The sequence below is a fragment of the Trachypithecus francoisi genome, unplaced genomic scaffold (assembly GCF_009764315.1).
Source record: "Trachypithecus francoisi isolate TF-2019V2 unplaced genomic scaffold, Tfra_2.0 Lachesis_group19, whole genome shotgun sequence".
Taxonomy (NCBI): Eukaryota; Metazoa; Chordata; class Mammalia; order Primates; family Cercopithecidae; genus Trachypithecus; species Trachypithecus francoisi.
The window spans coordinates 8,560,799-8,849,156 of NW_022681464.1; the positions used below are offsets into that span (position 1 = coordinate 8,560,799).

The 288,358-nt window shown below is 40.8% G+C and overlaps 4 protein-coding genes and 1 long non-coding RNA gene across 16 annotated transcripts; 4 read left to right on the plus strand and 1 right to left on the minus strand.

Annotated features, from left to right (window-relative positions):
• Positions 1–3,340: 3,340 nt before the first annotated feature.
• Positions 3,341–123,911, minus strand: KATNAL2 (katanin catalytic subunit A1 like 2). 3 transcript variants are annotated; one of them, XM_033177826.1, is made up of 17 exons: positions 123,786–123,911; positions 99,365–100,171; positions 63,106–63,176; positions 54,222–54,388; positions 52,835–52,874; positions 48,916–49,033; positions 47,620–47,718; positions 44,230–44,328; positions 43,939–44,016; positions 40,038–40,136; positions 37,539–37,602; positions 37,219–37,337; positions 31,311–31,402; positions 29,217–29,327; positions 6,177–6,339; positions 5,222–5,324; positions 3,341–4,709 (listed from the first exon to the last, which is right to left on the minus strand). In XM_033177826.1, the coding sequence occupies exons 2-17, from the start codon at positions 99,413–99,415 to the stop codon at positions 4,570–4,572; spliced, it is 1,614 nt and encodes a 537-aa protein (XP_033033717.1). In that variant the 5' UTR covers positions 99,416–100,171; positions 123,786–123,911; the 3' UTR covers positions 3,341–4,569. The 3 variants fall into 3 exon arrangements, with proteins under 3 accessions (XP_033033717.1, XP_033033716.1, XP_033033718.1); XM_033177825.1 differs by having other exon boundaries at positions 52,835–52,877; XM_033177827.1 differs by lacking the exon at positions 99,365–100,171 and having other exon boundaries at positions 52,835–52,877; positions 123,786–123,864.
• Positions 8,252–31,269, plus strand: LOC117063936. 2 transcript variants are annotated; one of them, XR_004429172.1, is made up of 3 exons: positions 8,252–8,349; positions 14,319–14,495; positions 29,225–31,269. It is a non-coding gene; the product is annotated as an uncharacterized LOC117063936 (long non-coding RNA). The 2 variants fall into 2 exon arrangements; XR_004429171.1 differs by lacking the exon at positions 29,225–31,269 and adding an exon at positions 26,559–26,676.
• On the plus strand, positions 75,786–78,692 carry ELOA2 (elongin A2). Its single transcript, XM_033177813.1, has one exon. It carries the CDS (start codon positions 76,122–76,124, stop codon positions 78,387–78,389), a length of 2,268 nt encoding a protein of 755 aa, XP_033033704.1. The 5' UTR covers positions 75,786–76,121; the 3' UTR covers positions 78,390–78,692.
• On the plus strand, positions 81,903–84,242 carry LOC117063932 (elongin-A3-like). The gene has a single exon (XM_033177824.1). The coding sequence runs from the start codon at positions 81,953–81,955 to the stop codon at positions 83,681–83,683; it is 1,731 nt and encodes a 576-aa protein (XP_033033715.1). The 5' UTR covers positions 81,903–81,952; the 3' UTR covers positions 83,684–84,242.
• A 244-nt stretch (positions 123,912–124,155) lies between the features above and the next one.
• On the plus strand, positions 124,156–228,983 carry PIAS2 (protein inhibitor of activated STAT 2). Of its 9 annotated transcripts, XM_033177817.1 has the most exons (16): positions 124,248–124,372; positions 136,359–136,447; positions 139,038–139,146; positions 150,281–150,755; positions 176,911–176,995; positions 185,232–185,282; positions 185,410–185,500; positions 194,011–194,145; positions 195,999–196,104; positions 196,704–196,777; positions 204,774–204,934; positions 207,251–207,384; positions 209,252–209,423; positions 216,886–217,025; positions 222,634–222,671; positions 225,249–228,983. In XM_033177817.1, exons 4-16 carry the CDS (start codon positions 150,284–150,286, stop codon positions 225,429–225,431), a joined length of 1,842 nt encoding a protein of 613 aa, XP_033033708.1. In that variant the 5' UTR covers positions 124,248–124,372; positions 136,359–136,447; positions 139,038–139,146; positions 150,281–150,283; the 3' UTR covers positions 225,432–228,983. The 9 variants fall into 9 exon arrangements, with proteins under 9 accessions (XP_033033705.1, XP_033033706.1, XP_033033712.1 ...); XM_033177822.1 differs by lacking the exons at positions 222,634–222,671; positions 225,249–228,983 and adding an exon at positions 219,512–222,254 and having other exon boundaries at positions 124,187–124,372; XM_033177818.1 differs by lacking the exon at positions 136,359–136,447 and having other exon boundaries at positions 124,241–124,372.
• The last annotated feature ends 59,375 nt before the right edge of the window (positions 228,984–288,358 follow it).

Consider the following 288,358-nt stretch of genomic DNA (forward strand, 5'->3'; position numbering starts at 1 on the left):
CAAACTTTACCTGTAGCCATAATGTCAGAAATTCCGGTGGAATAATATATGTCAATTCCCACATAATCCCATGTTTTAGAACTTACAGTAGTGTGTTGGACAGGGAAGTTAAAAACACCTACACTGATTGTGTTCAGTTGGTTTTTGGATCAATGTGTGTTCATGTAGGATAAAACTGAAGTCCTTGGGCACGTATAATAGAGAATTTTTTAAATGACACTAACCTGTTGCATTAAAACACTGCCTCGAGCAGTAGAATCCCTTTGTCATATTAGCAGTTGTTTGCAGAAGGCTGTGTTTGCATTATCATGTTTATTTGACATAAGTCACAAAAGCTTTTTTCAGCCTAAATGCACAAGACTTTTGGTGACTTCCGTATTAAACCAGCCATCAAGGCCTCCTGTCCCAAATCATGTTGCTATCTTTAAGGAGCAGTAATGAGGGTGCCAAAGTCCCAGAAATCATTTGTTTCAAACAGTTTGAATGCTTTTTCCAGTGCTTTTCTTCATGTCATACACTGCTCAACTCCTGTTTGTTTCACTAGCTGATCTTCCTGAAAAAACTGATATTTAATGTTCTCTGTGAGTAAAGCATAAGGGAGCTGGAGAGAATACAGCTGTGGCTCCTAAGATGCGTGTCTTTTAGTTGGGAAATTAATACATATAAAAATGTATAACAACACCAAGGGCTCTGACACGTTCAGAATGGTTGTGTAAGTCCTCTAAGATCACAAGCAGTGAGCAAAATGCATGGGAGTAGTAGTCACAGACAGTGCTCAGATAACCTTTGGCGTACACCAATTTAAATAATCTTTCATTCAATGGCAGTGAAAAAAAAGTACTTCAGGCATGGAGCTTACATTTGGAGGGGGCAAAGAAATGATGAAACATATGCATGTATACATAGCTACCTAATACGATGAGAGATTGATGAATGATGAAGAAGGCCAACAGGAATGCAGTTACTTTAGGTAAGTGTGGTCCGCCAAGGAAGGCTTTTAAAAGTGAGTGGGAGCAGGCCATGGGAATTCTACAGGTGTACAGTTAACCTTGATTGCCAGCATTTGAACACCAGGAGATTCTAATGCAAATCAACTACTGGGTTTTCTAGGAAGATGAGAAGAACTGTCTATGTTAGAACCAAGTTTCCATGTCCAATTGGAGCAGAGTCATTACTGTGTCTTTCAGAGAGTCCCTGGCCCTCTCTAGCTCACCACCATCTCCACCTCTGCTTTGCCTAACACCCATCTTACTCCTCATTTGCCACTACATTCCATGTTTCTGTAGGTCTTTGGGCTGTGACCTCTACTTTGGAAGAAAATAAACTTTCCTCCAACAGCTATCAGGCCAATCTCCTATGTAAACTTAGATATATACCTCTAATCTACTTTAAAAAATAATCATGGAGACTCTTAACATTATATTAAGTCGTATGTGTTGGTCTCTTTTTCTCAAAGCCATACCAAAATAAGAGAAAAGGATTAAATGTAAACCCACAGGGGCAGCCCACAAGAGAAGGTAGAGGAGGCATCAGTGGATGAAAAGGTACAGTAATCTGAAAGGTGGAAACTGGTTGGAATGTTGATAAACAAAATCAGTGCAAAGAAAATACAGCCAAAATTCATCCTGTAGAACAACTTCAAAGACTCAAGCTTGCAGACAACAGGTAGGGAGGAAGTGAGGTACAAGACAGGATTGAAAGTGAGGAATTGGTTAAAAGTTGGAGCCTCAAGAAACTTACCCATCCTGAGCAGTCAGATGCCAACCCCTAGCCAAGGCAGGAGAATGGAAGTTTTCCATTCTCTGGAAAAATGAAACCATGGAAATTAAGGCCATGGGAACAGTGGGCATGGTGTAGGGCCAGGGTGAGATGCAGGGCTGGAAATGGATTAGGTACAAATTGCTTATTCTGCCATGGTCCTCTGCTCCCCTTTCCCTTAGAACACCAGGACCAGAGCGGGTGGGAAGGGAGTGGAAAGTTTATCTGGTATGTTTGGTCATTTGGAAAAGAATATTGATGGGCACCTGACAGGTCCGAGAATGTGTTGCCAAAAAAAAGATACTTAGAAAATTAAGCAAATAGAAAAATGAGGCAGTTGTTAATTCTAGGGAAGACAAAACAAGAAAGCAAATGTAATTCTAATTCACTAGCTGGCTCTGCAGTTAACAATGTACCTTTCTAATAAAAATACTGATTATTGAGTTAATTTAAAATCATAATACAACTTTTGGAATGATAGAGAAAGACACGTATACGTGGTAAGGAAAGGGCAGAGAGATGAAAGAGGTACACTTCGTTTCATCCAAAGCAGGAATAAATGTATAAAACATCAAGAAGAAGCCACCAAAGTAAATGTGTGACAGAAAAACATCCACATGCCGAAGTATTTGAAGACAAATTTTCTTAGGAAAAAAGAGGAGGACTGAATATGTGATTGAATAGAGGTGGAAGTGTTAAAAACATGGACTAGGCGATATTTAAAGGGAACGGAGGATGTAGAGATGCAGCAGGCACACAGGCTGCATATGGGGTTTGGGAAGTGGAAGAAGGTTAAGTGTATTCGCTGTGAGGGATAGCAGAACTGTACTTATCCTGAATGCACTCAGGAGCGGGCAGTAAGCAGAAAGGACCCAAATGTATTGTTGCAAAGCATGCTATCCACAGGAGCACTTCCCCTGCCCCTTTACCCAGTCACTCTTGGGTACACGTACAGCACCAACTTTCCCACCACAGCAAATTTGCAACAGCAGTTGAGATTTTATAAAATTAGAAATTATGGTAGTGGCCACAAGCGAATGGACTAGCAGCTACAAGAAATGTCAGCTGATGGCCTGACAAGAAGAATCCCCCAAAACCATAAAGCAGACATCGGAACTTAGGCCTTGCATCAGTCTTGGGCCATTCAGTGTAAAGTCCTCTATATCACTGGTCCCCAGGCTTTTTGGCACCAGGGACTGGTTTCATGGAAGACAATTTTTCCACGGGCTGAGCCTGGATGGGGGGTGGGGGATGGATGGTTTTGGGGTGAAACTCTTTCACCTCAGATCATCAGGCATTACTTAGATTCTCATAAGGAGCGCATAACCTATATCCCTCGCATGCACAGTTCACAATAGAGTTCACACTCCTATGAGAATCTAATATTGTCACTGATCTGACAGGAGGTGGAGCTCAGGCAGTAATGCTCACCTGCCTCTTAGCTGCTGTGCAACCCTGTTTCTAACAAGCCACGAGAGGGTACTACGGGTCCGTGGCCCGGGGGCTGGGGACTCTCTGCTCTGTATCACTGGTGCTGGCGTAGTGTAGTGCCTGATGCTCATGCAGAAGTTTAAGCATGTACTGAGATGAAATCTTTTTTATTTTCAATTTGTTAAATAACGTATATTTTCAATTTGACATTTTCCATGAAATGATGTTTAAAGAGGCGTTTGAGAATAATCTCAAAATAATCAATACCCCAAAACATGCTTTAGTTTTGTTTAAAAGGGTAAAAATCCTTTGGGATACTTAGCTATCCAAAGTGTCTCTTTTTGGAAGTTTTTCCTCTTGAAGAGTCTGTCTGCAGGGATGATGAAAACAAGGCAAGGAAGAGAAAAGAAGGTAATTTCCCATAGGTAAGTTCTAGTAGGGGAAAAGAAGTGGCATTACTTAGTGGAAGCCTTCAAAATTTATCAAGGGTTCAAAGTAGATGCCTCGGATTGTGAGTTTCTGAGAGAGATGCTTCTAGCTGTTTATAGCCCCTTAAGGAGAGGGGGAAGAGCCTAAGAGCAGGGAAGATTTGGAACGAATATTCTCGAAGCTCAGGTGCCCCATCCTAAGCTTTGGTTCTGATGAGAAGCTGTGGCAATGGAAAGAGAAGGGCAGAGCACACCGGATGTGAGATGTGAAGAGTTAAAAGATGTTATTGGGGGCCAGAACCCAAAACAGTCATACTGGCAGCTGATGGTGATGGTGTGCTAGTCACCCCGGCTATTAGCTCTAGGATCAGAATGCTCAGTGACATTTCTGAGTGGGGCTTAGTTTGGGAGGGGTTTGCTGCTGACAAAGCTGGATGGAGTCAGAATTAGGGAGAGCTGATGAGATACAGAATATTGTCCAGAATGAGAAACAGACTGCATTGCCGTCCCTGCCCTCATCCTTCTTCACCCTGGGACTGTCCGCTTGGCAGTGCCTGTCAAGCTTAGCTTCTACTTGGCTGCCCCAACTCAGGGTCATCCTGTGCCTGGCCAACACAACGTTTCTAAGTACATCTTTTTCTGCAAAAGTTTACAAATGAGTAACATTACAGAAAATTGTTCATTAAAATTTTATGGAGTCTAATTGTCAGAAAAATCTCCATTGTATGACCTATTAGCACATATATGTATGTAACTGAAACCCTCAATATTTTGCTGACATCAGTAATGATAAGTTAATAAATATATCTCAGCTATACAAACAATACAGTGGCTCAAGTTAATCCAGTCTTCAAGAATAATTTTCTCTTTTCCATTCCAATCATTTTGTTCTTCTCCCACGGACACTAATAAATTAGGAGACCTTTGTGGCCGGGTCAGGGTAAATGTGGTTTCAAACAGACTCGAATTCTCTTTGCCAGGCTGAGTATCTCGGAGCCAGATTCTTTGCGGAGGGCTTGGTGTGAGTTAGCACATCCAGAAAGTCGGCAGTGGTTATTGTATCCAACTGGATCCCCGGTAAGTCGCTGCTTTCTAGGATAAGAACACAACAGTAACAGCACAACAGTCGACCTCTTGGTGATCAATGCTCTTGAAACGCTAATAGACCTTCTTTCAAGACAATGCATAATGCAGCGTTCTTAATTGTTAATGCAGCAAAAGGCAAGACTAAGGAGGGCTGGGGAAAAATTCTTTAATGTGCAACTGAGTTAGCCCCTAAGGCCTAGACAAAAAAAAAATGTGACTTAAATGTATTGTTACCAAGTATTATTTGATATTTATATAGTGCCTCAAATGGATCCAGCCCAACATCAGAGTGTGCCAGAGAAATAAAAGCCTGAGCCCTAAGGAGTTTATCTTCTGCGAGCAAAGTCGATCTGAATCAGAACACCCACAGAGGAATGAGTTGAGTGAGGGATGATTTGACCAAAAAACGTGTTGCAAGTGTAAAGCGGCATCAAGAACAGGCACCAGGCTCCATCTGCTGGTGAGAGGGATTTTTACACAAATTTCCCAGAAAACCTTCACAGTGATCCAACCCATACCTGACTGGTGATTCTCAAGTGCATCAAAGATCTTCCTCACAGGCCGCATGGCTGCTTCCCTGCAGACGAGCTTAATGTCTGAGCCTGAGTAGCCCTCAGTCTCCTGAAACAGCCACAAAAACCAGCCATTGGTCAGTGGACAGAATGCTCCTGGCCATTACATTGTTATAGGCAGGACCCAGTATCAGAAGTCCTGTGTAGATTCTGTATCTGTCACCCATGAACACCCTAAAAAGATTCCCAGATAAACAGTGCTTGAGGAAGAGACCCTGCTAGCATGCTGGGATAACCTAAGCAGCTGGGCTAGAAGGGCTTTCTAACACCATCAAAATATGCTGTAAGATGCCAGTAAAGGACCAGAACACCCAAGTTAGCCTATTGGGGTCCCTGTGCTCAAATCCAAGGATGTTCAAATTTGGTAGGCACGTTTATTCTTGTAAATAAGATCATACCTGCCATTTAGGAGCCTCAGAGAACATTGTGTTCAAATGTTCACCAAAAACAGGCAACATTTCTACAACACCCTGGGAATGGACACTAGTGATAATGTGCATAATAGACATGTACCTGGAGCTTTTCTGTTATGTAATCATCACAGTCATTCTTTGTGGCTCATCTGCTACCCATTTTACAGATGAAGAAACTGAGGCTTAAAGAGTAAGTGCCTTCCCTGAGGTCACACAGCTAACAAGCAGCAGGGCCAGGATTTGACGATAGGTTTTCTGAGTCTAAATCCTATGCTGTTTCCACTGTCTCACACTGTTTCTCCCTCTCTGAATATTTTTAAGTGACAAGGAGCTTATTCTTCCATGAAGATGCCCATTGCATTATAGGGGCAGCTTTGATCTTATTCTAAGTGTCTTAAGCTTCTATCAGCTCATGGTAAGACCTGGTCTACAAGATGGCCATGTGGTGAGCCCTTGACCTACATGTCCCCCTCTCCAGGGCAGCTGACCTGGCTCAGCACACTGTACTCCAGCTCTGTGCGCAGCTCCAAGGCCCTGCTCTTGCTCACAGGAGGCAGCCAGTGGTAGATCATGGCCTGCCTGGCCTCCTGGCTGGGGAGATCAACCAGAATCCTCTTCTCCAGGCGGCGCAACATGGCACAGTCCAGCTCCCTAAAATCACACCAGAAATGGAGCTGGACAGGGCTGCAAACACACTTCCTGAACAACTGTACTTTAAGAACAATTTAGCATTGCAGGAAGCAATTCTGCATTTTAACTCTCACTCTACATCTATGCCTTGAGTGGATGGGACAATTACTTAATATTATTTGGAGAAAGAATTGGTGAGAGAGAGAAGTGAGGGAGGGAAGGAAGGGAAGAGAGGGAGGAAAGCGGAAAGGAAGGAGAAGAAAGAGCAGGAAGGAATGGAAGGGAGGAAAGCAGAAAGGAAGGAAAAGAAAAGGGAAGGAAGGAAGGAAGGAAAAAGAACAGAAAAAGAACACATCTTCAGAACTCCTAATGAAAAGGAAGTAATTTTAGGTGACTTAATTTGGAGTACAAAAACCAACTAACAACCAGCAATCATGAGTATTCTCATTGCAGTTGTAACATGAATTATTCAATCCGATCTTGCCAGTAAGTAAATTATTGCTGACAATAACTTGGGCACTCTAAGTACATTAATTCTTCCAAAATTCTCAGTCCTTCTGGAGTGAATGACCCTCTCACTTCATTATATTGGTGAACTTAGCACCAGTGGCCCTTCCTGGGTGCCCAATGCAAATACGGCCCTTTCAGACACTCACTTTTACTACTCCCCAAACTGTCAGGCCAAGTTTATGTGATTTTGCATCTGCAGGCCATATCCTTAAACTTCTTGATATGGTTTGGCTCTGTGTCCCCACCCAAATCTCATCTTAAATTGTAATCGCATAGTTCTCACATGTTGTGGGAGGGACCCAGTGGGAGATAATTTGAATCATGGGGGCAATTTCCCCCATGCATGCTCTTCTCATGGTAGTGAATAAGTCTCACGAGATCTGATGGTTTTATCAGGGGTTTCCGCTGTTTGCATCTTCCTCATTTTTTCTTGCTGCCACCATGTAAGAAGTACCTTTTGCCCCCTGCCATGATTCTGAGGCTCCCCATCCATGTGAAACTGTAAGTCCAATTAATTTTTTTCTTCCCAGTCTTGGGTATGTCTTCACCAGCAGCATGAAAATGGACTAATACACTTCTTTTTTTATTTTTATTATTATTTTTTGAGACGGAGTCTCGCTCTGTCGCCAGGCTAGAGTGCAATGGCTTTCAAACTAATATAAAAGTAGAATAAAACAATTGAACATCCATATACATACCATCTTGAGTCGACACCAGTATTCTGCCATATCTGCTTCATATCTCTTTATCTACCTATTCTTGCTAAATTATTTCAAAGTAATTTATATCATGACACCTCATCCCTAAATATTTTAGCATGCATTTCCAAAGAAAGGCATTTGCTTACATAGCCACAATATCACTATGACACCTGGCAAAACTGATTCTGTAATATGTCTAATGCTCAGTCCATATTCAGATTTCTCCAATCAGGGTGGAGGGTGGGAGGAGGGAGAGGATCAGGAAAAACAACTAATGGGTACTAGGCTTGATACCTGAGTGATGAAATAATCTGTACAACAAACCCCCAAGACACAAGTTCACCTATACAACAAACCTACACATGTACCCCTGAGCTTAAATAAAAGTTAATAAAAATTCTCCAACCATCCCCAAAATATCTTCCACCATTTTCTGACAAAAATCCAGTGAAGAAATATGCATTATGTATGGTTATGTCTCTTAAATCTCTTTTAATCTAGGTCAGCCTGCTTGCCCTAGACCCTTTTTGAAAAAACAGGGCCAGCTGGAGAATGTCCCACATTCTGAATTTGTCTGATGCTTTCCTTGTGATATCATGAAACTGATTCCTCTATTCCCTGTCTCTAAGAGGGAAGTTAGTTCTAAAAGCTTAATGAGATTTAGGGTAAATATGTTTTGGCAAGCATATTACATAGATGATGTTGTGTTTTCATATTCATCAGGATCCACACATCTGTGTGTCTCACTGTCAGTGTGGTGTTTGATTTTCTGGTGGCCATGGAACTCTCCATTGTAAAGAAAAACATCTTTTCTCAGCAAGTAGTTAAGTATTCTGTGTACAATTCTTTGACACTATAGGAATGCCCAATTCCTTATACCCTTTCAACTAATGGTTTTAGCATCTATTGATGATCTTTGTGTGAATCAGCTATTTCACTACAGGCTGCAAATGCTGATTAAACACACACCCACATACACACACACAGTTAGATTTTTTTTTTTTTTTAAGCCAGGGTCTTCCTCTGTCGCCCAGGCTGGAGTGCAGTGGTACCCTCTCAGCTCACTGCATCCTCCACCTCCTGGACTCCAGCGATCCTTCTGTCTCAGCCCCCCAAGTAGCTGGGACTACAGATGCGAGCCCAGCTAATTTTTGTATTTTTTGGACGTAGTTTCACCATGTTAACCAGGCTGGTCTTGAACTACTGAGCTCAAACAGTCCACCCGCCTCAGCCTCCCAAAGTGCTAGGATTACAGGTGTGAGCCACCATGCCCGGTCTGGATTTTTCATTCCAAATACATTATTTGGAGTTATTATGAAATTACATAGCACTATTATGTAAAGCAGAGCTTTCCCTCATCAGCTGAGACTATTTGGTTACTCTAAATTACCATTCCTGTTATCAATAGATCATCTTGAGTGTGTGTCTGTGAACTGTTTATTTGATTTTCTAGGATAGAAATGAGGAAATTCCTGTATGTTAGCCTTAGCCTAACCATTGATAAAGAGTAACAACGAGCTGGTTGTGTTGGCTAATGACTGTAATCCCAGCCCTTGGGGAAGCTGAGGTAGAAGATTCGCTGACTATGCTGGGCAACATAGTGAGACCCCATCTCCTCACAATATAAATAAAATTAGCTGGGTGTAGTGATGCACGCCTGTAGTCTCAGCTACTTGGGAGGCTGAGGTAGGAGAGTCACCTGAGCCCGGGAAGCCGAGGCTGTAGTGAGCTGAGATCACACTACTGCACTCCAGCCTGAGTGACAGAAATAATTTTTTAAAAAAATAAAATAAAAATTTTAATATTTTTTTAAAAGAGTAACAATGAAAACATCACCAGGTATTTCTTATTCATAAAAACACTGAGAATTTCTAAACTGTCTTCCCATTTTTTCTTATTCTCATTCTGAATCTATGTTACAATATTTCCTTTTAAATTGAAAACATACTTCCAGGGAGCATATCTGAATCCTAAATCACAGCAACCAGATTTCTTTAAGGAGTGTGTCTTTGCCTCTCCTATTGTTTGTCTAACCCTGAGCTGAGAATCCATAGTCCAGGGGTGCCTTACTGACAGTAACAATGACCTATTTCTTTTTTGCATTTGCTTTGTTCTTCTATCAGTCTCACCCTGTTGACATACATCTCACATCAGAGACTCAGCCACCTCCTCCCTTGCACAATCATTCCCCCTCTCAAGGCACATTTATATTCAAGGCACAGGGTCAAGGAAAAGAAAAAACCGCGCTTCACAGCAGAACTTTGCCTAGCACTCCAATTGAGGATGTGCTCATCTTTGCTTCAGATGGTTTCTTCCTTGTTCATACTCAGCAATAATATGCAGCCAGCAGGCAGCAAGAATGATGCTGTTTTTCTTGATTGGTAAGCACCCACACCACACCAGTTGTTTAATATTTTTAATATCACCCCTGCATATAAGCCACAAAAATATGTTATCCTTCATACCCAAGGATGTTCCAACAGAAGGCTGTCTGTGCTACTAAGGTTGAAATAAAAACACTGTATTAGTCCATTCTCACAATGCTATGAAGAAATATTTGGGACTGGGTAATTTATAAAGGAATGGGGTTTAATTGACTCACAGTTCCACATGACTGGAGAGGCCTCAAGAAACTGACAATCATGGTGGAAGGCAAAGGAGAGAAGCAGGCATCTTCTTTACAGGGTGGCAGGACAGAGTGAGCACTTATAAAACCATCAAGGTGCAGTGAGATCTCATGACAACAGCATGAGGGAAACCGCCCCCATGATTCAATTATCTCCACCTGGTTCCACCCTTGACAGGTGGGGATTATGAGGATTATAATTGAAGATGAATTTTGGGTGGGGACCAGCCAAACCATATTACACTTCATTGTTGATGAACTTTAACTAAGACTGCACTTAAATTTGGGGAGAAACAGAATCACTTCTGCTCCCTCCTACTAAACACCACTGAAAGAGTTTTTGAATGGCATAAACGCACAAAAGCAAACAGAATTGGAGAACTGATTGAAGCAAAGATTGAAGCAAAGATATGAAAGCTGGGAAGCATAATGATGAGTAAAAGAAACTTAGTAGAACTGAGAAGCTGCTTTCTAAATCAGCAGTTAAGGATGTCAACAAATAATCTGAGTCACAGAAACCCCAAGAGATTTGGCATTATCTTCTACCTTTAGAGGTGAGGGTGAGGGTGGGTTGAAAATAGGGGGTTTGACTGCCAATTTGTATATAAAAAAAAAGTTAGATCACAGATTTTCTCCCCCTCCAATAGTAGTGGAACTGCCTCTCCCATACCTTGGCAGAGGGTAAAATGGAGGGTCTCCAAGCTGGGAAACACCAGGCTCAGTTGAAAACAGTGTACTGTATTGAAACAAGGAGATACTGACTATCCCTAGACTATTAGCAGCCAAACTTTTGCCCTCCAGGCAGGAGATTGCAAAAATCATCACTTGGCAATCTGACCAGCCAAAGAGAAAGACCCTAAGGATACTGATATTGGGAGTTCCCCAACACAATAACCCAGTCAAATCTCAGTACATGGAGCCCACAGTTGGCAAACCTTTCCCATGTGCACAGAGCTTCCTGTGGGTTTTGTTAATGTGCCCCTCTCATAAACATTAGGCAGCCAAGAAGACCTACATCTGTGGAACTCCTCTAACTTGAAGCCAGAACCCAACACAAATAAATGGGGAAAAATTAAAAGAATCTTGGAGAAAACAGAATTCTTCAGGGAAATGAAACTTCAAAAGTTAGTATTCTCAGAGAGATGTAAGAAAATATTGCCATGAAACAAGAAGAGTGTCTTAGTCCATTTTGAACTGCTATAACAAAATACCTGAAACTGGGTAATTTATAAAGAACAGAAGTTTCATAATTTGTCATTTTGGAGGGTGGGAGACCAAGATCCAGGCACCAGCAGGTTTGGTGTCTGGTGAGAGCTTGGTCTCTGCTTCCAAGATGGCACATCCTCAACAGGGGGAAACAATTTGTCTTCACATGATGGCAAGTGGAAGGCAAAAAAGAGACCAAACTGCCTCCATTGTGCCTTTTTATAATGGCATTATTCTGCTCATGACGATGGAGCCCTGGTGACCTAAACACTTCCTATAGGGCTCTATACCACCCGACCCTGTTGCATTGGGGATTAGGTTTCCAACACGTGAATTTTGAGGAACACATTCAGACTACAGCAAAAAGGATGCCATTTAAAAAGAACAGAGAAAAACAACAAAATGCAGTAACTTGAGAATACAAAATATGATAGAAGAAATTAAAAACACAATGGAAAGTTGAGAAGCTAAAGCTGGAGAAATCTCTCACAGAGTAGGACAAGAAAGACACACAAGGCCAGGCATGGTGGCCCATGCGTGTAATTCCAACACGTTGGGAGGCCAAGGTGGGAGGATCACTTGAGCCCAGGAATTCGAAACCAGCCTGGGCAACACAGTGAGATCCCATCTCTACAAAAGAATTAGCCAGGCATATGCCTGTAGTCCCAGCTACTTGCGAGGTGGGAGGATCACTTGACCCCAAGAAGTTGAGGCTGCAGGGAGCTGTGGTCATGCCACTGCACTCCAATCTTGGTGACAGAGCCAGGCCCTGTCTCAATTAAAAAAAAAAAAAGGACACACACACACAAACACACACATAAATACACACACACACAAAGAAATTCAAAATGAGAGACGGTTTTTTAAATGAGAACATTATTAGAGGAGAGCCAACAGACAATAGGTGATCAAAAAAAACAAAAGGGGGATGCAGAGAAAACAGAAGGGAAAATATGAAAGAAAGAATTCAAGAAAACTTTCCAGATTCTAGGAAATAATTTCTTGTATGTGAAATATTAATAAAAGCAAATGCTTAACTAGTACTTAACTAAGTGGCAGGCAATGTCTCAAGCATTTTACAGACATTAATTCATTTAATTCTCACAACCCTGTGAGGGTTTAACTCAGTGAGTCCCTGAACCTGTGCCTCAATTAACTGCTAGTGGACTCCCAAGTAAGATCGTGGTGAAATTTCAGAATGTGGAGAACAAAGAAAGCATCATAAAAGCCTCCAGAGAGAAAAAGACAGATTATGTACAATGGATCAATAAGACTTCTCAACAGCAATGTGAGACATTAAAAGAAAATAGAACACTGCCTTCAGAATTCAGATGAGAAATAATTTCTAGCATAGAAACCTATCTCTTGATGAGGACATCAATTAAGTTGGGGGATAGAATAAAGATATTTTCAACATGCAAGGCCTAAAAAATAATTACCTCTTATGTACCCTTTATCAGGAAAACGTTGGAGGATTCTCTCCAAAGGAGGAGAGTAAACCAAACCAAAGGACTATAAGGGATTCAAGAAAAAGAGGCTGTGATGCAGAGAGCGAAGGACCCTCCAGGAGGACGATGGGGAATCCCAGGGTTTCCTCTATAAACTGGGTGCAGGACAAGCAGGTCAGCCTGGAGCTGATAAGAAGGATCTTACCAGCCTTCTCTCCAAGGAGATGAAACTCATAGAATGCCTGGCATGTCTCAATGTATCAAGAGTCCATCTAGACAGTTAACAGAGTTGTGACTGAATTATGGGAGAAAAAGGTGAAGTGATGGGGGAGAAAAGAAAAAAGGAGAAAAGGGAGATTTTTTTTTTTTTTTTTTTTTTGAGATGCAGTCTCACTCTGTCACCCAGCCTGGAGTGCAATGGCATGATCTCGGCTCACTGCAACCTCTACCTCCCAGGTTCAAGCAATTCTCCCACCTCGGCCTCCTGAGTAGCTGGGATTACAGGCATGTGCCACCATGCTGGGCTAATTTTTTGTATTTTTAGTAGAAACGGGATTTCGCCATGTTGGCCAGGCTGGTCTCAAACTCCAGACCTCAGATGATCCGCCCACCTCAGCCTCCCAATGTACTGGGATTACAGGCGTGATCCACTGCACTCGGCCAGGAGATCTTTTAACAGGGAAGCTAAATCATTACATTTATACCTTAGGAATTCAGTGCCGTTCAGCAGTATTTACCGCCTGCCATGTGTATTGTCACTGCTATGCCTCCAATATACAGAAACAAACAAGACACCTTCTTCCTTATATGTAACTAAAGGCAGTAATATGGAGGATTGGGCCATGGCCTGTGGGATCATTGATCCTGTGAATTTCAAAGACAAAATAAGAGGTGATATCAGACCGAAAACCCCAAGGGAAGAGAAAATAAGCCCCTACAAATGGCAGAGCACGGGGTGATGAGTAGTTGCTATATTTTCTTCGAAGGCCTTTACTTTGGATCTGCTCGCTTCTGAAAGACAAGCTGCTAAAGAAGAAAGATTCTTTCATGGGGCTCCTTCCTGCTGTCCCCATCCCATCCAGAGTGACTTCCTGTCTAAAGGAAGTCCAGAACCCTTCAGAATGCCCTAGGAAAATGGAGTCATGTAGATGGTGTGGAAAACAATCCCTCACTACAAATGTCTGTATTGATCAGCTAATGCCTTAAAGCAAGAGATTTACCTCAAAACTGCTTGTGGGCGCAAAATAAGTGCAACTCTGTGACAGCCAGGCCTGATGAATGTACTTTTCATGACATCAATAATCATATAATCATACAAGGGAGGAAACGAAGGACAAATGGAATGTACCCAGGAATCATTCTTTATGCCAATATATTTATATAAAAAAATATAACCTGTGGCAACCAGAAAGCACTCCCCTTAGCTCCTGCACTTTGAATTTTGAACCGAGTTACTCTGTTTTAATGTCTCCTTTCTTTTGTTTTTCTGGTACTTCTATCACCTCAAAGGTCAAAACCACCAGCAAGTGTGAAGTGCAGCGAAGACTCACAGACCTCAGAGTCTGGTCCACTGGACCCAGGCCCACTGCTGGATAAAAGGTGCAGCACCCACTGGCCACTTCCATGGTTTACATCGGGCTCCAAGGCCTTGTGCCCGATCACCTGAGCACCTGTGCCAACCCTCAGGTACCTACCTAAGTCCCTTGTCCTATCTCCTCTGTTAAACCAGGGTTCCGGGGACAGAGATCATTCCACATTTTACAGAATGTGAAAGCACCATAATTCTAGTTTATTCCTTCACTAGTTAAAATGTATTAAGTTGGCCGGGCGCGGTGGCTCAAGCCTGTAATCCCAGCACTTTGGGAGGCCGAGACAGGCGGATCACGAGGTCAGGAGATCGAGACCATCCTGACTAACACGGTGAAACTCCGTCTCTACTAAAAAATACAAAAAAATTAGCCGGGCGAGGTGGTGGGCGCCTGTAGTCCCAGCTACTCGGGAGGCTGAGGCAGGAGAATGGCGTAAACCCGGGAGGCGGAGCTTGCAGTGAGCTGAGATCCGGCCACAGCGCTCCAGCCTGGGCGACAGAGCGAGACTCCGTCTCAAAAAAAAAAAAAAAAAAAATGTATTAAGTTTAAATTATCAGCATGATAAGAGAAACCAACCTTCAGTTTTAAAAGTGAAGTATTTGCAGTATGTCTATGTAACACCATGAAGTGAGTGGTCAGGGCAACTCTGGAAATTAATGTTTATTAACATTCTGTGGTTGATAACAGGGAACCAATGACTAAGCATTGAAGGGTACTTTGTCTTCCACAGTGAGCCCAGCATCAGCTGTCCCCAGCCTACAATTCCCACTTGGGCCAAACTGGTCTGCTTGCCATTCTCAGAATCTACTTTTTGCCATCCTGGTTCTGAGTTTCTACTCAGGCCATTTTCCTTATGTGGAATTTTCACTTTGTCTATCAAAAGTTGAGTCATGTTTATAGACCCAGATCAAGTACTCTCTACCTCATAAAGGCTTTTAAAACTATATGTCATCAGAAATTGCCTCTTTCCCTTGTATATTTTTATTCTACTTATTATTGTCTGTACCAGTTACACAGTGCTGGCTGTATCTCCATCTCATAGTTATTTATTTTTTATCCCATTGATTGTTCAATCAGACTGCCAGTTTCCAGAGGCCGAAGATTATGGGCCATATGACGTGGCCCATAATCATGCAGAATAAATACCCAACAGGTGCTCAAGAAATAATATTTCTGGCTGGGCACGGTGACCCATGCCTGTAATCCCAGCACTTTGGGAGGCTGAGGTGGGCAGATCACCTGAGGTCAGGAGTTTGACACCAGCCTAGCTAACATGGTGAAACCCTGTCTCTACTGATAATACAAAACTGAGCCAGGTATGGTAGTGGGCAACTGTAATCCCAGCTACTCAGGAGGCTGAGGCAGGAAAATTGCTTGAACCTGGAAGGCGAAAGTTGCAGTGAGCCAAGATCGTGCCACTGTACTCCAACCTGGGGGACAGAACGATACTCTGTCTCACAAAAAAAAAAAAGAAAGAAAGAAATACTACTTCAGCTGGGCATGGTGGCTCACGCCTGTAATCCCAGCACTTTGGGAGGCTGAGGCAAGTGAATCATTTGAGTCCAGGAGTTTGAGACTAGCCTTGGCAACATGGTGAAAACCCAGCTCTACCAAAAATACAAAAATTAGCCAGTCTTATAACCTAGTCTCAGAATAAATAGATATTTTTTAAAAAGAAATACTACTTGGACACATGAGTAACCTTTAGGTGCAGGGCTACTGACTTCATGTTAAATGGCCTGCTTCCTTAACATCCAGGAATTATTTATGAAGGTGAATCTGCTTTGTTGAAAATTTTAGCATTTTATAATCATCATTAGTTCTAATCAATAGAGAAAAGCTGCATCAACTTGGGCAATGGAAATAAGATGTTATATTTTAATATTTAGTGAAAATAATGGAAACAATGAGTTTAGGGGATGATTCATTGAACCCACATGGCTAGGCAGTACTTTTGAAAATCAGCTGACAGATGTGGACTCCAGAGACCCCACTTCTCATTCTGAGCAGTGAGTTCAGAAGCATGAGGCTGGAGGATCCTGCAGGAGACTCTGCAGCTATCAGTTCAGTTTATGTCCTACTGATGTTTGGGTTGAGAGCATCATTTCTTTATAATGAAGAATGAAAATTACTTCTAATTGCTACAATATCAACAAAGAAGATATATTCCTCAATTACTCTTGCTAGAAAATATATTACCAAAATTGAGAGGAAAAAAATGGGAAGGCTGGCTCTGTTTCCAGCAAAAAGATAAACTAGCTTCTCTTGTTATACAGTCCCTTAAAAAGCTCAATTAATTATAGGAAATATCTTTTGAATGCACAATTGAGCCCTCAAGGAGACAGGGCCAAAATTCTCAAGGGCCAAAAATAAAGAGGAAGCTGAAAATGAAAGCTGGGCAGTTGAAGCTATGGCCGATTAGGGGTGTTTGTCTCTTGGTTATGAAGGTTTGAGTTTTAAAGGCTACATGTGGAATGGCATAGAAGGTCCTGGACCCATTCAAGATGGGAGGTGGTGTCAAGGCCCACCACATAAAGACTCAGTATTGCTGAAGGGTGCATGCCTACTGTGAAAGGGTTGGTTAGGAAATCTTCCCACTAGCAATGAAAGACACTAAGGAAATTTGTCTGCCTTGCACTTTGGGGTGGCAGAAAGTGTTCACTGGTAAGTTAGGACCACAGATCTCCTCTTATTGGCATGGTCCAAAAAATTCTGAACAGAGAAATTAGCTAAAAGTGGCATAAAGACTGACACAGTAAAACAAACATTCTCTGGAGGAACCCATGCAAGAATCCCACAGAGAACACTTCATTAATGTAAGCTCACAATCTGAAGTTACAGAACACTAGCCGGGCGTGGTGGTGCACATCGGTGGTCCCTGAGGTGGGAGGATCGCTTGAGCCTGGGAGGCAGAGGTTGCAGTGAGCTGAGACTGTGTCACTGCACTCCAGCCTAGAGTTAGACGGCCTCTCAACAATGAATGAGACCCCCTCTCAAAAATGAATGAACAAATTAATTAATATAAAATTACAAAACACATAACAAACCATCATAAATGAGAGCTGGCACAAAAAAAAAAAAAAAAACTAACAACAGAAATAGACTCCACTGACAGAGTGTAAAATAAATTATGTTTATGAACAAAAATATGAACAAGACTTTCCCTTTGGCCAAGACGAAGTAGCCCATTCTTCTCTAGTTCACCTTCTTACAACTAAAAATCCCCGGATATAATACAAGAAAGAAACATGGAGAGACCTTGAATGGTGGAAAGATGAGGACTGGCTAGCTAGGGGCCCTGGGACTTGAGGAATGGCGTGGCAGTGAGTTCTCTGGGTTTTCTCTTTACTTCCCATATACCCCAATAGAATGCAGGAGAAGCCTGCAATTCAGAACTGCTAACATACACAGATTCAAACACCCTACGACAAGCCTGTTCTCACTAGCGAAAGGACTGAGGAGAGGTGGTCTACCAGAACAGAAAACCTTTTTGATAATACCTGCCCTACTCCAGCTAAACACTGGAGGAATAACTGCCCCCCCAACCTTAGAGTGTCCATGGGACCCAGCAGGGCACTGAGTCATGGTAGTGGGAAAAGGTGTGGTTCAACAGGCTGGTACCAGATTAAAAATACTCGAGAAAAAGAAAAGTCAAATAAATTATGGTACACACATACAATGGAGTTTTATATGGGATTAGGCAGATTTTCCAAGTTGTCCACAATAGATTAAATGAAGGAAAGAAAACAGGCCATAGAACAAATATGACTTGTATCTACAGGACAACACATTTTTGTTGCTCCGTGTATGTGTTCTACACACACACACGTAAAAGAGTCTGGAGAGACTTACATCATTTTCCAGGGTATAGTTACAGGGGACTATTTACTTTTTTAAACTTTTATTTGAGGTTCGGGGTACATGTACAGGTTTGTTATATGGGTAAACTTATGTCACGGAGGTTTGTTGTACAGATTATTTCATCACTCAGGTACAAAGCCCAGTACCCAATAGCTATTATTTTCTGCTCCTCTCCCACCTCCCACCCTCCACCCTCAGGTAGGCCTCAGTGTGTGTTGTTCCCCTCCTTATGTCCATGAGTTCTCATCATTTAGCTCTCACTTACAAGTGAGAACATAAGGTATTTAGTTTTCTGTTCCTGTGTTAGTTTGCTATGGATGATGGCCTTCAGTTTCATCCATGTTCCTGCAAAAGACGTGATCTCGTTCTTTTTATGGCTGCATAGTATTCCATGGTGTATATGTACCACATTTTCTTTATCCAGTCTATCATTGATGGGCATGTAGGTTGACTCCATGTCTTTGCTATTGTGAAGACTATTCGCTTTCAAACAATAATAAAGCATATAAATTATGATTTTTATAATAAACAAGTATTACTTTTCTAAACAACCAAAAGAGTAAAAACTGTTTTTCTCTTGGGAACAAAAAAAATTACTAGAGAAGGATATGGAAGCAAAAGATGATAAATAACTAAACCACTTTCCCCAGAAGGGTAGATACAAAGATGGTAATACTTGAGTCATAGTGGTGAAATCAGAAGTATTTTTTTCTAGTTCTCAGATTTTCTATAAAATGGTTATAATAATTTTATAATGCTTTAAATTTGGTTTGAAATGTATGATTCACATGTCAACTTACACCCTGTTAAGAAGAAAAGGTAATGCCAGAATAACCAGGTAGAAAGTTGTTTTTGTCTGCTGAGATCAAACAAACAGTAAGGTGTGAATGAAGTAAGAGCAAGGTTACTGCTTAGTAACCTCCTGCTAGTCATCATGTGCCTGCCCCACTAGACCTACCAAATCCCGCACAGTGTACTTCTTTCCTGGTCATATGGGTTTCACCCGTAAAACACACATGGAAGATCATGGGCTTGATATTATTGCATGGGATAGTGAAGTTTTATACATAAGTAATTCCAAGCAAAATGATTTGACCACTAGTAGGCACAAAAATACTATTAAAGATGAAAAGCAGGCCGGGCGCAGTGGCTCACGCCTGTAGTCCCAGCACTTTGGGAGGCTGAGGCGGGTGGATCACGAGGTCAGGAGTTCAAGACCAGCCTGGCCAAGATGGTGAAACCCTGCCTTTACTAAAAATACAAAAAATTAGCTGGGCATGGTGGTGGGCGCCTATAATCCCAGCTACCTGGGAGGCTGAGGAAAAGAATTGCTTGAATCCGGGAACAAAAAACAAAAAAACCTACAGGCAGGACTGAATGCAATTGCAATGAAAAATGCATTCATCAGATCAGGATGAGGTAATATAAACTAATGTCTTCCAAAAGGTTTTCAGATGGAACACTGGTCTTATGAGATGCTCCTTGAGGAAAGGAGTGGGATCAGATAAGTGTGGAAAGTACTGCTTTATCTTATCTTTCATAGGAGTCACAAAGCACAATAGCATGGTTTTTTGTTTGTTTGTTTGTTTGTTTAAGAGACAGGGTGTTGCAGCTCTGTTGCCCAGGCTGGAGTGCAGTGGTGTGATCATAGATCACTTCAGCCTCAAACTTCTGGGCTCAAGCAATTCTCCTGCCTCAGCCTCTTGAGTGGCTGGCACTACAGGCATACACAACCACGCCTGACTGATTTTTTAACAATTTTTGTTGTAGAAACAAGGTCTTGCTATGTTGTCCATGCTGGCCTCAAGCAATCCTCCTGCCTCAGTCTCACAAAACACTGGGATTACAAGCATGAGCCACCGTGCCAAGCCTGCAAATAGTATCTTTTATTTATTTATTTATGTTTTGCAATACAAAAAGAGTTGAATAAACACAAGCCTGGCCACGCCACATGGGAAATGGAGTCATTACTCAAATCAATCTCCCCCAAATTTTGGAGGCTAGGCTTTTCCAAGGATAGTTTGGTGGGCAAGTGAATGGGAGTATGGAAAGTGGTCCTCTTCTGGGGGTGGCCACAGGACTGGTTGGTGGGTTCAGGTGGAGCCATGCGTCATCAGAAATGCAAAAACTTTAAAAGACACCTCTAAAGGCCAACCTTAGTTAGGTTCTACAATAGTGATGTTATCTGCAAGAGTAACTGGGGAAGTTGCAGATTTTGTGACCTCCAGAATAATGGCTGGTAACAACTTAACCGACTTCAGACTTTTCTCATCCTCCTAACCTGGTGGTCTTCCATTAGCTTTAGGAAGGCCATATAGTTTTCAAAAAGGGTTATGATCATTGAAACTATAAATGAAATGTCTCCCAAATTTAGCTTGGCTTGAGCCCAGGAATGATTAAAGGCAAGATGGAGGTTAGATCAGATCTCTTTCACTGCCATAATCTTCTCACTGTTATATAATTTTTGCAAAAGTGGTTCCAGCAATAAAAGTACTATTTCACAAATTTTACAAAAACAAAGGACCATGAGGACATTGCTGGGGACTCTCCATGAGCCAAGGAAGAGTCCCAGGAAATCAAGGGGCTGTAAAGCTTAAGTGCCATTAATTCCAAATTAGTATCACTGCTGGTGATAGCACAGGAGGAAACACAAAGCAAGAACACAGATAGGGAGCTGGGGCCGGGGCTGTAATTCTAAATAGGATGCTGAGTGGATGGCATCAGAGCAGACACCTGAAGGTGACCGACAGAGCCTTGCAGGTATCTGAAGGGGAGCGGGATGGTGGTGGGGGTGCCACTGCATTCCAGATTGTGGACTCAGGTCTAAGTGTGAGTGCAAAAGCCCAGAGGTGGAGCCACAATGGTATTTGTTTGTTTGTTTGTTTTTGTTTTTGTTTTTTTGAGACAGAGTCTTGCTTTGTTGCCCAGGCTGGAGTGCAGTGGTGCAATCTAAACTCACTGCAACCTCCACCTCCCGGGTTCAAGCCATTCTCCTGCTTCAGCCTCCTGAGTAGCTGGGACTACAAGCACGCGCCACCACGCCTGGGTAATTTTTGTATTTTTAGTAGAGGTGGGGTTTCATCATGTTGGCCAGGCAGGTCTTGAACACCTGACCTCAAGTGATCTGCCTACCTCAGCCTCCCAAAGTGCTGAGATTACAGGCATGAGCCACTGCACCTGGCCCACAATCATATTTTAAAGACATTGAGCAATGCTGCCGGGGGAAACCAGTTGAACTATCTTTAACTTGGCATCTCCTGAACATACCAGGCCACTAGATCTCATTTTTTGTACAATGCTTGCTGACCTGTGGCAGACTGCTTTTGGGAAAATGTTGATCTAGTCAAGGCACAATCAAGGCTAGAAGGCAGGGAGGACAGCTTCTCCCTGAAGCCCAGAAATGAATGTGGTTACAATGGAAAGAACAAAGGTTACATCTCCTGATCCCTCCAATCACATGCATGCATTGCTATAGCAATGTCACAGCAGCAGGAGAGGCTTCATGTGGGAAGAAGTAGGTTAACATAGATAACAGAAAGACATCCCTGTTAGCAGTTGCCCCGGCGGGTTTCAAATTTGGCTGAAAAAATAAGTTGAAGTCACCAGGCGACGGCACAGGTGAACCACTGCTGACTGACACCTCTTTTCCTTGCTGATTTTCCCTGCAAGTGAATCAGGACCATTTTATTCCAAATGCAATCATCTCTTAGATCTTAAGTTTTCTTCTAAATGTTAGGGATTTTTAAATCCAGAGCTTGGTATACCAGGTATTTGATTTTTAAGAGAGTTGCTGGAATTTATAGCCTTTTTACAAACAACAAGGAAAACATGAGTTTCAGCATGCTTCATACATTCAGTCTTCACACCTTATTTGTACAAACTCCCAGAGAGTTATATAGGCATTTAAAGATGACATTTGCCTTAATGTGCCTGTTTAGTATTTTGTTTCCTGACTCTTAGGCTTGAGTTTGTGAATACTCAACAATCAAGGCACGTCAAATTAGTCCTAACTGTGTTTACTACATTTCTTACATGGCTATTACTTTAAGCGGTAATATTAAAGCTGCAGCATTTGTTATTCCTCTTCTTGCTTGTTTATACATCAATTGACACACATGAGCTGTTCTTTCTTCTGGTCTTCTCTGTGACTAGACTAGGGAAGGTGCTGTTTGGAGGAAAAGCGCTGAATAAACAAAGGCTGCACACCTGTCACTGCTGGGAAGGGAGAAAATGATTGCCCCTTTGAGACAGAATCGATGTGTCTAGAGAAAATGGTGGTAAGTTAACCAGCAGTAAAGAATAGCCTAGTGCCCCAGAAGATGCAATAGATGAGAACTGCCACTAACTGTAAGGAATTTCTTTGGGGGTTTTAAGACTGGGTCTTTACATCACTTGGTATGATTTAGTTATTTCCCCTAGAAGGACAGACTGCTTGAATCAGATAAGTCTATTCCCTCATCTAAGACCCTGAAGCCAAGAAAAAGATCTGTCCCAACATTCTTGCTAAAAAATACACTATTTTCTCATAGAAGGACTTCAGCAGTACGTCACACGGGGCTTAAGAAACATCTAAACCCTCTGCTACAGTAACCTGACTTCCAGAAATCTGTTCTAAGGAAACAACCAGAAGTTTAGTCAAAGATTTGTTTGCGAGGAAATTCATTTCAGTGTTATTTCTAACAGAGAAAGTTTGAGATCATCATGTATGTTCAACATGGAAGGAATTATTAACGAAATGATGGTATATTCGTGTGTGAGAATTTGGGTCAGCCATTACAAAATCCAACTTTCAAGGATGATTTAATGACATTGGAAAGTTCTTACTGTCATGTTAAGTAATGAAAGCAGGACACTAGTGGGAATACAAAGTGGTACAACCTCTGCGGGGGAAACTTGGCAGGCTCTACCATACTTTCATGCACATTAGCCCTTTGACCCAGCAAAATCTACTTCAAGGAACCTGCCCCAAAGATACACTAGCAAATACACAAAGTGTGGTCTCCACACTGCTGCTCACTGCAGCATTCTTTTTAATAGCAAAAGAGTAGGATTAACCCAAATGCCTATCATTAGGTGGCTAGTGGGATAAATTATTATACACACAAAATGGAGCCCTGCGCAGCTATAAAGAGAGCAAGGAAGAACTTTATGTACTTATTTGGAAAGATTGGCAGGATATTTTGTTAAGATAAAATCGAGACAAAGAAAAATTTATGTAATAAGCTATGCTTTGTGTAAGAAAACCAAGTTCAGTTATTTTATGTTTTTTTGTTTTTTGTTTTTTTAAAAAAAAAAAACCTTGTGAGTTTAGCTGTGGAATATGTGTCAGCTTGTCTCTATGTGATGTTTATCAAATCCTTAGATGAGTCCAGTGGTCCTCAATTGGGGGTGATTTTGCCTACAAGGAAACATATGGCAATGTCTAAAGACATATTTTGGTTGTCACAACTGCTGGGGAGGAGATGCTCCTGGCATCTAGTGGATAGGGGGCCAGAGATGCCGCTAAACATCATCAATGCACAGGAGAGTCCCACCACAAAGAATTATCTGGCCTGAAAACGTCAGTAGCGCTGAGGTTGAGAAATCCCACATTAGCTCTTTCATCTTAGTTAGGCCAGGTCAGTACCGTTTTCTATGTCAGAATGTCACTGTCAAGATAGTATTGGTGCTATTACTGAGAAACTCTGATATATACACATATGCAGTATTTGTACATATTGGGATAAAGTGAATATTAATTATATTAATGCTAAAAACTGAGATTCTCACAATTAGAGAAAAGATACAAATATAAAATCAAATATATTAATCCTAAATTTGAATGGGAAATACTAACATGGACTCATTATTTGCCTCTTGTTAAGGATATGTATTTCCTAGCTCTGTATCAAAAGGCCTAATTGTGAGACTGTGGTCTCTGAATATTAATATCATTTCCCACTAAAGGCACCAGGGCTTCACGAATAAATCGCTGATTCCAGAAGCAAAATGTACAAAATGGACCTGAGTCATCCTGCACAAATAAGAAAGAAACTTGGCCTTGACCACGCCTAACAGTAGGAGAAGACTAAGGAACAGAACCCCCAAGTTGAAGTTCTATTCTTAAATTCCAAGGGTGAAATAAATGTTGGGAGGCAATTGTCCATTTCTGCCATAGCAACATGAGGGAGACACATGAGTCTCTGGATCTGTACTCTCTCATATGGTAGCACCAGCCACATGTGGCTTTTGGGTATTGAAACTCAGTTATTCCAAACTGAGGTGTGATGTAAGTGTAAAATATATGCTGGATTTCTCCAATTTAGTATGAAAAAAGAAACTACGGCTGGGCACGGTGGCTCAAGCCTGTAATCCCAGCACTTTGGGAGGCCGAGACGGGCAGATCACGAGGTCAGGAGATCGAGACCATCCTGGCTAACACGGTGAAACCCCGTCTCTACTAAAAATACAAAAAAAACCCTAGCCGGGCGAGGTGGCGGGCGCTGTAGTCCCAGCTACTCCGGAGGCTGAGGCAGGAGAATGGCGTAAACCCGGGCGGCGGAGCTTGCAGTGAGCTGAGATCCAGCCACTGCACTCCAGCCCAGGCGACAGAGCAAGACTCCGTCTCAAAAAAAAAAAAAAAGAAAAGAAAAAAGAAACTACAATATCACAGTAATTTTTATACTGATATTAAAATAATGTTTTGAAAATACTGTGTTAAGTAAAACATGTTATTAACATTAATTTCACCTATTTCTTTTTACTTTTTAAAAAAAATGTGGCTACTAGAAAACCTAAAAGTACGCATGTGCCTCACAATACATTTCTATTTTATTTCTATTAGACAGTGCCACTGTCGAATAACCAATTACAGGGTCTTCTGAAAGTTCCCAGGCTTGGGAAATGGGACACACATGGGAAGTTTAGCAAGGCAGAGAGAGAAAAAAGGAATAAAAAAGTTCAGAAAGGAAGGAAGAGAGAAAGAAAGTGATGGATAGACAGGAAAAGGGAGGGATAAAGTGATGGAGGGGAGGAGGAAAAGAAAGAACAGGAAGGAAGAAAGGAAGGAAGGAAGGAAAGAAGAAAAGGAAGGAAGGAAGGAGAGAAGGAGGGAAGGAGGAAGGAAGGGCTACAGAATGGGAGAAATTATTTACAAATCATATATCCAATAGAGGGCATGTATCTGGAATATATTTTAAAAGTCTTATAACTCAATAATAAAAAGAAAAATTTTTAAGTGAACAAAGGATTTGAAAAGACAGTTCTCCCAAGAAGATATGCAACTGGCCATTAAGGACATGAAAAGATGCACAGTATCATCTGTCTCAGAGAAATGCAAATCAAAACCATTTCTCATCCACTCAGATGGCTACAATAAAAGAGACATATAATAACAAGTGTTGGCAAGGTTGTGGAGAAATCGAAACCCTCATCCTTTGCTTGTGAAATGTGAATTTGCTTCATGTGAAATGGTGCAACATCTTTGGAAAACAGTTGGGCTGTTCCTCAAATAATCAAGCGTAGAATGGCCGTATGACCCAATAATACTACTCATAGTTATAAGAACAGGCAAATCTACAAGAATATAAAACAGATCAGTGATTGCCTAATGCTGAGGTGGGCATAGGGGAAATGGGATGGTTGCTAACAAGTACAGGGTTTCTTTTTGGGGTAAAGAAAAATGTTCTAAAATGGATTGTGGTGGTAGTTGCACAACCCTAAATATACTCAAAACCATTGAATCGTATACTCTAAATGGGTGAATTGGGTGGTATGTGAGTTATATCTCAATAAAATTTTAGGGGGGAAAAAACAAAACTAATGGGGTTGTACCAAACAAGTCATGAGCTTGTAGTGAAAGAGAGAAAGAAGCTGATGGCTGACTCATTGGTCGCCACTGAAGGTCGCTGTGGCATCAACCCACGACTAAAAAAGAGAAAAAATCCTGCTTTTCTAGTATGAACTACATTTCAGGGTTACCAAATAACCTTACCGGAAGAGAGAAAGTTCTGTTATCCAGAATACTTCCAGCTGTTGATCAGAAGAAATGATAGACTCGTACGCCTGGTGAAATAACTGATTGAGGCAGAGGTCATCAAGGATGCTAACACCATTGATGGGAGCTGTACAGGCAAGGAACCAGGCTGACACACCTGAACCCAGCGATCAATCTTAGCATCACTAAAAGTGGAGCAACAAGACATCACATACGTCTAGGTATAATGCAACGTGATGTGCACAGCATCACCTATGAAGTATGTTTGCCAAAAAATTCTATTGACCCTGAATATAAATAATCTAACCTTTAGTCTAATTACAGGAGTAAGAACAACCCCACTACCATGAGGATACAACGAGCCTAATCCAGAAAGTGTGGACATCCTGCAAGACAATCCCTCTGGCAGGCAATAAGTCAATGGCAAGTAGAGGAAAAGAAAAAAAAATGAGACTGAGGCGGGCGGATGTTCTGATTTGAGGTCAGAAGTTCGAGACTAGCCTGGCCAGCATGGTGAAACCCCATCTCTACTAAAAATACAAAAAAATTAGCTGGGCGTGGTGGTGGGTGCCTGTAGTCCCAGCTACCTAGGAGGCTGAGGCAGGAGAATGGCTTGAACCCGGGAGGCAGAGGTCACAGTGAGCCGAGATCACACCATTGCACTCCAGCCTGGATGACAGAGCAAGACTCCATCTCAAAAAGAAAAAGAAAAAGAAAAAAAAGAGGCAGTCTGTTCTAGATTAAAAGAAACTTAAGGGAATGACCAGTTACAGAGTGCAAACCTTGTTTGGATACCAGTTCAGTAAGTCAATGGTAAAGAGAGTTTTGAAACAAATTGGGAAATCTGAATATAAAGAGTAAAGAATCACCGTTAATTATGTTAGGGTGATAATGACTTTGTAGTAAAAAAAAAAAAAAGTCCTGATTTTTCTTCGACATGTACATTTGAGAAATAACATTATAGTTGAATATGATTTAAGATATTGCAGCAAAGAAGTGGCAGGGGGTGGTGCTGGAATAGATGAAATAAATTGAGCAAGATGGTGTTAGTTATTAAAATGGGGAGATGGGCTCAAGCCTGTAATCCCAGCACTTTGGGAGGCCGAGATGGGCGGATCACGAGGTCAGGAGATCGAGACCATCCTGGCTAACACGGTGAAACCCCGTCTCTACTAAAAAAATACAAAAAATTAGCCGGGCGAGATGGCGGGCGCCTGTAGTCCCAGCTACTCGGGAGGCTGAGGCGAGAGAATGGCGTAAACCCGGGAGGCGGAGCTTGCAGTGAGCTGAGATCCGGCCACTGCACTCCAGCCTGGGCGACAGAGCGAGACTCGGTCTCAACAAAAAAAAAAAAAAAAAAAAAAAAAAATGGGGAGATGGTGGGTTCATTCTGTTTTTTTCCTTTCCTTGGTGTTTTTTGGAATTTTTTATAATAAAATATTTTTTAAATCCTAACAATGCTCAGGATATACAAGTTAGAACATACTGGTTTTAAGGCACATTGTAATGATGCAATCGATGATATAAGGAACATAAGCTCAAAAGCACATGTGTATTTGCCAACTGACACATTGAGAAGCAAATTTTTGGAAAAGCCCTTCTAAGTTTATTCCGTTTTTATTTGTTTTTTGCTTTGCTTCTGGTTTTTTGACCTCTGTGAAGCATTTTATTTAGGCTTAGGAAAATTGAAGCAGCACAATAACTTTCTCAACAAATTCCTAGGTATTCATTGGGGGTAGAAGGTCCTCTATTCTTCCAGAAAATATGTAGGTCTCCCCAGGGCACAGACCTTCTCACATTCATGCCTAAAGACTTACAGTTTTTCTCCCTCCCCCACTGACTCTAATATTCACCCCCAGTGGTTATGATCAACCTTGTTTTAAACCAATGAAGAAAAGAAGATTCCTTCCCTAAAAGTTTCCATGATCACATTTCAATGACGGTTCTCTCTTTGGACTCCACTTTGACATTATTGTATATAGCTCCTATATCTTTAAGTTGTAAAATGCTGATCACCTGAGCAAGTAGAGAAAGTATTCTAGATTCAAGGGGAGGTGGAGCCAGGTTTAAATTATGAGTATATTTAAAATAACAGATTACAAATGAATGTTATGATTTTTTTTTCAATGACTTCTGGTTTGGGAGTCCCAGATAATTAGTATGCACTACAGAAGAGTTTATCTTTTCATCTTTGAATGTAGAGCAAGAGATGGGTGTGAGGGGCATGAGGTCACAAGTCCCAGCTGGGCTACAAGAGTTGTTGATGTTGGTGGATTGCCCTCTCTTGACCTTGGTGCCCCTCTGAGAATGGGAAGAACAGCATTCCCTTTATCTATCTCCTGCTTCGCCTGAAGTTTGAAAGAAATAATGTATGTGAAAACATTCTCAGAACTATAAAGGGCTTATAGTTATTTTTTAAATATATTCTCCAAGTAGATATTGTTTTTCCCTAATCAACATCTCTTATTTCCCAATTCCACATCTAGAATTGTTCTTAAACCACTCTGGGACATGGTTTAAATAAGACTCTGAGAATAGATTATATTTTCCACTAGCGATTATTTACCTTTCTATTTACTGTGCAGCATTAAAGAGAAGATTTTTCCTCCTAACTTAAAAAAGCTTAATTTTAATATTGTAAAATTCAAACATATTATTTGAGTCCTGGAGATTTTAAGCATTTTGTAGTTCTATGCCAAAGTCCTGCTTAATTTAAACATACTATGTAATTTGACTTTAATCTCGAAATGTCCATTTTAAATATTGTTAGTGGTTGCCCTGGCCTGTGTTCCCTCTGTTAAGGCAGATCTTTCATGGTACAGACAGCAAGGATTGGGGACCTGAACATTAAAGCCTTCACATTAATCTTCCAGGGCTGCAGCCAAACAACACGGCTTTGCCTGGAGTGGTCAATATAAAATTTTTATTTGTACTTAGTGACTCCTGAAAATGTATTCAAAATGTACTCTCTTGGTCTCTTACCACGGCAGGTTAGAAGCTGCTAAGACAAACACAAGATCTTCTGAGCGTGCCAGCCCATCCATCTGCACCAGTAACTCTGTCTTCATCCGCAAGCTTCCTTCATGTTCTCCCCTACAGAGAGAGAAGACATGATTCTCCCATGTCAGAGCCTTCGCCCTCATGACAAGAGCAGCATTCACAGCAATGTCCCTGTGACTGTAGAACAGTTTCTGTTCTGATGGCCAGTGGAGCCATTCATACTAGAATTAGAGAAAATGAGCAATTTGCTATTATTTTCACATAGAGCATGATAGAAAGCAAGTAAATGAATATAATGATGGTATTTGAAAGAAAACCAAAGGCAGGCAGTGAGCTGGAGAAAATAACTGAAGGGTCCACAGTCCCATTGGTAGATTAAATGCAGCCCAATTGTGTCTACCTGCAGCATTATTTACCTCTTTAAAAATGACATAATTGAGGCTAATCCCTTTCACTTACATAGCACACAGGAAAGTACTTTCACACCCTCAGCCTCCTGAGTAGCTGGGACCTCAGGCGCAAGACCCCTGCCTGGCTAGGTATAAGTTTTTTTAGTATCTATGCCCCTTAATACTCAACTACCTTTTCCTAAGAGAGAAGACCCTCTCTCAGTATATATATATATGTGTGTGTGTATATATATAGTTTATTGTATATTATAAGCAGAATATATAATTAGCATTTGCCCATATATTTGCTATATGTTTAATTATTCACCCATAACTATAATTCCTTTAACATAATACGATCAAATAAGTCTTCAGAGCACCCATCCTTATTTCCTGACCCTTTGAAGACTCTAATTTTAGAGTCTTTGATCCCAGACAAGGAAATGGAAATTCGGGGCAGAACCTGGAGCACACACAGATGAAGAGTTTTCACATCAGCCCGATGAAGGCTGTGGGAAACTGGGGATAGAGATCAACAAAGCACGTGTAACAAGTGCATAGGGAGACCTGGTCTTTGCAGAGTGACTATGAGGGTCGGCTGGTGCATTCCCATCTGGGTGCCTGTGCAGTTGCCTGCTCCTGTCAGGCCTAGTATAGAAAGCAGAGTGCTCCAGCCTAGGGCTGACAAGCACCAGCTCCAGTTAAGCCATGGAAAATGTCCTGTTGCAATCAATTACATGAATCCCGTAGATTACTTGGGTACATCTTTATGGTTGCTTTTCCCTGCCGGGTAAATGGCTTCCAATGAGTAAAATTTCATAAATTATATTCTACTTATACTTCCAACAAGCTAATTCATTGCGTTTTATTACTATTACTTTTGCCCTGATGATAGACCATTAAAGGTCATTAATAAATGCAGCTGTGTTGAGATTTCCCAGAGATCTGTTTTTTCAAGCCAGGGGTGCCAGATTTAGTAAAAAGCTTCAGTGGAAAATACCTCTGATCAAGACAGAAAGCTGATCTTAAAAACGAATAAACAAAAAGCACAACACTACTCAGGCTTTTGGAAGCACAAACAGAAGGCTTATTACAGTCCGAGAAGTGTTCCTTCCTGCTGAGGACATTCGGTGACACTCAATCTTTAGAGATAATATATGTGACATATTTAAAGTCAGCCCTGCTGAGCCATAACCTGATGACACAGAGAAGTGGTGTTTTCCCAGGCTTCACACACCGTCGAGGACTGCCTCTCGGGAGTGAAGTACAGACGTGGCCCTGCACAGTGGCTGAGTGGGCAAGCCTCATTCCCCAGGGGCAGCCCCTCTGGCTCCAGAGGAGGCCATCACAGTGGCTATTTTCAGCCAGCAGGACTGATATGGCAGCCTGGGATCCTGGGGCTAGAGGATCTTCAGGCCTGAAAACCACTCTGTGGGGAACGGGGGAAGGGAGGATGGCATTTCCTCCGGTTATAAAAACTACTTAAATCAGCTATTCAGTTAACAGGATCTAATTTAAAGACCTTTCCATGTGTCTGCAGAAAATTTGTGGGCTTATTAATAGGCTTATTCTGCTAGTAAATGTCGATGGGCTTCTGACCATCAAACACACTTACAAGAGGGGAGAAGCGATGACAAAAAAAAAAAGCAACAACAATAACAACAAAAACCCCAACCCTGTCTGTTACCCAGGAGCTGTGCCTCTCTGACTCATCACCGACTCCAGCTCGTCCAGGAAGATCGTGGATGGGGCGTGGTAGCGGGCAAGTTCAAATAACACCTGGGTGGGGGAAAAGCAAGCAAGTGTTCAAGCTCATAGACTTAAAGTCCTCAGATGCTCCCAGAGAGTAAAAACTTAGAATGACTGTAATAATAAGCATTTATGCTGCACTCTGTTATTTCACAATAACTTTATAATCATTACAATTATTTCTCCCTACCTCCACCCCATGGGGTTGGATGGTCCAATTATTTCCATTTATAACTTGATAAAATTAGAGGCAGACGGTAGGTGGTTACTCCAGGGTTACTAATCATAAATATGAGAGCTTCAGATGAAATTTGGTTCCCAAGCTTGCAGTCAGCTAGTTAACCCCTGAAACACCCAGCTAATAGTATGTTCCATGTGGACACAAGAGCCTTGGAACATGTATAATCATTTGATAATTCTTCCCTTAATCTTTGGGAACAATGGGAGGTTATTCTTAGAAGAAAATATTTCAAGGATTGGGTTCCTGTCATGGGTAACAAGGCTGACAAATTTAGTCCCTTCGTGTTCCCCAAATTACTCCATAGCCTTCCCACACTACCTCAACAAGGCTGTTTGGTAGGCTCAGGTACTAGAAGGCAATTCTTGACTGAATACGATGTTCTAATGGAGAATAAAATAAAATATTATAGACCGAACAAGAACAGGAAAGCAACCAGCAAAAGAACAGACATATAAAAACAAAATAAAGAGCTCTAAAGGGAGATGTGGTGGTGATGAATAGAATATAACAACCTAAACCTTTTTTTTTTTAACCCTGAAACTGATCTCTTGAGCATCATATACAATCCTTCACCGGTTGATGGGAAAAAAACAGTGGAGATTTAGAAAAGAATAGAAATTCTTTAATAGGCATGGGGGATTTATTCTCCATGTCACTTAGCACTAGCAAACCATCACAGACTCAGAGGGAAAGGGTTCTGAAAAAGTCAGGTTGTAGTTTTCACGAGCAGCAGCAGCTCATCCCTTACAGGTCTCCCTGTCACCGAACGGGAAATACCTCACCTTCCCCACTGCTCATGGGTACATTCAAGCGCACGCACCAGCATCTCCCTTTTACAGAATCCTGTTTTATTAGAACAATTGACTGAGTTTAATGAACTGAGAGAACAATGGCAATGCCGGGGCATTCATCACAATGCCTTCCAGATACAATGGAGACCACTAATTCAGGGCAAATAACTTTCTGTCCTTGTCACACACACACAAAGAAGTCCAAATATACCTGATATTAAGGGTGACTACAACAGTGGCAATCTACCCAATGAGAAATGAAATATTAGAATATAAAACCCATACATGTTTTTAAGGTGCTCACTAAAGGCAGAAGAGACCAAGAGCCTCTGCTAGAGCACACACCCAGTTGGAAGGAGAACCACGCCTGGAATCTAGGCATTCATACTGCCCACTGCATTGCTCATTCCACTTGCAGGGAATATACAGAATCATGGGTAAGTGTTTCTGGAAGCATTAGTCTAAAATTTTCAGAGGAACCTGGAGGAAGTTAAATCACACAACTGGGGGGCGGTGCATTGAAAGATGTAAGCATCAACAGAAGTATGCATTTGCTAAAGAGACCACTCAACTATTCAGTAGCGATCAGCTCCTAAAAGGCACGAACATTAGTAGGGGAGGGAGGAACATAACCCAATGGTTCCCTATAAATAACTCTTTAATTGGAATAGAAAGAGAAACAAATGGTAGAAAAAGCTTCTCTGCTTTAGGGGAAGGTCCTGAATGGTTTGCTTTCTTTGAAAGCTTCACAGTAAGGAGCCTGACAGCATGACCAAGATTGTCCAGCTGAAGATCTTCCCAAAAGCTCGAAAAATAAAGAGAAAATGATGTAATTTCTGAAAGGAAATGAGATGAGCTCCTTCAAGGTTAGCAGAGGTTATCTGTTTCTTCTTGCATTATTTTTTAAAATATCCAAAATAAAAATGCATGTCACAAAAAGATATAAATATTTTCTAAAACTTTCAAAAGTTGTTCAAGTTCATTCAGAATCAAAGAAATACACATTCAAGCACTGAAATACTGAAATGCACGTTTAATCACTGAAATACACTATTACTTTTTACTATTAGATTGACAAATGTTTATTTTGTAAAAGATATTGGTGTGTTGGTCAGGGTGTGGAGAAGCAAATGCACTCAGGAAGCATTGATGGGACTCTAAGCGGGTACAACCCTCTTGGCAAAAGCAATGTGGCAGTCGGTGATGTCTGTTCCCTTTGACTTGGCGATTCTACTTCATAGAAATTGTCCTACACTATATAGGCAAAAACATGTGTACATATAAGACTGCCCACTCTAGCTTTGTTCACAACAGCAAGAGACTAGAATCAACCTAAAGGCCCATCAAGAAAAGACTGGTTAAATACGTTTTGGTACATTTATGCAACGAACTACCATATAGACATAAAAAAACATGCTTTATCTATAATAGTGTGGAACAATATCCAAGTTATATATATTAAGTTGGGGAAAAACCAGGTACAAAAGGAAATATAGAGTATGTTCCTACTTGTATTTAGAAAGGCAGGGAGAAGCTAGGCATGGTGGCTCATGCCTGTAATCCCAGCATTTTGGGAGCCTGAGGCACGAGGATTGCTTGAGCCCAAGAGTTCAAGAGGAGCCTGGGCAACATGGTGAAACCTGGTTTCTACAAAAAATACAAAAATTAGCTGGGCTTGGTGGTGTGTGCCTATAGTCTCAGCTACTGGGGAGGCTGAGGTGGGAAGATTACTTGAGCCCAGGAGGTCGAGGCTGCAGTCAGCTCTGATAATGTCACTGCACTTTGGCTTTGGTGCCTGGGTGACAGAGCAAGACCCTGCCTCAAAACAAAACAGAACACCCAAAAGAAACAGTTGTTGATGTTAATGTAGATAATAGATAAATGTTCTGCAGGGCTGCTCCAGCAACTGTTAATAGTAGTTGCCTCTGGGGAGAGGGCTCAGGAGTCTGTATATCCTCTTATACTCTTTTTTTTTTTTTAAGGCTAGTTACTTTTAAAATACATAGTAAAAGAAAGAAAGAGGCCAAGCGTGGTGGTCACGCCTGTAATCCCAGCACTTTGGGAGGCCGAGGTGGGCAGATCACAAGGTCAGGAGTTTGAGACCAGCCTGGCTAATATGGTGAAACCCCGTCTCTACTAAAAATACAAAAAAGCCAGGCGTGGTGGGGGTGCCTGTAGTCCCAGCTACTCGGGAGACTGAGGTAGGAGAATCGCTTGAACCCAGGAGATGGAGGTTGCAGTTAGCCAAGAATGCACCACTGCACTCCAGTCTGAGCGACCGAGCAAGACTAGAAAGAAAGAAAGAAAGATAGGGAGAGAGAGAGAGAGAAAGAAAGAAAGATAGGGAGAGAGAGAGAGAGAAAGAAAGAAAAAGAGAGAGAGAAAGAAAGAGAAAGAAAGAAAAAAGAGAGAGAGAAAGAAAGAGAGAGAGAGAGAGAGAAAGAAAGAGAGAACGGCAGGCAGGAAGGAAGGAATTGGGAGAGGAATTGTTTCCTCACTCCTTTTTTTTTAATTTATTTTTTTTGCTCCCACTCCACTGGGATTTTTCTTCACTCTTAGAATCCTAACAAAATAATACTGAACCAGAGGAAAACTTTAAGTGAATACAATGCTCACATGGGATGGAGAATTCTTGTTAATTGACTTTTCTGGTTATTCGACATTAAACCAGAAAATTCATGTAACTTCAGCCTTTGTTAGGAATACTATAAACTTTTCGACTTTCTTCTTCTGCCTAGGTAAGTCCTGTCCTGAGTATGTCATCCTCCTTTGTGCACCTTGCAGTGTCTTGTGCTCATGGTTCTAAACACCACTTTTCATGACAGGAGATGAACCTAAACTAATTCTGAGTGGTATCTTTTAACAGTTTGTTGTTATTCAGCATATAGAAATGACATGTTAAAAAAAAAAAAAGACTTCAGGGTGATAAGAATTCTAGTTAGATGAATTTCAGCTACAGTCGTCTCTAGGCATATGGAAGAGATTGGTTGCAGATCCTCTCCCTGTTCCTCCCGACACCATTCCCTGTACCAAAATCTGTGCATATTAAGTTGGGGGAACAGCCAGGTACAAAAGGGAACATATAGTATGTTCCTACTTGTATTTAGAAAGGCAGGGAGAAGCTAGGCATGGTGGCTCATGCCTGTAATCCCAGCATTTTGGGAGCCCGAGGCACGAGGATTGCTTGAGCCCAAGAGTTCAAGAGGAGCCTGGGCAACATGGTGAAACCTGGTTTCTACAAAAAATACAGAAATTAGCTGGGCTTGATGGTGTGTGCCTATAGTCTCAGCTACTGGGGAGTCCCACAGTTTATCCTGGGAAACCCACATATACGCGGGTTTTGCATCCTGTGAATATGTATTTTGTTGAAAAATTTCCCCATATAATTAGACCCATGCAGGTGAAGGGCCAACTGTTGTTCAAGGGCCAACCGTAACTGAACCTCCAGCTAACTAAAATCACATGGAGCCATAACTGTAAGTGTGGCTAAATTCAAGCCCCACTTCGGAACTGGCACTGAGTTATACGCAAGATGAAGAACAAAGAAATAGAAGATATCAGCATAGGTTTCCACAAATTACCATCTTGAATGGGTAACAAGAATTTATATAAGCTTACATATTTGCAGCAACTTGAAAATGATATCAACGTAATAGATAATAGGTTATTTTAGGTAAGTCAATCCTTTAAACATATTCTATTATGATTTCCAAATAGGCCATCATATTTTGAAAGAGTCATCTAAGGGAATGTAATTTAAGCATAACTTGTTAATCACTTTTCAGAAAATATGTAATATTTTATATTCACTTATATTGAGTACATATCTGCCATTCTACAGAGTGTGATAGTTTAACAGGTTTTCAAAGAAGGACCTTTCTTACACTAGGACCTAAACCATAAATGGAAGTGCTCTTAATGCCACTGGAAGATTCAGTACAATTTTATAATATAAAATATAACATCAACTATAAATGTGATATTGTAAAGATGGAAACAACCTCTGAAAGAAAGCAAAAAATCGCTGGGCACAGTGGCTCACGCCTGTAATCCCAGCACTTTGGGAGGCTGAGGCGGGCGGATCACCTGAGGTCAGGAGTTCGAGACCAGTCTGGCCAACATGGTGAAACCCTGTCTCTACTAAAAATACAAAAAAAAAATTAACTGGGCATGGTGGCAGGCACCTGTAATCCCAGCTACTTGGGAGGCTGAGGCAGGGGAATCGCTTGAACCCGGAAGGCAGAGGTTGCAGTGAGCCGAGATGGCGCCATTGTACTCCAGCCTGGGGGACAAGAGCGAGACTTTGTCTGAAAAAAAAAAAAAAGAAAGCAAAAAATCATACAGGCTATGGGTACTATGGAAGCAAAGGTGCTCAGAACATCTGAAAGAATAATTAAGTTTAAAGTTTCTTGATTCTTTCTTAGAGTATCTAGCATAGGGACTAACATACAGTAGTAGCCTCTCAATAAATGTTAACCAAATATAGTGTACATGTTGAATAATAAATGTTTCTTGAATGAAGAAAAAATATGCCACGTCAGAGATTTCTTTCCCCCCAGCTTTCATGCCTAAATTGCATGAATCAAAAAAGAGCTGTTGATCAAATTCCCAAAGGAAGGGAGATCATGTTTTGCTGATGGGGGCACAATTAACTTCCACATATAATAGTCAATCCATTTCCCAAGCTACTGGTAATCAAGATCCAGGATTGAATCTAACATAAAATCACCTAAAAGCAAAGAAGCTCTGACATCATTTTGTACCACCGTATTACACTAGAACTTATTTTTAAAAACAAAATTAAGAATTCCTACCCGAATGAGTTTTTCTGAATCCCCTCTCCATTTGCTGACAATGGTGGATGCAGAAATGTTAAAGAAGGTTGTTTTACATTCAGTGGCCACAGCTTTGGCCAGTAAAGTCTTTCCTGTACCTAAAGGGAGACATGTAAAAGATGAGCAGGCATTTCAACTCCATCATCCCACTGCTTATAGACAGAAGTCAGTTTCACACATAAGGAAGGAAGTGACTGCTCAGCTCTCATGTGCCCCGGTCCTGAAGTGAGGACAGAAGGGACAACTCATCTTCTGCACACATACTTAACACCAACATCAAAATAGGACGCTGTGTTTACCTGGAGGGCCGTACAGCAGTAGTCCTTTCCAGGGGGAAAGAATTCCTGTAAATAGCTGTGGATACTATGGAAACAAGGAACAAGGATGAGGTTTGGTGCTGACACATCAGCCTGCATACTCTCAGCACAGACAAGCCAGGAAAGCTGGAGTGAAAGCAGCACAACTCTAAGATTCAGGTCTCCTTTTTTTGCTTAAGGTCGTCTGCTTCTGACCTAAATAAACAGATCTTATTCATCCCAATTTTATTTTCACGCTCGATTAGAATGCCTGACTTAATTTTTGTGACTTTTTAAAAGAGCAATTTTTTAAGGAAAGGAAAGGTATATGTAGATACTCTTCCTCTCTGTTAAACAGTTATTTCTTACATGCATAACATCATTTTCCCCAAACTTCTATATGGAGAGCATTTGGCAATCTTTTGAATGTTGTAAAGCAGGTATGAACTTTAAAATACATACTAGAACCAATTAGTAAAGGTTTATTCGAATAAAGTACAGAGCTATGGTGAAACCTGTTTTGGAAGTTGGGAATATTCAGGGGCAAACGCATTAAGACACCAACTCTGAACAGGACATGCGTAGCCTTCAAGGAAGTCTCGCGCCTATTAGTTCAAATTCAAACAATCTGGGGAAGGTTAGTGGCAAGGGTTGGTAAAGAATGGGGGAGAGGGGCGTGGCAAGGAATATTAGTAAAATTACAACTAGCTATTAGTTTCTTGCTAATCCTGACGTCAAATCTCAACACATTTGGAGCTTGTAATGCCGTGAAGAGAACAAATCCAGGGAATTTCAATGAGATGTTCTATCCTTTTTTTTTTTTTTTTTTTTTTTTTTTTTTTTTTGAGACGGAGTCTCGCTCGGTTGCCCAGGCTGGAGTGCGGTGGCGCGATCTCCACTCACTGCAAGCTCCGCCTCCCGGGTTCACGTCATTCTCCTGCCTCAGCCTCCCGAGTAGCTGGGACTACAGGCGCCCGCCACTGCGCCCGGCTAATTTTTGTATTTTTAGTAGAGACAGGGTTTCACCGTGTTAGTCAGGATGGTCTCGATCTCCTGACCTCGTGATCCGCCCGTCTCGGCCTCCCAAAGTGCTGGGATTACAGGCGTGAGCCACCGCGCCCGGCCGAGATGTTCTATCCTTTTTAAAAGTTTTATGCTATAGTTCCACTTAGAGGAAACGGTGAGTAAACTTCTATTAATTCTAAACACCAGTGTATTTCTTACTCCTAAGTCTGAACACAGAAAGAAAGAGGGGGAAAAGAGAATCCAAATGTATTGATTTTTGTCTCCTTAGAGGAAAGCATCCAAAAATCAGGGGCCACATGGGCTCAGTGGTAAGACTAAATAGGTTATTCAATAAAATAAATTCATAATCCTGACAGCAGGAAATTACAGAAAATGGCCATAAATTATTTGTAGCTCTTTTCATCAAGGAGTGGAGCCTATTTCTCCAACATTTGAATCTGGGCCTGGTCTTGTGACTTTGGCCAGTGGGACATTAGCAAATGTAAGAGATTTGAAAATAATAAGACTAGCAAAAAAATATACAAGGCATGAAAGATGCTTGTGAATTAGAACTTTCCCTTTCCTGCCTCTTTCTGGGAACCCACTGCCACCATGTGAACAGGACTGGGCTTTCCTGCTAGAGGATGAGAGGTCACATGGAGAGACATCTTGGCTGTAGTGCTTGTCCCAGCCTTTTCAGTCTCTCCATCTTTTCTGCTACTCTGACTGATGGCTCAGACCTGTGATTGAGCCCAGTCAAGAATACCACATGGAAAAGAGATGAGCCAGCCCAGCTGAGCCCAGCTCCAACTGCCTACCCACAGAATTACAAACAAATAAATTGTTGTCTTAAGGCACTAAGTTGTGGGGTGGTCTGTTATACAACAAAAGCTAAGTTTTCACTTAGCTCTTCATCACCCCATTTGTAAATCAAACATGGAGAGTATTGTTTTTCTATTTTTCTACCCAGCTTGTAAACTGCACAGAGATTTGTCAGTAATAAGTAATGAGCACAACAGGCTGGCTTTGCTCGTCACTGCCCTGGAAGGGGCTGTTCAGTCTTCACAACCACCCAGAAGCAAAGCCCCAGATGATCCTGGGGAAGGTAGGTGGAGGGGGGGAGTGTAAAGGAAGGATCTGTGGAAACAAAGTGAGAGATTCTCCCCTACCAGAGGTATTTCTACAACAATAAGAATATTTTTAAGGGAGCAGGCTAATTTGAATCAATCTGACAAATTATGTATACTATAGTCTTAGATCTTAAAGTTTCACTTAGCTCAGACACCTGTCTTGAACTAATATGTAACATGATTTTAAATGATCTAGAATGGACCAGGCTTTGGTGCTCCAGGGTTGAGAAAGTGTTGTGACACAAACAAAAAGTTAACGTGTGGACAGAAAATCATCCTGCCCTTCCCTTTCTGATAGGTGTGTGACATACAGCTTGTCCAATGGATAGTGAACAGAAATAACCCCCAAGAGGTTTCCCGTCCTTACCCTTATAGGATACACAACAGCTTCTTTGACTAACTGCTTGGCTGCATCAAGTCCAATAATGTCATTCCACTTTATGTTTGGATTATGGAGATAAATGTCCTGCAATGCACATTTGATCATTTTGTTAAAACTGATGGTGTCCTCTACAGCTGTAATAAACTTGGGAGCAGCAGAATACTTGACTTACAATAGGATATAAAGTGCTGGTGATAAAAGCTGTTCATATTTTATACACACACACACACACACACACACGCACACACACACATATATACATTGTAATTTTGGGTTAGTTCACCAAAGGCATGCCATGAAAATATTCAATGATTTTCCCTGAAGAAGACATTGATAACACAGTATGGTACTTTTCAGGGAGAAAAAAAAATATCCTAACAATGGACTCTACCTGTTTTCAGTCAATAGCAAACCATACCGATTTATAACCACAATTAAAGAAGCTACAGAATAGGCCTTCAACTTACATTAGGTTTTACTGTGCAACATAGTTCCTAGCCAGTGCCTGGCCTTGTTCTTGTTCCTTGATCTCGCAAACACTTTCTTTTTTTTTTTTTTTTTTTTTTGAGACGGAGTCTCGCTCTGTCGCCCAGGCTGGAGTGCAGTGGCCCGATCTCAGCTCACTGCAAGCTCCGCCTCCCGGGTTTTTTACGCCATTCTCCTGCCTCAGCCTCCCGAGTAGCTGGGACTACAGGCGCCCGCCACCTCGCCCGGCTAGTTTTTTGTATTTTTTAGTAGAGACGGGGTTTCACCATGTTAGCCAGGATGGTCTCGATCTCCTGACCTCGTGATCCGCCCGTCTCGGCCTCCCAAAGTGCTTTCTTAATTTATTGCATAAAAGAGATAATGCTCCTCTGAAACCAATTTCTCTTTTTTCCCTAGCGATCATTCCCTACTTCCAGTAGGAGCAATTGCTTCTACAAAATTCAAGGAAGCCAACAACTGGGTGAAACTGCAGTTTTTCCCCTCTTATAGTAGAGCCCTGTAGCAACCATCTAGGGTAATCAATTAAGGTGGCTTTTACTGATAACTAATTTACAGTTTCCAAACTTCAATTTCACCAGACGCCTCGGAGCAGTCACTAAGTGGCCTTTCTCAGTAGGAGCTGTTTCAGGCAAACTGAATATCTAGAGTGTTTCATCAAAAAAAGCCCGAAAAACCTTCTTTCCAAAATCATTCTGAGTGACTACAGAAAAAATCTGAATCTATTCTTATATTTATATAATCTTTAATAAGTAATATGTGCACATGGTCCAAAAATACAAATACATTTTTTAAATGCTGGTGAGATGTTTTTGCCTACTCCGGCTCCCCACCCATCCAGTTCCCTCCACTATAGGAAGTTCATTTTTATTTTTAATTTTTCTTCAAACAGGGTCTTGTTCTGTAGTCCAGGCTGGAGGGCAGTGGCATTATCACCACTCACTGCAGCCTCAACCTACTGGGCTCGAGTAATCCTCGCACCTCAGCCTCAACACAACAGCTTCTTTGACTAACTGCTTGGCTGCATCAAGTCCAATAATGTCATTCCACTTTATGTTTGGATTATGGAGATAATCCAAACTTCCACTTTTTCCCTTAGCGATCTCCTATCTTCTTTCATAACACTTTCCCCATCCCTCCCTCCTTCATGCTCTCAAAGTGCACCTTGCCCCTGGGATGAGAAACTCTTGAGGGCAAGGACTAGTGATCCTTCTGCCTCGGCCTCCCAAAGTGTTACAGGAGATTACAGGTGTGCTCACCCAGGTGTGAGCACCCAGCCAACTTTCACTTTTATTAGAGAAATTTCCTGTTTGTTTGTTTTTTCTGAGATGGATTCTCACTCTGTCATCCAGGCTACAGTGCAGCAACCTCTGCCTCCCAGGTTCAAGCAATTCTCATGCCTCAGGCTCCCAGGTAGCTAGGACTACCAGCACGTGCCACCATGCCCAGCTAATGTTCTGTATTTTCAGTAGAGATGGGTTTTTGCCATGTTGGCCAGGCTGGTCTCAAACTCTTGACCTCAAGCGATCTACCCGCCTCAGTCTCCCAAAGTGCTAGGATTATAGGTGCCAGCTACTGCACCTTGTCTAGAGAAAGTATTTATACAAGTGCTTTGGTCATGCATGATATATATAATCCATTATTGGATGGAATGATAGTGAAAGGACTCAGTCTTCCTTACTCTGTCTTTAGAGCCTGGATCTACATGCAGACCCACCAGCCATTCACATTCTTATTACCGTCCTTTCTTAGGGAAATCTTGGAACACAAGGAAAATTCATTTACCTAGGTATTCAAGGCATCCATAGATAACAGCAGTATTTCTTGCCCTCTTCTAGAGTTGAGTTCCACAAGGTAATGTTTAATTTCCCAACTGACAGTTTCTCCTTATATCAATCCAAAGTTATCAGTCGGAATTCAGCAGGACTACCTCATGAGGTGGTGAGCTCTCTGTCACTGTAAGCATTCAGGCAGGAGCAGGGTTTCTACCTCCCATGCTACTATAGAAAGGATTCCAGATGGAATCATCTCAGGCCACTTCCACTCTATAGTTCTATCCTCATAGTCATGTTACCCTTTTGCAAAAATGGTAATGAGACTATTAATTTGGGGTTATTGCAGCCTGGCTCAGTCCCTTATCCCCTCTCACTGGTAAAAACCTCATAGATGGTCTCCCCATCTCCTTTTCTTTGCTATTCATTTGCCTCCCTGTCACAGAACAAGCCATCCACAAGCACATGGGATGATCCCATCCTCTGATGGATGCCTTTCTAATGTCCCTTCTTCCATACGCATGTTGTCAGCCCTGGGTACTATTCACCGCACCCTTCCTCAGGAGCCCTGCCTCTCTCTACCGGTTCCCCACCACTCCCTGCTTCTTAGGTGGCCCATGGGAAATGTGCACAACCTGCAATTTCTCATGGATTGCCTATGCCCAGAATAGCTCCTAGCCTCCCTCTTTCACTTTTTCCCTTAGCGATTTCCTATCTTCTTTCCTAACACTTTCCGCACCCCTCCCTCCTTCATGCTCTCAAAGTGCACCTTGCCCTGGGATGAGAAACTCGTGAGGGCAACGACTGTGCTCTGACTCATTCACCTTTGTGTCTCCAGCTCGCAGCACATACCTGACACATAAGAGGCATACAGGAAACAACTGCTGAGCTGAACAGAGACAGCTCAGGAGCCCTTAGCTTTTCAGAGGAGCTGTGAATTTTGGGGATCATTTTATACACTCCTCTGAGCCTGCCTAGGTTTCAGTCTTCAATTAAATATGAAGCATTAGAAATTAGAAAAATATCCTGTAACTCAGGGGTCTATTTTATTTTCTAGGAACTTGCCCAATGTCACACAGCTAGCAAGAGAAGGATCTAGAAATCAAAGGCAGGTCGGTTAATTCCAAAGCCTATTCTTCACTGCCTTCTGCTTCCATAGTGCAAGCTGGAAAAGTCCGTAGTCTGGATGGTAAAGTCTTTCCTGCTAATTGTGTTTTTCATGGAGATTTTCAATGATGATATCATCAGACTTCTGACATCTCTATTTCTGGGCTCTGACTTTTTAAACCAGATGCAGACATACTTTTTTCTTCTTTAAGAGGCTTTCTTTCCTTGACTCTTGGCTCTGCTATTAAACCTTTCACCTGTCCCTTCATTCCTAAGTCTTTTTCTCTCTCGGTTTTCTTGGCCTCTATCATGAGATGGTGGGCTTTTTATATTGTAATTTTATGATTCTATAATTTATTTATCATGCATTATTGTGCCTCTAAACAATATGAGTGCCTTCGCAAGTGGGGGCACCTTATAAATAAATGATCATATTTATTGTTATTAATAAAATAAGCAGCCCACAAAGCTCCAGAAGACCCAGCCTGCCTCCGTAAATTTGTGAATTGAATATCAGATCTTACCCGGCTCACCACCGCTGCCAATTCTCGCATCTCACTGTTCATGCCAATAAATGCACTCAGAGGTTTCAGCAGTCGTTCCTGATGAGAGGAGTGGAAAGGCTCACATCACAATATTGCTTCACAATTTAGGAAGAAACCCCGGGCACGCACAGGTCTCGGTGAAACAAACGATGGCAGGTGGCTATAGCCTTTGACTTGATCTCAAGGTTTCACTGTACTCAATATTATATTTCCAGAGTTCATCTGGATGTTGGCAGTTTGAGAGATGAATGTCACATCTTTGCCACTTACTGAGGGGTCTGGATTATGGTCGAAGGTGTTCAAGGCAAGTTCACTGGTCGCTCCCTTGATGGCATCTGTGAGCAGCCCTCGGAAGTCAATGATTTGGCCCTGCAGGGGAGGAAAGGTTGTTTATGTCATTAGAACATAAGAGATGACTCTTCTTAATAACTCCGTTTCATTAAACCAAGACACATTTATACACCCTGGTATTAGGGCAAACTTCAAGTTAAGCTTTAAAAAGAACCAGCACTAGTATTAAACATGATGATTTCCTCAAGTTGGAGCACCTTAAAAAATTGTGAGTACATTTTCCAGAATGAAGTGGATTTGAATAAAAATTCATGAGTATTTCTCAGTTCCTGACACAGACCATCTGCTTCCTTCCTTATGTGTTAACTTCCCCTGTATGGTCTTATCCTTTTAAAATATTACACACGCAGAAACAAGTCATTGGCACAACAGTAATAAGAGTTCCTGTCTATGGATTGTGATACACGTTTACCACTCAATAGAGTGCTGTACAAAATAAGTGTGCAAGGTTCTTTGTGAGAACTATTTCTTTTTTGTTATTTTTGTATATAATTTGTATAAATTTATTGGGTATAAGTGGAATTAATTTAATTTCCACCAACAATGTATGAGTTCCCTTTTCTCCATATCCTGTGAGGATTATTTCTAATCCTTTTTTTTTTTTTCCTTTAAGAGACAGATAGGATCTCACTCCATCATGCAGTGGCATACTCAGAGCTCACTGCAGCCTTAAACTTCTGGGCTCAAGGGATCCTCCCACCTCAGCCTCCCAAAGAGCTGGGACTACAGGTGTGCGCCACTACTCTTGGCTAATTTTTAATTATTATTATTATTATTTTTTTGTAGAAATGGGGTCCTGTTATGTTGCCCAGGCTGGTTTCCAACTCCTGACCTCAAGTTATCCTCCCACCTTAGCCTCCCAAAGGGCTGGGATTACAGGTGTGAGCCAGCATACCCAGCCTATTTCTAATTCTTACAACACTTCTGTTAGTCAGGAGTGACATCCTGGCTTCATAGATGTGGGAGTAAGTCCAGAGAGGTTAAGTGATTTGCCCAGAGCCACACAGCTAATAAATGGCTTAAGGCCAGGATTTAAACTCACTTAATCTGTCTCCCAACCCACGATCCTTCCAATATCACCTTGTCCCCCCTAGAGGTAGGAAGGAAAAAGCAAGGATGCACCAAAAAATAAAATAATAATAGTAGTTAACATTTATGGAGTGTTTATTATGTGCTAGGCACTGTGCCAAGTCTCTCCTTTCATCATGAGACTTACAGTGGGCACTGTGATTATTTCCATCTTACAGCTGAGAGAAATGAGGCTTGGAGAGATTATAAAACAATTTGCCCAAAGTTACACAGTGGGGGAGCATCTGAGCCGGGTTTTGAATCTAGACAGGCTGACTCTGAAGCTTATGCCCTCAAGAACAACATACCTACTAAATTTGTAGGGAAAGTGTCCTAAAGCTTGGATTCTGATATAGTAAGGATGTGTGCCCCCTCCAAATCTCATATTGAAATGTGATCCCCAGTGTTGCAGGTGGGCCTGGTGGGAGGTGTTTGGGTCATTGGGGAGGAATTCTCATGAAAGGCTTGGTGCTCTAACCACTGTAACTAGTGAGTTCTCGCTCTATTAATTCACGAGGGACCTGGTTGTTTAAAAGAGCCGGTCATCTCCCTCCCTTATTGTTCCCTCTCTTGCCATGTGACATGCCAGGTCCCCTTGCCTTCCGCCATGAGTAAAATCTTCCTGAGGCCTCACCAGAAGCTGAGCAGATCCCAGTGCCAAATAGAACTATGAGTCAAATAAATCTCTCTTCTTTATAAACTACTCAGCCTCAGGTATTCCTTTATAGCAATGCAAAACAGACAAACACAGGTACTAACATGGAAATGACAGACCTGGGGTTTTCTGAGATTGGCCCCAGGCCATACACCCTCAGGTAACCTATGGACAAATGAAATGCTAGGGAGAAAGCCATCTACATTGTGCCCTGAGGACATTTCTGCTGGTAAGAGGATTTATAGTCAAACTACTTCAAAGGTTAAGTGCTGGGTTAAATGGTCCCTTCCTTGTGACCCAATCAAAAACATCCATTCATTTCAATGTTGCCACAAAATAGCTAGGCAAAGGTGACTGAAAACACAACAGAAGCAGTGAAAGTGAACAAGGAGACGTTTTTCCAAGGGAGGCGTTGATTCCCATGATATCATCTCCAGCAATTACCATGTAAGTGAGGCCCTTACAGAGAGTCAGTTCAGGCCAGTGAGGTCACTGCCCTTCATTTTCAGGGAGATGCTCCAGTCACCCCTCCAAATTCACACACACAGAGTTCAGTTTTTCTAAGAGCTGGCTGGAACTAAGTCAGCACTCCAGAGGTTTGAGCACTTGGCTGAAGAAAGAAAGAAGAAGCTTAAAGAACTACAACCTTGGAGAGTATGACCAAGAGCAATATGGTACTGTTCATTTCCAAATTACATGTTTTAATATACCTTTTGACTACATCCATCCAATCTGGGTCTTTTCTGCTTAAGACGTTATTATTTAAAATCCAGACATGAGATTCATTATGAAAAAGGTAGAAATATCTATCAAGGACAAAATCAACCCTATATCAACTGAGGTTTCATGGTCCACATGAAATTACGTTTAGACCAGGAGCCATCCCTCCAAGGAGAAAGATGACACCACTAATCAAATGCCACTGACAGGGCAGAGCAGAATGAGTATGTGTTTCCAACTCACTAAATAATGCAGATGTCCTAGCGCTTTGGGAGGTCCAGACAGGAGGATTGCTTGAGGCTAGAAGTTTGAAACCAGCCTGGGTAACATAGTGAGACCCCATCTCTAGACGAATTTAAAAAATTAGCTGGATGTTGTAGTGCATGCCTGTAGTACTAGCTACTTGGGAGGCTGAGGCAAGAGGATTCTTTGAGCCCAGGACTTCTAGGCTGCAGTAAGCCATGATTGCACCTTTGCACTCCAGCCTGGGTGACAGAGCAAGCCCTGTCTCTTAAAATAAAAAAATGATAAGAACGATGCAGGATGATCATGCCAATGTTTGTCATTGTTATTACAGAATTTTGAAGCTGATGGGAACACTAGAGACAATCTCTTCCAGGCCCCTCAATTTACAAATGTAGAAACTGAGTTCCTTAGAGATGGGGCAGTTCATGCCAGCCCATTCATTCAGAAAGGAGATTCCAAAGAAGAACCCATTTTCTAACCCTCTTCTCCATTTACCTCACAACCAGCCTTCAAAAATCACATCTTAACTTTCCTGTTTGACAAAAATGTTTTTTTGTTTTCATGTTTAAAAGGAAAAAGAAATGACCCCTTTCAGTGTTAGGTTTGTGAGTTTCACTTACTCTTCGTGGGTGGGCATTTTCCTCTCCACTGTCTTTACTGATTCTTGATATATTTAGGCCGAAGTTGGCACTCTCCAGGCGAGTGTTATTAACTACCTCCTGAAGAAAGAGAGACAAGGACACATTGGCTGTGAGCAGCCATGGAGAGATGCTGGCTGTACCTGCCCACTCCATCATGCAAAGTCCAATGCTGGAGAGCAATTCTGTAAATGCGACGTGCACACGTAGTTTAGCCACTTCTGTGCAGACCAGGAAGATGAGTTAGCTGTCTGCCTCACTATGTGGAAGGAGTTGTCCCTGGAAGACCGAGAAGATGCCAGGCCACGGGCCCCAAGCAGCTTTTCCAAATGGAGGAAACAGTTGTGCCTCAACCCATCCCCTTTTGCTGACTTGTCTTCTCTCCTGTGATCAGAGGTGTTTTTGGCCAGGAGTGACTGAGTTTGGAGATACAGCAGAGTCAACCAGCCTCCCATGGGACTCATCCTGCCCCACCTTCACCTCTCTTCCACCTGAATCAGGCTGTAGCGGCCAGAACTGTAGAGAGGGGGAGAGAATCCTTTTGACCAATCGGGTATTATGATTATTCCTTTCCATTATTTGACATTAATTTTTAAAATTCCTTTTCTCAGTTTCCATTGGTCCTCTTTCCTTTGAAACCTGGGATGTTTTGTCCTAACTAAGAAGGTTCTGGACATGAGTCTCGTGAATCAGGAGCCATTTACTTCACTCACTTGCTGGGTTCTCTCCTTGCTGCCCTTCTTGGCCCCCAGAAAGTCCAGGGTGAAGGTCTGAGGTGAGGGCTGACCATGTGCGATTTGGAGACGTCTAGTAGGAGACCTTCAGACCCAGCCACACCTGAAGTGTAGTGTAGGCTATGCCTGGTCTACACTTAGGAACCCAGCAATGTGCTCTGGGACAAGAAGACCTGCCATCTTGGTTAGCTCAGTTACCTCAGGTAACAGTTACCTCAGATGGGAAGATCAAGCTCCACAGCAACCAGGCCCTCCTGCTCTGACTGGGCCCTGGCCCCACCCTGGCCCATTGCCCAGCACCCAGATGGGGGGAAAGACTTGGAGGAGAAAAAAGTCCTCCTGTTCCTGTTCAGAAACATTAGGAAATCCAGGGATTTGTCCATGGTTTGAGTCCAGTGTACTGGAAGAAAACCTACAATTCAATTAGATCACACAGCAATTTTAAAAGCGTAGGTCCTCAAAAAATAAATAAATGTGACTTTTTTCATAGGGCTATTTTTCAGCCAAGTGTGCTCTTCACAAAGTCAAGCCAAGCCATCCTGACCTGATTAGGATGCTCCTTATTGAGAGATTTGGTGTCCCCTGTCTTCCCCACCGTGGTTTTGGACCAGGGCCTCTGCTGATTAATCTTGGGAAGATTTTGGCAACTGTCGTTCATCACCCTAAGGGAGGGAACAAAGACCTGGGAAGAAATTATTCTAGCCACTTAATTTGAGGTAGTTAAACAACTATTCTTAAGAATAGCACATTTAAGAAAGCCATTGAAAGATATGTAGGTGGCCACTATAGGGCCCTTCCACCTATGCGATCCACCCACCAGGTTCATGTTGGCCCTAACTCCTTCCAGGCTACTCACAGGGTTCTTCTAAGATCCTTTCCTGGAGCCCCTCAACTCACCCTCTTCATTTCCCTTTCACACCACATAGCTTTGGCCCTTCTGCAAATAGCTTTAGTTTTTAAGAACACATTGCTTTACAAGTATTTTTCCGTTGTTCCTTCCACCTTCCTTAAAAGCAGCATTACACCAGGAGAAAGGTGTGTGAGAGAAAGGAGTCCTCCCATTCAAACTAAGAAACAGTAGGAAATTCAGGGATTGTCCCATGGTTTTAATCCAGTGCCCTGGATGTAACCTGTCTACTTAAAATATATCTCAGCATGTTATGAGTAATAAACATCAAAAGGGGATTATGGAAGGAAAACAAACTTCCTCTCATCAGTGTTGTCCCAGACCAATCATATTTGCCAAACAAATTTTCATCAACAATTGTTTACTTCAGACAAAACAAACTGATGGGGCTGGAAGTCAGAAGAGTAGCTAACTCTGATGGAGATGGGGAGAATTTGACTGAGAAGGGGCAAAGGTAGCTTGCCGGTGGCTGTAACTGAGGTCACAAGAGTATATTCATTTACTGTATACATAGTTATATATGTAGTATGACTGTATATATGTTATATAACCATAGAAAGATCAAATCTTTTTTTCACTACATTCTCATAATTAGATATAAAATTCAGTATTGGAATATCCATATGTTTCTGTAGAAGATGCCACCAGAGAGAGACAGGACTAGCTTTGGGGGCAGAACATGAACTCCCCCATTGTTTCTTAGTTCTCCTAGCCCTTTTGTCGCTATATGTGAGATGTATTTGCAGAAGGTTCATTAGAAGCAAGTCTCCCCGTGTTCCGAATGATCTCAGAGAGCTGCTATTTCAACTTCCTTTCTTTATGGGGATAATAAATGTTCATGTCTAATATAAATGCACAGCTATTTAGCCAGTAAGACCACCCATGTCGACAATACCACCAATGTCCACATGGTGACACATCTGTGAGTGTTGGTCTCACTGGGGAGAGCGTCATGAGAGGTGGACACTAACAGTTCTTGGGGGTTCTTTTTCTATCTTTAAACTAGGAATAAGAGTGTCTTTCTCCGCCCTTTTGCTGGCACAAAAATGAAATAACTATGAAATGAAAACCAAGCATTTCACAAATGCAAACTTATATTAATAGTGTTGACTTAAAAGAAGTTATTTATATGTGTGTGTGGAAGTGTATGTGTGTGTTTATGTGTTTGTGTGTGTGTGTGTCTGTATTTAAACTTCCCACACCATCCTTGTGGAGCTGGCAGGAAACAGGGACTCTATTTTCCCACTTTGATTTCCCATTGGATGCAACTGATCCCCAAGGTCTGCTTTAACACGACCAAAATACAAGAGCACTAATGTACAAAGCAATACAATTCATTTTCAATCGGCTCTGAGGATTGTAAAATTCCTCTGAACATGGAACCAAATTCACTCTGCTTTGACTTTAACCATTAGTCCTAGGTGCACCCTGTGGAATTCGGCAGAACAGGCCCAATCGCCCTTTGGAGGGTGAACTGAAGCCTGTTCCTGCAATGTTCTAAGGAGCCCCCCTCCACCAACCCTCTGTTCAAACTCAACATTTCCAGTTGCTCCAGTCATTCCTAAAGTTACCTGGCTCCAAGATTCTTCCTCAAACTGGTCACCTTCCAGAATAGTGTGACCTCCTACTTTTTGGACACTGTATTTCTGTTGATGGGGCTGGGACCATAGTAGCACTCATGTCTCACTGTTGGCCCACCAGGTAAACTGAGATTTCCAGCTCTCTGATTTTATAATGGAGGAGCTATTTGTTGTAACTCTTGTTAGAGCTTAAACCTTATTTTATTAAATTTCATCTTGTTACTTTGAACCCATCTCCAGAATTGCCAAGACCTTTTGGGATCCCAGTTCTGTCATCCATCACGTTAGATAACCTTTTCTCCTTTGGTTCATCAGCAAGTCTTTAAGCGGAGATTATAAATCTTTTCCAAGATTAGAAAAAGACACTTTGATTTGCTAATAGCCAGTCTCATGACATGTCTCACTTCAATAACAATATTTGAGTATGAAATTGTCCACAGAAACATCATTCATTAATTTCCTAGTTATTCCTCCTGATTCTAACCATTTGCTATTCAATCTTTACGCTTGCCACATACAAACGTCTACTCAGAGAGGAGCTGAGGAGCCCCCACGCTGTCAAATGTGCCACTGTGCTCCATCCCTAAAGGGAACAAAGAAAGCACTCTGACACCATTCACTCACAGAGCATTTGCCAGGGAAGAATGCTGAGAAGGTTCCAGAAAGATAATCAGAATCCAAAAGCCTTCTGAAGCTGGCCACAAACGCTCCTCACGATTTCTATGCATAAGCAGTTACCATTTATTACCAGAGTCTGACTAGCTTTGTGGAAACTATAAATAAAAGAATAACACTTTTGTCAAAGCAATAAAACTCCTCCTACAGAATAGCACAAAGTAAAGGTAACCCGAGGCCAATTGTTATGATGAGTCGGATCGTGGAGCGTGCGTGGACTCCACGGTCATTTTTGTAAGCTGTGCCCACCAGCCCTGTGAGGTGTCCTAGGCCCTTCCTTCTGAGGCCGGAACAAGGGAACTGGAGTCGCAGGGTCAGGGAATGTAGCGGGGGCATAACAGAATCCATACCTCTTGAGGGCCTAATAAGTTGCATGTGATTACAATCTAACTTTTCTTTTTCCAAGAGCATTTTAAGATTTTAAACACTTTGTTCACTGCCTGGATGGCTGCGTCTTCCCATGAGGTTTAGGCTCTACTGTAATAGCAACAGCCCACAGGTCATGATGCCCCACAGCTGGCCCTCACTGGCAGCTGGCAGCAGCACCCTTGATCCCCTGGGTATTTCTGAACAGCCCTGACAGTGGAGGGGTCTGTGGGAGTGGGGAGAGAGGAATGGGAAGGACACTGACAAGAGTAGGGGGCCTTGTGAGAGAAAGTGTGTACCCAGAAAGGTCCAGAGACAGAGGGGCTCCCATCAGAGGCTACAAGTCCCAGATGAGATTTGGACTTGAGAAGCTGGAGGAAGGAATGCAAGATAAGCTGTGGACAAGGGGGGAAAGCAAGAGAAGAATGGGTTCCCGCAGGCCGGGACTGGCGAAAGCAGAAGCGTGAGGTACCTCCTGGCTCATTGTTGATCTTCAGACAGGTGAGGACATCTGATCTGGGAGTGCTTGAAATTAACTAAATGATGAAAAGAGGGAAAATAATATTTCTTGGGTGCTCACTGTGTGCCAGGAACTCACTATGTGTCTGAGACTTGCTCCATGCTTGTAAATAGCAGAGCCAGGAGTTGAACCTGGGTCTTTTAACCTCTGAGGTTCAGACTTTTCATATCACATGGCCTGGAAAGACAGAGCATCATGGGATGCTGTTATTTACAGTAAAACCAGGAGAGTAGACAGACATTGGCCCAAATCTGGAGCAGCTATAATGAGAGAAGTCCTGGGCTGGGCCAGGTCATGTGACTGCAGTCAGTATTGCTGGGAGACAGTCATGGAGCTGTGCTGGCAAAGCTTCTGGAAAGGGATCCCACAAGCTCCTCAAGCCACGTTGATTAAGATGAATTACCATTCACTTTACCTTCTGGTCTTCCCTCCACTTCTTTGTGGTAAATTATTTTCTGCTGTGACAAAACAGACATTGGGAGGGAAAGAAAATAATTTTAAGAGTGACAAAGTGATTTTTTCAGGTATGTTTCCCCTTTTTGCATTGTTCTTAAAATTTGTGCTATAACCTTTTGGAATCTAGAGACTTTAAGCTATTCTCATCTAGAGAGAACTGAAATTACCAGCGAAGAGAAAGAGGCCCGAGCTTCTCCAGCATCTCCTCACCGAGAAAGATTGCAAAGGGCTCAGATATTAAACGTGTCAGAGACTATGGACCTGGTGGCAACTCCAATATAGGCTAGCTTTACAGCTACCATTTCGTTATGCTTTCATGAACTTGACACCATTTTGCTGTGTTACATGGGACACCAGGTTGATTGCACGAATCTGGCAGGGAAGACTTAAGTCATGCTCTGCAAGTTAAAATAAAAATAATGTGTCCAATATCATAGGAGAATTTGGGTATCATGCTAGATGGGAACTAGCCAGCTGGAAGTGAGATCATGTCCCTAACAGTGCTGATCACCCTGTAGTTAGGAGTGTGGGCTGTCTCTTCAAGACCCACATCTAACCACCTGCCAAGGAAGTCAAGCTCTGAATACTGCATTGGAAGGGAGCTCAGATAAAATACCTCTTTGACTTTTTCTAGCTCTGATATCTGGCCCTGGCTATTTTAAACTGATGTTCCTCTTGGTTTCCCGGTCCCTACATGAAATGTTAAAGTCTGTGGCTTAACAAGTGCCTTGTAAACAGGACAATGATCTCCCTTGGTTTATAATTACTTCCCCCACTTACAGACTTCTCAGTCAATGTTACTACAAAGCAGAGGGCCCCCACTTTAGATCTTTCCTCCAGCCAGCCTTGTTGACTGCTAACCTATACTGGGTTTTTGTATTATATTGATTATTATCTGGATTGATGGCTTTCAAAAGCTTTTCATTATCTATACATGAGCTATTAGCTTCCCCAATATTCATTTTCGTAGTTATTTTCAAGACAGATAATAGGTCTCCTAACAACAAAAAAAGTCTTCTGTCATTTTTCCTCTTCCAACAGCTCTTTTCATCTCTAAAGAAATTAATGTTAATCATCTGAAAAGTATCTATGATACACTGGGGTTTTGCTTTCATTGCCTGAAAATACATTTTTCTCAAACAAATGCCAACATGACTAAAGGGATGTCAATGTCCAGATAATCATATTTCAGTTGTCTGTGCTGGACATGAGAATGGCTACACAATCCTCTTGGCCTACTCTTTTGGTTCAAGGTGAGGGTCTCCATCTATCTGGGAATATGATGAGAAAGATACACTCATCTTACAGATGAGATAAAGCCTTATCTCTAGAAAATAGCCATGTACCTGTGTCTGATGACTTTTTGACAATTTTGGGATATTTCTGAAATTTTACAAAATAGTAACTCTCATATTCCTTCAAAATAGTTTCAAGATCAATGTTGTCACAAACTTCAAAGCGTCGCAACCCCAGTTTAGTTTCTTGCTCCAAAGCATTTGCTGTATCGATATATCTGGCAGTTTCACAGAAGAAAAAGAAGAAATTAACTGAGATGAAAAGAATAATGGCTAACAGGCATTACAAGTCTAAAGGGATGCAATACAAAAAGTAAGCCTATATATGGCACGTTAGATGAAAACTAGTATGTGCATAGGAGGTTTGCCTATACAAAGCCCCATATTTGTTAAGCATATTTAACTATTATCTTTCAAAGCAGTTGCCTTTGAAAGTTACATTCTTGTTCTGGTGATGTCACCATTGTTCAGGATGTTTTTGGAAGTGCTTAAAAGTCAAATAAGTAGATCAACCAAGAAATATCTTGTGATTTGTCTTTACTCATTTGCAGCCTAAAATGGGTATTTGCCCAAACTTGATTACCTCTCTATTCACAGATATTCATTTTAGGTAACATTTGGCGAAATGATAAAACCCAAATTCAACCCAAATTTGCCATCATTGAAGTAATTCAAATGAACAGGTCTTGAGCACTGAAGGAAATTCCAAAGATCTACCAATCAAGATCATCAAAGAACTTTCATTTAAGATAACATCCACTTTGAATGTATTATTTGTTTCTGGTAATTTTTTAATCAGTCACACATTTCACTTCAGGGTGTTTCTGTATAAAAGTTGCATTGGGAGTTATACCTGATATAAATGACGAATTGATGGGTGCTGACGAGTTGATGGGTACAGCACACCAACATGGCACAAGTATACATATGTAACAAACCTGCACGTTATGCACATGTACCCTAGAACTTAAAGTATTAAAAAAAAAAAAGTAGCACCTTGACCTTGGTTCCTCACTGTCATTTTTAACTTGTTCAGTTGTAAAGCTGTCCAATTTAAGTGGCCTTAGCACTAGAAGCAAGGGCTGTGTCTCAAAATCCTCTGAAAGAAGAAAGACTCTGCAGGTCTTAAATTTTAGTTCTTAACTTCTTTTAAAACCAACAATTTTCTCCTGAAAAGTGTGCACATGTGCAAATTAGCATATAATTTCAAGAGCTCATCCAAGGACCCCAGATTCAGATTTCTGCTGCAGATTGGAGTTCTTTTTGTTTCATTTGAATCTAGATCCAGGAAAGTAGAAAGAGAAAACTTTCTTTTTTATTAGTCCTCCTCTCTCTCTCTCTCTGTCTCTCTCTGTCTCTCTCTCTCTCTCTCTCTCTCTCTTTCTTTCAGACAAGGTCTCCTTATGTTGCCCAGGCTGGTCTCAAATGCCTGGCCTCAAGCGATTCCCTTCTTGGCCTCCCAAAGTGTTGGGATTACAGATGTGAGCCACTATGCCTAGCCTGAACTTTCTTAAAAGAGGTTGCCATGATTATTTTCAATGACCTTGAAATGTATGTATCTCTCCTAAGCTAATTTTAAAGAAGCTGCAAACCACAGTCAGTTGACTCTAGTCAATCAGCTTCTATACTTTTTCATGTCTCACCATGCTTCTATACTATGTCTTAATCCTCATTTGACAGAGAGAAAAACTAAATCAGTTTTTTATTAATAACTTTAGTATGGAGTAATACATATTCACTTAAGAAAAAACTAGAAAATACTGGTAAATCAAAAGAAAATGCTGCCCCTCAGAGAAAATGACTAACATTTCCTCTGTTTTTACAAACTTTTTTTAACTTTTTTTTTTTTTCTTTTTGGAGACAGGGCCTTGTTCTGTCACCTAAGCTGGAGTGCAGTGGCACAATCTTGGCTCACTGCAGCCTGGAACTCCTGGGCTCAAGCAATACTCCCACCTCAGCCTTTTGAGTACCTTGGGCTACAGGCATGCACCGCCACGCCCAGCTATTTATTTTATTTTATTTTATTTTATTGTAGAGACAGGGTCTTGCCATACTGCCCAGGCTGGTCTCGAACTTCTGGTCTCAAGTGATTCTCCCTCTTGTCCTCCCAAAGTGCTGGGATTACAGGCCTGAACCACTGCACCTGGCCCAAACTTTTAAAACGACTAAATACATACATATACTTATACATATGCACTTCTAAAACAAAAATGAAAAGAGAGAAAGGGAGATAAAGGAAGGATGGAAAGAAAGAAGGTGGAAGATGGAAACATGCACTATAGATGGCTTGTAACCTTTACTGACATAACATTATATACTGAACTCTTTCCAATACCATAGAGTCTTAGCTTGAACAAAAATTACAAGAATAAATGATGGCAGGCCCCATGTTTCCTAAACTAATTGGTCAGAAGAACAAAACTGCCTGTGTTTTCCTGTTGCACTGAGCTTGAATGAGGTTTGAATTTGATGTGGTTGGCAGGAGGAGCCACTAGAGATTCTTAACCAACAGAATGACAGGACAGGACTTTAAGAAGAGTAGTGTTCAGCAAGTAGTATGCAATACTGGACCGTAATAACAAGACACAAGAGAGAGACGCGGAGCTACTAACATTACCTAAGCCTGAGAAGATGGATATGGAGGACTATTAATAGAAGAACCAGAATCCATGACCCTCCATTGTCTGCTGTCACCAATTCTCACTCATGGGCATTCAAACTCTGGTCTTCCTGTTTACTTAATTGTTCCACTTAGGCTGTGCCTCTTCGTCCTCTGTGCCTCTGCCAGGAATGGCCTTACCATCACATCGGTCTATTCATATTCTATACATCTTTTAAGTCCAGCTCACATCACCCTCTCTACAAATCTTTCCCTGATTGTTTATTTTAATCCACAATAATCTATCCTCTTTGCTGAATTTGTAGAACTTCATTAGATCTCTTTTACTGATGCTCATATGTCCTTAAAATTATCTATAGTTCATTTTCATTTTGATAATCCACTCATTTGTCCCTTTTCCAGCAGGTTTCGGGAAAATGATCAATTCTAGTAGAACTTTCATTGATTCACGATACAAAGAGCCACCTCGTGGCAGAAAGGAAAAATGCATGCTTTGTAAGCAGCAAACTCTTGGCCTTAACAACTACATCTGACTTTTATTTTTGTCTTTTTGTTTTTACAGTTCTTCTTTCTGATACAATTTGTGGAACAAAAAATACATTGTAAGAAAAAATCAGGGATTATTTGTGAAAATGGCTTTGTCTTGGTTTCTAATTATTCTACCCGTCTACATTCTAGTTAAGTTCCTCAATAGCTATGCAAATAACATTTACTGAGATTCTGTTACTATGTTCACAGTGCTAGGGCCTGGCATGGTGAGTTTAAGTTTTATAAGAGTCAGCTAATCTCAGAAGATAGCATTCTCAAAGTTATCTGTGGAAAACTAATCTCTAAAGATGATCTGAGGAAAAAAAAAAAGAGTTTCTTAGGCCAGGCATAGTGATTCACTCCAGTAATCTCAGCGCTCTAGAAGCCAAGGCAGGTGGATCAGTTGAGCCCAGGAGTTCCAGACTAGCCTGGGCAACATGGCTAAATCTCATCTCTACCAAAAAAACAAAACAAAACAACAAAACAAAAAGTAGCCATGGTGGTGCGCCTGCAGTCCAGCTAACTGGGAGGCTGAGGTGGGAGGATTGTGTGAGACCACAAGTTCAAGACCAGCTGTCTACATAGTGAGATTCCATCTCTACCATAAATAAATAAATAAACTGAGTGTGGTGGCACACACCTGTAGTTTCAGCTACACAGGAGGTTGAAGTGAGAGGATCACTTGAACCCAGGAATTTGAGGCTGCAGTGAGCCATGACTGGGCAACTGTACTCCAGCCTGGATGATAAGTGAGACACTGTCTCCAAAACAACCATCACCACCACCACCACCACAATAAGAAAACCCCCGAAAAACCGTGGCCAAATTGGTTTGCAAAACCTTGAATACTGTGACTTTAGTATGATATTCTCATTGCACATAGTAAATTAGATGGTCTGAGAAGTCCTGAAATAAGGGACCTTGCTTAGTTTAACCCAATATCTGCCAAGCGTACCTGACCACGAAACTCTTTCACACCTATTAACATTCTGTGTAACTACCCTTCCAAGTGCTTCACACACTTAGAAAAGCACCTTGAAGTATTTTAACTCAGGGTTCTTTGGATAGAGCTGAGATTCCATCAAAAGATGATATAAAATGGGCCAAGCCCACATTCCAGTTTGTTTTTTGTTTTTTGTTTTTTTGAGACAGAGTCTCGCTCTGTCGCCCAGGCTGGGGTGCAGTGGCCAGATCTCAGCTCACTGCAAGCTCCGCCTCCCGGGTTCACGCCATTCTCCTGCCTCAGCCTCCCGAGTAGCTGGGACTATAGGCGCCCGCCACCTCGCCCGGCTAGTTTTTTGTATTTTTTAGTAGAGACGGGGTTTCACCGTGTTAGCCAGGATGGTCTCGATCTCCTGACCTCGTGATCCACCCGTCTCGGCCTCCCAAAGTGCTGGGATTACAGGCTTGAGCCACCGCGCCCGGCCTCCAGTTTCTTTAAGTCCTTTGCTGAACCAAGTTGGGTATTAAGAGAATAAAACCCAAATCCTATCAATAATAGAAGTATAAGTGTAATTGTCAGGCACGATTCTAAGCATGTTACATATTTAATCCTCGTAATAAACGGCATCTACCTGATACTTAGCTATATCCCATTACTCCATTCTACAGATGAGGGAACTGAAGCACAAAGACAGTAAGTAATTTGTCCAAGATCACAGATTAGCAGAGAGAAGAGTAGGCACTTGAAAGAAAATAGTCTGGGCCGTGATGGCTCATGTCTGTAATCCCAGCACTTTGGGAGGCCGAGGAGAGCGGACCACGAGGTCAGGAGATTGAGACCATCCTGGCTAACACAGTAAAACCCCGTCTCTACTAAAAATACAAAAAAATTAGCCGGGCGTGGTGGCGGGCGCCTGTAGTTCCAGCTACTCAGGAAGCTGAGGCAGGAAAATGGCCTGAACCCGGGAGGAGGAGCTTACAGTGAGCCAAGATCACGCCACTGCACTCCAGTCTGGGAGACAGAGTGAGACTCCGTCTCAAAAAGAAAAAAAAGAAAAGGAAAGAAAAGAAAAGAAAATAGTCTGGCTCCCAATGGCTCCTAAGTCTATCTGCATATCCTGGAAGCCGTCCCTATGACAACAAGCCCCACAGCCCTGTCATAGATTGGACACTTGGCGCTTCCTCGTATGCTACCCTTGGGGTTACTTTTCTTAAGTGCCCGTTGAATAGAGCGCAGCAGCCCACTACCCGCATGCACTGTCTGGCTTGCCAATTTCAGGAATGCTCTTATAGTCCAGATGGAGAAACAGAGGCACAGAAAAGATCAAAGTCAGCCCTGCCCTGCTCCGGGGCTCAATTCCACCCCACTGCTATGTGGAGATACAGAGTTTGAGCCTAAGTTGAGAAGTGACTGATGGCCTGCCTGTCTGCTAACCATGGGATGGGGGCACTCATTTCTCTAGTCTGGGAGTGGGTGGTGGGGATGTGGGAAGAATAAGCTATTTTCTCAAAAAAATGTATCTTCCTAACACCAGAAAGAGAAGTGTCTGATAAAATCATGTGTTTCAAGGTGAGTAAAAAATGTTTTTGTGTTAAAGATGTTGCAATTCATTATATTTGCCATAAGAAAAAAGTCATTCTCAAAATTCTGATACTAAGGTGTTATGAGAAAGGCTACTTTTTGCAATTAAGCAGCTTACATGGTCAGTCAAGGGGAGAAAATAAATCAGATTACTCAGTAACAAAGTTTGTTCAAAGGTACAATGTTATAATTGACTACCAAGTGATATATCTGACTTTTTTTGAAAAGCAACCATTTATTAGAACCAATACAAGAGTATAAAAAGAGGGAAAAGAGGAGGGTAGAAGAGGAGGAGAGAATGAGGTCTTCATCAGATGTCAGTTATGGAAACACATAAATGCTTACTTTTAAACATTGACATTTAAAAGGTGAACATATATATAGACCAATTTTACTTTTTAAAAAAAATAAAAAGCAGACATGTTTGGCTGAAATAAAATCAAGAAACACAACCAAAACCCCCCCATAAAACTAAAAGTCCATAGAGAATTCAATTTCTCATTTCCATTCAGAAATCTAGCCACAAGGTGATTTGTTTGCTACTCAGGATGCTACGGAGTGCTGAAAGAAACTACCAAATGCATATATCTGAAATTTTGGGGGAAAAAACCCAAAAAACAAGAATCCCAGATCCTTTAATGACACAAATGATTTTTAAAATGCTTAAGTACAATTGCAGAGATTTCATTTTCTTTAAAAGACTTTAGGGGCACATGTTCTCAGGATCTCTTAAGGGCTGTGTCATCGAAATTAAAAAAAAAAAAGACTTCAAAAGATCATGATTCTAGGTTGCATGTGGTGGCTCACACCTACAATCCCAGCAGTTTAGGAGGCTGAGGTGGATGGATCACCTGAGGTCAGGAGTTTGAGACCAGCCTGGCCAATATGGTGAAGCCACATCTCTACTAAAATTAATTAGTCGGGCATGGTGGCAGCCGCCTGTAATCCCAGCTACTCAGGAGGCTGAGGCAGGAGAATCACTTGAACGTGGGAGGCAGAGGTTGTATGTAGTGAGCTGAGATCGTGCCACAGCAGTTCAGCCTGGGCAACAGAGCGAGACTCCGCCTCAAAAAAAAAAAAAAAATTCATCATTCAAAACAAAACCTCAAAAAACATACCCCACCCACATTATGATTTTCTGATGTGATCCTCAAGCAAAAGTAAATCTTCAACACTGGAGCAGAAAAATAAGGACCCTGGAAGGCTTCTGGGTCAGGACAGGCCTGGAAAGTTCTCCCACTTAGACCCAGATGACCTCCTGACATAATCTTTGACTATTCTAAGCCTGAATTTCTTCAAGTATAAAATAGATACCCCAATATCTACTACAAAATGTGGAGAAAAATTCCTCAAAGTCTCTAAAATGGTCATCCCTTCTAGGGGGCAATAGGTTTATTGAAAGCAGTGGTTGCTGGCATGGGTAAGAGAAACAATAGGAACTCTCAGTTCCTTGTCAACTGCCTCCTGCCCTCCTCACTTTTTTCCTTTGTGCTCTCCAGGACTAGGGTTACTGGAATCTCCAAACTGACTTTTAGTTCCAGTAGCTCCCTTATTTAATGGAGGAAAAGATGCTTATCAGACTTTCTGGGAAAATATCAAAATTGATTGGTTTTTCTTGCTCTAACTCCAGATTTCTCCATCTTGGCACTGTTGACATTCAAAGCCAGATAATTATTTGTTATAGGGGCTGTCCTGTGCGTCAGATGGCATTTGGCAGTATCCTTGGCCTCTACCCACTAGACGCCAGTGCGACAGCCAAAAAGAACTCTAAGCATTGCCAAATATCCCCCAAGGGACAAAATCACCCTGATTGAGAACCACTGCTCTAACTCAAAAGTTTTAAAGCCCTAATCTCAGTGACTGGGAGGTTGAGGGAGAGGATCACTTGAAGCCAGTAGTTCAAGACCAGCCTGAGCACCAGCAAGATCCTGTCTCTAAAAACAATTTAAATATTAGCTGTACATGGTGGCATGTGCCTGTAGTCCCAGCTACTCAGGAGGCTGAGGCGAGAGGATTCCTTGAGCCTAGGAGTTAGAGGTTGCAGTGAACTATGATCATGCAGCCCGGGCAACAGAGTGAGACCCTCATCTGTTTAAAAAAAAAAAAAAAGTTTGTAAGCTCTTAGTCTGAAACCTACATGTTTTCTTCCTGACTGAAATTTGAAAAGAAAAGTGAATATAAAGTAGATAGTGCCCTTCAAACACTTTCGGAGCAGCTCTCTTCCTCTTATAACATCCAACGCTGTAACTGCTTGTGTGTTTTTAATGAGGTAGGTGGCCAAACCCAAAAGTTTTTAAATTTCCTCACCCTGCCAGTTATAGAATGGGTATTGCGAGGAAGAAGAGAGTTGGGCTTAGGTTGTCCAAGTAAATGCAATACCTTTATTTTGAGGAAAGGAAAACTGATTAAGAAAGTTATCTTGTGTACATAGCCAGCAGTGAGACTACAGAAAAAACTCATTTCTGTCCTATCTTCAAATGTGTAGAGGAAAGGAAAAGTACTTTATGTACTGGATAGACCTGTTGAAAAAGTTTTCAATATCTAATGTGAAAAATATCTAAGTAAATGAGGCAATAAAAGCATACGTCTGAGGCCAGGGGCACTGGCTCACACCTGTAATCCCAGAACTTTGGGAGGCTGAGGTGGGCTGATCATTTGAGCTCAGAAATTCGAGACCAGCCTGGAAAACATGGTGAGACCCTGTTTCTACAACCAGGCATGATGGTGCACACCAGCAGTCCCAGCTACTGGGGAGGCTGGGAGCAGGGGGATGTGGTTAGAGGCTGCAGTGAGCCATGATTATACTCCAGCCTGGACAACAGAATGAAACCCTATTTCAAAAAAGAAAAAGTGTATGTCTGGGTTGCTGGGGCAGGAGGAGGAATCGGTGGCACACAGGGGATTTTTAGGACAGCGAAATGATTCTGTATGGTACCATATTGGCAGATACATGGCCATTATGCATTTGTCAAAACTCACAGCACAATATAACGCAGAGTATGCCCTAATGTAAACTATGGACTTCAGTTAATAATGTATCGGCCTGTCCACTGTAATAATATACCACATCAATACAGATGTCACTGGGAGGGGAAACTGGAAAAGGGAAGGGGTGTACGGAATTCTGTACTTTCTGCTTGATTTTTTGTAAATATAGAACTGCTCAAAACAAGAAAGTGTATTGTATTTAAAAGTACATATCTGGAAAAGTAGAGAGCAGAGAAAGAGGAAATATCTCTATAAATGTTTGGAATGTAACATACCCTTCTTGTGTTAAATAATGTGAAATCAAAATGAGAAGATTTTTTCGTCGTGCTTCTGTCCTCATCTCACACTGTGAACAAAGAGGAAAATTTAGGTAGGATGACAACAAAAAATAACACTGCTCTTACAGCAATAAACCCTGGAAGGTAAATGTAACCTGTCAAAACCAAGCAGCATGACTTAAAGGCTGGAAAGCAGTTTGAAGTCTCTAAGGACATATAAAGTTGTTTTTCATTGTTATTTTCTTCTTACAGCTGCCTTCTCAATTGTAAACTTAAGGGACAATGATTTGAATTAGGATTGCTCTTTACCACTTGGACTTCTTCCTGCCGAGCCAATCGGCCTTTTATTGCTTATAATCGTGAGGAAACAAATGCACACCTACTACTATTGGGACCAGGTTAAGGAAAGTGATTAGAAAAAGATAATCAGCTGCGAGCCAGAAATCATCTGTGACAACACAGGCACTTACCTGCTACTATATCTCTAGTTCACTCAGAGCCCCACCCAGTCCCTGCCAAATGCAGAGATGAGTTCCCACAAACCATTCAGGGGTGACTGCACAGGCAAGCATTTAGAATAGCCACTGAGAATAGCAGAGGCCATAAAAGGACAACTCCTGTATAATAAGGTCTTTGCTCAAACTGGATGAATCCGTGCATTTATTCACAGTGTTAATGTGCTACATTTAGGAATCTGGTATCTCAAATTGCCCCGAAATGTATTCACAAAATAGTCATGTTCAGTAATACTTCTCTTATTTGAAAATAGCTTATCTATCTTTATCTAAGGAGAATATAGGTAAGAACTAGACAAAAGCCATAAAAGGTCTTTGTGTGGCCTAAATTATATCATAAAATCTATGGACAAACACTTATATTCATGACACATACAAACGCTTTTCAGTGGCTGGGTGCGGTGGCTCACACCTATAATCCCAGCAATCTGGGAGACCAAGGTGGACGGATCACTTGAGGTCAGGAATTCGAGACCAGCCTGGCCAACATGGTAAAACCCAATCTCTACAAAAAATACAAAAATTAGCCAGTGGTGGTGGCATGCACCTGTAATTCCAGCTACTCAAGAGGCGGAGGCATGAGAATCTCTTGAACCTGGAAGGCAGAGGTTGCAGTGAGCCAAGATCTTGCCACTGCATTCCAGGCTGGGTGACAGAGTGAGACTCTGTCTCAAAAAAAAAAAAAAAACAGAAAAGAAAAAAGAAAAACAAGCAAACCAAAAACCAAAAAACACTTTTCAGGCTTTCATGCAGAGCTTTCTAAAAATTAATGTTGTAATGAAATTAAAATATGCATATAATTACTTGAAAATTAAATAATACTAATTTTTTTTCTAAGATTGCTTTTTTATTGTGGTAAAATACATGTAATATAAAATTTACCTTTTTTTTTTTTTTTTTTGAGATGGAGTCTCGCTCTGTCGCCCAGGCTGGAGTGCAGTGGCCGGATCTCAGCTCACTGCAAGCTCCGCCTCCCAGGTTCATGCCATTCTCCTGCCTCAGCCTCCCGAGTAGCTGGGACTACAGGTGCCCGCCACCTCGCCCGGCTAGTTTTTTGTATTTTTTAGTAGAGACGGGGTTTCACCGTGTTAGCCAGGATGGTCTCGATCTCCTGACCTCGTGATCCGCCCGTCTCGGCCTCCCAAAGTGCTGGGATTACAGGCTTGAGCCACCGCGCCTGGCCAAATTCACCATTTTAACCATTTTTTTCTTTTTAAATTTTTTTTTGAGACAGGGTCTCACTCTGTGGCCCAGGCTGGAGTACAGCGGTGTGATCAGGGCTCATGGCAGCCCTGCCCTCCCCAGGCTCAGGTGATCCTTCTGCCTCAGCCTCCCCAGTAGCTGGGACTACAGGTTCACACTACCACTTAAATAAAACTAATCCGGCCGATTTCTATATTTTTTGTAGAGATGGGAGCCTCACAATGTTGGCCAAGCTGTTCTCAAACTCCTGGCCTCAAGCAATCTTCCTACTTTGGCCTTTCAAAGTGCTAGGATTACAGGCGTAGCCCATTTTAAAATTTATTTTTATTTATGTATTTATTTATTTGTTTGTTTATTTATTTATTTTTGAGAAGGAGTCTTGTTCTTGTCACCCACGTTGGAATGCAGTGGTGTGATCTCTGATCACTGCAAACTCCGCCTCCCAGATTCAAGCGATTCTCCTGCCTCAGCCTCTTGAGTAGCTGGGATTACAGACGCCTGCCACCATGCCTGGCTAATTTTTGTACTTTATTAGTAGAGACAGGGTTTCGCCATGTTGGCCACGCTGGTCTCAAACTCCTGACCTCAGGTGATCCACCCGCTGCAGCCTCCCAAAGTGCTGGAATTACAGGTGTGAACCACCGCACCTGGCCATCATTTTACCATTTTTAAGTGTACATTTCAGTGTCATTAAATACATTCGCATTGCTGTACAACCATCACCACCATCCATCTCCAGAAATTTTTCATCTTCCCCAATTGAAACTTCATTCCCATTAAAGAGTAACTCCACGTCTCCCCTACCCCCAGCCCCTGGCAACCACCTCTCTACTTTTTTGTCTGTGGCCCAGGATAGCTTTGAATGTGGCCCAACACAAATTTGTAAATTTTCTTAAAACATTATGAAGTTTTATTTTTTTTTAGCTCATCAGCTATCCGTTAGTGTTAGTGTAGTTTATGTGTGGCCCAAGGGAATTCTTCTTCCACTGTGGCCCAGGGAATGCAAAAGTTTGGACACCCTTGCCCTAGAGGGAACAACCTTAATTATTTTAGCTGTTTCTTCTGATATGCACTTCCATGTTTCTAAATAATACATCAGTGTTCCATGATATGTGTGTTAGGCATTAACTATCCACTTCCTTTAAGACAGATGAGAACTAAGCTGTCTTACACCCTTTTCAAACTATCCTTCCCTACAATTGGATCAGTATTTGCTGATTACATTATTAGGACCATGTAAAAGTTGTTCACAGTGGAGCCAAAAATACCGTGATTACTTTTCCATTTCTGTACATTTTTTTGAAATGAATAACCACCCCATTTTTGTTAGGTTACTTTCCAACATACCTATTATTAATAATTAAAACACTAACACATCTCATATCACTTTCCATGCCATCACATACATAGATTTTGTGTCCTTTCTACTCATTCACCTCTTGCTTCCCTCTTGGAGCCTCTATCCTCCCATTCTGCTCTAGAGAATGACTCTTAGACCTGCAATAGATGCTTTTTCTGGGATTTTCCTTTGACATTTTCTTGCATTGGATCCCCTAGAAACTGATTCTTTCTCTTCTGGTCCCTCTCGTTTTAATAGCACACATTCTCTTGAGTAAAGGTGTATGGGAGACAAATGGGAGAATTTGTATGCCTGAAAGTGTCTTTTATTTTACTTTAAGCTTGACAGCCTGAAAAGGTATAACATTACCATTATGATTCCTGATCCTTTGCATGTAATGTAATTTTTCTTCCCAGGAAACTTTTAGGATCCTATTTTTAAACCTAAGATTCTAAAATTACACAATGTCTTTGGTGTGGATCATTTTCCATTCACTGCCTAGCCGTTGTCAAGCTAGAAATCCTCATATTCTCATTTTTTGAAAACTTCTTTATTATTTCTTTGGTAAATTATTTCCCTATGTTTTCTCTGGTTTAATTTTATGAATACCTATTAATTGGATAGGAGATATCCTGAATAGATTTTTAAAGATTTTTTTCCCACAGTGTTCCATTCCTTTGTCTCTTTTGTTCTATATTCTGAGCAATTTCCTTGACCTTATTTTTTAGCAGAATTTATTTAGATAATAACATTTTTAATTTCCATGAGCTTCTTCTTATTCTCTGATTCTTTCTTTTTTCATAGCATTTTATTCTTGTTTTTTAGAGCATTCTCTTATCTTACGATTTAAAGTCATAATGAAGAGGTTCAGTTATGCTCAGTATTTGCAATGTAAGTAGGCAGGTAACCTATTTTATAAACATATCCATCCAAAAGAATTCAAATAGAAAGTTTTATTGCTTAAGATGATAATCCCTTATTCAGTGTGCTAGAAAACACAACAAATAAGGCAACCCATGTTTCAAAATGTTTGTGAAGGGAGCATAGTAACTACCATTTGTTTGATCGATTTTGCTCTCTACCATTCAAAAGCTAGCTGTTGCTTTGAATTTAGTCTAAAATAAATAAAACTCAGTGCTCTCAGAAGTCCAAAAAACAAGAGATTTAAAAATATAATCCTTGAACCTATAAAATAGATGACATAAAAAGTAGTGATTCAGAATGATATAAATAGTTGCAAAGGATGTATCTGATAAAGGACTGGTATCCAAAATACACAAACACAGAAAAACCCTCTCAAAACTCAACACTAAAAAAAAATCCACTTAAAAACAGGCAAAACACATGAACTGACACTTCACAGAAGAAGATATACAGATGGTAACCAAGCATATGGAAAGATAACCTTACGTCATCAAGGAATGGAAAGTTAAAACAACAGTGAAATACCACTACACACTTACTGGGATGGTGAAAATCCAAAATACCAAATGCTGGCAACGATGTAGAGCAACAGAAACTCATTGATTGCTGGTGGGATGCAAAACAGTACAAACACTTTGAAAGACACTTTGGCAGGTTTTTTTTAAAGTAAAGACTAACTAAACTCTTAGCAATTACTCTGACCCAACAGTTGCACTCCTTGGTATTTACCCAAATGAGTTGAAAACTTATGTTCACAGAGAAACTGGCACAGCGATGTCTATAGCAACTTTATTCATAATTGCCAAAACTTAGAAGCAACCAAGATGTCGTTCAGTAGGTGAATGGATAGATAAATTGTGGTATACTCAGACAATGGAATATTATTCAGAGCTAAAAGAAATGAGCTATCAAGCCATGAAAGAACATGAAAGAAATTTAGATGCATATCACTAAGTGTAAGAAGCCAATTGAAAAGCCTATATACTGTATGATTCCAAATATATAACATGCTGGAAAAGGCAAAACTATAGAGACAGTAAAAGGATAAGTGATTGCTAGGGGTTGTGGGGAGGAAGGGATGAATAGGTAGAATACAAGATTTCTAGGGCAGCAAAACCATTCTATATGATATACTGTAGTGACAGATATGCACCATTATCATTTGTCCAAACCCACAGAATATACAACAGCAAGGATGAACCCTCATGTAAAATGGACTTTGGTTGATAATGATGCCAGTGTAGATTCATTGATTTAACAACATATAACTGTATTTTGGGATGTTGACAGCGGGGGAAGGTGAGCATGTGGAGAGGGGAGGTACATGGGAATTCTCTATACTTTGTTCAATTTGGTTGTGAATCTAAAACTGCTAAAAAATAAATTCTATTTTTTAAAAAGCAGTGACTAATTTTTAAACATACATGTCAGTACTACTGTACTTAAATGGATGTTTATGGTTTCAAATTAGTTCCTTGGCAGATCAGATTCTTATTCCATTGCCCAAAAAATTTCTGAAACTCTTATTATAAAATTGTATTCAATATAGATTAATGATCACAGTCTTCCCCCAAGCTGCATTTACAAAAATAATCATGGTAGAAAACTGGTCCAATGTGTAAAACCATGAGAAAAAAACACATTTTGGTCACATTATTTTTTAAAGTTTAATTTTATTTGTTTAGAGCTAGGGATCTCACCATGTTACCAGGCTGGCCTTGAACTCCTGGGCTGAAGTAATCCTCCTACCTCAGCCTCCCAAGTAGTTGGGACTACAAGTGTGCACCATTCCACCCAGCCTATATTTTTTTAAGTCTTCTTACAAAGTAGTACTCTCATGTGATTTGATAATTTGTTTTTTAAAATAATATTTTATAAATATTTTTCAAGGCATTAAATGTTTTTATAATACTTGATTTTTAATGTATGCAGAGAATGTACCATAACTTAATCAATCTTCTCTTGTTATGTAAATGTATGTCTCTTCCAATTTACAAATACTATTAGGAGATTTGGCTATTTCTAAAATCCAAATTAATCCTCAATGACAGATCTGATAACATTAAGGAGAGCTTTAAAAGCATACAACAGTCTACTCGGAAACATTGTCACTGGGAACATTTCTACCTCTGTCCTTGAAGACAGTGGTGATGGGGGGAATGGTTAACAAACCCAAAAACAAATTACCAAGAGAGAAAGAATCAAGAAGGCAATTACAGTAGTCTTCTTTGCTATATTTTCTGTTATTATGAGATATATATATGTGATTTATATATGTGTATAACACATCCATTCATTTTTAATAATAAACAAACACCACCCAGATTATGACCCAGAGCACCTTCAATATCTTAGAAGCCCCCTTGGGTGTTCCCTGCAAATGGTTCCCCTCTCTCCCCTCTGAGATAATGACCAGCCTGAATTTTGTGCTTATCAGTCACTTTTTCTTTCTGATTTTTACCAACTATGTATGTATTCTTAAAAAATGTATTTGTTCACTTTTCTCATTTTTGAACTTTATATGAATGAAATACACACCTATTTTTGGTGACTACTTTTGTCCAACAGTATGTAATTTTCCCCTTATCAAAGTAGAGATTTAGAAATTTTCCAGCTATTCCATGAAATTTTCATGTAAATTATCTGCTTCTATGGTTTTCTGGTCTATCTGCGCACAATTTCAAAGTGTCTTACAGGTTTCTTCTCTAATGTCTCTTAAAGTAACTTCTTTTTCCCAGAAAACAGAAATAGCATTAAGTACTTCCAGTTGCCCACAGCACCTGGCATGGTGACAAATGCCAAGTAGAGACTATTTCTTTATTTATTTTTCCCATTAAATGTTGATTTAATTTTCTTCTCACTCTATTTTCTTCCCTCCCCCTCAGCTTTATTAAGGTATAATTGAATAATAAAAATTGTTTATATTTATTCACATACAATTTTGTGGTAAGAAGATTGATATTTCTTGATAGGTTTACCAGATCACTTTTTTTCGAACTATAGGTCATAAAGTCAACTTAATCGGTTATAAGAAGCATAGTTGAATAAAATAGAATTACTGCAGAATGCATAACAGGTAAGAAGGCTTAGTATTGTGTCAGGAAACTTTTGTTGCATTTGTGTGTAGGTATATGTGAGGGAGATAATTCTGAATTTCAGTCTGAGATGTCTTACAGTTGGTCACAGTAAAAAAAAGTTTGAAAGCCACTATACAAAATGATAGTATTTTGATATTAAAGATATCTGACATTTGTAGTTTCCACTCATCTTTCTGAAGATGTTGACATGACAGCTCTTGGTGAAGACTGAACCCTCTCTAATTTGCCAAAATTAACATTGGCCATCACAGTTTTTCCCTCCTTTTTTTTGTAATTAACTTTGCCTCACCTACAGTGCCATCTAGTGTATTAGGAGGGGGAGCCCTTCGTGAAATCGAGGTCATTCCAAAGTGACCATTGTTTGCATAATAAAAATGATAATCATCATATAATTCAGTCCATATCAAGTTTGCAAAATGAAATTATACCTGCATATTAAATAGGCAGAAATAGGATAGATGGGATATGTTTGTAAATTTATATAGTCTTAAACCTATGTTCGGAGTTTTGGTCCAGAATTTCAAGTCTAAAAGGTACCTGGAAATTACTGAATCTCAGGGGGCCCTGGAGATCATCTGAATCTCAGGAACCTGAGATCTATAAGAATTAAGGATTTGCTGAAAAGCCCAAATAGTTGAAAGCAGAATCTTGGCTTCTGGGTCAATGCTCCTCCCTTCATCAACTCCTCCTCATCATTCTCCCACCCATTTATATTCACTCCAGACCAGAGATAATCCACTACTTTAATATTATTTCATAAAATTCATACCCTGCACAACCACTATTTTAATTTACCAAAACCTGCATGCCAAACTTGCCAGAAACAAACAACTATGACTACCAGCCATTCTTTCCTACTTGACCTAACTCAGTAACAAATGAATGATGTCTTTTACAATTTCTCAAGCTTAATTTCCCACAATATTAGTGACCATTTCAAAGCTGTTATTGGCTAGACCTCCTTCAAAAGGTTAGTCACCCTGCTGCACCAGGAGTAGTATGTCTTATAAGAGATTATGTCTTTTAATTGCTGAATAGTTGCAGACCTGCTGTAAATAACGCTAATCTATTTCATATGCATGTAAAAGTCTTTGAGAATGCAAAGATGGAAATTGGCTTAAAGAGCCATGAAAGTGATCTACATTTTCCTAGAGACTATATTGGACACCGACTGGTCCCATTTCTAACAAGGTCCATATCCCTCCATATTAGAGGTTCTAATGCAGTGTCCTGTACATCACATGAAATAAAGCCTGGGAAGTGCTTTGAAAACTGTGGGGGTGCTATGTCAATATTAGGGATAGTAATTGGTGGGTGCCCAACAGCTGTTTGTTGCTTTGCTCATGTATTTCAGAGTCTCTCTATCCTTCACTCTAGAAGCATTTGCTTCTTCCTAATTGAAACATGTACTTGTGCAAATGTTCTCTATGACTAGGTCACTGAGAAAAAGTAGCTAGTGTTCTCTGTGTGCTCCTCAGTACTGGATCCACTGCACTGGGTTTGGATGAATTTCTTAAAGATGAGGAGGGTTAATTACACTATACTGTAGAAATACTCCATGTGTGCACAGACACGCATATACCCAGAGGAAGGCCCTCATTAGTGGGATGAAAAACTCATTAGGGAAAACTCAGTAGATTTATTAGAGGAACAGAAAAAAAGATCCCGGAAGAGACGTTTAAAAGTGGGGAGGAGAGGACTGGGAGGATGGGAGAACTGCAGGGGGCTGGGGGTGGAGGGGATGGCAGGTAAAGAGTACAGAACTTCTCTTTGGGCTAATGAAAAGGTACTAAAATTGATCAAGGCAATGGAAGTATGTCTTTGTGAATATTCTGAAAGCCATGGAATTGTACATTTTAAATGGTGAGTTGTACGGTATATGAATAAAGATGTTTTAAAATGCAAAAGGTGGGAAAGGGGCAGATAAAAGAAGGCTTAAATAAATGTAAATAATCTACGTAAAATTGTGCCTTGATATATAAAATAAATAGTCTAACTGAAAATATAAATCTTTCTATGCAATATTTTGAAGCTATTCAAGATGGAAATGATGGGGTAAAAGAACTGGTTATCACACATAACACTGTGAGGGCCTACTTTGCCAGCCCCCAGACAGAGCCTGTTTCTGCTTTGGAGAGCAGCAATGACACCTTATTACTACCCAACCTTGCGGCATCAGTGTGACTACAGGACTAGACTTACTGAACAGAAGAGTAACACAGGCATTTCTGTGTTCAGAATCTTCACGTGTTCATTTACAGCAGACATTTCTCTTTACCGTTTTCCTTTTGTGTTTTATAATAATTTGCAGTGCATATAAAAGTTGAAGAAACCACCTTAAGTATTGTCTATACTTCTTCAGTTTATTGGTACAAAATAAGCTTCTTTCAATAAGAATCTCAAATTTTTTTAAGTGCAGCTATTTTTTACATTTTTATGTCCAGATTTGGTAAGGTATTGAAAGAATATTGTATTTCAGATACAATTGGTGGGAATGTAACTTGGTACAACCCTTTTGCAGAGCAAATTGACAAAATCTATCAAAAAGAAAAATGCACATACCTGTTGGCCCAGCGATATCACTCAGCAGTTTATACTCTAGAAGATCAATTACACTATATTATAGAAATACTCCATGTGTGCACATACATGCACATACACAGATGCAGAAAAATACAGTTTATTTTCTACTATCCATGGATAGGATAGTGAGTTTCATAGCAACCCTAATAAAAGCGAGTTGGAACATTTGTCAGAATTATTTCCTTCAAACTCCTTTTTAGAATCCCTGGAGAATCATTTAAACAGTGATCCACTGACCTAATTAACACAGTTGATCAGGATAAATAAGAAAGCAAAAGCTCTAATTCTTGAGACAGAAGTCTAATTCTTAATCCTAAACAAATCTGAGTAATGTTGATCATACTTTTGAAAGAATAGCCTATCAGAGAGGCTTGCTTAGGGTTTTGATTACATTTCTGCAAAATGGTAGCTACTTCAACTCCAATCAAAATAAATTCCACTTTTTTTTTAATTAGAATCTCAGTTTGCAAAACAGTCTATCTCTATAATGGAGATTGACTGAGTCCTTTAGAACTCTGTCTGGTGATGAGGCTGCATCAAAAATGGCTTTCCATGGTCAGGCACCATGACTCACTCCTGTAATCCAAGCAATTTGGGAGGCCAAGGTGGGAGGATCACTTGAGCCCAGGAGTTTGAGAGCAGCCTGGGCAACACAGGGAGACTCCCACCTCCAATTAAAAAAAAAAAAAAATGGCTTTCCTACTCTGTGGACTGTGAAGCAGCTTTTACTCATGGTGACCAGGTCTTAAAATAATAATGTGATTTTTATTTTGAGGTAAGACTGATAAAAATTCAGAATTCAGTAAGAGTAAAATAGGGAAAGAGAGTTTTAAAAACACTATTCAAAATGTAGTGTTAAATATTTAAGATGAGCTTCTGTTACTGAAAACACAGAATGCAGTCTTACAAATTTCTTAATTAAAGGTATAAAGTTGGCCAGATCTACATCTTTCTGCCAGGCCACTCAAATTAACATAGAAAATTATCTTCTGAATTAAAAAAAACTAAGAATGAGCCACTCCCCCCAAAAAAGTTCCATTTAAACTGTAAGAGATGGTGTGCCCCTGAAATGGACACAAGTACATGCCCATTAATTTCTGTGTACAAAGAAAGGAGGCCCAGAAGTGAACATCTAATCTAGGTGCCTCATTTGCATGTTTCAATAATCTGGTGGTTTTCTTCTTCTTTCATTTCCTTTGTGGGCTATTGTGCCACAAACATACCTCCATTATCAAATTCAAAATTGAATCCTATGATACCATAGCCTGAGGAAAAGGAAACATTGAATATCATTCCCAGTTTTAGACTGAGAAGATATTTAGGAAATGTTACTGTGTATACACCACATGCAACATTAGTGCTTTTAATTTCCTTTTTACGGGTGCAATGGAGATTAATTTGCATGAGCTCATTTCAATTTCAGTAATAAGATCCAAATTTTGCATTAAGCTTTCCATCTCAAAAACAAACAGTTAAAAAGGACACATCTCGTATTCTCTTATTTCAAGTGTTTTTACTATACTTCTCTTTTACAGTTTCTGCATCTAATATTCACCTAAAAGCTTGGCTATCTATACCTATAGGTTCTAATTTGTTTTTTGTTTGTTTCCTGATTATCTCCTGGCTCTTCCAGGAAACTTCCTAAATTTCAAATGCTGTACAACCCAACAAAATACTAGAAATCTCAAAAGAAGTGTCTACAGATCCAGAAAAGACATTTGCTGAATTTCATACAATGTCCGAATTGGTCAACTATGCTCAGAAACGTAGGACCAAGTGTTCCCTAATTTGAGAGGACAAATAAGTAACAATAGAAGAGAAAAAAAACATAGATACTATATTTCAAATGATCCTGTTTTAATAATTGTCACCGAAAAATGAAAGTCCGATCCAGATACCAAATCTGTTTTAACAATAATAGCTAAAGACAAGAGTAAAAATTTCTTTAAAGTTTTAAAACAGGTGGAAGAAGATCCAGAAATATTTATTCCAAGATTTGTAAGAGGGGATAAAACATGGCTACACTGGATGATCCTGAAGAAAGAGCACAAAACAATGGATACCAAAAGGTAGCAGCACTCCAGTCAAAGACAGAGAGGACCAGTCAAGAGAAGAGGTCATGGTAACAGTTTTGGGGAATGCTCAAAAGATACGACTAAATGACTTTTTGAAGGGCCAAACCATCATTAACTGGGCTTACTAACAGAGTTTTTGAGAAAATTAGCCAAAGCATGAGCAGAAAAACCATTATCAGAGAGTTCTACCTAATCATGAAAAAGTTCTTGCTGTTGCATTTCACTGAACAAAGGGTAGTTTGGCAAGAGTTTCAATGGGAAATCATGAGGTGTCCACCTTACAGTCATGATGTGTAACCTGCTGACTTCTATTTCTTTCCTAGTATTAAAAATTCTGCAAACGGCACCCAGTTTTCTTCAGTTAATAACAGAAAAAAAGATTTCATGGAAATTGTTAAATTCCCAGAACCATCAGGGTTTGAGGGACAAGGTGGGGGCAAGACAGTGCTTGAAAACTGTCTTGAAATTGATGGAGCAGACGTTAAGAAATAAAATCTAACGGTTTTATTTTGGTCTTTTAGTCCCAGTTTTGACAAATGTTTGAAAGTCCCCTCACAAAACATCAGTCCTAGGTAAAGAGTTGTTATCCTGTATTGGTTCTTCTTTCTGTGATTTTGCCTTGCTGTGTTATTTTCTGTTTTACTCCCAAGAAGACTCAGTCCATGTTTTTTGGAATCCACAGATACGGAAACTGCGATAATGGAAGGCCAATGGTAGAACTCAGTGGGGTGTGTCGAGGCTGAAATTCACCTAATCAACCTCTGGGGCACAGCAGTCCACCTGGCGTGGAACGTCCTGATTGTCTGCATTGTGCTGACTGCATGAGTACGTATTGGGGTGGGGCAGCCCAGGAGCTAAGAGGGTCAGGGCTAGATCCCTGAGTGTGGGCCTGCGGTGGGCCATATAAGGCCCAGCTCTGGCACTAGAGCTTCATTCCGTGTTGGACAGCAAACCGCAGAGGTCACTCCAGGCAATGGCTCCACATCCCGAGGACTAGAAGCAGGCTTGCTCAGTTGTCTGCAAGGACCGGCGTTCCAGACCAAGTGGCCCGCTGCACCGAGGACTGAGCTTGCTCCAGGCTGTGGTGACTCCACGTCTTGAGGCCTACGGTCTGCAAGGAGCAGCGCCCCAGAACCAGTGGTCTGCTGCTCCGAGGACCGAGGTCGCTCCAGCCTGAGACTCCACATCCCGAGGTCGCTGCCTGGCTTCGTGTCCAGCCGCCCCGAGGACAGAGCCGAGACCTCCAGGACAGTGACGCCTGCACAGCTCTGGTGAGATGGCGGCAGGATCCACTACGATGCACGCAGTGGAGAAGCTGCAGGTGTATCTGACCACTAAGACGGACCCGAAAAAACTAGAGAAATATTTGCAGAAACTCTCCGCCTTGCCCATGACAGGAGACATACTGGCGGAGACTGGAATCAGAAAGACGGTGAAGCGCCTGCGGAAGCACCAGCAGGTGGGCGACTTTGCCAGAGACTTAGCGGCCCGGTGGAAGAAGCTGGTGCTTGTGGACCCAAACACCGGGCCTGATGCACAGGACCCCGAGGAGAGCGCTTCCCGAAAGCACTTCGGGGAGGCTCTTCAGGACCAGGAAAAGGCCTGGGGCTTCCCAGAGAACGGGACAGTCCCCAGGAACCCATCTAACAGCCCTGAGCACAGACGGACAGCACACAGAACACCTCCGGGGCTCCAGAGACCTCACCGAAGGTCTCCCAGTCGCGAGCCCAGAGCCGAGAGAAAGCACCCCAGAATGGCCGCAGCTGATTCAGGCCCCCATCGGGCCCCTCCATTGCACACCGCTCCCCTCCCGATGCCCGAGGGCCCTGAGCCCGCTGTGCCCGGGAAGCAACCCGGAAGAGGCCACGCTCACGCCGCTCAGGGCGGGCCTCTGCTGGGTCAAGGTTGCCAGGGCCAACCACAGGGGGAAGGGCTTGTGAGCCACAGCAAGGGACACAAATCGTCCCGCCAGGAAAAATGCCCCTTGTGTGCCCAGGGCGATTGGCACTCCCCTAATTTGATCAGGGAGAAATCATCCCGGGCCCGCTTAAGAGAGGAAACCCCAAGGATGCCCTCCCGGGAAAGTGCCAGGGACAGGCCACCCTCAGGTGACGCCAAGAAGGACAAGGAAGAGGGACGAGCTGGCAGCAGCCAGCATGTCCCCGCCTTGGCGGTGGCTCCAGACGGTCACCCAAATAGGCCTCATCACAGACACTCGCACAAGAAGATGCCCAGTCTAGACGGCTCCTACCCAGGAAATGGGACACACTGCCTGTCTTCCGAGGAGAAAGAGCAGCTTTCCAACCACCGAAAGACTCAAGAGGGGAAGCCACCAACCGCTCATGTGGGCAGAATGACCATGAGCTCCCTCTCTGAGGTGGAGGAGGTAGATATGGCTGAGGAATTCGAGCAGCCCACTCTGTCATTTGAAAAATACCACACTTACGACCAGTTGCAGAAGCAAAAGAAAAAGACTGGGACATCTACCACCACTGCACTTGGAGATAAACAAAGGAAAGCAAACGATTCCAAGGGCACTCGTGTGTCCTGGGATTCAGCTAAGAAATTGCCTCCTGTCGAGGAAAGCCAGTCAGAGAGGCTGCAGGCAGCCGGCACTAATTCTGCAGGGCTGAAAACGGTTCCCAGTCATGCCTTCTCAGAGCTCTGGGACCACTCAGAGGCATGGATGCAGGCCAACTACCATTCGCTATTGGATTCTGACTCCATCATCTCCCAGGCAAAGCCAGAAGCACTCACTGCACCAACCTTCCAGGAGGAAACTGCTTTCACTGGACACAGAGTGAATGCTAAGATGCAGGTGTACTCGGGCTCCAGGCCTGCCTGTCAACCCCAGGCGCTGACGCTGGGACAGCAGTGCGTCCGGGTCCTTAGAAACAATCCGGACACCCTCAGCGATGTGGAAGGGATCCCCTACTCGTATCTTGAACCCATTCTGGAAGGGTGGACACCTGATCAGCTGTATCGCAGAGAGAAATATAATCACGCACTCATTCAAGAGACCGACGAATTATGGAGGATTCATTGTCTCTGGGACTTCAAGGAAGAAAAGCCACAGGAGCACGAATCTTGGCGGGAGCTGTGCCTGCGGCTTCAGGACAGGCAAGAGCAGCGGCTGAGAGTACTGAAAGCAAATATCCGATCTGCACGTGAAAACAACCCCAACAGCGGAGAGGCAAAGATGATCTATTACAAATCTGTGGCCAAGACGCCTTATGATGCGTCAAGGAGGCAAGATAAGTCTGCAGCAGCTACTGAACCCGAAAATGGAGAGATCAAGCCAGCCCCAAAGCCTGCGGGAAGCAGCCATGCTCCCTCCAGCAGGGGCAGTGACAGTGGTGGCAGAGACAGCAGCAGCAGCAGTGTCCTTCACCAGCTCCCTGAGAGGCAGGCCAACCCCTGCCTAAGCAGCAGCAATGAGCACGCGACGCCCGCGGCCAAAACCCGGAAACAGGCTCCCAAGAAAGTGGCCCCGCTGATGGCCAAGGCAATTCGAGACTACAAGAAAAGATTCTCCCGACAATGAACTCAGGACTTGCCTTGCAGGTAAAATCTGGAGGGATGAGGAACAATGCAAAGTCAATGCGGGTTGGGGAACGAAACTTCCAATGGACACCAGAACCTTTAGCTAAGTGCAAAGTTGAGCCTTCGAATTCCGTAGGTGTCACATGCTGGCCCTTTGATTTTACCTCCTACACCGAACCACTACCTCCCAGCCTGAAGGACACCTCAGAATTCAGAAGATATGAACACATTTGGAACAATTCTCTTTTGGTTGTTCACTGATAGTTTTTTAAATAACACCCTAGTTGTAATCATAAATAAGGAACAAGGCCGGGCGCGGTGGCTCAAGCCTGTAATCCCAGCACTTTGGGAGGCCAAGACGGGCGGATCACGAGGTCAGGAGATCAAGACCATCCTGCCTAACACGGTGAAACCCCGTCTCTACTAAAAAATACAAAAAACTAGCCGGGCGAGGTGGCGGGCGCCTGTAGTCCCAGCTACTCGGGAGGCTGAGGCAGGAGAATGGCGTAAAAAACCCGGGAGGCGGAGCTTGCAGTGAGCTGAGATCCGGCCACTGCACTCCAGCCCGGGCGACAGAGCGAGACTTCGCCTCAAAAAAATATATAAATAAATAAATAAATAAGGAACAAGATGTGAGATTCCCCTTTTCCTTTCTTTTTTTTGAAATCATCAAGTAGATAAGAACTTATTAGACAAAACTCACAAGCCATTAAGTGACACTGATAATTCTGAATACGTAAACTGTTTATTGTTGTTGTTGTTTTTTAATAAAACGCTGGGCATGGTCCTGTATTCATGATCCATCCTCCTTTGGGAGGCCAAAGAAAGCAAATCGCTTGAGCCTAGTAGGTGAAGACCAGCCTGGGCAAAACAGGGAAACCCCGTCTCTGAAAAAGATATCAAAATTAGCCCAGCATTGTGGCACACCCCTGTGGTCCCAGCTTCTTAAAGGGCTGAGGTGGCAAAATTGCCTGAGCTGGGCAAGCAGAGGTTGCAGTGACCTTTCCTCATTCCACTGCACTCCAGAGTGTGGGACAGAACCAGAGCATGGCTCAAAGAAAACTGCTATTATGTAGAAAAAGGAACTACCTGATTTCATAAATGAACGGTAATCACTGGTATATTCATCAAGCCAAAAGAGTTTCCCAAAGTAACACATACAATCATTCCCAATCTTTTCACCCAGAACCCCTATGACAGGATGGCGACACCTTAATCAGCTTATTCAGGTTCTGAAACAAGAAGTCTAAAGCTGCCAATCAGACTTTCTAATTACCATGAGATGACCAGGTTAACAACCTGCAGTTCAGATCACAGGGGCTTCTGCAAGCTATATTGAACCTTTACATTCTATCAGAGGGCATTTGTTGGCCTCACGCAGGCTGGTAATCAAAGGAATGTGTGCAAGCTATGACACACACACACAGGTAAAAAACCAGGACAAGTAAACTGCATTTGAGGAAGACAGAGAAACATTCGTTCTGAGGAAAGGGAGTTGATCCTATCAGTCATGATATAACACTCAAAGAAGGCAGGGTGGGGAGCTTCACACCTCTATACCAGCACTTTGGGAGGTTGAGGCTGGTGGATCATATAAGATCAGGAGTTGAAGACCACGATGACCAATATGAAAAAAATCCCATCTCTATTAAAAGAATCCTCATTCTAGGAGCTCGGAAGTTTTGCCAATATTGCACTAGGGTCCTCTTTATGAGGGAGCTGGAAGATGAAAAACAAAGCACATTTATATGTTTTGCCACACAGCAAGGAGGGGTAATTCTCAAAAAAGCCTTAACACCTGAATTCTAATACCCCTATTCTCAGGCTATAACCACTTTCCTTCTTCAGAAGAAATACACACACTCACACACACACACACAGATGCACACACACACACAGAGTCAGAGAGAGAAAAAAAAGTCATGTGAAAATTGAAAAACTCACTCAAACCCTCATCGAGAACAGAAACAATAGCCTATATCATAGACACTTCAAATGGTTCTCTTTGCCTCATTCTGACTGAAAGATTAGAGTGGAATTCGGCTGCCCAAACCGTGGCACCAACATCACCTGCAGGCCAGAGCAAGCCTTTCTGAGGAGATTTTAAACAGCCGGTGGGAGCAAGATCCTGAAGCGTTTCTTCCCAGACTGGTAACAGGAGATGAAACGTGGCTCTACCGGCAGGATCCTGAAGACCAAGCACGAAGCCATGGCTACCAAGAGGTGGCAGCGCTCCATTCAAAGCCACAGAGGAGCAGTCAAGAGCAGAGGTCATGGTCACCGTTTGGGGGGGATGCCAGAGGGATTCCGCTCGTTGACTTTCTGGAGGGCCAAACCGTGATCACATCTGCTCACTAGGAGAGCGTTTTCAGAAACTTAGCCGCCAAAGCTGGAGCGAGAACAGTCCTCACCAGAGAGTTCTTCTCCACCACGACGATGTTCCTGCTCATGCCTTTCACCCAACAAGGGCAGCTGGGCAAGACTTGCCGCGGGAAATCATGAGGCGTCCACCTTACAGTCCTGATTTGGCGCCTGCTGACTTCTTTTTCTTTCCTAGACTTAGAAAATCCCTAAAAAGCACCCAGTTTTCCTCAGTCAACGATGGAAAAAAGATTTCATGGAAATCGTTACATTCCCAGGACCCTGGGGGTTTCAGAGGGATGGGCTAGAGGGCGGGGAAAAGACACTGCTTCCAAAAGCGTCTTGAACTTGATGGAGCCGATGTTGAGAAGTAAAACACACCTTTTTCATTTATCTCTCTTAATCCCACTTTGCTACGAATGTTGGCAAGTCCCCTCACACAAGGTCAATCCCAGGTAAAGGGTTGTTATCCTCTGTCGGTCCTTCTTTCTACGATGTTGTCTTGCGGTGTTGTTATTTTGGGTTTTACTCCCTAGAAGATTCAGTCGTGTGTCTTTTGGAATCCACAGATGTGGAACCTGCGAACACGGAGGGCCAACGGTAGAACTCAGTGGGGTGTGTCCAGGCTGAAATTAACCTAAACAACTTGTGGGGCACAGCAGTCCACCTGGCGTGGACCCTCCTGATTGGCCGGATTTTGCTGACGCAATGATTACGTATCGGGGCGGGGCAGCCCAGGGGCCAAGGGCGGTCAGGGCTTCAGCCCTGGGTGGGCCTGGGGCTGGCTATATAAGGCCGGACTGTGGCACGGGAGCTTCACTCGGCGTTGGACGGCGCACCGCAGAGGTCACTCCAGGCTGTGGCTCCACATCCCGAGGACCAGAAGCGGGCCTGCTCAGCTGTCTGCAAGGACCGGCCTTCCAGACCAAGTGGCCCGCTGCACCGAGGACTGAGCTTGCTCCAGGTTTCCGTGGCTCCACGCCCCCGAGGCCCGCGGTCTCTGAGGACCGGCGCCCCAGAACCACTGGCCCGCTGCTCCGAGGACCGGGTTCCCTCCAGCCTGCGACTCCACATCCTGAACCGGGCAGCGAGGACCGGCGACCCCAGACTTCCTGTCCTGCCCTCCCCCCCCCCCGCCCCCCACGCTCCCCCAGGACAGAGCCGAGACCGCCGGGACAGCCAGGCCTGCACAGCTCTGCTGAGATGGCGGCAGGGTCCACTACGCTGCACGCAGTGGAGAAGCTGCAGGTGCGCCTGGCCACTAAGACGGACCCGAAAAAGCTAGAGAAATATTTGCAGAAACTCTCCGCCTTGCCCATGACGGCAGACATCCTGGCGGAGACTGGAATCAGAAAGACGGTGAAGCGCCTGCGGAAGCACCAGCAGGTGGGCGACTTTGCCAGAGACTTAGCGGCCCGGTGGAAGAAGCTGGTGCTTGTGGACCCAAACACCGGGCCTGATGCACAGGACCCCGAGGAGAGCGCTTCCCGAAAGCACTTCGGGGAGGCTCTTCAGGACCAGGAAAAGGCCCGGGGCTTCCCAGAGAACGGGACGGCCCCCCGGAGCCCACCTGACAGTCCTGAGCACAGACGGACAGCACACAGAACACCTCCGGGGCTCCAGAGACCTCACCGAAGGTCTCCCAGTGGCGAGCCCAGAGCCCAGAGAAAGCGCCCCAGAAGGGCCCCAGCTGATTCAGGCCCCCATCGGGCCCCTCCATTGCACACCGCTCCCCTCCCGATGCCCGAGGGCCCTGAGCCCGCTGTGCCCGGGAAGCAACCCGGAAGAGGCCACGCTCACGCCGCTCAGGGCGGGCCTCTGCTGGGTCAGGGCTGCCAGGGCCAACCCCCGGGGGAAGCGCTTGTGAGCCACAGCAACGGGCACAAATGGCCCCGCTGGGCTTCCGCGCAGAAATTGCCTCCTGTCCAGGAAAGCCAGTCAGAGAGGCTGCAGGTGGCCGGCGCTGATTCCGCCGGGCCGAAAACGGGGCCCAGCCATGCCTTCTCAGAGCTCTGGGACCCCTCAGAGGCCTGGATGCAGGCCAACTACGATCTGCTTTCCGCTTTTGAGGCCATGACCTCCCAGGAAAAGCCAGAAGCACTCTCCGCACCAGCCTTCCAGGAGGAAGCCGCGTTCGCTGGACACAGAGTGAATGCTAAGATGCAGGTGTCCTCGGGCTCCAGGCCTGCCTGCCAGCCCCAGGTGCTGACGCTGCGCCAGCAGTGCGTCCCGGTGCTTAGAAACAATCCTTCCACCCTTCCGGAAGGGTGGAGGCCTGATCGGCTGTATCGCAGAGAGAAATACAATCACGCACTCCTTGGGAACACGGATGAATTATGGAGGATTCATTGTCTGCAGGACTTCAAGGACGAAAAGCCACAGGCGCACGAGTCTTGGCGGGAGCTGTACCTGCGGCTTCGGGACTCCCGAGAGCAGCGGCTGCGACTAGTCACCACGAAAATCCGATCTGCACGTGAAAACAAACCCAGCGGCCGACAGACAAAGATGATCTGTTTCAACTCTGTGGCCAAGACGCCTTATGATGCTTCAAGGAGGCAAGAGAAGTCTGCAGGAGCCGCTGACCCCGAAAAGGGAGAGATCAAGCCAGCCCCCAAACCCGCGGGAAGCAGCCACCTTCCCTCCAGCCGGGGCGGCGTGGGCGGTGGCGATAGGGGCGGTGGGGGCCTGGTGGGCGGCGGCAGCAGTGACAGCAGCAGCACCAGCGGCGGCAGCAGCAGCAGCAGCAGCATGAGCGGCAGCAGCAGCAGCAGCCTCCTTCACAGGCTCCCTGAGAAGAGGGCCAACCCCTGCCTGAGCAGCAGCAATGAGCGCCCGGCGCCCGCGGCCAAACCCCGGAAACAGGCTGCCAAGAAAGTGGCCCCGCTGATGGCCAAGGCAATTCGAGACTACAAGAGGAGATTCTCCCGACGATAAACTCAGGACTGGCCTTAGGGATAAAATCTGGGGGGAGGAGGAACAATGCAAAGTCAATGCGGGTTGGGGAACGAAACTTCCAATGGACACCAGAACCTTTGGCTTGGTGCAAAGTTGAGCCTCTGCATTCTGCAGGTGTCAAGTGCTGGCCCTGTGATTTTGCCTCCCGCACCCAGCCACTGCCTCCCTGCTTGGAGGCCACCTCAGAATTCAGAAGATGGAAGACATTTGGATCAACCCTCGTTTGGTTGGTCACTGATTTTTTTAAATAACGCCCTAGTTGCAATCATAAATAAGGTATGAGATATGAGACTCCCTTTTTTTCTTTCTTTGGAAATCATCGAGTACATAAGGACTTCTTAGACACAAACTCTCAGTCTGTTAGTTGACACTGATAACTGCCACTCCCTAAAATGTTTTGTGGTTGTCGTTGCGGTTGTTTTGTTTTAAATGAAGGGCCGGGCATGATCCTGTAATCGTGAGCCGTCCTCCTTTGGGAGGCCGAGGAGAGCAGATCGCTTGAGCCCAGAGGGTGGAGACCAGCCTGAGCCAAATGGAGAAACCCCGTCTCCACAAATGATACCAAAATTAGCCTGGCGTGGTGTCGCAGTCCCTGTGGTCCCAGCTTCTTAATGGGCTTAGCCAGAAACCTATTTACTCAGCTTGCTGAAAACTTTGTCAGCAGCCTATGTATTTCCTCATGTTATGTTTTTGGAAGGACTAACATAGGAGACTAGTAGACTTAGGAAGCAAAATGTTCATACCTGAAGATAACTTTATCTCTTTTCCCCAACAGTCTCCCACAGGTTCAATTGTCTAGCTCTTAACAACTTCTATTTTTGGTAACCAAACCCTCATACACTTGCTCAATCAGATCATTTGTTTGCAGGCTGTCTTAAAAATAATCACTAATAAATATGGCCGAGCTTCGACTGTTTTTGCCTAGCAGAAAGCCCAAGTAAAAAATGCCATATATCAAAATAGACTTGCATTGGACTATTTGCTCTCAGCTGAATAAGGGGTCTGTGGAAAATTCAACTTAACCTATTGCTGTCTGAAAATAGATGATCAAGGACAAGGACAGATGGTCATAAATATAATCAGGGACATGCTAAAGTTGGCACACGTGTCTGTTCAGGTTTGGCACAGGTTGAATCATAAGTCTTTATTTGAAAAATGGTTTCCAGCTACGGGAGAATTGAAAACCCTACTAAGTTTATTGCTAGTAATAAGAACTTGCTGCTCCCTTGTGTATTACCCTTGCTCCTACAAATGATAAAATGTTTTGTTGCAACCTTGGTTCCTCGGAAAACTTCAACACAAGTGTATTACATGAATCACTATCACTCTGTCTTGTAGAGACACTGAAAAAGTGAAGATGAAAGTGAGAACTCCCCCTAATAAGTGAGAGTCTCAAAAGGGGGAAATGAGATAGGAGACCACCACTTCTCCTGCTTCCCCTGCCCCCCAGCCTTTCCTAGTTTATAAGAGGTGAAGAAAGGGAGAAAGCAAAAAGTTAAAAAGAAACAAAAGTCAGATAAACAGCCAGATGGCCTGGAGCCACCACCTGGGCCTAGTAGTTAAAGAACATATTTAAAAAGTCAAACCCTGATCTAAACTACTTGTGTTATCTGTAAATTCCAGACATTGTATGAGGAAGCACTGCAAAACTTTGTTCTGTTATCTAACACATGTAGCCCCTAGTTACGTCTCCCACATTTGCTTGATCTATCATGACCCTTTCATGTGGACCCCTTAGTGTTGTAAGCCCTTAAAAGGACCAAGAATTTCTTTTTTAGGGAGCTCAGTTCTTAAGACACAAGTCTGCCGACGCTCCCAGCCAAATAAAGCCACTTCCTTCTTTAACCCAGTGTCTGAGTGATTTTGTCTGCATATCCTCCTTCTATAGTTTAGTTACTTGCAGATCAGTTGCATCATATCAGAGCTTGTTGTTAAGCTTCGTTAGGTAAGTGATATCTAAAGTAGCCTTTATTCTAGGCTGTGCCTGGCTTTGCTTATTCTTATACATAGCCTTTCCTGGAGCTCTACCAAATGCTCTGTTGTCCCACAAGACTTCTCCACTTAAGTTGGTCAGAATGCAAATGTCTCTAAATGTTATGAGAAGAGTTTCATATGTTTTTCCTTTATGTATGTGCAGCTTAGTATTCAGTCAAAAATCAAGAATTGTGGAGCTCTTTCTTTGCATAGCTCCTCCTCTCTGAAACTCTTCCCTCCCAGTTCTAACGACCTCAGTCTTCCCAAACTCCAATCTCTATCGCTTCATCTCAGCAAAACTGCTGTGCATTTTGTTTTTTTTTTTGAAGTTTCACTCTTGTGTTGCCCAGGCTGGAGTGGAATGGAGCAATCTCAGTTCACCATAACTTCTCCCTCCCCAGTTCAAGCAATTTGCTTCCCAAGTAGCTGGCATTACAGGTGCCCACCACCACGCCCAGCTAATTTTTTTATATTTTTAGTAGAGACAGGGTTTCACCATGTTGGCCAGATTAGTCTCGAACACCTGACCTTCAGGTGATCCACCTGCCTGGGCCTCCCAAAGTGCTGGGATTACAGGTGTGAGCTGCAGTGCCCAGCTGCTTTTTTTAGGTTCTCCTTCCAGAACCAGAATCTAGATACTACTACAAAATAGAAGGCCTTCTGTCATAATTACATTGTCTAAAATCACATAATCCAATGCTTGAAAACAGTTTACTCATATATTTAGTCCAATTTTCTGGTTTCTTACAGGAGACCTGGTCTGGTGTCAATTATGCTATCTCAGTTGAAAGTAGAAGGTTATATCAATTTTTTTTTTTTTTTTTTGAGACAGAGTTTCACTCTTGTTGTCCAGGCTTCAGTGCAATGGTGCAATCTCTGCTCACAGCAACCTCTGCCTCCTGGGTTCAAGTGATTCTCCTGCCTCAGCCTCCCGAGTAGCTGGGATGGCAGGCATGTGCCACCACGCCCAGCTAATTTTTTATTTTTAGTAGAGACAGGGTTTCTCCATGTTGGTCAGGCTGGTATTGAACCATATCAATTTTTTAAAATGTTTATAGGATGTATTTGGTTGGTGAAATTTATACTTTGGGTATTTAAAATTAAAACCTAGCCAGGCATGGTGGCTCACACCTGTAATCTCAGCACTTTGGGAGGCCAAGGCGGGCAGATCACTTGAGGTCAGGAGTTTGAGACCAGCCTGGTCAACATGGTGAAACCCCATCTCTACTAAAAAATACAAAAATTAGCCAGGCATGGTGGTGGATACCTGTTACGCCAGCTACTCAGGAGGCTGAGACAGAAGAAAAGCTTGAACCTGGGAGGCGGAGGTTGCAGTGAGCCAAGGTTGTGCCACTGCACTCCTGCCTGGGCAACAAAGAGAGACTCTATCTCCAAAAATATTAAGTTAAAAGTAAAACCTAAGAAACATTATTTTTACAAAAGAAAGCAAGTATGTTTTGATACAAAACATAAAATCCACAAATTTATGTCTGTATATTCTCAGTTTTTAAAAAAAAAAGTTCCAAGAGTACTAATGTGGCATTAGCAACATGTTCCAGGTTGTCTAATTAGTCTTTCTTTTTTGGTCCAAGTATAAGAAGAAAGTGGTTCAACAGCAGCCACAGCATTTTGAGAGATGCCCACAAGACTGCAGAAGTGGTCAGAATTGAAGGGGTTAATCTTCCTTGTATATGAGTGGAACAGAGCACTTACAACATAAGAGTTACTTAAAATTCAGCTTAGCTTTATGGTGATTTAGAGTTTGTTTAATTAGTATTTAGAACTGCACACTGTTTATAGCTATTGCTATTTCAATGGATGCTTAAATGTTTGAACATTTGAAGTTTAATAAGCTTTAGTTATTTGAAGAAAAGCACTGATGTAATTAAATTTTCAATTACTCTTTTTTTAGGAGCCCATGCAATTAACAAAAACTAAGGCATTTTAATAATACTCATTTTAAAAACTAGTCAATGACCTCATTAATTAGCTATTGCAGCAGATATTTTGTAATATAAAAGGTTCACCTACGCAGAGTAGCAACTTTTGAAAACTACATATAATGATACATGAGAATAAACAAACATGACTTTGTTTCAGGATTATTTTGTGCATTCACATGAATGTGTGGATCAATTCCAGTTTTCCAAAAACAATTATCATGCATTAACTCCAATTATTATTTGTTTGTTTTTAATTGTGTGGTCAGATTAAAAACAATGACATAATTCTTTGGCCTTAGAGCATTATAGAGGATTCTTACATTCAGGTTAAGAAAAAGAAAGTGGCAGAGGTATACAGATTACGTATAGTCTTATTTGTATTAAACACTAAATTTAAAATGGAGTAGGAGAAAATTCTCTATTTCATATTTCATATCTTTGCTACCCAAAGATCACCAGCAGCATCAGAAGTAAAACATAGAAGCTTGTGATATAAATCTGTATTAGTCACAGCTTTCTAAAGAGGCAGAACCAATTATACAAACATGCACACACACACACACACGCATGCACATGTGTGTATAAATATACGTGTGTATACATATTTTTACTAGATTTATTGTTTACTAGATTATTTTGTACTAGGTTATTACTTTTACTAGATTATTATTTACTAGATTTAATATAGGGAATTGATTATTATAAGGATTTATTATTATAATGCCCATGTGATTATAGAAGCTAACAAGTCCCAGGATCTGCAGTCAACAAGCTGGACACCCCGAAGAGCCAATGATATAGTTTCAGTCCAAGTCTGAAGGCCCCTGAACCAGGAGAGTAGGTGGTGTGGTTCTAATCTAAAAGCAGCCAGACTCAAGACTCAGGAAAAGCCAATATTTCAGTTAGAGTTCAAATGCAGAAAAACAAAAACAAAAACAAAAAAACACTGTCCCAGTTTAAAGACAGTCAGGAGGAAGGAATTCCCTCTTACATGTGGGAGGGTCAGCCTTTTATTCTACTCAGACCTTTGACTGATTGAATGAGGCCAATCCACATTAAAGAGGGCAATCTGGCCGGGTGTGGTGGCTCAAGCCTGTAATCCCAGTACTTTGGGAGGCTGAGGCAGGTGGATCACGAGGTCAGGAGATGGAGACCATCCTGGCCAACATGGTGAAACGCCGTCTCTACTAAAAATACAATAATTAGGTTGGGCGTGGTGGCTCATGCCGGTATTCTCAGCATATTGGGAGGCCGAGGTGGGCGGATTACCTGAGGTCGGGAGTTTGAGAACAGCCTGACCAATAAGGAGAAACCCTGTCTCTACTAAAAAGACAAAATTAGCCAGGCGTGATGGCACATGCCTGTAATTCCAGATACTTGGGAAGCTGAGGAAAGAGAATCGCTTGAATTCGGGAGACAGGTTTCAGTGAGCCGAGAATATGCCGTTGCACTCCAGCCTGGGCAACAAAAGCTAAAATCCGTCCCCCCCCGCCCAAAAAAAGAAGAGGGCTATCTGCTTTTCTCAATCTACTGATTCAAAAGTTAGTCTCCCCCAGAAACACCTTCACAGACAGTCAAGGATAATGTTGACCAAATGCCTGGGCACCCCGTCACGCAGTCAGGTTCCCACATAAAATTAACTGGCACAGCATTCCCACTCCAAAACTTCTGGATCAGAATATGAATTTTTTTTTTTTTTTTGAGACTGAGTTTCACTCTTTTTTCCCAGACTGAATGGCACGATCTCAGTTCACCGCAACCTCCACCTCCCAGATTCAAGCAATTCTCTTGTCTCAGCCTCCCAAGTAGCTGGGATTACAGGTGCATGCCACCATACCCAGCTAATTTTTGTATTTTTAGTAGAGATGGGGTTTCATCATATTGGTCAGGCTGGTCTGGAACTCCTGACCTCAGGTGATCTGCCCACCTCGGCCTCCCAAAGTGCTGGGATTACAGGCATAAGCCGCCATGCCTGGCCTCAGTAAATGAATTTTCAAAACCTCCCAGGTGTTTAATGTGCATACTGAAGACTGAGAAGCTCTGCAAAAGCATGATCAATTTGCTAGTCAGAAAAGAAACTTGCCAGAGTTCTTGCTCTTAAGGAGCCTACTGTCTACTGGGATGGGGGAAGAAAGCAACCAGTAAACATTCAAATATCATTTCCTGGGATAAGAATGGTGTGGTGGGCCGGGCGCGGTGGCTCAAGCCTGTAATCCTAGCACTTTGGGAGGCCGAGACGGGCGGATCACGAGGTCAGGAGATCGAGACCATCCTGACTAACACGGTGAAACCCCGTCTCTACTAAAAACTACAAAAAAAACTAGCCGGGCGAGGTGGCGGCGCCTGTAGTCCCACCTACTCGGGAGGCTGAGGCAGGAGAATGGCGTGAACCCGGGAGGCGGAGCTTGCAGTGAGCTGAGATCCGGCCACAGCACTCCAGCCTGGGTGACAGCGCGAGACTCCGTCTCAAAAAAAAAAAAAAAAAAAAAAAAGAATGGTGTGGTGATATCTACTCCATGAATCAAGAAGGGACGCTTTATTAAATTGGTAAAGGGGCTGATTAGAAAAGACAAATTTAGATCCTAAAGAACAAGAATTTAAGGGACAGAGAAAGAGCAGCTCATCAAGGAGACCAGAAAGAAATGTAGGAAACAAAGAGATGGTAGTATCATGAAAACCAAGAGAAGTTGGCCTTTCTAAAAATAATCAGTAGTGTTAGTGTCACTAATCCCGTTCAGGCATATCTCAAATCACCAGTACCACGTTTTACAGAAAGCAGGCAATAAATTGCGTTTATCATATGAGTTAATGAATAAATGCACATTTGCCTTACTGTTAATCAGGTGAAAACCAAGATATAAATTCAAAAGCGTCTAATATCCATTCTCATGCTCAGCCACCAGACCCTACAATATCGAAAGAAATAACCATATTGAAAACTAAATTTGAATATATAAACATGTTTAGCAAATGCCTAGCTTGAAATCAATTTAAAAAGTATTTTAGGTATGAATCATATGTTAGCAAATTTTTTAAATATTCACTTCTCTGAACCTACCCTCTGCAATAGCAACTAGTAGGATTCTTTGTACCCAGTAGGCACTCAATAAATATCTAAATAAAAAGTGTTCTTGAGACCACTTATCTCTGCTCCCTCCCAAAGCCGTATTAAAATTATGGTAAAGGAATAAAAATCTATGACCCAAACCAGGCAAGTGGGCTCACACCTGTAATCCCAGCACTGTGGAAGGCTGAAGTGGGAGGATTGTGTGAGGACAGGAGTTCAAAACTGGCCTGAGCAACGTAAGGAAACAGCTATCTCTATAAAAAAATTTTAAAATTAGCCGGGAATGGTGATGCATGCCCGTGGTCCCAGCTACTCCAGAGGCTGAAGCAGGAGGATCGATTGAGCCCAAGAGGTCAGGGCTGCAGTGAGCTTTGATGGCACCAACACATTCCAGCCTGGGCAAAAGGGTGAGACCCTGTTTCCAAACAAACACAGAAAGAAAAGAAAAGAAAAGAAAAGAGAAGAAAAGACCGAGCGAGCCCGGCATGGTAGCTCACGCCTGTAATCCCACCACTTTGGGAGGCCAAGGCAGGCAGATCACTTGAGGTCAGGAGCTCAAGACCAGCCTGACCAACATGGAGAAACCTCGTTTCTACTTAAAAAAAAAAAAAAAAATTAGCCGGGCGTGGAGGTGCATGCCTGTAATTTCAGCTACTCGGGAGGCTGAGGCAGGAGAATCACTTGAACTTGGGAGGCGGAGGTTGTGGTGAACTGAGATTGTGCCATTGCACCCTAGCCTGGGTAACAAGAGTGAAGCTCTGTCTCAAAAAAAGAAAGAAAGAAAGACAGAGAGAAAGAGAGAGAGAAGGAGAGAGAGAGAGAGAGAGAGAAAGAAAAGAAAAGAAAGAAAGAAAGAAAGAAGAAAGAAAGAGAGAGAGAGAGAAAGAAGAGAGAAAGAAAGAGGAAGGAGAGAGGGAGGAAGAAAGGGAGGGAGGGAGGGAGAGAAAGAAAAGAAAAAGAACGAATGAAAGAAAGAAGAAGAAGGAAGGAAGGAAGGGAGGGAGGAGGGAGGGAAAGAAAGAAAAAGAACAAAAGGAAGGAAGGAAGGAAGAAAAAAAATAAAGAAAGAAAGAAGAAAGAAAGAAGAGAGAGAGAGAAAGAAAGAGAGAGAGAGAGAGAAAGAAAGAAAGAAAGAAAAGAAAAAGAACAAAAGGAAGGAAGGAAGAAGGAAGGAAGAAGGAAGGAAGAAGGAAGGAAGGAAAGAAAGAAAAGAAAGAAAAGAGAAGAAAGAAAGAAGAAGGAAGGAAGAAGGAAGGAAGAAGGAAGGAAGGAGGGAGGGAGGGAGAGAAAGAAAGAAGAAGGAAGGAAGGAAGGAAAGAAAGAAAAAGAACGAATGAAAGAAAGAAGAAGGAAGGAAGGAAGGAAGGGAGGGAGGGAGGGAGGGAAAGAAAGAAAAAGAACAAAAGGAAGGAAGGAAGGAAGAAAAAAATAAAGAAAGAAAGAAGGAAGGAAGGAAGGAAAGAAAAGAAGAAGAAGAAGAAGAAGGAAGGAAGGAAGGAAGGAAGGAAGGAAGGAAGGAAATTGACACATGGGAAGCAAATGGATAAACACCAGTTGACTTAAAGCAAGAAAGCCAAAAGCAAAGAAAACCAAAAATAAAGAAAACCAACACCTATAGGTAAAGAAGTCAATAAGAAGCAGAGGCCAGGCACAGTGGCTCATGCCTATAATCCCAGCACTTTGGGAGGCTAAGGCAGGTGGATCACTTGAGGTCAGGAGTTCAAGACCAGCCTGGCCAACATGGTGAAACCCTGTCTCTACCAAAAATAAAAATAAAATACAAAAATTAGCCGGGTGTGGTGGCATATGCCTGTAGTCCCAGCTACTCAGGAGGCTGAGGTGGGAGAATTGCTTGAACCCAGGAGGTGGAGGTTGCAGTGAGCTGAAATTGTGCCACTGTACTCCAGCCTGGGTGACAGTCAAGTCAGACTTCTTTTGTCTCAAAAGAAAACCAAAAAACAAAAGAAGAGGCCAGGCGCGGGGGCTAACGCCTGTAATCCCAGCACTTTGGGAGGCCAAGGTGGGCAGATCACGCGGTCAAGAAATCAAACCATCCTGGCCAACATGATGAAACCCTGTCTGTACTAAAAATAGAAAAATTTGCTTGGCATGGTGGCGCATGCCTGTAGTCCTAGCAACTCGGGAGACTGAGACAGGAGAATCGCTTGAACCCAGGAGGCAGAGGTTGCAGTGAGCCAAGATCATGCCACTGTACTCCCACCTGGAGACAGAGCAAAACTCCATCTCAGGAAAAAAAAAAAAAAAAAAAAAAGAAAGAAAGAAAAAGAAAAGAAGAAGGAAAAAGAGAAAACATATATCTATGGCAGAACCCTAGAAAGTTACAGAAATGAGGACACCAGGTTCCTCTGCAGTCATCAGGCACCTCCAAGGGCAGAAGTGAGGTATAAAGAACATGCTGAACAGAGTATTTCAGATTCCCTCCCCTTCTCTAATTAAGTTACAATTCTTCCCCTACCCAGGCAGAAGACTGGACTACCAGGACTACCAGGACTACCTGAAGAAAGGGATAATTCAGTGGAAGCCTATATACTGAAGAGAGAGGTGAAACCCCACCTTCCATTCCCTGCCTTCACCCCCATAAAGTCTTCCTCTGTTCCCTCCAACATTGCTGGCATCCAAACTTATTTTGCCCTTATTCCCTGAAGGAGAGCATAGAAATTGAAGGCCTCAGAAAAAAGACCTACACATAACTGACATTTGGCATCCCCCAATGAAAAGGGCCCTGGTACCTGATCATCCTAAAGAAAAACTGTCGTTATGAGACAAGTCTCCTCTAAAACACACAAATTCTAATTAACTTTTAGGTGTCTCATTCTTCTTTTTTTTTTTTTTTTTTTTTTTTTAGACAGGGTCTCCATGTGTTGCCTAGGTTGGAGTGCAGTGGTGTGATCACGGCTCACTGCAGCCTCAACCTGCTGGTCCCAAGTGATCTTCCCACTTTAGCCCTCTAGGTAGCTGGGACCACCAGCACTTGCCACCATGCCCAGTTCATTTTGCTTATTTTTTGTTGAGATGAGGTCTCACTATGTTGCCCAGGCTGGTCTCAAACTCCTGGACTTAAGCGACCCTCCCACCTCTGACACAGGGGTGGTGCCACCATGCCCAGCTAACTTTGTATTTTTAGTAGACACAGGGTTTCACCACGTTGCCCAGGCTGGTCTCGACCTCTGGCCTCAAGCACTCCATCTGCCTCGGCCTCCCAAAGTGTTGGCATTAGAGGTGTGAGCCACCATGCCCAGCCTAGGTGTCTCATTCTTAAAAATAAATGGACAACCATGTATCACTGACTTTTGAGGAAAATATCCCACATGAAAGACAAAACCACAAATTTAAAAATACAAAAAGGAACATAAGGGGAAACAGACAAAATGTTAGAAGAAAAAGAGGTCAGGCGCGGTGGCTCATGGCTGTAATCCCAGCACTTTGGAAAGCTGAGGCGGGTGCATCATGAGGTCAGGAGTTCAAGACCAGCCTGGCCAAGATGGTGAAATCCCGTCTCTACTAAAAATACAAAAAAATTAGCAGGGCGTGGTGGCACACGCCTGTAATCCCAGCTACTATGGAGGCTGAGGCAGAGAATTGCTTAAACCTGGAGGGCCGGAGGTTGCAGTGAGCCGAGATCACGCCACTGCACTCCAGCCTGGGCGACAGAGGGAGACTCTGTCTCAAAAAAAAAAAAAAAAAGAAGAAGAAGAAGAAGAAAGGAAGGAAGAAAGCAGGGAGGGAGGGAAGGAAACAAAGAGAAGGGAGGAAGGAAACAAAAGAAAGAAAAAGGGAAAGAAAGAAAAAGAAAGGCAGGCAGGAAGGAAGAAAAGGAAAATCTCAGAGAGACGAAAGAAACCATGACATCTTGCAAGAACAAGATACAGTGAAAAAGGAACATTCAGCCATTAATAAAAAACATACCTGGGATGGGGGCGGTGGCTCACGCCTGTAATCCCAACACCTCGGGAGGCCCGGGCAGGTGGATCATGAGGTTAAGAGTTCAAGATCAGCCTGATCAACATGGTTAAACCTCCATCTCTACTAAAAATACAAAAATTAGTCGGGCATGGTGGCATGTGCCTAGAGTCCCAGCTACTCGGGAGGCTGAGGCAGGAGAATCGCTGAAACCAGGAGGCAGAGGTTGCAGTGAGCCAAGATCGTGCCATTGCATTCCAGCCTGGGTGACAGAGTGAGACTTCATCTAACAAAAACAAAAAACAAAAAAACTATACCTGCAGGCTGAGTGCCATGGCTCATGCTTATAATCCCAGCACTTTAGAAGGCCAAGGTGGTGGATGGGGAAAGATCACTCGAGGCCAGGGGTTTGAAACCAGCCTGTGCAACATAGTGAGATCTGTCTCTACAAAAAATAAAAAGTTTAACCAGGTGAGGTGGTGCACACTTGTAGTCCCAGCAACTTGGGAGGCTGAGGTGGGAGGATCATTTATGCCCAAGAATTCAAGGCTGCAATGAGCTAAATCATGCCAATGCGCTCCAGCCTGGGAGAGACTGTCAGTTTCTAAAAAAGAAAGAAAGAAAGTAACTGGGGCCTGGGGTGGAGGCTCATGCCTGTAATCCCAGCACTTTGGGAGGCCGAGGCAGGCAGATCAACTGAGGTTGGGAGTTCAAGACCAGCCTGGCCAAAATGGAGAAACCCTATCTCTACTAAAAATACAAAATTAGCCAGGCGTGGTGGCGGGTGCCTGTAGTCCCAGCTACTCGGGAGGCTGAGGCAGGAGATTCACTTGAACCCAGGAGGCGGAGGTTGCAGTGAGCTGAGATCACACCATTGCACTCTAGCCTGGGCATCAAGAGCAAAGCTCCATCTCAAAAAAAAAGAGTATAAACATGTTATTTTGAAGAAGCTGCTAGAAGTCGAAGTAGTTGCTTCTGGGGAGCAGTAATTAATTAAGGGTCAGGTGAGGTGAAGCAGGAGACTCTTCTCAATTTTTGTTGAACTATTATAATTTTAAATGATGTGCTGCTATTACTTTGTTAAAAATTAAAATTGAAAATATATGTGTAAATAAATAATTTGAAACAATGAAAATAAACCAAATACAAAGAAAATATTCAGAAAATCTCAATACAGTAGATGATGTAGGTGATCAGAGTGTTTTGTGGACGTGCAGCCCTCTTTATATCTAACACACTGGATCACATTCCCTCCTCCAGCTTCTCCAGATCCCTACTCAGCACAGTTCCTTGCACATAGACCCCAAGAGATCAAACCATCAGTGTGCATACCTAAATATTGCTCTTAGCACCATCTAGGGACTAAAACAAAAAATAAGGCTTGGGTTCCTGTCTTGCTTTCAAGTTTCAAGAAGTTTATATTATCTATTACATGCAAGCAACACATAATAATATAATTAATCCAATTAAATACTAAATATATGGTATAGACTATATGGAGTTGTGAGACGTCAAATTAGGGAGAATGTGGCTGGAGCACTGAGAGGCAACACAGAAAATGGAGAGGAAGAGCATGGAGGCAGAGGTTGGGCTTTACTGCAGTGCTTTGTAGGTCTAGTCAAGATTAGGAGGGTTTATCACAAGTGTAATGGAAAGCCATTAAAAGGACCCCATTAAAAGAGTGGCACTATTTTAAGGAAATCACCCTGATCGTTGGATGAAGAATGGACTAGAGAGAGGCAAAAACCAATGGGAAATAGCTAAGACGCTATTAATGTGGTTCCAGTGAGAGAGTATGGAGGTTCAGATCAGGAGGTGGATGTGAAGATATGGATTATTAAAGATACATTATAGAAGTAGAATCAATAAAATTTGCTGATGTCTTCCTCTCGTAGAGGACAGAGGGGAGGGACTAGGAGAAAGAAAGAGCTAAGGATGACCCCCAGAATTCTGATTTCAGCAATCAGATGAATGGTAGTTTCATTGGGGTGGTTTCCCCAATGGAGAGACTGGGAAAGGTACAGGTTTTAGAGAGGACAGTAAAAAGTGAAGCATTAAGCCAGACACAATGGCTCATGCCTGTAATCCCAGCACTTTGGGAGGCCAAGGCAGGTGGATCACTTGAGCCCAGGAGTTTGAGACCAGCCCAGGCAACACGGTGAAACTCTCTACAAAAAATACAAAATTCAACCGAGTGTGGTGGTACATGTCTGTGGTTCCAGCGTCTTGGGAAGCTGAGGTGGGGGAATCACTTGAGCCCAGGAGACTGAGGTTGCAGTGAGCTGAGATCACACCACTGCATTCCAGCCTGGGTGACAGAATGAGACCCTGTTGAAGAAAAGAAGAAAAAGAAGGAGAAAAGGAAAAGGAGAAGGAGGAGAACAAGTAGTTGTTAAACAAGTTAAGATGCAAGGCATAGTGGCTCATGCCTATTAATTCCAGAACTTTGGGAGGCCGAAGTAGGAGGATCACTTGAGCCTAGGAGTTCAAGATCAACCTAGGCAACATGGCAAAAGCCATCTCTACTAAATATACAGAAAAATTAGCCGGGCATGGTGGTGCAAGCCTGTAGTTCCTGCTACTTGGAAGGCTGGGGCAGGAGGATCCCTTGAGCAGGTTGAGACTGCAGTGAGCCGTGATCGCACCACTGCACTCCAGCCTGAGTGAAAGAGTGAAACCCTGTCTCAAACAAACACACACACACACACACACACAAACACACACAGTGCAGACAATGCAGATACTTGCAACACCCCAGTGGATATGTCAAGTAATCAGTTGATCCATTGTCCTCTCCACATTTTATCTTCTGGGTCATGGGTCTGGGGCTTAACGAAGAAGTCCAGTCGAGGTAGTTTGGGGGAGTTTTTGGCATATAGATAGTATTGGAAGTTTGGCCGAGCACGGTGGCTCACGCTTGTAATCTCAGCACTTTGGGAGGCCAAGGCAGGTGGATCATCTGAGGTCAGGAATTCGAGACCTGCCTGACCAACATGGAGAAACTCCATTTCTACTGAAACAAACAAACAAACAAACAAACAACAACAACAACAAAATAGCTGGGTGTGGTAGCACATGCCTGTAATCCCAGCTGGGAGGCTGAGGCAGGAGAATCGCTTGAACCCGGGAGGCAGAGGTTGTGGTGAGCCGAGATCACACCATTGCACTCCAGCCTGGGCAACAAAAGCAAACTGTCAAAAAAAAAAGAAGAAGAAGGAAAGGGAGAAGAAGGGGAAGAACATGAAGAAGAGGAGTAGGAGGAGGAGGAGGAGGAGGAAGAAGTTGGCTGGGCATAGTGGCTCATGCCTGAAATCCTAGCACTTTGGGAGGCCAAGGGGGGCAGATTGCCTGAGCTCAAAATTTTGAGACCAACCTGGGCAACATGGTGAAACCCCGTCTCCACTAAAAATACAAAAAATTAGCCGGGCATGGTGGCGCGTACCTGTAGTCCCAGCTACTCGGGAAGCTGAAGCAGGAGAATCACTTGAACCCGGGAGGTGGAGGCTGCAGTGAGATGAGATCATGCTACTACACTCCAGCCTGGCAAGACTCTGTCTCCAAAAAGATAAATTTATAAAAGATAGTACTAGAAGTCTATGAAAATATATGAGAAAGTTTACGGCTGTGTTTTTCAAATGTGCAGTTGGTGCTTAAAGTGCAAGTTTCAAGAAACCATCCCAAGGGGTTTCTGATTCAGTGTCCTGGTGAGGCCCAAGAATCTGCTCTAATAAGGGGTAACCCAGAAGATTCTGAGGCAGATAGTTCATGCTCAGATTGAAATAGGCTTAAGTACAATCCGGAGGTAAGGAAGTAGCAACAACATGTGTAGCCAACCCTTTCTAGAAGGTGGAGAGAAATAAACAGAGGTTGGTAACTGTAGAGGGGTATGAAGCAAAACAGAGGGTTACCTTTTTGTGTATTATTAGTTTTTAAAAGGTAGGAGATACTAGAGCTCTGGTTCATAACCTTGGCTACACACAGTAATCACCTGTTGAGCTTTCTAAAAATACTGACGCATAGGGCTCATCCCAAGCCAGTAATTCTGAACCTCTGGGAATGAGATCCAGGTAGATGTATTTTTTAACTTTAATTTTATTTTTCCTTCCCTCCGCCCCCACATTGTTTTTATCTCCCCAGTGCCTGGCAGACAAGTGTGTCCTCAATTCATGTTCATCGCTGTGGAAAGAATTGCTGGCCAGTAGCAGATGATACAGACCACGGGAAACCACTTAATGTATTTTATAACTCATATAATCTTCGTGTGAAAAAGATTACAGTCCAATTCCTTGACTTTCAAATGGAGAAACTGAAGCCCAAGAAGGGAATTAAATGCCTAAGATCTCTCGCCTTAGTAATGGTAAATCAAGATCAGAAGCCAATATTCTAACCCACTCCCAGGTCAATGATTTACTGCCTTTCAACAATCTAATTTTGACCACTCCCCAAATCCATTCACCCAATCAAGATCCAGCGTCTAATAACACTCAATACCTCATTTCCTCAATCAGGAACCGACCCTGCCGTCCCTTTCATCCGACCCGTTATCACCCCCAAACCCGCCTGCGTCTCATTTATTTTTCCCCCGTTCACGGCTGCAAACCAGGGATTTAACCACAGGGACTAAGCGCCTCTCACTGCGTTTGAGCTGCTCTAGTAGCGGACTCTGTCGCCATAGCAACCGGAGACTCGGAATCGGCCTGCAGCAACAGGAGAGGTGTTCTTGATATAAGTATTTTTTATATATGCGTTCCTTACCGCTTCCCGCGCCTGATGCGTGAATTTGAGGGTCTGGTAGGAAAGCTCCATTAGACACCCGAGAGACGGGAGAAGAGGAGTCAGTTACTGGGCTGACCCGTGGATCTAAGGAACCTGAAGCTTAACCAGCCCGCCCCTTTCCGGATTGGCTAGAGCCTAGACACGCCCGCCAATCGCTGGCCACAGACGGATTCTTCAACATGCCAATCAGTGTTAGACCATGCATGTTTAATCCAGAGTGTTTGCGTGACTCTGGCCCAATGAAGAGATCGAGGAGGGAAGATTGGTAGAGCATGGGGCGGGCTTTGCAATTGTTTTGGTTTTCTTAATTCGTTTCTAAAATACAAGTTGACCCAGGGCTATATACCATAATATTTGTCCTTGATTTCAGCAGTTGTTCAGGCCTTTGCGACCCAATGCTTCCATACTCAAGACCATATTTTGACGTCCCGTCTTCTCCTCCCTGGATTATGGTAAAGGTTTGGAAATCCCTTCTGCTTTTCTTTGAAATTCTCTATGCATGGTCTACCTAGACTGGACGAATCTGCTGTGGACACTTTGGTTGTCAAGAGCCTTCTGGGATGCATACTGTGCATCATCAAACTTTCCCTTCTCCTCCAACTCCCTTCACATCAGACCTGTTCTCATTAGAGTTGAAAAACATGGACGTGTTTTCCTCTGCTCCATTTTCTTCATGCGTTAACCAGTCTGTTTCTTCAATGTCTTTCCCTTCTGTCTCTCTTGCTGTGAATCCTATTCCAAATCATTCCTTCATCATTATCTTCGGTCTTCTTCATCCATTTCTCTCTGCAGGATACAAAAATATTCAAGTCTCCTCAATCTACAAAAAAGATTCTCGTAAGTGTTGAACTGAATCACCTCTCTCCTATTCAGGGCAAGGTTTCTGAAAGGACTAGCTATCCGCTTCCTCATTTCCTCACCTTCCGTCCATTTCTCAACACATTCTGGTCCTGCTCCTTTAAAGCAGTTCTTGCCAGAGTCGTCAATAACTTCCTGATTGGGAAATCCGATTACAGATTATTTAATATTATTTATCTTATTCCAACATGGCACCATGTGAAATTGTTGACCACTTTCTAATTAATAATTATAACTGTAATTTATTAAACATCTACAGCACCAATGTACTATGTGATTTACTTGGCTATCTAATATAATCCTAACACAACATGGAGAAGTTATTAATGCCCCAATTTACAGTTATGCAAACAGGCTCAAAAAGCCAAATTATTAATAAGTAGCTCTAGGTAGAGTTAGGATGCAAATCTGCTTCCTGACTGAAGCCAGTGCTCTTTTCACTATGCCTTGCTTCTACCCTTCCTGTCTAGGCTCACCTCTAATTCCCACCTGGATACAGGCAACCCCACTCTAACACAAGCGAACTGCTTACAATGCTTGTGAATGACTGATGAGTAGTTCTTTGGCTTGAAGGACCACTCTCATCCCTGCTGCATAAGAAAAAGTCTGTATTGGCTGGGCGCAGTGGCTCACGCCTGTAATCCCAGCACTTTGGGAGGCCTAGGCGGGCAGATCATGAGGTCAGGAAATCGAGACCATCCTGGTTAACAGGGTGAAACCCCGTCTCTGCTAAAAAATACACACACACACACAAAATTAGCCGGGGCGTGGTGGCGGGCACCTGTAGTACCAGCTACTCGGGAGGCTGAGGCAGGAGAATGGCGTGAATCCGGGAGGCAGAGCTTGCAGTGAGCCAAGATCTCGCCATTGCACTGCAGCCTGCGCGACAGAGCAAGACTGTCTCAAAAAAAAAAAAAGAAAAGGAAAGAAAAAGAAAAATGTATTGCCTGCTAAGACAGTTCAAAAATCACCTTCTTGGATAATTCAATGGCATTTTCTCCTAACAATCAACTATACTTATCTTAGGTGAAGCTTAGGCAGAGAACAAATTAGTTCCTGATTCCACAACATACTTTCATATTGCACTTATCGCATTGTTTTTGGACATATGGCTTTCAAAAAGTTAAAAATGTGATTCTTTGATATGAATGAACACCTGTGAATGATTTTGCCTAACTCATTAATGAGGGAGCCAATAAGATGGTAAAGCTGGTTCAAAGAATATTATAAGGAACTGAATATTTACAGACATTTTTAGAAAACAATGTTAGTATAGTATCCCTTAGCATCTACTGGAAACTGGTTCTACGGTTCCCACTGATACCAAAATTGGGGATGCTTATGTTCCTTATATGAAATGTCATACTACTTGCATATAAGTACGCACATCTTCCTGTATACTTTATGTATTTATTTATTTTTTATTTTTTATTTTTTTGAGACAGAGTCTTGCTCTGTCACCCAGGCTGGAGTGTAGTGGCACAATCTTGGTTCACTGCAACCTCTGCCTCCTGGGTTCAAGCAATTCTCCTGCGTCTGTCTCCTGAGTAGCTGGGGTTACAGGCACATGCCACCAGGCCCAGCTAATTTCCATATACTTTATTTTTTATTTTTATTTATTTATTTATTTTGAGACAAAGTCTCACTCTGTTGCTCAGCCTGGAGTGCAGTGACGTGATCTCAGCTCACTGCAACCTCCGCCTTCCTAGTTCAAGTGATTCTCCTGCCTCAGCCTCCTGAGTAGCTGGGATTATAGGCACCCACCACCACATCCAGCTAATTGTTGTATTTTTAGTATAGATGGGGTTTCACCATGTTGGCCAGGCTGGTCTCGAACTTCTGACCTCAAGTGATCCACCCCCCTTGACCTCCCAAAGTGCCGGGATTACAGGTGTGAACCACTGGTCTCGAACTCCTGACCTCAAGTGATCCACCCCCCTTGACCTCCCAAAGTGCTGGATTACAGGTGTGAACCACTGCTTCCAACCCATCCCGTATACTTGAAAACATCTCTAGATTACTTAATACATAATACAATGTAAATTCTGTGTTAATAATCACTCTACTGCATTTTTATTTATATTAATTTTTATTGTTGTACTATTTATTTTTATTTTAATATTTTCAATTCTTAGTTGGTTGAATCCCCAGATGCCAAACCCGTGGATACAGAGGGCCAACTTTATAAGACTGCTAGATTAGATACAAAACCTGTCAATGTCTTACAAGGCAATGAAACTATAATCTTTGAAATTGTCTTTTCTGAGAGACACAAATCTGTTAGTCAACATTATTCGACTAAGTCAGAGTTCTTAATTAAGAGTAAGTCTCGAAGTCAAATAAAGATACATTCCTCTACTTTTGGCCACTTTCATTTAAATTTTAACAAATTAAATACAATCAAAAATCCAATTCCTCCATTACCCTAGACACATTTCAAGTATTCAATTGTCACATGTATCTAGTGCTACTGTATTGAACAGCACAGATATAAAACATTTCCATCACTGCAAGTCCTATTGGATGGTGGTGCTGTAGATAATCAAATAATACTTGATTGGAACTTTTTTTTTTTTTGAGATGGAGTCTCCTCGCCCAGGCTGGAGTGCCGTGGCGTGATCTTGGCTCACTGCAACTTCTACCTTCCGGGTTCAAGCAATTATCTGCCTCAGCCTCCTGAGTATCTGGGATTACAGGCGTCCACCACCACGCCTGGCTAATTTTTGTATTTTTAGTAGAGAGAGGGGTTTCACCATGTTGGCCATGCTGGTCTTGAACTCCTGACCTCAGGTGATCCACTTGCCTCAGCCTCCCAAGTGTTGGGATAACAGGCGTGAGCCACTGCGCCCAGTGACTGGAACTCTTAAATGATGCTTGATCCTTGACTGGGCTTCCTAAACAGTAGAACACTGAAGAAACATGCTGTGTTCCTTTTTGCCTTATTTCCAAATTTAAGATAGTTTTTCTAGAGAATCTCCTCCACGTGATCATTAGCTTTCAAACTTTTCTAAGCAAGAAGCATATTAAGAAATATATTTTAGCCAGGTGTGGTGGCTCACACCTGTAATCCCAGCAATTTAGAAGTCTGAGGGAGGAGGATCACTTCAGCCCAGGAATTTGAGGCCAGCCAGGACAACAGTATGTTGTAGTAGAGACAGGGTTTGTCCCTGTCTCTACTAAAATTTAAAAATCAGCCAGGCATGGTGGCACGGCTGTAGTCTCAGTTACTTGAGCGCCAGAGGACAAGGCTACAGTGAGCCGTGGTCATGCCACCGCACTCCAGCCTGGGTGACAGAGCAAGACCCTGTCTCAAAAACAAACAAACAAAAAAACAAAACAAAACAAAAACAAAGCCAGGCAGGGTGGCTCACACCTATAATCTCAGCCCTTTGAGAGGCCAAGGCAAGCAGATCACTTCAGGTCAAGAGTTTAAGACCAGCCTGGCCAACATGGTGAAACCTCATCTCTACTGGAAATACAAAAATTAACCAGGGGTGGTGGCACATGCCTGTATTACCTGCTACTCAGCAGACTAAAGCAAGAGGATCTCTTGAACATGGGAGGCAGAGGTTGCAGTGAGCCAAGATCACACCACTGTAGTCCAGCCTGGGTGACAGAGTGAGACTCTGTCTCAATTTAAAAAAAAAAAAAGTAACACAGTAAGAAATACATTTTACAGCTGGGCACGATGGCTCCCGCCTGTAATCCCAGCACTTTGGGAGGCCGAGGAAGGCAGACAGGCAGATCAAGAGGTCAGGAGTTCGAGACCATGCTGGCCGATATAGTGAAATCCCATCTCTACTAAAAATACAAAAATTAGCCAGGTGTGGTGGCATTAACCTGTAGTCTCAGCTACTTGGGAGGCTGAGGCAGAAGAATCACTTGAACCGGGGGTGCAGAGGTTGCAGTGAGCCGAGATCATGACACTGAACTCCAGCCTGAGCAACAGAGTGAGACTCTGTCTCAAAAAAAAAAAAAAAAAAAGGAAATACATTTTACATGAGGACCTAGGATATAGGTATATAACAAATTGAACTCAAGTTTATTGAAATACTTACGCTTATTATTGTGATGCCCTTTGATATTCTCTGCTTCTCTTCTTTAAAATGCTCATTGTTATGTAGTAATCCTCTAGTGTTCACAAACTGAAGTTTGAAAAACAGTACTAGACTGAAAATTCCTTGAGGGCACTTTTAAAAAACTTATTATTTCATCATGCTTAGTATAGCTAATGGAATCAGGAAATATTTATTGAACAAAAAACTGATTCTCTTTTTCACTCCTTATTCTGTAAGATTTCATTTTGAAGAAAGAAATTTGCTACAGAAATGTTTTCAAAGAGCTTCTTCCTCTGGCCATATCAAATAACTAGTACTGGACTAGATCTGCTACTCCATTACACAACAAACTAAACAAGATAAATAGTTTTCGCAAATAAGACAATAGGCATCACAGAAATGAGATACAAGAGGGAAGAAAAACAATTAAGGTAAGCCCTGCAATCATGCTAGATTTCTGTGTGGAAGTACGTTTTAGACGTTAGTACAGGAAGAAGGAACAAAAATAGAGCATGTTAGCTTCACTAAGTTGAGAGATAGAAGTTTGGGGATGCTGAATCAGGTTAAACTTGCAGGACAAATTGTTAACAGAAAGCAGTCCTGATACAGACCTGATACAAAAGAGGGTTCTTAAATCTTGCACAAGAAAAAATTCAGGATGACTCCATAAAGTGAAAGCAAGTTTATTAGGAAAGTAAAGGAATGGCTCCTCCTTAGGCATGGCAGCGCTGAGGGCTGTTGGCTGCCCATTTTTTGGTTATTTATTGATTATATGCTAAACAAGGAGTGGATTATTCTTGCCTCACCTTTTTAGACCATATAGGGTAACTTCCTAACATTGCCATGGCACTTGTAAACTGTTATGGTGCTGGTGGGAGTGTAGCAGTGAGGACGACCAGGGGCCACTCTCATTGTCATCTTTGTTTTGGTGGATTTTGGCCAGCTTCTCTACTGCAACCTGTTTTATCAGCAACGTCTTTATGACCTGTATCTTGTGCTGACCTCCTATCTCATCCTGTGACTTAGAATGCCTTAACCCTCTGGTAATGCAGCCCAGTAGATCTCAGCCTCATTTTACCCAACTCCTATTCAAGATTGAGTTGCTGTAGTTCAAATGCCTGACAAAATTACTGGAAAAGAATGAGTACACAGAAAAAGACTTCTAGAAATTTGTATAGGAGTCTCCTTGGGTCTTTGGATGAATTCTAACTTGTGTGTGCAAAGGATGAGAGTCCATGAGACCATACATATCAAAAAACGTGGAAAGAACAACTTCCAGAGAGCTGCAAGTAGAAAAATCAGCATTACTCACACAGGCCTGAGAGAAATTCATAGTTGGAGTAGTCAGAGTACTATTCCAAATCCTGTTGACCAAACCCTGACAAGGTTTAAAACAAGCCTCAAAAGGATAGAGTTAATCTGCAAGCAACTTATCTGCCTAACAAAAGAAAACCCAGCATTCTTTAAAGGAAGAAAACAAAATTTAGGTACTCAACAACATCTTATTCACAACAATAAGATCCAACATCCAACAATATCCAACCAATGAACAGGAGAAAAATAAACCATTAGAAACATATCCAGGAATTACCGAGATGATAGAATAGCAGACAAGGACTTTAAAATAACTATTATTGTGGTCAAGAAATGAAAACTATGAGCATAATGAGGAGACATAGAAGATATTATAATGGAACAAAATGAACTTGTTTGTTTGAGACGGTGTCCTGCTCTGTCATCAGGCTGGAGTCTGGAGTGCAGTGGTGCAATCTCAGCTCACTGCAACCTCCACCTCCCAGGTTTAAGCGATTCCCCTGCCTCAGCCTCCCAAGTAGCTGGGATTACAGGCACACGCCACCATGCCTGGCTAAATTTTGTATTTTAGTAGAGATGGGATTTCACCACGTTGGCCAAGATGGTCTCAATCTCCTGACCTCATGATCCGCCTGCCTCGGCCTCCCACAGTGTTGGGATTACAGGTGTGAGCCACTGCGCCTGACCCAAAATGAACTTCTGAAATTAAAAATTTATGGGGTGAGCTTAATAGCAGATTAGAATTGCAGAAAAAGGATCAGTGAACTTGGTGATGTAACAGTAGAAACTATCCAAGATGAAATATATGGAGAACAAAAGGGTGTGTTAGATATGAGTTCTAAATTTCTTTTCAAAGAATTAATATGTTAGTATGTTCAATTGTTTGCCTTCTACTTTTAAACTTAACTTCCTCGTAAAGCAATGTTTTTCAATTACCTACTCCACCCTAACTCATTCCGATTACCGGCTACCTGCTCTGCCCTGACTCCCGCCAAATGACTCACCCTGTCATTCTCTTTAAATTAGCCAATCGGAATTAGTTAAGCCTGTGTGGTCTAACCCAAGACAATAGGGGAAGGACACAGCAGCAGGGGTCACGTGCATCTGGTATAAGAACCCCTTCCCCTCCCTTGTCCAAGCGTGCGCTCACCATTGCTCCACCTGTAAGGGTAGGCACTCTTCTATAGAAGTAACTTGACTTGCTGAGAATTAAAAAGAAAATTTTATATTCAAGTGCTGTTCCTTTTGTCACACCAAAACTTTAGATGTGACAGCTGGAAAACAAAAATAAACAGAGTCTTTTTAGGGTAACATTAGGCATTCTAATGTGTGCAAAATTGACTCCAAAATGGAAGAAAGCAGAACTTTTTTTGAAGAAATTATTTACACACCTGTAGTCCCAATAACTCAATAGGAGTGAGACTTGTCTCAAAAAAAAGAAACAAAATTATACTATTTGGTGGATATGAAAATAGAGCTCAAGCCTATTTTCCCCATGTGCCTATGTTTCCCAAGGCACATTATTTTTATTTTCATTTTTTGCTTTTCCTCCCCACCCTTCCCCACCTCCAAAGCACATTATTTTTTAAAGTATTGAAAAAATACAATCCAATTTTAGTTGGAGAAAACCAATTATTCCACTTATTATTTCTGTGACAGCAAGGATGTTTTGTAAGGTGATTTCTGAATGGGTGTTGTTGTTGTTGCTGTTTTGAGATGGAATGGCTTTGTTGCTCAGGCTGCAGTGCAGTGGCACGATCTCGGCTCAGTGCAACCCCCACCTCCCGGGATCAAGCGATCCTCCTGCCTCAGTAGACCCACCATCCCTACCCCCAGTAGCTGGGTTTACAGGTGCTTGCCACCACACCTGGCTAATTTTTGTATTTTTATTAGAGATGAGGTTTCGCCATGTTGGCCATGCTGGTTTCAGACTCCTGACCTCAGGTGATCCACCCACCTTGCATCCCAAAATGCTGGAATTCTGAGTGTTTTTAAATAACTTTGTTTGTTTTTGGAGACAAGGTCTTGCTCTCTCAGGCTGGAGTACAGTAGCACCATCATAATAGCTCATTGCAGCCTGGAACTCCTGGGTTCAAGTGATCCTCCCACCTCAGCCTCCCAACTTTCTGGGACTATAGGAGTGTGCCATCATATACAGGTAATTTTTAAATTTTTTTGTAGAGCAGAAGTCCCGCTATGTTAGCCAGGCTGGTCTCAAACTCCTGGCCTCAAGTGATTGTCCCAACTCGGCCTCCCAAAATGCTGGGATTATGGCTAATCATAAGCTTTTTGTTTTATTAACTCTCTTCAAATCATACGTTAATTCATCAAACCCTTTCTCTCCTCGTCCCCTCCCTACCTTGGAATTCTGTATTCACAGCCTCATTTATGTCAAACTGTCTTCAGCAGAGCTTCTCTAGGCATGTAAGAATGAGAGGGAGTTTTCAAGAATGACAAGAAACGTGCCTGCCTAACTGCAAACCTTGTGATACTCAACTACAAGCCATCTCTGAATATATATTGTTAAAACTCCAATTTTTTTATGTTTCTAAAAAATGTATCCTGTCATTCTTTAAACACTGTCAACTCTGTCAAAGAGAGAGAGAGCGTCTTAATCACACCGACATTCTGTGTTGGTATATATCCTCTCTGCCAAAGATTGTTGGAATATAAGACTAAAGAGCTTTTATTGGATCTTATCCACAGACAGAGTGAAATCTGGTTGTTGCCCCATCACTGTGTTATTTTTTTTTTTTTTTTTTGAGACGGAGTCTCGCTCTGTTGCCCAGGCTAGAGTGCTGTGGCCGGATCTCAGCTCACTGCAAGCTCCGCCTCCCGGGTTCACGCCATTCTCCTGCCTCAGCCTCCCGAGTAGCTGGGACTACAGGCGCCCGCCACCTCGCCCGGCTAATTTTTTTTTTTTATATTTTTTAGTAGAGACGGGGTTTCACCGTGTTAGCCAGGATGGTCTCGATCTCCTGACCTCGTGATCCGCCCGTCTCGGCCTCCCAAAGTGCTGGGATTACAGGCTTGAGCCACTGCGCCCGGCCCACTGTGTTATTTTCTAACTTATCCTGAATGGTATCACAATGTTGGCCCAGTCTTCCCAACTTCATCTCCACTGCAGTCCTATTACCGGCCTTCCTGTAGCCCCACATAACAGTTCAGAGCTCTGCTCTGAAGTCATGCAGGCCAGAGCTGGAATCTTGCCCCATCACTAACTCCTGATTTTAGGAAAGGTATTGGATCTGTTCAAACCTTGTTTCTTCATGTGCAAAATGGGAACAGTAATAATCTCTCATAATGTGGTAGGGATTAAATGAGACAATGAGTGGAAAGGACTGCCTTACTCAAGTTTCCTTGATTTAGAGATTGTTTGCTTTTTTTGTTTTTAAGAGAATGAATAATTAACAAAACAAAGAGACTTAGCTCTGTTAGTTTTAAAAATGAAGGGGGTGTATTTCACTGGAAGGATAGCAGGGTAACCTATGTCATTAAGCCAAGGAAACACTGAGCAACAAGCTTCAGAAAGGGCAGAGACCAGTGTAGCTTCAGGGGCCTCAGCAGCTGTTCCCTTCACTCAAAAGTGTCCTGCCATTAGTATGACTCATCTTCAAACTTCTTTAGCCTACACATCAATCAGCTCAAACTTGCAAGGAAAAGAATGCTGTCTCTGGCTAACAGATGGACTTTTCTCAATCAGTGTTGCTTTCAAATCAAATCAATTGTGGCTAGCATGCAGGATCTCAGATATGAATAGGTCCGCAGGGCCTGTAAGAAGGAAAATGAAGTTGATATGCACTCCAAAAAGTATGTGATTCCAGTGCTTGGAAATGCCTGGCACATGATGAATACTTTATGGGTTTTGGCTATTAGTGTTGTTACTGTTAATAGAATAACCTGTAATTTTCAACCTCTATACATTTGATTCTGCCATATTTTACCACTGAGATGACATCCCTTCTCTTTTTGAATGAAAATAAATCTTTCTTTTCTTTTCCTTCCTTTTTTTTTTTTTTTTTTTTTGACGGAGTCTCATTCTGCCACCCAGGCTGGAGTGCAGTGGCGCAATCTTGGCTCACTGCAACCTCCGCCTCCCGGGTTCAACAATTCTCCTGCCTCAGCCTCCCAAGGAGCTGGGACTACAGGTGGGAGCTACCACACTTGGCTAATTTTTGTCTTTCTAGTAGAGACAGGGTTTCACCATGTTGGCCAGGATGGTTTTGATCTCCTGACCTTGTGATCCACCTGCCTCAGCCTCCCAAAGTGCTGGGATTACAGGCATGAGCCACCACGCCTGTCCTCATTTCTTCATTTGTTCTGAAAATACTTATTTCATACTTGATGTGAGTCAAACAATGTTCTTGGCAATGGGGATAGAGTAGAGAATGAAGTCCCTGCCTTCATGGAACTTATATGCTAGTGAAGGACTGGGGGTGCAGGAATTTATCATCCCCATAATACATGAATTAATATAATTTGAGGTAGTGACATATTCCATAAAGAAAATCAAGCAGTTTGAGAGGATAGATAATGATACTGGAGGAAGGATAGTGATACTAAGTGAACCAGGGACAAAGGGAGTTGAAACAATGGACTGCAAAATGTGATAAGGCATTTGATTCTTATTTTTAAGAGTAATGTAACCCCATTGAAATTTTGTGAATAGGAGGATGGTGAGATCTAATTTATATTTATAAAACATTATTCTGGATGTTATATGGAATGAGAGAGAAAGCAAGGAGATAAGATAGATGGCTACTGCAAGTTATCCAGGTCAAATGGTGGCAGCAGCAGTGGAAGTATTGAAGAATGATCAGAGTTAGGATATATTTTGTATCTATTTTGTTATAAAATATCTTTTTTTTTTTTTTTTTTGAGACGGAGTCTTGCTCTGCCACCCAGGCTGGAGTGCAGTGGCCGGCTCTCAGCTCACTGCAAGCTCCGCCTCCCGGGTTCACGCCATTCTCCTGTCTCAGCCTCCCGAGTAGCTGGGACTACAGACGCCCGCCTCGTCGCCCGGCTAGTTTTTTGTATTTTTTAGTAGAGACGGGGTTTCACCGTATTAGCCAGGATGGTCTCGATCTCCTGACCTCGTGATCTGCCCGTCTCGGCCTCCCAAAGTGCTGGGATTACAGGCTTGAGCCACCGCGCCCGGCCGTTATAAAATATCTTAAGCATACAAGTGTAGAGAATAATACACTGGTATATTCACCTTCCAGGTCTATCAAATCCTAACATTTTGCTATATTTGCTTCAGATCTTTTTTTTTTTAAAGGAAGAAAACTGTGTAAGTATAGCGGAATCCCCAAAATAGCCTTTACAGATCCTACTCCCATCCCCCAGAGGTACCAGATGTCCTGGTTTTGATAGTCACCATTCACATGTAAGGTTTTGAATTTTTATCACATATGTATATATCCATGAATATACAGCATTTATGTTTTTTGAAAAATGTATATAAAGAGTAGATAACTTTTTCCAACTTGATCTTTTCATTTAACATTGTTTTTGAGATTGCCCATGCTTTTATATGTAGCTCTAGTTTATTCATTTTTTTCTTATTCTACACAAAGCATTTTTATAAATTTTTTGAGACAGTCTTGCTCTGTCACCCAGGAGTGCAGTGGCACAAACATGGCTCACTGCAGCCTCAACTTTCCAGGCCCAAGTGATCCTCCCACCTCAGCCTCCCAATTACCTGGGACTACAGGTGTGCACCACCATGCACAGCTAATTTTTGTATGAAGCGGGGTCTCCCTATGTTGCCCCAGCTAGTTTCTAACTCCTGGGCTTAAGTAACCCTCCTGCCTCGGCTTCCCAGAGTGCTAGGATTACAGGTGCAAGCCACCAAGCCTGGCCCACATAGCATTCTTTTGCAGGAATATATCACAGTATCTACTGTCATGTTGATGGACAGGTTCAGTTATCATTTTTTCATGATTACAAACAGCGACACAATAAATATCCTTGTACATGTCTCCTAGTGCACATGTACATGTATAAGAGTTTCTCTAGGTTAGTGCTTCCTAAACTTTTTCAGGTCATAGAACTCAGAAATGATAAAATTTGTGTTACATTGGTAAGCTGGAGGGAATCTAGAAGCATCTATATATGCGGCTTGGTGAAAAAGATCACACAAACATTGATACATTATCATTAACTAAAGCCCATACTTTATTCAGATTTCTTTAGTTTGTACCTAGTGTTCTTTTCTGTTTCAGGATCCCAGCCAGGATACCATACAACATTTATCTAATAAAAAATAAAAATAAATAGAAAATAATAAAAATAAAAATTTAAAAAAACAAAAAACATTTAGCTATTACATCTCCTTAGTGTCCTCTAGGCTGTGACAGTTTCTCTGACTTTGCTTTTGATGACCTTTACACTTTTAGGAGTACTGGACAGGTATTTTGTAGAATGCCTCTCAATTGAAATTTGTCTATGGTTTTCTCAAGAAAAACTGGGGTTATGCGATTTAGGAAGATCACAGAGGTAAAGTACCATTCTCATCAGACCATATCCAGAATCCATACTCTTTTTTTTTTTTTTTTTTTTTTTTTTTTTGAGGCGGAGTCTCGCTCTGTCGCCCAGGCTGGAGTGCAGTGGCCGGATCTCAGCTCACTGCAAGCTCCGCCTCCCGGGTTTACGCCATTCTCCTGCCTCAGCCTCCCGAGTAGCTGGGACTACAGGCGCCCGCCACCTCGCCCGGCTAGTTTTTGTATTTTTAGTAGAGACGGGGTTTCACCGTGTTAGCCAGGAGGGTCTCGATCTCCTGACCTCATGATCCGCCCGTCTCGGCCTCCCAAAGTGCTGGGATTACAGGCTTGAGCCACCGCGCCCGGCCCAGAATCCATACTCTTATAGTGGCTTCTCACACCTCATCAGAACCTGGAAAGGGATGAAAAACTGCCTCAGGACAGCCTTTCTGATAGAGAGGTGAGTGAAACACAGATTTTTAGCAGTTCCTCACAAACCTCCCACGTTGGTTTATAGTCACTTAATATTGTTTTACGGCATACCTAGTAATTTTTTTTTAGAAGAATTTTTGCTCTGTTGCCCAGGCTGGAGTGGAATGGCATGATCTCGTCTCACTGCAACCTCTGCCTACCAGGTTCAAGCGAATCTCCTGCCTAAGCCTCCTGAGTAGCTGGGATTACAGGCACCCGCCACCACACCCAGCCAATTTTAAAAATATTTTTAGTAGAGATGGGGTTTCACCATGTTGGCCAGGCTGGTCTCAAACTCCTCACCTCAAGTGATCCACCCGCCTCGGCCTCCCAAAGTGCTGGGATTACAGGCATGAGCCACTGTGTCTGGCCCATAAATTTGGGTATGTAGTATTTTCATCATCATTCAGGTAAACAGTTTAAAATTTTTCATTGTGATTTCTCTTTTGACCCCTAGATTATTTATTTGAGATGGAATCTCACTGTGTTGCCCAAGCTGGTCTCAAACTTATGGGCTCAATTGATCTCCCTACCTAACCCTCTTGAATAGCTGAGAATACAGGTGCATACCACCATGCCCAACACCCCTAGGTTATGTAGAAAAGTATTTCTTAATTTTTAAATATAAAAATTAAGATTTTCTGGTAATTACTCATTATTGATTTCTAGCTTAATTGTACACAGACCATACTCTATATGATTTCAATTCTTTAAAATTTATGGGCACTTGCTCTATTGTCAGAGCATATTCAACTTTTACAAACAGTCCATGTGCGTTTGAAATAACACATTTGTGAACATTAATATATAAATTGGGTTATGTTTGTTAATCATGTTACTTCAAAAATCTGTATCTTTAATGATGTTGTTTGATTTTGGGGCTCAGTTACTGAGCTAGGTATGGTAAAATGTTCCATCACAGAAAAGCGGATTTTGTCTGTTTCTCATTGTGGTTTTGTATGATACACTGAGGCCATGTTATTAGGTGCATACAAACTTGAAATTGTTATATTTTACTGGTAAATTTAAGTCACTCAAGGAAGAAGTCTCAACTATGGCATCCTCAACAGATATTTATAGTTCATTTATAGTTCCTCCTGGTCCAGAGGGTCTTTTTTTTTTTTTTTTGAGATGGAGTCTTGCTCTGTTGCCCAGGCTGGAGTGCAGTGGTGCGATCTTGTCTCACTGCAACCTCTGCTTCCCGGCTTCAAGCGATTCTCCTGCCTCAGCCTCCTGAGTAGCTGGGATGACAGACACACACCACCATGCCTGGCTAATTTTTGTATTTTTAGTAGAGATGGGGTTTCACCATGTTGGTCAGGCTGGCCTTGAACTGCTGACTTCGTGATCCACCTGCCTCGGTCTCCCAAAGTGCTGAGATTACAGGTGTGAGCCACTGTGCCCGGCCTCTTTTTTTCCTTTTTCAGTGTAAATTTATTTAAATACATAAAACTAGCCTGTTGCAGTGGCACATGCCTGTAGTACGAGCTACTCTGGAGGCTGAGGCAGAAGTCTTGCTTGAGCCCAGGAGTATGAGTCCAGCTTGGACAATATAGTCCATTTAGCCTTTGAAGGCTCCAGAAGAGATATTTTTGCTGCCCCAAAAAGGTGGCGGCAGCTCTTTAAAATACCTGTGCTGGCTGGGTCACCTTGTCAGCAGCTTCCTCAGGAAAATATGGCCGCAGGGCTCACTTCCTGCTGGGCTTCCTATGCCTTCATCTCTCCTCCTACGTGACAGGGAGTCAGTGGGTGTTGCGGCCCTAAGTAGTCTTGTAGCATGTATTCTGGTTACTAATGATCTTAAACTGTGTGCCATATGCTATTAAATCTACACAGTGAGTTCTTAAACCTATTAATTCTAGAGTTTCTATTAGGTTATTTTTTTCAAGCATGTGCATGTGTAAGCATACTCTCATTGCAGTCTTTTTCTGGTTGCTCTGGTAGGTTTCTTTTTGTTTGGTATTTCTATTAGTTCTCACTCAAAATGTTTGTTTCCATGTATGGTCTGCTAATTTTTTACTAAATACTGGTCATTTTTTGAGCAAATTATTTATAAGTTATTTTGACATTTAGGCTGATGATACCTTCTTATGGAGATAATTTTTGTTTGTTTATGCCCGGTACCTATGGATTGCCAGTCTAGGACTAGTTTATTCAACATTCTGGGTTTCAGATTTCCTGATTGGTATAAAACCAGACTGCAATTTGTGAAAGTGCTGATTTACCTCTGATTTACTTTTACCCTATGGGGCCTCATATTAAATATGAAGCATGTTTATTAACCTCTTCATCTCCTATGGGCACTAGATTTAGATTTCTTTTTCTCTTGCCCCATAATCTTGCAAAAATCACAACTCAGTTTGTCAATTTTGCCTTTGCATTGGTAAATTCCTTCAGAAAAAATGCTTGGCTCGACTTCCTTGAATATCATCATCTAGATTTTGGCCAGATAATTCCTTATATTAGATATTTGCTTCTATTTTTTTTAATCCAGCTTTTTTGGTTGTCCTCAGATGGTGAGTTGGATCAAATTACCAAGTTATATAACACATATGTTAACATGAGATCATCCTTGCATTCCTGAGGTAAATTTGCAGTTTATAAGTGAGATTTTAAAAACTACCTTGGCTGGGCGCAGTGGCTAATGCCTGTAATCCTAGCACTTTGGGAGGCCAAGGCAGACGGATCACCTGAGGTCAGGAGTTCAAGACCAGCCTGGCCAAAGTGGTGAAACCCCGTCTCTACTGAAAATACAAAAATTAGTGGGTGTGGTGGCAGGCACCTGTAATCCCAGCTACTTGAGAGGCTGAGGCAGAATTGCTTGAAACCGGGATGTGGAGGTTTCAGTGAGCTGAGATCACGCCACTCCAGCCTTGGCAACAGAGACTCCATCTCAGAAAAAAAAAAAAATAATAATAATAATAATTAAATAAATAAATAAAATAGCTAGGCATGGTGACATGCACCTGTAGTCTTAGCTACTTGGGAGGCTGAGGCAGAAGAATCGTTTGAACCCAGGAAGCAGAGGTTGCACTGAGCCGAGATCACGCCACTGCACTCCAGCCTGGGCAACAGAGGGAGATTCCATCTCAAAATAAATTAAAAAACAAATCAAAATAAAATAAACATTTTCAAAAAATAAATAGAATTCAAAATTTTAAAAGGCAGGGTGCGGTGGCTCACACCTGTAATCCTAGCACTTCGGGAGGCCGAGGTGGGCGGATCACCTGAGGTCAGGAGTTCAAGACCAGCCTGGCCAACATGGTGAAACCCCCTATCTACTAAAAATACAAAAAATTAGATGGGTGTGGTCGTGCACACCTGTGGTCAAAGCTACACAGGAGGCTGAGGCAGGAGAATCACTTGAACTCTTGCAGTGAGTCAAAATCATACCGCTGCACTCCAGCCTGGGTAACAGAGGGAAGGAAGGAAGGAAGGAAGGAAGGAAGGAAGAAAGGAAGGAAGGAAGGAAGGAAGGAAGGAGGGAGGAGGGAGGGAGGGAGGGAATGGAGGGAGGGAGGAAGGAAGGAAGGGAGAGAGAGAGAGGCAAGGGAGGGAGGGAGGGAGGAAGGAAGGGAGGGAGGGAGGGAATAAAGGTAGAATAAAAGAAATAAAGATAGCAGTAGAAAATAATTAAATGGAAAAAACAATAAAATAGAGAAAAACATAGTTAAAATGTTGCTCTTTGAAAGCAATTATAAAATAGACAAATCTCTAGCAAGAATTTTCAAGAAAAACATTAGAAGACAAGAACAAAATGTACATTTAGGAGCCCACCATAATTATAGATTCTGCAGAAATTTTAAAATAATAATTTCCTCCCAATAAATATGAGAACACAGAAGAAATGTATACAAACTACTAAATTAAAAAATGAAAGGGCTGGGCAAGGTGGCTCACACCTATAATTCCAGTACTTTAGGAGGCCAAGGAGGGTGGATTACCTGAGGTCAGGAGTTTGAGACCAGCCTGGCCAATGTGGTGAAACACTGTCTGTAATAAAAATACAAAAACTAACTGGGCATGGTGATGCACGCCTGTATGCACCGCCACTCAGGAGGCTGAGGCATGAGAATCACTTGAACCCAGGAGGCAGAGGTTGTAGTGAGCCGAGATTGCGCCACTGCACTCTAGCTTCGGCAACAGAGCAAGACCCTGTCTCAAAAAAAAAAAAGCATTCTTCACTCATTTCACAAGACTGTTATAACTTTGATGCCAGAATCAGGCAAAGGTAGTTTTTTTGTTTGTTTGTTTGTTTTGAGATGGAGTCTTGCTCTGTTGCCCAGGCTAGAGTGCAATGGCACGATCTCAGCTCACTGCAACCTCTGTCTTCCAGGTTCAAGCGATTCTCCTGCCTCAGCCTCCTGAGAAACTGGGATTACAGGTGCGCGCTACCATGTCCCGCTAATTTTTGTGTTTTTAGTAGAGACGGGCTTTCACCCTGCTGGCCAGACTGGTCTCGAACTCCTGACCTCAGGAGATCTGCCCGCCTCGGCCTCCCATAACGCTGGGATTACAGGTGTGAGCCATTGCACCTGGCCTGCTTTTCTTTTTCTAACTTCATTCACCGGACATAAATTTCCTCTAAAAGCAGATTTATCTTCATCCTACTAGTGTATGTTATGAATCTATGTCAAACAGATATCTTGAAGAAGGTTCTGTTCTGGAATCTAGGTCATTTAACTCATAGTCTATAAATTTTAACAGTAGTGACAAATTATGAGAATAGAAGATATTTGAAACTGAAAACATTAGTGATATGTAAAAAGAGGCATATAGAGATAATTTGGCAAAATAGAAAGAAGACAATAGAGTTCTATCATGAAATCAAGAAGAGGCATTTCAAAGAAGGGCTGATATTCAATATTATCAAATAATTTTAAGGTTAAAGAAAATGTTAAGCAAAAATATTTGATCATTGAAAAGTTATTAACCATATACATTGCTGGTGAGAATATGAAAAGTTGGATAAATATTTGACAGTTTAGTAAAAAGTCAAGGACCAGGTGCGGTGACTCCTGCCTGTAATCCCAGCACTTTGGGAGTTGACAAGGGCAGATCACCTGAGGTCAGGAGTTCAAGACCAGCCTGGCCAACATGGTGAAACACTGTCTCTACTAAAACTACAAAAATTAGCCGGGCATGGTGGCATGCACCTGTAATCCGACCTACTCGGGAGACTGAGACAGGAGAATCACTCAAACCTGGGAGGCGGAGGTTGCAATAAGCTGAGATCGCATCACTGTACTCTAGCCTGGGTGATAAGACTGAAACTCTAAAAAGTTAAACATACATCTTCCCTATGTTCCAGCAATTCCATTCTTAAATATTTATTTTAGAGAAATACAATCATTTATCTATAAAATGTGCCGTATAAGAAAGTTGATAGCATTTATTTATAATAATCAAAACCTGGAAACAACATAGATGTCCACCAACAAGAGAAAGGATAAGTTGGGGTCTATTCATACAATAGACTACCACTCAGCAATAAAAGGAAATGAATTGTGGCCAAGTGTGATAGCCCACACCTATAATCCCAGCACTTGGGGAGGCTGAGGCAGGTGGATCACCTGAGGCCAGGAGTTTGAGACCAGCCTGGCTAACATGGTGAAACTCTGTCTCTACTAAAAATACAAGAATTAGCTGGGCATAGTGGCACACACCGGTAGGCCCAGCTACTTGGGAGGTTGAGGCAGGAGAATCGCTTGAACCCAGAAGGCGGAGGTTGCAGTGAGCTGAGGTCACGTCATTGCACTCCAGCCTGGGCAACAGAGTGAGACTCTGTCTCAAAAAAAAAAAAAAAGAATTGAAATACGCAACATGTCAACCTCATATAATTAATGCTGAATTTAAAAAGCCAAGCAGAAGAGCATATGCTGTATGATTCCACTTATATGTAATGTTAAAATATAAAAAAATAAATTTTAGTATTAGAAATCTGATCAAGGCCGGGCACAGTGTCACACGCCTGTAATGCCAGCACTTTGGGAGGCCAAGGTGGGTGAATCACAAGGTCAGGAGTTCAAGACCAGCCTGGCCAACATGGTGAAACCTCTGAAAGTACAAAAAAAATTAGCCAAGCGTGGTGGCACATGCCTGTAATCTCAGCTACTCGGGAGGCTGAGGCAGAATTGCTTGAACCCAGGAGGTAGAGGTTGCAGTGAGCCGAGATCGCACCATTGCACTCCAGCCTGGGCAACAGAGTGAGACTCCATCTCAAAAAAAAAAAAAAGAAAGAAATCAGATCAAAAGTTGTTTCTGGTGGGAGGTTTGACCGGGAAGGGGGAATAGGGATCTTTCTGGGGACTGATGAAAATGTTTTGTATCTTGATAAGAATTTTTTCATATGGATTGAAGTGTTTACTTCAGACATAAGGATTTAACTACATGTAAATTATAAATTTTATACAGGTGACCATTCTGCTATGCTTTCGAAGTTCATGTTTCAACTTTTTATTATTTATCTATTTTTAAGATGGAGTTTCACTTTTGTTGCCCACGCTGGAATGCAATGGCGTGATCTCCACTCACTGCAACCTCTGCCTCCTGAGTTTAAGCGATTCTCCTGCTTCAGCCTCCCAAGTTGCTAGGATTACAGGCATGTGCAACCACACCTGGCTCATTTTGTTTCTTTAGTAGAGATGGGGTTTCACCATGCTGGTCAGGCTGGTCTCAAACTCCCGACCTCGGGTGATCCACCCACCTCAGCCTCCCAAAGTGCTGGGAATATAGGCGTGAGCCACCACGGCCAGCCTCAACTTTTTATTTTTTAATTATTATTATTATTTTTTTAAAGGCTAGTCAAGTGATGCAGTGAAAGTGGAGAAGAAACAAATTTGTGATTAAGGTTTTCAGAATAAAAAGTTGAGGCCGGGAGCGGTGACTCACGCCAGTAATCCTAACACTTTGGGAGGCCAAGGTGGGAGGATCACTTAAATCCAGGAGTTTGAAACAGCCTGGGCGACATGGTGAAACCCTGTATCTACAAAAGATACAAAAATTAGCCAGAGGTAGTGGTGTGCCCGTGGTCCCAGCTACTTGGAAGGCTGAGGTAGGAAGATTGTTTGAGTTGGGAGGTGAAGGTTGCAGTGAGCTGTGATCATGCCACTGAACTCTACTAGCCTGGGCAACACAGTGAGACCCTGTCTCAAAAAAAAAGCAAGGAAAAAAAATTTTTTTAATTCATTGTTCAGTTTCCTTGATATTAGTTTGGTACAGTCTAAGACTAAGACAGTATTGGCAAAGTGTATAGGAGTTAGAAAATGTGATATAAATAGATATATGCTTAGCAAAAGAAGAAAAGTGGCTTGGAAAACATCTGGGAGGCCTGAGCACTGTTATAGGGAGAGAGGAAGTAATCAGTTGGAAGGAAAAGAAAGATACTAAAATCGGTAAAGTCTAATGGGTTCAGAGACAGGATGTGAAAGGATTAAGAAGACAGGTGCTTGGAACTAAACTCAATGTTACAAGGTTGGTCCAACCAGGTTGGAATACTCTTTGCTGAAATTACTAGGATATATCATATGGTTCTTAATTATGTTTCTTAATGAAGTGCTTTTTTTGGGGGGGTATGTGTTTATCAGCTGTTTAGATTCAAAATCAGCTTAGTCAGCTGTTTACAGAAAATTTACCATCTTTCACTTTATAAGTTTACAAAGTACACTCATACACCTGATCTATCAGATCAGGTATCTCATCCTGAGATAGGTGTAGTCATTTTTCTTTTCCAGATGAGAAAAATTAAGTTGAGACTTCGCTAAAGTTACACAGCTAGTAAATGGAAAAGCTACTGCTGAGATTTTTGACTTCATATATTAAAATTTTATGACACTTCATGCTGGGCGCAGTAGCTCACGCCTGTAATCCCAGCACTTTGGGAGGCCAAGGCAGGTGGATCATGAGGTCAGGAGTTCAAGACTAGCCTGGCCAAGATGGTGAAACCCTATCTCTACTAAAAATTCAAAAATTAGCCAGGCATGGTGGTGTGCGCCTGTAATCCCAGTTACTTGGGAGGCTGAGGCAGATAATTGCTTAAATTCGGGGGCAGAGGTTGCAGTGAGCCGAGATCATGCCACTGCACTCCAGACTGGGCAACAGAGCAAGACTCTGTCTCAAAAAACAAACAAAACAACGTAGGACACTTTAATCACAGTACTTATAATGAGTCTTCTAATTGGAGCCATTTTAAGGGGGTGGCCTAGCCAGGTAATTGCCTGGAAGTTCAGTCCATAAAGAGCACTATAACATTTTTCATTGGGAATGTAATAAAGAAAAAGGATATATTTAATACAATTCCTCTGGTAGAAGAGTTCAGCATGTGGCTGGAACTGGTACTTTGATATGTGGCCTTTTGTGAGTGATTACTACACCTCCCTCCTTCTCCACTCCCCTCTAAGGGTATAGAACATTACCACGTTATAAGGAAGTTGGATTCAAGTAAGTGCAGGGATTTCTTTTTAATGAGAGCATAAATGATCACAACAGTGAAGAGAGACATGCCCTTTCTACCCTTTACTACTCAGCCGTTCCTTTGAACATATATTGAATGATTATTAGGGAGTACAGATTAGAAAAAGTGCCAAATTAATAATCTGGTCTGGTAAGACAAAGTAGCACCCTATTTCAGAATTCTTTCCATTGCAACTAATAGAAATCTCAAGTCAAACAACCTAAAACCTTACAAGAAAGGCATTGGCTCAAGAAAACTGGCCAGTACAGGGGAAGGGTGAGTATCAAAGTCAATGCTGAGATTTTGTGTGTGATCTTTCTGCTCATGAGAAGGGCTGGTTCTCAGGTTGGCTCTTCACTGTAGCAAAACGGCGAGTGTTCCACATGCCAGAAAGTCTTATCTCTAATCAGTGAATAAATGTCCTAGGCTTCCCTCTGATTGGTCTACCTTAGGGCATGGGTCCACACTTGATCTACTTGGCAAAGCCTATAAATGCTCAGTACTAATTAGATTTATATGCCCAGGTGTGATCTAATACTGTGGCCAGAATGACTTTAACAGTCCTTAATGGCTCAGGCCAGTCTAGGGCAGCACCTAGAACTCTTTGCAGTCAAACCTACCCAACCCACCCAGGAGCTGCTACACACTGAGGAAGGGGCAGAATGAATGCTGAGAAGCAACTACAACGAACACTGCAGGTAAGTTTCAGTGGGGCTTTGCTTTGCTTCTCTTACTGTTTTGTGTTTATGTTGGTCCCGTTTATGAGTGTAAGCTCCTCCGTGGCAGGGCTATATTGTACTCTATTCATCTATTCCCTGAAAACTCCTCGCACAGTGACATTCACTTAATGTCTACTAAACAATGTTAAATTCTACTGAGGTGTAAATCAAGGTCTACGACGAATAAATCAAGAGTAAGAATAAGCCAAGCTAAGCTCACAAAGTTAATGGTGGACAGATTTAGAACCTGGACATCGTTCATTCCTTCCTTTATTCATTAAACAAATACAAGGCCAACTATTTGTCAGGCATTTATCAGCCATTATAGTCTAGTGGGTTTACAATTTTTTAATAAAAAAATTTAAAACAATTATTTATCTTTATTTTTTGAGACAAAGTTTCACTCTTGTTGCCCAAGCTGGAGAGCAATGGCGCCATCTCAGCTCACTGCAACCTCCGTCTCCTGGGTTCAAGCAGTTCTCCTATCTCAGCCTCCCGAGTGGCTGGGATTATAGGCATGTGCCACCACACCCGGCTAATTTTTTTTTTTGAGATGGAGTTTCGCTCTTGTTGCCCAGACTGGAGTGCAATGGCACTATCTCCGCTCCCTGCAACCTCTGCCTCCCGGGTTGAAGCAATTCTCCTGCCTTAGCCTCCTGAGTAGCTGGATCACAGGCAAGCACCACTAGGCCTGGCTAATTTTGTATTTTTAGTGGAGACCGGGTTTCTCCATGTTGGTCAGGTTGGTCTCCAACTCCTGACCTCAGATGATCCGCCCGCCTCGGCCTCCCAAAGTGCTGGAATTTCGGGCATTAGCCACCGCTCCTGGCCTAATTTTTGCATTTTTAGTAGAGACGGGGGTTTCACCATATTGGCCAGGCTGGTCTCCAACTCCCGACCTCAAGTGATCCGCCTGCCTCAGCTTCCTAAAGTGCTGGGATTACAGGCATGAGCCACTGCACCTGGCCAAAACAATATATGTGTATGTGTGTATATATATATATACACATATATATCAAATAAACAATCACACAAATACCTACATAATTACCATGGAGACATCTCAGGAAGAAAAAGTTCAGGTTCCTAGGAGAGCTCATAACAGGGGAATCTGAATTAAAATGTGGGATGTGAATGAGGATGGTCTTCCTGAGGAAGTGACACTTAAAGTGAAACCTGAAGGATGAATAGGAGTTAGGAACAAAGAAGAGAGTGGGAAATTATTCTTGGTTCAAGGATCAACATTTAGAGGCCTTAAAACTTGACGGGAGGCTAGGTGCGGTGGCTCACTCCTGTAATTCGAGCACTTTGGGAGGCCAAGGCAGGTGGATCACCTGAGGTCGGGAGTTCGAGACCAGCCTGACCAACAAGCAGAAACCCCATTTCTACCAAAAGTACAATCCCAGCTACTCGGGAGGCTGAGGTAGGAGAATCGCTTGCATCCGGGAGGCAGACATTGCGCCGTGATCGTGCCATTGCACTCTAGCCTGGGCAACAAGAGAAAAATTCTGTCTCAACAAAACAAAACAAAACTTGTGGGGTGCGGGGGCAGGGGAGTGGAAGGAAGACCTGGAAGTGCAGTGCGGATGAAACGAGGGGTAGTGGGAAGAAGCAGTAGGTACGAAGCTGATTAAATAGGGCCTTAAAAGTTACATTGTTTTAAAGACCTTTCGTGGGTGGGTTCCATCCAATTCTTCAAGGAAATTGAACCCTGGACACCATCCAGCGATTTTTCTGACAGTCTTGAATCAGCATCTTCCTTCATCCTTTATCTGCACATTACGGGGGGGCCATCAAGCTTCTATCTACTTACTCTGCCTTGGTGTTTGACTCCTTCCTAGCTATCAGATTTCCCTGACTTTTTAGCATGGCCCTTCTGAGCGCTCTTATTTCATTTCTCCAACCCTAACTCTCCCAACTTTGCAGTCCGTGACCTTCAGGTGCCCTTGAAAGTCAGAAAAACTCGGCAAGGTTGGTACTTGGAGGACATTAGCAATTCAAAAAGGTGTCACACAACCTCACCATTAGATGGGAACAATAGCTTACCCATATTTAGATAATTCCGCCACAACTACTCTGGGGGATGGTTTTATTTGAGGCGGCTTTTCCGTCCACAGCCACCGCGCGAAGGGTAACGTAAGAATCTTCCTGAATGCTCCTGACACGCGTCCCGGCCGCCTCTTCTTCCTCCCCGCCACTTCCCCAGGCCAGGCCCGCGGATAACGCCTCAGTTGCGACCCAGCTCTAGGCAGTCCGCAGGGTCCTCCGCCGGGGAGGGAAGGCAAGACGCGGGGCCAGGCCGCTGGGCAGCACGCCGGGGTAGCCGCGGGCGGGAGCCGTCGCCTGGCGGACGGAAGGCGCGGGCGGAAGGCGGTCGCGCGGGTGGGCAGGGGGCACCGCTGGGGGCGGGGCTTCGGCGCGTCGGGGGCGGGGCTCCCGCGCCGTTCACGTGACTGGCCCGGCGGTAGCGGCGGCGGCCGCGGCGTCTTAAGCGGCGCCCAGTGCAGGATGGTGCTGGAGGCGGCGGCGGCCGTGGTGGCGGCGGCGTCGTTGGCGGCAGCGGGAGTGGGTGCGGCGGCAGCGGCGGCGGCGCCCGCGGGTGGTATAAAATGGCGGATTTCGAAGAGTTGAGGGTAAGCGGGGGCGCGGGAGTGGAGAGCGGAGGCCGCGGGGGGAGGGGATGGGAGAGGAGGTGGGGAAACCGCAACGTCGCCGGCCGCAGCCTGCTCGTGCCTCCGGGGCCGGTTGGCGGAGCCCTGAGCCCCGGCCCGCGGACGAACGGGCGCCGAGCGGGCGGGGGAGGGGAGCGGTCCGGCGGAGGGCACGCGGGCGATGCGGGGGCGGCGGGCCTGGCCCGCGGCGAGCCGGCCCCTGAGTGCTGCCCGTGGTCCGCACACCTGGCGCGGGGGACCGAGGAGCCCTCCGGGAGGGTCACATGGGGACCCGACATCCCGGTTCGCAGTGAGGGCCGAGGTGGGAAGCAACGTTTGATCTCCCACCTTCACCGGGGTGTACGTGTCTGTGGCGATTCGCAAGTCTGCATGCTACTCACTTGGTGGGGGACTGTTTTCTGAAAGGTAAAGTTGCGTTTAGGAATCTCTCTTCTTATGGCTGATGCTACTGTTTAGTCAGGTCTGTCACGAGAAAAGGCCCCTTCTCCCACCCATGCCTCCTGACATCTTCGAGAGGAGCCTGGTGTTTGGGGAATCCTGCCTTCAATAATCGGCCTTAAACCTCGATGTTTTCTTAGTGCTGTAGTAAGAAATCTGCAGTCTATGTTGTGAGGTTTGTGCACCCCTTTTACTCCTGAGGAAAAATGTTTTTTTCTTCTTAGCCTTAAAACAAGATAACTTTATTGTTGGTAACCTTTGTATAGCAGAGGTTTGGAATAGGGCTGTGACGGGGGTAGAACAGAAAAGACTTCCCCCCCAGACTGATAACCTTCAAAGTCCTTAAAACAAAACTAAGTGTGACGAATGAGATGGATTTATTTTGTGTGTATCGCTGAATTACTGGCGACATTAAATGAGACGTTTACAGACGGAAACCCTGATTTTTTTTTTTAAATGTATTTTACAGTAGAGATGAGTGTAAACTTGAAATTAAATTTACTACAACTCGTTTGTGTAACACTTACGATGTTACGATTTCTTTTTCAAATAAGGAAGAGGAATCCGGTAAAAGGTTCAGTTTTGTATATTTATTGTTTTCCGCAAAGGATGGGATGGAGGAAGGATGTTGGCTGGTTACCTGCTTAGTGGACATGAGCAAAAGAATGTATGTTATGCTCTAAACGGAGATTGTTGGAGTTTGCACAGTGCCTGCCATATTCCCTCCTATTTCAAAAATAATTATTAAGTTCCCAGTAAACACATATTAATACATGTTATGCCCCGTAGTAGTTTATGCAGAGAACCATGATTAGGTAAAGGGTGTTCATATTTGATAAGTGTAAGGGTTTTAGTGGCTCAGAAACCCAGCTGTAGAGCTTTTAACACCTGTGGAGCTTTTGAAACAAGGAACCCTGAGCCTCACCTCTGTAAATTCATGCGTTAGATTTAGGATGGGTTGAGAAGACAGAACTCTGAAGTTATATTCATTTTTACCTGCCATCTAGTTTTAATTTTTGTGTAGTAACAGATGTGTACAAGTTTTCTAAGTTTTTTTTTTGTTGTTGTTAATGAAAACTTTCCAGGATTTTTATTAGACTTTTGTGAATGTTATTGGCCAAAGCTTAATGTAAAGCGGAGAATTTACTCGCTCTTTATAGAGCAGAGTAAAAGCAGTCAGTGCTCAGATTGGAGTGCAACTAGCAACTGGAAAGTGGTAGAAACCAAAGAAGCTTTTTTTCTCTTCCTTTCTGTCTTCCTCTCTCTTGTTTTGTGGATCAGCTTCATCCTCTCTTCCTGTAAATCAGCTGTCTTTACTTCTTGCATTTGTTAGAAGATGGCCCCTCTCCCACAATTCGTATGAAGTGCCCAACAGAGACTAACTGCGGAGAATTTTCAGAGGAGGGAGGGGTACAGGCTGGGCACATGCAGTAAGCATCATCTGCTTTTCTTTGCCTTAACTGCTCTGTGCAGACCCATGTTACCCTACACTTGAATATGAACTGTATCCCGCCCCTACATCCCATTACAGACCATAATGATGATGATGGTGTATACCCATTTTAATATAGTGGTTATTCCATGCCTGGTTTTGGTCTAAGCATTTTTTCTATACTTAATTCTCACAATTTTTTGAAGAAAACGAAGCACAGAGAGGTTAACCTGACTTAAATCACACAGCTTGAGACTTGAAAAGCTGAGATTTTTAATCTTAGACATGTAGCTTTAGAGTCTGGGCTTTTCAGAGCCTGAGCTACACTGCTTTGTTCTGGTACCTTGGGCTCTAGGTGGAGCTTCTAGCCATCATCCTGTGATTGATCCTAAATTAAATGATTGGTAACATCCTTCTTGTGTGACATAATAAAGGAAGAAAAACAGACTGAAAAACTGAATAGAAAGAAAAGGGGAAGAAAGAAATCTTGGATTCTCAGAATGATGGTCCTTGGTTCAAAATATATTTATTTGTGATGGTCAGAGTGATGGTCAAGTAAATTATAGGACCAGGAAAAATTATGGGCATTAGTTTGTTGGCTAACCTCTTGGCAGTAGAGAAATTGGTCAGCCGATCTGGATGCCACATATTTGGCTGCTGATATGCCACAGAGAAGATTTCCATTACCCTTCCAAAAACCACTCATTTTGGACAAGTATAATCAGAGCAGTTCACATCCTGGCTAGTGCTGCATCTATACTGGAGGCAGGGAATTTTGGGAAAGGTCATCCTCAGTGTGGTTTGGTGACCCTTGTGCCTTTGCTTTTTAAACTTGTATGTGTGTGTGTGGCGGGGATGGAGGTGGGTTGGTTATTAGATGAGGCAACTGTTAAGGGGTCAGTTTTGGAGACTGCTATGTGAGCTGGTACCAGAGATCTTGGCTGGTCATAGCAGAATGTGGCAGCTCTATACCTTGTTGCCTTTCAGTCCAGGTGACCAGAATACCAGCCTACCTCTCTTCCAGTTCTTCTGGGAGAGAGAATCTGATTGGCTGAGTTTAGGTCAGGCTCTACTTCTGTTCTAATCATCTATAGCCAGGGACTTAGAGTCAAAGCACACAAACCTAATCAACAGATTATCCTGATGCATTGAAGGAAAGGAAGTGGGGAAGTTCTCTGAAAAGGGAAAATATGGCCTGTGTACTCAAAGATGATTACAATAACGTGTTATATATTAGAAGCTTTCAAGGTACCAGAGAAGAAATTACTCAATTCGGCCGGGCGCAGTGGCTCTCGCCTGTAATCCCAGCACTTTTGGAGGCCGAGGCAGGCGGATCACAAGGTCAGGAGATCGAGACCATCCTGGCCAACATGGTGAAACCCCATCTCTACTAAAAATACAAAAAATTAGCCGGGTGGGGTGGCGGGTGCCTGTAGTCCCAGCTACTCGGGAGGCTGAGGCAGGAGAATGGCATGAACCTGGTAGGCAGAACTTGCAGTGAGCGGAGATTGCACCACTGCACTCCAGCCTGGGCGACAGCGAGACTCCATCTCAAAAAAACAAAATTAGTTCGCCAGTTGTTTATTTATGGCGTCTATGTTGTTAGGAGTTGAAGGAGTGATTAGTTTGTGAATGAACAGATTTTGAATTAATGAGTTGTGAATTAATATGGGACAAGATCATAAGATTTGAGGCCTGAACTTCTGTCACTGCCGCCTTGCTTCCTCCTTCAAAAATGGTCTGGAGGGCAGGGTGTGGTAGCTCACACCTATAATTCCAGCGCTTTGGGAGGCAGGATGATGGCTTGAGGCCAGGAGTTCTGGGTTACAGCTAGCTCTGATCCTGCCTCTGCACTCCAGCCTGAGCGACAGAGGGAGACCCTGTCTCAAACAAGTCTGTAGAAGAGTTAAGCACAGGGATGGAGGAGAGCAGGAGTTGAGTTCCTGGAATCACTTACCTCTTCTTTAACCAGAGCAGCTTTTTCTTTACCCTTATATTTCCCTTCCAGTTGCATATTTCCAATACTGTGATCTGCTGGTGGCAGTCATTCACAAAAAGGTCCCTGCTACACTCTAACCTGGTTAATCTACTTTCCCTACTTCTCATCACTCAGTGGGGAGGAGGGGGATCTGTTGTAGTGAATTTTTTTTTTTTTAAAGGATCTCCCTTCTGTATTCTTCATCCCCTTCTTTTCATGCATTGAGAATTTATTCTGTGTGTGTCTCAGAATGAGAGTGAATGTGCATGTGAGAATCTGGTTGTACATTTGGCCTGAGAGCCAGCGATAACTTTATCAATAGATACTGGGTAAACCAGAACATTTACCAAACTGGGTAAATTTTTTTGTGTCATAATTTGAAGATCAGATTTGGGTCTTTCATGCTAAGAAGCTTAAGTAATTCTGTAACAGAAGGTTTTCTGTCTGGAAGGCTTAAATGTTTGGTTTCCTTACACCTACCAGGAGTCACTATCCTGATAACTTCAAGTGCTGTTAGGATGCAGAGGGAGAATGGGAAGTTAATGGGGGATTTGAGGTTAGAGGTCCTCATCATGCTCCTCTCCCCATTTATTGGGCAGGGATATAAACTAGTAGATATGATAGATATAACAGAATCTTCCATATGATTCAAAGCTATTATGGGACGCAACAAAAATTTCCAAGGCTTCCCCTGAGATCATGTCTATGAAAGCACGTTCGAAACAAAATATATTTAATTTAAAGTGAAACAGGCTGGGCACAGTGGCTCAAGGCTGTAATCCCAGCGTTTTGAGAGGCTGAGGCGGGTGGATCACCTGATGTCACATTTTTTATTCTCTCATTTCCATTTCTCATGTTTTTTAAATGAAAGCAATATTTGTGCAGACAGTACTGAAAAAATTCAAAATAGTGAAAGTCTTCCCTTTTCCATTAAGTTCCACTCCCGTTATGCTTTTAACCATTTTTTGTTTGTTTGTTTTTAGTATTTTATTGTTGTTCCAAAAGTCTAAAAATATACCATGCCTTTCTCTCTCTCTTTTTTTCAACTCAAAAAAAATGTTTCTTAACTCTTTGGTAGATAAGAAATTTAGGTCATTTTTCCACCTGTCCTAGACTTTGATTTCTACCAGTTACATTTTTGTTCCTAATTTTGCTGTTATTTTTAACTTTTTATTATAAATTTCTGTTTATTGACCTATCATTTTTAGACAGTACATTTGGCCCTTCATGTCTGTGGATGACTTATCTTTGGTTTCAACCAACCTTGGATCAAAAATATTCAGGAAAAAAGGATGGTTATATCTGTACTGAACATGTACAGACTTTTTTCCTTGTCAGTATTTCCCTAACATTATAATATAACAGCTATTTCATAGCATTTGCAGTATATTAGGTATTGTAAGTAATCTAGAAATGATTTAAAGTACATAGGAATATGTGTATAGGTTATATGCAAATACTATGCTGTTTTATATAAGAGACTTAAGCATTCTTGGATTTTGGTATCTGCAGGGAACCCTGGTACCAACCCCCTACAGATACTGAGAGACAACTATATTTCCTCACTTCCTGGTCTTTCAGAAAAGGATATAACACCCATCCCTTTCCTTTTGGGATTTAAAAGCCAAACCTTGCCTTTGTTTTTCCCTCCTCCCCTCCTAGCCTTTGTTTTCTTTTTTCCTTTTTTCTTGAGATGGGATTTTGCTTTTGTTGCCCAGGCTGGAGTGCAGTGGCGCCATCTTGACTCATTGCAACCTCCGCCTCCTGGGTTCAAGCGGTTCTCCTGCCTCAGCCTCGCGATTAGCTGGGATTACAGGCGCCTGCAACCATGCCTGGCTAATTTTTGTATTTTTAATAGAGACAGGGTTTCACCATGTTGGTCAGGCTGGTCTCAAACTCCTGACGTCAGGTGATCCACCCCCCTTGGCTTCCCAAAGTGATGGGATTACAGGCATCAGCCACTGCACCTGGCCCCAGACTTTGTTTTTTGTTAGTACTATTACATTGTCAAGATTTACAGCGTTTATATAATGTTTTGTAACTTCTAAAGTTTTCTGTGCCTCTACAGGAAAATTCTAGAAATTAAGTACTAATGGCCACTCTTGTCATGTCAACATATGTATGTTGACATGAGTTGAGTATTGGTTACTGTAGAACCAAGTACTGTGGAGTCATAGAGGAACTTTACTTCTGTTAAACCTGTGATCCTTAAAAAATAAATATAACAAAATCAGCCAGGCACAGTGGCTCACATCTGTAATCCCAATGCTTTGGGAGGCCGAGGTGGGCGGATCACCTTAGGTCAGGAGTTCGAGACCAGCCTGGCCAACGTGGTGAAACCCTGTCTCTACTAAAAATGCAAAAATCAGCCAGACGTGGTGGTGGGCACCTGCAATCCCAGCTACTCAGGAGGCTGAGGCAGGAGAATTGCTTGAACCTGGGAGACGGAGGTTGCAGTGAGCCAAGATCATGCCACTGCGCTCCAGCCTGGGCGACAGAGCAAGGCTTCGTCTCAAAAAAAGAAAAAGAAATATAACAAAGTCCTGCTTGAATGAGGAAGGCTCACTGAAGTTATTTTTAAAATTTAGTATTGTAATGGATTCTCATCTTGTAACCATTCAGCTTTTCTTGGTAGACTTTCTGGAGTCTTGGCTTGCCTGTTCTAATTTTGGAAGCTTTGTAGACCTGTTGTCCAGCTGTCATCCAGGGATTACTTCACATTGTTCTCCTGGGTTAGATCTATTGTTATTTGGATCCCATGTTTTTCTCTTTTAGATACCTTTTTTATTTTACAGGAATACAGTCTTCAGTAGTTGTTTCTGGAAGGATATGCTGGTGATAAACTTTCTAAGTTCTTGAATGTTGAAAATGGCTTGTCTTTGTTCCTGATTGAAAGTTTACATGTGTAATTATAAATTCCTCAGAGCTTTGAAAGCTTTGCTGTGGAAATTTAAAATACTTGGTGTGCTAATGAGAGGTCCATTGCAGATCCGATGGTTATTCCCTTGTAGAAGATTGTAATCTACAGTTGTAGTCAACAATCTATGGCATTTGTTTACATTCTGGAAGATTTCTTTGATTTTGTCTTTGAACTTTTCTATACAATTTATTTCAGTAGTTACCTTTAATTTATAAGAGCTCTTCTGTCAGCTTTTTCATTTTTCTTTTTAAATAGCAACCTGTCCTTGATTTATGGGAAAATACCTTGAGTTTCTCTGATGCTAATTTTTCTAGAGTTCTTGAGACACTTCTCTGAATTGGTGACTCTAATAGTGGGTTTGTATTTAGGTATACTATACTAATTTTCGTCTTTTAAATATTTAAGTTATTTGATAAGGACAAAAGTTTGTAACAGGTAAGATGTCTGTAAACAAGCATACATTAATTACTAGCCAGTTTACTAGTTCATTAGTGTAACTTTAGCAGAGTGCCCTTTCCTGATCATATCCGCTGCAGCCATGCCCGCCTTCACCAGTGAGAGTAACTACTGTGCTGAGTTTTGTATTCGTCTTTCCTTGTCTGTCTTTATACTTTTAATATATATGCATATGTAAATTTTATTTATTTATTTATTTTTTTTGAGATGGAGTTTCGCTCTTCTTACCCAGGCTGGAGTGCAATGGCGTGATCTTGACTCACCGCAGCCTCCTTCTCCCAGGTTCAAGCAATTTTACTGCCTCAGCCTCCCAAGTAGCTGGGATTACAGGCATGCACCACTATGCCCAGCTGATTTTTTTGTATTATTAGTAGAGATGGGTTTTCACCATGTTGGCCAGGCTGGTCTTGAACTCCTGACTTCAGGTGATCCATCCGCCTCAGCCTCCCAAAGTGCTGGGATTACAGGTGTGAGCCACCATGCCCGGCCATCCATATTTCTTAAATCCAAATGTTTGAAAATGAAGGAAAAAAAATTGTAAATTTTCGCCAAACTTATCTTGCGGAAAAACCTTGACCTGCACTGATATTGTAATCTTTGTTGATCTCACTTAATGTGAATATTTCTATGTTTCACTGTAGAGATTCTAGGAATAGAATTGCTGGTATTTAATAAGAATATGTGCACATTCACCAGTATTGGATCATGTCAGATTATCTTCCAAAGAAGGTGGTGTCAGTGTTTGTTCTCTCCAGCAATGCAGAAGGTTTCATTACTCAGCTTTCTTGCTAACATCTACTTTTGTCACACTTCAAAAGGTTTTATTGGCTGGGCATGGTAGCTTACGCCTGTAATCCTAGCACTTTGGGAGGCCACGGTGGGTGGATGGCTTGAGACCAGGAGTTTGAGACCAGCCTGGGTAAAATGTTGAAACCCCATTTCTAACAAAACAAAACAAAACAAAACAAAATTAGCTGCGCATAGTGGCCCACACCTGTAGTCCCAGCTACTTGGCAGGCTGAGGTGGGAAGGATCACCTGAAGCTAGGAAGTCAAGGCTTCAGTGAGCTGTGATCATGCCATTGCACACCAGCTTGGGCAACAGAGTGAGACCCTGTCTCAAAAAAAAATGTTTTTACCCATAAGTATAAAATACCACCTTTTAGTTTTCATTTTCTTTTGCTAATGAGTTTGAGCATTTTTACTATACTGATTAGCCATTCTTCCCTTTTCTCAGATTCCTATTCATGTCTTTTGCCCATGTTTGTACTAGATTTTTTTAAAAAAATTATCTTACTGATTTTTAATAGTTTTATTAAACTATTTTTAATAGTTTTATTATTTTTAATTAGTATATTTATTTATATTTAATTATTTTTAATAGTTTTATTGAAACTATTTATTAATAGTTGGATGTATGTGGTGCAAATTTCTCCTTTCAATTGGGCTCACTTTTAAATCATTTTTATTTTTTGAGATGGAGTCTCACTGTTTCCCTGGCTGGAGAGGAGTGGTATGATCTCAGCTTACTGCACCTTCCGCCCCCAAGGTTCAAGAGAGTCTCCTGTCTCAGACTCCTGAGTAGCTGGGATTACAGGTACCTGCCACCACGTCTGGCTAATTTTTGTATTTTTTTTTTTTTTTTTGAGACGGAGTCTAGCTCTGTCGCTCAGGCTGGAGTGCAGTGGCGCGATCTCGGCTCACTGCAAGCTCCGCCTCCCGGGTTTACGCCATTCTCCTGCCTCAGCCTCCCGAGTAGCTGGGACTACAGGCGCCCGCCATCTCGCCCGGCTAGTTTTTTGTATTTTTTAGTAGAGACGGGGTTTCACCGTGTAGACCAGGATGGTCTCGATCTCCTGACCTCGTGATCCACCCGTCTCGGCCTCCCAAAGTGCTGGGATTACAGGCTTGAGCCACCGCGCCCGGCCTAATTTTTGTATTTTTAGTAGAGACGGTGTTTCACCATGTTGGTCAGGCTGGTCTCGAACTCCTGACCTCAGGTGATCTACCTGCCTCGGCCTCCCAAAGTGCTGGGATTACAGACATGAGCCACTGCACCCAGCTTTATGCATTTTTTGATGAGTAGAAGATCTTAATTTTTATGTGATTGCATTTATCAGGCTTTTCTTTATGGATAATGCTTTTGAACCTTGTTGAAGAAGTTTTTCAACAGAGTTCTTGAAGATATTTTCTGTTATTGTAAAAGTGTAAGACATAGTTTTTTTGTTTTTTTAACTTTTCTCATTTAAGGTTTTAATACACCTGGAGTTGATTTTGTATACAGTGTGAAGTGGTGACCAAGGTGCATGGTTTTTCTTCAAAGAATGATAAATTGTTCCATCACCTTTCGTGCAAATTTTTTTCTTCACTGGTTTGGATGCCATCATTCATCTGTGCTTGGGTTCTGGACTCCGGGCCGTTAGTCTGTTTTTATAGAAATTGTTAAAAAGTTACAGTGACTAAAACAAGATGATTATGCTGCTAGCACAAACAAACTTCTTGCCTGGTGAGGTGGCTCAAGGCTGTAATCCCAGCACTTTGGGAGGCCATGGTGGGAGCATCACTTGAGCCAGGAGTTCAAGACCAGCCTGGGCAACATGGTGAGACCCCATCTCTGTGTAAGATAATATTTTTTATAATAAAAAACCAAACTTCTTTTGATATATAGCATACACATAGAAAGTATACAGATCATGAAATTATAACTTGATGAAATTTCTCAAAATAATCATCAGGCAGGTCAAGAAAGAGAACATTACCAGCACTCTAAATATTCCCCTCCCCAGTAGCTAACCTCATTCTTCCAGAAACGACCTACTATCCTAACTTTAACAGATTAGTATTGCCTGTTTTTGAACTTTATATAAATGGAACCTGTACAGTATATATACAGTCACCCCTTAGTATACCTGGGGGCTTGGTTCTAGGACCCACCCTCCCAATACTAAAATCATGTGTACTCAAGTCCTGAAGTTGGCCCTGCAGAACCCATGTATAGGAAAAGTGGGCCCTCTGTATATGTGGGTTTCACATCCTGCAAATACTGTATTTTTTTTTTTTTTTTGAGATGGAGTCTCGCTCTGTCACCTGGGCTGGAGTGCAGTGGCCGGATCTCAGCTCACTGCAAGCTCCGCCTCCCGGGTTTACGCCATTCTCCTGCCTCAGCCTCCCGAGTAACTGGGACTACAGGCGCCCGCCACCTCGCCCGGCTAGTTTTTTGTATTTTTTAGCAGAAACGGGGTTTCACCGTGTTAGCCAGGATGGTCTCGATCTCCTGACCTCGTGATTCGCCCGTCTCGGCCTCCCAAAGTGCTGGGATTACAGGATTGAGCCACCGCGCCCGGCCTAAATACTGTATTTTTTATCTGCATTTGGTTGAAAAAAAAATGTGTATAGGTGGACCTGCGCAGTTCAAACCAGTTGACAGGATACAATTGACCCTTGAATAACACAGGTTATTGTTATTGGATAATGGTCAAAGGTCAACTGTATTCTGTTTCTGTATATGTATTCTGTTGTTTCTGCCTTTCTTTCGTGTTAAGTTTGCAAGATTCATCCCTAGTGTTGTCTGCAGTTGTAGTTGGTTCATTCCCTTTTGCTAGTGATATAGTAGAGTTCCAGTTGCTCCATATCCTTGTCCACCCTTTTGATTTTAGACATTGTGGTGAATGTGTAGTGGTTTTAATTTGCATCTCCCTAATAAGTAATAATGTCAAGCTCCTTTGAATGTGCTCATTGTCCATTTGGATTTCTTTTGTATAGTGGCTTGCCAAGTCTTTTACTCATTTTTATATTGGGACATCTGTCTTTTCCATACTGATTCATAGGAGTTCATTATACATCCTGGAAACCATCTCTTGCTGGTTATGTTTTGTAAATACCTTCTCTTTTTTCCCCTGCCTTTTGAGTCTTTTCAGAGTTCTGCTGGACTTTTAACCTCTCCATTGCCCTTTCCCATTGGCAAATATCTCCAGGGAAGGCATCAGGAAACTCAGCTTTGCAAGCTCTCCTTCTTTTCAGAGTCTTGGTGTCTCAGGTCCTTACTGCCTTTGTAGTGCTTCCTGCATTCAAACAGATTTTTGTTTTTTAATATTATATTCGGTTGTTAAGTTCTCACAGGAAGAGTTGGTCTGAAACAGTCTAGTCAGTCATTGAGGGACACAGAAGTAGCATAAGTCCTCCTGGCTTGTGGTTGTTCAAGGAACTTCTTGGTTGTTTGCTTCTCCACATAATTTTAGAATCATATTTTCATGTTATACACCTCCCTCCCATACACATACGTCTTGTTGGTATTTTGATGGGAAATGCATTGAATCTGTACATTAGTTTGGAGAGAATTACATTTTGCTACTAAGTTTTCTTAACCAGGATCATTGTAATCTCCATTTCTTTAAGGTTTTTTACAACGTCTTTCAGTAAAGTTTTGTTAGTTTCAGTTAAAGTACTGCAAATATTTTGTTAGATTTATTTCTGACAACATTATTTTTATAGCAAATCATAAATATTAACTTTTTATAATTATACGTTGCTGTGTATAGAAGTACAGTTTGGCTTTGCATAACAACCTTGCTATACTCCTAATTGTGATAAATTATCTTTAGATTTCTTTTGGATTTTTCTATGCAGACAGTCCTATCTGTGAATAATGACCTCTTTGTTTCCTCCTTTCCAATTCTTATGCTTTTTTTTTTTCTTTCTTTTTCTTGTCTTAATGTGCTGGCTAGGATCTCCAGTACAATGTTGAATAGAAGCTGTGATGGGGGCATCCTGATCTTGTTCCTGATTTTAAAGGGAATGCTTTCAAAGTTTCACAGTTAAGTATAATGCTTGCTGTAGGTTTATTATAGATAATCTTTTCAGGTTAAGGATGTTCCCTTAGTTTGCTAATTTAAAAAAATCATGAATTTTATCAGAAGCTTTTTCTGCATCTTTTGAGAAAATTATGTATTTCTCTTTTGTAATCTGTTAGCATGCTGAGTTATATTAATTTTTTCCCAATATTTAAACAAACTTTGTGTTGCAGATATAAATTCAACCCTGATCTATCTGTTCCTTTTTTTCATTGGACTCAGTTTGGAGATATTTAATTTAGGATTTTTGTCTCTCATAATGAGTACAACTAGCCTATAATTTAAAAATATACCTTTTCTCTTCTGGAAGAGTTTATGTAACATTAGAAAGATCTGTTTCTTAAATATTTAGTAGAACTTGCTCATAAAATTATTACTATTGTTTTTTTTGAGGAATGCTTCAATTGCTTTGGTTGTAGGACTGTTCATATTTTCAAGTTTCAAACCTGTTTAAGTAGTTCATACTTTTATAGCAAGTTCATTTCGTCCACATTCTTGAATTTGTAGCATTTAGATGTTAATCTCTTATTTTCAGGTACTTGTAGTTAATATCCCCTTGTCTTTTTTTCAAATGCCTTCTTTTCTTCTTGATAATTTTTGGCCAAAATTTTGCCAGTTTTTAAAGATTTTTCAGAGAATCAAGTTTTTGATATTGTTTATGCTCTTTAGTGTATCCTTCCCGTTTCATTAATTTTTGCTCTTCTTTTCTTTTCTTGTATTTCCTTTGGAGTTCTGTTCTTTTATTCTAATTTCTTAAGTTGGATGCCTGTCATTAATTTTCAGCATTTTAACCTAGATGTTTAAGATCATAAAATGTCTGTGTATTGCCTCCTTGTTATATGTTTTGGTGTGTAATATTTCTGTTATTTTTACTTGTGTTTTTCTGTTTTCCACTGTGAATTCTTTAACTTACGAGCTATTTAAAAATTTAATTTCCAAACATATGAGAGTTCCTGTAGTTGATTTGGCTATTGATTTGTAATTGCATTTTGGTTAGGCAGCATGTTTGTGTGTGATGCCAGTTGGTGTGTATAATGCCAGTTCTTTGAAATATGTTTAGACTATTAAAAATGTGATCCATTTGAATAATTTTTATTTGTACATGAAGAGAATATTGCCTGGTTTTTGGTACAGTTTTATATATGTCCAGTATGTAGGCTTGTTAATTATGTTGTTCAAATCTCATATCTTTATTTTTTATTAAGAGCAGAGTTAATTTTTTACTAGAATTTTGTTTTATTTTTCATTTTTCTTCGTAGTTCTATTGATTTTTAAACCATATTTTAACATTATTACTAGCACAAGAAAGAACCATAATCCTGTAATCTTAGCACCTTGGGAGGTTGAGGTGGGAGCATCACTTGAGCCCGACAGTTTGAGACCAGCCTGGGTACCATAGTGAGACCCCCATCTCTTTTTTTTTTTTTTTTTTTGAGACGGATGGAGTCTTGCTCTGTCACCCAGGCTGGAGTGCAGTGGTGCAACCTCGACTCACGGCAACCTCCGCCTGCCGGGTTCAAGCGATTCTCCTGTCTCAGCCTCCTGAGTAGCTGGGACTACAGGTGCCCGCCACCATGCCCGGCTAATTTTTGTATTTTTAGTATAGATGGGGTTTCATCATGTTGGCCAGGCTGGTCTTGAACTCCTGATCTCAGGTGATCTGCCCACCTCGGCCTCCCTAAGTGTTGGGATTACAGGCGTGAGCCACTGCGTCTGGCCTTCTAGATTATTTTTGTTTTTGTCAGTTTTGCCTAATTTAAAAAATTTTGCCTCATCCTTACATTTTTGTGTCCTTTTATTTCAATTTTATCTCTTTCGAATATAATGCCATTGAATTTTAAGAAAATTAAAAATCTAGTCTGATAGTCTTACTCCTTATAGTTTTTAAATTAAACTTTTAATTAAGATGATTGTCAATTCACTTGCATTTCTAGGAAATAATACAGAGACATTCCGTGTACTCTTTCTCTAGTTTTTTTCAGAGTTAACTTCTTAAAGACCTTAGTACAGTATCACAACCAGGATATTGACATTAACACAATCAAGATATAGACCATTTTATCACCACAAGGATCCCTCCCTCCAAAATATTGTCATTTTATAGTCACACTTGTTCCTGTCTCATCCAGTTCCCTCACTCTCTGGCGCTCACTCATCTTTTTCATTTCTATGATTTTTATCTTTTCAAAAATATTACATAAATAGAATCACACAGTATGTAACCTTTTGGGTCTGGCTTTTTCATTCAGCATAGTTCTGGAAGTTCATCCAAGTTGTTGTGTATAAACAGCTCATCCCTTTTTGTTGCTGAATAGCTTTCCACAATATGATTTCACTATAGTTTGTTTAACCATTCACCTGTTGAGGGACATCTAGGTTGTTTACAGTTTTTTGATAATTATGAATAAAAGTGCTATAAAGATTTGTGCATAGGTTTTTTTGGTAAACTTATGCACACATCTTTCTCGGAGATAAATGCCCAGGAGTGCAGTTGCTGGGTTGTGTGGTCATTGTATGTATAGTTTTTAAAGAACTTGCTAAACTGTTTTCCAGAGTGGCTGTACCATTTTACATCCCTCCCAGCAATGTATGGAGTGATCCAGTTTCTCTGCATCCTCGCCAGCATTTGGTGTTATCAGTGTTTTTCATTTTAGCCATTCTGGTAGGTATCTAGTGATATCTCAGTGAGGTTTTTATTTGCATTTCCCCAATGGCTAATGATGCTAAACATATTTTTGTGTGCTTATTTGCCATCTGTAATATCCCCATCCATGACATGTCTCTTTGTGTCTTTTGTCCTTTTTCTAATTGAATTCTTTTTCTTTTCCTGTTGCGTTTTGAGAGTTCTAAGTATATCCTGGATAGTAGTCCTTTGTCAGATTTGTGTTTGCAAATGTTAATCTTTTCTTTGCGTCTGTTGATTGTCTTTTTATCCTTTTAAAAAAGTCTTTTGAGTAACACAAGTTTTAGTTTGCGTGAAGTCTGGTGTGTCATATTTCCTTTTATGGATCTTGCTTTTAGTTTCAAATCTAAGAACTCTGCCTAGTCTTAGATCCTGAAGATTTTCCTGCTTATTAAAAAAAAGTTTTGTGGTTTTATTTTTACATTAGACTCTGTGATCCATTTGGAGTTACTTTTGTATAAGGTATGAGACTTAAGTGGAAGTTCATTTTTCTGTCTATGGGTGTCCAGTTGATCCAGCACCATATATTGAAAGACTGTCTTTCTTCCACTGAGTTAATTTTACACCTTTATCAACAATTATTTGGATATATATGTGTATGTCTATTTCTAGGTTCTGTATTCTGTTCGCTTCATCTGTGTGTCTACCTGCCCACTAATAACCACGCAGTCTGTCAGTCCTAGCTAAGTTGTAACATGGAATAGATTGATTCCTCTCCCTCTGTCCTTTTTAAAAATTGTTTTGGCTCTTCTATTAATATTTCTTTTGCCTTTTCATACACATTTTAGAATAAGCTCATCTATATCTACAAAAATCTTGCTGGAATTTGGATACTAATTATATTAAACCTATATATCGGTTTGGGGAAAGTTGACGTCTTTACTATGTTGAGTTTTCCAGTCTGTGAAGAATTTATTTATTTAGATTTTCTTTTCTCCTCTTTTTTTTTGTTTTGAGACAGAGTTTCGCTTTTGTTGCCCAAGCTGGAGTGCAATGGCACGATCTCGGCTCACTGCACCCTCCGCCTCCCAGGTTCAAGCGATTCTCCTACCTCAGCCTCCCAAGTAGCTGGGGTTACAGGCATGTGCCACCATGCACGGCTAATTTTTTTTGTATCTTTAGTAGAGATGGGGTTTCTCCATGTTGGTCAGACTGGTCTGGAACTACCGGCTTCAGTGATCCGCCCACCTCAGCCTCCCAAAGTGCTGGTGGGATTACAGGTGTGAGCCATCGTGCCCAGCTTTTAGATTTTCTTAGATTTTTTTTATTCAGTGTTTTGTAGTTTTCAGCATACAAGTCCTGTACATGTTTGTTACGTTTTTACATATGTATTTTAATTTTCTTTAGAGTGTTATAAATGTGATGTTTTTAACTTGTTTTCACATGTTGATTTTTAGTGTATAAAAATGGGATTGGTTTTTGTGTGTTGATTTTGTATCCTGGGACCTTGCTGAACTCACAAGTTCTAGGAGTTGTTTTGTAAATTTGTTGAGATTTTCTATGTAAACAATCATTCTATCTACAAGTATAGTTTTATTTTTTTCTTTCAACTCTTATTCCTTTTATTTCCATTTCTTGTCTTATTCTGATAACTAGAACTTTTAGTACTATGTTGAATGAGTGGTGATAGTAGGCATCTTTGCCTCAGTTCCAATTATTAGAGGGAAAGCAATCTTTCACCCCTGAGTATAATATTGGCTTAATTTTTTTTTGGTAGACCTGTTTATCAAATTGAGGAAGCTCTCCTCTGTTCTTGTTTTTGTGGGTTTTTAAATCATGAACAGGTGTTGAATTTGTGAAATGCTTTTTTCACATTGATTGATTTGATAATATGATTTGTTTTTTTGTAACTGTTAATATGATGTATTCTATAGATCTCAAAACAAATAGATAAGACACAGTGAAAATGCTGAGCAGCAGTGGCATATAATGAACCAGCCTTGCATACTGGAATAAACTCCACTTGGTCATGGTGCATAATGACCATGGTATTTAATTCTTTTTATATGTTGCTGAATTTTATTGGCTCATATTTTGTTAAGGATTTTAACGTCTATATTCATGATGAATATTGGTTTGTAGTTTAATTTTTTTTTTTTTTTTTTTGAGACAGTTTCGCTCTTGTTGCCCAGGCTAGGGTGTGATGGCATGATCTTGGCTCACCACAACCTCCGCCTCCCAGGTTCAAGCGATTCTCCTGCCTCAGCCTCCCAAGTAGCTGGGAGTACAGGCGTGTGCCATGGCTAATTTTGTATTTTTCTTAGGGATGGGGTTCTCCTTGTTGGTCAGGTTGACCTCGAACTCCTGGCCGCAGGTGATCCGCCCACCTCAGCCTCCCAAAGTGCTGGGATTACAGGCATGAGCCACTGCACCCAGCCTGTAGTTTAATTTTTTGTGTTGTCTTTGTTTTGGTATCATGGTAATATTAGTTTCATAAAATGAATTTGGGAATGTTCTCTCATTTTCTGTTTTCTGGAAGAAATTATATTGAATTGTTGTTAGTTCTTCTTTATTATTATTATTTTTTATATTATTTGAGACAGAGTTTTGTTCTTATCACCCAGGCTGGAGTACAGTGGTGCGACCTTGGCTCACCGCAGCCTCCGCCTCTAAGGTTCAAGCAATTCTGCCTCAGCCTGCTGAGCAGCTGGGATTGCAGGCGCCTGCCACCAGGCCCAGCTAATTTTTGTATTTTTAGTAGAGATGGAGTTTCACCATCTTGGCCAGGCTGGTCTCGAACTCCTGACCTCGCGATTCACCCGCCTCGGCCTCCCAAGTGCTGGGATTGCAGATGTGAGCCACTGTGCCCAGCCTCTATTATGTATTTTTTAGATGAGGTCTTACTCTGTCACCCAGGCTGGGAACACTGGCATGATTATAGCTCACCGCAGCCTCAAACTCCTGGACCCAGGGTATCCTCCTGTCTCAGCCTCCTAAATAATCAAGACTTCAGGTGAGCACCACCAAGCCGTGGTAATTAAAAACATTATTTTGTTTGTTTGTTTTGGCAGAAGCTGGGTCTCACTTGTTGCCCAGGTTGGTCTTGAACTCCTGGCCCAAGTGATCCTCCTGCCGCGACCTCCCAAATAGCTGGGATTACCAGGTTGGAGCTACTGTGCCTTGCCTATATTATCTTTTTTTTTTTTAAAGATGGAGTCTTGCTCTGTCACCCAGGCTGGAGTGCAGTGGTGCAATCTCGGCTAACTGCAACCTCCACCTCCCAGATACAAGCGATTCTCCTGCCTCAGCCTCCCAAGTAGCTGGAATTAGAGGCACCCTCCCACCACGCCCGGCTAATATTCGTATTTTTAGTAGAGACGGGGTTTCACTGTGTTGTCCAGGCTGGTCTCAAACTTCTGACCTCAGGTGATCCACCTGCCTCAGCCTCCCAAAGAGATTACAGGCGTGAGCCACCACACCCGGCCTTAAAGCCGCTTTTATTCTGTAGTTTAATGTACCTCTTGCAAAATTTAAAAATTTATTATTTTGCATTTTATGTTTTTGTGTTACTTAGGTTTTTTCAATAGTCTTTTTCAGTCACTTGAAAATGTATTTGATATACGGAAATTTCAATGTTTTGCCTTGATATTGTTGGGTTGAATTTTTCAGTGGATTCTCTTATATTTCTAATATAGAGAGTCTTGTCATTTGTGAATAGTAAATGTTACTTTTAAAAAATTTATATTGCCTTGCTGGGCATAGTGGCTCACGCCTGTAATCCCAGCACTTTGGGAAGCTGAGGTGGGTGAATCACTTGAGGCCAGGAGTTTAAGACTAACTTGGCAAACCCTGTCTCTACTAAAAATACAAAATTTAGTTGGGTGTGGTGGTCTGTGCCTGTAATCCCAACTATTTGGGAGGCTGACGCACAAGAATCCCAGAGGCAGAGGTTGCAGTGAGCCAAGATAGTGCCATTGCAACTCCAGCCTGGGTGACAGAGTGATATTCTCTCTCTCAAAAAAAAAAAAAAAATTACGTTGCTTTGGTATAGTAGCTCACACCTATAATTCCAGCACTTTGGGAGGTCAAGGTGGAAAGATCACTTGCACCCAGAAGTTTAAGACCAGCCTGCACAACATAGGGAGACTCTGTCTACAAAAAGTAAAAATTAGCTGGGCTGGCCTCCCAGCTACTGTGGAGGCTGAGGTGGGAGGATCACTTGAGCCTGGGAGGTTGAGGCTGCAGAGAGCCAAGGTTGTGTAGCTACACTCCAGCTTGGGCAATAAAGTGAGATCCTGTCTCAAAAAAACCCCCTCAAATTATATTGCCTTGTATTATCTAGAATTTTTGGAATACTGTCAAATGACAGAACATAGTATATGTTTTAGAAGTCTTAGCTTTGTGATTTAGTGTTTCATTTTTAGCATGTTAGCTATTGCTTTCTGACAGATACCAGTTATTGTGATAACAGAATTTGCTTCTATTCTTGTTTATTGAGAGATTTCATCAGGAATGAATAGAATTTTATCAAATGCTCTTCTAGCATTTAGCCCGTTAATCATATGGCTTTTCTACTCAAACCAAAAATCTTTTTGCATTGTCTCTATCAGTTTTCAGAATAATGATGAATTTTTCCCTTAACATCCTTTAACGGAGATCAGTGATTTTTAAAGTATTGTTATGAATAAAATGAAACATTACTATATTTAATCGGTTTGAATCCAATGCAGTTGTAACTCTTTTTGATGCTCTAATTTTCTCATCTTAGGCTACTAGGAGCCCATTCTGGATGCTTTCTTTGCCCTTCTGACAAGTCCCCTGTGGTCTTTGATAGCTTCTCTGTTTTCTGGTACGATAAAATGTTCTAGGCTCATCTTGTGCATTTTCTGCCCCAGACCTGCAATCACCCATTTCCCCAAAGAGTCTGAGTTCCTTTTATGGAAAATAGTATTTATACCATAATCACTGTTTTACTTTACCTTCAAACAGATTAACAGTTTTTGTTTAATGAAATCTAGAGTACTTTTAGATTTACAGAAAACTTAGGAAGATAGTAGAGTCCCCACGTGCCCCACACCCAGTTTCCCCTGTTCAAGCAAACTTTTAAGGTATTGGAACATTCTTAAATTTACAGTGATAGAAAATTCTTCGTGTCCCCAGTACACAGCTTCAGAAGTTATCAACTCCAATCTTTTGTCGTATATGTCCCCACCTACTTTCCTCAAATTATTTGAAAGGAAACTTCCATATATTGTATAATTTTATACATAAATATTCAATCTTGTGACTGTAAGGATAGAAATCATCTTAACCAAGTAATTTACTTAATTTATATTAAACCATTCTTATATTGGTAGATTAAACTGTATTGGGTACATTGAGGACTTTTGTGCCTACACTCACAGGAAATATTGATGTGTTAATATTGGTTTATAAATTATGTTACACAAAGACTTCTTATGGTCCATGTTGATAAATGAGAAAGAATGGATGGTATACTAGGCCCACCGTTTAATAGGCTTTTGCCTAAAAGTTTGGTTGGATAGGGTGGTCTTCTCCTGCTGAAGTTTGAAAACCAATAATTTTACATGTTTTTTGAATTTTGTGTTTTGTGTTCAGCATTTTTCTATATTTGTCTTCTAACATGTATGTATTTGACTCCCTGGCTTTTATTCTCTTGAACAGTTTAAGGAACAGAATTCCATCCTTTCCTTGAAAGCTTGGTGGAATTTATTCATGAAGCTGTCCTGTTTGGGTAGATGTTTTTGGATGTGGAGGGGAGGGCAAGACAATATACCTCTTCTTGAATCAGATGGAGTAATTTATATTTTTCTAGGAAACCACTTTTGTCTGTATTTAAGTTATTAGAATATATACTTGCATGTGCTATTTTCTTGGTTTAAAGAAATTTGTTTAGTTTTTTGGTCTTTTTTTTTTTTTCATTTATAAGACCATACATTTGTTTACTTTCCCTTTTGTGCGTCTGCCTTCACTGCATTTTGTTTTCTAATTAATTTTTTTTTTTTGTTTTTGTTTTTACCCTGTAACTCTTCCCCAGCCCTTTTGGTTTATTTTATTGTTACATTTTTGCTTCCTTAATTGATTACTTTATTTTAAATCTTTGTTGTATAATAATAGGAACATTTAGGGAGATGTTTTCCCTGAATTTGGAATGTTGCATTTTCTTTATTTCTTTTAATAGTTGATTTTCAATTTGATTTCTTTAGCCTAGGTGTTATTGTAATCATTGTCTTGTAAGGGAGAAATCCATTAGTCTCTCAAATAAAAGTGGATTTAATTATAGGCATTACATGATTTCACCAGGAATACAGGACCAGGAACTGGGGCCTGCAGTGCTTTGAAAAGAGTAAGTAGTTAGGAACTGAGGTATCTTTCTGGCTTGCCACATAGTTCCTCTTATGTATGGCATTAACTTGGTCACTCTTTTTTGAGGGATTATGTTAATCTGGTAGTTATTCTTTATTTCTACTTATAAATGAAGATGTAGATGATGATGATTATTTTTTGAGATGGAGTCTCGCTCTGTTACCCAGTCTGAAGTACAGTAGTGTGATCTCCGCTCACTGCAACTGCCACCTCCCAGGTTCAAGCATTTCTCCTGCCTCAGCCTCCCTAGTGGCTGGGACTACAGGTGCGAGCCACCACGCCTGGCTAATTTTTGTATTTTTAGTAGAGACGGGATTTTGCTATGTTGGCCAGGCTGTTCTTGAACTCCTGACCTCAGATGATCCACCCTATTCGGCCTCCCAAAGTGCTGGGATTATAGGTGTGAGCCACTGTGCCCGGCCTGAGGTAGATTATTTTAATATTTTAACTGGAGTAGGCAGTATTAATAATGCAATTTGTCAGTTGCCCTCAGCAGCTTCTCGTCTCCTCCTGTATTATATACATCATAGCAGATGGGGAATCTACAGAGCTCATATTGACCTTTACCATGATTTCTAACCTTATTAGCACTTCCCCAAATTCTAGGCTGTTTTTGCAGTTTCTATCTCATGTTTTAGAATTGAAGAGCAATCTCAGGGAAATATTTTTATTCACTGGTGACTACGTGTAACTATCATGTATATCTGTTTGATGAGGTTTTTTGTGTTTTTTTTTTCGAGATGGAGTTTCCCTCTTGCTGCCTAGGCTGGAGTGCAATGGCATGGTCTCGACTCACTGCAACCTCCGCCTCCCAGTTTCAAACGATTCTCCTACCTCATCCTCTTGGGTAGCTGGAATTACAGGCACCTGCCACCACGGTGGGACCTGGCTAATTTTTTTGTATTTTTAGTAGAGATGGAGTTTCACCATGTTGGTCAGGCTGATCTCAAACTCCTGACCTCAAGTGATCCACCCACCTCAGCCTCCCAAAGTGCTGGGATTACAGGTATGAGCCACCGTGCCCAGCTTAATGAGTATTTTCTACCTAATGAGATAGCACCTTCAGCTTGTGTGTAGTGTTTCAATTATATAATATCCTAGCTTTAAAATTTTTAATAATTCTGTGTTTATTTTCATTTGATAAAGGAACAAGGTTGATATAAAACTCTGGTCTTAATTTATGTTAGTTTTTGTTTAGAATTTAGATTATGTATCTTTTTACACAATTCATTATGCCAACACATTTCTCTGTAGGGAAATTCCTCTGTGGAACACATAGCAGTTTTAACTGAAGTGGGTTGACTCAGGAGCCTTTGAGAGGCAGCACAGTGGAGTGGAAAAACCACTTGGAAAAAATTAGACTAAAGATACCGACATCAGAGGTTGATGGAGAAAAACAACTGAAATCCGTTCTTGGTAGTGTCAGCAGACTAACCTTAACCCCCATGAGGGCTCTGGCAACCCTCTCTGCTCACCACACCCACTCACTGGAGGAAGGGCCTGAAACTTGGTGGAAGACTAAGTTAAGAAAAAATAGGTATTACTTCTAGAGGAAGTGGGATCCAGTAAGGTTTGCCAAACAACATATTCATAGAATTTTACTTGGTAAGCTGCTTTGAGATTATTTTATCAGTAAGTGCTAAATAAAGGAGAGGGATTTTTGTTTTTTGTTTTTTGAGATGGGGTCTCATTCTGTCGTCCAGGATGGAGTGCAGTGGCTCCATCTCGGCTCACTGCAACCTCCACCTCGTGGTTTCGAGAAATTCTCCTGCCTCAGCCTCCCAAGTAGGAGGGACTACAGGCGTATACCACCACGCCCGGCTAATTTTTGGATTTTTAGTAGAGACGGGGTTTCACCATGTTGGCCAGGTTGGTCTTGAACTCCTGACTTCAAATGATCCACCCACCTTGCCTCCCAGAGTGCTGAGATTATAGGTGTGAGACACCATGCCCGGCCAAGGAGAGGGATTTTTTTTGGATGCTGGTTATTTTAAAATAGAAATTGATGACCAGAGGGAGGAAATGACTTTCCCAGGGTCCAAAGTCTTAGTACTTGGGCTTGAACAACTGCTGATTGCTGGCTTGAAGTTTTTCACAGGGGCCTGTTGACTTCATTACCTTTGGCTGTGTCTCCAGCAGTACTTTATCTTTGCAGCATTTCGTAATGCAAAGACTGTTCCATCTGCTATTCAGAATTCTGTGATTCCACATTCATAGTCTAAGCCCTTATCTCTTACTTTTTGTCTGTTTACAATAGTTGATAGAGCCAGTTGCATTAACATCCTTTGTCAAATAATGTTATCACTGGAAATATGAGATGTGAGACCTCCTAGAAATTCCTTTTGAGAGTCAAGCTTAGGTAGGGTGACTTTGTGCTTTATTTTGTCATTTCTGTAAAACAGCTTCCCTTAAAATGAAGAATATCTGACAGTAAGTATAAGGAGTGAAGCAAAGTAATGAATTCTGAGTTAGAAAAAATCATAGTTATATTGTACCTGTGTGATTGCCTTTTTTATTGTTAGTGTTCCACAATCAGTTGAAGTATTTACTAAGATTGAGGGAAAGATGCATCGTATTACTCGCTTGGGTAAACCCTTCCCAAGAAGCTGTTGTCTTCCATTTAATGCATGAGATGTTGAGTAAGCTGTGACTGGTTTGTTATGAGATAGGCCAAAAGTTTTCTTGTTTTCATTCTTTGTTGTCTGCACTGTAGAGGTAAGATGAATAAAATCTTCATCTTGCATGTGGAGGAAATAAAGCAAATTGAAATACAATGACCATGGCATTGTGGTATGTGTTGCTATTTAGAGTACGATTTAGAGCTGCCCTGTCCAGTGTGTGGTAGCTAGTGACCACATGTGGCTCTTAAGCACTCGAAGTGTGGTTAATCCAAATTGAGATGTATTGTCAGTGTAAAATATACACCAGATATTGAAGACTTAGTATGAAAAACTATCCCACTGACACTTTTAAAAAATGATTATTTTTAAATTACAAAAATTGATTGCATGTTGAGATGAAAAGATAGGTTTGATACATTGGGTTAACTATGTTAATGTAAATTATCATTATTATTTTTGAGACAGTCTTAATGTTGCCCAGGCTGGAGTATGGTGGCGTGATCACAGTTCACTGTAGCCTTGAATTCCTGGGTTCAAGTGATCCTCTCACCTCAGTCTCCTGAGTGGCTCGGACCACAGGCACACTGACCACCACGGCTGGCTAATTTTTAAATTTTTGTAGAGACAGAATGTTACTATGTTGTCCAGTGTGGTGTCGAACTCCCGGGCTCAAGTGATCCTCTTGTGTTGTCCTCCAAAGGCATTGGGATTACAGGTGTGAGCCACTGTTCTGGCCTCAGTTTTTTAAATGTGACTACCAGAAGGTTTAATGTGTGTCTTCTGTTAATTTGTGTTGGACAGCACTGAATTAGAGTATAAAATGGCCTGCCAGGATTACAATTTAATATCCTCTCACTTGTACAATATGAAATATGGAGACATATATAGTACACAAAGTATAGTTATGACAGTGTATATGGATTACTTTGGTATATTTAAATCTGTTTGCATTTTAGTAAACTAGCAAGTATTTATACCAACAAGTATTTAAAAACCATATAGAGTTTTAAACAATTGCTTCTGGGCCGTCCCTGAGACTTAAAAGTACAGAGAAACTGCCCCACATTTCCACTATACTGATGAGACAAACAGGTTGAAAAGGAATCCTAAGTGACTGTGGAGTGTGTAGCACGGGCCGGGTTGGAGGAGTGATGAGGGTGGGATGGGACACCAAACCACAGGTAGGTCTGCTGTGTACGTTTCTGACAGGGCTTTGGTCAGCTCCAGGTGTTCTTCCTCTTTCTTGCTAGATGGTGCATGTGTGGTATCTGACCCAAGTGTGATTTGCCTCTGAGTTCAGAATTGACTGGAAATCACTAAGTAGGTGGATTCCTGAGGCTGCAAGGAATTAAAAATACTCATCAAGTTTTGCTGAAAAAATAGAAGGTGTGATGTGAAGCTGAAACTGCTTATAACCTTTGTTTTACACCCAAGCACAAGCCAGTAGAGTAGCGTGGAGGAAATGTTGCTCTTTAAGATTGATGACTGCTCATTTCCTTGCTCTTCAAAGGTCTTTTTGTCATTTGGATACCCAGCTGGGAATTTCAGTCGTTTTAGAAGTTTGACTGACTGCTAAATAAGATGTATGTGATTTTTAGCTTTAATATTTTAAAATATTTTCATTATGTTGTTTGTTCCTTAATGTTTGAGTTGGGGTAAAAAATTCATTGCATTTTGGATCAGAGTTCTGACTTGATTTTTATAGATTTACTACTCAGCATCAAAATTTATACATCTAACATTGTGATTTTTTATTTGGTTAATTGGTGATAATTCTGTAACAAACATTACATTACATTGCATATTGGGAGGGGTTGGTTTTGAAAATGAGTATATTCATTGGTGATAGATTTTATAGTCATAAAGCAAATATCTGTTTACATTAGAGCATAATCAGATAATGAAGTGGTTAGTAGAAAACAATAGACTATCGATTACAATATTAAGATCTCATACAATAAAATGTAATTAACACCATAACTTGAATGTAATTTTTACGGGATTATTTTATGAATGGTAATGATTCTAAGTGGTATGTGAAATGCTGTTACTAGCACATGCCAGTTGATAGAATGCTGGAAAAATCACATTTTACATTATATTTTAGATAGGATTTTTGTATGCTTGAGGGTGACTTGGCTTATGTTTTTCTTCTTTCCTTTTAGAATATGGTTTCTAGTTTTAGGGTTTCTGAACTGCAAGTATTACTAGGCTTTGCTGGACGGAATAAAAGTGGACGCAAGCATGACCTCCTGATGAGGGCGCTGCATTTATTGAAGAGCGGCTGCAGCCCTGCGGTTCAGATTAAAATCCGAGAATTGTATAGACGCCGATATCCACGAACTCTTGAAGGACTTTCTGATTTATCCACAATCAAATCATCGGTTTTCAGTTTGGATGGTAGCTCATCACCTGTAGAACCTGACTTGACCGTGGCTGGAATCCACTCTTTGCCTTCCACTTCAGTTACACCTCACTCACCATCCTCTCCTGTTGGTTCTGTGCTGCTTCAAGATACTAAGCCCACATTTGAGATGCAGCAGCCATCTCCCCCAATTCCTCCTGTCCATCCTGATGTGCAGTTAAAAAATCTGCCCTTTTATGATGTCCTTGATGTTCTCATCAAGCCCACGAGTTTAGGTAAGTGTTAGAGAATTCAGTTTCTTCTGAACAAGAGAGTAAATGAAATGAGAGACCTTCAACTATTGATTAATGATGTGCTGTTAATATAATAAAATTGAGACATCAATGCCCAGTGTTTGAATTTAGAGATAAAAATTCTGCAACCATGACTGAAATCTAACAAAATTTATTTCATATCATTTGAGCTCTCTTCTTTTCCAATTCTTTTATTGTGGTAAAATACACATAATATAAAATCTATCATCTTCAACATTTTAAAGTGTACAGTTGAGTGGTGTTAAATATGTTGGTAATGTTGTGCAACCATCACTGCCATCCATCTCCAGAACTCTTTTCATCTTCTGAAACTGAAACTCTGTACCCATTAAACAATAGCTTTCCTTTCTTCCCCTCCCACTAGCCCCTGGCAGTTACTATTCTGCTTCCACTGTCTGTGATTTTGATTATTCCAAGTACCTCATATCATTGGAATCATACAGTATGTATTTCTCTTGTGACTGGCTTGTTTCACTAAACTTAATGTCCTCAAGGTTCTAACATGCTGTAGTTTATGTTAGAATTTTCTGCCCTTTAAAGGCTAAATAATACAATAGTATACACTTTTAAAGAAAAATAGTAATCTTTTACTCACTGCACCCCTCACTCTCACTTTCAAGAGGCAACAACCTTAATTATTTTAGCCGTTTCTTCTGGTTTTACTTCTATATTTCTGTGTTATAGGATACCACGTTTTGCTAATCCATTGATGGACACTTGGGTTGCTTCCACATCTTAGCTATTGTGAATAATTCTGTGGACATGGGTATACAAGTATCTCTTTGAGACCCTGCTTTTCAATTCTTCTGGCTGTATACTCACAAGTGGAATTGCTGGATAACATGGTCATTCTGTTGTTAGTATTTTCAGGTATCACTGTACTGTTTTCCATGGCAGCTGCACCATTTTACATTCCCTTCAACAGTGCACAAGGGTTCCAATTTCTCCACATCCTTAACAACACTTTTATTTTCCTTTTTTTTTTTTTTTTTAAATAGTGGCCATTCTAATGAGTGTCAGGTGGTATCTTATTGCAGCTTTGATTTGCATTGCTGTAATGACGGTGGTGATGTACATTTTCATGTGCTTTTTGGCCATTTATGTATCTTTCAGGAAATGTATAGCCAAGTCTCTTGCCCATTTTTGAATTGGTTTGTTTTATTATTGTTGAGTTTTAGGAGTTCTCTATATATTATGGATATAATCCCTTATCAGATATATGAATTTGCAAATATTTTCTCCCATTCTGTGGCTTGCTGTTTTTACTCTGTTGATAGTGTCTTTTGATGTACAACTTAAAATTTTTTCATGAAATTCCAATTTGTTTATTTTTTATTGTTGTTTCCAATGCCTTTGGTGTCATATCCAAGAAATCATTGCTAAACTTCATGCTGTGAAGGTTTTGCCCTGTGTTTTCCTCTAAGAGTTTTATAGTTTTAGGTCTTACATTTAAGCCTGATCTCTTTTGAGTTAATTTTTGTATATGGTATTAGGTGAGTGTCCAGCTTTGTTCTTTTGTTTGTGGATATCCAGTTTTTCCCCACCATTTGTTGAAAAGCCTGTCCTTTCCCTCACTTGTCAAAAAGTATTTGTGTATGTGAAGTTTTATTTCCAGGTTAGCTGTTCCAAGGTCCCCAACCCTCAGGCCATCGACTGGCACCAGTCCACAGCCTGTTAGAAACCAGGTTGCACAGCAGGAAGTGAACAGCAGAAGAACCAGCATTACAGCCTGAGCTCCACCTCCTGTCAGATCAGCAGCGGCATTAGATTCTCATAGGTGCAGGAACCCTATCGTGAACTGTTTGTGTAAGGGATCTAAATTGCATGCTCCTTATGAGAATCTAATGCCTTATGATCTGAGGTGAAACAGTTTCATCCAGAAACCATTTCCCTGGTCTGTGGGAAAATTGTCTGCCATGAAACTGGTCCTGGTGCCAAAAAGGTTTTGGACTGTTGATTTATTCCACTGGTCTAGATGTCTGTCTTTATGCCAGTACCACAGTTTTGATTACCGTAGCTATGTGATATGTCTTGGAATCAGGAAGAGTGAATTCTCCAGCTTTAATTATTTTGTAAGATTGTTTTGGTTGTTTGGGACCCTTGAGATTCCACATGAATTTTAGAATGAGTTTTTCTATTTCTGAGGAATTGCAGTGAATCTGTTAATTGGTTTGGGTGGTATTGATATCTTAACAATATTAAGTCTTTCTTTTCCCACACAGACTGATGGGGAAAAAAAAATTAAGTCTTCCAGTACATGAAAATGAGCTGTGTTTCTATTTATTTATGTGTTCTTTAATATCTTTAAGCGATGTTTTGTAGTTTTTATTGTACGGGTTTTCATTTTCTTGGTTAATTTTGAAATATTTTTTCTTTTTGATTCTATTGTAAAAACTGCATAATTTCTTTTTCATCTTATTTATTATTAGTTTATAAAAATGCAATTGATTTTTGCATGTTGACTTTGTATTCTGCTACTTTACTGAATTCATTTATTCTAACATGTTTTTTGTGTGGAATCTTTAAGGTTTACTGTGTATAAGAGCCTACCATCTGTGAACAGGAATAATTTTACTTCTTTCTTTTCTGTTTGTATGCCTTTTATTTCTTTTTCTTGCTTAGTTGCTCTGGCTAGAACTTACCTCAAGCATTCTTATGGTGTAGAACTCAGATTGCTTCTGTGTGAATGGGAATAGACACAAGTCTTATTTATTGATCCTGATTTTGTGTTTTGATACTTTTAATATTTTTAAGGGGATTTATTTTCCATTTAATGTAGGTTTTAAACTGATTTTCTAAGAAATAAACTTTTTATATTTAATTTTATTCCCTTTTTTTTTTTTTTTTTGAGACAGAGTCTGGCTCTTTCGCCCAGGCTGGAGTGCAGTGGCTGGATCTTAGCTCACTGCAAGCCCTGCCTCCCAGGTGTTCGCCATTCTCCTGCCTCAGCCTCCCGTGTAGCTGGGACTACAGGTGCCCGCCACCTCGCCCAGCTAGTTTTTTGTATTTTTTAGTAAAGACGGTTTCACCGTGTTAGCCAGGATAGTCTCGATCTCCTGACCTCGTGATCCGCCCGTCTCCGCCTCCCAAAGTGCTGGGATTACAGGCTTGAGCCACCGCACCCGGCCCTATTTAATTTTATTTCTAAAGTGGCACAGGGAGTTTGACATGTATTTTTTAGCTTTTATTTAATGCCCATCAATTGCCTACAATGTGACTAATAAATTTTTACTTTGCTGTGTTATAATTCTTACTGCCTAATGAAATTGTTTACAGATATATTTGGATTTCTTTATGAAATAAATGGAGAAGTAATATTTCATAGTCAATCTGGAAGATTACTTTCTTTCTTGGGAAAACCCTTTTTATTTTCAGTCATGTGAAAACCCTTAAACGTATCAGTGTGCTTTTTCCCTGTCTTACAGGATTGTACTGCAGTCTGTCTTGGTTAAGTCAGAAGGTTGTGAGGGGTAGAGCTAGTAAATGGGTTAGTGTGGCCTGACTAGGGGCAGGCAAGGTGGCTATTTTTTTTTTTCTTTCAGTTTTTTGCTTTTTGCTTTATGTTTTAGTAAAACTGGTGATCCAAGCAAGTGGAGTATTGCATTTTATCTCTTTATTACATTCACTTTGAAATAAGGATTGAGTGTTTGTTCACATTTTATTATTTGTACAAAGTCCTATGAGTAGAATGATTGGATCAAGTAATAAGAACATTTTAGACTCTTGAAAACATATTGCCAAATTATTTTAGTGCCAGTTTAAATTCCACAAGCAAAGTGAGAGAATGCCTGTCATATCTCATTACTTTTTGCCTTTATTGGGTGCTATTAAAAACAGATCTTTGTGATTTTTAGATGAAAACTTGTATCTTGCTTAAATTTTTATTTTTAAAATTAGTAGCAGGAGCAAGTATTTTATTCTATATTATCTTACTTGGTTTTTTTTTTTTTTTTTTTTTTTGAGACAAAGTCTTGTTCTGTCGCCCAGGCTGAAGGGCATTGGTGCCGTCTCAGCTCACTGCAGCCTCCACTTTCCAGGTTCAAGCAGTTCTCCTGCTCAGCCTCCTGAGTAGCTGAGGCTGCAGGCACGTGCCACCACACCCAATTAATTTTGTATTTTTAGTAGAGATGGGGTTTCACCATGTTGACCAGACTGGTCTTGAACTCTTGACCTCAGGTGATCCACCCGCCTTGGCCTCCCAAAGTACTGGAATTACAGGCATGAGCCACCATACCTGGCCAACAAGAGCAAGTATTTTAAATGCTTATTACCCAGTTGTCTGTCTTTTATGATTTTACTTTCATCTTTAGCCTTGTTTTTAAAGAGTTGATTTATCTAGTTAAAATATTTCCCTAATTTGTTTTGTAATTCCTCCTTTATCATGGTATTTGGACAGTATCATGCACAATGTTGTGGCTCATTTATATGTTCTGCCCCAGCAGTTAATTGTAAATTTATTACTTACAAAAATTTTTTTTTCCTTATTTATGTTGAAGGACTAGCAAATTTATTACTTTCTATTATTCTGAGAAAGATTCAGACTAGTGATATGCTTAAGTAGCCCTACTTCATGAGGCTCCTCAGGAATATGGCTAAGCATAGGACAGAGAGGATAAGAGGGTCTGTAGGTAGTGGTTACAGTAGAATGTGTTTTAGAGACATGGACAGAAGACTGGGGACTAAGTAAGTGAAGATGCTTGTAGTAGGCTTTTGCTCAGTGGTACTCCAAGAGGGAGACATGGGAGAGGCCTTGTCCTTTTCTCTTTCCTTGCCTTCCTACTTTGTTCACAAATAGAAATAGAAATTTTCTTACTTTGCTCTGTTCATCACAGAATTTCTCTTTTATTAACCTCAGTAAAATTAAATAGTATGCTCATTATAAATTTACTAAAATAAAACTTTTCATGTTTGGTGTTCAAAACTATCTCATTTGGCTTAGATAAAATAATGCCAGAGATATTTTGTTTTGAAGAGTAACTCCCTGCATTTTGCTTATAGCTTCAGCTAGAATGCCAGAAATACACATAGCCTCATGGCTTATACACTTTCTACCCTTTTACTAAAAACTAATAATGTTTTTCAGGAATCCTACCTATCACTGTTTTTTTCTTTTTCTTTGAGATGGAGTCTCACTCTGCTGCCCAGGCTGGAGTGCAGTGGCACGATCTCGGCTCACTGCAAGCTCCGCCTCGCAGGTTCACGCCATTCTCCTGCCTCAGCCTCCCAAGTAACTGGGACTACAGACGCCCGCCACCATGCCCGGCTAATTTTTTGTATTTTTAGTAGAGACGGGGTTTCACCATGTTAGCCAGGATGGTCTCGATCTCCTGACCTCATAATGCACCCGCCTCGGCCTCTCAAAGTGCTGGGATTATTACAGTTGTGAGTCACCATGCCCATCCCCTATCACTGTCTTTATAAACATTTTCTTATCTTGTCTTCCCAAAAGAGAAAAAAAAGTGATTTTCATAAGGTATAATCTTAAGATGTCAGATTGATGAAACAATTGGATATAATAAATTATCTCATAGACTTTAGGTAGAAAGTTAAAATGTCAGTAAAATACCATATAGTTTACCAAATAAAAGTGGAAAAAATTTAATCATTTCTCATGATGACCTTTAATTGAATATTTTTAGAGCCACAGCATCTAGGGCAATGGCATTGCATTCAGAAGTTGGTTACTTTTTGAATGGTTAGGTTTTATGATGAAACTACTTAGAAAAATTGGCCAGGCGCGGTGGCCCAAGCTTGTAATCCCAGCACTTTGGGAGGCCGAGACGGGCGGATCACGAGGTCAGGAGATCGAGACCATCCTGGCTAACACAGTGAAACCCCGTCTCTACTAAAAATACAAAAAAACTAGCCGGACGAGGTGGCGGGCGCCTGTAGTCCCAGCTACTCGGGAGGCTGAGGCAGGAGAATGGTGTGAACCCGGGAGGCAGAGTTTGCAGTAAGCTGAGATCCGGCCACTGCACTCCAGCCTGGGCGACAGAGCGCGACTCCGTCTCAAAAAAAAAAGGAAACTACTTAGAAAAATAAAAGTTTAGTGAAAATCACATATTTAGAATAATGCTGTGGAGAAACCTGTTTACTTTTGGGAACTGAGAATTAAAAATCGTCAGAAGTCAAAAGAGATACAATCATATCTATGTATCAGACCACATATTCCTAATGTTCTAAGGCAAGGCTGTGTATTTTAATTTATAGACAGTTGATTAAATGATTTCTAAGCCATCAACATATTGTTGAGTAGAAATTAGTTAACAACAAGGGAGAGACTGGAAGAGCTATGGCAGGAAAAACAGACATGAGGTCAAAAATGTCATTCCAGAACTTCTTGGGATTTTGAAACCATAGCCCTATGTCAAAAAGCCATAATGACTATGTACTTTTTTTTTTTGGAGATGGAGTCTTGCACTGTCACCTGGGCTGGAGTTGCAGTGGCTTGATTATGGCTCGCTGCAACCTCCGCCTCCCAAGTTCAAGCAATTCTCCTTACCTCAGCCTCTCAAGTCGCTGGGATTACAGGCACCCGCCACCACGCCCAGCTATTTTTTTGGATTTTTTTTTTTTTTTTTTTTTTTTTTTGAGGTGGAGTCTCGCTCTGTCGCCCGGACTGGAGTGCAGTGGCCAGATCTCAGCTCACTGCAAGCTCTGCCTCCCGGGTTTACGCCATTCTCCTGCCTCAGCCTCCCGAGTAGCTGGGACTACAGGCGCCCGCCACCTCGCCCAGCTAGTTTTTGTATTTTTAGTAGAGACGGGGTTTCACTGTGTTAGCCAGGATGGTCTCGATCTCCTGACCTCGTGATCCGCCCGTCTCGGCCTCCCAAAGTGCTGGGATTACAGGATTGAGCCACCGCGCCCGGCCTTTTTTTGAATTTTTAGTGGAGACAGGGTTTCACTATGTTGGCCAGACTCATCTCGAACTCCTGACCTCATGATCTACCCACCTCAGCCTCCCAGACTGCTGGGATTACTGGCATGAGCCACTGCCCGTGGCCCATAGTGAGTATATTCTATTTAAGAAGATACATTAGTATATAGTTTTGCAGCTTGGGATTATTTCTATTCAAAAGGATTGACATAAAAAATTTTTTATCACTTGAAGTGAAAAATTGTGGTATCTTGAAAACATGAGTGTATACAATAATACTAAACAAAGTACTCTGTAGCTAAGGTTCTACTGTTAACAAAATGGATAATGCCCTAATCTAAAAACAAACTAGCAAAAATTTCCATTTTCTTTCCTTAAATAACTGTCCTCATGTGCTCTCATGGGCAGTCTTGTTTTCCTCTTCAATTTTTTAAGGTTTTTGGTTTTTTTTTTTTTTGAGACAGAGATTTGCTCTTGTTGCCCAGGCTGAAGTGTAATGGCACGGTCTCAGCTCACTGCAACCTCTGCCTCCCGGGTTCAAGCGATTCTTCTGCCTCCGCCTCCCGAGTAGCTGGGATTACAGGCATGTGCCACCACGCCTGGCTAATTTTTGTATTTTTAGTAGAGACAGAGTTTCACCATGTTGGCCGGACTGGTCTCTTCTCTTTCATTTTAAAACCTTTTCCAACTGCACAGAGTCTGGTTGAGAGAGTGGGGACACTGTTCTGTTTGTACTATCTGTGAATAGTATTCCCTAGAGTTTTGCACCATGACAATCTTTCTTAACAGAATTTCCTGAAAATTTATTACAGCAGATTTATTGTAGTAGTTGTATTATCTTATAAATGTACCATAACTTACCCAGTACTTTTTTGATGTACATCTTCAGTGGCTTTCACTGTTTAAATTATTCATTCAGAAGTGTTTTTGTGTATAGCATGTATCAGGCATTGTTCTTGCAGTTTTACAGTCATTGCAGCTATGAACAACTTTTGCATATGTTTCTGAATACTTGCACACATATATACAAAGGATAAATGCCCGGATGTGAAGTTGTTGGGTCAAAATATGAATATTTAATATTTTGATATTCACCGTTAGAAATTCGACAGTATCTTCCACAGCATTGCACCAATTTGTACTCCATTTGTGTGTGTGGAGGTACTGTTTTCCCTATACCCTCATCAGCATTGAATTGTTGGTCTTTTAATTTTTGCTAATTTGAAAGGTGAAAAATTAATGAGGATCCATCTGTTTTTATCCTTAAATTCCTGAAGAACATTAGGACACACTCATTAAGCTTCTGGATATGATTAAACAGGATTCAAATGATATGCACATTAATGTTAAAGCCATTAAAATAGAATATTCTAATTTATATATTATTTTTATTAACTCAGGTAACAAGTATATAATAAGGACTTAATTTGGATATGGCTGTGTAGCCTTTCCCCTCTCCACCGAGACAGAGTCTCATTCTGTCGCCCAGGCTGGAGTGCAGTGGTGGGATCTTGGCTCACTGCAAACTCCGCCTTCTCTGTTCAAGCGATTATCCTGCCTCAGCCTCCCAAGTAGCTGGGATTACAGGCATGTGCCACCAAGCCCAGCTAATTTTTGTCTTCTTAGTAGAGACAGGGTTTCACTATGTTGGCCAGGCTAGTCTTGAACTCTTGACCTCATGATCCGCCCGCCTTGACCTCCCAAAGTGTTGGAATTACAGGCGTGAGCCACCGTGCCCAGCAGCTACGTAGTCTTAATTGTGGAGAAGCCAGAAGTGTGAGATGGGCTTTAAGGTGTTTGTTACCTAGTTAGGGAGATAATGTTCACATTCAAAATAAGTAGCAAGTAGATATGTGTTTGCATGATAAAGCACTATCAGTTGTACATCTAAAGGTCAGTTACTGCATTGGCCTAATGAATGGGGAATTCAGTCAAGGCTGCTTGTAGTGAGACTTGAGGGAGCTTTGAAGGATGAATGCACCTACTTTGGATTGGCAGAATTTATAGGAGAAGAAATGCCAAGAAAGGGAGAACTGTGAGTGGTCACAGAAGTAGAAAATAAAATGGTTTATTTTAGAAATAAATGGAATAAAATACAATTGCATCTATATAGCAATATTCAATTGTTTACAAATACAGTTTTCACTGAACACTGCTTTAAATTATTATCCCATTACATCAAAATTTTTCTAATTTAATCAGATTTAATTATTTAATCAGAATAAAATAGAAAATAAAGTGGTACACACCCACAGGTAAAGTAAGCCGTTTGAACCGAGTAAGCCCTGGAGGGGGCTTGAGGAAATGTAGCTTTGCTAGGAAAGAGCCTGGGGTCGCTCAGAGATCGGAGGCTGGTAAGTATTTTTGGGCAGAGGAAGGGGGTTGAAAGTGATAAGGTGGACTAACTCCTCACTGATGGGGGACTGGCAGGAGTTGGGGCTGCTGTTTCATTTGTAGAAGGTTATAATAGGCTTTCAGTAGGGTGGTGGTAGTAAAAATGGAGAGGAAGCATCACTGGTGATTATTAATAAAATGATAATTTCTGTATAGATAAATCACCTACAAATAACTAAGGTTTGCTGTGTTCTATTTAAATCTGGTTAAATTCAAAAAACTTTGGTGTATATAATGGTATTATAATTTAAAGCAATGTTCAGTGAAAACTGTGTGAATAGTTGAATATTGCTATATAGATGCAGTTGTAAAGTGTTTCTTAAAAGCATTGTGTGTGCCTGTTGGTTCCAACATGTTGAGAAACATGTTATCAAAAATGAGCTAGTTTGCTAATATAGAAGAGAGCCTATATTGACTTTATATATTTCTTCTGTTACAACTGTATGATAATGTTCTTTTTGTGTGTGTATTTTTATTTCTACATATTTGAGGGTCAGCCCTTCTTTATTTTTAAACAAATTTACATTTTTTGTCCCAAGTTTTAAAAATTATTTTTTACTTTTTTGGTAGATGGGGGTCTCACTGTATTGCCCAGGCTGGAGTGCAGTGGTTATTCACAGGCATGATTATTGTGCACTGCATCCTTAAACTCTTGGCCTCAAGTGAACCTCCTGCCTCAGCCTCCTGAGTAGCTGGGACTATAGGTGTGTGTCACTGTGCCCTGCCCTGCCCAGTTGTTTTGTTTTGTTTTGTTTTGTTTTGTTTTGTTGAGACAGGGTCTCTCTGTCTCTCACCCAGGCAGGGTACAGTTGTGAGATCACAGCTCACTGTAGCCTAACCTGTGCTGAAGTGATCCTCCCAAGCAGCTGGGACCACAGGTGTGCACCACCATACCCAGCTAATTTTTACATTTTTTTTTTTGTAGAGACCAGGTCTTGCCGTGTTCCCTAGGCTGGTCTTGAACTCCTGCGCTCAAGTGATCATCCCTTCTCAGCCTTCCAAAGTGCTGGGATTATAGGCATGAACCACCGTGCCCATTCTCAATTTTTTGTTTACTGTGGTAAAGTACATACTGTCTTGACCATTTTAAAATCCAGTGGCATGAAGTATATTAATATTGTGCAACCATCCCTGCCATCTATCTCTAGTACCCTTTTCATCTTGCAAAACTGAAACTCTATACCCATTTAACAGTAATTCACTATTCCCTCTTCCCCAGATCCTGGCAACCACCATCCTGCTTTCTAAGATTCTGACTACTCTAGATTTCTCATATAAGTAGAATCATACTTATATCTCTTATTATTTGATTTACATGTCATATTATTTGTCTTCTTCTGACTGGCTTATTTCACTAAACGTAATGTCCTCAAGGTTTGTCCATGTTATAACATGTCAGATTTTTTTTTTCCTTTTTAAGGCATAGTAATATTCTATTGTATGTGTATACTATGTTTTATTCATTTATTCTCAAATGGACACTTGACTTGCTTCCACATTTTAGCTATTGTGAATGATACTGCTATGACTGTGGGTATACAAACATCTCTTCAAGATTCTGTTTTTTAATTCTTATGAGTATACACGCAGAAGTGGAATACGTGATCATATGGTAATTCTATTTTTAATTATTTGAGGAACCACTAAACTGTTTTCCACAGCAGCTGCACCATTTTACATTCCCCACCAGCAGTGCACAGGGGTTCCAGTTTCTCCCTGTCCTCATCAGCACTTATTTTTTTTTTTTTTTGATAGTGGCCATCCTAATGGGTGTGAGGTGGCATCGCATTGTAGTTTTGATTTGCATTTCTCTAATGATTAGTGATGTTGAGCATGTTTTCATGTGCATATTTGCCATTTGTATGTACTTGGAGAAATGTCTGTCCAAGTCCTTTGTCCCTTTTTAAACTGAGTTGTTTTCAGTTGTTGAGTTTTAGAAGTCCTGCTCCTACCCTACCCCCTTTTATTTTAGTGCAGCATTGCAGTGGTAGAAGACATTATTTTGTTGGTGATGATACAGTAGCTGGTAGGTGATGAGAACCAGAGAGCTCAGGATCTTAGGAAATGCAGAGTAATTAAACTGACTCATTCATTGTTACTTTATGAATTATTTTACTGTTAGATTGGCTAGACTGAGCCATTTTAATCCATAAAGCTACCTATAAAACCTCTTCGTTTATCTTTTCCCTGTGTTAGCCATATTATGAGCCCCTGTTAACCTGGGCAGTAACTGCTAGGAAGCATTCTTGTTTTTGTTTTTTATAGATGGAATCTTGCTCTGGTCACCCAGGCTGGAGTGCGGTGGTGTGATCTCGGCTCACTGCAAACTCCACCTCCCGAGTTGTAGTGATTCTGCTACCTCAGTCTCCTGAGTAGCTGGGCTTACAGGCATGGGCCACCATATCTGGCTAATTTTGTATTTTTGGTAGAGACGGGGTTTCGCCATGTTGGCCAGGCTGGTCCGAACTCCTGACCTCAGGTGATCCTCCCACCTTGACCTTCCAAAGTGCTGGGATTACAGGAGTGACCCACTGCACCTAGCCTAGGAAGCATTTTTACTGAAATATAAACCAGTTTATTAAAAGGTGTCAATATATTACTTGCAGGGGGTGATAGTGGGGGATGACTTGGCAGGTTTTATATTAAGTATATTTAACATTTAGGCGCATTAAAATATTAATTTTTGACCTAAATGTCTTATCAAGATAAAGTCATTGTTACGAAATAGGTAACAAATATATCTGTTGAACTGCTTGTTTTTTCCTGAAATTTTGGTATCTTTTAAAAAGCATAGACTTTTGATGAGGACTTCCAGAAGTGAAAATATATTACATGTGTAGTATCTTAACTGTTTTCAGAATGCCTTCACATGTTACTGCATTGAGTCCACAAAACAATCTTAAGGCAGATGAGAAAAGTGTTACTCCCATTTGAAATGAGGAGTAGAGAGACTTGCAAATTTCCTAAATGACTTCGATAGTAACCAGTAGGGGTAAGGCTAGGGTATAGGACTGTTACATTCTGGTCTAGTTAAGTTTAAAAATTTATAAAGAGGAGAAAAGGATCCATAGATTTAGAGCAGTCATAACTATTATATCATACTAGTAGCCTACTCATTTAGTAATTATAAGTGAATCTGAATATAATATTTGGAATTGATAAGATTATGCCAAAATTCATGAAATTGTGGCATTATTTCATTTACTGTTGCTATGTAATATACTCTTCCAAAACATAGTGGTGAAAGCAGTTATTTTATTATGCTTCTTAGAAACAAGAACTCGGAGTTACAAGGAAAATGAGCACTCAAACAAAGGATTTCTCAGCAAGGCAAATTTACTTCTGCAAAAGGGTGCTGCTTGCACTTCTGGCCACTGCGAGAGCACACCAAACAAAGGAGGGAAGGGGTTTTTATCCCTAACATGGTTAATCCCTGGTTCTGTGTCCTGTCCCCATTAGCTGGAGTCAGACCGCACAATCTACACTGACCCGATTGGCTATTGTTTAAAATTGAATATGTCTAATTAGGTGGGAAGGGAGAGGCTGTTTGTTACCGTACAAGGCATGTTCCCGCACGTGTGGGAAGGGTAGTTCTGATGGGAAGAGCTGTTTTGGCGGTAGGGGCAGTTTACAGAATGGGTAGCCAGGAGTGAAGAGGATGCTTTCCAAATAAGGAAGAGATGTCAGTTACAGATTGGGACTGGTGGGAGAAGTTGTTAACAGAGCAGATAGTTTAGGAGAAGAGACAAGGAAGTTGATCTCGAGAACAAAGAAAAAGGAAGTCACAAATTAAACCTTTGAAGAGCAACTTACCATACTTGACAGTTCCCTTCTTTTGATTTTTATATTTCTTCCTCTTCAAATATTTTTAACATTTCTTGACTCTGTTGTTCTGTCTGGTTTTCTAAAAGTAAGAGCTTATCTGAATAAGGTGGTGGGGGGATTGAAAAAGGTTTTAGTGAGAGTTGTTTCAATAAGCCTTTGTGCTAGGCTTTGGGCACAGGGTATGATATAACATCCTACAAGAATAAGCACACCTATTACAATGGCAAGAGAAGTAAGGATTGAGGACATAAGTCCTTTCCATTTGCCGAACCATTTTTCCATTAAATTAGTGAAGGGGGCCGGGCGCTGTGGTTCACGCCTGTAATCCCAGCACTTTGGAAGGCCGAGGCAGGCAGATCACGAGGTCAGGAGATCGAGACCATCCTGGCTAACATGGTGAAACCCCGCTCTACTAAAAATACAGAAAAAAAATTAACTGGGCTTGGTGGCAGTCGCCTGTAGTCCCAGCTACTCGGGAGGCTGAAGCAGGAGAATGGCGTGAACCCGGGAGGCACAGCTTGCAGTGAACTGAGATAGCACCGCTGCATTCCAGGCTGGGCAACAGAGCAAGACTCTATCACCCAAAAAAAAAAAAAAAATGAGTGAAGGGATCGTTTATTCCTGAATTTTTAGCTAGTTCATTGGATAAAGCAGTAAGACCTTGTAATGCTTTTGTTATGGTTCCATCGGGAGCAGTATTATTAGGTATAAAGGCACAACATTGAGTTCCAATGATGACGCAAACTCCACCTTTCTCTGCTAGTGTCATGTCTAATGCTATTCTATTTTCCCAAGCCATTTGGCTGGTGTTTAGCTATCCCTTTAATAGTATCTCTAGTATAGTTAACAAATCGTTGCTGGTTGTAATAGATGTAATTTATCCAATCTACATTTTTATTTACAGTTAACCACCAGAATAGTATGGACTCAAACCCTGCGCTATCTAATTTTGCACCTTAAATTCATCTGGCACTCCTCTCGGGACTCCTGTGGCATCTGTATTAGCATGAGGCTCAAAGGACCCATGAGGGCCATTTCTTGTTTTATGATGCTTTGTCTTTATCCTTTTTGGTTGATGAAATTCTAGGGTGAACGGGATGGCCAATTGGATCAGAGCACAAGTGCCACTCTAGTTACTTGGCAGTGTCCAGTAATGGTCTGCCGCAATACCACCATACATCCACTTGGGGATGGATCAGGGCAGACTGATGGGTCAGCTCTCAGAGTGGCTTAAGCTCACTGCATCTCTTTAGGTCTCCAAGAAATGCTAAGTTTTCCCCTTGTTGTGAGAGACATGAGGTAAAATTGACATGGGGAGACAGAAGCTGAATGGCCCTCAGGGGCTGACCCATAGGGTGCCGAACTTCAGGGAATAGCCGAGAGAGAGCTCAGCATAATTCATTACCCCAGGCTGTGGGGCATTGGAAGAGAGCTACCTTACAGTTCGTGTCTGGTCGGCTACAGGACCATCTGAGTGGAAAGGGGATAATCTGGGCCTCTGGCCTGCAGTGCGCACAAGCATAACAATCTCTTTTGTTTAGAGTGCGGATGGAATATTTAATCCATTTCAGCCAGGTATTTGCGTCTTTGTATCCCGTCTCTAGAGCTATAGTCTGCCTTAAGTCTTTTACCTTCACAGCTGTTACCTTAGTTGGGTGGTTCTGGAGATGGGAGGAGAATGCTGGGCATGATATGTTTGGGGAAAGTGTTAGATCCCGTACATTCTCCGGACTCTGGGTCTGGATTTCTTTATTGTTTTTAACTGATGGTCTAGCCAGCCTTAGAGAGAAGATTCCTACAGGGTCCTGTCCTGTAACATCTGCTCCTAACCCATACCATTCGAATATGGAGGGTTCTTGGGCCACTGTTTGGGGATTATCTATAATTAGCAATAAGGGGTTACACTGCAGTGACTTACAATTTGGTGGGGTGGGACCATGAATAAGTCGGAGTTTCTGTTTCAGTCCTTGCAACTTATTTGAAGAAGGGGGCCTGGCTGTCCATCCTCCATATTGGATGGTCCACCAAACATTTGTCCAGTCACCACAGGAACTTTTTAAGGATCCATACTTATACTTTGTTGACTCACTACAGTATGGACATAGATACTTATCTACATTTGATAGCTGCCTTTGAGCTCGTTCATCTCCACATGAGATGACTGAACGAGGGTCGAACTGAAGGGTTAAGGGATGGTTAGTTTGAGTCACATAGATGACAAGGTAACCTTCTGTTGGAAAGAAAAGGGAAAATAATATTAAGCCCTTTTTAGAGTTAATTTGGTGGGGGTGGGCCCTGGGGTGACAGCTCATTTTTCTCTGGCTGTGGAAGCCACTCCTTTCACTCACATGTGGTGTGTCCATCCCCTTTTGGCCATGCAGACAGCGGTTTCTGTAGTTAGAAGCACTAGATAGGGTCCTTCCCAAGCGGTTCGTGTTTTCCTTCCTTCCAGCTTTTGATGAGAACGTGATCCTCAGGCTGACGCTGACATCCTGGGAACTCCAAGGGTGGCATCTCTGCAAAAGGCCTTTAGTTTTGAGGGAGGAGAAAGTGGAAGACAGACCAAGTATATAGCTCCTGAAAAATAGATCTTTAGTTTCAAACGTAGGAATGTCAGCAGTGGAGTGTAAATAAGGCAACCCATATAGCATTTCATAAGAAGATAAGCCAGTATCTTTCTGAGGGGCAATTTGGACCCTCAGTAAGGCAATAGGAAGGCATTTGGTCCATGGTAGTCGAGTCTCTAAGGTTAATTTGGTTAGGTGGCTTTTTAGGGTTTGGTTTATTCTTTCTACTTTTCCTAATGAAGATGAGTGCCAAGGGGTATGGTATTCCCATCTTTTTTCTAATACCTGGGCTAGCTTGTTAATGACATATGCAGTCAAATGGGTTCTATTATCTGAATCAATATTTTCTAGTAATCCAAACCTAGGTATAATATTTTTGATTAATGCCTTAACTACATTACTGGTAGCTGCACTTGAAAAGGGAATAGCTTCTACCCGGTGAGTAAGGTGATCCAGTATTACTAGTAGATACTTCAGGCGACCTATTGGGGGCATTTCGGTGTAATCTATTTGGATGCTTTGGAATGGCCCTAAACCAGGGTTTCTTCCTCCGAGGGGTTTCTTAGGGTTTGCTTATTAGTTTTTTTGCATATTAGACAATTATCTGTAACTTGTTTTGCTAAATTCCTGTACATCCATAGACTCCAAGAACTGCATCATGCATAGCTTGAGGTCCCCAATGGGTTCCCTGATGCAACTGAGATAAAACCTCCCTCATGAGAGATTTAGATAGCATTTCTCTTTGATCTGGTAACACCCATTTCCCTTCTAAGTTTTCCTTGGCTTCTATTTTTATTAATTTCTCCTTTTCAGCAGGGGAGAAGATGGGAATGGCAGTAGGGGGAGAAAGGCAAGGAGTGAGGTGAAAAACGGGCGTTTCAGAGGAAACGGCAGCTTGTTTGGCTATTTGGTCTGAAGGTTATTCCCTTGGCTTTCAAAAGAAAGATTTTTCTGGTGTCCTGGAACATGGACAATAGCTATTTCTTCTGGCAACTGAAGGTTATCTAATGCCTGGGTGATTAATTCTTTGTGGGCAAGGTCTTGGTCTTTGCTATTAATGAGACCTTGTTGAGTCCAAATTTTTCCAAAGGTATGGGCTACCCTGAAGACATATTTAGAATCAGTATAAATAGTCCCTTCTTGGTTTTGTAAATGTTTTAAATCCTGATTTAATGCAAACAGTTCACATGTTTGCTCCGACCAGTTATTGGGCAATCTTCCTGACTCTGCTTCTGCAAGAACTTCTCCATCAACCACCGCATACTGGTTATGCTTTTGTCCCCCAGTTACCCTAGAGGGGCCATCTATGAATAGATGTCCTATTTTGAAAAGGGTCTGTCTTAAATCGGCCTTGACTTTTGTGTGATAATCAATTAAATCTAAACATTTATGCTCAGGTCCTTTTAGATTTGGGTTCCCTGTCAGGAAACCTGCTGGGTTAACTGAATTATCAGTGGTTAATATTAAGTCATCTATTTCTAGTAAGATAGCATCATACTTTAAAATCCTTGAGTTGGTGAGCCATCTTCCTGCCTTTTAAGATTGTCCTAACCTGATGGGGTGTGGTCAGCACCAAGTTTCCCCCAAAGGTTAGCTTCCTGCTTTCTTTAGTTAACAAGACGGTAGCCGTGATAAATTGAATACATTTGGGCCACCCACAGGTTACTGGGTCTAAAACTTTTCATAGAAAGGCCATGGGTTGTCAGTGGCCCCCATGCTCTTGAGTAAGCACCCCTAAAGCTGTCCCCTTGTTTGTGTTAATGAAAAGGTGAAATGGTTTTTCTAGGGAAGGAAGGGCTAAGACAGTGGCAGTGATGAGTAGGTGTTTTAGCTCCTCAACCTGGTGGATTTCATCAGAAGTCCATAGGAGAAGGTCAGGCTTTTCCTGGGTGAGCTTCAGGTATAAGGGTTTCATCTTTAGGGCATATTAATCCATGGTCAGCAATACCCAACTAATCCCAAAAATTTTCTGAGCTCTTGCTTGGTTTTAGGCAAAGGTAAGGACGTGATTCCTTCCACCCGTTCGGACCTTATCTTTGACTTGCCTTTACTTATTAAGTGTCCTAAATATTTAACCTTGGGTTCCACAGATTGGAGCCTTCCTTTTGAAACTCGTAACCCCTTCCCTTGTAAATAGTTAAGAAAGTGTGTGGAGAAGACAGCCACCCGTTCTATAGCTTCACCAGATATAAGCAGGTCATCCACGTATTGGAGCAAGCATATGTGTTTTGGGGTACAAATTTGTTCTCGAATCTGTTCTAGGACTTGACCAAAGAGGTTAGGTGAATCTGTAAACCCCTGGGGCAAGGACTGTCCGTTGGTATTATTGCTTTTGCCCAGAATGAGGATCTTCCCATTTGAAAGCAAATATGTCCCTGCTGTCCTCAGCCAAGGGGCATGCCCAGAAGGTGTCTTTTAAGTCTATCTCTGTAAGCCATTGATGGTCATATGGTATTTTGCTAAGTATAGTCTAAGGGTTGGGAACAACAAGGTGGGTAGTCTGGACTATTTGGTTAATAGCTCTGGGGCTTTGCACTAGTCAGTATGACCCGTCTGATTTCTTTACAGGCTATATTGGAGTGTTATAAGGAGACATACAGGGTTCAAGGAGCTTATCTTGAATGAGACCTTCGACTACAGGTTTTAGGCCTATCCTGCCCTCTAGGGGAGTGGGATATTGCTTTCTTCTTACTATTTCCCCTGGGGATTTTAACTTTATATGTATTGGAGCGGCTTGAAGTCTTCCTCGATTTCCTTCTCTCGTCCATACATCAGGATGAATATATTTTTCATTTGCAGTGGTAAGTAGATTTAATGAGGTGAGAAATCCGTTTGGACTGACACGTAGGCCTATACCTACTTTTAGCATTAAATCTCTTCCTAATAGGTTAGTTCCTGCCTCAGGGATTAACAGAAATGGAACGCGGACTGATGAGTTTTTATATTTGACCTCTGTGTCTTCTAAGATTCTTGCTTTAAACCTTTCTCCTTTGACCCCCAAGACAAAAAGTTCTTCTGAGGAGCAAGGGACATTAGATAAAGGGAAACAAACAGGAACAAGCTGCTCCTGAATCTGTTAAAAGGGTTATAAACTTTTCATGTTTGGGTCCCACCTCTAAATTTATTAAGGGCTCTTGGTAGGATTCAAGATAAAAAGAATACAGCTCCTGACTCCCTATTCTTCTTCAAAGGCCTTAAATGGAATGACTTCTTTCTCCTTCTCCCATTCAGGACATTCTCTCTTATAATGACTACTCCTCCACATTTGAAGCATGTATTTTGTCCTCCCTCCCTTCCTGTTCCGAGGTTACCTGGTCTCGTCTCTCTATGTCCTTTATATGGTTTAGCATGTGAGGACTTAAACCCTTTGTAAGTTTTGGCTTCCTGTTGGCCTTGTTTAGGGTGGAGTCCCTAGGTAACAGAGGGTAGTATTGGTGGGCCTTGTCTTTTGGAACCGCTGTTGGAAGGTGGGTAACATAGTTTTTCCTTTTTGTTTCTGCTTTTCTTCATCTCTTCTCACATATACTTTTTGAGCGACTCTTAAAAGCTCTTCGATAGTCCGGTCTTTCCAATTCTCTATCTTTTGTAATTTCTTAGCAATATCTGGCCGTTTATAACAAAATGTAACCTGAGTATTCCCTGCCCAAGAGGGTCTTCTAAATCTAGGCCTGCATATTGTCTCATTTGCTCTTTCAGCCTCTCTAGGAATTCCATAGGTCCTTCATCCTTTCTTTGTTGTATATTGAACGCTCAGGAAATATTTTGGGTCTGAGGTACTGATTCCCGAATTCCTTTTATTACCACTTCCCTGAGGTCTTTCATATTCTCTTGGTGAGCTGCATTGTTATTGTCCCATTGAGGGTCTTGGGCTGGAAATTTTTGGTCTGCCATAGGAACGTTCCCAGACTACCATAGCAGCCCTATGGATCATGCTTCTTTCTTCCCCTGAAAAGAGGATGCCCAGGATGGTCATTAACTCCTCCCAACTATACAGCTGTGGCCCTAAGAATTGATCAATTTGATCTGCTACCCGACATGGGTCATCTAATAATGACTTGAGTTCCTTTTTTTTTTTTTTGAGACAGAGTCTCGCTCTCTCGCCCAGGCTGAAGTGCAGTGGCCGGATCTCAGCTCACTGCAAGCTCCACCACCTGGGTTTGCGCCATTCTCCTGCCTCAGCCTCCCAAGTAGCTGGGACTACAGGCGCCCGCCACCTCGCCCGGCTAGTTTTTTGGTATTTTTTTCATAGAGACAGGGTTTCACCGTGTTAGCCAGGATGATCTCGATCTCCTGACCTCGTGATCTGCCCATCTCGGCCTCCCAAAGTGCTGGGATTACAGGCTTGAGCCACCGCGCCCGGCCTTGAGTTCCTTTTTAAATTTCAAACTTCTGAGCTTGTTAAGGGAGCATTTACGAAGCTGATTCCTCCTCCTTCAAGGGGCACTTCCTTTAAGGGGAAAAGAGTTGGGGCTGATTCCTTAGAGGCAGAGGGGAAAGGGAAGTTCTGAATATCCTTTTTACACTGTTCTGTCTCACACTAGAGCCTTCCTGGAGGAGGCGTAGACTCAGACGTGTGGTTAGGGAGGGCATGGGGCATTGGGGCAGACATTGACTCAGGGTTATACGGAGGAGGAATTGAGTGAAGGGGGTCCTGTGCACCCGCTTGGGGTAGGGGATTTGGTGGAAGTAGGTGGTCTAGTGGGTCTCATGCGTTGGTGGATTGTTTTGAGGTAGAGGTCTTACTTTCCTCAGAGGAAATGATTTCTAGCTTACTTCCTATAGCTTTTAGGAGGTAAAGAAGGATGGGTCCCTGCTGCCAACACAGGGCATAATCTGTTTCCTCCTGGGAGATGGGTCTCTTGTCATTGACATACTCTATTAGAACGTGACAAATCCAAACATTTGACCGAAACTTTGGCCAGAAAGCTGAGGGTTTGAGGATGAGCTCTGTGGTCCAAATGAAACAACATTTTATCATTTGTTGTTTTTTCTTATGTTTAGTCCTTTCACTATCCCTCCAAAATTTTAACATGAGACCTAAGGGACTACCAGAGGGAATGTTATTTTCATCACTAGCTTTATCTCTTTTATTTCTTGTCTTACTTGGGGTGTTTCCCATCCTGGAGGTTTGGTGTGAGGCTCTCAATGCCTCATATTAGAGATTTCTTGCCTTCTCTTCTCTAGAGGTTTGCTGAGGCTATCCCTCCTCAGATATTTCTTGCCTTCCCTTCTCTAGAGGCTTGCTGAGGCTCAATCCCTCATATTAGAGATTTCTTGCCTTCTCTTCTCTAGAGGTTTGCTGAGGCTCAATCTCTCCTTGTGTTAGAGATTTCTTGCCTTCCCTTCTCTAAAGATTTGCTGAGGCTCAGTTCCTCCTCATATTAGAGATTTCTTGCCTTCCTTTCTCTAGAGGCTTAATCCCCCTGCCCCCACAACTGGCGATGTCTTGCACTCCTCTCCTTTCGCTTTGTCCTTCTCTGGCTGCTTCCATCGTGGGAATTTAAGTCCCTCTTAGCATCAGTGTGTCAGTATAAGCCCCACGACCGGAATCTGCCGTAAGCCGTGTGAGGTGACCACGTAACTGCAGATCCGGACTCCGCACTTGCTCTGTGCTTAATTATACATTTCATTCACACACATTCAACCTCCAAGATGTCCCAACTACCAAGGAAATACTTTGTTGCCCCTGTGACTTTTCTTACCTTGGTTTGTGCACAGAGTTACCTGAGCCACGGTATGTGAGGATCCTTTTCACTCGCGTTGCTGAGAGTCCAGGTTTATTCGTCATGCTGGGGGAGGTCCTGATCCCTCATCCCTGAGGACACCACAATGAGACAGTGGGATGCATCTCCTCATGAGAGATGGTCAGGGACCTCTTCCCGGATGAGAAAGGCAATCACGGATGAGCCCCCAAGTTGTTAGAAACAAGGGCTTGGAGTCACAAGGAAAACAAGCACCCAAACGAAGCATTTCTCAGCAAAGCAAATTTACTTCTGCAGAAGGATGCTGATTGCACTTCTGGCCGCTGTAAGAGCACACCAAACAAAGGAGAGAAGGGGTTTTTATCCCTAACACGGTTAATCCCTGGTTCTGTGTCCTGTCCCCATTGGCTGGAGTCAGACTGCACAATCTACAGTGACCCTATTGGCTACCATTTAACATTGAATATGGCTAATTAGGCGGGAAGGGAGAGGCTTTCTGTTACAGTACAAGGCATGTTTGGGCATGTCAGGGTGCGGCAAAGGTGGGAAGGGTAGTTTTCGACAGGGAGAGCTATTTCAGCAGTAGGGGTTGCTGACAGAATGGGTAGCCAGGAGTAAAGAGGACTCTTTCCAAATAAGAAAGAGATGTGAGTTACAGATTGGCACTGGCAGGAGAAGTTGTTTACAGAGCAGATAGCTTAGGAGAAGAGACAAGGAAGTAGAGCTCAAGAACAAAGAATAGGGAAGTCAGAAATTAAACCTTTGAAGAGGAACTTACTGTATCTGACAAGCTCGTGGATTCCTGAGGTCAGGAATTGGAAGGGCAGTGTGTGGGTGGCTTGTTTCTTATCCCAAGGTGTGTGGGGCCTTAGCTGAGAAGACATACGCTTGAGGTGCACTTGGCTAGAAGCTCACATCACTTGGAGGCATCTTCCCTGACATGTTTGGCAGCTATGCCACCTGATGACTTGGACTTAACTTGGCTGTTGGCTGGCATACCCGTATGTGGCTTCTTCATGTGGTCTAATTTGGGCTATTTTATAGCATAAGAGCTAGGTTCCAAGAATGAGTGTCCCCACAGAGCAAGGAAGATGTGCATGATATTTTTATAGTTCAGGCTTCGAGCTCTATAGCATCACTTAAACTGGACACTGTTGGTTGATGCGATTACAAAAGACCATTCAGATTCAAAGGGAGGGTGATAAAGACCCCACTACTCAATTGGAAGAATGTCAAGTTTACATAAAAAGGAGGACACATGGGAGATAATGTGGTTATATTTGGCAAATAGAATCTACATTATGAAGAGTTGTTGCAAAAGGAAAGGTTTTGAATAAAGCCATATTTAATTCATGCCCTTGAGCCATGATCTTTTTTCCTTTCATTTGCTCTTAACCTAAAGGCATTCATGGGATCTGCAGAATTGGTTTTCTGATTCCCAAATTGTAGACAATGGGGAGAAAATAAACTGCAAAACCTGCATACTTTACTTTGCATCCTGCATTCTTTCTCATGATTTATGTTAAAATGACCATTTAGTTAACAAATTTACTTTATGGAAAGTTTGGTATGCTTTTGGCTGCTGTTCTATTATAAAATTGACTTACCTAAAAACTGTCAATGTTAATACACATTAGATTTGTATTAGCATATACGCTATTTTTTGTTGCTGTAAGTTCCTGGAGTCTAGTTATAGTATATAGCAATGACACAAATCCATTTTTCTGTAGATACAGGGTAGTTATTTGAGATTATAATCTGGATTGAAAATTCAACAGCAAATATAGGTAAAGTCAAAGATATGTCAGAAAAATAAAAGGCACACCAAGAATATGTCTATTATGACACAGACTACTAACATTAAGCTGCCAGTTCTCTAAATTGTACATATATATTGCATATGTGCAACATGTAAGTACAATTTGATATAAAAATACATGTCGAGCATACATGTACAGCATGACTATGGAACCATTCTCATTCCAAATGTTAAGGTTCATGGTTTTTGGAAACTTAAGGATAGGTTGACTCTAGTCATTCAGACAGAGCCTCAAATACTGGCATTTATCCTGATGAATTCACAGAGGGTCTTGTGCCCAACTTTACAGGTATAGATACCTGCTGCTTTTGGCACGCTAAGAGTGGATTGGTCTTTAGGGAGATTTAGTTAATCAGGTTTATCAGAAAAAAGCAGGAAATACAATTGTTGGGGAGATAATTTCCTTTATCTACCCCCTCCATTCTTTTTGCTGTTCTCGTATTTCCTCCCTGTGTTAGAAATCCTGCCTTTCAATGCCATCACTTTAGCTTTCAACAGTCTTTTGAAGGAAATTACAAGAAGAAAATACAGCATACTGTTTTACATTTACACTTATTTACTGTAAGATTTTCATTCCCAGAAATCCAGTTTTGAATTTATGTTTTTAAATAATCCTGGTAATTTTGTATTACATTTCTTGTAATGCATGTCTGCTGTCAACAAATTCTTATATCTTCTGTTTACCTGAAAAGTTATTCTTCCACTCTGCTTTTGAAGGGTATTGAATTTTCAGTTGAGTTTGTTCTTTCACCACTTTAAAGATACCTTCTGGCCTATATTGCTTCTGATGAGAAGCGGCCTTGGTTTGTATTGTTCCCTTGTTTCTTTTTTCTTTCGTTGCTTTCAAGATTTTATAGTTGTTGGTTTTCAGTAGTTTGATTATGATGCGAGTAGGTAGTTCGTTGTATTATTTTACATGGAATTTGATTTGTAAATCCTTTTTTCATCTCCATCAAAGGTAGGATTATTGATTCATTATTTCTGCAAGTAGTTTTAGTTTTTAATGCCTCATTTTGAACTCTCTTCTTTTAATTCTCCATTTGTACTTATGTTAGACCTTTTTAGGTTTCTGGCTCAAGAGACTGGATGCTCATGTCATTAATTAATTAAGATTAAAATGTAGCAAGTTTACTTGTAATCTCAAAATATAGGTTGTTACATTTGGCAATTAAGAAGTCATTGGTGACCTTAGCCACAGATAGAGAATGAAAAGTGGAGTCTGAACAAGAAAAAAAGGGTTGAGGAGTAAATAGAAACTGGAGAAATGAAGAGGCTTACTTATGTTTCTGTGTTTGATGCTCCATAATTATGTTTATAATCCAAAGTTTTATTTTACTTTTTGGCCTTCATCATAAACGGCATCTCCCTCTTCCCTCCTTTTTAAAGTGTCCTGAAAAAATATGAACCATTTTGTGACATGATTTCTAGGAGAATAATTGATATAATAAACTGCCTGTGCTTAAAGAAAAGAATATCTTAGCTAGGGAATTAATATTTTTCTGACTTGATGTGACTTGTGGTTGAACCTCTCTGACATTGGATATTCAATTGGCATCTTTTTTATATTCATGTAGCAGGAAAACTGGACAGTATTATACACAAGGACCATTTTGCCTTTTTTTTTTTTTTTTGAAGACAGGGTCTCCCTCATCACCCAGGGTGGAGTGCAATGGTGCGATCTCAGCTCACTGCAACCTCCACCTCCCAGGTTGAAGTGATTCTCCTGCCTCAGCCTCTGGAGTAGCTGGGATTACAGGCACATGCCACCATGCCTGGCTAATTTTTGTGTTTTTAGTAGAGATGGGGTTTCACCATGTTAGCCAGACTGGTCTTCAACACTTGACCTCAGGTGATCCATGTGCCTTGGCCTCCCAAAGTGCTGGGATTACAGGCGTGAGCCACTGTGCCTGTCCCCATTTTGCCTTTACTTGGGTGATTGTTGTAATTGTTAGGAAGCAAAAGACTTGAGGCCTCTATATATATATATTAAATTTTATGTTTGTTTTAATGGACACTAGAACATTATTGAATAATTCGTTATTAACCTATTATAGGCTTTTGTGAAGTCATAAATACATTTCAGGTAATATACATAAGGATGACTTCATTAAGTAATATTTTTTAACTGGGCAGACTTTCACATGCAAATTATTATGTATCTTAATAACTTCAAAACTTAAAAGTTTTGACATTCAAAATTTTCTCATATGAGTATTTTGTGTAATAAATATAGGGCACCAAAAGCAAAATACAACAAAGAAAAATAAAAAGCATTTAATTATTGGATAGAGTTCTCCTGGGGAGCATTTTTACTTCCTTTCATTAGATAATATTATAGTTAAGAATGAAATGTAATATTGAAGGGTTTTGTTACATTTTTACTGTACATTAGTTTTTTTTTTTTTTTTTGAGATGGAGTTTCACTCTTGTTGCCTAGACTGGAGTGCAATGGTGCAATCTTGACTCACTGCAACTTCTGCCTCCTGGGTTCAAGCGATTCTCCTGCCTCAGCCTCCCATATCGCTGGGATTACAGGCACACACCACCACGCCCAGCTAATTTTATATTTTTAGTAGAGACGGGGTTTCTCCACGTTGGTCAGGCTGGTCTTGAACTCCTGACCTCAGGTGATCCACCCACCTCGGCTTTCCAAAGTGCTGGGATTACAGGCATAAGCCACTGCGCCCAGCCTGCATTAGTATTTTAGAATAAAGAATGAGGTTACATACTTAACGTTAAAGAAATCCCTTTGTAGTGACTTTACTCATGATTCCAAGATGAATGCAGTTTAGTACTTCTTGATTTTGGAGTATTTTAACCATAACGTTTCAGAATTAGGCAGGTACTTCATAAAAAAATGCCTGGTTATTGCAGGTGGTTGTAGTGTTGGATTTGTTATTGAAATATTATCTTTCTTTTTTTTTCTTCCCAGTTCAAAGCAGTATTCAGCGATTTCAAGAGAAGTTTTTTATTTTTGCTTTGACACCTCAACAAGTTAGAGAGATATGCATATCCAGGTAAGAGGAATATTTGGAATGTATTTCTCATGAATATTGGTTTATTCACCTGTAGGGCTGCCATAACAAAATTTCACAGACTGAGAACAGTGTAAGCAGCAGACTGTTATTTCTCAAAATGCTGGAGGCTTCTGTCCAAGATCAAGGTTTTGGCAGGTTTGATTTCTCCTGAAGCCTTTCTCCTTGGCTTGCACATCTCAGATGGCCTTTTCTCTGTAGTAATGCATCTCTGATGTGTTTCTTTTCTTGTAAGGACACAGTCATATTGGATTAGGGACCTACCCTGTGGCTTTATTTAACCTTCATTTCCTCCTTACAGGCCTTGTCTCCAAATACAGTCACATTGGGGGTTAAGACTTCAATATATGTTTGGGGATACACAATTCAGTCCATAACAGTTGACCTGTTTCTTTTATGAAAGGGTAGTATACTTTGACTAAAGTCAGCCAAATATTAAGTAAATACTGTGTATTAGAAAAAATTTTTAACCTTTGAATAAAACCTCAATGTCTTTTAGATTACTTTTTGTTACATTTGACAATAATTTTTTAAATGAAAAATTTATTCCCGGGCTGGACGTGGTGACTCACGCCTGTAATCCTAGCACTTTGGGAGGTGACCGTATCACTTGAGCCCAGGAGTTCAGACCAGCTTGGGCAACATGGTGAAACCCTGTCTCTACAAGAAACACAGAAATTAACATCACCTACTCAGAAGGCTGAGGTGGGAGAATCATTTGAGCCTGGGAGGTCGAGGCTGCAGTGAGCTGTTGTGATCGTGCTGCAGCACTCCAGACTGGGCAACAAAGTGAGACCCCGACTGAAAAAAAAAAAATTAGGTAGAACAATATAAAAAGAATTTATAATAGCCCAAAGACAGGGTGACCATAAGCTTTATCATTCCAAACTGGGGCATTTTTGAGAGTGAAAGTAAACATTACTAATAATTATTCTGAAATAAGAACATAAACTGAGGCAATTATGGGTAAAGTGAGCTGTATAGTCATCCTGACCAAAAAATTACTAGATATATGAAAAGTATTGGTAGACCCATTTGTAAAGAGCAGATGAACTAAGAGATGTTAGAAGAAAGAAAAGGAAATCCGTAGCATTTAATTTTCCAATTAAAAATGTTTTTTAAAAGGCCAGGCACGGTGGCTCATGCTTGTAATCCCAGCACTTTGGGAAGCTGAGGTAGGTGGATTATCTGAGTTCAGGAGTTAAAGACCATCCTGGCCAACATGACGAAACCCATCTCTACTAAAAATACAACAAATTAGCCAGGCGTAGTGGCGGGCACCTGTAATCCCTGCTACTCAGGAAGCTGAGGCAAGAGAATCACATCAACCTAGGAGGCAGAGGTTGCAGTGAGCCGAGATCACACCACTGCACTCCAGCCTAGGCAACAAGAGCGAAACTCTGTCTCAAAAAAATATATATATATGTATACACACACACACACACACACCTTTAGTGTTAACAAAATATTATTTATATGACTCTTTAAAGTTGCATTCTTAAAAGATTCAGCATAATGAAACTAAGGCTTCTGGAGATTAATGATTTTTTGGGACTGTAATGTTAAAAGCAGAACAAGGAATTGAGTAAATTCAAGTTGTTTACTTCCTTTTCAACTATTCATTAGAACACTCTTTGAGATGATAATAAGAGTTTTTCAAAAATAAGATTGTTTCAGTTAAGTAAGTTTGGGAAATTCTGTGCTTAATGACATAATTTTTTTTGAGACAGAGTCTCGCCCTGTCATCCAGGCCGGAGTGAGTGTAGTAGCATGATCTCGGCTCATTGCAGCCTCTGCCTCCTGGGTTCAAGCGATTCTCCTGTCTCAGCCTCTTGAGTAGCTGTGACTACAGGCAGGCGCCACCATACCTGGCTAAATTTTGTGTTTTTAGTAGAGACGGGGTTTCGCCATGTTGGTCAGGGTGGTCTTGAACTCCTGGCCCCAAGTGATCCACCTGTCTCGGCCTCCCAAAGTGCTGGGATTACAGGCGTGAGCCACCATGCCCAGCGTAAAAACTTTGCATTTTGTAGTAATTTTTATTTAGTTAAAAATTACAGAAATAGGACGTATATTCTTTATCCCAGTTTCCCTTAATATTAAATCTTATATCACCATAGTACAATGATCAAAACCAAGAAATCAACATTGGTACAGTATTATTAACTACAGATTTTATTCAGATTTCACCAGTTTTTTGGCCAATGAACGTCTTCTGTTCCTAGATACAATCCCAAATCACGTTTAATTGTTGAGTCATCCTACTCTACTTCAATCTGCTACAGTTTCTTAGTTTTGTTTTGTTTTGTCTTTCACAACTGGTCAGGTGTTTTGTAGACTCTTTCTCATTTGGGGATATGGCTGATATTTTGTCATGATTAGATGGAGGTTGTGCATTTTTGGCAAGAATACCTCAAGTTATGTGCCCTTCTCGGTATCATATCAGGCAACATAATACTGATATCTCATTTTTGGTGATGTTAACTTTGATCTCTTGGCTGATACCAGCTGCCAGGTATCTGCACTGTAAAGTTACTGTTTGTTCCTTTGTTAATGATAAATATTTTGCGAAGATAACTTTGAAACTAGGCACATAGTATTCTGTTTTTCCTCAAACTTTTGCAGATTAATTTAGCGTTCACTTGTGAATCTTGGCTTTAGCAGTTACTTTAGCAGAAACATTCTTGTGTTCCAGTGATGATTTTCTGTTGTCCTTAATCTTTTTTACGTTGGGGTTATTTTATTTTTATGAGGAGGAGCTGTCTTCTTTTCTTTCTTTCACTTACTGTTTTGTTTATTTTTTGTTTGTTTATTTTTTGAGACAAAGTCGCGCTCCGTTGCGCAGACTGGAGTGCAGTGGCACAATCTGGGCTCACAGTAACCTCTGCCTCCCAGGTTGAAGCGATTCTTCACCATGCCTGACTAATTGTTGTATTTTTAGTAGAGAAGGGGTTTTACCATGTTGGTCAGACTGGTCTTGAACTCTTGACCTAGGTGATCCGCCCGCATCGGCCTCCCAAAGTGTTGGGATTACAAGTGTGAGCCACCGCACCCAGCCTTTTTTGTTGTTGTTGTTGAGAAGGTATTGCTCTTGCCCAGACTGGAGTGCAGTGGTGGTGATCATGGCTTGTTGCACCCTTGACCTCCTGGGGTCAAACGATCCTCCCATCTCAGTTCCAGAAGAAGCTAGGACTACAGTGCACAACACCACACCTGGCTAATTTTTATGTTTTTTGTAGGGATGAGGTCTCACTGTATTGCACAGGCTAGTCTCAGACACCTGTGCTCAAGTGAGCTTCCCTTCTCTGTCTCCCAAACTATTGGGTTTACAGGTGTGGGTTTACAGATGTGAGCCACCATTCCCAGCCCATTTATTCATTTATAACAGTGTGGACTCATGGGTGCTCTATGGGTTATATTCCAATGTTACAATAATTTATATTGCTCAAATTGTTCTTTGTCTATTAGAAGTTCTTTGAGGTTGGCTCCTATGCCCTATTGATATACCTCTCTCCCTGAAACCCACTTTGAGCACTCTTTAATTTCTTGCACCAGAAATGCTCCAGGCTTATCTTGTATTTTCGCTGCCACAACTGTGGAATTGATCAGTTCTCCAAGGAGCCCTGGTTTCTCTCATTAGACTTTATTTTATAACACTACTTTCCAGAAAAAGTGATTTATTTGTCTCTAGCATATTTTACATTCTGGATTCGGATGATGCTTCTCGTGTCATTTAACTACTTCTCTCCGCATGTTTCTCAAACTTTGCTGCATATTAGCATCAGCTGGGGAGATTTAGGAAATTCACATACTCAGGTTTTATCCCACATCAATTAAATTAGAATCTCAAGATTGAACCCAAACATCAGGGGTTTTTAAAGTTTCCCAGGTTCTGGTATGCAGCCAACTTGAAAACCACAGCTGTGTTTCTAGCTCCTTCCCCTTTGCCTGTAGTGGTAGTGAGATCTAGACTAGAGGCTTGAATACATTCTTGTCCAAGTTTTTTCTTTCTGTTAAATCTTGCGAAGACTGAACATTGGATTCAGTTCTCTTCTTGGCTTTAGCGCTGCTCCTTCCATTTGGTGCTAGTATATTTTTAACCATGCTCTCTCAATTCCTCACACTGGCTTCTTGTACCCATTTTCAGGAATCAGTCTGGGATTCTCTTCTTGCTACTCTATGATAATATTCATTAATGTGTTTTATTATTTTTATATTGGTGGCTGCGAAATTACCAACACCTCCCTCCAGACACCTTTTTCAGTGCCTCTCCTTTGACCTACAAGGACATCAAGCACAACACATCTAAAATTGAACTTGCCTTCCATCAAACCTGCTTGTCTTTTGTTCTTTTATTCATTCATTCAACACACATTTATTAACTGTCCACCATGGACCAGACAATATTCCAGGCACCAAAGATGCAAAGTTGAAAAACAAACTGGCCTCAAGGAGATTTTTGCTTAGTATATTTCCTTCTGCATTACTCATTTCATTAATGGCATTTGAATTTGCCTGGACAGAGGCCTCTTTGTGATAGGCCACTCTTCATTGACAACATCCTCTCAGTTTGCTGCACTTCATTGATTTTTTTTTTTTTTTTTTTGAGACGGAGTCTCACGCTGTGGCCCAGGCTGGAGTGCAGTGTCGTGATCTTGGCTCACTGCAAGCTCCGCCTCCCAGGCTCACGCCATTCTCCTGCCGCGTAGCTGGGACTACAGGCACCTGCCACCACGCCTGGCTAATTTTTTGTATTTTTAGTAGAGACAGGGTTTCACCGTGTTAGCCAGGATGTTCTCGATCTCCTGACCTCGTGATCCACCGGCCTCACCGCGCCCGGCCCTTCATTGATTCTTTTATGTCTTTCTGAATATTTAAAACTTAGCAAGGCAACTCTGCCTTTGAGGGAGCTAGTATGGTCTTTAGAGTAATACTAAGTAGAGAGTGAATTCTGAGCCAACCACTTAGGTCTGTATGCCCCTAAACAGGTGACTAAACCTCACTTTCTCAGCGTGTAAAATTGGAATAATGATCACCACCTCTCTGGGTGGTTTGGAAGATTGATGCTGTAACTTGCTCTGCCTCTTCTTGTCCTGGTGAGTAGCATGGCCATCTCTTCAGTTGCAGCATTCCAAAACCTGGATACCCTCCTGGAAACTTCCCTTCCTTTATCCTGCCTTCTCACATCTAGTCATTCATCAAGTCTTACCATTTTTTTTTTAATTTGTTTGTTTTTGAGACGGAGTCTTTGATCTGTGGCCCAGGCTGGAGTGCAGTGGCACGATCTCGGCTCACTGCAAGCTCCGCCTCCCGGGTTCTCGCCATTCTCCTGCCTCTGCCTCCCGAGTAGCTGGGACTACAGGCACCCGCCACCATGCCCGGCTAATTTTTTGTATGTTTAGTAGAGACGAGGTTCCACCGTGTTAGCCAGGATGGTCTCAATCTCCTGACCCTGTGATCCGCCCGCCTCGGCCTCCCAAAGTGCTGGGATTACAGGCATGAGCCCATTCGGTTTTTTTCTCTTTGATGCTTTAAATACACTCTAATGATACCTCATAAAGTCCACACTCCATTGCCTGGCAGTTGTTTTCAACATCTTGCTCTGCTTTTTTGTTTTGTTTTGTTTTGTTTTTTTAATCATCTTATCTCCTGTTACGCTTTTCTAACAACCTGTGCTCTGACTAGGCTTTCCCATTTGTGTTTCCTAGGTTAACCATAGTGTTCACATCTTTGCACTTTTGCCGTCTTCTTTCTCTGTACTCTGCCTGGCAAACCTCTTGAGCCATGTTTCAAGGGCCACTTCAGGTCATACGTCCCCTGTGGTGCCTTTCCAGATTTGCTTTAATGTTTCCTTTGTTTCTCACTTTGCCATGTACTTATTTTCTGTTAAGGCATCATTGCATTTATTTCATTGCTTGCATTTGCAGCCTTCTTAATGAAAGCAGCATCTTTTACTCATTTTTATCATCTCAAAACCCGTTACAGTACTTAGCATATAGTAAATGCTTCTTTTATATCTGATGAACCAATATATGAAAGTTCCTAGAACAATGATGGGCAGAAAATGAATGTCAGAAAATGCCTTGGTCATTACTCATAATGTTTGTGAAGATATTTAGCACATTGTATTTTCCAGTTTTTGTTAATTTCCCTTGCCAGAATAAAGTATAACTCCTTAGTGAGCTGTTCAAAACCCTTTATGCTTCCATCCATCTTTCTAGGCTCATCTCTTGTCATTTCTCTTTCTTCACATCATATTTCCCAACTAACAAGTTTCTGATCTGTATCTCTGGCCTTTCTATTTTGCTGGAAATTACTGTACTAGATACCCACAGTTACTCATGTTCCTAGTAGAGCCACTAAGCAGAAGTAGGCAGAACCACTGCTGAAAAAACCCTGTTTTCTAGTTAGATTGGACTAATTATGATAACGACCTTGAACTTTCAAGACAAAACTTTTCCCTTTTTCTGTAGCACTTACTTTTCATAATGTACTGTACCACTTACCATATTTTATTTTACGTGTTGTATGTCTTACCTGCTTAGCATATAAATCCTTTGAAGCAAATACTGTGTTATATTTATCTTTGAAGCTCCAGCGCCCAGAATATGAAATGTTTCTTGATTTGCATAAGTGGAGTGATATGGGTTGCTCAGAAGAGGTCAGTATTGTCAAAGATATGGGGATGTTTTGAATAGCCATTTGAGATAGCTGCTCTTGGTAAGAACAGTGGGAGCAGTGGAAACAGTCAGAGCAGCCAGCTGCTTCCATGTGTTGAGCACATCTTATATTTTAGGCACTTGACATATGTTGTTAGCATGTTTAATTGTCACAGCAACTTGATGAGGTTGGTGCAGTAATTTTCCATCTTTAACAGATGTAGAAACTGACGCACAGAATGGTTAAGTGATTTGCACTATGTTGTATAGCTTGGGACTGTAGAACTTAAGGTGGTTGTCACTGCTGTGCTTTAATGCCTTCCAGTGGAGCTCGAGGATTGGGAACAGTGAAAAGACTGGCCCAGTTAGAGCACCATGAGGGCTCAGTGTACTCCAGTCTTCTCAAGAAAGGACTATACTCTAGTGATCTTCTCTCTGACAGAGTCCAAGATTTATGACAATGGCTGAGGATAATAACTCTTAAAACTGTAATGTGTATGCATGTCACCTGAGGATCTTGTTAACATGCAGATTCTAATTCTATAGGTCTAGGATGGGGCCTGAGAGTCTGCATTTCCAACAAGCTCCTAAGGAATAACAGTGCTGCTTCCCTGTGGACTCCATGTTGCGTGGCAAGAGTTTGGAGGGTTCAGTACGAAATATATTTCACATGGGACGATTAGATTCTCATCTAGAAATTGTAAGAGGTTCTGTATCTTTAATTGGATACATAATTATGAAGTTGCATGGTATGGAGATGCTGAGACTCTAGGCACTAATTCTTTATCCTGGGTCTATATTAGTATCCTCCTAGTAACTATAAAAAATAATGCTTAGGCTGTACTTGACATCAATAAGAATATCCAGTGTATAGGTCTTTCTATTTAAAAAAAAGTCTTCAGCCGGGCGCAGTGGCTCACGTCTGTAATCCCAGCGCTTTGGGAGGCCGAGGCAGGCGGATCACAAATTCAGGAGATCGAGACCATCCTGGCTAAGACAGTGAAACCCTGTCTCTACTAAAAATACAAAAAAATTAGCTGGGCGTGGTGGCAGGCGTTGTAGTCCCAGCTACTCAGGAGGCTGAGGCAGGAGAATGGCGTGAACCTGGGAGGCGGAGCTTGCAGTGAGCTGAGATTGCACCACTGCACTCCAGCCTGGGCGACAGGGCGAGACTCTGTCTCAAAAAGAAAAGAAAAAAAAGTCTTCAAGTGATTAGAATGCTCTAAGCAAACAGACTTGTTGATTAAAACTCTCTGAACTTAGTCTGCTTCCTTGCATGTTACCAAGTTTGATGTCTATTGAAATAAATTTTGCATCATCGAAGTTCCTGTGCATTGAAACTACCTTAAAATTGCCATAAAGACATGGCTAGAAGTTAAGCAAATCAGGTTTATCATCATTACAGTGTTTTGATTAAGGCTTGTATTATTGACAGTCTATTGTTCACCTTTCAGGGAATAAGAAAAATACAAATAATGCTTTTCCTTTTTTTCCTCCTGGTGAGACTGTTCTGAGAATTCTTATTGTGCTTTTTTAACCCATTTTCTTTCTCTTTCCAACAGGGATTTTTTGCCAGGTGGTAGGAGAGATTATACAGTCCAAGTTCAGTTGAGGTGAGTTTGAAATTTTCTGTTACCTTAGTTTTATACTTGCTTACTATATGCATGTAGTTCTGAATTTTAAAACATGAGAATGTTTGAGCACGCTATTTAAGAATACTTTTTTCTTTTATTAATGCAGACTTTGCCTGGCAGAGACAAGTTGCCCTCAAGAAGATAACTATCCAAATAGTCTATGTATAAAAGTAAATGGGAAGCTATTTCCTTTGCCTGTAAGTTGCTTTTTATTCACCAGATTTGCATATAAGTTTAATATAAACACTGACAAGGCCTAGAAACAGTGACAACTGAATACGAGTGAACAGTTTTAGCATCTAGATTAAATACTATTTTCCACTAGAGTAACCCATGCCACCTTGGATAAATAATAAATGGCTTATTTCAGATCTGAAGGAGATGGAAAAGATGAGCCTGGAATATCTTTTTTTTTTTTAAGAGACAGGGTTCTGCTATGTTCCCCAGGGTTGACTTGAACTTATGGGCTCCAGCAGTCCTCCCACCTAAGCGTCTTAAGTAGTGGGGACTACACTTGTGCACCACTGCTCCTGGCTAAAGCCTGGAGCATCTTACTTAAGAAATCAAGGATGCTGTGAAATACTCTTGGGATCATATCAAACAGCATGGTTGAAGGGAAGGACTTGGGCACTTTCATGTATAGGACAGCATGTGTGGGATGTCTAGATTAGCTGGGCCTGCCTGTGGATGGCTTGAGGAAAAGCAGAGGCTGCTGAGTGTGGCTAACTACAGAGATCAAGAATTCCCAGCTTGGGCCTTGATGATGCATTCACTTGTGGTGGGTGGGTGCAATGATAGTTGGTTGACAACACATTTAAGCAGTGAGAGTACATGGATGTATACAATGTAAATGCATACAGCCTGTCTCTGGCCTAATGGATGGCTTTTGACTGTTCAAATCCTGATAGTCAAGTCTTAAAATAATAAAATAAAAAACGTAGAACTGGACTATGTATTGGTTTCCATTTTGGATACATTACTAAATTGGTACCATTCCTTAAGAAGGCCAGCAAAACCATAATCAAAAAAATAGTACAACATGGCATGTTCGTCAAGCATTATAAAACTGGAGGTGTGTTTACTGTAAGTGAATCCCTAAGAGAGCAGTGACTCATGACTAGCCCCAGTTGTCATTTCACCAGAGCTGACACTCTGCAACTATTGAGGAAATGGGGAAGCTGTGTAATATCCCTGCTGAACACGAGACTGGGCTCTGGACTAAATATACGAGCAGTACTCATGAGTAGCCAAGCAAGTCAGACAATATGATCTAGGACTCTGGGCTCTACAGAGCCAAGTGCTAAGAATTGAGCCCCAAAGTGAAGAAAGTCCATGACTGAAACTGACCGTGGTCTTGTAGACAGAGGCATCTGACTTCTCATGGTTGTCAGGAGGCTCATTTGTCATATACACAGCCTGTGGACTTAGAGACCTGAGAAATACTTGTTTTGTGAATTTTGAAGGGCTTGAGCAACACTGCATCACTGACTGACTCTTTTTGAAAGATGCGTATGAGACTGAAATCCATTGAGACAGTCCTGGGAGTGAAGGGGAATTGCAGAGGCTGAGTAGATATGGTCAGGGAGGATTGCTTACGTGGCCCATACATGATTCCCCAGGTGGGACATTTATTTTGTCAGGTTTCCAGCTACTAGCAACCAGATTCTCAGAAGCTATCTTTTTTTTTCCGCTCCCCTCCCACCCCCACCCAAGGTAAGAGTCTTGCTGTGTCACCCAGGCTGGAGTGCGGTGGTGCAATCTCAGCTCACTGCAACCTCTGCCTCCCGGGTTCAGGCAGTTCTCCAGCCTCAGCCTTCCGAGTAGCTGGGATTACAGGTGCCCACCACCACACCTCGCTGATTTTTGTAATTTTGGTAGAGGCAGGGTTTCACCATGTTGGCTGGCTGGTCTCGAACTCCTGACCTTGTGATCTGCCTGCCTCGGCCTCCCAAAGTGCTGGGATTACAGGCATGAGCCACCGTGCCTGTCCATTATCTTTTATTTGGCTGGTTTGCACAAAGATCTGAACCAAGGGAAGAAGCAGCCCTACTTAGAGCTGAAAGAAAATGTGGCACATATACACCATGGAATACTATGCAGCCATAAAAAAGGATGAGTTCATGTCCTTTGTAGGGACATGGATGCAACTGGAAACCATCATTCTCAGCAAACTATCGCAAGAACAGAAAACCAAACACCACGTGTTCTCACTCATAGGTGAGAATTGAACAATGAGAACACTTGGACACAGGAAGGGGAACATCACACACCAGGGCCTGTTGTGGGGTAGCAGGAGCGGGGAGGGATAGCATTAGGAGATATACCTAATGTAAATGGATGACGAGTTAATGGGTGCAGCACACCAACATGGCACATGTATACATATGTAACAAACCTGCACATTGTGCACATGTACCCTAGAACATAAAGTATAATTTTAAAAAATTATGTGAAAAAATGAAATTAAAAAAAAAGATACTGCATGTGTGGCAAAGAAAGCCTGGCAAAACAGATTAAAACACATCCCTGTGCACCTGTCCCATGGCCTTTTCATATCCATTTTTCTTTGCCCTGAATGTGCTAAGATTTCATTTTTTCTTTTCTTTAATTAAAAAAAAAAAGAATGCTCTCAGGTCTGTTGCCCAGTCTGGAGTGCATTAGTGTAGTCTCGGCTCACTCTGTACTCTTAGCCTCCTAGAGGCTCAAGCGATTCTCCCATCTCACTCTCCTTAGTAGCTGGGACTACAAGCATGCGCCGCCATGCCTGGCAAATTTTTGTATTTTTTGTAGAGACAGGGCTTCGCCATGTTTCCCAGGCTGGTCTTGAACTCCTGGGCTCAAGCGATCCACCTGTGTTGGCCTCCCAAGGTGTTGGGATTACAGGTGTGAGCCACTGCGCCTGGCTCTTAAGATTTCTTTGACCTTTGACTCTCATTGCTATTTGCCCCTCCCATTATCTATGATGAAAAATAAGACAACGGAGGGCTTCTTGGTATCTTTGGACTCACCTTGAAGACTTACCCTGTATCGTCATGTGACTGTGCCAGTGATGGGAGCTGCATCTGAATTGTGTGAGGTTGTGCCTAAACTCTGTGGCATTGCTATGGAAAATATGGTGGCTACAGATGTGTAAACATAGAAGTTACCAGAATTTCCAAATGGACCAGTCATTGTCACATTTTGGGATGATACCTTTCTGTAGGTCTACAGCACCACTGAGGATGGCTTGGAGTTTGTTACTCTTCCAGTTCTTTTGAGGGAGAAGAAATTAGGCAGTTGAGTACTTGCTCTGGGGGCATTGTTACTTAATTACTGCTGATTTCTGCCCCAAAGCACCCACTAACCCTTGATTACTTCTGTTAGCCTATTTATGAACATATTGACTACTACACAAAACACCCTTTGTCTAATGAGTCTGACATGCCTGGAGCTAGGGGCCTGCAGCAGCTCCATGGGCAGTTGTGAAGGAGGAGAAGAAATGAAACATTGAGAGAACTGCAAAGACATATCTCAAAAACAGAAGGCAATGGGGAGGACTTGCCAGACCCTTATAGGGCCATCCCAAAGAAAATCAAATGCCTGCCTTTCCCAAAGAGTCTTTTTACCCTAGCTCCGTAAAGTCCTGTAGAACAACTGACAGAAATTCACATGTGCATCTGATGGAAAACATCTTAAACCACCACTTGATCCACAATTGCTATTGATTGGGATAATGAAATATATGGAGTCTTTTAATGTAAAACAAGATTCTGCAGTTTTTAAGAATTACATGAGTATGCTGCAGCCTCAGAAGAAGAAAGGTGCTGTGGCCCTATAGGAGTTATATTGAGCTCTTGCACCATGGAGAGCCTCAGGGACTTTGTTCCAGTTTTAAGAAGCATCAACAAACCACAAAAGAAGTTTGATAGGTGGTCCTTGCCAGTGATCCTGGTTTATTGAACCATGAATCCTGGAGGGAAAAGCTTGACACAGTCATGAATTGCCCATTAGAGCCCTGAATATGGTTGCATTTGTCTATGTCCTGGAGGAAGTCCTTATGTGTATGATCTTACGGTAACATCCAGTGTTTATGGACCCGTGGCAGTTGACCACTGTACTGCATGTACAAAGTAAACATAGGAATGGGAAATGGTATTACTTTGAAAATGGCAACGTGTCCCTAGACTGTTAAGGATCAAATAGTGATACAAGCAGCATATGTGCTTTTTAACCTACATCAAGATGCTGAGTTTTACAAAACACCTTCATGCATTCATTTTCCAGGTTCCCTTGGTGCAAGGAAGACAGCAGCACATAGTAGGGCTTGTGGGATGGTGACATGCAGTGTGGACAGACAAGAACCTGCTGCAGAGACCATCTCCCATCTTTGACTCCAAGGGCTGCCATTCTACAGACTGACAGCCAGATGAGAACATTCCATGTTTTTAATGGGCAGAAGAAAGAAAAAGGCCCTCTTTGCTTAGAAGTTATTTTAAGAAGCTGAATTATTTTTCTCCTAAACAATTTGTGAGAAATGTCTGTAAAACTTGGGTAGCTCTAAGGTTGAAGGAAGGAAGAAGAGTTGACAAGAATATTTCTTTGAAAGACCCAAAGAGTGTAGAGAGGATATGTGCTGTAATTCAGCTGGCAACAATCTCCAAGTAGTTCCTTTTGGTGCAGCCAGAAGACTTACCAGTACTGGCCCGCTTCACCTTATAAATTCTATTTCTGAGCTCATGGATTTATGTTTCCTGATGCTGTGTGTTAGTCACCCTGATGGCCTGCCTCACAGTGAATCAGGACTGACATAAACTCAACATTTCTTCTTTTAAAACACATACTTGTGTGCACTCACCCCAATTTGAAGAGGCACCTCCTTACCTGAGAAGTGATAATTTTGACATCTGAAACAATAATGATTATAGTAGACTCAAAACTATCAAATATGTAAGTGTGTTTATAATAATTATACTAAAATAAGCCACTGGAGGTTGCACTAACACACTGCTCTGAAGATTAAGAAAGAGAATCATTTATTTCAAGGTGACCAGCTGTTGATTTGGTCAAGCTCTTTATGGAAACATTTTGGCTAATACAATCAAAAGGGTAATAGAATTAGAAAATCATTATTCCACAATTCATAATCATATAATGGGTCTAGGTAGCTATCGTCAGTGGATGCCAAAAGTTGACGGGGAACTTTATAGTGGAGGGATCAGGCTGACATCCCCTGAACTCCTGATCAGTCTTGACACTACTGAAAACAGGGCAAACAACCTTCTGTGCCTTATGATGTGGCACCATATGAAGTATGCAACATTTTCTGTGAAGTTTTTTGTTTCTAAAATTTTGACCCCAAGTTTAATCAAGCTTATACAACTAATTACTGGTTTTAAAAATATATGGGAGGTAGAGCAACAAATCTCATACTTCGAGGCAGCAAAATACCTAATCTAAAATGCGAAGTCATTCTTCAGGTCAAAAGTCCTGGTTTCTCCAGTAGAACAACAGCATTGGGGAAAAAGTGTGTTTGGAGACGGCAGGGATTGTGTTTATAGAATAAAGGAGACTTCAGAGACATAACTGTGGTGTGGGGCTCTAGTTTTTAATTCTGATTCAAGCTGTAAAAGGACTATACTAAACTACATATGGAGAAAATAGAAAATATATCTGAGATTTGCTTTAAAATAATCTGGAGTGGGGGTTGGGTAGAGTAAAGATTGTTCATGGATAAGTAAATTACTGAACTGATAGATATATACGTGTTATACTTTTTTCTCTATTTTTGTATATGTTTAAAATTTTCAATAATAAAAGGATAAAAGGAAAATAAATTTTGAGGCACCTGGGAAATCTGAATCGAAAGACAAGGTATTAGGTGATTTTTAAAAACTGTGGTTATTTTTGTGGGGTTGTAATACTGTGGGTTTTTAAAGTCTTATTAGAGATCCATGTTGAATATCTGGGTTAAATGGCATGTCTAGAATTTGAGTTTAATACTCAAGGGCAAAAAGAAATGTGTATTTTTGTGGCGTGTGTGTTTTAGGGCAGATTAGCTTTGGGGCCAAAAGCATTTGAAACAAGATTGGCAACATGTTGATAATTATTGAACCTGGTTGGTGGGTCCCTGCTGTTTGTTCCTTTCTTGTGTATGTTTGAAAATTTCCATAAAGTTAAAAAGTAAATCTGTGTTAGAAGTATTCAAGTAGTAGTAATTAGAAAATTTGGAGGAAAATGTTAAAGTAGAATAATTGTGGACAACTTTTGTCACAGTTGCAAGTAGGGTAGGGTGTCATCAGAGCATGAAACATAAAAAATTATTTGAGTGTGTCACAGGACCATCACAAAGTCTTCTGCTGGTGCTGTCCAGCAGCCTTTGCTTAGAAAGCTTACAGATTTGCCCCACTGGTTCCCTGTCACATGAACTTGACTTTATTTTTGCTTTAAATATGGAAAATTATTAGAAATAATGTGTGAAGGCTAAACTTTATATTTTATAAAATTCCAACTATTAATATATTCTCAATAACCAGGAAATTGAAGGTTGGGTAGGGGTGGTGCTGATGGTTAGAGGTAGAATACAGGTTATCAGATAACTCAGAATTACCAGTAAAGTCACACTACTCAAATGGGATATAGAATAGATTGAAAACACACTACACTGAGCGAGACTAACATGATTCTGAGTTTGCTGACACTTCATTCTTACATGTGTGTTACTCTCCCTGCTTCTGTTGCCCTTTTCTACTGTGTCAGACTGTGTTATGTCTTAAATTCTAATTTCCAGAGTGCACATTTTAGTTCATGAGTTATTTTTATCCTCCTGACAGACCCTGTATCATTTTTATTTGGTTAACCTACTAGTGGACATACCAGCAGACAGAATTATCTTCCAGGCCCAAAACAGGCAAAACAAAAGTTTCGTTCAGAATTACCTAGATACTGGTATTGATATTCCTTGTACTTGTTACTCATTGAATCAACTTTTTGAGTCTTTTTAAGAGGACTTTTCTTAGGCGTTTTTTTTTTTTTTTTTTTTCTGAGCAACTTTTTTTTTTTCGCTTGAGCAGTTTGAGATGGGCATAACCTTCCTACACTCTCTCTCTCTCGCTCTCTCTCACACACACACTCACACACACTGTCTTTATCTCTTTCATTTCCGTATTCAAGTGCAAGTTATTTAAGTTCTTCTCTTTGTCTTTTACTCCCCTGCTCAAACGTTTTTAATTATTTTCAAAATTTTTTTGCAAGTTATAGATTGCACATTACCATGTGGACTACCATTTAATAATTACTGTCCTGCCCCTTATGAGACAGTTCCCATGTTGTGATAGACAGGGTGTGGTCCTCTTTGCCGTGTGATACTACCAGTACTAGTTTTCATTGTTCCTAAGGTGCATATTTTAGCATTGCTGAAATCCAGAAGTGTCTTAAAATTGCTGGTGACCAGGTGTCAGCTGTGATGTATTATCGTTGCCTACACTTGTACAACTTTGATGTTATTGCCATGGCGTGACTAGTTAGCTGTACTCCTGGCTTTTCAGTTAACAAATAATTTAAGGACATTTTGAGAAAGAAGCATGAATCCTGGCTGTTGTCTGAAAACTTTTCATTGATGGATTCTCATAAGATCCAGTTAATGGTGTCAGTGACTTGCAGAGAAATCTGAGACATTAGTGGAATGAAGTACAGTTTTACAAGATACTTTTTTCTCTAAAATTCCTACTTGTGCATAGGAGAGTGTTATGTGGAAAAATGTATGGATTAATGATGGAGTGAAAAGTGATTCAGAAGATCCTTATGTCCAAAAGGGAATATGTTAATTCATTTTGCTTCCATTTCTTTGCTATATATACATAGTATTTTCTCTTTCTCAATAGTACATAATTAAATTACATCAATGACATCCTAGCGTTAGTGAAGTATGGTATCTACTTTTCAATATGTAGATTTTTTGCAGCTAAGGCATTTTAATTTTCTAAAAAATATATTATTTTGGCTCTGAAAAATCAGAGTGAAGTCTTGTGGTAATTGGGAATTGGATACACTGAGAATCAGAAATGAGTATACTTGCTATTTAAAACAAATGATTGATGACTAGATAAAAGTAGATTAAAGCATAAATAGCAGTATTATCTGATAGCCATCAAGCTCATTTAATGACAGTTGAAATGCTGATTATCCTTATTTGTTAACTTGACCTGGGTTAAAAGATTACCATTTCTGTTCCACCCAGAGAAAATGCAGTGGAAAGTATTTTTATCACTCACCAAAGTTTAAAAATGAAATTTGTTAGTTTGTTCTTTCTTTCCCCTCAATTCCCAGTTTGCTTTCTTTCTTTCCCACCCCCAATATATGCATGTATTTGAAATGGGGATTGCTAAGGATGAATCATTATAAAAAGTTGTGACTTTATCTGTAAAGCTTGGTGTCCCATAAAAAAGAAAAACTATTCATAGCCAGTGTGGCAAAATGTCAGCATCTTTAATTTTAATGATGGAACATGGATTTTTTTCCTACCTTTCTGGACTTGTGAAATATTTTGTAACTTTTTTTCAAAGATTATTTTCCTGTTTTGGGTTGATAATGATAATAAGGGCTGTATGATTTTTAGGCTAAAATAAAAATAGTGTAACCGAAATTGGGCAGGATCCTGTATCTATCTTGGAGAAAATGTTTAATCTTCCTGCAGATAATTTGAAATAATTTTTCTTTCTTATGGTTATAGGGCTACGCACCACCACCTAAAAATGGGATTGAACAGAAGCGCCCTGGACGCCCCTTGAATATTACATCTTTAGTTAGGTTATCTTCAGCTGTGCCAAACCAAATTTCCATTTCTTGGGCATCAGAAATTGGGAAGGTAAAAGCTCTCCGTTTTGGGTAGCAGGACAGTGACCCCACCCACTGTGTTTTTTCTTAAGCTGTTGGCTTCAGCTCTTTTTGTTTGTGGATTGTAATCTCTAAAAAGCAGTAATTTTCAGTTCAGAGACGGCAGTATGGAGATTCTTAAAGTTAAAAACTTTAATTCTGAGTTTTCTTGAATATTGTCTCTTTATTTTCCTAGAAAGAAAATATACATATTTATATTTCTTAAGGTAATGGTTTAACCACAATTGTATGTAATGTTGTGTTGAGTATTTTAATAAACTGGAAGCTTTGGATGATAAATATTTATGAAGAGGAACAAAGAAAGTTTTATCAGTTTGGGGGAGAAATGGTTAAATGTACACATGTTGTGATTAGAAATAATCTGTTCTAGCCTTTATATAAACAACTGATATTTCAGATAATCTGTGAGCATCTGTATAAAAAGATTTATTTGGAATTATAATATTTTCTCTACACCTTCAAGTTGATGAACTTGACTTTCGGCTGATTTTTGGTCTTATAATGAATTATGTCAATTATGAGATACCAGTTAATACAACAAGGAATTTACATTTTAGAATTACTTGTTTATATAACTGAAATAATGAATAGAAAGGAGACTTCAGTTAATTTCTCACCATCAGCTTCAGTGTTAATATTACCTGAAGCATCAATTTCAGTGTTCCTATTACATGTTCCTAAACAGAATAATAGTCCTGTTTTATGGATGGAGAAATTGAGGCATTATTTATAGCAAGAGTTTTTTGTTTTACCACCAAGGTAATTGCAGAGCTGGGAGTAACTTTACAGACATTGGAATAAATGATTGTAGACATTGAAAACTTTTGCCATGTAATGGGGACAATACTCTTTCCTTATAATTAAAATGATTAATTGACCTAAAATTTACACCGTAAATTGGATATTTAGATATTTAAAAGAACATTAAAAGATACTTAAAATACTTAGTTTGGCAACTATTGAGAGGATTATGTTTATTGTAGAATCAATTGAATGAATATATTTAATAAAATGGGAAGATAGGGGTTTTTTTTAGCATTTATGTGAAATTATATGTTATCTCTTCATAGCCCTATAAATAGCTAATGAAGGTTCCTTTGTGCCAGATCTAACAGGTATGGGATTGGACACTCTTGTTTTCTGGCATTGACTTTTTAATTTTTATCATATCTTCATGTGTCTTACATACTATAGTAGCTGCTGCTTGTCAGTAAAATACCCATTTGGGGTACAGGAGTTAATTTATCAAAGCTTTTCTCAGAAGAAAGCTGCTAACTGGTTCATTTGAGTGATTTACTCAAAGGCCACGTAGCAGGTGATCTCTTCTGCCAGAATTAGAACTTTGAACTCTGGGTTTGCAGTGTTAATTCAGACCACTGGCATTTGAAATTTGTTTCTACAGTGGAACTCCTCTTTTAAGTGAAAATATGAAAGCCCCGTTACATAAAGTCAATAAAAGCAGAATGATTTTGGTTAGCAAGATTCTGGTTAGTCATAGGAGGGTACATTTTCAGGGTGTCCCCTAAGGTACCAGGTTTGCTAAGTAAGAACCATAGTTTGGAAACCATTGACCCAACCTATGTTCCCATAGCAGCGAATGTTTTAAAGTGATAAATGATCAAGAAATATTTTTAAATGATTGAGCTTTTATGTTCGCTGAAATAGCCTGGTGAATTTTGTCCCCTTTGCAGTCATTGACCATTCCATGAAAGTTATTTTGAATATTATTTTTAGAAACCAGAGTTTCTTAAATAAGTATTTCATGTAAACAAAGAGAATATTATCTCTCATCTTTAATGCAGGGTTTTTTTTGTTTGTTTGTAGAATTACTCCATGTCTGTATATCTTGTACGGCAGCTTACATCAGCCATGTTATTACAGAGATTAAAAATGAAAGGTATTAGAAACCCTGATCATTCCAGAGCACTAAGTAAGTAATGTTTATAAGACCAAGCATTTAAAAAAAAAAAAAAGATTGAGCGTATGAGATGCTTTAATGCTTTAAATATTGCTCACATCAATATATTATATATTTGTTAGCTTGTGTATATACTAATTTATATACATTACTGGTGAGTAAAATTGTAGACATTATCACATAGTAGTTTTTAATTATCAAAGGAAGTATAAGAATATTTTTATATTTTCTGTTTACAAATTTAGTAATTGTTGGAAACAAACAATAGTGCATAATAAAAACTGTGATGAATGTGTGTTGGAAAAGCTTTGAGGCTCAGGGTACTGCTGCATTCCAGCTTCCTCTCCTAATTGTTGTTTTGTTCTTAAGTCTTACACAGCTTTCTATTTTGAAAGTCTTGCTTACCAGCAGTTTTACTTTTAAAAAGAAATTTTAAGAATTTAAACAAAGAATTTGCATGTTCATACTTATTTAACTTACATTGGGAGTGTGATTGTGTTTTCAATACATTAATATTTAACATTTTGTTTTAAGATGCTGTATATTTCTATAATTCCATTTCTTTGTCACCCTTAATTTTTTTAAATTTTTTTTTTCTCTTCCCTTTAAAGTTAAAGAAAAACTTACTGCAGATCCTGATAGTGAAATTGCTACAACTAGCCTTCGGGTATCCTTGATGTGCCCTGTAAGTAAAGCAACAAAACATTCTGGGGAATTTGACTTTTTATAAATGATTAACTTTCCTATAAAAGTAAGTGTGGGAATGAATGATATATTATGGTAGAATTCTGAACTTTTGTCTTTTCCCATTAAGGAATCTTCATGATTAAGTCACAATTCTTTGTATTATTTGGGCATGCAAAGAATACAAAGAAGAGGGAAGATAGCTTTAGGCTTAGAATAATCTGTTGTAATTAATGTTGTAGATAATACACAACTATTAATAAAAATATTTTAAGAGCTGACTCTTTTTATAAGAATATAAATGATACTGAAAAATAAAGTGACTAAGGCCTGATAAATGCTAATTGATGCTCTTGGTTTAGTGAGTTAGGATGTGTAGGATGTCCTTGTAATGGTCTTTTAAATTGCACAATAGGCCGGGCGCGATGACTCAAGCCTGTAATCCCAGCACTTTGGGAGGCCGAGACGGGCAGATCATGAGGTCAGGAGATCAAGGACCATCCTGGCTAACCCGGTGAAACCCCATCTCTACTATAAAATACAAAAAACTAGCCAGGCGAGGTGGCGAGCGCTTGTAGTCCCAGCTACTCGGGAGGCTGAGACAGGAGAATGGCGTAAACCCGGGAGGCAGAGCTTGCAGAGAGCTGAGATCCGGCCACTGCATTCCAGGCTGGGCGACAGAGCGAGACTCTGTCTCAAAAAAAAAAAAAAGTGCACAATAATTTTTCTTTTATATCTCCTTACATAGAAAGTATGAGGGAGAAATCAGTTAGCATCTCTCACATCCTTCTGTTTACTTGCCACTGAGCTAAATGTGGGAGAAAATATTGAGGCTTGATTAGAATGTTAATAATTGAGTTTGAAAAATAAAACCAACTCCCATAAAAATGGAGCAGATTCACTTACACTTAGGCTGTTATACTACCAAGAGGAGATGGGAGGATCAGGAACATTGAATGAATTGGAGGGGAACCCTTTCCAGTTAAGAAGAACTTGGTGAGAAAAGTCATGGAATCAGGAAATTATAATGTAGTTTTGTGGGTGTTTGATTACTACCCACCATTTTGAGAAATGTACAGTTTTTTAAATGGGGAGAAGTTGTGTCAGAAAGAAAAGAGAATAATTTGTTGAGTTTCTACTGTATGTTCTTTATTTAACTATCTTACTAAACCTGTGTGGAGGAGTTGTCTTCATTTTGTAGATGAAGAAACTGAGACTGAACGAGGTTGGCTAACCCAGATTACAGTTAGTGGTAGAACAAGGATAAAGATTCTAGTGTTCTGACATTCCTATTCTCTTTCCAATATACCATGCTGCCAGATTGGGCTAAAATATACATGTCCTGATTACAAGTATGTCTCTTTTATTCTGGAAAGTGGTATTTGGAAATCTTTTTTTGAAGCATCACTCTTTTAATCTTCATTAACTTAAAAATATGAGCTTGCCTTCATTGAAATAGAATTTTTTGATATCAGGATTGCTTGGATACTGGGAATGTGCTCTTATCAAATGCAGGGAAGAGGTGTGCAGTTCCAGTAGGGTAGGACCTGAAAGCCCTGAAGGTGGTGGCAGAGGCTCTAGGAGGCATGCGGAAGGACCCACGACTTCCTCTGAGCGCAAGTTCTATGCAAACCTTCAGGCTTGAGTTCTTTTCAGTGTCTTCAGGTTATTCTCTTTTTCTTCGCTCTCATGTTAAAATTAATAGTAGATTGAAAGAAGTGAAATTACCTTTTTGTTGGTTAAAAAAATGGTTGGATATTGACCATGTTTTATTATGTAACCCTAGTATATTCAGCAAACATTAATTGCCAGCTGTATTCCACATACAGTCACCATAAGGGGAGGAAACTCATGTCACCATTATGTTTTAGATGTCAAACTATTGTATCAGGAAGAAAGTCTTCTACACAACTTACCTAAGGAGTTTTACAGTTATGCAGTGCCATTTTCTCAGAATCTTTTAAATTTTTTTCTTCATACAGACTGCCATTCTACATGAGAGCAACCAAAACCAAGTGCAATGGCCAGACATACTAACGGATTCTCAGACTTTTTAAATTTTTTTGAGACAGGGTCTCTCTCTGTCACCGTGCTGGAACGTAGTGGCATGATCACGGCTCACTGCAACTTCGACCTCCTGGGTTCCAGTGATCTTCCCATCTCATCCTCCTGAGTACCAGGGACTACCGCCACATACCACCACACCTGGCTAATTTTGGTGTCTTTTGTAGAGATCTTTCACCATGTTGCCCAGGCTGGTCTCAAACTCCTGACCTCAAGTGATCTGCCCACCATGACCTCCCAAAGTGCTGGGATTACAGGCATAAGCCATCTCATGAGCCACACTTTCAATAATAGTGAAAGTAGCGTATCAGAGAGGTTAGGATTCCTTCTGTGTAAGAATAGAGAGCAGTTCCTTTCAAACCTTACCAATTTTAAGAAAATTAACTTTTCAGTTACTTGAAGAAATGAAGTAACAGATCAAATAGGTTTTTGAAATCTTGTTTTAAGTTTCTTAAGTGTTTTTTTCTCTCTGCTCAGAGGTGACAACAGGTCTATTTGTGAGACTGTCTTTTGAGCTTTTCCTTGGGGTTCGTCGATCTTTTCAGAGCACTTTCTACGAAAAGAATGACTGGTACTCTTTGGGCTATAGTAGTAGTGTTAACATAAAGTTGGGTAGCTAAACTGTAATATGTGGTATATATTAATTAGAATACCAGACACAGGTGTGTTGATTAGATTTGGTGGATGGATGACAGAAGTTAGATGATGAAAGCAGTGTTTGAGAAAGAGTCAGTCCTATTATCAGTTGGAGAAAGCAGAATGGAGTCCAGCCGGCTAACAATGGAGATAACATGGGATCTGGTGCAGTAATGGGAAAAGGAGAAGGAAAAAAATAAACCCCAGGCACTTGGATAAGAAGTGAACCCTGGGTTATTTGGCAAAAACAAGAGAAAATAATAATGTAGGGTTATAGATTAAATGTTTATTACATTTCACAATATTTTCATAAGGTGATTTGCAGTAGAAGTGAGTCTGAATAGTGGGAGCAAATTCTAAAACCTCTGTCCTTGGGACTAAAGGAAGGTAATGTCACAGTAGTTATTGAAGAGGATCTAATTGAGTGTGCATAATTATATTTCTGAACAAAATGTCTGAATTTTACATAGAAGTTTCACTTTGGTGATTTCAGCTAGTGATTTTCTCTCTGTCCTGCGGAGGTGGGCTAAGTAGCTGGGGGAGAGAAAAAGCAAGCTAGGTTTGATTTTATCTCTTGAGATTCTAATATGTTTTAAACAAAAAAGTCCTGCTGAAAATAGTTGGAAACCACCAGTTTGGGCCTTTTCAACTTAAAAACTCTTTTACTTTAGATTGGTAGTAATTAGTCTACAGTGAATAGAATTTGGATAATGCCAGCTTAACATTTTATAGGAAAAAAGTGTTGCATTACTTAGATGCCACTTCATTCATAAAAATAATAAATTTCAAAAAAGCACCTTCATCTGATTAAATTAGAATTAGAATTTATTTTGATGGCACATTAAGGTCCCTTTTCCATAGTCACTAGGAAATTGACAAAATTTTGCTAGCCAGTAACAAATGCCTTCTTAGGAAATGCTCATTAGTTCTTATAAGACAACTAGAGTAGGATTAAATTTAGGGTCAGCAACTTTTATAAGTCCTGGATATTCTCATTTCTGTATGCTGTGGAAATTTTAAAGCTGTGACAGGAGAGATGGAAACAGCACAGAAGAAAACAACAAAAACAATCCCTAAACAGCGGTTTGCAAAATGTGGCCCATGGATACCTGAAGGTCCCTGACACTCTTTGAAGAGGACTACAAAGTTAAAACTTTTTGTAATAATATTGACACATAATTTTGGCTTTTTGTGTTCTTTCTCTCTTATGAGCATAAAGTGATGTTTAATGTGAGTTACCCTATAGATGATGATGATGTCATTGCTCTGATGGCTAATGGAATGTGTACTTGTGTACTCTTGTCTTTTAAAAATATGTTTTAATTTCTAATATGCAGATATTGATAACTATAGCCCACATACATAAAATGTCTTTGAGGTCTTAATTTTTTTTTTTTTCTTTCTCTTTTTTTTCTTTTTTCTTTTTTTTTTTTTTTTGAGACGGAGTCTTGCTCTGTCTCCCAGGCTGAAGTGCTGTGGCACCATCTCAGCTCACTGCAACTTCCACCTCCCGGGTTTAAGCAGTTCTCCCTCAGCCTCCCAAGCTGGGATTACAGGCGCCTGCCACCATGCTCGGCTAATTTTTGTATTGTTAGTAGAGACGGGGTTTCACCATGTTGGCCAGGCTGGTCTCGAACTTTTGACCTCGTGATCCACCCTCTTCGGCTTCCCAGAATGCTGGAATTACAGGCGTGAACCCCTGCGCCCGGCCTTTTTTGGTTTTTTTTGAGACAGAGTTTCGCTCTTGTCGCTCAGGCTGGAGTGCAGTGGCGTGATCTCAGCTTACTGCAACCTCTGCCCCCCAGGTTCAAGCAATTCTCCTGCCTCAGTCTCCTGAGTAGCTGGGATTACAGGGGCCCACCACCACGCCCAGCTAATTTTTGTATTTTTAGTAGAGATTGGGTTTCACCATGTTGACTGGGCTGGTATCGAGTTCCTGACCTCAGGTGATCCACCCGCCTCGGACTACCACAGTGCTAGGATTACAGGGGTGAGCCACTGTGCCTGGCCAAGGTCTTAATTTTTTTTTTTTTTTGAGATGGAGTCTCGCTCTGTCGCCCAAACTGGAGTGCAGTGGCCGGATCTCAGCTCACTGCAAGCTCCGCCTTTCAGGTTTACGCCATTCTCCTGCCTCAGCCTCCCGAGTAGCTGGGACTACAGGCGTCCGCTACCTTGCCCGGCTAGTTTTTTGTATTTTTTAGTAGAGACGGGGTTTCACCAGGTTAGCCAGGATGGTCTCGATCTCCTGACCTTGTCATCCGCCCGTCTCGGCCTCCCAAGGTGCTGGGATTACAGGCTTGACAAGGTCTTAATTTTTAAGAGTCTAAAGGGGTTTTGAAACCAAATGAGAATAGATAACTGTTACAACCGTGGTAGGCTGAGTTAGAACGTTATTTTAAAGAAAAAATTATAAAAATTGACAAATAATACCTACTTTTAAATTATTCAAATAGAGCCGAAAAGTAAAAATGATAATTTTAAATTTGCAAGGTCTATTATTCAGAAGTAACATTACTAGTAGCATGATAGATTTTTCTAGATTTAATTCTCTATATAATTATATGTATGTTTATTGGAAAATATATACTGTCGTATGGCTTGCTGTTTTTTAATTAACAGTGTATCTTAAGTATATTAGTATGTGTAGATTGGTCTTATTTTAATCATTGTGGTCATTTTGTTGAATAGGTATAGCGTAATTTAATAACGAGTTTAGTGATTGAGTTGTTTCCACACAGTGATTGTGTAAAAAAGCCAACTCACTTACATTGGTGAAAACTTTCTAAATAACTAGCCAATGTTTATGTTGGTACTATTTAAAAAGAGTAACATGTGATTTTAAAAAAGGATAATGGGAAAATCTGTTAAAGTTATTCATCTTGTCATTGAAAGGATTTAAAAAACCTGTTATCTCATTGGGTGCTGAATAGGTATTTAGTCAACATTCATTTTTAATAGAACAAAAACTTAGCAAAAGAGGAAAAGGAGGGTAATTAAATTAAAAAACTAACACCATTTGTAATGTTATAAAACTGGGATGTCTCTGGGATGTGAGGATCATTTGTGATATAGCTCCATCAGCTGTGTCTCAGTGAGTGTGTGGTTTTAACCTTTTGTAGCTTCAGCATCTTCATTTCAGAAGTAGAAATATAGATACCAGCTTTTCTGGAGTCAGAGAGTTATGAAGATTTTATGAGATTTATTTAAAAGCCTTGGGCATACTGTAAGAGTCTGTTTAAGAAATAATTTGTTTTTAAAGGCAGGAAAAATATAGAAAGATGTATCATAAGAAGAGAAATTGCCTCAGGTTTTATTCCGACCTTTTTCTGTTCTAAGTGATGAGTTATATTGTGCCAAGTACCTTGATCGAATCACAGAAATTTCGAGGATCCCTTTTAGAACTCTGGTTAGACACTTAGAGACAGTATAGCAGTGATGAGAGTGTGGACTCTGCAGGGCTGGAGCTTCCCAGGTCAGACCTGCTCTGCCATTTTCTAACTTTGTAGTGTTAGATTACTTAGCTTCTTTGTGCCTTAGTTTCCTTATTTATAAAATGGGGATGATAATGATACCATCCTTTTAGTATAATTGTTACGTAATTGTAAAAGTGTTTTTGAGATTAATGTGAAGTAGTCAACACTGTACCTTGCACGTAGGTGGAACTAGATAAACGTTACTTCTGTGTTGATGATTCAGCTAAATTGTTTTCTTTTTAAATTACCACATTACCAGGTGTTCATTTTAGAGGCATTAGAAATTACAGATGAACCAAAAGATAAAGAACATCCTAAAAAGCCTGCCTCTCAGGCAGAGCTAAGAATGTTTAAATTTTGCCATGAATTCTTTTAAACTTTATAGCATAAAAGAAGGTCCATCTTCTTCGTTTCCTGTTTGTTCTTTTCCCCATTTCTGGTCCATCTCCATTCATTCTCCTATCTGGTCAACAAATACTGAGCACATACTATGAGCTAGTATTGTGCTAGGACAGTGGGATTCAGTGGTGAGCAGAGATCTAGACCATCTTTTTGGAGCTTAAGATCTAGTGGGAGAAACAAATTATCAATCAAAATAGCAGGACTGGTTATAAATAGTGATATTTTCTGTAAGGGAAATATATGGGGAGGTTTGAAGGATTATGTAGGAAAACCTGATCTGACCAAATCTGGGTGTTGTGTACGTCTTGGTGCCAGTGGACCACTACTATTTGCAATACAAATTTAACAGCAGTAGAGTTAATCAAAAGTATAATAAAAAATTAACACAGTTGATTATATAAAAATACATTTTCATAAATGAAAAAAATATTTGTAGTTCATATTACACACATGGCTGATTTCTTATCTAAAGAGTGCCTACAAATAGGTAAAAGATTAATAACCAAATGGGAAATGAGAAAAGGTTATAGGTAGAAAGTTCTTAGAAACACAAGTGACTCTTAGAAGTAAAAGAAGAGGCTCAACTACCACTTATAATAAGAGAAATGTAGTTCACAACTATAATGGGATATTTGTCACCTTCCAGATTGGCAGAGATCAAATACTTTAATAATACTGTATTGGAAAGGTTGAGTGGAACAAAGCACGTTAATACACTTGTATACATAACCCAGTAGGTACTTTTTGTGGAAGATAATGTGTTAATGTGACAAAAATTACAAATGTCCTTTTCTTTCCACCCAAAAGTTTCACTTCTAGAAATTATAAATATTATAAATATAGGAATCTTAGAAATACTCATTACAGCATTGTAGTGATAAAAGATTAGAAACAATTTAAATGTCAGTCATTAGTGTACTGGTTAAATAAATTATGATACCTTCATATAATGGTAGTTTTTTATATACCAATTTGTGTGCTGCAGTAGTCACCAAGTTATATGACAGAAGTGAGTTGGAAAACAGTGTGTATTGTATACTATAATTCCTGGGAACATACTTTAAATACACACTTGGTTTATGCTTAGAACATCTATGGAAGGACATGCAAAAGATGGATAACAGTGGTTCTCTAAATAGGGAAACTGAGGACCAGGTAAGGAGGAGTCATATTTTCAGTGTATATGAATCTGGATTTACATGTTACCTGTTTTGAAAAAGTGAGATAGTTTTCCAAAAATCATAGGGCAATCAATGAATAAAAATATATTCTAATCTCCCTGGGAATACATTCTGGTTTGGATTTCTTTTTCATTTTTATCATCATCTTGTATGACATCTTCAGACTTTTACAACTGACCACTTTCCCTCTGAGCTCGTTCTCCTTTCTGAACTAGTTTTCCTTGTGTTTCCTGTCCTGTAGTTAGGAAAAATGAGACTGACAATCCCATGCCGTGCAGTGACTTGTACACATCTGCAGTGTTTTGATGCTGCCCTTTATCTACAAATGAATGAGAAGAAGCCCACCTGGATTTGTCCTGTGTGTGACAAAAAAGCTGCCTATGAAAGTCTAATACTAGATGGGTAAGTATTTCCCTTTTAACAGCTGATATGGACTAATACAACAGCTGTTGGCAATGCCTTTGTTCAGTACAACTTACTGAACTAAATTCTAAATAAATTCTACTCTAGCATAAATCCAGATATTTGTATGTTTTCTGTCTTGTACATAATTACACTCAATCTTATTTTTTAAACTGTGGTTAGTGGCTTTTTTTTTTTTTTTTTGAGACAGAGTCTCTGTCGCCCAGGCTGGAGTGCCATGGCTTGATCTCGGCTCACTGCAAGCTCCGCCTGCCAGGTTCATGCCATTCTACTGCCTCAGCCTCCCAAGTAGCTGGGACTACAGGCGCCCGCCACCGCACCAGGCTAAGTTTTGTATTTTTAGTAGAGATGGGGTTTCACCGTAGTCTCGATCTCCTGACCTCATGATCCGCCTGCCTCAGCCTCCTAAAGTGCTGGGATTGCAGGCCTGAGCCACCGCACCCGGCTGGTTAGTGGCATTTTTATCTCTATAATATGATTTGTGTTGAGGGCAATGTTTTTGCTTTCCAAGATTATATTTTATAAAACCTACAGGAAATAGGGAAAAGTTTGCTTTGTGATGTCATTTTGCTTACCTAGAATTTCTTGAAGTAGCAATTAGGGTCTATGCAAAAAACCAGAGGAAGTGATAGGGTAAATATAGACACGTTATATAGCTCTTAAGTTCAAAACTGGAATTCATGCCCAGGTATTTCTGACTGGAGTCCAAACTCTAAGCATCATCTCTCATATTGCATGTCAGAATTTGGAAAATGGCATGAACTAATTTTTAGTACCTTTTTTCAAATAATACTTTCTTAAAAATTGCACATGTCATCCATATACCATGTAAGATTTAGAAAATACATTTAATGAAAAGATGAAAATAAAATTAGCAGGACCATCCTATGGTGATGACTTTGTTATTGACATATTAAAAACTGAAATGATACTTTATGTAATGATTTATATTAATATATACATATGATTTTTACTCAATATATAGTGAAAAGTATCCTAGATTTTTAAAGATACTTGTGCAACTTGAAAACATTTTAAGCCAGGCACAGTGGTACATGCCTGTAGTTCCAGCTACACAGGAAAGTGAGGTGGGAGGATCACTTGAGCCCAGGAGTTCAAGGTGAGCCTGGGCAACATAGTGAGTTGCATCCCTAAAATAAACAACAAAAGTTTTACAAGAGTATTATCTGTGGAGAGGAATGGGGAATGAAGAGTGAATGGGACTTTAACATTCCTTTCTGAATGTTTTCGTTTGCTGAGTTTTTATTTTTAGCTTATTTTGAAAAAATTTCAGCCCTACAGAGGTGTTGAAACAGTAGCACAAAGAACCTCCCATGTAACCTTGACCCAGAAGCTTCAGTTGTTAACATTCTACTGCAGTTGTTGTATCACTTTCTCCCTTAATATGTGTGCATATACACATTTTTGGTGTATGCATTTGCAAATGTAGAGAGAGATGATTATTACTATTTTTAGAATTCTTTTGAACCATTTGAGAGTTACATATGTCATGCCCCTTTGCACATTAATGTTTTGTGATGTGTTTACTAAATTCTCGATATTCCGTATTTGTTTCTACTTTTTCAATTTAAAATTGCCCTGTGATGTTAACATTTTTGAAGATGGCATTTTGTATATATGTCTGTGGAGTTTTCTTCAAGTTCTTAGAAATATTCAAAGGGAATGTATAACTTTAAGACTTTTACTATTTATTATCAAGATGCCTCCCAGGAGGAGTAAGCTATTTTTCTCTCCTAGTAAATCATTTCACTCTCATGCCAACAGGCGTAACATCATCCACTTCTCAGCTCTCTTAGCAGCCTTACATATTAAATCTTACTTTAAAAATGTCTACTCTTGGGTGTGGTGGCTCACACGTGTCATCCTTCCCCTACCCCATTATCCCTTTTTCTCAAAGTTAAAGTTTATAAATTATTTTACTATATAGTAACCTTTGTCTGCTTGTGTTTGTTTTGCGTGCTGTGTTAGAGGCTGTTCTTACTGCCAGCCTCAGCTAGGAGGCTGCAGGTATCTACTAATCGCTAGCCATTGATACTCACTGAGTTACACAGGTGATGCTCAGTAAGTTGCTTAACTATTATGTCACCTGTTACAGATTTAAAACAGGACAAAGGGGGTGTAATAATTGTTGTAAAGTATAAAAGTATTGCAATACCAAAAGAAAAGGGGGTCAGCTAGCATTACTTACCTTTTCAAGGTAATGTGTGTTACTTTCTTATTTCCTCTTTAGGCAAAGCTGTTGATTACATGTGTGTACTTCTTAATTGTTTTTAGGCTTTTTATGGAAATTCTCAATGACTGTTCTGATGTGGATGAGATCAAATTCCAGGAAGATGGTTCTTGGTGTCCAATGAGACCGAAGAAAGAAGCTATGAAAGTATCCAGCCAACCGTGTACAAAAATAGAAAGTATGTGTAGAACAGCAGCAGAGAGCAAAGCAGTGAGACTCATGTAACATTATCATTAATCTTGGCCCCTAGAACTATACGTTTGGAATTCAGCTTGTTGACTCAATCTTTTGATTATATATAATTTCCCCCAAATGATTTTTATTCTTTCCTGAAGAAATGTGCTGAGGTGGCCGGGCACGGTGGCTCAAGCCTGTAATCCCAGCACTTTGGGAGGCCGAGACGGGCGGATCACGAGGTCAGGAGATCAAGACCATCCTGCCTAACACGGTGAAACCCCGTCTCTACTAAAAATACAAAAACTAGCCGGGCGAGGTGGCGGACGCCTGTAGTCCCAGCTACTAGGGAGGCTGAGGCAGAAGAATGGCGTAAACCCAGGAGGCGGAGCTTGCAGTGAGCTGAGATCCGGCCACTGCACTCCAGTCCGGGCCACAGAGCGAGACTCCGCCTCAAAAAAAAAAAAAAGAAATGTGCTGAGGTTTATATTGTCTTATCAACTGTTTCATAGTATATTTTTCCTATGTAGAATAAAGGAAACATTCATCTAAAATCATTTTAAAATATGATGTTTGTTACAAAACGAAGTCACAAATGAATTTATGTGGACAGTTTTTCAGAATTGTTTTTAGAGTATCTGTAGGTGGAAGCCTAAGTGGAGGTGAGGTTAGAGGGCTGCATCATTGATTAATGGCCTTGGTGGTTTGGGGATGGTCACAGGTTAATTGCTCGGAAAGTAAACACATTGTTTCCTTCCATTTCTTTGTGGGGAGGAATATTAACATTGCCTTGATTACCTAGAATGTGTACTTATCCATCAGCTGCCTGCATCTATCCACACTAAGTAGGGAAACTGAGGGCATTTTGAGTAATTGAAACCCACAAGTGAACTTAGAGTTTCTTTTTATCTAACAGTCTATTCACTGCACTTCAGTTCTGTTCTGATTACATTTGAAGTTCTAACAAACAGTGTAATGAATGGAGTAAGAAGAAAGGGGAAGAAAAGAATTTATGCCATTATTAATTATTCCTCTGTGATTGATACTGAACCTGAGTGCAGTGACCACGATTTCTGTCGTCTTTGAGAAAAATGGGGAATGATTTAGTTGATAAATTTGTATTGCTTTTCCATTGTCAACTATCTTTCATTTTTAACTAAATACATTACAGATAATAACATACTTTTCTATGAAAATGTGAGTTAACATGTATGGTATGTGAGACTATCTTTGTGGGTAGTCTATGGACCTATGTGATCAGTAGATAATTCATAAGAAAAGTTTAAATGTCTGAGTAACTTAAGTGAGAGGTTTGGGTTTTTTCAACTTCTCAAGGTGAAAGTTTTTATCAGTTCTGGCTTATGGTGACAAGTTTGTACTTTCTTTGATATGATGAGCATGATTGCTAGAATGGAAATAGCTGTTTCTGAGCTAACTGTGCCACATGTCTGTGAGAATACATAGCTGGTGAACTCACTCATTTTTGTCCCATGGCCTGAGACCAGTTCCCTAACTCTCCGTATCTTTCTGTAAAATGACTGCTGACCTGCAGAAACAGGATGAGCATTAGGAGCTGCACAAATCCTTCAGTGGTATTGGAGGCATAACTAAGAACATTCTGTCTGAATGAGACTTTGAGACTTCTGACCTTCTGTCAAGGAATAGTGCTCACCTGTCTCCCTAGGTGAACAACCATTTTACAGACAGAGGTCTGGAGTTAGGGAGTTGGTATCTGTCCATGGGTTGGAGTAGGTGGCTCCACTGGCTATGTGTTGTCAGGATATACTATACTGAATATACTAGACTCTACCCCTAGAGTTTATTTGTGTTATACCTTTGATTTTTTTTTCCTTTTGTTTCCTTACATGCAGGTTCAAGCGTCCTCAGTAAGCCTTGTTCAGTGACTGTAGCCAGTGAGGCAAGCAAGAAGAAAGTAGATGTTATTGATCTTACAATAGAAAGCTCTTCTGATGAAGAAGAAGACCCTCCTGCCAAAAGGAAATGCATCTTTATGTCAGAAACACAAAGCAGCCCAACCAAAGGGTTTGTTAATTTATAGTTCACTATTGTTCATTACACTCGCAACTAATTGCTCTTGGGGTAGATTTATAAATGTCTCTTTGGGAAATGTCGTAACTGTAGAAATCTATTTTAGTTTGCCTTTGTTGAGTTGGAATATTTTCAAGTAAGCACATTGTTTGTAGGAAGCACATTTTGATGGAGAAAATATTTACATCTTTGGAAAGTGAGCGTGTGAGGTATTTATTTCCTACCTGAGACTTTTTGTTATTTTCTTGAACCTGTTTGTAAGGAAATTTGGCATCTCAGACCAAATGAGAAAGTCTGGTGTAATGGAGTGTGGAACTGGGAATCTGACAAGTATGGATTCCAATTATGGCACACCATCGCTTACTTGTTCTGTGATCTTAGATGAAATACTTAATTTGATTGAGCCTCTTTTTTGTGTTCTGTTAAATGGAGCTAAATAATGCCTCTATTACAGGATTATTTTCAGATTTTAATGAGATGAAAGAAAGCCTCCGTGTCAGGCATGTGGTAATTTCTCAATAAAAATTGATTCCTTTCCCTTCTCACCCTCTCCAGGGCAAACTATGGATGGGTAAGATGGCATTCTACCTGAATTTTAGCATGGATTCTCTATAAGTTATCTGGCAGAAGCCATTACTGACCTGCATTTAAAATCAGATTTGGGTATTTAGCAATAGTTGCTTTTTCAGAGAGGTTTTGGACCATACAAGGAGATAACAGGAGAGTTCTCCTGACCGTCCACGAACACATTCTTTCAGACTTGGGAGTGCTAGTGTCATCTTTTTAGCCTCTCGGTCCACTTTGTTTTCTAATAGCTTTACTGAGGTATAATTTAAATAGCATAAAATGTACCCATCTTAAGTATGTAACTGCACAATTCAGCGATATTTTAGAAAATACATAGAGCTGTGCAATCATCACCATGATTCAGTAGTAGAATATTTTCAACACCCAAAAAAACTTTCTTCATGTTCTTTTGTAGTTTATTCTTATTTACACCCCAAATCTAGGCAGTCATTTTTTTGTCTCTGTAATGCCTGTTCTAGACATTTTATATAAAATGTCTCCTTTTGCAACATTGTTTATTTTTATAATTTTATGAATTAAACCTTTTCAGCTGTCTTCTTTACTGTTAAAATACTTAATATTTCCAGGCATATATTTACTTCTACCTATTTAATTAGAATGAGGTGGGGTTTTTGTGTGTGTGGAACAAAATGAGGAAGTGTTTCAAGTGGATTTTTTTCCTGTTGTGCCAATCATTTATTGCACCTTTGAGACAAATTGGCTGGTACCTCTATAATTTAAATAATACACAAAAAATGAAGATTTAATTTTGAAATGGTTACTGGGTTGGAGTATCAGGGGAATGAATGCTTAGATGTGATGTTTCTGGATTTTACTCTGTAATGATATCCTTTAGAATATAGTGGAAAAACATAAGTTGTAAATACTGTAGTTGGCTGAATTCATGCCAGGTTGAGAGGTCATGCATAGTGATGCTGACTCATGAGTCGTTGTGATCTTGGAGCATGTCTCTGGTAGCATGCCACAAGGGTCTACCCTCTGTCCTTTACCACATTTTTATCTATGTTTGATGAGTCCATGAAACAGGAGGGATGGCACATACACAGTGGGCGACAAAATCTGAAATGACCTCAGTATGCAGAGGAATAAGGATAGTTTACATCTGTGGTCAGCTACTATAGAGATAAATGTTAAGGTTTCTCATCTAGGCTGAAAAGAAAACAAAAACTAACATTGGTAAGTATAAGGTAGAAATTTGTAACTAAACCAGCAACACTTGAAGGTTTATTTTAGAAGTCTGTATAAAGTGCAGCTACCTAGTTCATTCCATGAAGCTGATGTAGCCCTTAATACCCAACCTAGACATACATACACATTAATACTCACACAGAAGAACTCTTAAGAAACAGACTCACGTAGAAAGATAAATGAAAATTCTGAATTCAGTCTTAGGAAATCACTTAATTATATATTAAAACGACATATGTGACAAAGTAGTTTATCCTAGGAGTGCTTTAATACTAGGAAATCCATTGATAAGATGTATCTTGTCATAAGGACAACTATGTAGTCATCTTCATGGATGTTGGAAAGGCCTTCAGTAAATTAATTGCCATTTCTGATAGAAACTCTTCAAAGTCAGGTTTCAATTAATGGTTTGAAGGGTTCACCACTAAAACCAATTTGTTCTTAGCATTAATAAAATAAGCATAGTGTTCAAGATCCATACCATGCCAGTTTTGTTCCATTTTAGGCTATACGACTCTCAGAGAATTTCAGTCAGTGCTGATCATTAAGAATGGTATTAACAAATAAGTATGGCCAGAGCAGGGGAACAGGAAGGTGAATAGTGGAATCTGGAGCAAGATGGATGACTGGGTCTTAAGGACTGAAGCTGTTAAACCAGGAGAAGAGATTATGTGACAGCCACCTTGTAGTTCTTAAAAGGGAGACATTGACTAGCTGGATTAAGTTTGTGCTTTATTACCAGATTTAGGTCCAGTGAACTAAAGATACATGGACAGACTTTCTATTGGAGCTTTCTGAATACTAGGAAATTTAATCTTTTGTCCCGAAATCGTATTTTCTGTTTTAGAGTGGCTGCCACCTGTCACAGTGTCATAATGGAGGCTCATGCTATGGTTATATCATCTCTGTGATTCCCTCCTACTCTTAGACCTTTGTGGCTTTGTTCTTGGTTGTCCTTTTCATATCCTTTCTTGTAGTTCAGTATCTAGAGTTTTTATGGTTTTCCTATCCTGTGTAAGTTTGTCAGAGGATTTTTTGGCCGTCAAAGATAGTAAGCAAATGAGAAAGAATAGAGAATTAGAAATCAGGAAAACTTACTCTAATTTACAGCCCCGAAATTATGTGAGCAGCTATTTTTTCTTTTTATTTCTTTTTCTTTCTTTCTTTTCTTTTTTTTTTTTTAATTTTTTTAAGACAGGGTCTCAGTTTGTGACCCAGGCTAGAATGCTGTGATGTGATCGCAGCTCATTGCAGTCTTGACCTCCTAGGTTCAAGCGATCCTCCTGCCTCAGCCCTCCAAGTAGCTGGAACTACCACCCCCAGCTAATTTTTTTTTATTTTTTTTGTAAACATGGGGTTTCACCATGTTGCCCAGGCTGGTCTCGAACTCCTGAGCTCAAGCCATCCACTTGTCTTGGCCTCCCAAAGTGCTAGAATTACAAAGTGCGTAAGCCACCACGCCTGCCTGTAAGCAGCTATCTTTTTTTTTTTTTGAGACTGAGTCTTGCTCTGTCGCCCGGGCTGGAGTGCAGTTGCCGATCTCAGCTCACTGCAAACTCCGCCTCCCGGGTTTACGCCATTCTCCTGCCTCAGCCTCTGGAGTAGCTGGGACTACAGGTGCCAGCCACCTCGCCCGGCTAGTGTTTTTGTATTTTTAGTAGAGACGGGGTTTCACAGTGTTAGCCAGGATGGTCTTGATCTCCTGACCTCGTGATCCGCCCGTCTCGGCCTCCCAAAGTGCTGGGATTACAGGCTTGAGCCACCGCGCCCGGCAGCAGCTATCTTTTAAGAGGTATATTATTTTAGTAAAAATTATCCTTACAAACAATTTTACAAAGCACCAAGAAGAAAGCAAAAAGTATCTCACCTAGAGAGAATCATTGCCATTTTGATGGCAGTCCTATTCCCTTTCTCTGCATACCAACTGGAGTCTTTAAATGCAGTCTTATAATACCTGTCAGAAGAAACTTCTATGTTAATCTTAAGACATTTAGAAAACCTCTGATGTTTTTCCATATGAAAAGATAATTTTGCATATTATGCCCCTTCTGGAAAATGAGTGGTTGCTTTGCCTTAATAAGAAGGTATTCTAAAGACAGGAAGCATAAAAAGGCTAAATCGGTATGTCTCCAGATTAATAATCATTAGGAATTGGTAGCAAAATTGAATCTTTTTTATACTTTTATGATCAAAAGTGGGAGCATACAGTGAACTTCAGGGTTATAAATAAAAATTGTCAACCTATTTTCAGACATCCAAGTCTGAGCCAAATGTGAGTTTCATGCAATTCTCTGATCCAGCATATAATCCAAAATACTAGTATTTGCTATATACCAGCATTCTAGCGATTCACTTTTGTGCTGTGATATTATGGATAAAGTTACAAATGTTTAAAATGTAAATGTACACTTGCATAATGTATACACATATGTGTATGTGTTTATCAATCCTATGTAGAGGTAGTAACAAATTTTAGAAGCTTTAAATCTTTTTATTACCATATAGCATCACATTTTTACATCCATCATTTCACCATCCATAGCCATTTACATTTTTTCATGGAATCTGTTACTCATATCTGTTTTTTGCATAGGCTTTAAAATCATTTTGTTTCTGAATGTGGTCCTTGTGAAGATTCTGATAACAAAAACCTGCTACCAGTATGTAATTTGATAATCCTAATTAATGACTACTTTAAGCCATTCTATGTAAAGTTGAATTTGTATTAATGTTTGCAACATTCAGGTAATGGGAATTAACCAACGCTAAATAGTTAGCTTTTCATATGTTTGCTGAGGTTTTAGATGTTGATTTACTAATTTTTACCCCATTGGATTTTCACATTTCACATGTTTTGACAGTCAGCCTTTTGGTATTGCCTAAGTAAGGAGTAGCTATTTAATCATGTAAAGTTTCATGTTGCTAAGTGACAGGACACGTACAGTTATTAGGTGTTACTGTGACAGACAAATGTATAGGGACATTCTCTTGACTCCTCTGTAGATGGAAGTCAAGGGGTCAGAGAAGGAAAGGGAGCTCTGTTATTGTTGTCACATGTAAGTCTATTTCAAGTTGAAGGGTCAATCAGGATCAAAACAAAAGAATCTCCAGTGTGAAATAGCAAAGGATGAGAAGGGGGAGTGGGAGAATGTTTCACTGTTTTCAGACCTCCAAAAAAGACAAGCTTTAGATACAATATAACTTATTTTATCTCCTCCCAAATTCTCTTTTTCCTCCAGAGTCTGCCTTTTCTAACATTCTTTTCTAACTTTCATTGTCTTTTTCTTGTACCAGAAAGTCTTTTAGTTTCTTTCAGTGGCAGAGAAAAAAAAAAACACGATAAGTTAAATGTACTTTTTTTTGAGACAGGGTCTCGCTCTGTTGTCCAGGCTAGAGTGCAGTGGAGCATTCATGGCTCACTGCAGCCTCTACCTCCTGCACTCAAGCAGTCTCAGCCTCAGCCTTCCAAGTAGCTAGGACCTTAGGCATGCTTCAGCACGTGTGGCTTTTTTTTTTTTTTTTTTTTTTTGTAGATACAAGGTCTCCCTGTGTTGCCTAGTCTGGTCTCAAACTTCTGGCTCAAGCAATCCTCCTGCCTTGGCCTCCCAAAGTCCTGAGATTACAGGTGTGAACCGCCTTGCCTGGCTCTAAATGTACTTTTAAGTAGAAACTTTTTAAATTAAATGAAACTTTATATATATTTGGTCTTCAAAAGCCTGCCTGTTAACATTTTAACAACAATAAGATATTAATACTTTGAGACAGCCAGAATAATCAGAGCCACTTCTTTAGTCCCCTCCCCATCACTCATATATACTCCAGTCTCTCTCTCCTCCTTACCCACTGTGTCCTTCCTCCAATTTCTCGTAAAAACTCTTGTGTGTGAGAGGTGGTCTCATGTTATTTGAAAAACTTGTGATGATGTCCTGTTCTTCTCCTTTGATCCCTGTGAAGGACCACTGTTTTCAAACCTCCAAAAAAGACGAGCTTTAGATACAATATAACTTATTTTATCTGCTCCCAACTTCTCTTTTTCCTCCAGAGTCTGCCTTTTCTAACATAGCTCACATACTGCTTGTGGTTTTAGGTCTTCGAATAGCACTGGAGGCCAAGAAATCTCCGATTCTAACCTACAGACACGTGATTGAATTTTGGAAGATAACTTCCTTCTATCTTTATCTACCTCAGGAAAATGTATTTTCAAATACCAGGCTATGTTATTGCCTCAAGAATATTATATGTCATAAGCTTCCTAAATGGATCAGTTTTTAAAGATTTCTGAACTCTGACCTGTGTTATTTATTCACTTTTCTGAGACTAACATAGTTGCCCACTCAACCATGTATGTATCCTCAAGATGACTGTTTTCCACGTTGTAGTGATATCCATATTTAAGTGGTTTGACATTTAAATTGAGGTTATGAAATAGTTTGTCAGAGTACAAAGAATGTCACACAATTTGTCATCATTTCTTATTACTGATATTTAATAATCAGCAATAACAGGAAAGGGAAAGTATGCCCAGAGGTTATCCCAATCTAGCTTTGTGACCATGGTTCTACTTTAAGTTTTTGAGACATTTTCTTCGTCTTCATAATGGTCTTTTCCAGCTACAGAATTCTGTATCTTCGTCATTAAGCTTACGGTAGTTGACTGGCAGCGCTTTGGGATACTAACCTTAATGTTTTACCCCTTGTTTGCAAGTTTCCCACCATCAACCATAAGACCAGTAACGATGCTCAGTTTCCTACATACATTCAAGGATGTCTTTCTTGTGAAGTTGTAGTTGTTTACCCTGGGCTAAGAGAAAATGCAGGTTAAATAGAAAGAATGCAAAAAAAAATCTCTGTTTAAGCTTGAACTTTTTCAAAATGTTTAGTTATACTGCTTCTTGAAATTATAAAGTAATTCTATAGTATATGCATATATTTTTATATAATACCAATTGTGAACTATTTATTACATATGTTTAATTTGTATTTTTGGTAGCATGAACAGCTAATTTTAAAATCATAAATTATCTTGGGATTTCACCTACCTGGTAGGTGGTATCTTGGTAGCCAGCATTTTTATTTCTGGATATTATATTTTAAATCCTGAATACTCATCCTCATTTCTGATTGTGGCCTATTGCCATCAAGTTGGCCGGCCGCAAGACTGGGTAATTTTGCTCAGATGATTCCTAGAAAAGATTGCAAATAATTAATACAATTCAAGTTAGACTTGAAGAAATTTGGGTTGTGCTACAGTAAGTAGCTTCACTTCTAAAAGTTCCCTGATTTAAATCAACCTTAGGGATCTTCTATGTTAGTTTTAAATTTCTTTAAAGATAAAATCACTGGTACCCATATACTTATTACATACACATTAATAAAAGTGATGTCTGTTTCTGTTTGTGGATGAAAGTGTTATATCTCACTCCAGCACTGTACATTGTGTTTGAATGTCAACTTGCTCTTATGTCGCAGTTGCTGTTGAGAGCCAAGGTACGTTCATGTTAAAATGAAGACTATTGTGGGAGAGGAGAGGAGAGGACAGTGGAGTGCTGTGTAGTGAGTAGCTGCCATGTAGTTGTGCTGAAACTAGTGAACAAACGACTGAGAATGCCCAGTGGTGCAGCTCTTCTCTCCTGTGAACTAACAGCCAGATTGTTTGTAATTTCCCATGCTATTTAAAACAGGGTTCTCATGTATCAGCCATCTTCTGTAAGGGTGCCCAGTGTGACTTCGGTTGATCCTGCTGCTATTCCGCCTTCATTAACAGACTACTCAGTACCATTCCACCACACGCCAATATCAAGCATGTCATCAGATTTGCCAGGTATGTGGAGTGTTTTTGTTTTCTTTTTTTTTTTATCAAAGTTTATTATTTTTAATCTTAATCTGTAAAGCCAATACAGTTTTGAAATTTTCAATAGAAGTGCTAAGGAAATTTGAAGGCTTCATGTAAAGGTCTTACCTGCTTTTATATACCACATCCAGTTGTTATTTTAACTACAGAGCAATCTATAGATTCCTGGTGATAAGAAATATAGTAGAATAGTAAATGTTAGAGATTTTATTCTCCCTTTTGGAGAATTTGTACTTAGAGACTTTTTCTTCATTTACCTATTGTAGAACCTCGCAGGTGAAGGGAGCATATTTTCTCATACTCTTCTTGGTAGCTCATCAAAACTTCAGAATATACTCATGTTGTTTGGGGCTGATTTTTCCTGTGAGCTGTGGATTTTATTCTTACAAAGATAGGGTCTACCATCTGTTTCCCTAAAGCAGGGCTTAATACTTGGGATATCTTTTACATGTACAGTAGTTTCCCCTTATCCATGGGGGATAAGTTCCAGGACCCCCAGTAAATATCTGAAACCACAGATATTACAGAACCCTATATATACTGTTCTTTTCTATAAAGATATATTCATGATAAAGTTGAATTTTTAAATTAGGCATAGTAAGAGATGAACAGCAATAACTAATAAAATAGAACAATTATAACAATATGCTAGCATCACTACTCTTGCACTTTGTTGCCATTATTAAGTTAAAATAAGGGTTACTTGAACACAAGCACTGTGTACTGAGATAGTTAATCTGATAACTTAGATGGCTACTGAGTGACAAAGCTGGGAGCCACTGGACAGAGGAATGGTTCATGTCCTGGGTGGGATGGAGCATGATGAAGCCAGAACAGCATGAGATTTCATCAGACTATTCAGAGCAGTGTGTAATTTAAAACCTATGAATTGTTTATTTCTGGAATTTTCCATGTGATACTTTCTGATTGCAGTTGACCACAGGTAACTGCAATCACAGAAGGCAAAACTAAGGGGGAATCTACTGTAAAATATCAAGGTTGCTTGAATTACCTTAGTATCAGGACTTCTGCAACCAAGGCCGTATTACAAAATTTAAACTTCCCTCCTTTACTCTTCTTCCCTCTCTCCATAGCCATTGCTTTTGCAGACATTTCTGTCCGTTATATTTGAGCAAGTTAGAACCAGTACATTCATGACTTCCCTTCTCTCTGAAGGCCCTTTTAGTGGAATACAATTCTCTCCTGTTACTAATTTTCTTCTCTAGATTTATGAAGTTAATTTTGACCTATGATTTATTTTTTTTCCTCCTCTTAGTGAGGTCTTTATTTTTAAGCACAATGCTTATCCTCTTGGTGAAAATTTGTGTTACTGAAACAATTGATAATTGGCTCAGTATGATTTTGCTTCTTGAAATTTGTTTAGATTATGTGAATAAAATTTAGTGGAAAAGAACAGACATTTTATAGTACCCATCGGAAAAAATGGCTTTTAAAGTTATTTTTTGCTTCTTAAATATATTTACTCCATATGTAATTTGGGAGTTGGTATTTTAAGAAGTTCTTTGTAGACCCAGCTAGCACAAATTGTAAAGTATTTGTAAAGTATATACAAAGTCGATGCTAAGGTACATGTGAGGTTTCATGTCAGGGACAAAGATGGAAATTCAGAGATTCTTAATTCCTAACTGCCTTTTATGGCTGTAACATTGGCTAGTTGGAAGAGTGTCTACATGTCATCTCAGTATGTGTTATAAGCAAGCATTCCGAAAGGATTCGTTTCCTAAAGACCTTGAATTAAAAATTAATCCTGAAAAAAGATAATGAGAATTTCTGTTCATTAAAGTGATCCTACCGTTTAGCAATAGTATAGACACAATTTACAAATCACTTGTCTTGTTAGTTTTTCAATTCTGTGAACCTAGATTAATTTTTAATTGGGGGAAATTTACATTATTTCAAAAATTGGGCAAAAGTAAGACTTTATTTCTTTTTAGGAATGTGAAACTTGAGAAAAATGTAGTAAAATATGTCTAAACTGGGTATTTGGTAAAAATGCGTTTCAAGACTGGTATTGATACCAAACAAGACTAATATCCAAGGCTGATATTTAGCCAATATTAACAATTATGGTGATACTGGTTGTTATTATTGAAAAGCTTTCTTACCAATTGATAACTGAATAGAATAGGATCTATTGTTCTTTAGAAGAATTGCTAGTTTATCATCATGTATTAATTATGTAGCAGTTACTATATCTAAATAGTTTAGTTTTACTTTGATTTTATTGTTAATGTGCTCTTTTGTGATTAATTTGGTTTTATTTTTATGCATAATTTTTATGTAATTAGTCATACTGTGAAGAATTTTAGTATTGATAAACTTAATAATTTATAATAAAATATTAAATAGAGCACCAAGAATGGAGAGATAACAAAGTTTTAATACATTTCTTAACATTCCTTTTAAACATAAACATGAATCTTCTGAATCTGCAGGAGAACAAAGAAGAAATGATATTAATAATGAACTGAAGCTTGGAACATCTTCTGATACTGTGCAACAGTGAATACAAAATAAAACAAATAATTTGTATTTATGGAGTGGAAAACAGCTTGATTATTTCAAGGAAAAATATGACTGCCTTATTATTGCTAGTGCCATATTGTCAGGTGCGAATGGTGCTCAAAAGTTGTATCATTAAAATTTGAAAGTGCTAAACATTTACATATTTAATCATGTAGCAGTTATGTTTTGTTAAAGTTTATGACTCAAGGAAAATGTGTTGTCATCAATAAGGGAAAAAGTCTAATGAGTCAATTTCACAGTGAAACACTTAAAATTTTAAAATTAAAATTTTATCAGTGTTAATAAAATAGTGTTAACACTACCTGCTTTTTAGTTAAAAGTGATTGACCATTTTCAACCGTGAAATACTTAGGAGGGCATAAAAATGTATCAGTATGACATGCTGCAATTGAAACTTACGGTGAAATAAGAACTGCATTTTGCTAATAAACTTATGAAACAAGGCAGTAACATTTAAATCACTACTGATGAAACTTTATTTCATATAAGAGTTTTAATATTCTGCTTAAAATGTAAAATGCAAGAAGACTTAGATGATTTCGTTTTTTTGTTAGGAAGAATAGCATCTAAAATACTATACCAAACTTCACTGTTAGTACTTGAGAAAAAAATGGTTTCAGTGAGAGAAATATTTACATTAAACAGATTTTATATAGACAGCACCCTTGTAATGCTTGGTAAACAATCTAGAATTCCAACCAAAATTTTAGAAAAATTTCTAGGTATTTTATTATGGTGTTGTATAAGTCACCACATTCAATTTTCCGTGGATGAGGTATCAAGATACAGATAAGTAAATCTCTTAATTCTTTTCTAAATAAACTTTATATTTACTGCACACATGAAATCATCAAAGAGAATTACAGTACATCTGAAGAACTGGAATGGAAATAATGAAAATAGGATCCTCAGTGGGCATTCTCTGGTGATAGAGCTTCAATTTTTAATTTCAATTAAAATAAATACACAGGCCTTGATATGATTTTCAAACTGTTTTATATCAAGCTTGCATATTTATTTTAACTGAAATTATGAAATGGAAATAGTTGAACATCTAGAAAATGAGCATTTTTGAGTGGTTTGGCGTCGGTACACAATATTCCAACACCATCGTCAATACTTCAGTGTTGTAAAAAGGTTTCAGTTACTAACATGAACTGAGAGATACAACAAATATTAAAGGTGATTGAATGTATGAAACTGAAAAACTATAAAAAGGTAGAAGCTATTATAAATATGAGGAAAACCGAAAACTAAAAAGTTAGAAGGTACTGTAAAAGGAAAATGGTTATACCATTTGAAGCAGAACAAAATAAATAACATTCCAATAAACTTTTTTTACTTAATAATAGAAATTGAAAATGTAAAACTCTGAAGGTATTACAAGGGCTAGACAAATTTTGAGTTCCTTGGCAGAAGCAGAGAGATGATTTACTGAATAGTATCAATATGAAGACAAAGTCTGCTTATTGAGATATCTCACCTATTATTTTAATAGAGAAGTCATTGAAAAAGTTTGTTGTAATTCTCTTTGGTTTAGTATTGGCTCAAACCATCGTATCATATAGCTAGTGACAGACATATGAAATGAAAACCTACAGCAAGCTGGGTGCGGTGGCTTGTGTCTGTAATCCCAGTACTTGGTGAGGCTGAGATGGGAGGATCGCTTGAGCTCTGGAGTTCAAAATCAACCTGGGCAGCATAGTGAGACCCTCTCTCTAAAAACAACAAAAAAAATAGTAATAATAATTAGCTGAGCGTGGTCACACACGCCTGTAGCCCCTACTTTTTGTGAAGCTGAGGCCAGGAGGTAACGGCTGCAGTGACCTATGATTGTACCTCTGCATCCCAGCCTGGGCAACAGAGCAGACTCAGTGTCTCCCAAAAAAGAAAAAAAAAAAAAAAATCTGTAGCAACAATTTTCAGAAAGGCTTTAGAAATCACTGGAATGATTTCTTTCAAATGATTGGTGCTATAGCTTGTATCATTTGAGAAGCATTTTTGTAATACCATTATTTGGAGATTATAAGATAATATATTTAAATTTTTTGAGTTATAAATTCATACTGGTTAGTAAATATTTTAAATGTCCCCACTGATATTGTCTATTTTGCATAAAAGCATAATGTCAGACTTTCTCTGTGTGGTGATTTTATATTCAGAGTGTCTCTGAATGCCAGCATAAAAATCGTGGAATTGAATAGAAATTGGCCTGTCTTAATGACGTATGGTTTCTTTTTTAAAGTTTTGAAATAATTAAAGAGAATTTAGTCACACAGGGAGGTCTAGGTGAACAGACATTGAAGTTTATTACTAGACTTTTCAGACCTAAAAGTTGTATTTATTATTATTATTTGAATATGTCAGAATTATATTACTGGACAATCTTTTACACATTCCTCTTTCTAAAACCTAATTGAACAATTACAGTTCTGTGGTTCAGAAAATTACATTAGCTCAGAACCCAGTAACCCTTGATAACCGTGTTAGCGCAGCAATTCCTGAGTGTGTGCTTTGTGCAGAGCGTTGGACTATGTACTGCTCTTGATGTGGGGACAGCTGGGACAGAGAGCTATCATTGAAATAGACATCTGTTTAAGAAGTGATACTTAGATGAATCTCTGTATTTCTGAAAAATAAATGTGAAATATCTTAAGAGCTTAAGTATGTTTTTTTTTTTCCTTTTTTTAAAGGTTCAAATCCAAATCATTAGCTCATCATTTTTATTGCTTCTCATTCTCTTAAGTGGCAAAGGGGGAAACATTTGTTTTGACTAGTCCTTCTCTGAAAAGTTTTGTACTTCTTTGAGTCTCTGGGAGCTAGTTTTTTTTTTGTTGTTTTATCAGAGAATATATTCCTCTTTGGGTTTTAAACACTTCAGATGTCACTAATCATGGTATAGAACTTCCCTGTGGCAGAGTGGTAAGCACTTACCACAAATGTTTTGTGATTTGTGATAAAAATGATTTAGGGAAATAATTCTGGTCTCCTAAAATATGAGACAACTATTAACAAAGCATTTTTGTTTTAGGTTTGGATTTTCTTTCCCTTATTCCAGTTGATCCCCAGGTATGTATCCTGAATTTAAGCAACTAATTTGTATTTGATTGTTGGTTATGTCATACTAACTAAAAATGACCAGTTGCATAAAATCAGGACAGTCAACTCTGAATTACTTACATTGATGGAAAGGAAGTACTGTGCAAATATTTCACAATTTATTTGAAGGAATAAAGTTGTTTCAGTTTATGATTTTTGTCTTTAATATCTAAATTTTAAATTCTGTTTTATTTCGCTTAATCAGTTGGCATCTCTTACAAGCATTTGAATAATTAGAATGAATGGAAACATTTCTGGGTGGCTGCAAGTTAAAATTTTACAAATACAGTTTTATTTTTTAGCTAAAACATTCTGTACATAGAAAATCAACAGCTAAACCTGATTAGACAGACTTGACTCATTAGCTTGATTCTTCATTGTTTTTAAAGATATTCAAATTTGGACTTTGGGGAGGCCCCAGTTTAAAGTTGCTATATGTCAATCATCCCTGTTTTCTCTGTCGAAGATGAGAAACCCTAGTAGCCCAGAGTCCCAACATGAAGACCTTACAGTGAGCATGGATTGCACAGACAGACTTAATAGCAGCGGCAGAGCAGAGGAGGAGAGGTCCTGTATCAGCCTCCTGTTTCAGTACTCTATCAGATTACATGAACAGCACCAGAAATTTATGTGCAGACTGAGGAATTTCTTGTCATTCAGTGTTGACCTCCTTCTGGCAGTATATATAACAGAGGTACCTAGCAAAGGTATCTGTGTATTTTTCTAGGAAATGGATTCTTCAGATATAAGGATTGCTAATTTTTATGTGACCAGTTCTTTTACAAAAAATTATCTTGGAACCTAGAGGTTTTTATTTCATAGCTCTATTTTGTATATTTAGCAGTGGTCTAACTTATTTGGTGAGTCCGTAGTAGAAGGGTGAGGTGGGGCCTTCAGTTTGCCATAGAATCCTTAGGTTTTACTACTTGACCTCCATATTATCCCTTAATTCTTGTCATTGTATCTACAATAAGGGATGCAGGGTTAGAACTTAAGTGGCTGCAGTCTGAATACTTCTAAGAATTCAATGCAGAGCCTGTTGATGGCAGGACTGTAGCATCTAGGACTACTTTCATAAATGAGTATCTTTTTCTTATGAGGCAATCAAAAACTGCCTAAGAGGTAGCAGGAATAAAATGTAAGTTTCTTGGCTTTATTCTAGATTTACCCCCCAATTGTAATGGAAAGTTAGAAATTGATTTGATTTTAGAAAAGAGTTTTAATGCCTGACAATTCAACTATCTTTAGAGCTTCTTGGAAGCTCTTTAAGAACTATTCTTTTCCCTGTAACTAATGTCCCTTGACTCTGTGTGTGGCATTCATTTTATTGATGAACCAAAACAGTTATCTATCCAAAGCGTTGAATAACTTGTTCTTTTGAAGGGCAGTCTGAATTTTACTTGTTGTCATCCCTCTGACTGGCAACTTAAACCTGGGACTATTGTTTCTGTTTTATTCACCAGCCTTGGAAATCATGTAGTCTAAACAACTTGACTTTTAAATTCCTGTTCCGTAATCCAGTGTCTCTAATGATAAGCTGCATAATCTTGAGAATGGGGAATGTGAGTCAGATATCCTTACTGATCTTTCATACAGTTGAACTAATGACAAACTTAAAACATCTCTTGCAGGATATCAGTAAGACCTCTTGTTTTGCTAAAGTCAGTGCAGTCATTTCTCACATAAAATATTCTATACTGATATAATGCTTTTGGCTCATCTCTCTTCACTCCTCTGTTAATATTAGAGTAGTACACTCAGGTTTGTACTTGTTTGGATCAATGATGGGATCAGTAACCAGAATTGTAAGGGAACTTGTGAAATATGAGCACTAGGAAAGGGGTGTTAAACAGGCATCATGAGAAGATTAGATTAGATCTACTTTAACATTTATTGCAAAACTTTGTGATTATCTGAGATAATTTTCTGTCCTGAGGATCCTGTGATAGTTAGCTACCATCTAGTAGTCTGTGTTGTAGAATGAATGTTGTAATTCTGATGACACAGGTATTTTATGTTTATGTACAAAGGAGTCCAACGCCATCATTCAGCTGGTCAGCCTTAACCTTCGTAAAGGGTCTGTTTGATACTTAATTCACCCAGGAAAGGCTAACAAATACTTTTTTAAATGTTATTAAGCAAAAATGCCGGTGTAAGCTCAACAGTTCTTTCAAAATTGACACCCATCTAAATACAGTTAGGTAACAAATTCTTTTTGAGATTAAGTATGAGTTGTCATTGGAGGGCCAATATTTAGTATTAAATGACTTCAGTTATTGTTGACATTATACTTTTACCTTTGTATGCGGTCAGCAAACAAGTTCCTCAAGTTTAGAGAGAATCAGGAATATATGCTGCATTCTCTAAATAATGTAAAATAGCTGAATTCATGCCACCTTCCACCCAAAGATGTGAAGTTTTGAGCAATTTTTAAATCCCAGCGGGATTTAAATATGTGAATATTGCTTGTGCATATCTAATAATTTGTAGTCTCTTTATTTAAAATCAAGTAGCCTCTTCCTCATTGGCATCATTGTTTGTTTCAAGCAGTACTGTCCTCCTATGTTTTTGGATAGTCTCACCTCACCCTTAACAGCAAGCAGTACGTCTGTCACCACCACCAGCTCCCATGAAAGCAGTACTCACGTTAGTTCATCCAGCAGCAGGAGTGAGACAGGGGTCATAACCAGCAGTGGAAGTAACATTCCTGACATCATCTCATTGGACTAAAGGAGGACTCACTTGATTCTGGGAATCATTCATCAGAACTGCTTTTTCTTGGATCTCTAGTCTGTGGAAACTTTTTTTTTTTTTTAACAGTTTGGTATTTATTGAAAGTCAAATGGATTCTTTTGCTTTCTGAGAGGTGAACACAGAAGACTGCAACAAGAACCAAATGACATGCAAGGATTTTTCTTAATTATGCTGTACTCTCAGCATCAGATACATTCAGCCATAACTGTATCTTCCTGAGAGATGGATTTCACTTTCATACGTTAATGGATGGAGTCTACAAATCAATGAAAAAAGTTTTTGTTAAAGAGCAATAAAATTATGTAAATATTCAAGTAACCTTTTTTCTAATTAAAAAAAATTATAATCAGTGATTCTAGAATGACAGCAACTTCTGTTTAACCTACGTGAAGGAAAAAAAATATATGGAAAGAAATTAATGTTTACTGAATGAGTCCTTTCCATGGAGATTTGTTCTGTTTCATTGAAGTAATGAAGTTTCAGTACGTGGCCAAAGCTTGGATTCCACTTTTCGTCCTGCAGTTCCACTTTTCTTCATGATCCCATCAAAGAAAAACGGCATTTGTGTTACTTGGCTTTTTTCCTGCTTATCATTTACACTTTGACGTTGTTTGCTAATGAATGCTGTGTGAAGTTCTGGGATTTGGCTACTCTTCATTGGTGATTATGTTTAAGAGCACTATGCAGATTCTGCCCTTGACATAATGTGTGTTATTATGTTTTTAGTAATTGTACATTCTTCATTCTAGAGTTTTCTATAAATTTGAGGCTTGCCTTCTCAAAAAAGAAACCCTATGCAGCCATTGAATGAAATGTCTTTGGGGTACGGTGTGACTGAAATGTTTGTTAGAAATTTGTTCACACTATCAAATATTGATATCTTGGAGCCAGCAGAAGAGCAAATTTTGGGAGGTGGGAATAACAAAATTTAATTTCTTCCCAAGAACTTAATTTTCTCATTTATTTTACAGAATAGTAGTGAAATACTTGATGAAACTTTGTATTTTGGTAGCACTGACATAGAAAATGTGTTTTAGATTTATGATGATCATATTTCTCACCAATGTAATTTCCGTCTCAGCAGTGATTTTCAAACTTAGAAAAAGGGACAGCATTAGATTTTTTTTTTTTCATTTTTTAAAAACAAAATCTTACCTGAAACTACAAAAGACAAAAGAGAATTACAAATGTTTGAATTAAAGTGAAGAAGGGTTGGGGAAGATAAGCCTGAACCCACTTCCTGTCTCAATCCATGCTACCCCAAACACTCCAGGGTATCTCTGAGGTTATATTGGGTGCACTTTGAAAATTTTCTTCTGTAGTATGTTGGTTTGATTTTAAATCACACAGAAAACTGGGTTTTACTCTTAGAGAAACATTTTCATCCAAGTTTTATAGTTTGCTTCATTTGACTTCCTGAATCATTTTTGAGTTCACAAGGATTTAGTACTTTTCTGTTTAGCTTTCTCTCTCTAAGGTTTACATTAAAAATGAAGTCCTTATTTTAATGGCCAGTCCAACCAATTGATTTCTCAAACTGAAGTGCCCAGGTGAGGACTCATCAATTTCAGTTAGAATAGGGACGTACTACTTAAGAGTTGGTGCAGCTCCAAGGAGCTTACTTGTACTTGCTTGGGTTTTGTTTTTTTTGTTTTGTTTTGTTTTTGTTTTGTTTTAACTTTCTCAAGTTTCCATGGCCTTTGTGTATTCTTTTTATGTTGATTTAATTTCATGTGGTTTCCCATATCATCCCTTCTTTGGCTACATCATCTCCTTATTCAAGGGATTATCCCTTTGTGGGGGCTGCTTATTTTAAAGATGTGGGGGGAAAAAACCCGAATCTACGAGCAGTAGTTGCACATAGTTGCCAGTTTTATCTTCTTAGTCATTAGATTTCCAAACCATGTTGTAGTTTTTTGGTCCAGATATAATATTTCTTTCTCATGAAGTTTTATGTTGCTGCTCTAAATACAGATGCAATTTTTATTGACTCTGTAATCAGAGAAAATTTAACTTGATTTGTGTGGCATAATTAAAAAGAAATGATGTATATTTGTTATTTTGTTACCCTTTAGATTGTCAGAGACTCCCCAATTTAATCAACAAAGTTTTATAAAGTAAATGAAAATATTAGTAGAAATTAGTTTATTTACTTGGTTCTTATAACTGATACCTCTATGCTTTTGTAATTGTGATTTTTTTTTTCTGTTTTCTGTGGACAGTTTCAATGTTCAGTTTGGTGTTTTACACTGAAATTACATATAAATTTTTAATTTATTTCATACAGGCAACTTGCATTTTAAAAAATACACTTTGAAGTTTATCATCTTGAAGTTGGGGCTTGCATTGTGTATCTGTCTTTGAGCATTAGTACTTTATGATTTTGGCCTTATGGCAGCATCATGATTACTGAGCCATCAGACTTTAATATGGTCGTTGTTTCTTATCCAGACCCTAACTTTCTAGTAGTTTATTTTGCTATGCCAATTTCTGCTTAACCAGATACAAGGGATTTTCAGAGAGGTTGTCTTAGCTGTCACCTAGATTATCTTAGGAAATGAACTGTAATTGTCAGTCTCCTAAAATCAAATATTATTATTATTATTTTTTTTTTTTTGAGGCTGAATCTTGCTCTTGTTGCCCAGGATGGAGTATAATGGTGCAATCTTGGCTCATCGCAACCTCCGCCTCCAGGGTTCAAGCGATTCTCCTGCCTCAGCCTCCCAAGTAGCTGGGATTACAGGCATGAACCACCACGCCCAGCTAATTTTGTATTTTTAGTAGAGACGAGGTTTCTCCATTTTGGTCAGGCTGGTCTCGAACTCCCGACCTCAGGTGGTCCGCCTGCCTTGGCCTCCCAAACTGCTGGGATTTACAGGCATGAGCCACCGTGCCCGGCCAAAATAAAATGTTTTTATCTTTCTTCACAGAGAACTATGAAGGGCTTTTCTTGCTCTGGTAATCCCCCACAGTGTAATTGGTGCTGAAAATAGCTTTGTGCCTGAGGTCTGTTTTCACTCACTCACTTTCTGACCATTAGGTGAGCCACTTCAGGATTTTCTAGCCTGAAGTTATAAAAACTTGGCATCTGTTCTTAGATAATTGTAAAGGCAAAACGAAAGCATTGAGGTGAATTTAGGTTATATGGCATTTATCTGGTAATGTGTTTCAGAAAAGCTAGAATGAAAATATGATGTAAGGGATAGCGAGGATAGGTTGATTCATAATTCTTGGTATAAAACCAAGTTTTCCTTAGTCTTGAGGAATTTGAAGAAAGGTAAAATGTTGGATTTTAAGCAAAGTAGGATTGACCAGAGACTGTTCTGACTTTGACATTCAGACCTTTCAGATGTTCTTCCTTCAGACCAGTCCAAGACACTCACCATTTCCAACCAAGTTGTCTTTTTTTTCTGCCAATAAAGTATTCATTAGTTGACATTTGTTTGTATTTTAGGTAAAGTCAATTTTTTTAAAACATTAATTTAATTCATAGGTATGCCTTTCATTTCTCTGGCCTTCAGTTGGTTTTAAAAAAAAAAAAAAAAAAGCCCTTAGCCAGACCATTCTTTATTTAGTAAACATTTTTATTTTCTTAATTTTTCCTGCAAGATTTTCTCCATTTTTATGGAATGTCATAATGACATTACCATTATTTTCTAGCTCTTTTCATCATAGAAAAATGTAGAGCAGTGCACCATTTAAACACGTCTGACATTAGATTTAGTGGTCCTGGCTTCATGTGATTTGGGAGCTTTAAGTTGTCATTTAGATTGATGATTCAACCTGATTCACCATCATTTTTACTACAATTCTGCATGAATGTGGTGAAACAGGTAGAAGAAAATTAAGCATTTCTCTGCTTTTGGAGTCTAATGTTCCTGCCAAGTGACTGGTTTGTAACACCCCCTCACCCCCACTTTGTTAGGAACCTGCAATTCCTAAAAGAAATAAAGCTGTATACAGTGTCCATTCGTTAATGCTTGCCTGGTTGAATAATGTTTGTTTTTTCTGTTTATGTAAGTAGTACATGCTTATTGTGGAAAATTTAGACAATACAGAAAAGTATAACAATTGCCTATAATTCTGTCACCAGAAAAAAAACACTTGATATTTTTGCATATTCCTTGCCAGTGTCTTTGCTACTTCTGTATATTTGTACATAGTTTCATCATTCTCAGTGTAATTTGTATCTTTGGGTTTTCCCCCTCAATCTACAAGCATTATTCCATGTCATTAAAAACTGTGTCAACTATTATTAATTTTATGGTACTCCATTGTTATGGATGTACCATGATTCATAAAACCTTTCCTTATTTTGAACAGTTTAGATTGTATCTCATAATGCCACGGTGAATGTCTTTGTGCATAAATTATTTTCTTAGGATAAATACTGGAAGTGGAATTTCTGGTCAAGGGTATATGAACACTTTTGTAGTTGTTGATTCATATCACTTTTCCACATGGGTATGCTAATTTATACTGCAGCTGGATGGTATGAGAAGAGTGGTCTAGCCATATTTTCCAAGAACATGAAATATTTTATCTTTATGCAGGCATCTGCACTAAGACACTCTGCCCTTCTGACCCTGTGGAACGGGGTTAACTGATTTGGAGATCTTTGGCAGAGATTTTTCCAGGCTTTCTTAGTTTTAAATATATCTGACATGGGCTGGGCGCGGAGGCTCACGCCTATAATCCCAGCACTTTGGGAGGCCGAGGCGAGCGGATCACCTGAAGTCAGGAGTTGGAGACCAGCCCGGCTAACATGGTGAAATCCCATCTCTAGCAAAAATACATAAATTAGCTGGGTGTGATGGCAGGGCGCCTGTAGTCCCAGCTACTTGGGATACCGAGGCAGGAGAATCGCTTGAACCTGGGAGGCAGAGATTTTGGTGATCTGAGATTGTGCCACTACACTTCAGCCTGGGTAACAAAGCAAGACTCTGTCTCCAAAAAAAATTATACACACACACACACGTACATAATCTGACATGTTCCAGAAACACCTGCATATGGCTATCCAAGCTTTTCATGTGATTTTACTTGCACTGTAAAGTTGCACAAATATTCTTTGTCAGACTACATTTTCCATTTTTAGTTCAAAAGTGTTGTCACTTTTTTTAAAAAGCCACTTGTACCTAAGGTCTGCCCTTAGAGGTCAGCTCTTTTTCCTCTTCCTGTAGGCCCGATTATGGCCTTTCTGAGCTCCCCAAAGCCAGTAGAGTCTACTGAGCCAAAGGCATTCCGTCCCCAAACTGTAAAGTGGTAAGGCTAAAAACTATAAAAACAGGCAAACATTGCCTATTTTTACTTTCTATTCCCTTATGTTTCCAATAAGGGTAGCTGCGGGGAAAGGAAAAACAGATTGCTATCTTCAGATGTTTGAGGTACAACATTTTCTTCATTGGCAAATGCCAATCATTTCCCAAACCTTCCTATTTCTGAATGGCTTTTTAAAAAAGCTTTATTTTGTGTTCTCAAAGCGTAATTCTTTTAAGTGACGAAGAGTGTTACCCTGTTGTAAAACAGGGTAAAAGAATGTCTCATTCTTGGAATAGCTCCTCAGAGGAAAGTGGTGTTATTCCCCATTTTACAAATGAAACAGGTTTAGATAGGTTTTCCAAGGTCACAGTGAATGAGTAGTGGACTTGGGAGTCTGACCTAGACTTACCCCAAAAGCTCTCTGCCTGAACTGAAGTGACATTAATTAGCTGTGCTACCTAGGAGACTGGTATGGGAATCTAGACTTAAAATCATGAGAACTGGTTTCAGATGATGGCCAGAGGAATAAGGAAGGAGTGGATGCTGAAGCCATTTCAGAGGAAGACTCAAGATTCAGTGACTGGATGTATGAGTAAGGATTGAGTCCATTTTTCATCCACTTTTCAAGCCTGGGTAACTTAGATGTTAATGGCACTATTTACAGAGACAGGAGGCAGTTTAGAGTGAAGATGAATCAGATATGGGAGACAGTGATGAATATTAAGCATGGGGTTTCAGAAAGGAAGCATCCATGAGGCTCATTCCTGGTTTTTCTGCAGTCTTTTAAATAAAAGTACAAACCTCCCTTGTCATCCATTTTTGTCTTCACTTATCTCCATTCTATATTATGTTCTAGTCGCTGATCGCTTCCTAGGCCATTCTTGGCTACATCTTAGCCTTTTCTTTTTTCTCTTCACTGCCTTGCCCATAACAAATTTGGCTGCCACCTGAGGCCCTGCCATCCCCTACAGCTCACACCAGCGTGGGCTGTGTTCACTTTCTACATATCTCAAGATACAGTGGTTACTGTCCTTCCCCCCCTACTCCATCATTAACGCCTCTCAAAAATCTCTGCCTCTGAAGCTCATGCTAAGAGGTTATACTATCAACTGCCTCTAGTCTTAACAACTGCCTGATCATTCCCTTAATTTGCTGGAGGCTTTGGCTCACAGGGTTCCTTGCCATCCTTGATTCTGGTCATTATTCTCAGTATCTTCAGCATTCTATAGGTGATTTATCCAAGTTGGTCTGTGAGGTTTTGGTTACTTTACTTCCAACATTTTCTTCTACTGAACCACACCTTCTGTTTTCCTCTTTGCTACTTGTCCAGCTTAGACTGCTGTCATTATTGCAGCCTTGAACAAATCTCAGTCTCCTATCCATCCTCTGACATGACTTAGCATAGTTCCTTTGCCCATTCTCATCAGCTGTAACAAATGTTATTGCTCTCTTTTCAGACCACTTCCTTGTCAGAAGATGGCTTTGCTGCTTAATTCAAACAAGGGACAGTCCATCAGCATGATATCTTCCCCACCTATGACCACCTCCATCTTTTTTTATTTCCAGTCTCAGAGAATGAGGTCGGCCTTTAAGGTCAACTCAGCCACATGGGCCTTTGACTCTGGTCTCCTGTTGTCATCTTCAGGACCTTACCCTGTCAGACTTCCCCTCTCTTATCTCCATGTCTCTCACCTCTCTACTGCTGCTTTTCTTGGCTTACAAATGGTCTCAGTCATCAGGTATTTGAGATTATATTAGGTGCCAGGCATTGTATCAGGCACTTGGAACACAAGACAGGTTCCTGCCCCCACCAAAGTTGTGCTCCAGTAGCATCAACAGAGGTGTGAAATAGGGAGATTACAATGTTAATGGTAAAAGGCAAAGTATAGGGTGCTACAAGAGCATGTAAATGAGGTACCTCAATGATTTGATAGAAGTAATGTGGAGAAATGTGAATTGATTAAAAGCTTGTCCAAAAAGAGGGCTGAAAATGTTTAGAATTGCTGGAAGTTTGCTAAGGAATATTGAGAAATATGCATAGATAGATCGTGAAGGGCCTTGCAAAACAGTGATGAGGCATTGAAGAGTTTTCATGATCATTAGTAGTAATGAGAATTTGTTGAGTTTGGTATGATTATCTCCATATTACAAATGTGGAAACAGATTCTGAGCAGATGAGTGACTGACTTGTCCAAGGTCGTGCAGCTGGTAATTGAGGAGTCAGGCTTCAAATCCAGTTTTTAACTACTTTCTCAAAGGCCTTTCTTGATCATTCTATCTAAAAAGCAAGTATTTCCTATTATCACAGTACCCTGTTCATGCACTATTAATATGTAAAATAATCCCTGCATATTGTGTGTTTCCCCTGCTAGATTGTAAGCTCCATGAGGGCAGGGGTGATAACTTTTAACTTGCATCCCAGAGCCTAACATGATCTGTGGTACATAGAAAGTACCCAGTAAATATTGGTGGATGAAGAAATGGTGGATAATCATTTGCACTTGACTTATGCTGACTGGAAATTCAATACCTTTGGAATATATAATACCTCAGCAGTAAGCATTCACCAAGAGAGAAAAACAGAAAGAGGTGCATGTTTAGGGTGGTTGGTACAGGAGATGGATACTGAGGTGTTGGAAGGCAGCATACTCACCTTCTGAACTCCAAAAACTTACAGGGGCAAGGGCCATTAACAAGGGGTGGGTAGAGCAGTACACAGTGGGGATAATAATGTGGGAATAGGTGTTGTATTAAACCTGAAAGTGTAAGCAACTCCTTGTAGACCCACCCTACTGTGTATAAAAGGCTGGAGAAATTCTTCATATGTTCTACTCTAGGTATTCAGGACCACCTTATCTGGGTCAGGTACCCCACACTGATACAATATAACTGTAAATATAATTTACCCTCAGTCTCTTATGGCTAGCCACCTGACCCAAATCATTATTAGACTCAACACTTTGGAGCTGGAACAAAAATCAGTTGACCTGATTTCTGAAAGACATGCCCACCTGCTATTTGACAAGCTATAGACATACCCCACAATTGATGGGTAGTAGCACTGAAACTATCAAAGTGGATGAATTCATCCAGAGGAGTTGATGAGTGAGAAAAGAAGACTGGAAAAGGAACACAAGGAGATCAAGAAGGATCAGCTGAGACTGAAGGAAAATAATGTATTACAGAGGCCAAAAAGTAGAGTATTTCAAGAAGCAAGTGGTTAGTGGAGTTAAAAGCTGCTGATACAACCTAAAAAGGTAAGTGTCCATTTTTTTAAAAAGCTTTCATTTAAAACAACACCATATTTGATTGAATCTAAGTACCTGATTGTAAGACATTAAAAATGCTAATTAAACTATCACCCATTGCTTTCATTGGTCAATGAAAGTACTTCAGTATGTATCCTATTAAAATGTTGAGGGATGAATATGCATCTTATAAGTGAGAAATTATGATAATTTTTGTATTCCTTTGGCTTTCTTAACCAGGCCGTATCTGTTAATTTCATCAAGAACAGTTTCATTGGTATCCAGATCAAAGGCAGATGAAGGGATGGGTGTGGACATAGGCATGTGTGTCATTTGAATGGCAGAGTTAAAAGAGTTACTTAGTGGTTTGACTTTCATGTCTTTGAGAACCATGTGATTGATGTGATTGGTTCCAGAAACAAGGAGGAGGTAAGGATGATGTATGAGGATAATAACCAGTTTCAAATAGCAATCCTGGAGAATCAGAGAATGGACTAGAGGTGAGTTGGACACTGTAGACTTACAGTGATAGCTAAATGGTAGAGCTTTCTTCAGTAATGCCCATTGTCGAAGCCATAGTTGTGGAAGAAGTCAGAGGCTGGATTTATTCAAGGTTGGGGTTTTGTCACATTGGTGCAGCAGAGTGGCAGGGGTAATCTCCTAAAGTTGCTGGCAAGTAGTTTACTTGCTAGAATCTCAGCTGCCATCACACTCCTGGAATTAATTTTTGTTGAAGTCATATGTGCTCCTAATTGCCAGGTCTCTTGGACTTGATTTTTACTAGCTTCAACATCTGCAGTTGACACAGTCTCTTCCATTTCTTGGTTATTGTACCAACACATCTTTTTCTATCTTCGGGAACTCATTTTCTTCTCTCTGCCCTGGAAATGTAGCTATAATCTTGCCGGTCAGTGGCATTTCCCCCAGCCACTTGACCTACATTCCTTGATTTGCTCAACTCTTAATATTCCACTAGAATGTAAGTTCTGTGAGGGCTGTGATTTTTTGTTTTGCTAATCAGGTGTCTGGAACAGTTTTTACTTGCAACTTAACTATTCCATTGTATTTGAAGTGACTTTCTTATAAGTTGTTTATGTGTGTGTATATATATTCATGTTCCTTTGTGTGTTTATGCATATATATGTAAAGTACATTTGTGTATAGCTATATGTACGTATGTATATATGTGCATATATACACAGTATGTGGATTGCTGTGTATGTATATATACACACACGTAAAGCTTTACATATATAGCTTTACATATATGCTGGGGCTGCCTTTACAAAGCTCCACAAATAGGGTGTCTTAACAGAAATGTGTTGTCTCAGGATCTGCAGGCTACAAGTGTGAAATGAAAGTGTCAGCAGGGTTGTTTCCTTCTAAGGACACATAGGGAAGAATGTGTTCCAGGTTTTCTCACTGGCTTGTAGGTGGCAGTCTTCTCCTTGTGTCTCTTTATATAGTCTTCCTTCTGTGCATGTTTGTCTGTGTCCAGATTTCCCCTATTTGTTAGGGCAAGAGTCATATTGGATTAGGATCCACCTTAATGACCTCATTTAATTAGATTACCCCTATGAAGACCTTATTGCCAAGTAAGGTCACATTCTGAGGAATGAAGGGTCGGGATTCAAACATACATACATATATATGTATGTAGATTTTCCCCCTAATGGTGTGACACATTTCAACTCCCTAACACATATGAAGTTCACCCATTTAAAGTGTACGGTTTAGAGTCGGGAGCAAGATGCCTGAATAGGAACAGCTCCAGCCTCCAGCTCCCAGCGCGAGTGACACAGAAGACGGGTGATTTCTGCATTTTCAACTGAGGTGCAGACTGACACCTCACACCTCACACAGCGGGGTACACCCCTGAGATGAAGCTTCAAGAGCAAGAATCAGACAGCAGCACTTGCTGTTCAGCAGTATTCTATCTTCTGCAGCCTCTGCTGCTGATACCCAGGAAAACAGTGTCTGGAGTGAACCTCAAGGAATCTCCAACAGACCTACAGCTGACTATTAGAAGGAAAACTAACAAACAGAAAGGACACCCACACCAAAACCCCATCAGTACGTCACCAGCATCAAAGACCAAAGGCAGATAAAACCACAAAGATGGGGAAAAAGCAGGGCAGAAAAGCTGGAAATTCAAAAAATAAGAACACATCTCCCCTTACAAAGGAACGCAGCTCATCGCCAGCAACAGATCAAAGCTGGATGGAGAATGACTTTGACAAGTTGAGAGGAGAAGGCTTCAGTCGATCAGACTTCTCAGAGCTAAAGGAGGAACTATGTACCCAGCGCAAAACAACTAAAAATCTTGAAAAAAGAATGGAAGAATTGGTAACTAGAATAATCAATGCAGAGAAGGCCATAAACGAACTGACAGAGATAAAAACCATGACACGAGATACGTGACAAATGCACAAGCTTCAGTAAATGACTCGATCAGCTAGAAGAAAGAGTATCAAGGATAGAGGATCAAATGAATGAAATGAAGTGAGAAGAGAAGTCTATAGAAAAAAAAGGAAAAAGAAATGAACAAAGCCTCCAAGAAATATGGGACTATGTGAAAAGACCAAATCTACGTCTGATTGGTGTGCCTGAAAGTGAGGGGGGAAATGGAACCAAGTTGGAAAACACTCTTCAGGATATCATCCAGGAGAACTTCCCCAACCTAGTAAGGCAGGCCAATATTCAAATTCAGGAAATACAAAGAACGCCACAAAGATACTCCTGGAGAAGAGCAACTCCAAGACACATAATTGTCAGATTCACCAAAGTTGAAATGAAGGAAAAAATGTTAAGGGGAGCCAGAGAGACAGGTTGGGTTACCCACAAAGGGAAGCCCATCAGACTAACAGCAGATCTCTCGGCAGAAACTACAAGCCAGAAGAGAGTGGGGGCCAAATATTCAACATTCTTAAAGAAAAGAATTTTCAACCCAGAATTTCATATCCAGCCAAACTAAGTTTCGTAAGTGAAGGAGAAATGAAATCCTTTACAGACAAGCAAATGCTTAGAGATTTTGTCACCACCAGGCCTGCCCTACAAGAGATCCTGAAGGAAGCACTAAACATGGAAAGGAACAACTGGTGCCAGCCATTGCAAAAACATGCCAAAATGTAAAGACCATCGATGCTAGGAAGAAACTGCATCAACTGACGAGCAAAATAACCAGCTAATATCACAATGACAGGATCAAGTTCACACATAACAATATTAACCTTAAATGTAAATGGACTAAATGCTCCAATTAAAAGACACAGACTGGCAAATTGGATAAAGAGTCAAGACCCATCAGTTTGCTGTATTCAGGAGACCCATCTCACATGCAGAGACACACATAGGCTCAAAATAAAGGGATAGAGGAAGATCTGCCAAGCAAATGGAGAACAAAAAAAAAGCAGGGGTTGCAATCCTAATCTCTGAAAAAACAGACTTTAAACCATCAAAGATCAAAAGAGACACAGAAGGCCATTACATAATGGTAAAGGGATCAATTCAACAGGAAGAGCTAACTGTATGCACCCAATATATATGCACCCAATACAGGAGCACCCAGATTCATAAAGCAAGTCCTTAGAGACTTACAAAGAGACTTAGACTCCCATACAATAATAATGGGAGACTTAAACACCCCACTGTCAACATTAGACAGATCAACGAGACAGAAAGTTAACAAGGATATCCAGGAATTGAACTCAACTCTGCACCAAAGGGATCTAATAGACATCTACAGAACTCCACACCCCAAATCAACAGAATATACATTCTTCTCAGCACCATGTCTCACTTATTCTAAAATTGACCACATAGTTGGAAGTAAAGCACTTCTCAGCAAATGTAAAAGAACAGAAATTATAACAAACTGTCTCTCAGACCACAATGCAATCAAACTACAACTCAGGACTAAGAAAATCAATCAAAACCGCTCAACTACATGGAAAGTGAACAACCTGCTCCTGAATGACTACTGGGTACATAACGAAATGAAGGCACAAATAAAGATGTTCTTTGAAATCAATGAGAACAAAGATACAACATATCATAATCTCTGGGACACTTTTAAAGCAGTGTGCAGAGGGAAATTTATAGCACTAAATGCCCACAAGAGAAAGCTGGGAAGATCTAAAATTGACACCATAACATCACAATTAAAAGAACTAGAGAAGCAAGAGCAAACACATTCAAAAGCTAGCAGAAGGCAAGAAATAACTTAAGATTGGAGCAGAACTGAAGGAGATAGAGACACAAAAAACCCTCCAAAAAATCAATGAATCCAGGAGCTGGTTTTTTGAAAACATCAACAAAATTGATAGACCACTAGCAAGACTAATGAAGAAAAGAGAGAAGAATCAAATAGACGCAATAAAAAAATGATAAAAGGGATATCACCACTGACCCCACAGAAATACAAACTACCATCAGAGAATACTATAAACACCTTTACACAAATAAACCAGAAAATCTAGAAGAAATGGATAATCTCCTGGACACTTACACTCTCCCAAGACTAAACCAGGAAGGAAGTTCAGTGCCTCAATAGACCAATAGCAGGCTCTGAAATTGAGGTAATAATTAATAGCCTACCAACCAAAAAAAGTCCAGGACCAGACGGATTCACAGCCGAATTCTACCAGAGGTACAAGGAGGAGCTGGTATCGTTCTTTCTGAAAATATTCCAATCAATAGAAAATGAGGGAATCCTCCCCAACTCGTTTTTTGAGACCAGCATCATCCTGATACCCAAGCCTGGCAGAGACACACCAAAAAAAGAGAATTTTAGACCAATATCCCTGATGAACATCAATGCAGAAATCCTCAACAAAACACTGGCAAACTGTATCCATCAGCACATCAAAAAGCTTATCCACCATGATCAAGTGGGCTTCATCCCTGGAATGCAAGGCTGGTTCAACATATGCAATTCAGTAAACACAATCCAGCATATAAACACAACCAAAGACAAAAACCACATGATTATCTCAATAGATGCAGAAAAGGCCTTTGGCAAAATTCAACAGCCCTTCATGCTAAAAACGCTCAATAAATTCGGTATTGATGGAACGTATCTCAAAATAATAAGAACTATTTATGACAAACCCATAGCCAATATCATACTGAATGGGCAAAAACTGGAAGCATTCCCTTTGAAAACTGGCACAAGACAGGGATGCCCTCTCGCACCACTCCTGTTCAACATAGTGTTGGAAATTCTGGCTAGGGCAATCAGGCAAGAGAAAGAAATCAAGGGTATTCAGTTAGGAAAAGAAGAAGTCAAATTGTCCCTGTTTGCAGATGACATGATTGTATATTTAGAAAACCCCATCGTCTCAGCCCAAAATCTCCTTAAGCTGATAAGCAACTTCAGTAAAGTCTCAGGATACAAAATGAATGTGCAAAAATCACAAGCATTCTTATACACCGGTAACAGACAAACAGCCAAATCATGAATGAACTCCCATTCACAATTGCTTCAAAGAGAATAAAATACCTAGGAATCCAACTTACAAGGGATGTCAAGGACCTCTTCCAGAAGAACTACAAACCACTGCTCAGTGAAATAAAAGAGGACACAAACAAATGGAAGAATATACCATGCTCATGGATAGGAAGAATCAATATCGTGAAAATGGCCATACTGCCGAAAGTAATTTTATAGATTCAATGCCATTTCCATCAAGCTACGAATGACTTTCTTCACAGAATTGGAAAAAAAGTGCTTTAAAGTTCATATGGAACCAAAAAAGAGCCCGCATTGCCAAGACAATCCTAAGTCAAAAGAACAAAGCTGGAGGCATCACGCTACCTGACTTCAAACTATACTACAAGGCTGCAGTAACCAAAACAGCATGGTACTGGTACCAAAACAGAGATATAGACCAATGGAACAGAACAGAGCCCTCAGAAATAATACCACACATCTACAGCCATCTGATCTTTGACAAACCTGAGAAAGACAAGAAATGGGGAAAGGATTCCCTATTTAATAAATGGTGCTGGGAAAATTGGCTAGCCATAAGTAGAAAGCTGAAACTGGATCCTTTCCTTACTCCTTACACAAAAATTAATTCAAGATGGATTAGAGACTTAAATATTAGACCTAATACCATAAAAATCCTAGAAGAAAACCAGGAGATAGGCATGGGCAAGGACTTCATGTCTAAAATACCAAAAGGCAACAAAAGCCAAAATTGACAAATAGGATGTAATTAAAGAGCTTCTGCACAGCAAAAGAAACTACCATCAGAGTGAACAGGCAACCTACAGAATGGGAGAAAAGTTTTGCAATCTACTCATCTGACAAAGGGCTAATATCCAGAACCTACAAAAAACTCAAACAAATTTACGAGAAAAAACAAACCTGTCAAAAAGTGGGCAAAGGATATGAACAGACATTTCTCAAAAGAAGACATGCGTACAGCCAACAGATACATGAAAAAATGCTCATCATCACTGGCCATTAGAGAAATGCAAATCAAAACCACAGTGAGATACCATCTCACACCAGTTAGAATGGTGATCATTAAAAAGTCAGGAAACAACAGGTGCTGGAGAGGATGTGGAGAAATAGGAACACTTCTACACTGTTGGTGGGATTGTAAACCGGTTCAACTATTGTGGAAAACAGTATGGCTATTCCTCAAGGACCTAGAAGTAGAAATGCCATATGACCCAGCCATCCCATTACTGGGTATATACCCAAAGGATTATAAATCATGCTGCTATAAAGACACATGCGCATGTATGTTTATTGCGGCACTATTCACAATATCAAAGACTTGGAATCAACCCAGATGTCCATCAGTGACAGACTGGATTAAGAAAATATGGCACATATGCACCATGGAATACTATGCAGCCATAAGAAAGGATGAATTCGTGTCCTTTGTAGGGACATGTATGCAGCTGGAAACCATCATTCTCAGCAAACTATCGCAAGAACAGAAAACCAAACACCACATGTTCTCACTCATAGGTGGAAATTGAACAATGAGATCACTTAGACTCTGGAGGGGGAACATCACACACCGGGGCCTATTATGGGGAGGGGGGAGGGGGGAGGGATTGCATTGGGAGTTATACCTGATGTAAATGATGAATTGATGGTTGCTGACGAGTTGGTGGGTGCAGCACACCAACATGGCACAGGTATGTATATGTAACAAACCTGCACATTGTGCACATGTACCCTAGAACTTAAAGTGTAATAAAAAATAAATAAATAAATAAAAATAAAGTATACGGTTTATTGCTTTTTTAGTATTTTTCACAGCATTGTGTAATCATCACCATGATCAATTTTAGTACATTATTCTTACCCTAAAAAGAAACTACATACCCATTAGCAGTCACTCCCCATTCATTGAACTACACTTCCCAACACTAGGCAACCACTAATCTACTTTCTGTTTCTAGGTATTTGCTTGTTCTGAACACTACATATGGAATCATATATGTGGTCTTGTGACTGGCTTTATTCAATTAGCCTAATGTTTTCAAAGTTTATCCATGCTGTAGATCTATCAGTGTTTTATTCCATTTTATGGCTGAATAACAACATTGAATGGATATACCATGCTTTGTTTATTCATTGACTAGTTGATAGACTTTTGGATTGTTTCCACAGTTTGGCTATTATAAGTGATGCTGCTGTGAACATTCATATACATGTGCTTTTACCTGTGCTTGTATCCATAGGTTTTCATTTCTGTGGGGTATATATCTAGGAGTAGAATTGTTGGGTTATATATATTCCATGTTTAACATTTTGAGGAACTGCCAGGCTTTTCCAAAGTGACTGTTCACTGTTGTAAATTCCCCCCTGCAATGTGTGATGGTTCCAATTTCTTCAATTCTCACCATTTGTTACTACTATTTCCTATTACAGCCAGCCTAGTGGGTTGGAAGTATTATCTGATTATGGTTTTGATTTGTGTTTCTCTAATGATCATTTATCAAATGATGTTGAAATTTTTTTTCATATGTTTATTGATCATTTGTATTTTTTCTTTCTTTTTTTAGAGACAGGGTCTCACTCTTCCACCCAGGCTGGAGTGCAGTTGCATGATCTCAATCACTGTAACCTCCACCTCCTGAGTTCAAGTGATCCTCCCACCTCAGCCTCCTGAGTAGATGGAACTACAGGTGTACACCACCACACCTGGCTAATTTTTTTTTTCCACCATGCCCAGCTAATTTTTTTTAAATTTTTTGGTACAGATGGTTGCCCAGGATGGTCTCAAACTCCTGGGCTCAAGTGATCCGCCCATCTCAGCCTCCAGAAGTGCTGGGATTACAGGTGTGAGCCACTGTGCCCGGCGTGGTCATTTGTATATTTCTTTGGAGAAATATCTATTCAGATCCTTTGCCTATGTTTTAATTAGGCTATCTGACTTTATTAGTTGTAAGAGTATTTCATATATTGTAGATAAAGGCCTTCATTAAGAAATACGTAGTTGCAAACATTTTCTCCCATTTTGTGGATCGTCTTTTCACTTTCTTGACACTATCCTTTGAAGCACAGATAAATTTTGATGAAATCTCCAAATCTACCTTTTTCTTTGTTGTTCATGCTTTTGGTTTTATATCTAAAAATCCACTGCCAACCAAATTCGAGGTCATGAAGACTTACCCTCATTTTTTTCTTCCAAGAGTTTTATAGTTTTTAACTCTTAAATTTAGGACTTTGATCCAATTTGAGTTAATTTTTGTGTAGAGTATGAAGTCTGTAGATTTATTTTTTTACATGTGGATTTCCAGTTCCAGCAGCATTTAGAAAAAAATACCTTTTTACCATTGCCTTGTTCCTTAGTCAAAAATCAGGGCCGGGCACAGTGGCTCGTGCCTGTAATCCCAGAACCTTAGGCTGATGTGGGCGCATCACTTGACATCAGTAGTTCGAGACCAGCCTGGCCAACATGGTGAAACCCCATCCCTATTAAAAATACAAAAATTAGCCAGGTGTGGTGGTGTGCGTGCCTGTAGGCCCGGTTACTCAGGAGGCAGAGGCAGGAGAATCACTTGAACCTGGGAGGTGGAGATTGCAGTGACTCGAGATCATGCCCTCACACTCCAGCCTGGGCAACAGAGCGAGACTCCATCTCAAAAAAAAAAAAAAAAAAAAAAAACCAGAAACAAAACTAGTTGACTGTATTTATGGGGGTCTGTTTCTGAGCTCTCTTTTCTATTCCATTGATCTGTTTGTCTCTCCTTTTGCCAATACTACACTGTTCTGTTTACTGTAGCTTTACGGTTAGTCATGAAGTCATGTAGAGTCAGTCCTCAGACATTGTTCTTCATTGTTGTGTTTGTAGGAATCCACAAAATCACTTGCTGAGATTTTGACTGGAACTGTTGATTCTATAGATCAAGTTGGGAAGAACTGACATCTTGATCATACTGTCTTCTTATTCATAGACATGGAATATCTCTCTACTTATTTAGTCCTTTGATTTCTTTCATCAGGGTCATATAATTTTCCTCATGTAGATCTTGTATATATTGTGTTAGGTTTATACTTAAGTATTGCATTTGGTAATGAAATACTAATGTAAAATAGGCCAATGTAAATGATACTGTGTTTTTATTTCAAATTCCAACTGTTCATTTCTTACATATAAGAAACCAATGGACTTCTGTATATCAGCTTTGTATTCTCCAAGTTTGCTGTAATCATTTATCAGTTCCAGAAGTTTCCCCATCAATTGTTTTGGATTTTCTTCATAATCATAATAATCATCCCATCTGTAAAGAAAGTTTTCTTTCTTCCCAGTCTGCATACCTTGTCTTACTACATTAGCTAAGACTTCTGGTATGATGTTTAAATATGTTACTCCTTTTTTATTGCTTACGTGGTTTCTGAAGAGAAGTACAAAGTGATTTTTATTTATGCCCCTGTATAGGTAGAGTGTTTTGTTCTTCTGGATTCTTTGAAGATTTTCTCTTTGATTTTTTTGCAGTTTGAATATCATATGCCTAAGTGTAGACTTTTTTGGTATTTACCCTTTTTGGTGTTCTCAGAATTTCTTGGATCTGTGGTGTGGTGTCTGTCACTAATGTTGGGAAATTCTCTGTTATTATTTCACATATTTCTTCTGTTCCCTTTATTCTCCCTCTAGTATTCCCATTTGTGAATTACACCTTTTGTAACTGTCCCATAGCTCTTGAATATTTTGTTGTGCATTTTTTCATTTTTCCTCTTTGTATTTCAGTTTTGACAGTTTTTACTGACATTTCTTCAAGTCCATCAGCTCTTTACTCAGCTAGGTCCAGTCCGTTGAGATCATTAATGGGATTCTTCGTTTCTGTGATGGTGTTTTGATTTCTAGCTTTTGCCTTTGACTCTTTTCTAGTTTTCATCTGTCCTTGCATGTTGACCACTTTTACACTAAGTGAAAATAGACTAAATGCTCCAGTTATGAGACAAAGATGATCAAATATTAAATAATATGCTGTTTATAAAAGACATAAAACATAAAGAGTAATAAATGTTGAAATTTAAAAGATAGCAAAAGCTACACTGAGCAAATTGTAACCTAGAGAATTCTGATGCAGTTATATTAGTATCAAACAAAACAGCCACAGAATTATTACTAGATAAACTATCTTAAAGTTTGAGACCAGCCTGGGCAACATGGCGAAACCCTGTCTACAAAAAAATGCAAAAATTAGCCGGGTGTGGTGGCATGTGCCTGTAGTCCCAGCTACTCAGGAGGCTGAGGTGGGAGGATGGTTTGAGCTTGAGATTGGAGGTTGCAGTGAGCTAAGATTGTGCCACTTCACTGCAGCCTGAGTGACAGAGCCAGACTGTGTCTCAAAATAAATAAATAACATGTTATACACACCTAGTAATAATACCCCAAAAAATGTAGTGTAGAAAATGTCCGAACTGCATGGAGAATAAAAATTCCAGTCATTGCAGGAAATAGTAACACACTTCCCATTGTAATAGATAGAACAAGCATATAAAAAATTAATGTATAGATGAATTGAACATTATCAAGCTTGATTTAGTGAACATGTGGAACATATCGAATAACTGTAGAATACACATTTTGAGTACAGGTGGGACATTTATTAAATACTAGGCCATAAATTTCAGATTTCAGAGACTGGAAATACAGAAGCGTGTTCTCTCACCACGGTGGAATTAAGCTGAAGTTCAGTGGTAAAATGATCATTTGAAAAATGTCATGTCTGGAACTTAAGGAACGTGGTTCTAAGTAACTCATAACCTTAAGAGGAAGATATATTGGAAATGGAAAATATTTATAATTGAATGACAGTGAAAACACGATGTATCAAAACTTTGGTGGGGGGGCAGCTAGAGTATTATTTAGAGGGAAGTTCATAACCTCAAGTGTATTAATATGTGTTAGAAAAGCTAGGCTGAAAATGGATGAGACAAACATCTGTATTGTTAGAATAAGAGTACCACAGTAAGTTTTAAAAATGAAAAAATAAGAGTATGAATAAATGAAACAAATAATACTTAAAAGTGGTTATTTGGAAAGATTAATAAAAATACAAACTGGTGAAACCGATCAAGAAAAAGAAGGAACAAATATTAACTATCAGTAATCAAAACTGAAACATAATTAGAGATGCTGTAGCCATTAAAGACACGAAGATATGTACAAGTTTATGCCAATAAAGTCAAAAATGTAGTTGGAGTGAATGTAATAGAAAAGTATAATTTACCCAAAATTGACTCAAGAGATTGAAAATCTAAATTGTCTTATAGTCATGTAAAGCAATTGAATGAATGGACAACTCTGCCCACAAGGAGAGCTCCAGGCTCAGCTTACTTCACCAGTGAGTTCTTCATACATTCAAAGAGAATAACTGCTGTTTTACCACAAGCCGTTTGTGAGTGGGAAGGTGGTTCAGGGGAGGAAGGTGGGGAATACTCCCTCGCTCATTTTAAGAAGAAGAAAAAAAATGGAATGCTCTCCAGCTCATAACCTTGACACCAAACTCAGTAAGGATAGTATGAAAAAGAAAAAATGTAAGCTAGTGTCACTGGTGTTACAGTTATAAAAATTTGAAATACTTGCAAACTGAATATGAAGTTATAAAAAGGGTAACAAAATATTGATTTGTTGGATTTATCCCAGGAATTTGATGTTGGTTTTACATCAGAAAAACTGGAGGCTGGACATCATGGCCTGTCTCCAAATAAATAAATAAATAAAAGTAACTGTGAATGCAATGTTTTGTTAACAGATTAATGTTGTTAAGAGATAACCCTCATCGGGTAAGACAATTCACTCCTATTCCTAGGAAAATGGTTTTTTCTAAATTACATCAAATGCTTTTTCTGCGTTAATTTTATAATTTTACTCTGTTAAAGACTGCCTCCTACTTTGGGTGAGGTAGCTCACACCTGTAATCCCAGCATTTTGAGAGGCCAAGGCAAGAGGATCACTTGAACCCAGGAGTTCGAGACTATCCTGGGTAACATAGGGATACCCTGTCTCTACAAAGTTTAAAAATTAGTTGGGCATGGTGGCATATGCCTGTGGTCCCAGCTACTTGGGAGGCTGAGGTGGGAGGATCACTTGGGCTGGGTAAGTCGAGGCTGCAGTGAGCTGTGATCAGGCCACTGCACTCCAGCCTGGTTGACCGGGAGACCCTGTTTAAAAAAAAAAAAATTTCCTCTAAAGATACCAGAAAGAGTGAAAAGGCTTATTATATGCTGCGAGGAGATACTTGGCAACATTCATCATACAAAGGACTAGAATTCAGAAAATGCAAAATTTTCCTGTGAATTAAGAGACAGACTATAAAAATTTTTAAATATATATATTTTTGAGATGGAGTCTCATTGTCATCCAGGCTGGAGTGCAGTGTCGCAATCTCGGCTCACTGCAGCCTCCCACCTCAGCCCCCCAAGTAGTTCAGACCACAGACACGCACCACCACACCCGGCTAAGTTTTTGTATTTTTAGTAGAGACAGGGTTTCACCGTGTTGCCCAGGCTGGCCTCAAACTCCTGAGCTCAAGCGATCTGCCCACCTCAGATTCCCAAAGTGCTGGGATTACAGGAGTGACCCACTGCACCCAGCCAGGCTGTGAAATGTTAAATGGATGAAAGACTGAATAGGCAATTCACATAGGAGGTATCTGAAAATTTTCATAAATGTAAAACAGTGTTTAATCTCAGTAATCAGGGGAAAACAAATGCCATTCCACACTTTTATGTCTGAATTGTACAACACATAAAATTTACCACCAACCATTTTAAAGTGTACATTTCAGTCATTACACACTTTTAATTGAGATATGAAAGCACTGAGAATGTGGGGCAAAGGGAACTTTAATTCACTATGGTAGAATAAGCTATTCTGGAAAAGTTTGTCATGATCTAGTAAATTTATGCATGTGCACACCCAGTAGACCCAGCAGTTTCATCAGGAGAAATAGATACAGGTTTTGCATCTATAAAATAAAGCTACATGCTGATTTTTAAAAAATTGGAGTTAGTGGTTGCTTCTGGGGCAGGGAAGAGGAGGAGCCACAGAGGAAGACTTCAAGGTCCTGGCAACATTCTCCTTACCTTGATGGTGATTACAAAGATGTTTTCCCTTATTCTTCAATATGTACATGCTTATGTACATATTTTATATGAATGAACTACTTTTTACTTTAAAAATAACCCTATTATCATCTGAACCCTCCATCAATACCTCCTTGTCCTCATCTTTTAACATTCTCCCTTTATTCCAGGCACCCTAGCTTCCTTGCTGTTCCTCAAATACTCTGAGTATGACCCCACATCAGGAGCTTTTACCCTTGTTGTTTTTTCCTCCTGGAATGCTTTTTCCTCCAGATATCTACATGCTTTGCTCCCTTATTTCTTTTAGGGCTCTACTTAAAAGCCATTGAACTAGTATTAGGTTCCACCACAAATACCAAGACAACCCAAGTTGTCAGTGGCTTAAATAAACTAGACATGTATTTGCTGTCCAGGACTGGTAAACAGGCTCTGCTCCATTGTCTTTCGGGACCATGGTTCCTTTTGGCTTACTGCTCTGCCAGTCCCGGGACATGTTCTTTGTCCTTATGGTCTAAGTTAGCAGCATTCACAAACCAAGCAGCAGGATGGAGGAAGGGAGGAAAAGGAGGGACAAAGGGCTAATCGTCCTCAGAAAGGTTCCTGTGAGTTCCAAATTAATGCCTACATCTCATTGGTAGTAACTTAGCCCTGTGGTCTCAGAGCTGTAAGGGAGGCTGGGAGATGTAGTCTAATTCTGGGTTGCCATGTGCCCTGCTCATATTCTGCTTTGTAAGATGGGAAAAAGGGATATTGTAGGACAAGCATCAGTCTGCCATAGTTGTCTTCACAGAGCGCTCTTGCCTGACTCAAAGAGCCTCCTACACTCCTTTTTCCCCCCCTCACACTGGGGGGGAAAGTGTGAGGGGGGAAAAAGGAGTGTAGGAGGCTCTTCAATGAATTTGTCACTTTCAGATAATGTCTGTTGTCTGTGTTGCTGCACAGGTAAGCTGAGAGAGGGACTTTGCTGTGTTCCTTCCAGGAGTCCTAGCATCTAGAGCAGCGCCTAGTATGTAGCTGGTGCTTGAGTATCGTTGAATATGTTTTCATCCCATTATCCACATCCTTCAGCTTGCCACGTCTTACCTTTCAGATTCCAATTTGGCTATCCTTTCCTCTAGGACAGTGGTTCTCATTCATTGTGCACCCTGGCAACCAGTCAGAAATGCATATTTTTGGTCCCCACCGCAGTCGTACGGAACTAGAACCTCTGGGGGTGACCTAGCAGTCTGGGTTTCAGTACGCTTTATATACAACGATCTGTATTTTAAGCAACCCTGAAAGGATTCTGATACCTGTTTAAGCTTCAGAACCACTGCTCAGACTTGAGTTTGCATTGAAATTCCCTTGAGGGCTGGTTTAGTAGATATGGCATGGGATTTCTAACAGATTCCCAGGGGGTGCTAATGCTGCTCTTCGGGAATCACTGCTTTAGGGCATGAGAGGTTCTAATGTAATAAGACTGGTTTGTGGTCTGGGGTTGGCAATCTTTTAAAGTCTCTCCAAATGTTTCTAATACATGCCCAAGGTTAAGAGCCACCTCTCCAGGAACACTTTCCTATCAGTCCTGCCCTCCCCAGCTCCCGGTCCTTTCCTCTGTCGGGAGCTGTCTTAGTAGCATGTGCTTCCCTCCACTGTAGCAATTATCTCACTGCCTGGCAGAGGCAGCTTATCTGTCTCCTTCACTAGGCGATAAGGACTTTGGATTCTTCGCTCCCTTACCTCAGTGTTTTGATAGGTGCTCAATATTTGTTGATTGGATTAATCTAATACATGGAACGCCTCCAACTCTTAGAAGCAAACGTAAACAGGATCAGTCAATATGCTCACCAGATGGAGGACGATATTCTCCTTTGATACTGACAGAAGTGCAAGGAAAGCCAAGTGTTCTATGGTTTGGGATGATGTTTCTGGAAGGAGAATAGAATGGAAGCTGAACCAGATGTTCCACCTCACTTGGAATTGAAATTAAGATTTTTGAGAGGGTCTAGCCAGGATAGTGAGGTCATTGTTAAGAGCGTGGGCTCCGTGCCATACTGCCTGAGTTTGAATTCTGCCGCCTTCTCTGTTGCTTGTATGATCTTGGCAAAGTTACTTAATTATTCTGTATTCCAATTTCCTATTGTGTAAAATGAGGTTAATTGAAGTGTTTTCCTTTTGGGTTTGTCAGTTTTGAGAATTAGAATATATGTAAAGCTATCAGAGCAATACTGAGCACTTACTAAGTGCTATTATACTACCTTTTAATTAATGGAAATGGATAGAAATTATCTAATTATTAAATCTTAGGTTGACATAAATGGTTCTCACTTTCCTAGCCCCTACTTAAGCCCAAATACGAACATTTCCCCTCCTCAGTAGGACCATGAATGCAACTAAAAATGTAAAAAGCAGTGAAACAATGCAAGCTGATAAAATTATGAGACCAACGGCATTAAAGTATTGCCAGCATGAACTCATTCATACATTTCACTCAGTTTGAATTTCTAGTTTGAAGTCAACCTGGTTTTAAACTGCTCATTAGTATATTTTGTAATTGAATGTATTTTGTATATGATAAACTTACTATATTTTACTTATTTTGTGACTAGTGCCAGGTTACATTTTAATTGCTCTTATTAACTTGGCAATACCATCACCAATTTGTTTCCTTTGAAGGTCTCAGAGCTGAAAGGGGATAGTGTTTTAAGCTTTAAAGAGAGGTAAAGGTATTCAAACGTACTGTTTGTATTAGGGTGCTGACTTTTTTAGGGATATTAAAACATCTTTTATATAACTTTTTCCCCAAAAACCTACATTCCAGAATCCCCTGAGGAATATAGGGCAGAAATCTTTTCACCTCCTAACTTCTTATTTTTTAAAGGGAAATCAGGCCACAGACTGTTGACTAAAAATCAAATAATTAAGACTCCAAACTGACTCAACCCAAGACGTTTCCCATCAGGCCCTGCCATCTCTTGGAAGAACAGTAACTAGACTATACTGCCAGGTTACATTTTAATTGCTCTTATTAACGTGGCAATACCATCACCAATTTATTTCCTTTGAAAGTCTAAGGGCTGAAAGGGGATAGTGTTTTAAGCTCTCAAGAGAGGTAAAGGTATTCAAACGTACTGTTTGTATTATTGCATTTCTTGAGTGTGTCTTCATATTTTGAAATATTTTCTATAGTGACAACAAAAGATAATTCATTTTTCTAGAATAGTTGATAAGAACTTAAAGAGCATGCAGTTTCACAAATCTGCTGTTTGTGGTGCTGTTACCAGTGGAGGGTGTCCAGGTTCCTGGCATCTTGAAGAAAGAATTGGACAAAATACAGAAAGCAAGGAAAGAATGAAGCAACAAAAGCAGAGATTTATTGAAAATGAAAGGGCACACCACAGGGTGGGAGCAGGCCCGGGCATAGGGTCTCAAGAGCCCCGTTACAGAATTGTCTGGGGTTTAAATACCCTCTGGAGGTTTCCATTGGTTACTTGGTGTACACACTATGTAAATGAAGATGACAGAGTCATTTGTTTAGTGTATGCCCTATGTAAATGGAGAGGCTATTTCCTGTCATAGCTGAAGTATTTCCATTTGATTTAGTTCTAGGAAGTCAGCATGAACTGGCCTTATGTTCCCTGCCTCCAGACCCCATTCTCCTGCCTCAGTACCACTACAGGTTTGTGCCTGGAAAACACAGGCATTCCGATAAATTGTTTTTCACAATTCCTATGAAAAAATAATAGTGCATTTGTTTATAATTGTATATGCTGGATTATCTACAATTATCTGTATTTGTATACACATGACCAGGTAAACACATTGCTAGAGTTTTCCTGGGGCCTTTGAAGGGGCTGTAGAGCTTAGACTTCTTCAGCTTAATGGTAAAGCCTCCTCTGAGTTCAAGAATTTTTTTTTTTTTCTTCAAGATGGAGTCTTGCTGTGTTGCCCAGGCTGGAGTGCAGTAGCTCGATCTCAGCTCACTGCAAACCCCACCTCCTGAGTTCAAGCAATCCTCCTGCCTCAGCCTCCCGAGTAGCTGGGACTACAGGTGTGTGCCACCAGGCCTGGCTAATTTTTGTATTTTTCGTTGAGATAGGGTTTCACCATGTTGGTCAGTCTGATCTTGAACTCCTGACCTTGTGATCCACCCACCTCGGCCTCCCAAAGTGCTGGGATTACAGGTGTGAGCCACCACGCCTGGCCTGCAAGAATTATTTACTAATACCCTACCCTGTACTTAGCATGGTGCTGAATTTTCATGGGAGCATCTGAGAACTGTACCGATCCCTGCTTATAAGTGTACATAGTCCTGTTAGGGAGAAACAAAATATAAAATTGCACAAATAAAATACATATATATGACCTCAAAATGGACTTCTAGACCCTGGGAGAACCTAAGTGGTCTGCAAAACTTTCTTCTTGAGGCCCCTTGCCCCATTTCCTCTTCTAATCCTTTAGGATTTGAAGGCAAATTAGAGGATAACTGAAATTTATAAATCAGGAGCTTTTCTTACTACTAGAATAAATTTTGTAAAACTCAAACCTGAATTCCTTCTTCTGCAGCACATGATAGTTTTTCAATAAAACTTTATACTAAGCAAGATATAAATTTATAAAATTCAGTGTATATTATTTTTTAATGTGTAAATGAAACTGGATACTAAAGGCTAGTACAGGTAACTTAAAAACCACTGATGTGAACTGATGAATTAAAGTAAGTGTGACACATTTTGAAATAACTGAGGTTTAAATTAAAAGTTAAATACAAAGTGTAGAAATTTAAAAATATTACAAAGTTAGCTACAAAAATATTTTTAAAAGGTGACCCACAAGGGATTGTGAACAGGTTAGCATGCTTTTACATTAAGATACAGAAACAATGCATGGCTGCTCAAAGAGAGTATCTTTTTGTGCTTTCTTGTGGGAGAGGGTTGTGGAGGGGAAGCCCTCCAACTCCAGCTGGCTAACAGGGACACTTCTTTATGAAACGTGCTCACCTAAGAATACCAGTGAGAGACCATCAGCACTTTCTGTAATTTGCAGCAATAGAGCTGTTAGAAGAAACATGAAGGAGATAGATGGATCTGAAATCAACATTTGTAACAAAAGGCCTCACCGTGTTCCCTAGCACCAATGTGCTGCTGATTAGCAGCTAAAATGTGAGCATCCCTCCTCAAATTCACCCTGTTCTCGCCACTCTGAAGGTTGTGATATTAATGCATAACACTGTAGCTTATAAATGCTTTTACTTAACATTCTTTTATTCATACATCATCAGAGAATGATTTATCAAAATTCATGGAGAGAAAGAGCTAAAAATGTAAAGTGGCTGCTCTCAATCTTAGCTACATATTAGAACAACCTGGTGAGTTTTTAAATTCTGTGATAACCACACCACCCTCAGAACAATCCGAATTCTGGGGCTTAAATTCAGGTGGAGTGCTAGCCACACGTAGAGCAGCTTTCTGCTTTCATATATATCTGGACTTAGGCCTTGGTCAGGGTTGGGAAGAGCCTGTGGCCTCTGAAGAGCCTTTACATTACAGTCCAGGAACGACTGGCCCACAGCAGGAGAGATGCAGAGCCTGAGGCTGAGTGCCAGACCTGGGGAGGAGGGGGTGCTTTGAAGAGCTTGGTGGTGAATGGAGGCTTAATGAAGCAGAAACTCTACTGCTGTCCAGCTGCCCCAAATTACCTGAATTTAGAAAGGAACGCAAAGTTACAGTGAGTGCATTTTATTTTAGCTCAGGCAAATCCAACACCATGGATAGAAAGAGGGAAAGTAAAGATTCCATTCAGAGCCTTCCTCCTCCAAGAATTTGGGGGGTTTTCTCATTTTTCTCCCTGTAAAGGATCATTTCATAATTCAGCTCTTTTTCTTTTATAAGGCACTTTTAAAACCCACATTCCTATGTGTATTTATATCTACTTCCGTGCTTTCTATTCTGTTCTATTAGTAATCTGTCCGTTTAAGTATCAATACCATGCTATTTTAATTTTGGAGGCTTTATACTGTGTTTTAATAACTGGTCAAGCTGTGTCCCTTACTGTGCTGCTTTTTTCAGAGTTGAAAAAGATTTAGTAAAATCACAAATTTGATTTTAGTTAATCCTTCATGTAAACAATATACAAATTATTTTCCTCCTTGCCTCTGGTTCCTATTCTAATCATCTTTGGTGAAAGTTTTTCTTTCATATAAGATCTTATGAGTAGATAGAGAGGAGTGGCCTAGGTGAAAGGAAGTGGGGTTCTGGAGCCTGTCACCTCAAGCATTGCCATAGAAACCTATGGTTATGAAGAAAGGTCTGAAAGTCATTGGTGCACATACTTATTTTGTTGCATGCTAATTTGCTTGAAATGGCAAGCAGTTTTTAGTAACTGCAATTAATATTTTCATATTGACATCTCATTAAATTGTTTTCTCACTGTGTAGACACTCTTGTTGTTGTTGTTGTTGTTGTTGAGACAGAGTCTTGCTCTGTCACCCTGGCTGAAGTGCAGTGGTACGATCATGGCTCACTGCAGCCTCGACTTCCTGGTTGCCCAGGCTGGTCTTGAACTCCTGAGCTCAAGTAATCCTCCTGCTGTGGTCTCCCAAAGTGCTGGGATTACAGGCATGAGCTACTCCACCTGGCCTCTATTGACCTATTTTTTTTTTTTTTTTTTTTGAGACATGCTCTCCTTCTGTCACCCAGGCTAGAGTACACTGGAATAAGGGTCACTGCAACCTCCGCCTCCTGCGCTCAAATGATCCTCCCACCTCAGCCCCCCATGTAGCTGGGATCACGGGTGCCGTGCCACCACACTGGGATAATTTTTGTATTTTTTTAGTAGGGACAGGGTTTTGCCATGTTGGCCAGGCTGGTCTCAAACTCCTGGCCTCAAGTGATCTGCCCACCTTTGCCTCTCAAAGTGCTGGGATTACAGGCATGAGCCACCACACCTGGCCACCCTGTTGATTCTTAATAGTAATTCCTTCCTGACGTTTCTCTAATTTCTTGATTTCTCTCTCTGTCACACACACATACCCGTCAGAGAACAGACCCAAACCTTGCCCCATGCTCCCAGCGTGCCTAGTGTTAGGCATGGCATGATTTTAAAAAGAGCAAGATCCCTTTAAGATTTTCCCCATATACTTACTAATGCCCTTCACTTCATTTACAAGAGAAAAGTTCTTTCATGACATAGTAAGAAACTGGCCAACTGTAGTGTAAATAAGCTTTACACCAAGTGTATATGAATCCTTTTTTCTATAGACAGCTACCAACCAAAAATATGAGGAAACAAAGGTCACTGAAGGGGTCAAAGTCAGAGGAAAGTAAGAGTGGGTATAGGGAAGACTGCAGAGTTCACAGTTTTGTAGTGGTCTTGTTGTCAGTATCTTTCTCCCTGTGTGTACGGGGAGAACTGTGGGCCAAAGTGAGCTGGGGCCCAAAAGATGTAGTATAGCCTCTAATCATGGAATTTTCTTTCTTTTTTTTTTTTTAATGGGTAAACAGGCCTGTTCAGCCTTCTTTTTTTTTTGAGATGGGAGTTTCACTCTTGTTGCCCAGGTTGGAGTGCAGTGGCATGATCTCAGCTTGCTGCAACCACCTCCTGGGCTCAAGCAATTCTCCTGCCTCTGCCTCCCAGGTAGCTGGGATTACAGGCATGGACCACCACACCCAGCTGATTTTGTGGATTTTTTTTAGTAGAGACAGGGTTTCATCATGTTGGTTAGGCTTGTTTCGAACTCCTGACCTCAAGTCGTCCACCCGCCTTGGCCTCCCAAAGTGCTGGGATTACAGGCATGAGCCACTGTGCCCGGCCTCAGCCATCATTTTGTTGTACCTCTATTGTATGTAAGGTGCTGTAGCATAATATAGAGATTTTAAAAAGATGTTTCACTCAGTTTTTATAATCTCATGTGGAAATAGACAACAACATCACCAAGATAGAAGTGAATGAGAAGCTCACTACTGAAGCTGAGTTTCAGGTGCTACTGGAATTTGCAGGTAGCAGAGAAGATATAAAATTACTGGTTATATTTTAGTAAACTAAGGATACATATTACAGTATCAAAGGTAAGCACTAAAAATGTGTAACTAAAAAGCTAATAAACTGTACCTACTTTAAATATAAAAGGACTAAGCAATTCAACTAAAATATTGTCACACTGGAAAAAAACTATACTGCTTTTCAAAAACCACTCTAAATATAAGGACAGGAAAACAGTTGAAAGTAAAGTTCCACAGTAGGCTTTGAGACAAAAAGCATTATTACAAAAAAAGGGACATTTCAAAAATGATGTAAGGAAGATATAACAATCATAAATTTACATGTACCTAATAACATGGCATCAAGCTAGAAATAAAGCAGAAGTTCCACTTTTGGTTAGCTACAGAAAGTTGCTGAAGACCATTACTTCTACCATAATGAAAAAATACTGGATAAATTAAAAGATCATATTTGGCTTGAAAGTCATTGGAGAACTGTTGACACAGACGTTTAAGGAGGGAAGGAATATTCTTAGTTGAATTGACTAATGACTGCTGTCATTTTGGAATGGAAATAGCCTGTTATAGGGGAGAAAATTTTGTAGTAACAGCTACACAAGGAGTATCTTGGCATATTGGGGCCTGGATGAGTCCCAAATACAGAATTAATTTTCCCCACATATCAGTTTCTTTTCAGTGGAACTTTTCTGAATAAGCAATGGCATAGGAAGCTAGGGGCTGGGCTGTGAAACCAGGCAAAGTCTTGTAGCCTCATGGTGATGAAATCACAAAACCTGACTCGAGAAAGGAACTTGATCCCTCTTTCAAACTTTGACGCTAGAGGTAATGCAAAACTAACAAGTAGCAACTCAGAACCCTTTCAGGTAAATCTGTAATAAATAAAATAACTCACCCTCATTCTTGCTGCAAGACAGTGGAAAAGGGCATGTTCTTTCTGAGAAAATTATTTAGGCTCTATTGATCTTTTGTACACAGTTGTCTGATATAAAAAACATAATGGAAGAAGCAGGAAAATGTGATCCTTACATGACAAAGTCAATAGAAGCAGATCACAGACAACCCAGATACTAGTATTTTAGTAAGCAAAAACTTTGAGAACACGTTATAAATGTGTCAGAATTTAGAAGGAAAGATAAAATCAATGAAACTGGAGAATTTCAGCAAAATACTTGAAACTCAAAAAACTAAATGGAAATTTTAGAACTAAAATATATAATAGAAATAATTCATTGGATGGGCTTAACAAAAAAACAGATATAGCAGAAAAAAGATTAGTGGATTCAGAGATAGATTGAAATTATCAAAACAAGCAAAAAGGGGAAAAAGATTTTCATACTGAATTGTCATTTAAAAAAATAATATATAAAATTTGGACAACAATAGTAAAAATGTAATCTATATTTATGGGATCTTACAACCAACAACTGCAGAATATACATTATTTTCAAGTAAACATGAAATTTTTACCAATATAGATCCTATACTGGGCTACAAAACAATTATTAGTATATTTCAAAAGCTTGACTTCACCCAGAGTTTTTATCACAATGGAATTAAACTTAAAAATCAATAGTAGTATAACTAGAAAGTCCCAATATTATAAATCAACACAGTTTGCAAGTAAGTTTGGGTCAAAAAAATCACAAAGCTGGGTGTAGAGACATGCATCTCTAGTTCCAGCTACTTGGGAGACTGAGGCAGGAGGATTGCCTGAGCCCAGGAGTTTGAGGCCAACCTGGGCAATATATCAAGACCTTGTTTGTAAGAGAGAGAGAAAAAGTGTTTTCTGTCCATAAAAGTCAGACATGCACCTTTAAAATAATTGGCAAAATATATATTTTAAAAATCACAGTGGATACTCAAAAATAATGGTAATGAAAACGCAGTATGTGAAAATTTGTCAGATGCAAATAAAACAGGGCTTAGATTAAAAAGTATATCTTTAAACACATGTATTTAAAAAGGTGAAAGCCTTAAAATCAGTGAATAAGCTTTCATCTCAAGAAAGAAGAAAAAGCAAATGAAACGCAGAGGAAATAGAGGAAGGTAATAAACATAAGAGCAACATTCAACAAAATTGAAAGCAGATAAGCAATAGAGAAAATAAGGACAAAAGTTTCTTGTTTAAAATGATTAATAAAATTGATTAATCAATTTTATTAAGCTCCTAGGAAGCTGATCAGGAAAAAAGAAAACACAAATTACTAATACTAGAAATTAAAGAGGGCCGGACGCAGTGGCTCACGCCTGTAATCCCAGCACTTTGGGAGACTGAGGTGGGTGAATCACTTGAGGTCAGGAGTTTGAGACCAGCCTGACCAACATGGTAAAACCCTGTCTCTGATAAAAATACAAAATCAGCCGGGTGTGGTGGTGCACTCCTGTAATCCTAGCTACTTGGGAGGCTAAGGCAGGAGAATTGCTTGAACCCAGGAGGCAGAGGTTGCAGTGAGCTGAAGTCACGCCAATGCACTCCAGCCTGAGTGGGCAATAAGAGCGAAACTCCATCTCAAAAAACAAAAACTCATCATTGCAGATAGTAAATTAGCAAATAAATACATTATGGACGACATTATGCCAATAAATTTGACAACTGAAAAAAGACAAATGTATTGCCAAAGTTGATAAGGGGAGAAGTAAAAGATACTAATATCCCAAACTCATTTTAAGAAATTGAATTTGCAGTTTAAAACTTTTACGTAAGGCATCAGACCTCACAGTCTTCACTGGCAAAGTCTACTAAACATTTAGGGAGGAATAATACCATTATTACACAAATTATTTCAGAAAACAGAAGAGAAAATATATTTCAATTCATTTTATAAGGTTTCCATGCCCCTAATTTTAAAACCATATCAAAACATTACAAGAAAATTACCAGTATTTCTTGGGCTGGGCACAGTGGCTCATGCCTCTAATCCCAGCACTTTGGGAGGCCGGGGCAGGCGGATCACCTGAGGTCAGGAGTTTGAGAACAGCCTGGCCAACCTGGTGAAACCCCGTCTCTACTAAAAATAACAAAAATTAGCTGGACGAGGTGGCAGGCACCTGTAATCCCAGCTACTCGGGAGGCTGAGGCAGGAGAATCACTTGAACCTGGGAGGTGGAGGTTGCAATGAGCCAAGATCACGCCATTGCACTCCAGCCTGGGCGACGAGCAAAGCTCCATCTCTAAATAAATAAATAAATAAAATTACTAGTATTTCTCATGAACATTGATGCAAACATTCTTAACAAAATTCGGCAAGTTGACTGGGGACAGAGGCTCAGGCCTGTGATCCCAGCACTATAGGAGGGTCCCTTGAGTCCACAAGTTCAAGACCATGCTGGGCAATGTGGTGAGACCTCGACTTTACAAAAAAATTAAAATATTAGCCAAGCATGGTGGTGTATGCCTGTAGTTCTGGCTACTCCGAAGGCTGAGGTGGGAGGATTACTCGAGCCTGGAAGGCAGGAGGCAGAGGTTGCAGTGAGCCGAAATCATGCCACTTCACTCTAGCCGGGGCAACAGAGTGAGACCCTTTCTCAAAAGACAAAAACAAAACAAAGCAAGTTGGATCCAGCAGTATGTATTTTTAAAAATAGTTCAGTATGACCACGTGGGATTTATTCTAAGGATGTATACTTAGTTTAACATTAAAACCATATTAACAAATATATATGGGCATTTGGAGTTTTTACAAAGGTGCAGAGGCATTTCAATGGAAAATGGATGGTATTTTCAAGAAATGGTAATTGAAGTCAGGCATAAATGGTGAATGCTTGTAATCTCAGCTATTTGTGAGGCTGAGATTGGAGGATTCCTTGAGCCCAGGAGTTCAAGGCCAGCCTGAGCAACATAGAGAGACCCTGTCTTAAAAAATAATAATAAAAAAAAGAAAAGCTTAAAAAAAAGAAATGGTACTTAAATAGTTGGACTTCCATATGGGAAAAAAATGACTATTGACCCATATCCCTCAGTGTATTTAAAAATGAGCTAAAATGGATCATAGACAATCTGAAGAGGCCTATATTTGTTAAATAAATTGAATCAATAATTAATAACGCTCCAAAACAGAAAGCACCAGGCCCAGAAGGGCTCACTGGTGTATTCTTCCAAACATTTAAGGAAGAAATTGTAAGCAGAGGAAATATATTCTAACACATTTCATTAAGCCAGCATTACCATAATACCAAAGCCAGACAAAGACTACAAAGAAAACTATAATATCTCTCCTAAACATTGGTGTAAAAATCCTCAACAAAATATTAGCATATTGAATTCAAAGGTGTATAAAAAGAATTACATACTATGACTGTACGGTTTGTCCCAGGTAAGACTGGGACAATTGAAAATCAGTTAATGTAACCCATCACATCAAGTAGCTAAAAAAATCACATGATCATATCAACAGATGCAGAAAAGGCATTTTTCTAAATTCAACACCAATTCATTATAAGAACTCTTAGCAAACTAGGAATAGAGGGGAACTTGATATAGAACATCAAGGAAAATGATACATAGATCAGAAAGGAAAAAAAACTTCCTGTGTTCACAGATGACATTGTTTAGGTAGAAGATCCATAATAATTGACAAAAAACTCTTAGAACTAATAAGCAATTATAGGAAGGTTGCAGGATGCAAGGTTAATATACAAAATTTGTCACTTTTCTATATATTAACCCTGAACAAATGGAATTTGAAACTGTAAATACAATACCATTTACATTAGCACTCCCCAAAATGAAATTATCATGTATAAATCTAACAAAATATGTACAAGACCTGTTTGAGGAAAACGAGACTGATGAATGAAATCAAAGGACTAAATAAATGGAGGGATATTCCATGTTCATGGATAGCAAGACTCAAAATTGTCAAGATGCTAATTCTTCCCTGCTTGGTCTATGGATTCAACACAATGCTAATGAAAAAACCCAGGAAGTTATTTTGGGGATATCAACAAAATGATTTTTAAATTTGTATGGAGAGACAAAAGAGAATAGCCAATGCAATATTGAAGACAAACAAAGTGCAAGGACTGATTCTTTCTGACTTCAAGAGTTACTATAGGCCAGGCGTGGTGGCTAACGTCTGTAATCCCAACACTTTGGGAGGCCGAGGCAGGTGGATCACCTGAGATCAGGAGTTCAAGACCAGCCTGACCAACAAGGCAAAACCCTGTCTCTACTAAAAATACAAAAAATTAGCCGGCCATGGTGGCAGGTGCCTGTAATCCCAGCTACTTGGGAGGCTGAGACAGGAGAATCACTTGAACTTGGGAGGCAGAGGTTGCAGTGAGCCGAGACTGTACCATTGCACTCCAGCCTGGGCAACAAGAGTGAAACTCCATCTCAAAAAGAAAAAAAAAAAATTACTATAAAGCTACAATAATCAAGACAATGTGATATTGTCAAAAGGATAGACAAGTAGATTAATGGAACAGAATAGAGAGCCCAGAAATAAGCTTACATAAATACAGTCAGCTATCTTTGACTAAGGAACAAAGACAATGCAATGGAGAAACTATGTTTTGTCACCAAATAGTGCTGGAAAAATGACATCCACATGAAAAAAACAAAAACAAAACACAGACCTTACATCTTTCACAAAAAAAGTCAAAATGGACCATAGATTGAAATGTAAAACACAAAACTATAAAACTCCTAGAAACTAATATAGGTGAAAATCTAAATGACCTTGGATATGGGTATGGCTTTTTATATACAACAGTAAAGGCATGATTCATGAATGAAAGAATTGATCAAATGGATTCATTAAAATAAAAGAAAAACTTATGCTCTGTGAGAGAGACTGCCAAGAGAATGAGAAGACAAACCAAATTGAGATAAAACATTTGCTAATGACATATCTGATAAAGGACTATGGTCCAGGCTGGGCACAGTGGCTCACGCTTGTAATCCCAGCACTTTGGGAGGCCAAGGCAGGCGGATCATGAGGCCAGGAGTTCGAGACCAGCCTGGCCAACATGGCGAACCCTGTCTCTACTAAAAAATACAAAAATTAGCCAGGCGTGGTGGTGGGTGCCTATAATCCTAGCTACTCGGGAGGCTGAGGCAGGAGAATTGCTTGAACCTGGGAGGCGGAGGTTGCAGTGAGCCGAGATCGTGCCATTGCACTCCAGCCTGGGTGACAAGAGCAAGACTCCATCTAAAAAAAAAAAAAAAGAAATGTCCAAAACATATAAAGAGCTGTTAAAACTCAATAGGGAAATGAACGACTTGATTTTTTTAAATTTATTTTTTATATTTTGTGTTTAAGTTCTGGTATACATGTGCTAGATATACAAGTTTGTTACATAAGTAAATGTGTGCCATGGTGGTTCACTGCACCTATCAACCCATCGCCTAAGTATTAAGCCTGTGTGCATTAATTATTTCCTAATAATCCTGATACTCTCCCTCCCCCGATCTTCCCCTGACAGGCCTCACTGTGTTTTGTTCCCCTCCCTGTGTCCGTGTGTTCTTGTTCAGCTCCCACCTGTAAGTGAGAATATACAGTGTTTGGTTTTCTGTTTCTATGTTAGTTTGCTAAGGATAATAGCTTCCAGCTCAATCCATGTCCCTGCAAAGGACTTGATCTCATTCCTTTTTATGACTGCATAGTATTCCACAGTGTATATGTACCACATTTTCTTTATCCAGTCTATTATTGATGGATATTTGGGTTGATTCCATGTCTTTGTTATTCTCAATAGTGCAATGAATATATGCATGCATGTATCTTTATAATAGAGTAATTTATATTCCTTTGGGTATATACCCAGTAATCAGATTGCTGGGTCAAATGGTATTTCTGGTTCTAGGTCTCTGAGGAATCGCCATACTGTCTACCACAATGGTTGACCTAATTTACATTCCTACCAACATTGTAAAAGTGTTCCTATTTCCCCACCGTCTCACCAGCATCTGTTGTTTCTTGACCTTTTAATAATCACCATTCTGACTTGGATGAGATGGTGTCTCATTGTGGTTTTGATTTGCATTTCTCTAATGATCAGTGATGTTGAGATTTTTTTCATATGTTTGTTGGCTTCATAAATGTCTTCTTTTTAGAAGCGTCTGTTCATGTCCTTTGCCCACTTTTTAATGGGTTGTTCATTGGTTTGTTTTTTCTTGTAAATTTAAGTTCCACGTACATCCTGGATATTAACCCTTTGTCAGATGGTTAGATTGCAAAAATTTTCTCCCATTATCTGTTCACTCTGATGATAGTTTCTTTTGCTCTGCAGATGCTCTTTAATTAGATCCAGTTTGTCAATTTTTAATTTTGCTACAATTGCTTTTGGTGTTTTTGTCATGATATCTCTGCCTGTGCCTATGTCCTGAATGGTATTGCCTAAAGTTTCTTCTAGGGTTTTTATAGTTTTGGGCTTTACATTTAAGTCCTTAATCCATCTTGAGTTACTTTTTGTATAAGGTGTAAGGAAGGGGTTCAGTTTCAATTTTCTGCATATGGCCAGCCAGTTTTCTGAGCACCATTTATTAAATAGGGAATCCTTTCCACATTGCTTGTTTTTGTCAGGTTTGTCAAAGATCAGATGGTTATAGATGTGCCATCTTATTTCTGAGATCTCTATTCTGTTCCATTGGTCTATGTGTCTGTTTTTGTACCAGTACTATGCTGTTTTGGAACAACCTAATTGTAAAATGGGCAAAAGGCATGAACAGACACCTTACCAGAGGAGATGTACAGATGGCAAATAAACATGAAAAGAGGTTCATCCTGTTCATTAGACAAATGCAAATCAAAACTACAATGAGATATCATCTCACACCAGTCAGAATGACTATTATTAAAAAGCATCCCCCCCAAAAACAAACAAACAAACAAAAACACATACTGGCAAGATTGTGGAGGAAAGGGAACCCTTATACATTGTTGGTGAGAGTGTAAATTAGTTCAACTCTTGTGGAAGGCAGTATGGCAACTAAAAGCAGAACTACCTTTCATCTCAGCAATCCCATTACTGGGTATATCCCATTACCCAGAGGAGTATAAAGCATTCTACCCTAAAGACACATGCACATGAATGTTATTTGCAGCACCATTCACAATAGCACAGACTTGGAATCAACTTAAATGCCCATCAGTGACAGACTAGATAAAGAAAATGTGGCACATATACACTGTGGAAGATTATGCAGCCATAAAAAAGAACAAGATCATGCCTTGTATGGGAACATGGATGGAGCTGGAGGCTATCACCCTTAGCAAACTAATGCAGGAACAGAAAACCAAATTCTGCATGTTCTGACATATAAGTGGAAGCTAAATGATAAGAACTTAGGAACACTAAGAATGAAACACAGATACTGGGGTCTACTTGAAGGGGGAGGGTGGGAGGAGGGAGAAGAGCAGAAAAGATGACTATTGGGTACTCAGCTTAATACTTGGGTGATGTCATAATATGTGCAGCAAACCCCCATGACACGTGTTTATCTATGTAACAAACCTTCACATGTGCCTCCAAACCTAAAATAATTTTTTGATTTTTTTTTTTTTTTTGAAACAGAGTCTCGGTCTGTTGCCCAGGTTGGAGTGCAGTTGTGCAGTCTTGGCTCACTGCAACCTCCGTCTACTGGGTTCAAACAATTCTCCCTGCCTCAGCCTCCCAAGTAGCTAGGATTACAGGCATGTGCCACCACACCTGGCTAATTTCTTTATTTAGGAGAGATGGGGTTTCACCATGTTGGCCAGGCTGGTCTTGAACTCCTGACCTCAAGTGATCCGCCCACCTCAGCCTTTCAAAATGCAAGGATTACAGGCGTGAGCCACCCAAGGAGACTGAATTAAAAAAAAAAAAAAAAAAAAGAAAAGAAAAAAATGTGGCGAGGTTTATCATATGTCATCATGGAATTGTAAATGAAAACACCAGTGAGATACACACCTATTAGAATGGCCACAGTCCTAAAGACTGACAACAACAAATGCTTATGAGGATGTGGAGCACCGGGAACACTCGTTCATTGCTGGTAGTAATGCAAAATGGTACAGCCACTGTATTAGTTCGTTCTCACACTGCTACAGAGAAATAAATACCTGAGACTGGGTAATTTATAAAGAAAAGAGGTGTAATTGGCTCATAGTTCTGCAGGCTGTACAGGAGGCATAGCAGCATCCACTTCTGGGAAGACCTCAGGGAGATTTTACTCATGGCAGAAGGCAAAGTGGGAGCAGGCATGTTCACATAGAGCAGGAAGAAGAGAGAGCAAGGAGAGGAGGTGCTACACACGTTTAAACGACCAAATCTCACAAGAACAGACTCAATATTACCACACAGTACCAAGGGGAAAGTCCACCCCCATGATTAAATCACCTCCCACCAGGCGTAACCCCCAACACTGAGGGTGCCAATTAAACATGAGATTTCGGTGGGGACACAGATCCAAATCATAGTCACTTTGGAAGACAGTACGGAAGTTTCTCTTAAAACTGAATGTAGTCTTACCATATGATCCAGTAATGATACTCCTTGGTATTTACCCAAATGAGTTGAAAACTTAACACACACACACACAAAATGAACCCGCACCTGGATATTTTTAGGAGTTTCATTCATAATTGCCAAAATTTGAAAGCAACCAAGATGTCTTTCAGTAGGTGAATGGAAAAATAAACTGTGGTATATCCAGACAGTGGAATATTTTTCAGTGTTAAAAAAAAATGAGCAGGCCAGGCGCGGTGGCTCATGCCTGTAATCCTAGCACTTTGGGAGTCTGAGGTGGGTGGATTGTCTAAAGTCAGGAGTTCGAGACTAGCCTGACCAACATGGTTGAAACCCTGTCTCTACTAAAAATACAAAAACTATCTGGGCGTGGTGGTGGGTGCCTGTAGTCCCAGCTACTCAGTAGGCTGAGGCAGGAGAATCTCTTGAACCCGGGAGGTGGAGGTTGCAGTGAGCAGAGATCACGCCATTGCACTCCAGCCTGGGCAATAAGAGTGAAACTCCATCTCAGGAAAAAAAAAAAGAAAGAAAGAAATGAGCTATCAACCATGAAAAGACATGAAGGAACGTTAGATGCATGTTATTAAGTGAAGGAAGCCAATCTGAAAAGGCTATATAATGCATTATTTCAACTATATGACATTCAGGAAGAAGTAAAAAAAAAGACAGTAAAAAGATCAGTGGTTCCAGGGGTTAGGGAAGAAGGAGGGATGAACAGGCAAGGCACAGGATCTTTACAGCAGTTAAACTATTCTAAATGATGATGGAGGCATTTCATTATAAATTTATCAAAATCCATAAAATGTATAACACAAAGAGTGAGCCCTAGCATAAACTATGAACTTCAGGTCATAATATTTTTTCAATGTAAGTTCATTGACTATTAACAAATGTGCCACTCTGGTGTGGGATGTTGACAGTGGCAGAGGTTGTGCATGTGTGGGTGTAGGAGGTGTATGGGAACTCTCTGTACTTTCCCCTGAATTTGCTAAGAACCTAAAACTGGTGTAAAAAACTAAAGTCTATCTTTTTTAAAAAAGTGTACACAAGCAAACAGTTTGTAAACTTCATTTGCTTAAAAATTACATAAAATATGTCAATAATTAACAGTGAGTTGACTCTAAATGAAGGCATTATTAAGAAAAACTAGATTATATGCCAAAAATAATTCCTAAAACTGAAAAATATAGAAGAAAACAGGAAAACATCTTTATGCTCTTGTGTTAGGCAAAGGTTTCTTAGATTACCCCCATAAACATCCATCTTTAAAAAGATACACAGACCCGGCGCAGTGGCTCATGCCTGTAATCCCAGCACTTTAGGAGGCCGAGGCAGGTGGATTACCTGAGGTCAGGAGTTCGAGACCAGCCTGGCCAACGTGGTGAAACCCTGTTTCTACTAAAAATACAAAAATTAGCCAGGTATGGTGGTGTGTGCCTGTAATCCCAGTTACTCAGAAGGCTGAGGCGTGATGGCGGGCGCCTGTAGTCCCAGCTACTCGGGAGGCCGAGGCAGGAGAATGGCATGAACCCGGGAGGCGGAGCTTGCAGTGAGCTGAGTTCGCGCCACTGGACTCCTGTCTGGGTGACAGAGCGAGACTCCGTCTCAAACAAAAATGAATAAATAGAGGAGAAAAATAACGTAATCATCTCAATGGATTCAGAAAAATGCATTTGAAAAACTTGTTAAAAAATCATAACAAAAATAAATAAAAATTATATCAACACCCATTCATGATAAGTGCTCTTGACAAACTAGGAATGGAAGGGATTTTACTCAACCTGATAAAGCATACCTATGAAAAATTTATAGATAGTATCATTATTAATGGTGAGATAGGCACTTTTCCTTTAAAATGTTAATAACAAAGCAAGAATGGCCACTTTCTCCATTTCTATTCAATATTGTTATGGAGGCCCTAGCAAATATAAGATAAAATAATAGATTTACAAAGGAAAAATAACTGTGTATGCACAGACAAAATGATTATGTATGCAAAAAACCCAAAGGAATCTATGAAAAAATGTCTAGAACTAATAAGTGATTCACACTATGGGATACAAGGTTGTATTAGGGTTCTTTAGAGGGACAGAACTAATAGGAGAGTTTATATATATATAGAAAGGGGAGTTTATTAATTATTAACTTACATGATCACAAGATCCCACAATAGGCTGTCTGCAAGCTTGAGGAACAAGGAGAGCCAGTCCCAGTCTCAAAACTGTGTAACTTGGAGTGCAGTGTTTGAGGGCAGGAAGCATCCAGCACCAGAGAAAGATACGGGCTGAGAAGCTAGGCCAGTCTCAACTTTTCATGTTTTTCTGCCTGCTTTGTATTTGCTGGAAGTGGATTAGATAGTGCCCACCCAATTAACGGGGGGGTCTGCCTTTCCCAGCCCACTGACTCAAATGTTCATCTCCTTTGGCAACACCCTCACAGACACACCCAGGATCAGTACTTTGTATCCTTCAATCCAATCAAGTTGACAATATTAGCCATCACAAGTCCACTCTTTGTCAACTTGAACCCATACACATCTCCTGAGATCATACATAATCTTCAAATAAACAATAATAAGGTCATAATTATACCTAACATAATACAACTATTCTTCATATAACCAGAAACGCACCAATCCCCTACCCAAATACTATTACATAAAGTTAACAATACTTAAATGCTGATATCAAGTCATTAAATCTTATGTCACATGGCAAAGGAAAAAGGAAATAAAATGAAGATATTTTCTTACTATAAGTGTATACATTCACAAACATGTTTTTAACAAAAGAAGGAAGAAATAATACTCGTGACAATTACAGTCCCTGGTTCTGCAGCTGGTCATGTGGTCATAGCTGGTATTGATGACTAACTTCTCTATTACCCATTCTGTATTCCCTTTGCCTTTAGCCAGCACCTCAGCAGGTCATGGTTTTTTTCCTGGTGGAGTGACTCAAACCTTCATTCCTGAAGGGTCTGGGCCATTTGTAGTCCTGACTGGATTGGGCTGTTGTAGTTTCCCATTGACCTTAATCACAGGGCATGGTAGTAGTAAGAGACGCCCTAATGGATCTCCTGTATTCCATGCATACTATTCCTTACCTCCATTGTGGAGTAGTGGACTGCTTTCATCTTGATAGTCCGGGTCAATCACCCCAGCCAACACTAAACTCCCTTCTTAGCCTGTTGACTTAAAGGTAGGAGGAGCCCAAAGTGTCCAGGTGGCAATGTTAACCTCCAGTTTAATGGGATTGTTGTGTCTTCTGGTGGCAATGTCCTTCCCGCTCTAACTAAGACCTCTAGGTCAGAAGAATGTAATGTCACGGGAACAGGAAGCAAAAATTTTGTTAGTGTATCACTAGGGGTAATGAGTGGTGCCACTCCCACTTTGACCCCTTGATTCCTGGACCTGTGAAACCTGGCTATGGGAGAAACAGTACCATATATTGGATACTGATTCAGAGCATACATGGCCTTCTGGAGCATACAGGGCCTTCTGCAGGCCCTGGCCCTGCAAAGTCTTGTTACCTAGTTGGCATTGTAATTGTGACTTCAAAAGACTATTCCACTGTTCTATTATTCCAGCTGCTTCAGGATGATGGGGATCATGGTAAGACCAGTGAATTCCATGAGCATGAGCCCACTGCTGCACTTCCTTAGCCATAAAGTGAGTGCCTTGGTCAGAGGCAATGCTAATGTGGAATACCATGGCGGTGGATAAGGCATTCCGTGAGTCCACGGATAGTAGTCTTGGCAAAAGCATTGTATGCAGGGTAGGCAAACTCATATCCAGAATAAGTGTCTATTCCAGTGGGGACAAACCTCTGCCCTTTCCATAATGGAAGAGGTCCAATATAATCAACCTGCCACCAGGTAGCTGACTGATCACCCTGAGAAACGCTGCCATATCAAGGGCTCAGTGTTAGTCTCTGCTGCTGGCAAACTGGTCATTCAGCAGTGGCCATAGCCAGGTCAGCCTTGGTGAGTGGAAGTTCATTTTGCTGAGCCCATGCGTAACCTCCATCCCTGCCACCATGGCCAGTTTGTTCATGAGCCCATTGGGCAATAACGGGTGGCTGAGGAAAGAGGCTGAGTGGTGTCCACAGAACGGGTCATTCTATCCACTTGATTATTAAAATCCTCCTCTGCTGAAGTCACCCATTGGTGAGCACTCACATGGGATACAAATATCTTCACAGTTTTTGACGACTCAGAGAGGTCCATCCATATACCTCTTCCCCAAATTTCTTTGTCACCAATTTTCTAATTGTGCTTCTTCTAAGTCCCTGACCATCCATCCAAACCATTGGCTACAGCCCATGAATGAGTGTATAATCACACATCTGGCCATTTCTCCTTCCATGCAAAGGGCACAACCAGGTGCACTGCTCAAAGTTCTGCCCACTGGGAAGATTTCCCTTCGCCACTATCCTTCAGGGATGTCCTAGAAAGTGGCTGTAGTGGTATTGCTTTTGGATGGTGCCTGCATATCGTGCAGAACCATCTGTGAACCAAGTCCTAGCCTTCTCTTCCTGTCAGCTGTTCATAGGGAACTCTCCATGAGGCCATCAGTGCAGGCTGAGGGAGAGAAGGCAGGGTGGCAGGAGTGGAGACCGTGGGTATTTGAGCCACTTCCTCACGTAACTTACTTGTGCCTTCAGGACCTACTTGAGCCTGATCACATATATACCACTTCCATTTGATGATGGAATGCTGCTGTGCACAACCCACTTTATGGCTAGATGAGCCAGAAAGCACCCAGTTCGTGATCGGCAGTTCAGGTTGCATAGTGACTTGATGGACCCATGGTCAAACGTTCAGTTTCCACCAAAGCCCAGTAACAGGTCAAGAGCTGTCTCTCAAAAGGAGAGTAGTTATCTGGAGAAGATGGCAGGGCCTTGCTCCAAAATCCTAGACACCTCTGCTGTGATTCACCTGTGGGGGCCTGCCAAAGGCTCCAAACAGCATTCCTCTCTGCCACTGACACCTCAAGCACCATTGGATCTGCTGGGTCACATGGCCTAAGTGGCAGAGCAGCTTGCACTGCTGCCTGGACTCCACATGGGCCAGAATAACACACCCAAATGAGAAATGTGTTGCCTCTGAAATCCAAATAGGTCCATTGGCGTTGTGCCTTTCTTGGTTGTAGGATGGACCAAATGCAGCAATTTATCCTTCACCTTAGAAGGAGTATCTTGTCAGTCTCCACACCACTGGACCCCTAGAAATTTTACTGAGGTAGAAGGTCCCTGAATTTTAGTTGTATTTATTTCCCATCCCCTGGCACACAAATGTCTTACCAATAAGTCCAGTGTGTTTGCTACTTCTTGCCCACTGGATCCAATCAGCATAATGTCATCAATGTAATGGACCAGTGTGATATCTTGTGGAAGCGAAAAGCGATCAGGATCTCTCCAAATAAGATTATGACACAAACCTGGAGAGTTGATATACCCTTGAGGTAGGACAGTAAAGATATATTGCTGGCCTTGCCAGCTGAAGATAAATTGTTTCTTGTGGGCCTTATGGACAGAAATGGAGAAAAAGGCATTTGCCTAGTAAATGGCTGCATACCAGGTACCAGGAGATGTGTTAATTTGCTCAAGCAATGAAACCACATCTGGTACAGCAGCTGCAACTGGAGTCACCACTTGGTTAAGCTTACGAGAATCCAGTGTCATTCTTCAAGATCCACCTGTCTTCTGCACAGGCCAAATGGGAGAGCTGAATGGGGATGTGGTGTGAATCACACCAAGTCTTTGATGTTGGCAGTCATCTCCACAATCCCTCCAGGGATGCAGTATTGTTTTTGATTTACTATTTTTCTAGGTAGAGGCATCTCTAATGGCTTCCACGTGGCCTTTCCTACCATAATGGTCCTCACCTTACCAGTCAGGTAGCCAATGTGGGGTTTCTGCCAGCTGCGAGGTATATTTATGCCAATTATGCATTCTGACACTGGGGACGTGACCACAGCATGAGCCTGGGGACCCACTGGACCCACTGTAAGTTGGACCTGAGCTAAAACTCCATTAATTACCTGACCTCCATAAGCCCCTACTTTAGTGGAGGACCACAATGATGTTTTGGGTCTTCTGGAATCAACGTCAGCTCAGAGCCAGTGTCCAGTAGTCCTGGAAATGTCTGATCATTTCCCTTTCTCCAGTGCACAGTTACCCTGATTAAAGACTAGAGGTCTCCTTAGGGAAGGATGGGAGAAAGATTCACTGCATAAATTATCGGTAGTGTAGTGGGGTCCTTCCTCAGGGGGACCTGGCCTCCCCTTCTTTCAAGGGGTTTTGGGTCTGTAAATTGGCTTAAGTCTGGAAATTGATTGACAGGCCGTGATTTTCTGTTTTTGTAATTCAAATTAGTCTTCTATCCATTTGACCTGGAGGTTTTCTGCTTATATAAATTAAGCAGGAATGCAGTAGGCTTCCTATCAACTTCATTTCTAGGAACACCATGACTAATTAGCCAATGCCAGAGCTCTACATGAGTCAGAGTATTCTGATTGCTGCTTTGCCTCTCTTGTTCATTACACTAGCTATGCCCACCTTGCCTTTGATGGTTGAGTGCCCGGCCCCTGCCACCTCGGGATCCAACTATTTCCGTTTTATTTAAGGTTTATAGTTGAGTGACTGCGATTCCCTCCCTTAGATCTGGCATACAGAGAAGGGCACTTACAGGGCTCTCCAAAAATGCAGGTGCTGCCCTCACAAATCTATTTCACAAGGCAGTGGTCAAGGGTATATCTTCTGGATCCTCCCAGCTAGGATGAGTAGGTCTGAAGTGACTAATCCACTCCACCATCCCAATCTCCCTAAGCCATTGGATCCCTTCCTCTACATTAAAGCAAGGGAGATCAGGAATTTCCAGCTCTCTCACAGTGGGCTCTATTTTAATCCATATTTCAGCCAACTAAGCAAATAAACTATTAGAACCTTTTTAAACTCCCAGAGCTGCAACATTAAAAGCAGAGTCCCTACTTAGTGGACCCAAATCAATAAATTCAGCCTGATCCAACACTATATTCCTCCCACCATTATCCCATACCCTTAATATCCATTCCCATGCCTGTTCTCCAGATTTCTGTTTATATACATTAGAGAACTCAAACAGTTCTTTTCGTGTGTAGTGCACCTTCTTATGGGTCATACTCTCAACCTCACCTCTAGGGGCCCGCTGGGACTTTAGTTACAGGTCTAGAAGCGAACAGGGGTATTGGGGGTGCGTCCTGAGGAGAGTCAACATTATTTTACCTAGCAACTGCCTCAGAGGAGGCCATCACTGTTGCCTCAGGCAGCACAGAGTTTATCTCCTCAGTCAAAGGTGGAAAGGCTGATGGCAGCATGGGTCTGGGAGGGGATGTTGCCACTCCTGGGGGTGGGGAAATTGTTCCTTCTGGTAAAAAAGTTTTATCAGAGTTTACAAACTCAGTGTCCCCAGCTTCATCAAGGTCCTCCCACATGTCCCCATTCCAAGTTGCAGGGTCCCATTCTTTTCCAATCAATGCCCTCACTTTAACAGTAGATGGCTGGGTGCAGTGGCTCATGCCTGTAATCCCAACACTTTGGGGGGCCAAGGTGGGCAGACCATGAGGTCAGGAGTTCAAGACCAACCTGGTCAACGTGGTGAAACCCTGTCTGTACTAAAAATACAAACAGCTGGGCACAGTGGTGCACGTCTGTAATCCCAGCTACTTGGGAGGCTGAGGTAGGAGAATCATTTGAACCCAGGAGGCGGAGGTTGCAGTGAGCTGAGATCATGTCATGAACTCCAGCCTGGGCAATAAAGGAAGACTCCGTCTCAAAAAAAAAAAAAAAAAGAAACAGTAGACATCTGGCGAGGCTGTGCATGCACCTTTTATTGCAGGTCAGCCACTCACATGATAAGAGCTTGTGTCTGTTTTTCCACAATTTCAGCTCTTTCTCTACAGGAGATAAGACTCTCACTCAGGGCAACCTTAGCAGATTTGAGGCCCAGTATCTGCTTCTGAAGCCAGGAGACAGAATCCCTGAGTTCATCATTTTATTTCATCACTTTGTGCAGTGAACTTAGGAGCAACCAACCGGCTTCATTATGTTCCTTGGTTCTCCACATATGGTCAAAGGTATTTATGTATAGAGTCACTAAACTCCTTGCCTCTCATGAGCGGTGATGCAGAAGTGTCAAATGTATTTGTTTTGCATAACTCTCTTAAACAGTTTGTGCTAAGGACTGTCAGTGTTCTCCATACTATTAGAAGTAGAGTCCTCAGCATTTTGGGGTCTAATCATGTTAAGCCGCCAACGCCAGAAACCCCAAAACCAATGAAAGAACTCCATCCTTAATATTCCGCTCTTCTAGAACCACTCCTGGTGCCAAAATCTTTATTAGTCAGGGTTCTCTAGAGGGACAGAACTAATAGGATAGAACTAATAGGATAGCCTTTATATATATATAAAGAGGAGTTTTTTAAGTATTAACTTACATGATCACAAGTTCCTACAATAGGCTGTCTGCAAGCTTGAGGAACAAGGAGAGTCAGTCCCAGCCTCAAAACTTGGACTTGGAGTCCAATGTTTGAGGGCAGGAAGTGTCCAGCATGGGAGAAAGATATAGGCTGGTGGGCTGGGCCAGTCTCAACTTTTCACGCTTTTCTGCCTGCTTTATATTTGCTGGCAGCTGATTAAATGGTGCCACCCAATTAAGGGTGGGTCTGCCTTTCCCAGCCCACTGACTCAAGTGTTAATCTTTGGCAAAACCCTCACACACACACCCAGGATCAATACTTTGTATCCTTCAATCAAGTTGACACTCAGTATTAACCATCACAGAGGTAAATGTTTAAAAATTATTTCTATTTCTATATGCTAGTGACAAACATTTGGAAAATCAGATTTAAAAGATGCTAGGCCAGGTGTGGTGGCTCATGCCTATAATGCCAGCACTTTGGGGGTCTGAGACAGGAGAATTGCTTGAGGCCAGTGGTTTGACACTAGCCTGGGCAACATAGCAAGACCCACCTCTACAAAACAAACAAAAAATAGCCAGGTGTGGTGGCACTCTCCTGTCATTCTAGGTACTCAGAAGGCTAAGGCTTGAGGATCACTTGAGCCTAGAAGTTTGAGGTTGCAGTGAGCTATTATTCTGCCAGTGCACTCCAGCCTGGGTGACAGAGGGAGACTCTGTCTATAAAATAAAAATTAAAATTAAAAAATGAATAAATATGTAAAAATGTCATTTTTATGCAGCAAATCCTCAGTAACAATGAGCATACCTAGTTGCCAGATCTTGGTTTCTAAAACCATTCTCAAACAAAAGGAGCTAAGGCTCCTTGGAGATATGGTGGAGATATGGTTGATTCTAAGACTGGGGCATAACATAGATGAGCCTGGAGCATCTTGTAGTGTCAGAATGTTAGGGAGTGATAAAGAAACAAACAAAAGAAAAAAATCACTGATGGAGGTATGTCAGAGGGACACAGAAGCCTACTGAAAGATGTCCTAAAGACCAAAGTTGGAAAAATTTGTGCAGCAAAATAGTATTAGACTATAACCCAGATTTATGGTAAATATCCAAGTGTCCATACTGATACAAACAAATGATTGAGTAAATAAATTCATGAATAAGAGAAAATTCTATGCAGAAGAATTCCAAATAATTTATGTAGATACACTACCCTAAAAGAAATGGAGCATAACTCTCTACTGCTTAAGTGTGGCTATGCATAGTGACTTGATTCCAATGAGTATAGTATGGAAAGGGGAAACAAAGTAACTTTACAGTGCAAAACCTGACAAACACTGCCTCAGCCAGATAATCAACGTCAAAGTCAGCAGTGATAACTCATGTTGATAGTATGTCCCTGTCTTAGTCTTTTTAAGATTTTTTTTTTTTTTTTTTGAGACGAAGTCTCGCTCTGTCACCCAGGCTGGAGTGCAGTGGGCGGATCTCAGCTCACTGCAAGCTCCGCCTCCCAGGTTTACGCCATTCTCCCGCCTCAGCCTCTCGAGTAGCTGGGACTACAGGCGCCTGCCGCCACGCCCGGCTAGTTTTTTTTTGTATTTTTTTAGTAGAGATGAGGTTTCACAGTGTTAGCCAGGATGGTCTCGATCTCCTGACCTCGTGATCCGCCCGTCTCAGCCTCCCAAAGTGCTGGGATTACAGGCTTGAGCCACTGTGCCCGGCCAAAATTTTACTATTATTATTATTATTATTATTTTGAGATGGAGTTTCACTCTTGTTGCCCAGGCTGGAGTGCAGTGGCGTTGTCTTGGCTCTCTGCAGCCTCTGCCTCCTAGATTCAAGTGATTCTTCTGCCTCAGCCTCCCAGTAGCTGAGATTACAGGCGCCCACCACCATGCTTGCCTAATTTTTTTGGATTTTTAGTAGAGACGGGGTTTCACCACGTTGGCCAGGCTGGCCTTGAACTCCTGACCTCAGGTGATCTGCCCACCTCGGCCTCCAAAGTGCTAGGATTACAGACGTGAGCCACGGTGCCCAGCCCTTGTCTTAGTCTTTTTTGTGCTATAACAGAATACCACAGACAGGGTAATTTACAAAGAAAATAAATTTATTCTTCACAGTGTTGGAGGCTGGAAAATCCAAGAGCATGGTGCTAGCGTCTGGCAAAAGCCTTGTGCAGCATTTTCCCATGATGGAAGAACAAGAGACAGATAGAGGAAATCTGGCCAAACTCATCCTTTTTTTCAGGAACCTACTCCTGTGATAATGACATTAATCCATTCATTAGGGCAGAGCCCTTATAACCTAATCACCTCTTAAAGGCACCACTACCCAGTATCATTACATTGGCAATTAAATTTCAACATGAGTTTTGGAGGTGACATTCAAATCATAGCAGTACCCTTGATATGATGAAAATGGCAATTTATTTCTGTGGTCTCCCTGCCAAAAACCCATAACCCCAGTCTTATCATGAGAAAAACAGTTCCCAATTGAGGGACATTCTACACAATACCTGACCAGTACTTCTCTCACCTGCCAAGATCATCACAAACAAGAAAAGTTTGAGAAACTGTCACAGTCAAGAGGAACCTAAGGAGACACGATGACTAAAAATAATGTGATATCCTGGGTGGGATCCTAGGACAGAGAAGGGACTGTGGGTAAAAACTAAGGAAATCTGAATAAACTCTGGAGTCTGGTGAGTAATAATATATCAATATTGGTTCATTAATTGTGACAAATGTACCATACATTATAATGTAAGTTGTTGGCAATAGGGGAAACTGACTTTGGAGTATGTGGGAACTCCGTTCCTTACAATTTTTCTTTAAAATTATTCTAAAAATAGAGTTTATTTTAAAAATACCATTTACAGAGCATCAAAAAGCATAAAATACTTAGGAAGAAATATAACAAAAGATGTGGAAGGCCACTATGCTGAAACTATAAAACACTGCTGGGAGAAACTCAAGAAGATATAAATAAATGTAGATCTGTGTTCATAGACTGGAAGAGTTGATGTAGTTAAGATGTAATATTGTGAAATGACATCCTAGTTTTAATCCCATCAGACTTTTTGTAAAAATTGATAAGCTAATTCTAAAATTTGTATGACATTTCAAAAGGACCTATAATAAGCAAAACAGTCTCAAAGATTGTGGTTGGATGATTTATACTGTCAGATTTCAGGATATACTATAAAGCTATAATAGTTAAGACAATATGTTATTGCATATGGATAATTAGGTAGATCAATGGAATAGAATATCAAGTTCAGAAGTAAACTGATACATATTTTGTAACTTGATTTTCAACAAAAACACCAGTGCATTTCAATGGGGGAAAGGAACCTTTTCTGTAAATGGTATTGGAATAACTGAATGTCCTTATGAAACAGAAAAGGACCTCGACCTCTACTTCATAGCATACACAAAAATTAATATGAGATGGATCACAAATTTAAACTTGAAAGGTAAGTCTAAAAGTCTTTCAGAAGAAAACAGGCCAGGCATGGTGGCTCGCACCTGTAATCCTAGCACTTTGGGAAGCCAAGGCAGGCAGATCACAAGGTCAGGAGTTCGAGACCAGCCTGGCCAACATACCGAAACCTTACTAAAAATACAAAAACTAGTCAGGTGTGGTGGCATGCGCCTGTAGTCCCAGCTACTCGGGAAGCTGAGGCAGGAGAATATCTTGAACCCGGGAGGGGGAGGTTGCAGTGAGCAGAGACCACACCATTGCACTCCAGCCTGGGTGACAGAGTGAGACTCCATTTCAAAAAAAAAAGAAAACACAGGAAAATATCTTTTCAACTTTGGGGTAGGAAAAGATTTCTTAGGACACAAAAATCCCTAAGCATAAAAAAAAATAAATTTGGCTTCACCAAAATCAAAACTTTCTGCGGCAAATGACAATGTTAAGAAACGAGAACACAAGCCACATTGTCAGGGGGAAATGTTCACAACATATAGAGACAGAGATAGATCTCCTACAAATCAATAATAAGAGAGAAAAAGCAGTATTATGGCTCTTCACAGAGGAAGGTATAAAAATGGTTAATAAGCATATGAAAAAGCTATCCACTTCTCTTCCTCCTACACCTTCTTTAGCCACAGGTATCAGATAAGTGTGGGGGGAGGGTGAACAGAAGGGGAAGGACTGAATTACTTAGTGTATTAGTTGGGTTTCTCTAGAAACATGGAACCAATAGGGGTGTGTGTGTGTGTGTGTGTGTGTGTGTGGTGTGTGTGTGTGTGTGTCTGTGTGTCTGTGTGTGTCTGTGTGTGTAGACAGAGGGAGGAAGAGATTATTTGTTTTAGAGAATTGGCTCATATGATTGTGGAGGCTAGCAAGTCCAAGATCTGTAGGGTACAGCTGGCATACTGGAGCTCAAGGGAAGAGTTGATGTTGCAGTTTAAGTCTGAAGGCACCCTGGAGGCAGAATTCCCTCTTCTTTTGGGGACCTCAGTCTTTTTTTTGTCTTAAGACCTTTTACTGATTGGATGAGGCCTACCCACATTTTGAAGGGTAATCTGCTTTACTCAAAATCTACTGATTTAAATGTTAATGTTAACTTCATCTAAAAAATATCTCCACTGAAAGATGTAGAATAATGTATAACCAAATATCGAGGTCCCTTGGCCCAGCCAAGTTGACATGTAAAATTAACCATTCTACTCAGCAAACATAAACTGAAGCCACCTTCCCTAGGTGTGTCCATTGATGAGACAGCAGGGAAGGAGGGAAAGGTTCCTGCTTCTGCTGTGTTACAGTCTGGTCAGCTGTAGCAGATTGCACACCGAGGAGGCAGTGATCTTGCCCCGCAGGAATGCATAACGGAGTGAAGTGAAAGAAGGCTTTCTAGGAGAGGTGACAATTGAACTGAGTCTTGAAGGCTTATTGATGTATCCTGAGCTCCTAGAACAGTGCTTGACACATAGGAGGTGCTCAATAAATATTCGTGAATGAAGTCAGAAGCTGTAATAAGAGAGGTAGAGTGAGATGGTGGCTGAGAGGTTGGATGCAATGAAAAGCAACAAATAGATTTTAAACGGAACATGAGATCAGCATTGAGGAGTGGTCCAGGGGCAGGGTGGAAAACAAATCACAGGAGGTTAACCCTGGAGGCTGGAAGAACAGTCCAGAGTCTACTACATTAGACCAGACGTGTTCATAAATAGGCAGCTAACTAAGGCACTGGAGAGCCTAACTGGTGAGAGATGGAGAGGAGGTTAGATCTAGGAGGTGGGACCGAATGTAGGAGAGGCTCCAGGCATGGACACAGCACTGGAAGGGCCTTCTTACACCCTTATTTTACAGATGAGTCTGAGACCCAGAGAGGGGAAGCAACTTGTTCATGGCCACACAGCATGCTGACAGTGTACACTGAACCAAAAATCAAGGTCCTGTCTCTGGTCACATGCTCTTTTCATGCCAAATGGCCTGTGCTCTCTCTTGCTCTCCTAGCCAAGCTTGTCCTTGGAGTTACCAGTGTTACCCCGGTAGGGTCCTGGGGCCTCCCAACACAGCGCCACCTCTGACTATTGTTAAGAGTCCTGAGAGTCAGGACAGTGATTAAGCCTCACCTGAAGGTTCTGGGCTCAGTCCTTGTCCTGGAGCCGCTGCCTGCTGTGCATGGCTGTGAGGCTGACCCCAAGTGGCAGTTGTTATTTTAAGTAATTCACGTTGGAGGGAGGAAGTGACTGAGGAAAATGTGAAAATGAGTAGCTATTGCAAGATGTGTGTGATAAATGAAACAGGGAACATAAAGACAGACGAAGAAGCACATCTGTTATTTTTGCTCCTTTTTATAGCAACCTCTAAGTTCGACTTTTCACACTAAGTAGGAACCCTTTAGTTCCTGAGCAGTTTCCTGACCCAAGCCCTCATTAGCTCAGTGGGAGCAGAGGAGGATGGAGGAGGCCAGGGTCCTGAGAGCCAATGTGAGTCCCTAGAAAAGAGTCCCCCACCCCAGTCCTCCAGGTTTTCTAAGTGTGGCAGGAATCGGAGGCTTTCTGCAGACGGGGTTTGGTGGGCTGAGAATTCCCGCTCTTCTCTGGCTTCTGCTTCCCCTCCCTTTACTGAAGGATGGTGTGGCTGACCTCAGTCAGTCCCGAAACCCAGGACATCTGTACCCAGGCTGTTCCTAGGAAAGCAGCCTGGTTGCAAAGGAGATGCTTTCTATAAGAATATGGACACTTTCTCTTTAACATGGGACAATACTGGCATTCTCTCCTGAGTCATTTTTCCTCTTTTTGGAGGTGGACAGTATGCCCGGTGCCCATGTGCTGGTAGGGCCTGAGGATGGGGACTGGCTGAAGTCATAGAGGGGAAGGGATGATGGTGTCACATGATTCTGGGCTTTTTTCGGGGGGAACTGTTCTCCATTTGGAGTTCCATCTGCTGCTGTGAGGAAGGGTTTGAGGGCTGCTAGGGGCAGGGGACCACTGTCCCTAAAATAACCCCAAGTCAGCCTGCTTGGGCCCTTTGATTCCCCCTGAGGTACCTCCTTTGGAGTGGAGCACTGAAGGCTCTGGTTAAAAACCAGATCATCGTGGGAGAGTGTACAGATTAAGTTGTTTAGTTATTCACACCTCAGCTCTCATCAGTTTGTTTCTGTTGATTGTATGTTCAGGTCTGTGCTAAGTCTCACCATTTGGTTCAGGGGGAAGAGAAGGCCCACTCTTGCCAAGGAGGAAGTCACCCCCTGGGTGGAGCTGGAGCAGCTTCAGAGGAATGAAAGGGATGTCTGAAGGCTGATGAGAGGGAGGATGGAGGCAAGACTCCTGCCAAGAGCAAGGGGTGGGAAGAGGGATTTAGGAAAGTGATTGAATACTTGGAATAATTGCCATGAAGCATGCAAAAGAGAGGAAAATGGCTTTTTCTAGGAGTGTGGGGGGCTTGGTTGGGCTGGAAGCCAGGAGTCTGCAGAGCTGCCTGTCAGCTCAATTATGTTATTTTCTCCAGTACTGGGGACAGCTTGGAAGCAGAAGTGAATGACGAAGTCATCACTGGCTGTAGATTGACCAGGAAGCAGGTACGGCAGTAGAACCAACCTTCCCTTTTCTCCTTTTATTTGGGACAGCAAGTAAGCAGCAACTAGGTGTGGCTATGGAACTGAGTTCTCACCAAGGAGATATGAGAGGAGGGCACAGGATGAAAAGGTTCCGGAGAAGGAGGATAGACTGCAGGGGCACTCCATTTTGTTCTTCCTTCCTCTTGCTTCCTTGTTGCGCTGTCTGGAATGTGGACATCATGGCAGGAGCTCAAGCAGCCATCCTGGACTACAAGACAGTGTGCTAAGAATGGGCGAACAGTGAGAGAGGAGGAGCAAGGGTTCCTCAGGCACATAGAGTCTCTATGTTATCTCTGGGCTAACCACCTCTGGATTTCTTAGAGAAATAAACACTCATGATTTTAAGAACTGTTATTTTGGGTTTTCTGCCATATGTCATGAACCTAATCCTAATAGAAACAGACCATATGTGAGGGAACCATGGGTATTATATGAAAGTAAGTTAAGTGATTGACCATGGGGTCTTAGCAAAGGAGAAAGGATGAAAAACCAGGAGATGGCCGGAATGCTGGAGAATGGAGACCCAGCCCTTGGGCTACTAATGCAGCAGAGTAGCTAGTAGGGGTAGAAGGTCTTGAAAAGTGGAGAACAGGAAGTTGTGGTTAGAAGGTGGAATATCTGATTTTACGATTTCAGACATTTGACTAAATATGGAATATTAGATAAGTGCTAATATTTCCCAAATATTTCCTATGCAGCCAGCTCCCTTTGAAGTAATTAGCAGGCCTAATCTCACTCCTGGTATAACTCTGAAGGTAGTTGTTTCTTTTTTATTGGCCTATCTCATAAATAGGGAAACTGAGGCTCACGGAGGTCAAGAAACCTATCTGAGGGGACAAAAATGGCATTGGGCTGGGTTGGCATTGGAACCCCAGCAGTGTGACTCCAGAGCCCAAGCTCTTAACCACACCCGCTCCTCTGCCCTGTACCTCCCTGGGGACTGCCCGGTGGACAGGAGAGTGGGCAGCAAGCAAGGTCAGAGGAGGTGGAGGCCTGTGAGGCTGGCTGCTGGTCACAGCTCTGGATAGATGTTCAAATCCCCAGAATGGGGGCAGGAGGTGAGGTGGCGAGTTATACCAGACATTGAGGATACAGGCCAGGGCAAGGAATGGCATGGTGCAGCTGGGCGACCAGAGCCTTGACAGGGCATGAAAGAGCAGAGATCTGGCCCCCAGGAGTGCACCAACCCTGCCTCTGGCCCTGGGGTTCTGAGGGCTTGGAAGCGTCGGCAGGAGTCTAGGGAACCAGCACCCTGCACTGATGATTTTGATGGAAGCAAAAGAAGGATGGGCTCTGGGAACAGACAGCCTGGGTTCGGGTCCCATTTCCACCTCCTCTTGGCTGTGTCACGTTGGACAGTTACTTAACCTTTTGTGCCTCAGTTTTCTCATGTGTATGGGCATCATAATAGTTCCTACCTCATAAGATCATGAAGACTAAATGCACTAACACCAGGGAAGCACTTACAGCAGTGCCTAGCACCCAACAAGAACCCAGTGATGCTGTTGCAGCTGTTGTTGCTTTTCAGAGCTTTGTGGAGAACATGAGGAGCAGGGGCAGGGTGGAACATGGTGAGGACAGACAATGAGGGGAGGCTCTGAGTGGACCAGGAGAGACCACAGGCTATGCCTCTCTTCCTGTAGCCAAAGTCCCTATCAAGGAAGGCTCTGACTTCTGTACGTCACTCTGGACAGGCCCTTGGCCTCCTCTCCTAGGATTATTTGCATGGTAGTTTTATGTTTCCAATGTAAGGAAAGGCTCTGTCCCTTCTAGATAAATGTCTGAACATCTTGGGAAAGATGAGGAGTTTTCCTCTGAACCCCCAAGCTCCACATGCCCACATATCACCCAGCACCCACACTAGGGTCACTGTCCTGTAGTACTTGTTGGTTGATGGCATGGACTGCCTCAGCTTTGCTTACGTTGCCAGGATGGGGCCTGCTCTCCTTGTCCTGCTAGGTGCCCCGTCACTGTCCCTAGGCCCTGGGTGCACACACTGCCTTTGGCACTAACTGCTCCACATTCTATCTGGCTCTGGAGGGTCCCACACACTCTGTGTGGGCAGCTGTTTACTCATTCACTTCTGTAGCTGCTATTAGGCACCACGGGAACCCAATCCTACTGAAGGGGTTTATTTTTATTAGCAAGTGTCATAAAGTTGGCATTTGTGTGTCTGTTTAGGAAACATTCTGGGAAGGCTGAAATAAATATTGGTGAGGACAACAGTGAATCTTTTAGAGAACCAGGCACCCCTGGGCCAAACAAGAGTCTAAACAGCCACAGGACTGTGGCAGGTCTGGGTCCGGAGGGTCCTGTGCTGCTGCAGCCTCAAAGCCCAGGGTCCAGGCTTTGCTCTGCTCTTGCCCCACTGTGTGATGCTGGGCAAGTCATTTCACCCCTGCAGGCATCATCGTACCAATCTGTGAAACGGAAACAATGAGTATCCCTCGGGAGCTTTCAGAGACCCAAGCAAAGGCATAGAAATGAAAATACGATGGGTGTATTTGAGCCCCATACTGAGCAGCAGGCACTCTGTAGACACTCTGGGAAGTACCCAGTCAGCACCTGTGATCCCAGGACAGTGCCTAGGGAGCTGAGAGGGGTTAGGTCTCTTGCTTGGATTCACAAAGCTTGTGAGTAGGTGGGCTGAGATCTAGATCTTGGAGAGCCTGGCTCCAGAGCACATGCTATTTCCACTGCGCCAAAAGGCAAACCAGCCTCAATAAAGCCCACCTCTGCCCGGGGTCTCAGGGAGACCTGGGAAGCGAGGTGGGCAGAAGAGAAGAGGGGGCAAAGACAGACCTGAGGAGAAAAGCAGAGAAAAGGAAAGCATTCCGGATGGGCACATGAAACTGGGAGAAGCACAGGGTGGGTTCTGGGGTATGATGGTTTCTCTCTTTTTTTCTTAGTGGTAATTACATGGGTGTCTTCACTCTGTGATAATATATGGAGAGCTGTATATTATGATTTGAGCACTTTTCTGTACATATGTTACACCTTTTTGAAAAGGTTAAAAAGATGGTGATTTTGTAGCATGCGGTTTTGAATCCTAATGTATTTTTAAAGTTCATACTCAATTACTTATACAGCTCTCCTCTGCATCCATTCAAATGACATTAAAAATTCTGTTTAAGAATCTGAAAATATCCAGGTAAAATTCTCAAGAGGCTGGGTCAACGGACAGATTTCAGAACTGAAATTCTGGGAATTTCTGACCTTTCCTTGTGGCTGGCAAGCCCCTAGCATGGAACCCGCCACTGTCCATAGGTCCTCCTTCCTTTCCTTCTGCTGCCCAGCAAGATGACGGTCTTCTTCAGCCTCCCTGCACCCAGGCTGACCACCTGACTCATGTTAGCCAATGAGATGTGAGCAGAAGAGTTATGTGAGACTTTGGAGAATGTCCTTCTTTATCTCTTCCTTCAACTTGTTAACTAGACTAAAACAGGAATTTTTTTTTTTTTTTTTTTTTTTTGAGGCGGAGTCTTGCTCTGTCGCTCAGGCTGGAGTGCAGTGACCGGATCTTGGCTCACTACAAGCTCCGCCTCCCGGGTTTACACCATTCTCCTGCCTCAGCCTCCGGAGTAGCTGGGACTACAGGCGTCCGCCACCTCGCCCGGCTAGTTTTTTTGCATTTTTTTTTTTTTTAAGTAGAGACGGGGTTTCACCGTGTTAGCCAGGATGGTCTCGATCTCCTGACCTCGTGGTCCGCCCGTCTCGGCCTCCCAAAGTGCTGGGATTACAGGCTTGAGCCACCGCGCCCGGCCTAAAACAGGAATTAAAAGAAATTTTAAAATGTGTAAGCAAAAACTCAGTTGTATGTAAAAAACCTCATTCCCCCTGAGGAAAAGAGGTGGAGTCCTTTAAAAATTAACTGGCTGTTTTTCTGTCTGTGGCTAGTGAGCCTTATCTCTCCCTTTCCAGGCATTGTGAAGACCCTGTTTCTCTAGCTGTGCAGTTGCAAGGTCACTAGACAAACTCAAGTCATAAAACATGTTTTTCCTTGAAAAGTAAGAAATAATGTAATGCATGTCTCAATTGAATAACTGTCTTTGTTTCTGGATTCTGTAATATGCTTCCCCCTGCAGAGATCTCCCCCGGCCCCACGAAATGCTTAAAAGGTAACCTGACTGTTTGTTCAGGGCTCAGTCTTTTAGATGTTAATCTGACTGGGCCGGTGCACCTAAATAATAAATAATAAGTATCCTCCTCAACCCCTCAGTCTCTCTGATTCCTAAATTATCCCACTGCAGGACCTTGGATGTGATGGCTAGAGCTTTAGTGTCCACCTTGGAACATGAGGACAGGGATACATCTTTGGGATATTAGTGAGCTAAACAGGCCTGGATCATCAAAGACTTTTTAAATGGAGCCTCTCTCCCAGCCTTGGATTTCTTACCCCTGAACACCTGTCACATGGTAAAGAAAAAACAACAACACATGTGTATCTTTATATTAAGTCTTGTCATTTTGGAGATTTCTGTCCCTCAAAGCTGAACCTGATTTTAGCTCATGCATGCCCCATGAAAGACATAAAAGCCTTTCCTTGACCTCCTTGGGCCACATGGTCAAGCAAGGATCTGATAGGAACCTACTCATTGATGTGCCCAATATTGGGAAACCAGGAGGTCATTCACCACCCTGAAAATGCCATTCACCACCTCAAGCGATTAAGCCCTATATGATTGGTGGATAACCCAAGTGGTATGATTTTAGGAAACCCAGGGAGTCTCCCAACTACCTCTCTGACATACATGGTACCCAAAATTCCATCTTTATATATTAACTGATAAGATTATACAACTATGAGGATTCTTACTCAAATACAAGTGATTCTAGGTAGTGATACTGTATCATCACGTCTCACATTAGCATGAAGCCATTTCTGTTAGAATGAGAGACTAAGAACATTTTCTAGATGAATGAGAACGTGGGGGACCATTTAGCCTAGTTGTTTTCAAACTTTGCTGCAGCAAGCCCTTGCATTCTTTGATGGTACCCCCGGGGCTGCCATTTATGAGAAAGGGAATGAGGGCAAGAGGAATGTCACAGAGTCGGGGTTTGAGGCCAATATTTTAGTGTTACAAAGTTTTAGAAACTGTAGCTCTTTTTTATTTTATAGGCTGAAAATCCAAGGTCGCCAATAGGTTAATGAAGCCTGAATTCAGACAGCCAGTTAGTGGCAGAGCCAGACCTAGAATTCAGGTTTCTGACTTTGGGGCCTGTGCTCTTTCCACAATCCCAGGCTTCCTTAGCATTAGTTTCAGACCTGTATTAAGAAGATGAGATAGTGAGACTCCGAACAGGTGAGTCTTGGTGGATAGAGAGTGTAGGGGGCGGATCCTGGTCTGGGCTTCAGTGGGGAGAGTCATGATCAGCAGACAGTCCTGGGTACTTGGACTAGTCAAGTGTTGAGGTGAGGAAAGGGAGACCACTGAAGATGCCTGACCAAATTAACAAATTTGTTGAGACTCAACATTTGTTAAATTTCATCTATCTAATGTCATAGTAATAATGCTGTTTACCTTAGGACTGCATAGCTTCACAGTTTTCAAAATGCCCCTACATTTTTACTTTGACCCTCACAAACTCCTACTTTGAGGGATAGGTATTATTTTTCCAGTTTACAGGTGAGAAAACCAGTGCATTAGGGAAGGTAAGTGTCTTTCCTGAGCTCACAGAGTTGTGACATAAAGCATGTCTGCTCCTGACACCCCATTCTGAGCTCTTTCCCCCATCCTACAGCACCTCTCACATTCTAGGACATTGCCAGCCACTTTCTCCAGCCTTCTCACCTCCTTGCAGGTGAACACCAAGGTATTTAGGCAACAAACATAATCTGTTTTCACACTTGTAAGTTGGCTGACCTGTTGCCTGGCTTCTTGCTTTTCCTATGAGCTTCACGATTGTAGTCATAGGTGCTAGCACCAGTAAAAGAGAGAGAGAGAAAGTGTGTGTGTGTGTGTGTGTGTGTGTTGGAGGGATGGGCAGGAGACTGCCACAATTCTGCATATGGTTCCAAAACAACATTTCTGGGATGTTGGAGGAGGACATGTCACCATCCTCTTGTTTTTCTGCCATCAGCACTACTCCTAATCACAGCAACCGTGTTCCATTGAAAGGAGGAAAGGGGAAAATAAGTAGAAGAAAGTGCCGTTCTGGATCATAGAGGACATGCAGGTTGACTCCAGCATCCATTGCATCTCCGTCCAAGTAGCAGCACTGTGGTTCTGGACTTGACCCCAGCTCCTGGGGAGGGCTCTTAGCCAATTAAGCCAACTATGATGCTATCATCCCCTTGTCAGTGATTGGTTCAGGAACCGAGGCATAAGCCAACCACTGCATGGCATCCCTCTGGTGATTATTATTGGTCTCAGGCTGGAAGAGAATCTTCCCTCCCCTCCTTTCCCCTCCCCTCCGCTCTCTTCTCTCTCTTCTCTCCTGCTATTGTCCCAGTTACAGCCGGCCCCTATCCCCTGACCATGAGGACAGCTCCTCTTAGGCAGAAGCCTATATTGTAGATGGTAGAGCAAAGGAAGGAAAGAAGCTGGGGTCATAGGATACTGATCAGTCAATTGTGGAACCCACCCCTCCTCTAGATTTCCTGATACGTGAGATAATAAATGTCTCTATGGTTCCCGTTACTTTCGTGAAAAGACCTTAACTGACACTCTGACTTTTAGGACATAAGAATTTATTGTCTTCATAAGTGGAGGTGAAATCTCACCAAGCAACCCATATATTTGTTCAGTTGTCCATGGTGACCCGGGACGTGTGTTTATGGGACTGCCGGTCAAAGTTAGAGTAGAGTGTATGCATAGAAAGGTCATCTTGTGATCTCCAGGTTCACTTCAAGGATAAATAAAACTGTGCTAACATGTTGATGGTGGATAATAGATTAACATGTTATTTATTAGGCCTTTGTAAATATGACATCTAAACATGGAATGCCTTTTATGGTGACTCTTCAGGGCAATGAGGTGGGACTTCTTGCATGGGCTCTGCATATCACAAAATGTGGAGCAGGAGTTACCAAGCCTGTGGAGCAACTCTGGCCATTCACATTCATTCTCAATTGACTATGTTTTCACACTACAGTGGTAGAGTTGGGAGTTGCAACAGAACCTGTCTGGGCCACAAAGTTTATGATATTTCTCATCTGGCTCTTTCAGAAAAAGTTGGCTAGTTTCTGGCATTCACCACGGTCTACTTGGCCTGTAAGTAATGGCAATCGAGGCAAACTCACAGCACAGCAAGACTAGGCTGTTATATTGGTAACTACACTTGTGGACAATGATCTCTTTTCAGGGCTTTCAGGCAGTATACATCAATCTTGTTGTAGCTATTCTTGTAGTTCATATATAAATATTGACATATTAATAGAGGGCAAGACATTTTCTATAAAACAAATCATATTTACATTTATTTCTGTTATAAAATCAGATATGTATTATTTCAGAAAATCATTCTCCACTAGATTGCGTTAAAAACGTTTGAGGATGTGGTTAAGGTGATGGCTACTTATATAATTCTTTACAGTGCTCTGAGTGCAGTTCTAACAGGACACCACCTTTATTACAGTCAGAGAGGATGCTTCAGGTTAAATTTCTCCCATCAGGAACACTAGTATTTAAGAGAAAGCTATCAAAGCCTTTCCCAAGAGCAGAGGTTCCAAAAGGGAGGGGAAGAGAGTGTTATTATACCAGGAACCTATGGAGCAGAGGAGGCTGCAGAGTAACAAAAGGGTATATGTACCAAAAACAAACTCTGCTAACTGCACAGTTTTGCATGGACTGGCCTCAACCAAGCTTAACCTATTTCCATGCATCTCAGGTGAATTGAATGATGAAGCACTTAATATGGTGACAGCT

What these genes read in the sequence shown, in the direction of transcription:
- ELOA2 (XM_033177813.1), top strand. Translation starts at nt 76,122, where the DNA reads ATGGCGGCAGGATCCACTACGATGCACGCAGTGGAGAAGCTGCAGGTG.
- LOC117063932 (XM_033177824.1), top strand. Translation starts at nt 81,953, where the DNA reads ATGGCGGCAGGGTCCACTACGCTGCACGCAGTGGAGAAGCTGCAGGTG.
- KATNAL2 (XM_033177825.1), bottom strand. Translation starts at nt 99,415, where the DNA reads ATGGAGCTTTCCTACCAGACCCTCAAATTCACGCATCAGGCGCGGGAA. An exon ending in ATAAGGAGCATCCTAATCAG is followed by an intron (nt 47,719 to 48,915) that starts GTCAGGATGGCT and finishes CTCTTTCTTCAG; the next exon opens with GAGGTAGTTAATAACACTCG. An exon ending in ACCATAATCCAGACCCCTCA is followed by an intron (nt 44,017 to 44,229) that starts GTAAGTGGCAAA and finishes TCCTCTCATCAG; the next exon opens with GAACGACTGCTGAAACCTCT.
- PIAS2 (XM_033177814.1), top strand. Translation starts at nt 124,349, where the DNA reads ATGGCGGATTTCGAAGAGTTGAGG. An exon ending in CAAAGCAGCCCAACCAAAGG is followed by an intron (nt 209,424 to 216,885) that starts GTTTGTTAATTT and finishes TATTTAAAACAG; the next exon opens with GGTTCTCATGTATCAGCCAT. An exon ending in CATGTCATCAGATTTGCCAG is followed by an intron (nt 217,026 to 222,633) that starts GTATGTGGAGTG and finishes TTTTTGTTTTAG; the next exon opens with GTTTGGATTTTCTTTCCCTT.